At 45.2% G+C, this 282,538-nt stretch overlaps 5 protein-coding genes across 6 annotated transcripts; 2 read left to right on the forward strand and 3 right to left on the reverse strand.

Annotated features, from left to right (window-relative positions):
• Nucleotides 1-1,684: 1,684 nt before the first annotated feature.
• Nucleotides 1,685-14,595, forward strand: SIGLEC15 (sialic acid binding Ig like lectin 15). The gene is made up of 5 exons (XM_065407029.1): nt 1,685-1,736; nt 4,628-5,011; nt 10,223-10,582; nt 11,897-11,927; nt 14,517-14,595. Exons 1-5 carry the CDS (start codon nt 1,685-1,687, stop codon nt 14,593-14,595), a joined length of 906 nt encoding a protein of 301 aa, XP_065263101.1.
• Nucleotides 14,596-27,497: 12,902 nt separating this feature from the next.
• On the reverse strand, nt 27,498-130,849 carry EPG5 (ectopic P-granules 5 autophagy tethering factor). Its single transcript, XM_065406616.1, has 44 exons — nt 130,787-130,849; nt 104,607-105,548; nt 102,153-102,396; nt 100,550-100,686; nt 99,839-99,946; nt 99,324-99,397; nt 91,405-91,513; nt 89,008-89,122; nt 88,345-88,495; nt 84,997-85,149; nt 84,355-84,512; nt 82,892-83,046; nt 82,105-82,245; nt 81,601-81,765; nt 80,067-80,189; nt 78,132-78,391; nt 75,758-75,898; nt 73,743-73,887; nt 72,710-72,907; nt 71,966-72,076; nt 70,907-71,026; nt 69,416-69,582; nt 68,968-69,195; nt 65,250-65,373; nt 64,096-64,240; nt 61,771-61,942; nt 57,876-58,038; nt 56,409-56,551; nt 53,709-53,865; nt 52,092-52,286; nt 50,810-51,023; nt 49,659-49,813; nt 49,302-49,509; nt 48,386-48,461; nt 47,158-47,261; nt 43,956-44,131; nt 41,516-41,701; nt 36,164-36,373; nt 35,884-36,028; nt 34,169-34,411; nt 32,685-32,904; nt 31,065-31,280; nt 29,848-29,962; nt 27,498-27,680 (listed from the first exon to the last, which is right to left on the reverse strand). The coding sequence occupies exons 1-44, from the start codon at nt 130,847-130,849 to the stop codon at nt 27,498-27,500; spliced, it is 7,758 nt and encodes a 2,585-aa protein (XP_065262688.1).
• Nucleotides 130,850-137,692: 6,843 nt separating this feature from the next.
• Nucleotides 137,693-189,141, reverse strand: PSTPIP2 (proline-serine-threonine phosphatase interacting protein 2). The gene is made up of 15 exons (XM_065406618.1): nt 189,070-189,141; nt 162,765-162,865; nt 156,411-156,488; nt 154,523-154,557; nt 148,056-148,162; nt 146,317-146,379; nt 145,600-145,698; nt 144,823-144,868; nt 143,661-143,740; nt 141,319-141,417; nt 140,792-140,888; nt 140,311-140,395; nt 139,333-139,367; nt 138,436-138,493; nt 137,693-137,770 (listed from the first exon to the last, which is right to left on the reverse strand). The coding sequence occupies exons 1-14, from the start codon at nt 189,139-189,141 to the stop codon at nt 138,444-138,446; spliced, it is 1,047 nt and encodes a 348-aa protein (XP_065262690.1). The 3' UTR covers nt 137,693-137,770; nt 138,436-138,443.
• Nucleotides 189,142-212,149: 23,008 nt separating this feature from the next.
• Nucleotides 212,150-222,439, reverse strand: ATP5F1A (ATP synthase F1 subunit alpha). Its single transcript, XM_065407052.1, has 12 exons — nt 222,291-222,439; nt 220,872-220,950; nt 219,208-219,377; nt 216,994-217,167; nt 216,736-216,902; nt 216,410-216,558; nt 214,894-215,045; nt 214,533-214,757; nt 214,295-214,402; nt 213,434-213,578; nt 212,907-213,057; nt 212,150-212,361 (listed from the first exon to the last, which is right to left on the reverse strand). Exons 1-12 carry the CDS (start codon nt 222,348-222,350, stop codon nt 212,280-212,282), a joined length of 1,662 nt encoding a protein of 553 aa, XP_065263124.1. The 5' UTR covers nt 222,351-222,439; the 3' UTR covers nt 212,150-212,279.
• Nucleotides 222,440-226,321: 3,882 nt separating this feature from the next.
• Nucleotides 226,322-243,788, forward strand: HAUS1 (HAUS augmin like complex subunit 1). 2 transcript variants are annotated; one of them, XM_065406361.1, is made up of 9 exons: nt 226,322-226,411; nt 230,566-230,740; nt 233,910-234,045; nt 235,450-235,584; nt 236,503-236,626; nt 238,120-238,185; nt 239,653-239,724; nt 241,869-241,916; nt 243,476-243,788. In XM_065406361.1, the coding sequence occupies exons 1-9, from the start codon at nt 226,391-226,393 to the stop codon at nt 243,557-243,559; spliced, it is 861 nt and encodes a 286-aa protein (XP_065262433.1). In that variant the 5' UTR covers nt 226,322-226,390; the 3' UTR covers nt 243,560-243,788. The 2 variants fall into 2 exon arrangements, with proteins under 2 accessions (XP_065262433.1, XP_065262434.1); XM_065406362.1 differs by having other exon boundaries at nt 238,126-238,185.
• Nucleotides 243,789-282,538: the final 38,750 nt, after the last annotated feature.

Below are 282,538 nucleotides of genomic sequence, written 5' to 3' on the forward strand. Positions count from 1 at the left end.
GATTGAAATAATGAAAAACAGCTACATATTTTTAAAGTGCATTCTGAAAAGCAACAGCCGGCTGTGAGGGGAAATAAGGGTCTTTGATGCAGCTACGCTCCTTCACCTTCTGCCGCACAATGAATCACATCAGAGTTCCTTATGTGCTCCCTTAACTATCTCCTCCCTCCTCCCTGGGCAAAGCGAGTCGTACAAAGAGATTATCTCAAATGCTGCTTCAGGCCACAAAACTCATCCTGAAAGGCTTGAGCCAACAATATCAGACAGACAGATGGTTTGGAGTTAAGAGAGGGACCTCTGGGATCATTGGATCTGAGTCTCTGTTATTTATTATTATAGTTAGTGTCTAAGGACCCCAACCGAGACGGGAGCCCATTGTGCTAGGTGCGGTACACACACGGAGTAAATCCACTTTCACTAACCCCACTAGCACACTCTCTGAATGGCTCCAGTCATGGAGACCCGATTCCTGCGCACCATGATTTATTTCATTGTCAGATCCTCTTGACCCCTATTGTTAAGAAACATTTCTAATATGGGATATAAAGTGTCCCGGTTTTGTCTTTTTAGGCGACTAATTCTCCAGTCTGTAAATAGCTAGTGAAATATCTCCCCAATCTAAGCAGCTTTGTTCCAGCTTACAGCCCTCCCCATAATACTTTTGCGTGTGTTGTGTTCTCCAGATCTCACTTGACCTGTCTTTGTGTTCTCTCCAAAACTTTTCATGGCCCTTCTGTGGTCTTTAACAGATCAGCTTCCCCAGCCCCTTCACTGGTCTCCTCCCATTCTGTCCCACTTCTCCTTCCCCTGTATAGCAGCACACATGCCCTGCCTGGCTCCTACCCTAAGTGCCTCCTTTCAGCACATCCTTCCTCATGGTACCATAGCTCTAGAAAGTGCTGATGAGCAGTGCCAGGTTTACAATGGCGCCAGTGGCTCCATGGAGCCAGGCCCATGCTCAGAAGGGGCCCCGGCCTACTCCACTTGCACTGCGCCCCAAGACCTCACTACCCCTCCCACCCCCCGCCCACCACTTGCTCCTCTCAGCCGGCTGGCCAGGGCTCCTCTACACCCCCTGGCCCCACCCCCTGCTCCTTTCTGCCCCCTGGCAGGACCCCAGTGCACCTCTGGCTCCAGGCCTGTAAGGCCCTGCCTGTCTCCCTGGAGCTGAGCAGCCTGGGACTGGTGCAGAAGCCTAGCCAGTCTCAGCCGGGGGGGGGGGGGGGGGACGGGGGGATGGAGGGGGGGGGAAGAACAGTCCCCTTCAAGCCACAGGAGTCAGGGAGTCACTTGTTGACCTAGTCTGTCAGACTCTTATAACTTCCCCATGGGTCAATGGGTTTGAAGCACTTAGGGCCTTTGTCACTTTTGCTCACCCGTGTACAATAAAGGTTACAAACCGAGATGTTCAGCAGGGATTTCTTGGCCCCTCCCACTGGTGGAAAATGATCAGATGTTGAGCTCCCTTTGTGTTTTCCACATGACTGACCACAAAAGTATTTTTAACCAGCCCCATCGCCAGCTCTGCTGAACTCACTCATTCCCTCCGGGGAGAGGGAAACCACTGAGGCTTCCATTCCCCAGCCAAACAGCCTGGGACTGCGCGTCTGACCACTCGGCTTCGGCGTGAACAATGCTGGTTTGCTGATCCAAAATCCGTCCGTAGCGAGGAGCACCAGCGAACATGAAAGGGTTTGGGCTATTTCTTGCGTGTCTACTTTGCATCTTCAAGAAGGGTGAGTTCTGACTGCTATCCCTGCCTCTGTTATCACTGTCGGTCTTCTTGCTCAGCCAAGATGCCAATGGACCTGTGCAATGCAATTCATTCGATAGAAACTGTAGATCCAGAATGCTGCTTCACAGTGCCCTGAAATTCCAGGTGGCAATAATTACTAAATATGGCTAATAACTTATGGAAAAGACCAACGTTCTGACTCTTTGCAGCCATGAGAGAGCCCAGGACTCTGCCGAACATGTAGGGGAGTTAATCCCAGTATCACAGCCAAATTCCAACTCAGGAGTTTATATTTACCTAAATTCCCCCTGCATTTTCAACCGGTTACAGCATTTTTCTCTGCCTGCCCCGCACTGTTGTGTAGTGTCCCTGGGAGCTATTATACAATGAACGTAGTTTGCTCTAGAGTTGACTGCCCTTCACTGGTAGACAAAATTAATGTGTGTGCACGCGTACCCACCACCCACATACACACGGAGCTGCAATGCAATGCTTACACCTGTGATTCATAAATCAGCTCATCAAATTTAGGATTCCTATGTATGGATGACATTATGACACAGATTTAGCAAAGCTTTAAAGCACATGCTTAAGCATATGATTTTAATGGGACTTAAGCACATGCTTAAAGTGAAGCCGCTCTTTAAGTGTCTTCTTTTCTGGATCAAGGCCCATCTGAGTATAAGATCGTTATCAGTGTGCAAGGAGATCTCTTTTGCCTGATCTTTTCAGGATCCAAGATGAATGCTAACCAAGCTCACCAGCATAGGTTTTGGTCTGTGACCTCAAAATTAAGACTTTTTCCACTGACAACACAGCAGCCACTAAAATATAAAACACTGTGGGCCAGAGAGGGGCAATCTATAGGAAACCTAATAAAATAAATAATAATTTGCATATATACTTGCCCTTACATTGGCTTTTGCCCCTCAGAAAGCATTCAGTTGGCTGATGCTAGTTGTACAGCCCCAGAGATACCTGCCAGGTACCATGGAAGAACATCACGTGTGTAAATAAAATAACCTGTAGGCTCTACCTAACCTATCTAGGCAGTTACCCCGTGTTCACTAATCCACAAATCCCAGGGAAGTCAAGTGGAGCCGAGAGTGCTCTGCCCTTTTGGACACCAGCCATTCAGTTTTTCCATCTACCCCGGTCTCTGATACTCAGGGAAAAGTTACGTCTGCAGTGAGCTGTCAGGGAAGATCTATAGCAGAGGTGGGCAAACTACGGCTGGGGGCCACATCCGGCCCTTCAGACATATGAATCTGGCCCTTGAGCTCCAGCCGGGGAGCAGGGTCGGGGGCTTACACATGCCGGGGCTCCGCTCGGCTCCCGGAAGGAACAGCAAGTTCCCCCTCTGCTTCCTATACGTAGGAGCAGCCAGGGGACTCCACACACTGCCCCCACAGCTCCCATTGGCCAGCAACCACGGCCAATGGAAGCTGCAGGGGCAGCACCTGTGGATGGGGCAGTTAGGTAGAGCCTGGCCGCACCGCCACATAGGAGCCGGAGGGAGGATGTGCCGCTGCTTCCGGGAGCTGCTTGAGGTAAGCGCTGCCCGGAGCCTGCACACCTGACCCCCTCCCGCACCCCAACCCCCTGCCCCTGCCCTGATCCCTCTCCTGCCCTCCAAACCCCTCGTTCCCAGCCTGAAGCACCCTCCTGCACCCCCAACCCCTCATCCCCAGCCCCACCCCAGAACCCGCACCCCCGGCCGAAGCCCTCACCCCCTCCCACACCCCAACCCCTAATTTCATGAGCATTCATGGCCTGCCATACAGTTGCCATACCCAGATGTGGCTCTCGGGCCAAAAAGTTTGCCCACCCCTGATCTATAAGATACTGGGCCACACCACATGTTCCTGGAAGCGTTACCTGGTGCCGCAGCTGTTATTGCTTCCACCAATAAGTAGCACTGAGAGCAGCCTTCCCAGAAGCTCTGTTTGCGGCAGCTCAGTTATTAGCTGCCCGTCAAGGTAACGACATCAGATTCTGACACTTTTATGTGTATTCCACTCAGGTGAAAGCTGGTTTTGTGAAGAGGTTTCGAGAGAAGGATTATCAGACAGCAAAGATCAAATCTGACCCTGGCACGGAGGAATTGCAGTTCCCACTAACTGCAACTAGATTTTTATCAGGGCTGGATTTGGTCCAGAGAGAGAGAGAGATTTTTTATGTTTCCTGCAACACTTCTGTGTGGGGAATTCATGGTGTTGTTCTGGGGAAAGGGACAGTTTACGGAAGTTACTGGCAGCTATAGGGTAAGATAACATTCCACTGACGTGGTGCCAGTGCTCTGCCTCTACCACTGACTGCTTTCCTCCAACAGTCAAAGACTGTCTCTCTCCTCCAAGACACTTGGAGGAAGGTGCTGGGAACTGGCATGCACACTCCAGCCTTGCCATGTTCGTTAGATCGGTATTACCAGCATCTCTTAAGTCTGCCTTTAGAGCCCATCACTGTGTGGTGACTCACAAATAACATGTCCCCGGGTCAACAAGAAGGTGGACTTCTGGAAATGTCAGAAGCCACAACCTCCCTACGGAGAATGTTGCCATTCTTAGTGTGCAATGAAGAAGGCGGCACATTAATGTGTGTGCTCCTGTTGGAGCTGCTCAACCCACTGGGTGAAAGGGTTTGATCACCCTCAAAAGACAAAGGCATAACGTAACCTACAGATCTGTGAGATGGCTCCTAGCACAAGAAAGAGAGGATATAAAATGCATGGAGCCAATGAAGTATCTATAAGCTCACTAAGGATGGATCAGGTAGGACTCAGGGTAAGGCGAGGATCTCCTGATTTATGAGGGGGGGAAGTCATTCTTCAGGTTTGGTACATCAGCCTTTATGGTCTATTCAGGTTTCTGAAGCCAGTTCCTTTGGTTCCAGGTTTGCAGTCCAATGGCTGGTCCATTCAGGTTCCATCAGATGCTACTGGTGAGATTGGAAAGGCGGTTGTTCTGCCCTGTACTTTCACACACCCCCACAAAACATATGACCGGACCCTCACAGCCATTTGGAGGATCAAGGAACCTTACGATGGGATGGTGGTGTTCAAATGCGTTACTCACAGCTTGAGCGACCTCTGTAAAACTGCAGTGAGCTACAAGAACAAGTACAAACTGATTGGGAACCCCAGGCACAATAACCTCTCCATCAAGATCGACAACCTGACCTGGAGCGACAGCAACAGATACTTCTGCCGGGTGGAGTTTTCTGGGGATCTTCATGACAAGTACGAAAGCAGGACTGGGATAAGGCTCCATTTGATAGGTAAGAGAACATCAGCTCTAACGGTGCTACCAACAGAGGCTAGAGAGCTGGAAGAATGTGGAAGCTGGAGGGACCACTCCATGCTAGTTGCCACTGAACTTCACACTGAGACATTGTCTACACTACGGGGGGGTAAGTCGACCAAAGTTACGCAACTCCAGCGACGTGAAAAACGTAGCTGGAGTCCACATAGCTTAGGTCAACTTATTGCAGTATCTACACTGCGCTGGGTCAATGGGAGACATTCTCCTGTCGATTTACCTTACTCTTCTTGTTCCGGGTGGAGTACCGGGGTCGACCAGACAGTGATCTGCCATTGATTTAGCGGGTCTTCATTAGACCCGTAAAATCAACCCCGGTGCATCGATCTCCGGAGTGTCAATCCAGCGGTAGTGTAGACATAGCCACAGCAATGAACCAATCTAGTCATTCCTGAGGAGCTCTACATCAGTACAGGACATTTTTCTGAGCATCTAAGGTGCTCAGATACTATGCTGACGTTTACAATTTAAGAACCAGAATAGAATCTAGGGGGAACTGTGGGAGGGAAAAGGCCTGGCTTCTGGCCACCAGGAGTAAGAACCAGATTGGGTCAGTTGGACAATGCCAGTCTTGAACTTCCTTGCTTTCCCCTCCACAGTGTGAGATTTGCTCCACCTCCCCGTGCTGGGTCCCATCCCCTGCCTCACACTGGGAAACATGGTGGGAGGATAGTGGTGGCTCAGGGCAGTCCAAGCAGATAACAGAGGACACTTTGTAAAGCCCAGAAGCTGCTCTGTGCAGAAGATGTACCTGGTGGGGAGACAGATGGGGCTCACCATCCACTGGGACAACCCTCTTTGTCTGGACTTGTAAGAGCAGATTGGAGTGAGAACCGTCTTTCAAGAAATTGCAGGGGGGAAGAGTGCAGAAGGAGGCAGAGCTGATGACAGGGGAGCAGAGAGCCAGGAGCTGGGTATATTTACCTCCCGATCCTCAGATCAGGATTCTAAGGCTGGACAAACTCATCCTTGGGGCAATAAAGGTTAAGTAGGAAATGTGACATCATGAGAGCTAACGCTGATTGGCTGATCAATGGTCCTGAGAGCTGGCAATTGCAAATTAACACTTTCGTGGCTGTCAGACAGCTGTACAGAGCCATTCCCTCTGACACCAGTGTTAATGTCCTGTCAGGCTGTCCTTCACAAAGGTGTCTACCATGATGTGTGAGAAAGTTATTTCACCCTTTAAAAAGGGGAGCAGGCCACAGTGAGAGCTAATTTGCTTCCCTGAAACATTAAATCCACAACTCATAGACTCATAGACTTTAAGGTCAGAAGGGACCAATATGGTCATCTAGTCTGACCTCCCGCATGATGCAGGCCACAAAAGCTGACCCACCCACAACAGAATCTTCCAGCCTGCGACCCCTGCCCTATGCTGCGGAGGAAGGCGAAAAACCTCCAGGGCCTCTGCCAATCTACCCTGGAGGAAAATTCCTTCCCGACCCCAAATATGGCGATCAGCAGAACCCCGAGCATACAGGCAAGATTCTACAGCCGGACCCTCATTTTACCCGCGATGGCACGTTAATGCCCAATTGACTAAAATCACGTTATCCCATCAAACCATTCCCTCCATAAACTTATCAAGCCTAATCTTGAAGCCAGAGAGGTCTTTCGCCCCCACCGTTTCCCTCGGAAGGCTGTTCCAAAATTTCACCCCTCTGACGGTTAGAAACCTTCGTCTAATTTCAAGCCTAAACTTCCCCACGGCCAGTTTATATCCATTCGTTCTCGTGTCCACATTACTACTGAGCTGAAATAATTCCTCTCCCTCCTTGGTATTTATCCCTTTGATATATTTAAAGAGAGCAATCATATCCCCCCTCAGCCTTCTCTTGGTTAGGCTAAACAAACCGAGCTCCTCGAGTCTCCTTTCGCCTCAGCAAGGCGGATGAAGAGGAGCCTGCACTGGGCCTCGTTTCTAAGGGGTTTAGCCCTTCCCCAGTTCGAACCCCAAGACTGCAATGAGCACCAAGAAGTAAGACCCTGCACTTGTACAGAGGTCTGTTATTAATACTTGTATTACAGTAGCACCTAGAGCAGGGGTGGGCAAACTTTTTGGCCCAAGGGCCATATCTGGGAATAGAAAGACATGAATAACGTAGCTGCAGTCGACATAGCTTAGGTCAATTTACTGCAGAGTCTACACCGCACTGGGTCAACGGGAGACATTTTCCCGTTGACTTACCATACTCTTCTGGTGCCGGGTGGAGTACCGGGGTCAACCAGAGAGCGATCTGCTGTCGATTTACCGGGTCTTCATTAGACCTGGTAAATCGACCCCCAGTGCATCAATCGCTGGAGCGTCAATCCAGTGGTAGTGTAGACATAGCCACAGCAATGAACCAATACTAGTCATTCCTGAGGAGCTCTAAACCATCAGATCAGGGCATTTTCCTGAGCATCAGATACTATGCTGACGTGTACAATATAAGAGCCAGAATAGAATAGAATAGAATAGAATAGAATCTAGGGGGAACTGTGGCAGGGAAAAGGGCTGCCTTCTGGCCACCTGGAGTAAGAACCAGATTGGGTTTGGGATGGGGAGGGGGTGAGGGCTCTGGTTGGGGATGCGGGTTTTGGGGTGGGGCTCAGGTTGAGGAGTTTGGGGTGTAGGAGGGTGCTCCGGGCTGGGATCGAGGGGTTTGGAGGGCGGTAGAAGGATCGGGGGGGTTGGGGTGCGGGAAGGGGTTCAGGCTCTGGCTGGGGGTGTGGGCTCTGGGGTGGGGGTGGGGATGAGGGGTTTGCGGTGTAGGAGGGTGCTCTGGGTGGGGATCGAGGGGTTCGGAGGGCTGGAGGGGGATCAGGGCTGGGGCAGGGGGCTGGGGCGTGGGGAGAGGCTCAGGGGTGCAGGCTCCGGGTGGCAGTTACCTCAAGCAGCTCCCGGAATCAGCGGCATGTCCCTTCTCCGGCTCCTACACGGAGGCGTGGCCAGGCAGCTCTGTGCGCTGCCCCGTCTGCAGGCACCACCCCTGCAGCTCCCATTGGCTGCAGTTCCCGGCCAATGGAAGCTGCATGAAAGCGGCTTCAGTCGGGGGCAGTGTGCAAAGCAGAGGTCCCTGGCTGCCCCTATGTGTAGAGCCGGAGAGGGGACCATGCCGCTGCTTCCGGGAACTGTGTGGAGCAGCCCCCAACCCTGCTCCCCGGCTGGAGCGCCAGAGTGGGGCAAGCCCCAGACCCCACTCCCCAGCGGGAGCTCAAGGGCTGGATTAAAATGGCTAGCAGGCCAGATCCAGCCCGCAGGCCGTAGTTTGCCCACCCCTGACCTAGAGCCCCAACTGAGCTGGGGGACTCATCATACCAGGCGCTGAACAGACAGATAGTATGAGAGAATCCCCACCCTGACGGGTCTACAATCTAAACCGACAACGGGAAAGAGGGGAAGTGGAGGCCCAGACAGGTGAAGCGATTTGCCCAAGGTCACATGGCAGCTCAGTGTCAGTAGCAGAACCCAGGTCTCCTGAGTCCCGGTGCCATGCCCTATCCACTAAACCATGCTGTAGCCATTGAAATCAATAGGGCTTTCACGGATGCAGGGTCCAACTGGGCAGAGCTCACAGCAGTATCAGGGCCACGGTTCTGTTAGCTCAGTGGTTTTCAAGCTTTTTAGGCTGCATACCCCTTTCCAAAATCTACCGTGTACCCCATCTGAGATAGGGTCATAATATACCTAGGCTCAGCTTGCCACGTCTTACTAAAGAAAGTGCACTGTCCACCATTACAGGATTTGTCTCGAGTACCCCTTGACGAGATTTTGCGTACCCCTCGAGGTGCGCGTACCCCCGGCTGAAAACCACCATTGGCTGATAATCCGGCTGAATAACACCCCCGTCTAGTTCCATTTGGAGAAGTTTCTTCACTTCCCTTGCTGGGTGTAGCCAGGGCTGGCTCCAGGCACCAGCCTAGCAAGCAGGTGCCTGGGGCGGCCAATGCAGAGGGGGGCAGCACGTCCGGCCGTTCGGTGGCAGGGCTGTCACTCCCTCTCGGAGCGAAGGACCTGCCGCCGAATTGCCGCTGTGGAATGAAGCGGCGGTAGAGCTGCCGCCACTTGCGATCGCGGCTTCTTTTTTTTTTTTTCTGCTTGGGGCGGCAAAATCACTAGAGCCGGCCCTGGGTGTAGCACTACTGGTATGCATTGACAGCAGTATTGCAGCCCCAAAGACTGTCCAGGATTCAGCAATGGATGAGTGATCCCTGCCTGTGGCATGCAGTCTGCAAAGTGTCTGAGGCTATTTTTAAAAAATAGCAGTAATACCTTGAAAAGAACGTATTTGTCTGCACCTGGGTGACGTTTTCCATCTGAGGAAGGCACTTCCCACCCATGAATTCATTCACACAACTACTCCGCGTAGGGATACGCTGTATTTGCAGTCCAATCATTGCAGGCATTGGGCTATTGCATAAGAATCAGGCCGTGACACTGACCAGGCCCTCTCAGAGGTCCAGAGAGGCCCAAGCCACTTCCAGCATTTGAGGCCCTTAGCCATAATAAAAATAAAAAATGATGACACATGAAAACAAAATAAGGCACCAAAAAAAGAGTAAGGCATAATTTGAATATTTTTTTATTTAACAAATGCATTTCTAGCCTTTTTCTGTGCAAATGCACTAATTATTGAGGAAAAAGCTAGCTTTCGTGCGCATAAAAACAAGTTGCGAAACTTATCAAATGCTTAAAAATTTACAAGTGTCTAAATCTGAGGCCCCCTTTGAGCTTGAGGCCCAGGCCAAATGGCCTTCCTGGCCCCCATCCGATTGGCCCTGAAACTGACTAGTCTATTTTCACTGCTCAGGCGGCATGAAACACTAACAATAAATAAACCAAACCACATAGAGAGCGAAGGGGAAATTAGATTGACGACATTCTTTCTATTTTTAATCACCCCAATAGCAACAGTAATAATAAAACAGGGAAGGAACTCAGATCCCCTGACTCCGAGGCCTGTGCCCTATTGGCTCGAAGCCGGTGCTTCTCTCTGAAGCACAGGGGTGATGAGGAAATCAGAGACAGGAAATGTTGAAGGAAAAGGAGCGATGAGAGACTTGATCCCGAAGTTACAAAATCATAGCTGTTCAGGCCAACAAGGGCACTAAATGCTTTGAGCCCCAAACCAGCGAGGTATTTGAATCTTCATTTGATTTTAATCACTTCTTGTGACCCACACAGCTGCTCCCAGGATTGTTAACATCACCATCGGCTCCAACCAGGATCATACCTTCAGAGCGCGGTGTACAGCCGAAGGGGAGCCATTGCCCTCTCTGACATGGACCGGCCCTCTCTTCAGCAATGCCACATCGGTCACAAGCTTGAACCACCAGATAACCAAAGAGTTGCGCTCCCTGACTCACGATGGAAAATACACGTGCACGGCCGTTAACAGCCACGGGCGAGCGGAGGGAGCCGTGTATTTCTATAAATTCAAAGCGGCAAGCAGCTCCTTGATTGTGATCCTGATGTTTGTAACGCTAGGAATAAAAGTACTGGTGTTGCTGGCGATATTAGGAATTGCTGTTTTTTGGAGGGCAGGTATGTGCCATCATTTATTTGCTTTCATACCATTCGCTGTGTTTAATCAGACTGTTAACTAGTGGGGTGACTCAGTGGAAAGAAAAAGATGCAATCAGCCAGGATTTTCCTCCTCTGGGGATGTTTATAACTGAAAATCCAAGCAAAGTAACATAAGCAAAGAAGGAGAAACGTGAAACTCCCCAGTTGCTAGTTACAGGGTTGCTGGATTGGGCCCTTGTATTTTTTTAAAAGACACAGTAAACAGGCATTTCCATATGTCTAACACTATGGGTCTAGGAAGCAAGATGTATGGCTGGGAGGTGCCATTTTAAAACAGACTAATTATTAATGCTTTGCACCTAGACACCGGCACAGCTTGCCTTCAGTACACTTCACAGAATGGTTTAATCCTCACGGTATCATCAGCCTCATTTCACAGATGGCAAAACCGAAGCAGAGAGGTTAAGGGACTTGCTCAAGGCCACAGAGAGTATGTCTAACCCAGCCCACAGCACTGCATTTCAGAGCCCAGGTCGACAGACTTGGGTTCATGGTACAGCACTAAAAATAGTTGTGCAGGTGTTGCAGCTCAGGCTCTGAAGCCCAGTGAGGGGGTGGGCTTCAAAGCCCAAACTCCAGCCCAAGCGGCAATATCCACACAGCTGTTCTTAGCGCTGTAGATCGAGCCCGGTTCTGAGACTTGCTGCGTAAATGTACCATGGAGGGAGAATCACTGTCTATCTGGGTACTCCCGTGGCCCTTGTCACCATATTAGCTGAGTGCTTCACAATCATTCATGGATTTTCATCCTCACAATGCCCCAATGAGGCTGGAGTAGGGAGATATTATTCCCATTTTACAGGTGGGGAATTGAGACACAGGGTGAAGTCAGTGACTTTCCCAAGGTCACTCAAAAAGTCTGTGCCAGGAAAGTCTCCCAAGTCCCAGGCCAGTTCAGCATCCTTATTATGCTACGTCAAAGCCAGGACTAATCTGAGGCTCCCAGTCTGAGCTCAGAGTAGCTCATGCTGCACTCTGACTGTTGTGGCTATAATGACACTTTCTTGTGCTGAAGATGTATGGGAGCCACTAATCACCTTGAAAGATCAAAGGAAATGATAACAAAGCAAATCACATCTAGAAAGGAGCAGCGAGATGCTTTGCTCCCTGTATTTAGACGTCATTCCCACTATATTAAAAGACTAACCATAAACAGAACTTAAGGAATTTTTTCGCATTCCTTGTGGTTCAGAAACCCACCATCAATGCTGGAATCTCAGATCTTTCTAAATGAGCAGGAAACTAATTTGCATCTTTATTCTCACCTCACAGGTCATGTCACAGCCCCGTCCAGACTGTCCAGGTAAGAACATCATGTCTTCTGTCATGTTAACAAGCTTGGCCTTCCTTTTTAAGCAGGGAACTGCAACTTAGCCTTGACTTGGTAACAACCTTAGAATCTAAAGGCTGGTTTATACACAGTTTTTGTTCCAATGAAACTATATTGCTTTAGAAATAGACGTGAATCAAGGCAGCCCTCTACTGTGGACTGTTACACCAGTATAAAGGTGTTTGTATCAATATACCAGAATAAGCTATACTGATATAAGCACCTTTATATCAGCATCCTGGTCTGCACACTAGAGGGGTGAATCATTTTTGTTTATTGCCTGCGATCTGTCTGTGACTTTTACTAAAAATAGCCATGATAAAATCTTACCCTTACTGATTGTCAATTGGCTCCAGGTACATAATGCAATTTTTAAGGCTAATTTGGATAGTCCCAAAACACTTGTTCCAGGCTGAGCCTTGAAAATGAACCACAAACATCTGTAGCCTGGAGGAAATGTTTGGGAGTAAACTAGTCTTTAAAAATGTGTTAGCTGCCTTCTACTGAACTCAAGGGTAGATCTAGCCTGACAACATGGTAAATATTATGTGGAAAACCTCTCGCTGTGCCAGAAACACGGCTTCCAACCCTGCCAGGAGTGACTCATCCCTTGACAAGGTTGATGAACTGGATCCTATGCATTTGACTGTGTCTGTGGGCTTGGTCTACATCAGGGGCGGGCAAACTTTTTGGCCTGAGGGCCGCATCGGGTTTCATAAATTGTATGGAGGGCCGGTTAGGGGAGGAGGTCGTGGTCCGGCCCCCACCTCCTATCTGCCCCCCCCCCGGGACTCCTGCCCCATCCAACCCCCCCTGTTCCCTGACAGCCCCTCTGGGACCCTTGCCCCATCCACACACCCCCGCTCCCTGTCCCCTGACCACCCCCGGACCTTCACCGCCCCATCCAACCCCTCCTCTCATTCCTGATGGGCCCCCCCCCGGGACCCCTGCCCCATCCAACCCCTCCTGTTCCCTGACAGCCCCTCTGGGACCCTTGCCCCATCCACACACACCCGCTCCCTGTCCCCTGACCGCCCACGGACCCCTGCCGCCCCATCCAACCCCTCCTCTCATTCCTGATGCCCCCCCAAGGACCCCTGCCCCATCCAACCACCCCTTATCCCTGTCCCCTGACTGGTCCTGGAACCCCTGCCCCTGACTGCCCCCTGCTGCCCCATCCAACTCTCCCTCCTTCCTGACTGACCCCCGGGACCCCTACCCCCAATCAACCCCCTGTTTCCCCCAACCACCCCAACCCCTATCCACACCCCCGCCCCCTGACCACCACCCCGAACTCCCCTGCCTTCTATCCAACCCCCCTGCTCCCTGCCCCCTTACCACACTTCCTGGAGCACCGGTGGCTGGCGGCGCTACAGCCGCGCCGCCCGGCTGGAGCCGGGCCACGCCGCTGCTGCCACCACGCAGCACAGAGACTGGGTCAGGCCGGGCTCTGCGGCTGCGCTGCCCCAGAAGCTCACAGCCCCACCACCCAGAGCATTGCGCCGGCGGCGGAGCGAGTGAGCTGAGGCTGCGGGGAGGGGGGACAGCAGGGGAGGGGCCAGGGCTAGCATCCAGGCCAGGAGCTCGGGCAGGACGATCCGCGGGCTGGATGTGGCCTGCGGGCTGTAGTTTGCCCACTTCTGGTCTACACTATGAAGTTTTGCTGGCATAGCTACGCCTGCGTGGAGCCTGGGGGAAAAAAATCACACACCTCATCTGCCTCCCCAGCCCACATTGTTATGTCAACAAAACCCCGGCACAGGTGTAACTGTGCCAAAAGAAGAGAGCTTTTGCCGACGTTGCTAATGTCGTTCGGGAAGGTGGTGTAGTTATGCCGCAGAACAGCTTTTGTTGGCATACTCTGCATCTCCACTAGGGGGCTTTGCTGACATAGCTATACTGCCAAAAGCTCTGTGGGGTGGAAATGCCCTATGTCACTTTATCAAGTATCAGGGGATAGCCGTGTTAGTCTGTATCCACAAAAACAACAAGGACTTCGGTGGCACCTTAAAGACAAACAGATTTATTTGGGCATAAGCTTTCATGGGTAAAAAAAACAAGAAGTGGGATTTTTACCCACGAAAGCTTATGCCCAAATAAATCTGTTCGTCTTTAAGGTGCCACCGGACTCCTCATTGTTTTTGTCTCACTTTAGATGACAGCTTTAAAACCAAGGTCCTGGATGCTCCACATGAATATTAAAAATCCCATGACACCTCTCATGAGTGGAGAGGTTTGTCCCTGTGGTCTGAGGCTCCGAAGCAGCTGCAGGGCAGTAGTGCTGTATGCATATAGTTTGTGAAATGCTTTTGGATCCTTGAGGATGAAAAACACTACGTACAAACATATGAAACTAAAAAAAACAAAACAAAAGATGGTAGGACCGACTTCAAATAAAATGGGTTATCATCAGGTTGGTTCTGACGCCCTGGAACTGTGATCTGAAATCAGCTGAGTTCTCAAATCGCAGCATTTCTGAAGCCCTGCATAGGGAAGCCAGCATTTATATTTACTGCCAACGGACACACTAGCCTTTACCTTTCTCGACTCTTTTGTTGCCAGGCAACAAGCGCAAGACTCTACATATGAAAATTTTGATCGCAGAAACAACTGTGGCAGTCAAAGTTTGCCGACAGAATGACCTACAGCAACTTGGCCTTTGGAATCTGGACCACATCATTTTCACATGTTTATACATGTTGATCTACTATTCATTACATGTAAAACAAAACAGCTTATGTTTGTGTGTCTTTTCTCCAACAACGTGCATATGTACTACTGGGCTCTGATGCATGGAATGTCAGACTGGTCATGCGTGAGCAGGTTGGCCCCTACTGGCTGCAACCTACTGAAAATGTAAGCTCTGAGGAAAGAAAAAGGAGCAGTAGGTAAAGAGAGTGAGAAAAGGGAAGGAATATCCAGGGCCAAGGAGAAGACGAGCGACTTTAGATGTCAGTTCCAACCAACCTGCATATTTTCAGCCTGTACCACTCAGCAATCAGGACACTGTTAAAAGTCAAATGCCGGCTCCTGCTGCATTTTCCGAAAATTATTTTGAAACCATTTTAAAACCACTAGAACTTAGCAAAACGCACGCAGCTTATTAAAGACAACAAAAGGACTGAGGTTGCCGTTTCAAACTTCAGCCTTTCTTCAGATGTGAAGAAAAAGGTTGTTGAATTTTTTTTAAGTGGGAGGGATATATATATATATATATTTATATCATATATATATTTACTCTTTCATCATAAAAACTGCTGAAAAAAGTTATTCCATCTTTTTTAAAAAAATAAATAAACTACCTTGGCCCCTCCCCCTCCCAAAAAAAAGACTTACCTTCTGGCAGAGACTAACCATGTCAGCCCAGGAGGGAAACGTTTTCAGAAAGCTGTGGGAGTGAAAAACAGGAAATTGGAATGAGAACTCTATTGCAGCCTTAATTCTAGCAGCTGCTGTTAGTGGATATCGTATATAAACACACACGTGTATCTACATTATATAAAGTTTCCTTATGATAAGAGGCTTCACAGACTACATTGCAGTAAAAGTAAAACTTGTGTTAGCTATATTATCAACCTCTCTCTCTCTCTCACACACACACACACACACACAAGATAGATTAAGATAGATTATAGCTGGTTAAAATTTTTCTGTCCAGCTGTTTTTACAATGGAAAATGGCTATTTAGATTCATAGATTCTAGGACTGGAAGGCACCTCGAGAAGTCATCGAGTCCAGTCCCCTGCCCGCATGGCAGGACCAAGTACTGTCTAGACCATCCCTGATAGACATTTATCTAACCTACTCTTAAATATCTCCAGAGATGGAGATTCCACAACCTCCCTAGGCAATTTATTCCAGTGTTTAACCAGCCTGACAGTTAGGAACTTTTTCCTAATGTCCAACCTAGACCTCCCTTGCTGCAGTTTAAGCCCATTGCTTCTTGTTCTATCCTCAGGTGAACAAGTTTTCTCCCTCCTCCTTATGACACCCTTTTAAATACCTAAAAACTGCTATCATGTCCCCTCTCAGTCTTCTCTTTTCCAAACTAAACAAACCCAATTCTTTCAGCCTTCCTTCATAGGTCATGTTCTCAAGACCTTTAATCATTCTTGTTGCTCTTCTCTGGACCCTTTCCAATTTCTCCACATCTTTCTTGAAATGCGGTGCCCAGAACTGGACACAATACTCCAGCTGAGGCCTAACCAGAGCAGAGTAGGGCGGAAGAATGACTTCTCGTGTCTTGCTCACAACACACCTGTTAATACATCCCAGAATCATGTTTGCTTTTTTTGCAACAGCATCACACTGTTGACTCATATTTAGCTTGTGGTCCACTATAACCCCTAGATCCCTTTCTGCCGTACTCCTTCCTAGACAGTCTCTTCCCATTCTGTACGTGTGAAACTGATTTTTTCTTCCTAAGTGGAGCACTTTGCATTTGTCTTTATTAAACTTCATCCTGTTTACCTCAGACCATTTCTCCAATTTGTCCAGATCATTTTGAATTATGACCCTGTCCTCCAAAGCAGTTGCAATCCCTCCCAGTTTGGTATCATCCGCAAACTTAATAAGTGTACTTTCTATGCCAATATCTAAGTCGTTAATGAAGATATTGAACAGAGCCGGTCCCAAAACAGACCCCTGCGGAACCCCACTTGTTATACCTTTCCAGCAGGATTGGGAACCATTAATAACAACTCTCTGAGTACGGTTATCCAGCCAGTTATGCACCCACCTTATAGTAGCCCCATCTAAATTGTATTTGCCTAGTTTATCGATAAGAATATCATGCGAGACCGTTGACTAAACAGAAATTTCTGCAAAAAACTGTTTTGGTTTTTATCCAAAATGTTTCAGTTTTTGTGGGGTGGGGGGGGGGGAACCAATCACCTGGAAAAAGAATTGTTTCCAGTTTTCAGCCACTGAAAACCAACATTTTTCAATGTTGTCAAAAAAAATTCATTTTTCTATGAAAACCCCAAAAATATTCTAATTTTTTTTTCAAAAAGGAAAAATTCCCAGCCAACTCTCAGACGTAGATGCGTTATGCAGAAAGGTTCCTTCAGCGTGCTCACCCCACACTTTATAAACCACTCTATGGTGGTCACTATTAAAGAGTCGTCATTCACCAACCGTTACCACTGACACACCTGTTACTTATTACTACATTTTGATATCATGGTAGCACATAAAGGCTGAGGATGAGGATGCCAGCATGATGGCTGCTGTACTAACCTGCATAAAGAGTGTCCCTGTTTATGGATGGCTTAGGGTCAAAGGGTACGTCTACACTTGCAATCCTGAAGTGCTATTGCATCGCATGTAGGTATACCCAATGTAGCTTTAATCTAGTTAGCTCAGCCGCATGGGCATCACCATGGCTAGCTGCATGAGTAATTATCCAGGGTCCAGGCGGGCTTGCACAGCCAGCCTGCAGATTCACGGCTCTGGTGCCCAAGGTAGCTCGGGTACATCTGCTCAAGCTGCAATCACAGCCTAGGATTACAGTAAGGACACACTCTTCAAGGCACAAACAGACGACAGGTTGGGGATAGGGAATAATAAACAAGCTAATGAACATGGTGATGACAGGCAGTTTTGTTGCTGTTGGGTTTTGCTGCTTTTAATTGAGAGTAGAGGGGGTAACAACAGGATTCTATGTATCTAATCATATGGCCTCCGTTACCGTGGTATATGAGCGCCTTACACTCTTTTTTAAAGCAAAGTTACAATGAACCATTAACATACAACATCGCCCACGACTTATTCAGGATGAGGTTAATATTCAAAGAACTTGGTTAAAGATTCTGGCTTGCCGGCTTCTCCTCTGAGTATGCCAAAAAATGCATTTACCCTCGCACACCCCTGTGAGGTAGGGCAGGGCTGTAATCCCCTTTTTGACAGATGAGAAACGAAGGCATAGAGAGAATAAGTGATGTGGCCAAGGTCAGACAGAAAATGGGAGGCAGAGGAGGGACTTGAAACCAGGTCTCCGAAGTGCTAGGCCAGTGCCCTAAACACCAGGAGAGTTACCAGTAGTAAGGGAGATAGTCACAGCTGGTCACGGGGCCAGCCACGACAGCTGGCTGGGTTTTGTAGGTACCACCGCAGAGTGGAGTTTTAAGGGGGGCTATGGAGGAGGATGAGGTAGTGGCTGTACAGATATTAATTGTGGAATTTTCCCCTTACATAAAGGGCATCATAGAAAAAAGCAGGGAGTTGTTTGAAGAAGCCGGTTGAGGAATAAAGGTTGGGAATGTTGGCAGAGTGAAGGGGGGGGGGGGAGAGAAGGGGTCGACATTGCAATATGTTACTCTTTCAGGCCTGATTTCCTGCAGTTGTTTCCTTATCTCTATAGCAGGAACTATCTGCAGGATCTGATGCTGCAGTGTGGAAACTGAGGATATTTTGCCTTAATGGTGACCACCGCGCAGGATACATTGAATTCCAGTTTGGGGCTCAATCCTGCACCCATTCGAGGCAATGGGGAAACTCCCCGACATCCACGGAAGTGGGAACAGGCCTTAACAATTGCAGCCAGGAGTTCAATCTTGAGTTCTCAACCTGACCGCCCTCCTACTGTTCCCATATTGCTAAATGGGACTAGGCCTTTATATGGAAAAGGCCTTAGCCAACCTAATAAGACTGTGTATAAAGTCCTATCCCAAACAGTTTAGAAATATCTGCCTCTGGTTCAGCTCCTCCTTTTGGCGAGCGATGGCTACTGCCACTTTAAATGATTCATCACCACAGGTTTGTTTTTTTTTAAATCTTTTCAGCCCTCAGCTGTTTTGAGGTACTCGTTCTTCATCTTCAGCTGATGTTTTTTACCTTTCGGTGTTGCCCTGGAATTGCTGTGGATTCATTAGCAAAGACGATCAAATTAATAAGGACTCAGGAAATCTGAATTCAATACCAGGCTCTGCCACAGACTTCTTGTGTCACCCTGAGCAGGTCACTTCAATCTAGCCTGTGCCTCGGTGCCCCATCTGTAAAATGGGGCTAGCTCTTCCCTGTTTGGAGGCTAAAATCCATTAATGATTGTTAGATGGTCAAATACTACGGTGATAAGAGCCGTGTAAGTAATTACATAGATACCCTTGATTTAATTAATGTGTTTAACAACAGCTTGAACTCCGTTTTCGGATGCATAGAATTTACTTTTAGTAACTCTGAAACCCTAATTCCCAACGGGGTCTACTACTTCCAAGCCCCACACTGCACCTTCCTCTTTGGTAATTACCCTCCATAACATTCCCTTTGATTGACTGTAAAAACCTACTGTTTGTAACTGCTGTGACTAGAATGGTTGTTATATTGGGTTTCCCTATTAAGCAGTCAATTAAATCTAAAGTACAGTGCGTATTTCCTAGACTCTTGTGCCGGACAGCAGATTAGATCTCCTTTACTTCTGCATCACCGCCCTCTCCCAGCAAACAAAATTCTAGGCAATCTGTCTGCAGTGCATTCACTCTCATCACTGCATTACAGCAGGAGATGCAACAAAAGGCCCCTGCAGTGAGAGAGCTGCCCCCTGACCCCAAGATACCTACTGGATCTCATTTCCTTCCTCACCTGACTCTATAAAGGGATAGAAAGACTAAGGAAAGAAAGCCTGTCCCTCAGGTGGGGAAAGAAGTGCACACACATTTTGGGAGACGGACAGAGGAAGCAAATCAAATGCTTTTCCTCACTCACTGGAGAATCCTCCCCCTTTGGAATGGAGGTCCTGGTTCTGGGGACTCATAGAAGGCAGACTAGATGCTGCTTGTATTTTGTTTCTGTGTAATATACTAGCTAGTGAGTATACAGTTCTCTGCTCTAAGCAGATTGCCAGATCTACTCGGGTAGGTGATTATGTAACCATCCAGTGACAATGCCATCGCAAGCCAGTCCTTTGGCTCAGGTAGTTTGGGCTCAAATAGAAGCCTATGTTTTTGGAGCGTAAGATCCAACTTCGACTCCTAGGTGCACAATTTAAATGACATCCAATATCCACACATTGCCGGGGCTTTGTCACAACCAGCAGTGGAAGACTCTGGCTGCTGATTTCAGATGGGCTGTGTAGTTTAATAGCTAAAAATGGGCAGTCGGTAGCTCAGCAACAGGTAGTTAATATTGTACTTGGCTTTGTTTATTTTTGTGTTTCTAATTAGAATACAAGCTGCATTTTGTTCCTATTAAAATGTCAGAAATTTGAGATGGAAATCAGCTACCAGGGTCACATTATCCTTAACCCATCCCAGTACAGGATTGTTCCTTAACAGGACAAACTGGATCTTGAAAAATATTTCTTCACTGCGACTGTTTCTTTCCCACTGACACACTGATCCCTCAAGCTGTTCTGCAGAGGGAAAGGGCTCCACTGGCGTTAATGTTAAATAAAATACATTGAAAAGGGGGGACATACATTTTCCGATTATTTCTATGAAGTATAATACAGTAGTTACTACTGACTCCGTTTTTGCAACAATCAACACGTACCACATATGCACTCCCACTGCCTCCCTCTTTCTTAGACACACACATTTTACTCCAATTGTTTGTTGGGGAGATGGGAACATTAAATCATAGCTTGGCTAGTCAAAAAATGTCCATGAATCTATCCTCTCCTAAGACATGCAAAATATATAGAGTCAGGAGCAGTGTGAGGACAGGACCAGGTCATAGTGGGCTCTACAAGTCTGCACAGGGAGTCCACAGCAAAGCCAGGAATAAAGTACATGGAGATCTGCAGATAAAAACGTTGTACGTAAGTATCATGCTTCAGTTTTTCTACTTCACTGCATTATCGCAAGTTACTGCTACTCTTAAATTAGCACTAGTAATCAAGGTACCAAAGAAGAAATTCTTTAATTGCCTATACACCAACGCCTATACAGGCTGAGCAACCAACAAGAGGGATGGGAATTGCTCATTTAGGAGATAAATTCAATCTAGTTGTATCACTGAAACCTCGTGGGATGATTCGCACGATTGGAATGTTAAAAATCAGTGGTTATAACCTAGTCAGGAAGGATCAAGTGGGACAAAGGGGCGGGGGAGTGGCACTCTGTGTCAAAAACGATGTCAGTTATCTGTGACTTAATCACGGATAACTCAGAAGAAAATGATCCTGAATGCTTAAGAATAAATGTCCTACCAGATAAAACACAAGATGGGGTATTAGTTGGTGTCTGCTAGAGGCCACCAAATCACACTGAGAACAAGATGGCCACCTTCTTATACACCTATCTATAGGGCGTAGGAAAAACACTTGCATGAGCATGGGGACTTCAATCTGAGGGACAAATGCTGGAAGTCTCATGCTGTCAGTATTAAAACATCCTTGGAATTTCTAAACATTACTGATGACAATTTCCTGACTCAAAAAAAAAAAAATTAAAAAAAATGTGTTGCTGCCAACATGGGAAAATTCCTTTTTAGACCTTGTCCTAACATATAAAGAGGAGCTGATCACTGAACTAAAACTTAATGGTAGCTTAAGTTCAAGTGGTCATGGCTGGGGGGGATAAGATAGAGATCTATAAAATCATGCCTGGTGTGGAGAAAGTAAATAAGGAAGTGCTATTTACGCCTTTTCATAATACAAGAACTGGGGGTCACCAAATGAAATTAATAGGCAGCACGTTTAAAACAAACAAAAGGAAGTATTTTTTCACACAAGGCAGTCAACCTGTGGAACTCCTTGCCAGAGGATGTTGTGAAGGCCAAGACTATAACAGGGTTCGAAAAAGAAAAAGAACTAGATAAGTTCATGGAGGATACGTCCATCAATGGCTATTAGCCAGGACGGGCAGGGATGGTGTCCCTAGTCTCTGTTTGCCAGAAGCTGGGAATGGGCGATAGGGGATGGATCACTTGATGATTACCTGTTCTATTCATTCCCTCCGCGACACCTGGCATTGTCCACTGTAAGAAGACAGGATACTGGGCTAGATGGAACTTTGGTCTGACTCATTATGGCCTTTCTTACGTTACTGTATCACATTTATAACGTGCAAGCAGAATAAAGTCCAGATCAGTAATATATATACTTTGTGCTTTAATAGGGCCAATTTCAAAAAGCTGAAAACAATTATGAGCCAAATCAGCTGGGAGGAAGAATTTAATCAGAAAAATGTGAATGATAATTGGCAATTATTTAAGAACACCTTAATAGATGACAAAACCCAAAAATATTACAATTAAGGAACAAGGCTGTGCTGGTTAAAAAACTGACCTGATTTAGAGTGGAAGTGAAGGCAATTATAAAATTTTTAAAAATAGATAAATCAGAAGTTAGGAATTGTATAATATTGATAAGGGAAGCAAAGGGGGACAAGGAGAAATCTATGGCCAGCAAAGTTAAGGACAATAAGGAATTTTAAAAATATATATACTAAGAATAAAAAGAATCTTGACAAAGTACTGTATTGGTCCATTACTCAATGGAGATGGTAGAATTATCAATAATAAGGAAGAAGAGACAAAAGTGTTCAATATATATTTCTGTTCTGAATCTAGGGGAAAAACAGATGATTGTCTCATCACATGGTGATAACTCTCCTCCCATTCCACTAGTATATCTGGAGGATATTAAATAGAAGTTACTAATGTTAGATATTTTAAAATCAGCAGGTCCAGATAATTTGCATCCAAAAATTTTAAATGAGCTGGCTGAGGAGCTGGCTAGACAGTTAATATTTGATTTTCAATAAGTCATGGAGCACTGGGGAAGCTCCAGAAGACTGGAAGAAAGCTAATGTTGTGCCTATTTTTAAAAAGGGGTAAACGGGATAAGACCGATCAGCCTGACATCAATCCTGGACAACATAATGGCGGGCTTCTATGGGACTCAATTAATAGAGAATTAAAGAATTAAAGGAAGGAAATGTAATTAATACAAATCAATATGGGTTTATGGAAAATAGAGCCTATCAAACTAATTTGATTTCTTTTTATGAGATTACGTTTAGTTGATAAGGATAATGTTGTTGACATAACTTGTAAGGCATTTGACCTGCCACACATTTTGATTAAAAACCTAGAATAATATAAAATTAACATGGCATACATTAAATGGATTAAAAACTGGCTAACTGATAGGTCTCAAACTGTCATTGTAAATGGGGAATTATCATCAAGCAGGTGTGTTTCTAGTGGGGCCCCAGAGGGATCGGTTCTTGGCCCTACGCTATTTAACATTTTTATCAATGACCTGGAAGAAAAGAAAATCATCACTGATAAAATTTCATGACACAAAAATTGGGGGAGTGGTAAATAATGAAGAGGACACATCACTGATTCAGAGCCGTCTGGATTGCTTGGTAAATGGAGCTCACGCAAACGTGTTTTAATAAGGCTAAATGTAAAAGTATACATCTAGAAACAAAGAAAGTAGGCCATATTATAGGATGGGGGACTTTATCCTGGGAATCAGTGACTCTGGAAAAGGTTTGGGGGTTGTGGTGGATAATCAGCTGAACATGAGCTCCCTGTGTGATACTGTGGCCAAAAACGCTAATATGCTCCTTTGACGCATACACGAGGGAACGTCAAGTAGGAGAAGAGAGGTTATTTTACCTCTATATTTGGCACTTCTGGAATTCTGTGTCCAGTTCTGGTGCCCACAGTTCAAGAAGGATGTTGATAAACTGAAGAGGGTTAGAGAAGAGCCGTGGGAATGACCGGAAATCATGTCTTATAGTTATAGACTCAAAGAGCTCAATCTATTTATTTTAACAAAGAGGTTAAGGGGTGACTTGGATTACACTCTATCAATATCTACATGGGGAACAAATACTGAATAATGGGGCTCTTCAATCTAGCAGAGAAAGGTAGAACATGATCCAATGGCTGGAAGTTGAAGCTAGGCAAATTCAGACCAAAAATAAGGTGAAAATTTTCAGTGAGAGCAATTAACCATTGGAACAATTTACCCAGGGTCAAGATGGATTCTCCATCACTGGCAATTTTTAAATCAAGATTGGATGTTTTTCTAAAAGATCTGTGTGACATTACACCCTATATTCTCAGGGAAATATGCTTAGGATATGAATATGGCATAACTAAGAGGTATTTTATGCAAGGTGGGTCATGTGAGATATCATTGGAAAGGTTATGATTTACTGAATGTGATTATCCAATTTGTATGCATGTATCATTTCTGTATCTGAGGTTAGGAATATGGACTACATCAGTTACAAAAGTGCTTGCACCTGGGGAACGCCCACCAGACAGTAGGCAATCAGCCTGGATGGGCCATTAGGAAGGACAATAGGTCTCTGAAGATGCTAATCTCCCTCCTTCCTGAGACGTTTCTTGGGATGCTGCTTTAACACTGCAGGGTCAGGTGATCATGTCACCTTGTACTGGACATCGTTTTGGACTTCTGGTATTTTTCCACTGGAAGGGGTTGGGGGTCAAACTGGGAAACAAAGGATTCCTGCCATATGCAAATTCTATTTACGGCTGGGGAGCGAGTTAATCTTGGCTCTTCTCCACTGCCTCCCCACCCAAGAAGGAAGACTGCTGAAAACACCTGAAGAAACAAAGAAAGGAAGATGGGGGGGAAGAAGGCAGGAGCTGAGCCCAGGCAAGAAAGGTCAGCCTGTGAAAAGTATACCTGCATAAAACAATATTTAGGGTGAGAAATTACTATTTGTAGCCAATTTCTTTAATGTATTAAGCCTAGTTTGCATGATTGTTTAATTTGCTCAGTAATCTGCTTTAATCTATTTGCTATCCCTTATAGTCACTTAAAAATCTACCTTTTGTAGTTCATAAACTTGTTTTTTTGTTTATTCTAAAATCCAGTTTGTGCAATTCTTAACTGGGGGGGGGGGGGAGAGAGGAGGAGAAGCTGAGCATATCTTCCTCCACATTGAGGAAGGAAGCGAATTTCATGAGTTTACGCTATAGAGATCTCTATACAGCGCAAGACAATATAATTTTGGGCTTACACTCCAGAGGGTGTGTGCACCTGTGAGCTGGCCAATTCCCCGAGCGGAGTCTTCCCACACAGAGCTGGTTGCAGACACTGTGTGATTCTACAGCTGGGTGTGTCCCTACCTGTGTATGCGCGTGCAGCAGGACACGGTGAGGGAGCCCAGGCTGGTGGAATAGGCAGGCTCAGTGGGACCTCAGTACATCAGTGGTACCCTGGAAGAGGGGTCCAACCTGTCACAATCTGCTCTAAGAATTCTAAGAGTTCTATGGACTGCTATACAGGAGGTCAGACTAGATGATCACAAAGTGTCCAACGCTGGAAGGGACCAATGACCTTCCCCTCCCAGCCTTCATTTTCTTAACAGAAATTAGGCTGCATCCCAGCAGACCATTCACTTTATTGCAATGGACACCGTACAGTTCAAGTTTTCCAAAAGCCACAAATATTGATACTTTAGGGATCAAAACTGCACAAATTAACTGTAAACAGCTTTTATTTACAAAATTGTAATACATATTACCACGAAGAAAAAGCAACATTCTTGCCATTCTCCTCCTGGGCCTCTCTTAGGACCTCTGCCAATCATATAACATGGTCGTGTAACGTGCACACAAGGAATAGAGTCAGGAAAGGCAACTAACCTAACGTGAAGACTTCAAACACCCAGACAATACCTTCATCTCCCAAGAACAATAAGTTACACACTGTGGGATAATATGGCTGCTTCTTGTGGCTCAATGGAATTATCGGGACCTTTACCAGGAGCTACTTGATTTTCATTTTTTTATTTCATATGGTCTTTGGAGGCCTAGTACATTATAAACTCACAATCTGTAAAAACTCAAAGGCTGACACAATGGCTTCTGTTTTAAAACCTGCATGTCAAATATATACATAAAAGTCTTGTGTTTTCACATTTTTTACACAACTGAGGCATAACATTACGTCTAATAAAAGTGCTAAAACCAGTGCCTTAAGCCTAAACGAAAAAAGCAGAAGAATTTATTTTTCCAGTTGCGAAGTTCCCAAAAGGGCCTGTTAAAAACATGCGGTAGTGATGGTTGGCTGACGCACAAAATGAAGGACATAGCAAATATGGGCTGGTACATAGAGAACAAAACTGCAAGACCAATTGGAGAATGGGTGTTGTCTGAAGTCCCAACTGACATGGTTTGCATAATTTGGCAAGAAGAGAAAGGGAAATTACAAAACAAGTGAGTCACTCAGTAACTGGTTAGTTCTCAAACACAAACTATATTTAAGTGCAATACTGGTGAATGTGCTGATGATCAGTTATGGAAGAGGTTGTAGGTAGCACTTTTCCTTTATTGGTGACCAGAGCTAAGTGTTTTCAAATGTGAGCGTGTCCTAAACATAAAGGCACTGAGTAATGGATGGGAAAAAGATATCATGGTTCCTTTGCAAAAATCCTGAGGTATTCACAGACCCCGGCAACGGAACTTTAAGGCCATTTGGAACACATCAGAGCCTACGGAGGCAAATAAAATGGCCACAGAGCCATATAAACACAGCTGGGAAGACCTGTTCTCTGCTTTCTTATTAGATGTTCCTTTCATTAATGCACTCAAAGAAGGCAACAAAGATTATGATAATTAAACTGACAAATTTACAGGCCCACCTTGGTAACAGAATTTTAAGAAGAAATCACCAAATTAAACACAGAGTAGGTCACTTCTCACAGTGTCATCTCCGATATCAAGATACCCAACTAGTGAGGAAGGAAAGCCACAGTAGTCTCCCTGCCGGTCAATTCAGCCCTAAAACAACCAGTCTCTTTCAGCAGCACCGAGGAATTGGTGAGTTAACATGAATACCAATGGCTATTTTCCCTTCTACATCTAGAAACTCAGTTCTTGACTTTATCTGTCTTTATAATAGAAGCAACATGGACATGAATGGTTCATTCTAGCAAACGATATGGAATCAGATTCAGTCACATCTGGAAGTTGGGAAAAATCTCAAGTGCTTAGTTAAAATTTCAGCTACTGCTTATAGGGGTGGGAAAAGATGTAAAAAGGTCACATTCCACTGCAGAGGTCTGCACAATCACAGAGAAGTTCAATTTTTAAAGAGACACTATATTCATGGATATAGTGAGTTTCCAAGTTTCAGAATAGGTAGGTAGATAACTTTTAGAGGTGCCATGGTTAAACAGTGGTCCAAAACTCTGCTTACACACAATCCTGATGTGTGGATTGGCCCAAGCAATGAAGTCTCAGAAGAAGAAAAAGGCACAAAGCAAAAAACCAACTGCTGTATATAAGACAAGGACAAGCTACATTCTCTCAAAGGATTCACATATCTAGTCTCAATTACCCTTTTAGATTGTGCTATACATGGGAAGCCATTCAAGTGTTTTCACCAGACAGAAATTGAGTGACTCCATTTAAAGCAGTAGGTTAAGAACTTAAAATACCCAAGAGAGTTAAAAGCATGCCTGTGGACATTTCCCACCCATGCTCCCCCTTTGATTCATTTTGATATAAAGTACAACTCTCCAAGTGAAAATTACTTGTGCAATAACAACTTTGAACGTAAACTGGAGAAAGCCAAGACTGTCAAAAGGTTTCTGGTGATCTCAGTGCTTGCTATCGTATAATGTCCAAGTAATGCACTTCTGGGTACAGAGTGTTCACAAGGAGAGCCAAGAGATTATTTCCATCTTGAAGACAATGATCTGGGTGCTTGATAAACTGGGATGCTTGGGAGAGCTGTTCCTGATACTCCATATATTGTTTGTTTGATGCCATAGATTCAAGGGTATTCAGTGCCTACAAATAGAGGGAAAAATTCAGTTAGCTAAGTATATTCTGTCCCTATTTTCTGCAGTTATAATTAATGGGTCAGATCATTAGCTGGTGTAAACAAATGTGATTCCATTTACTTAAATGGATCTATGTTGATTTACACTACTCGAGGATCTGACCCTACATCTACCTAGTGGTTTTATACAAATATTTGTATAACCAGCTCCCATGATCATGTAACATTCAACATCCACATTTTGTACAGCACAGTATCAGCAGATTAGATTCACACTACATATACCAATGTTGTTCTCTCTCTATGGGTGATAGGAACAACTACACTGTCTTAAGTTTCACTGTGGTTCTTTAATAGGCATATCATTTATATTTACATCAGGCACTAAACAGTTAACCTTAAGGGAAAACACACCAAATACAGCTTATAGTACTCTTGCAATTCACTTCACAATGTTCTTATCAGTACCCATGATTTCCATATACGTATGTATATTGATTCTGCCCAACACTGTCAGGTTAAAAATCGTATGTTAAAAAGAAATCCCTAACCTAAGTTAGCGATAACACCAGTGATTAATTAAAGCTGGAAGAATTCTGAATGAACCTCATTTACTTTTCACTCATACCAAAGAAGGAAAAGAGAGTAGTCCGCTTCGCTTTCATTTCTGATGAATTCCACTGTCAGGTTCTCATGCACTAGCATACTGCTGCAATGTGTGGCTTGCAAACACTCTGCAAGAGGATGTTTTTCTGTTGTCTTAGTCATTTAAAGGTTTGTATTCACAAAACGTAAATGTTGGGCTAAACATAGCCTGAATATAACCCTTTACAGGGAATATATTAAAGTCAAGGCTGATATTTTTTCATCCCTTCTACCTGCTGTTGCTGGGTTCCAACATTCCTGAACTCAGCTATCGTGGACATGACAAAGTTGCATTGATTTGCCCAATGGAACAATTTTAAGCCAGTTAAGTTAAATTGGTACAAAAGGCTTCACAGACACTCTTATTTGGATTTAAACCAGTCTTATTTAGCTTAGACAATTAGGAATCAGTTAAACTGAAATAAGCTCCTCTTAAATAGAAATGAGAGAGAGCCCACACAGAGGTATGCACCAATTTAAAAATCACACTTTTAATTAAACCAGTGCATCTTGTCCATACAGGCGAGGCCTCAGAAGAACTTAACCCTTTCCTGTCTGCTTTTTACTGACACCTTTTGTATTCTGAAGTTATTGGAAAGGTTTATTTTTGATCCAAAGTTTAAGAAACACACAAATTACTGCAAATTGATGTTCCATTGGTAAAAGTGTTCAATCCTCTCCTTCGCCCCACTGCCAAAGAGTATATTTTCCAGTTCCTTCTGTTATCTAGTTTCCATTATTTCTCACTCAGTCTATTGAACTTACTATTTCACTGAAAGCCGTGTGTTTTAAGATTTATAATGTGACAAAATATTCCTGCCAAACAACATGAGTTGCTGTGCAACCAGCTTTGCCTATGCAACTCACTTCCCTGGCCTAGATCACCTCAAGTATCTCAGGGCACGTCTTCACTACCCGCCGGATCGGCGGGTAGCAATCGGTCTATCGGGGATCGACTTATCGCGTCTAGTGAAGACGCGATAAAATCGATCCCCGATGGCTCTGCCGTCGACTCCGGAAATCCACCGCGGCAAGAGGCGGAAGCGGAGTCGACGGCGGCGCGGCAGCGGTCGACTTGCCGCCGTCCTCACAGCCAGGTAAGTCGACCTAAAATACGCCACTTCAGCTACGCTATTCACGTAGCTGAAGTTGCGTATCTTAGGTCGACCCCCCCGCTGTAGTGTAGACCTAGCCTTAGTCTTGCTCTCTCAAACACACACTAGCAGTCCTGCCAAGTTATAGCAAATAGTGCAGTAGTTTGTGATACCAACAAATGTTCCTCAAGTTACAAGGATAAGATCAACTAATTGCTTTTGAAATTCAGAATTTAGACCCAGACATAAAGAGGGGGAAAGCACTGAGGGCCAAATTAGGATGGACATTTCGCTCTCACTGAAATCAGGCATTTCAGAGGAGAAGGTAGGCTTAATATACATTGTTTGTAATGATTCCCATGAGCCTCACACTGCAACTTGATTAGTCAATACAGAGACAGAGGATGCTCAGTGAAATCAATGGCTGACACACTACCTGCTGGGCTTTCTGTGAGAGCTGCAATTCTGAACCAGGCTTCAGACGGATTTGATTCTCCTGAGGAATCTGCACCGACAGGAAGGCTGACATACTGCGGGCAACCACGCGGAACCTTAAGTGTCAAGAGGAAGAGAGAAGTTGATGTAAAATTTAGATATTACTGAGCATCAGGATTAGATGTGCCAAAAATATCACCCTATTATTTCTTGCACTAAACCAGGTGAGGGATCTTTCTACCCCCGCCCCCCTTTTTTTTTTTTTAAATGTCCCTGACTTTTCACTAAAAAATACCCTAAGGGAAGACTAATAGAGTGATACTGGGATTGATCTCCGGCAGCCACTCCAGCCCACTGCTGCTCCAGTCCCGGGGGGGGCAGCCCCAGGGCTGATCACCACTGCTCCAGCAGCAGTGGGGCTGACCCAACCCCGGCTGCTGCTCCAGTGGCCCCAGGGCTGACAGCTGCTCCAGCCCTGCCCTGGAAGTAGTCATGGAGGTCCCAAAAAGTCACAGAATCCGTGACCTCTGTGACAGAATTGTATCCTTAGCCATTGGTTTCAATGGGGGTAGGATTTCACCCAAAAGAAACCACTCACATGCTTAAAGTTATGCTCATGCTTAAGTGCTCTGCTGGATCAGGGCCAAACAAATATTTCTGGTTTGGATTACATTCCCTTTCATTTTTCAGTTGGATTTCTTTTTGTTCTCTTATTACCAAGCTCCCTATCCACCTCTTCAGGAAGGAAACTGCTTAACACGCAAACTTTGGTGTTTCTTTGAACCACTCATGTTTTCCAACACATACAGAATAATATAGGAAAGGCAGAGTGGAACATGAATATACACACGCTGGTAATGTAAGACATGCAAGACAGTTGACTGCTAGAGACAAGGTAAAAGAAAGCCAGGCAAGTATTCTCTTTGATGGATCTCTCTGCAAACATAACTAGAGATGGCACCAAACCAGAACTCCCAACTTCCCCTCTCTCCAGCACAAATTATGGGAAAGTTTACATTCAGATCTTAATGCAGTCCCAAACTCCATTGCTTCTCTATAACAGGCCAAAACAAGAACACCCCCAAACCTTCAGGAACTTTGGATTCCTAACCCAACTTCAGAGCTTAGTTCCATCCATTCATAAAGTGTATAGGATTTGAGCAAGTATTTTCAAAATACGTGCTTTCTTAATCAGAGCGCTCCTTCCTAAATTCTTACCTGGGTGACAAAGGAGATTTCTTGCCTAGACCAATAACACCCAATATTCCGGACATCAACCTCTCCTCAGCCAGCTGATTCTGCCTGCCCTGTATTGAGAGCAATATCCGGATGACTGATTCAATCAGGATGGCGTCATTCTGCTCCGTTTGGAGTAAGGATAACTGCAGGGCTTTATGCCACCAAAGAAACAGCTTTGCCTCTTCCTTCACCGAGCTTTTGGTAGATGAAAGAACAATGCTTAGAAACTGATCTTCCTTCTCCTTCAACATCTCGTAAGCGTGTGGCACTGGGAAGTGTCCCTTTGCCCACCAGCCCAGTGAGGTGTTTAGTTGACAAGTTTGTGAAGGACATTTAGATATACTAGTTTTTATGCTGGAATAACTCCAATGAAATAGAATTCCAGAAAGTATGGGCTTGATGTAGAAATTAAAGGGGGAGGTTCAAAGGCCAGTATTATGTAGAAGGTCAAACTAGACTATCCCACTGACTCCTTCAGCCCTTAAATTTATTAATAAATGGTATAAAATCTGGTGTAACAGACTGGTGAGTCAGGCCCATTGTTCTTTGATCTTGGCTTTGTTTACAGGTATTTGATACTCTTGAGGAGCAGTAGATTTTGTTTTAACCATGATTTTAAAACTTTCCACTTTATTGTATAGCAGTGGAAACACTGAAGGCTTCTGCTGAGCAAAGCACACAGCACAAGTTCCTCTGTGGATATTTTTAAAGATTGTTTTAAAACCAAACGGCCTGAAGTCACACCCAAGGTTAATGAACTCAGATATTCCACAGAAAGCATCAGCACGAGAGATCTGCATCAGACTGTGCTCCAATAACTTCTGTCCAGTCCTCCTACCACCAAAAAACCACGCAGCAATCTTGGAGCATGCGTTTAGCATTGGAGAAGGTACCAAAACAGCCTTTTGCAGATTGCTGTCTTTCCCTACTTTGGCAATCAAGTGGATAGAGTTGGAGGGTACTACAGTCATCAGATGGCCAAGATATCTGAACTGCAAAAAGGAGAGCATGCATTCTCCTAGCAAGGCTTTTTAATCAAGAAAATTTTGCCCCTATTGCCACTGAAATGGAAAGGCATTTACCAGCCAACAGATTTGCTACATTCTGGATAGAACTGTTGAGCAGCATGTAATACTTACTAGTGCATTATACACCAGCACTATTTGTATTTTAATAAATATTTAGTACTTACAGTACCATAGCACTTTACAGCTTCAAAGCTCTTTACTAACAACACTCAATTCTCACCACGCTCCTTCCTGTTTGGTTTACCCATGTTTTACAGGGATGCAGGGACATGAAGACCTCCATTTTCAAAAAGTGCCCACCAATACTGGGTGGCCAGTTGGAAATACTCGGTCCTGAATTTTTCCCCCCAAAGTTGAGCATCCCACATTAGCTTCAGCACCTTATAAAAAAATCAGGCCCCTAGCATCTCCAATTGAACACTGAGAATGTAACATATTCCAAATTAGTAGATACCTGAAATTGTAGGCCAAGATGACTTGCTCAAGAAACAGTGGCAGAGCTGGGATTAGAAAGCCTGGAGTATAGTCCTATACCAGACCGAACGACTGTACTGAATCAAACTTTAAATACCTTGGATACACTTGCTCTAGCCATTTGCCAAGAGTTAGCAGCATTTTCATTTCATTGGTCAGAGTCTGCTCAGTGTTTAAACGCTGCAGCATGTAGACATAAAGGGTCAGGTAGCTTCCCAAGGATAAACATTCCTGCAGAAATTCTTCCATTGTGAGTTCAGGAACTTGAAGGGAGGCGAGTATAGGGCCCCAGCCTAATTCATGGTTGAGAGGAAATTCTTAAAACAAAGTGAGAGAAGAGAATACAGAAAGGACAGGACGTGTTTGTTAAAACAGTTTTAGGACAGGGTAAAGCTTTAGACCTAACCTACTTGATTATGTTCCTTTAAATTAAATAATTCATACTTTGGGAGCTATTTTCCAAATCATCAGCTTGTCAGGGAATCATGGAGGTTAAAGATGGAAAAGACCTATTAGGCTATCTCCATGTAAGCAAGTACATTTGCAGGTATTACAGCAGTATTAATTTTATAAGTCCCAGTGACAGGACTTCAAAACACTTCCCTTGGGTGGGCTAAAATCTTACAGAATTGACTGGGGCAGAAATAGATATATAGTTCCATAGACATCACTCCAAAAACCTACACAATTTGAGAGAGAACATGATCCTCTCTACAAGGTTTCTTATAACCATCCCACAGAATTCTACCAAACAACATACAATTTGTATTAAATTCTACATGACTGTTTTTAAAAAAGTTTTATAGAAAAACTATCCTTTTCTATTAAATTCCGTACGACTTTTCCATAAAAGGATGGACTAGAATAAATAGGAAGTGTCATTTAGGTCCCCTCAGCTAGAAAGAGAATAGCCATCAGGCAAAGCCAGACGGTATCAGAAAGTGATGTGTGGATGGAAACAATTCTAAGGCCTGGTCCCCATTAAGCCCCCACTTCGGACTAAGGTACGCAAATTCAGCTACGTTAATAACGTAGCTGAATTCGAAGTACCTTAGTCCGAACTTACAGCGGGTCCAGACGCGGCAGGCAGGCTCCCCCGTCGATGCCGCGTACTCCTCTCGCCGAGCTGGAGTACCGGCGTCGACGGCGAGCACTTCCGGGATCGATCCGGGATCGATTTATCGCGTCTAAACCAGACGCGATAAATCGATCCCAGAACATCGATTGCCTGCCGCCGGACCCTCCGGTAAGTGTAGACGTACCCTAAGAAATCATTACATTAAGACTGTAAAACAGACAACCAAAGAAGTTCAAAAATAAGCAAGAACACTGTCCATAACCTACTTGACTCTGTATAGATATTACTGCAGATACACACACGGAGCACAGTAAGTAACATCAACAACATACTTCAGGAAAGACGGTCTGATTATGAAATTAAAACCAAGTTAAAGCTATTACTGAGTGGCCTGAGGCTACAAGGAGCTCCAACCTAGCAATAAATTAGTGGACATTTCAAGGGTGATCTTTAATGTTAGCTCAGAACTTGGCATAAGTGACAGAATAGAGGTTCTCTCTTACCTTCATTAAAGTAAGCTGTAATACAAGCTTCTGTAGTCTCTGCCATATGTCTGACCGAGGCCAGGCTCTGGCATGCTGCTGTTAGCAGGGGCATCACTAGCAGGCCATGCACTTTGGTGTTGATCCAGTTTTGTAAACTACCCCGTAGCGACTCTGCTGTTGTGATGCTAGCATTATTCATCATCATCAGTGCTTCTGAAAAGAGACTACTGAGAGCCATATGACGAGTTTGCATATCCATATCTGAAAGTCAAAGACAAAAATACCAGTAAGAATAAGTCAGGTGTGAAAATAAAAATTAAAGAAGGGAGGAGGGATGGTCCTGTGTTTAAGGCACTGGACTGGGACTACGGAGATCTGGGTTCAATTTTTGTCACTGCAATAGACTTCCTGTATGACCTTGAAAAAGTCACTTATTCACTATGTGCCTCAGTTCTACATCTATAAAAAGGAGAGGATAATCCTTCCTAAGAATCCACTTTTTCTTGACGAATTAGACACTTCAGGCAAGGCACTAAAACGATTATTTGTACAGTGCCTCACACAACAGAGTCCTGATCTCAGCTGGGGCATCTAGGTGCTACTATTATTTACGTGGGGGGGACAGGGGACATTTACTGGGCTCCCACTCAACACAACTTGGTTGTAAAATAAAGTTAATGAACAACTTATAGCTGTTTGATCACTTCAAATATGACCAGAGGCATCCTAGAGATTTTAGCAGTCCCACAGCATTTCCCAAAATACTAGATTATCCAGATAACCTTGCCAGTCTAAGCATCTGAACCCCTTGCTTCATATTCAGACCCTGAATCTCTTTTCATAGTGCCTATTCTATTTCATAGGGACCCTTTAAATAGCAACCACTTATAACAATTTTCTTTAAAGCAATTTAAACATGTCATTATAATGCTTAGTTCTTATAATCCTTATCTAAAGATAGCCCTTTTCACAATTTAATTCAACAATTTACATTACTAAATGGAAATTAAGTATTTTAATACTATTTTTATAAACTGAACAACTAACTCGTTAATCCTCACAGCCCGCTGCAAGGAAGTATTACTTGCACCATAGTTCAAATGGTGAAACTGAGGCTAAGAAGTTAAATGACTTCCCCAAGGCCACAGCCACTTAGACCCGGCTGTAAAAAATTTTTACCGGACACCTAATGAACCAAAGGATGACAAGAAAAGAGAGACTTCCATCTGAGCAAGGACCTGGGGCAATGCTCTTGTGAGAAGTCCAGCCCTCCCCACCCCAGTTGCTGTGAAGTGGGAATGTGCTGTCATTGGATGCTGCTAAGGGAGCTACACCATTTTTCCCCCATCAGCTTCTAACTAGCAAGTGTTTGATAAATCGGATACATGACAACGTGCTGTTCAGCTGCTAAAAGGCGGGCTCTTCCACCACCCATTCCAAACCACCTACACCCAAGAACCTTCTTTCTTTTGGCTGACGAGTGTGAGAGGGCATTCTCTCCCCTTCAGCTGTGTGAGAGGGCATATGTGTTCTTCAAAACCAAGGTACTTTCCAAGGGACATTCATTACATAGTCAATAAATCCTCAGAGGTCCAAAGCCCATCTCAGAAATATTGCATGTATTTTAAATGCATGAAATAGTTCAAAAAAGTATCTGTATCTGTAACTAGCCTAACTCTATAAATAATATGTCTTGACAACTGTAAAAAACATGGCATTTCCTTAGAACCAACCTGGAGGGTTAAAGATGACAATATCGTCTAAGAGCTTTGACATTTCTTGTTCCAATACCGAAAGGGTTATTTTTCCATTTTGTTCCAGGGTGCTGAGAAACTGAACCACCTGGTGAATGTATGCTTGGCATTTTAGTGTTGCGTCCTATTAAAATTTAAAAAAGTTGGCACACTTAGCTCTATTCTCATGGTCCATATGACCACACAACACATCCCAACCTCAACAAGACAACTAGAAGATGATCAAGAACAGTCCAGAGGAACTGCCAATCATACTTACAAGATGCACATGACTATCGGAAGAAGCACCAAAGCCTGCAGAAACTTTTAAGAGTTTCACTATCAGTTCAGCTGCAGAATCCTTGGCTAGGATGATGGAAGGAGGATAGTGGCTTCTAAAGTAGCTGATGATGCTTTTATAAGATTCAATGCGCACAAGTTGCCATGGAAGAGAGCTGGTCTGTCCAAGGAGGTTAATCAGTGGCGATTCCTGAAGATTAAAAAAAAACGAATTCTCTTTTTATGAACAGTCACAATACTAAATATTGGAAACTAATGGAGAGATCAATCCACAATGTTTAGATTAGAGATGCACAGAGTGTAATAAAAAACCTACCAAACAGCTGACTGCTAGCAGTGTGGCTTTAATAGTTCACTGTGCTAAAATAATACTCATTGCATTTGTATGTACTATTGGTATTACAGTGGCATCTGACAGCCCCAACCAAAATTAGCAGATCAATGTGTTGGCACAATATGATGGTCCTTGCCATAAACAGAACTTCAATCTAAACACATAGGAAAGCGTAAGAGGGCAAACGGAGAAACAGAGACATGACCTGACTTCCATAAGGTCACACTGGTCAGGTAACATATGTCAGTGGCCGAGGTGGGAACAGAACCCAAGTGTCCCATCATTTGGTCCAGTGCTTTATCCACTACACTATGATACCTCCAATTCTCTCTCTCTCTCTCTCTCGCACACACACACACACACACACACACACACACACACACACACACACACTCTCTCTCTCTCTCTCTCTCCTCCCCCCCCCCTCACATCTAAGGAGTTCCAAAAACATTCCACTACAAGAAAGCTGCAGCCACAACGTTCTCCTAATACACTGGAACTTAACCAAGTTAGTTCATTGTGAATTTACTTATAAAACAGAATGATTGAATATTCCTATGTTTCTCAATTGCAGTTAACTCGGTAAAATCGAGTACCCTAATGACCTGGAAATAACCCAAATGAAATCAGATTGACAAGAATGTTACAATTATAATTTTAATAAAGATATAACAATTCAGCCACGCTGGGTCCATTTTAGGACACTCTCAGGAAAAAAGGACTCAAATCAGAACTTGTCATTCAGGTAAAGAAGACACAGGAACGTTCTAAGGGAAGAAAAGAGTTAAGATGCTAATGAACCTTGCTCTAAAGTGTTTTACACCAAGCCCCCTGGAGGTAGGAGGAAAATCTTTTTGGGTGGCTCACACATTATACACAAGTGTAGCTTTAGAAGTTTAAGGAAGATCTTTGAAATGACAAAATATCTAGAAGGTCACTGAAAGGAGTGGAAGGTTTCAGAGTAGCAGCCGTGTTAGTCTGTATCCGCAAAAAGAACAGGAGTACTTGTGGCACCTTAGAGACTAACGAATGTATTTGAGCATAAGCTTTCGTGGGGGTACAGCCCACTTCATCAGATGCATAGAATGGAACATATAGTAAGAAGATATACATACACACAGAGAACATGAAAAGGTGGAAGTTGCCATACCAACTCTAAGAGGCCATCTGTTTGCATTTGGAAAGGAAGATGATGTCTGTCTGTATCTGTACGAGTTTTTTCATGAAGTTGATGGATTTCCACTCCATACGGCTAAATTTAGTGCCTTGCATAATGACAGGTTTCAGAGTAGCAGCCATGTTAGTCTGTACCCGCAAAAAGAACAGGAGTACGTGTGGAAAGGAGTGTGTCGCCTGGGATACTGAACTCCAGTCATTTGAATAAGTTGGAAAATACAATGGCGATTGCGGATTAGAGGCTAGGATGGAGAACTACATCATACCTCCTTCAAACACAATGCATCAAAGGAACTGAAACAGAAGCTGATTATTATTGTTAATAATTTAGGAGCCCCTGTCATGGACCAGCACTCTATTGTGCTAGGCTCTGTGCAAACAAAGAATTTTTGGGAGACTCACCATGCCACCACAGGGGGAATTTGGGACCTATGAAGTGAGCCATAGCTAATTTTATGTAAACTTTACTGATTTCCATCTTTGACCTTTGTAATGATTCTTTAAAACCCACTTTTGCTAAATGCTTCTCTTTGTGTTTAATGCATTTATTCTCTCTATCGAACAAATATTTAAATGCAACCATAAAGTGGAACTCAGGTGCTGTCCGAGACTAGGATATCTCCATCCACACAGGGGGGGGTTTACAGGTGGAATAAACTCAGCCAGAGGCAGCTGGTTATAAAAATATGCAGATTGTGCTGCAATCTCTGCCCAATGAGGAGTCACAGCCAATGTCAAACTGGCATAGAGCTGAATCAGGCCTTAGGAATGCTACATCACCCTGACCTGCTGCTATAGTTACATAGCATCTCCATGTGTACGTTCATAAGGGAAGGGAGAGTTTTATGTTAAGAAATAAATGTTTGTAGAAGCAGCTATATGGCTGAGGCTATAAATAATATTCCAGACATGTAAAGAATGCTGATGACTGATTCAATTTGCTTATATCATGCTATAAAAGTACAGAATCAGAGTGTATTTGGGTGTAACAGGATGATAGATGTTTCCATGTGGATTGTTTTATGCTCCTTGGCAATTATGTCAGGGTTCCTGCACCAAGTTTTACTGTTTTCCAGTTTTGAACAGCCCTAGGCCAACCGGGGATAGATACAGATGTGGGCTGCATTAGGACCAGCAGCAGTTCAAGCTAATTGTACTTAAATATCATACAGGAAAATGAAAAGAGCTCCTATAGATTTTTACATGGGGGAGAAGGGTAGCCTCTCTACCCTTCATGGCTGTTGGGGAAGAATCACCTGGAGGAGTGAGATAAAGACTCAGTGGTGGGGACAAGCGTGTTTATTTGGTTTTTTACAACCCCTAAAAAGTCACTGGAGGCTCAGTTGCAGCTAGATCACTGCTTCTTACAACCACTTCCTATGATAGAACAACTTCCACTTAAGCAATACACAAAATATTACTACACACTCAAATCTCTTAGCCCTCCCGGGAGTACAGCTGTTTATTACATTTAAGAGTAGCACACTTCAGTTAATCATTCCCTGCTTGAGAGAATACAGCAGCCTGCCTCCTTGTAGAGGGCTGACTCCTCATTAGAAAGGCTTGGAACCAGATATATCTATCTGGATTCATCGAACATGTCTCCCGTCTCCCTCAAGCTCTGGACGCATATACACCTCTACCTCGATATAACGTGACCCGTTATAACATGAATTCGGATACAACGCGGTAAAGCAGTGCTCCGGGGGGGCGGGGCTGCACACTCCAGGGGATCAAAGCAAGTTCGATACAACGCGGTTTCACCTATAACGCGATACGATTTTTTGGCTCCTGAGGACAGCGTTATATCGGGGTAGAGGTGTACATTACAAACTGTAAAATTCAATTCACAGAGAGGTCATCATGCCACATTCACACAACACAGTATAAAAGTCCAGTCTGAATTAAACTGAAACAACATAGCTAAGGGTATTTTCAGTCCTTATTCTCACAGAAAGGCCCTAACCAGTGAAATGTTCTTATTTACAAAGGCCATGGGGATCAGGGTGAAGCAATAATTTTATTAATCCACCAGGGTAAATCAGGCTCCTCACATGAAGATGTCCCACTGTGGGCACTAGAAAGCTACCTCAAAAGAGAGAGATGGTCCAGTGTTTAGGGCACTACGCTGGGACTTGGGTAACCTGGCTACAAGTCCCTGTTCCACTAAACACTTCCTGTATGATCTTTGTGCCTCAGTTGCCCATCTGTAAAATGGGGATAATAGCACTTCCCTGCGTGTTGAGAGGATAAATACAGTACAATGGTGAGATGCTTAGATATGCTAAAGGGAACCATATATATGTTCAAAAATAACTGGAGTACTTGTGGCACCTTAGAGACTAACAAATTTATTAGAGCATAAGCTTTCGTGGGCTACAACCCACTTCTTCGGATGAGGATACAGACTAACACGGCTGCTACTCTGAAACCTGTCATATATATGTTGTGACAAGACGAGATGACAGCTCAGGTCAGAGCCAGGTCAATTCACTTGTGTATTAGCATAGATTAAAGCGATTGTTAAATGTCTGAATGTATTTGGTGTTTAAACATAATGAAAATGAATGGGTTGTTACTTGCATAGTTTTCAATCATTTGTGTCCAGTTATAATGTTATGGCAAACATTTACATAACAAATACACCTGTAACTAAAGCTGTGTGAAATGCAAATTAAGAGCTTTATCAGTAAAAAGGCTAATTTCAAAGCACATGGTCAGTGTGTGTGATGACCTGAGGTCAAATAGACACAAAATGTATTCCTCACTGCCGGACATCAAAGGAAAAGCTCACATTGGGTAGCGGACATCAAAGGAAAAGCCCACATTGGGTAGCGTCACTGTCAGTTGTTGTCTGTGAGAAGAAGCTGTAAGTCTGGATTTAAGGAAAGCGCCATCATCTCTAGACTGTTTGGACTCTTACAGGGAAGTGTACCAGATGCAAAAGTAGAGATCCCCAGAAATCATCTGGGTACCCTGAAAAGATTTTCGGGGAAACTGGCAGTTTATTACATCACTGCCACCATTTGGAATTACTCACCTGTAGTTATATTTTACCTGCTTTAACCTTTCAATAAAAGTGTACTTAGTTTACTATAGAAATTGGCTACCAGCATTGTCTTTGGTGTAAGATCTAGAGTACCAGTTGATCTGGGCTAAGTGACTGGTCCTTTGGGACTGGGAGCAACCTGATGTGGTGTGATTTTTGGCCTGAGCGACCTTTTATCACAAAGTTCAGTTTGTCTGGGTGGCAAGACAGACTGGATAGTTTGAAGGGACTGTCTGTGACTTCAGAGTAAGACTAGTGTAGTGATCCAGGAGTTCCCATTTGTCAGTGGGTTGTGGTGAAATCTAATTATAGAAAACACCAGCAGATTGGGCAGTCTGTCCTGTTTTTTGACAGTTTGCCCTGAGGCGGGAACTCACAGTTGAGAGCCACTCCAGAAAACGTGACATACATATCTAAGATAGACAGACCCAATGGATCCAGGTTTGGACATAGTTCATGGAATTTCTTTTACCAGTGTGCTGCAGCTCAGACAGGGTTTAGATATGGTACACTTGCTTGCCTGGTAATGGCAATTAACATAGAGATTAATGGATGCAAGGTATATTTCTGTAAACCTGATGGACCACTCTGTCAGCCTATCAGACACACTGTCTGGCCTCAACCATGAATATGGTGGCTTCCAATTGCCATCTCCCCATATGTCATCTGCATAGGTCCCCGTAGCACATAAACAAAGCTTAGAATGCTAAGATGTCTAAGTTTGTGACAAACCCAAGGCAATCTGATCCATCTCTGAACCTTTTCAAAATTACCTCTTTGCTTATAAGCTGCTCCTCCTTTGCCAACAGAACCACCATACAGAGCAAGCAGACAATCATACTGTGCGTTTCAGGACGGGGCTTGGGATTCCAGGCATCAGACAGGAAGCTGACCCAGTTTACGTCACATAAAACAGTACCCAAGAAAATGAAACAACTCTTCGGGCTGCCTCTTTCAACCTAGGAGAAAACAGACAGGCACCTTTATTTTATTTATTTAGATTTAAATAACTCAAAAGACACTGTCCGTAGCTTTAAGCACCCTAGCATCATTAATAAAGCAATTCAATCTCCGCAGCTTTAAATAAGCCATTCAACAGGACCTCAAGTCAGCCAGTCATCTACAAGAATTCCCTTCTACCCCCCCTTCATCATCAAGGAAGTATAACTCTCAGCCCTCCCAAAACCCCAGTCAAAGAAATGTCTTTTGCAGTATGTCCAGAAGGCCACCAAATTCAGACTATTTCAAATGCAGAGGCAATATTCAGGCTGTTGTGGACTTTCAGTTGCAAAATTGCAACTGGCTTTTCTCTCTTTGGGGAAGATCAAAAAATTCTGTATCAATTTTAGACGTGCAGGGACAATGCAACACCGACAGGAAGGCAGTAAAGGCCTTGGAAGAAAGATTCTGGAGTTCCAACACTATCTGTACTACAATTTTAGGGTGCAAATCAGAAGCAGTCAACTAGAAAATGGAAGTATGGTGATCATCATTTTAGTTAGCATAAAATTGGTTTATAATCCACTGATTGATACTTCACACATTGTCTATATATTGATACTTATTTTCCAAAGTCATGTTAATTATGCATTATAAACCCAAAGTGCTCGAGAGTCAACTTTTGGGGAAACGTTCAGTACATTACCAAAACGAACACTAATTTGATTAATATTCTTTCTCAAGTTCACGACTTGTCTAGAAATTCATTTATAAGCTGTCCTCGACGCAAATGCCTGAAAGCCTAAAGCCAAGCTGACAAAATCATTCTTAGAAAGTTTAATACCTCACTGCATGGTGACAATGGCTAGGCAGCTGGTATGGTGTGGCCACTGCCCATCATGCTGCCCAGCTGCCCATGTGCTCCCTGTCTTTCTGTTGTATCCTCCCATTGTCTCGTGTCTTATAGGTAGAATGTAAGCTTGTTCTGTGTTTGTACAATGCCTAGCACGATGAGGCCCTGGTTCATGAGTAGGACTTATTATTTATTTGCATTGTGGTAGTGCCTATATTAAAGGAAAGGAAGTGATTCAGTGGTTGGAGCACTAGCCTGGGCCATGGGAGAACTGGGCTCAATTGCTGATCCACCACGCACCTCCTGTGTCATCTTGTGCAAGTCACTACGTTTTTCAGTTTCTCATCTGTAAAATGGGGATAATAGCACTGCCCTACCTCACAAGGAGGTTGAGGATAAGAACATAAGAAAGGCCATATGGGTCAGACCAAAGGTCCATCTAGCCCAGTATCCTGTATTCCAACAGTGGCCAATGCCAGGTGCCCCAGGGGGAATGAACAGAACAGGTAATCAACAAGTGATCCATACCCTGTCACCATTTCCAGCTTCCAGCAAACAGAAGTTAGGGACACCATTCCTGCCCATCCTGGCTAATAGCCATTGATGGACCTACCCTCCATGAACTTATATAGTTCTTTTTTGAACCCTGTTATAGTCTTGGCCTTCACAACATCCTCTGGCAAGGAATTCCACAGGTTGACTGTGCATTGTGTGAAAAAATATTTCTGTTTGTTTTAAACCTGCTGCCTATTAATTTTCATTTGGTGATGCCTAGTTCTTGTGTTATGAGAAGGAGTAAATAACACTTCCTTATTTACTTTCTCCACATCAGTCATGATTTTATAGACCTCTATCATAGCCCCCCTTAGTCGTCTCTTTTCCAAGCTGAAAAGTCCCACTCTTATTAATCTCTCCTCATATGGCAGCTGTTCCATACCCCTAATCATTTTTGTTGCCCTTTTCTGAACCTTTTCTCATTCCAATAATCTCTTTTGAGATGGGGAGACCACATCTGCATGCAATATTCAAGATGTGGGCGCATCATGGATTTATATAGAGGCAATATGATATTTTCTTTGTCTTATTACCTATCCCTTTCTTAATGATTCCCAACAGTCGGTTTGCTTTTTTGACTGCCGCTGCACATTGAGTGGATGTTTTCAGACTGCGATGCTCAGATAGTACCACTGAGGGCCATACATCAATGTAACCGAATCCCACAGTAGTAGTATCGTACTGATAAATTATTATAGTACTAATAATTATAAATAATATATTGTAATAGCAACCCTCAGATTCTACAATAAACCTAATTGATGTACTCTTTGGCTAAATAAACTGAAACAGACATCCATTTAATTTCAAAGACGGAATTAACTAAAGTATAAATGGTTTTATTTCAATATGCATTAGGTGCTTACTTTAAAGAATTCTTCCATGAGCATCTGATCTGGGTGCATCTCTCTCCATGGAAGTCTGCTGAATTCAGCATGGAAAGTATAGAGAATGAATTCTGGCATTTTGGGGGCTGTGCATGAGTCACAATAATGCATCAGATGTAACCAGAGAGCCCCACGGTGGCCTGGCAACAACTTATCTAGATTAAAAGGAAACAGCCCATTTAAAACACAACTCCAGGGAAACCAAGCCAAACACGGACAAATCTGACTATAAAGGGGGGACACACTCACTACAAGTTCTTCCATGGACAGAACATTCAAAGAACAAGGACATTTTCTAAGCTTTGTTTGTTTCAATCTATAACTCAAGCGCTTCTTCTACTGAACATCGCTCACTCTGAAAAAGTTAATTGGACAATAAGAGTTGTAATCAGGGATCCTAGAAATCCGTTTGCCACGGAAAAACGTGGAATTTGCATTTTTAAAGAGAATCTTTAGTTTTTACATTTTGTGAACAAATAAAACCATATTAACTATTAACTACATTTTACTGAAAGTACCAGTGTCACTTATTCAATGCGCACAACCTCCCCCTCTTGTGGTTGATTTTTGAATGCGCTTTAAGTTTACATAGCTAAACATACTCCAATAAACTGCTTCAGGCGTATAGAGGTTACTCAATGGCATGTAGGGATTTGTGTTTTAATGCATCTCAAATTTCACTTCAGCCTCCAGGTGTGAGTAATTAAAGTTTTGAAAAAATGCCCAAAACTTTAGAAAAATCACCCCTTAAGACCATGTCACTGAGTTTGGCAAGGAGGAATTTCATGTTGATGGTAATGTGTTGTTCTGCACTGCATGCAGCAAGGCTGTCGATTACATTCGAAGGCAGACAGTTGTAGAACACATGGAAAGCACTAAACTGAATGAAAACAAACAAAAACAAGAGGCTGAAACAGCAGGGCCATCCACAACAGTAAAGAAACAATGCACCGTGCGTGGATCATGCCAACGTTTTACAACTGTAAATAGATCAATAAAACATTGTGTTCAACTGATACCTATATATATTGTGACTAGGGAAATTAAAGTTCAGCATTCATTTTAATCGCAGAAAAACACAGATTTTTATGTTTTTCTTATCGGAAAACTTTGGGGTTTTTATCATGGAAAACTAGGATCCCTGTTTATAATCCACTTCTTTCTGTAAGTAGTGAACTGGTTCTGTGCATCCTTTCAAAACTGTTAAAGAATTTGACAGGTTTCAGAGTGGTAGCCGTGTTAGTCTGTATCCACAAAAAGAACAGGAGTACTTTTGGCACCTTAGAGACTAACAAATTTATTTGAGCATAAACTTTTGTGGGCTACAGCCCACTTCATCAGATGGATAGAATGGAACTTATAGTAAGAAGATATACATACATACAGAGAACATGAAAAGGTGGAAGTAGCCATACCAACTATAAGAGGCTAATTAATTAAGATAAGCTATTATCAGCAGAAGAAAAGAAAAAAAAAACTTTTGTAGTGATAATCAAGATGGCCCATTTTAGACAGTTGACAAGGTGTGAGGATACTTAACATGGGGAAATAGATTCAATATGACATATCGAATCTATTTCCCCATGTTAAGTATCCTCACACTTTCTTGTCAACTGTCTAAAATGAGCCATATTGATTACCACTATAAGTTTTTTTCCCCCTCTTACTGATAATAGCTCATCTTAATTAATTAGCCTCTTACAGTTGGTATGGCTACTTCCACCTTTTCATGTTCTCTGTATGTGTGTGTGTATATATATATATATATATATATATATATATATATATATACACATATATCTATCTATCTATCTTCTTACTAGATGTTCCATTCTGTGCATCTGATGAAGTGGGCTGTAGCCCACGAAAGCTTATGCTTATGCTCAAATAAATTTGTTAGTCTCTAAGGTGCCACAAGTACTCCTGTTCTTTTTAAAGAATTTGGAAACTGTCAAAGGCATCACAACATATTTTTCTTTCATTTCTACTGTCACCAGTCTGAATTCAGCTCAGCCACCCCAAGTTATTACCGTGTGGTGCCTGTTTAGTGGCCTATGTAATATGAATTAGTGGTGACAGTTCCATTGCTGGTGGACAAGCATTTACATGTATATAAAAACCACCATGACAAATGGCAACATTGTTTGCAATCGCAACAGCCACATCTAAGAATGGATGAGCCTGGAGATTAGGTTGTCCCTCCCGGTTAGGGGTTGAGACACATTCGCAGGCTAATGACAGGAAGGTTACAGTCTGGGCAGTAGCAGTACATGTGCGCTGTTGACAAATGGAGGAGGTGAGTATTCAGGACAGTCAGTCAGGCACCCTCCATCAGCAGTAGTTACACACGAAGTTTTGAAATAAACAAAACCCCTATTTTGCCTAGAGCTGTTGCCATCTCTTCTGTGGCTGTGTAATGGGGATATCCTTGTAAAATACCACAGCATTACAGTTCACGCCCAGCAGCACTCGTATGCATGTGCCCAGTGGCCATGGCCCACACCCAAGACCTCTCTCACCCCCAATGGCTTTCCAGGAATCCTAGAACATGAAAGATTAATTGCTCAAACACTGCGCAAAGCCCTTCTCACTCCCAGCCCTCAACTAATGACAACACCCAGTTCACTACCCTGTTAATCCTCCTGCTTTACCACCTTTATGACATGTGCCCATGAACCACCCCACTAATGCTGAACCCTCCCAATTCTCAGATGAGTAATGAACATTTCAGAAAACTGATCTGGGCACTGCAACACCTCGAGTGCCCTCTACTGGGGGGTTCAAGAATGCACAAATATCTGTTTGAGAATATCTCCTAATGATTCAGGACCAAGACAGGAAGTTCTTCAAACTGCATCTGCCATTGGAACCAGAAATATTTGTGGTTGGTTTTAAATCTCCCTCTCCTCCTCTTCTCCTCTCCAGGCCCCTTGCCTGAACTTTTTGCTTTGCTCTCTCTAACATTTCTAAAAATCTACGCTTCCTCTTTGTCCGTACCACCAAAACCCTTTTCATTTCATGAATGAGTTAGAGGACAGTGCTTATAACAGAAAGACAGACATAAGCTTGGCTAGAAATTCATACCCACCAAACACATCCACCAAAAACACTGTTTGAGCTGCTAGGGCAGAAAGTGCAACTGGATAGAAACAACAAGAGCATAAATCTGGACTTCACGCACCTGTAAAGGTTTGGTGTAAAACCAATATGCAATCTGTGAACAACTGTACCATACTTGAGGCTACAGGAGTGTCACTCTCCAACCAGGGGTAGCATTGCTGTTTACTTCAAAACACAAACAATGAAGTTGTGTCACTGCATTTATCAAGCCATTATAGGTAATAAACATTTATGTAATTCAGAAATATCTGCACAAGCCACCCTACCTTGTCTCTGGATGGGAATATTACAGGTGTGCGCACTCCATTCAGACTCAACCATTTACATTCACTGTTCCTTGCTTGGAACAGGTACACATTATGGGACTGTAGTAAAGCGACCCTTGAGGTCAACAGTATTATCTAGTTACCTGAGCCAACATTCCCAGATCTCTTTCACAAGTGCCAAGCTACAGAATACGCCAGCAATAGTCAACTTTTCAATTATATGCGGGAGATACATTCACAGCTAAAGAAGACTGGCGGTTTAAAGGGAAACCGCACCTAATTTGCTAACATGAGAACTGTTTCCCCAAGTGAAAACACACATCCCACAGCAGGTATAATGCTAGGGCAGACTCATGCTGAAAAGTAACATGGAAGACATCAGTATTACGGAAGCTGAAGGCAGGAATCTGGAAGCCACTTTTTTAATCTGTGTCCAGTACTAATTGCCAGCATCCATATTTTTCTTTTTATCATCTATGATTCCACACCAGTATTGGGTGAAGTGTACAAGGTCCAGAAAGGACTGTCCTGCTATGGCAAGATATTTTTTGTCCTGACAGTAGCAAGTTATTAGCTCCCAGTACTGACCCTGGTGCCTCAGCCTGGCAGTACTACTTTTCCATTGGTCCAAGACTGAATGAAGCAAGTGTAGGACAGGGATTAAGGTAATTCATTTACTGTGTGTTGTTTTTTTTAAAAATACACTTCTGATAAGCTAGGTGCCTTTTCAGGTTTTATCTGAAACTCGAGTCAAACACAACACTGACTGGAATGAGTGAGAGGACTCTGACCAAGTAATTTTCTTAGTGAAGTGCAATTCCTTACAAAAATTAAGATAAAAAACAGTGTTCTAATGAGTTCATTGATTAGTTCCACAATTGATCAATGACATGACTTTAAATTATAAACAGGCTTGCTGGTTAAACAGAGGATTATAATGAAACCATTACTTTAAAAAATACCCTTTTGTTTAATAGCAACAGTTCATGTAATTATGAAAAATTAAATTGCATTAGTGTTTACCTGGCATCATCTTTATTTAAAACCAGAATCCATGGTTTAAAGAGCTCAGTGATGGTTGAATGCAAGGACTGCACCACTAAAAAAAAAAAAAAACAGCTTTGTTACTCAAGTATAACTTGTAGCAATCAAATTACACACAGCCACCAAACCTGGATAAAAAATCTTAACCTCTTCCTTCAAAAGAGGCACAAACCAGACAATCATGGACAAATGAAGATTGGAAATAAATTAATACTTTATATTTCCCAATAGCTTCACAAACATTACCTCATTAAATCTCACAACCCCTATCAGGTAAATATTAACATGATTTTTATAAACTGAATCACCAGAGTGAAGGGACTTGCTAAAGGCAAAAAGGGTCTGTGTCAGAACTGAGTTTAGTTCCCACTCCTGTGTTCAAATCACAATGCCACACTTCTTTCTCTGAAAACAGTGGAAGCAGCACATATACATCTGAAGAGAATCTGGCACCAGGACACACAACTCTCAGCAGTAAATCTAGATTTCTCCCATCACCATAGAGGGGAGAAGTTATACAGCATGCCTGCAAGGTGAAGTACTAAAGACAAAGTGTTCCCACAATATCCTGCCCTGTTTTTTTTTAAATGCCAAATTCAGATCAACCTGAAGTTCCTGAACTCTGGATAAGAGCGGGTTGATTATGTTCCCTGGGTTCACTGACTGCAGCTCCTGATAACTGGGCTCATATGGAGCCTCAGCTCTGGGGAGATCCTAAACTCCTTAGAAGTTAAGCTAAATGATTTCACAGCTCATAAGCAACAGCTGAGATCTTTATAAGGCTGGGCCCCCTTCTGTATTTGCAAGCGCAAAGGTCTTCAATAGAAGATCTTAACCCACTAGATTGTGGATATTCAACTTCTCTCTTTAAATAATTTGCTTTTATGCACATTACCTGCTAGAATTCTGCTGCTGCCAACTGGTTCCTGTGCTAAACTGACCACCTCAGAATCAATAAGCCGTTTCACGAGGTACTCCAGCAACGTCTTCACTTCAGTCATGTAGGGACTCCACTTTGAAAACAGGCCAAAGCTCCTGAAATCCAATGAAGCTAACCGTAGCTTGCAGAAAGACTTGCAAAGCCATTCTATTGTCTCTGTGACCTGCAGAGAGTGGAGAGCTCTGAATCAACCAAGGAGGATACAAATTCGGGGGGGAAAGTGTTACAGAGCTATGTGGCTGTTCAATGGTGGATACCGATTTCAGCTGAGAATTACAGTAAACTTCAGAGATCAGCTAGAAAGCTTCCCACCTGTTCTGCAGACAGAAGGATTTTTGCAGAGTTTCGCAGTACTGGACTTTTAGTGGAGTCACCCTTGCTCCTTCGTTCAGTTTCTGAGGTACAGCAACCCAAAGTTTTAAGCAATGCCTTCCAACAGTCAGGGCTAAGGAGTTGCTCTGAAGAACCTTAGGACAAAAAGAATGGGGGTTGTGTTTTTTATTTAGGAAAAGTACATTAAAATCATAATGATAACTTTAATTCCTCTTTCCTAATATTAGCCATAGGAGCCTGCTATTAGATTGACATGTATAGCCGATGACAAAACTATGTGAGAGATGGTGGCTTGAATCTTAGGATATTAAAGCTATTTCCCAGATGTGGATATTTTAATGTTCAGATTTAGTGTTATTTTTATTACAGGTTACAGGGCCTCAACTAAGATCAAGGCCCCGCTGCAGTAGGGGCACTATGCAGACATAGCATGAGACAGATAATGCCTCCAAGAGTTTACAACCTAACAAACAAGACAACGGGTGAAAGAAAAGGAGTATTGTAACCCCATTTTACAGATGGGGGAATTGAGGAATAGCGAGATCAAGGAATTCCCCCAGTCACACTGGACATGTGTGGCAAAGCTGAGAATCAAACCCAGGGTTCCAGAATTCCAGTGTTTTAACTGCCAAGGCTAGTCAAAAGTGTCTCAAAAATATGTTGTAACATGACTGATGGCAAAATGGCTCATTGATATGAGACACTCCAGCTTTGCCAGTGAGAGAAAGCTGTGCTCTACACCTCCCTGCAGCAATGATCTGTGGATCTTGATATGAAGAAAAATGTAGCTTTTTAGTACAGCTAACAATGATCTGTGGATCTTGATATGAAGAAAAATGTAGCTTTTTAGTACAGCTAACAATGATCTGTGGATCTTGATATGAAGAAAAATGTAGCTTTTTAGTACAGCTAACATACAATTAGCAGAAAATATACACACAATTCTGTATTTACTAAACTGTGACAACTTTGAAATCATACTGTATTTGTGGTGGTTTAACTGTATTGCAATCCCTCTCCATACCCCAGTCCAAATTTTAGGAGTTTAAATATTGAAGCCGTCTAGTACAGTTCAATGTAGTTATTTTAAAATTAATCTGAGGCTTGCCCTGGTTGACTCAGATACTCACTTTGCATGAGCAGTCTTAGAAAGTCACTGTAATGGTCAGGGAACTGGTACTGAAGGAGATATGTCCAGTGCTTGCAAAAAATATTAAATGGCATCAAAATGTCTTCTTCAGGCTCAAGGCCACAGGCGCTGAGTGCCAAGTGAATGGACTCCAGAAGCCGGGTACGTTCAGACAGAGGAGGCTTAGTGAGGTTTAGCCATTGTGGGAAGTCAAACTAAAACAGAAGAGAGGCAGTGTTTGTTCAAGAAAGCTCTATGTTAAAAATAGAGTTAATTGAAGAGCTGAATTTTAAGAATAAAGGACTTGCTGGGACAGAAAAAGGATATTTTTGTTTCAAGATAGGCCAGGAAAGAAGGGGATGGCTGCATGGCTCATAAGTTTGAAAATGGGGACAGCGTCTGTCTAACCTCTAGGTCAGGGGTCGGCAACCTCTGGCACGCGGCTCGCCAGGGTAAGCACCCTGGCGGGCCGGGCCAGTTTATTTACCTGCTGACGCGGCAGGTTCGGCCAATCGCGGCCCCCACTGGCCATCGTTCGCCGTCCCGGGCCAATGGGGGCGGCGGGAAGTTGCGGCCAGCACATCCCTCGCCCGCGCCGCTTCCCGCCGCCCCCATTGGCCCGGACGGCGAACCCCGGCCGCGATCGGCCGAACCTGCCGTGTCAGCAGGTAAATAAACTGGCCCGGCCCGCCAGGGTGCTTACCCTGGCGAGCCGCGTGCCAGAGGTTGCCGACCCCTGCTCTAGGTTATCTGTTCAAATCCAATCTAGGTCAATAGTGACTGAATGTAATCATTACCCAATGGTTGCTTGGTTGCCTCCGTGAAGTGTGTTAGGACATTCAGTCAGGTTCCCAGTGGACATGTGTCTGTCTCCAACACTGCTGTCACAATGGGATTGATTGGCTCCCTCGTGGTTGCCTCTTCAGAGGCACCAAGGACGGAATGAGCCAAGGAGACCAAACCTTCCTTTGACCCCAGCTCAGAAGTAAAGCTTGCCGAAAGGGAAGCACTGGAAAGCGTGTACTGCTGCTACCCATGATGGGAAATGATATCTTTATAGTCCCTAATATAGTGTTCACCTCCAGCCCCGCTTCAACTTAGCCACAATAAGAGCTGTGCTGTACTAGCAATATACTCCTAACGAGTAATTCATCACTGCTGCTTTAAAAAAAAAAATCAGGTTTTATTTATTTCTCTGTTAGTCTGAATTCACATTCTTTTGGAAAACAGTCCTGAGATGCAACCCGTATAACACTATATTATGAGCATTCAGAGCATGTTACCTTCGTCAGCAACGTGAAAACAACATCACTGTTGTCATCACTCAGAAACGCCACAACTTTTTCATACAAATTTACAAATTCATCAGGTGAGGCAACTGGAGTGAAGTAGGGAGAGAGCAGATTACAGAGTCTTCGATTCTGTAGGATGGTTTGGAGGACTAATTTGCATTCAGATTTGGTCCCGCTGATAAATACCTTAAAAGAGAGTCAGTGTCATTAAACAATTCCTGGAGAATGTAGTTTCATTCTTTACAGCAGGCTTTTCTGGGGGTGGAGAATTCAGTTGGATTAGGATTCTCTCAAAAACAGATAATCCAATGCGTATCTTTTTAAATGCATCCCATCAGGTCTGTCTCTGGGAGCACATAAAAAGTACTCTTAAAACGCAACATAAACTGAACTGAGCTCTTTGAGGCTGGACTGTCTTTTTTTGTTCTGTGTTTCTCCAGGACCTAGCCAGTAGGATCCTGGTCCATGATCTGGGCTCCCGGTAATACAAATAAACAAGCGTAACAGAAACACCCTCCTCCAAAATCCATTTGTAAAATAAATATATTCCACCACTGCCTTTAGAAAAAGCCCAAGTGTCCAGGAAAGTCTTACACCACGGTCCTAGAAGTCAGAAATTCTGGCTCAGATGGGCCAATGAGAGGAAATTAATTCCTGATTCAAGAGCCCTTCCTCCTGTCACTATACACGCGAAATGTAGGGACAGTAAACAAGAACTCTTCAGCTGATCTCAAATGCTGCAGTGGCGCATAGGGAAAGCGGTACCTAGAACCCAAACTATACGAGGTTTAATAAATCAACATAAACACTATGAATTGCTAATGGCTTTTCTGGAGCACTGGTGTAATATGCTCCCTACAGTTAACACGACCAAGCAGTAGGAATTATGTTTTGCACCAGCAGTATCTTCTGACTAGTGTTCTACATCAGGGAGGAGGCGGAGAAGAGGCGGGGATTTGGGGAAGGGGTTGGAATGGGGGCAGGGAGGGGGCGGAGTTGGGGTGGGGACTTTGGGGAAGGGGTTGGAATGGAGGGGGGGAAGGGGTGGGAAGAGGCGGGGCCTTATGGAAGGGGTGGAGGGGGCGGGGCTGGGAGCAGCAGGGCGGGGGTGTCAGTGATGCGGCCCTTGGGCCAATGTACTAGTCCTCATGGTCATTTGAGTTTGAGATCCCTGTTCTACATCAAGCATACTGCAATAGTTTAATCTGAAGGTGACAAAGGTATGGGTGACTGGCCAGGTCCATGGAAGCAACAAAACAGTCAATCAATGAACCAAAATGCTAAAATGCCCTTGTAAGCAGTGCAGCTACCTGGGATTCAAAGGGCAAACTGAAGATCCAGACTTCTTAACTACTAAACTCAATCGTTTTCTTCTCACATTGAGCCTGCAGTAGCTATAACAGGCATCTCAGAACAACAATCTTCATGCTGCTTGTGTGTGACACTACTGAGGTATTATACAATGTGGTGGTAGGAGAATGAGGGGCGTACTTAGCTATGAATTCCCATACATCTGTGGATTTATTTTAGACCTTAGATATTAGCAGGCAGATGGGATTAAAAAATTGTGAAGCACGCAGAATTAGAGCATATACAAAATAAACTTACTTGGCCGAGGATCTCGATGCAGGAGGTAAAGAACTGCCTTGTGGGTGGATGGCGTTGAGTTTCATCACACACAAAATCTATTACTGCAAAGAACAAGCTAATTCCAACTTTCTGAATTCTAGACGTAGGCTGCCTCTTGTAGATATTTATTAAGGCTCTGCAGAAGAAGGCATATAAAACTACTAGTCTGCATACAAATTATCACCCATAACAAAAACCACATTACTATGGCTGCTATCTATGAGGAGGACTTTTTGGTTTGGTGAGATTTTTTTAAGAGTGGTTCTGCCTTGAAAAATGGCTCCCATATGTAAAAGTAGCACCTTAGATCTTGACCTTTGTAATCAGAGTCAGATAAAGTCACTTTATTTTCAAAAGATTTTACTGCATTTCACCCGTTAGCCTTTAAGAACCAGCATAAAGTATAGAGAGGTGATATTACTGTACCTCTATATTAGACACGGGTGTGGCTACTGCTGGAATACTACATCCAGTTCTGGTGTCCACAATTGAAGAAGGATGTTGGTAAATTGAAAAGGGGTCAGAGAAGAGCCTCAAGAATGATTAAAGGATTAGAAAATATGCCTTAAAGTGATAGATGCAAGGAGCTCAATCTATTTAGCTTAACAAAGAGAAGTGTAAGGGTGATTTCATCACAGTCTATAAGTACTTATATGGGGAATACACTAGACAATAGGCTCTTCAATCTAGCAGAGAAAAGTATAATACAAATATATAATATAATATACATATACAAAATGGGAAATGACTGCCTAGGAGTACTGCGGAAAGGGATCTGGGGGTCATAGTGGACCACAAGCTAAATATCAGTCAACAGTGCAACACTGTTGCAAAAAAAGCAAACACCATTCTGGGATGTATTAGCAGAAGTGTTGTAAGCAAGACACAAGAAATAATTCTTCCGCTCTACTCCGCGCTGATTAGGCCTCAACTGGAGTATTACGTCCAGTTCTAGGCATCACATTTCAGGAAGGATGTGGACAAATTGGAGAGAGTCCAGAGAAGAGCAACAAAAATGATTAAAGGTCTAAAAAGCATGACCTATGAGGGAAGATTGAAAAAATTGGGTATGTTTAGTCTGAAAAAGAGAAGACAGAGGGGACATGATAACAGTTTTCAAGTATGTAAAAGGTTATTAGGAGGAGGAAGAAAAATTGTTTTTCTTAACCTCTGAGGATAGGACAAGAAGCAATGGGCTTAAATTGCAGCAAGGGGGGGTCCAGTTGGACATTAGGAAAAACTTCCTAACTGTCAGGGTGGTTAAGCACTGTAATAAATTGCCTAGGGAGGTTGTGGAATCTCTATCATTGGAGATTTTTAAGAGCAGGTTAGACAAACACCTGTCAGAAATGGTCTAGATAATACTTAGTCCTGCCACGAGTGCAGGGGACTGGACTAAATGACCTCTCGAGGTCCCTTCCAGTTCTGTGATTTTATAATACAAGCCAAAAGCTTGAAGTTGAAGCTAGACAAGTTCAGACTGGAAATAAGGTGTCAATTTTTAAACAGCGAGAGTGATTAACCCCTGAAACAAATTTAGCCATGGTCATGGTGGATTCTCCATCACTGGCCATTTTAAAATCAAGACTGGATCTTTTTCTAAAGGATCTGCTCTAGGAATTATTTTGGGAAAGTTCTATGGCATGTGTTATAGAGAAGGTCAGACAAGATGAATACAATGGTCCCTTCTGGCCTGGGAATCTAGGAATCTATTTTTGTGCACCATCAACGGAATTGTTTACTGAGTTCCAATCAGTTACACCTTGGCAAACGCTCTGAAGTCAGTGGCACTGCACAGGTATCACAGCAGGCAATTTAAGAAGACAATGGAGTTACACAGGTGTAAACTAAAGTATTAATTTTGCCTGCAGAATGCATTACCAATGACAATCTGGAAGAAGGATCCCAAAGTAAATGTGCAGGGCTGGAAGTTAGGAAAAGCTTATTTATAAAGTGTTATGTACATTTGTATATTTTATAAGGAATCATTGAGATGCAAATTTGCAACCACATTCTTACAGAAACTTTACAGCATAGAACTACACTGTGTGGGATATCCGTTGCACCAAGGCCTTCGAGAGGAAGTGGACCTCATGTTAATTCAGTCATCAGCAGATTGAATTACAAAGCCCTCTTCCATTACATTATGCCCACAAACATTTTGGAAAGCTGGTGTGATAGCTCTGAATCATAGCTCTATCAAAGCACTTTTGAGTGCATTGAGGAAAGTCCAAAAACACTGACATTATAGACACCTATTTTTAGTTCATGGAGGATCTAAATGCTGTAAAATTTTGCTGTGGCCTGATATTTAGTATATCAAGTCATTGCACAAAGAAAGTGCTGTCATTTGCTTTTGCAAATGAGTTAGAAAGCAATGGTTAAACTAGTGCAGAGTATAATAAATGAAAGTGTAACATGCAAAACACTATGAGATAAGATAGGCTGGATAAGAAGAGCCTACTACTGTTGTCAAAAGACAGAGTTACACCTTCTGTTCATGTGGTAGAGATCTGTGTTATGAATCAGTATGTCTGAGGGTTCAAATCCTGCCCATGACTCATACCAGTGGGCATTACAAAAGCATGAGAATAGATTTTGCCTTTTCACTTGGCTGTATAGAAAGTCAAATTCTCATTGTAAAACACTACTGTATATAGCAGTAACTGTGTTACTTACGTTATAAAGTTTTCCACATGTACAGCTGCTTCCACAATGGTCAGAAAAGGCGGCTTTGTGGCTTCGGCTTGTAGCAGTTTTACTTCTTTACGCAGAGCGTGAAGCTGCTGGCTTATTGCTTCATTTTTATGCTTCCCTTCAAACTAAGGGAGATAGAGCCAGTTAACTACCATTTAAGAACCTTTACAAGACAAGTTTTTCTAAAATTCTCCCTCCCCTCACAACAAACATAAAAAGAAACTGGAACCCATCAGCAAGGTCCTGAAGAGAGATGATTTCCTGATTTTTGGGCCTAGAGCATGTCTTGATTCTGTGGAATGTACTGCATAAGCACACACATCTTGGTCATTTTCATAGTTAACGATTGCGTAGTAACAAAATGTATGCTCCTCTATTTAGTATTTTTAAATATATATAACCAAATGGATAAAACCTAAACCAGGGGTTCTCAAACTGGGGGTCGGGAATCCTCAGGGGGTCACAAGGTTATTACATGGGGGGGGGGGTCACGAGCTGTCAGCCTCCACCCCAAACTCCACTTCACCTCCAGCATTTATAATAGTGTTAAATAGTAAAAAAGTGTTAATTTATAAGGGGGGATGGTACTCAGAGGCTTGCTGTGTGAAAGGGGTCACCAGTACGAAAGTTTGAGAACCACTGACCTAAACAATTAGAATAGACTAAAAAACTCAGTCTACACAACCAGTGAGGTCTTCTATAAACATCCCATTTTGGTTCCGTTATTCCCATCAACAAACATATTTACCTAGTGTCTTTCACCAAAATAATTTAACAAGTTTAAATATAAACTTTACATAGGGACCACTTCTTTAGATGAGGAAATGCAACCACCTCTAGAGTGAAATGTAGCAACTGTACAACAGTGCACATCTGCACTACCCCAAGTACAAGAACTCTCAACTTGGTGGTTTCAGTATACAAATTCAATGATCCAAAAGCATGGAGCTAGAGCAGAGGTCCTCAAAGCGTGGGGAGTCCCCCAGTAAGGGGGTGCGGAGGAACGTCCGGAGAGGCATGGCGGGGACCTCCCCGCCTCCAGCTCTGCTCTGGTCCCGTCCCCAGCCACATCCCCGGCTTCGCGCTTGGCCCCATCCCCAGCCTTGGCACGGCTCCACTGATGGCCCCACATCAGCTGCCAGCCTTGCTGTTGGCTGCGGCTCCATTCCCAGCCCAAGGCCAAGGCTGGGGGCAAGGCCGGAAGCGGAGCCGCACCTCACTGCAGGTGCAGACCGCAGACCAGTTGTGGCTCCCCCACCCCCAGCCTCGGCCCCAGATCCGCCCCCAGCCTCGGCCCCACTCCCGGCCCTAGACCCACCCCCAGCCTCAGCCCCCTTGCCCCTGTCTTCGTCCCTCTGCCCCAAGCTGCGGCCCCACTGGCTCTGGGGGGCGCAACCCTCAAAGGTCTGGGGACCGCTGACCTAGAGGATGTGAAATTAGATTTCTAACCTGGACTGTCACAAGAGCTGCTCCCTGACAGCTTTTATTTGAAGTACCCGGACACTTCAGCTCAAGGGTAATCTGTTCTTCCCTGTTGATATAGAGTTTGGGCATGGTGTCCAATATTTCACTGTCAAGAGCGACCTGCTGGGTCTCTCGGCGAGCTGCAGTTCTGCGAAATATAGACAAGAAGTTAGCAAAACCTTTAGCACAGAGCTGGGCATTGGAAACTTTAATAGCAAGAATTACCATGACTGCAGAATTACGGGTTTTACAAGGAAACAGGTTGTTAACTATAGTTCTAGATAGTAAATAATCCAAACTTCAGGCAGTATAGAAGTTTACTAAATGAAAAACAGAATTAATAAAACAGATGTACATTTCACAAGCAGCAATTCATAACAATGGGGAAGTAACTTCACCAGGAGGATCAGAAACTACCCAAAGATAGCACCAAAAAAGAGTCTGGGACAATCAAGCAGAAATTAATTAGGCCACATATTGTAACTAGATATAAATAGCCTTTAAATAGAAAGGCTGGATGGTTCAGTTAACACACCAAAGCCCATTGAGAGTTACTGCTAAAAAAAAAATAAAAAAAAAATTCAGGATTTGTTCTGTATCTCAAGCAGTTTGATACATCTCTTCTCAATGATCATGCCAACTCTTTGAAAGGATTTAGAGACTCCAATGACAGAAGGGACCATTGTGATCATCTAGCCGGATTTACTGCATAACCCAGGCCATAGAACTTCCCCCAAATAATTCCTAGGGCAGATCTTTTTGAAAAACATCCAATCTTGATTTAAAAATGGTCAGTGAGGGAGAATCCACCACGGCCTTGGTAAATTGTTCCAATGGTTATTTACTCTCACTTAAAAATTTAATTTCCAGTCTGAATTTGTCTAGCTCCAACTTCCAGCCATTGGGAAAACATTATACCTTTTTCTGCTAGATTGAAGAGCCCATTATTAAATATTTATTCCCTATGTAGATACTTGTAGACTAATCAAATCACCTTTAATTTTCTCTTTGTTAAGTTAAATAGATTGATCTCTTTGAGTCTACCACTATGGCATGTTTTCTAATCCTTTAATCATTCTCATAGCTCTTCTCTGAATCCCCTCCAATTTATCAACATCCTTCTTGAATTATAGGCTCCAAAACAGGACACCATATTCCGTCAACCATCACACCAGTGCCAAAAACAAAGGTAAAATAACCCCTCTACTCCTATTCGAGATTCCCCTCTTTATGCATCTCAGGATTGCATTAGCTCTATTGGCCACAGTGTCACACCTGGAGATCATGTTCAGCTAATTATCTACCACGACACTCAAATTTTTTCCAGAGTCACTGCTTTCCAGGATAGAGTCCCACTTTCCTGCAAATATGGCCTACATTCTTTGTTCCCAAATGTACACATTTACATTTAGCCATATTAGAACACATATGGGTTAGGCCTTAACTGGAGTATTGTGTCCAGTTCTGGGCACCACATTTCAGGAAAGATGTGGACAAATTGGAGAAAGTCCAGAGAAGAGCAACGAAAAAGATTAAAACATGTCCTAGGAGGGAAGATTGAAAAAATTGGGTTTGTTTAGTCTGGAAAAGAAAAGACTGAGAGGGGACATGATAACAGTTTTCAAGTACATAAAAGGTTGTTAAAAGAAGGAGGGTGAAAAATTGTTGTTCTTTGCTTCTTGTCCCATCCTCAGAGGCTATGAGCTTAAATTGCAGCACGGGCGGCTTAGATTGGACATTAGGAAAAACTTCCTAACTGACAGAGTGATTAAGCACTGGAATAAATTGCCTAAGGAGGTTGTGGAATCTCTATCATTGGGGATTTTTAAGAGCAGGTTAGACAAACACCTGTCAGGGATGTTCTAGATAATACTTAGTCTTGCCTTGAGTGCAGGGGACTGGACTAGAGGACCTCTCGAGGTCCCTTCCAGTTCTATGATTGTTTGTCTGTGCCCACTTAACCAAGTGACCCAGATAGCTCTGTATCAGTGACTTGTCTTCTTCATTATTTACCAATTCCCCAATTTCTGTGCCCTCTGCAAACTATCAGTGATGATTTTATATTTTCTTCCAGGTCATTGATAAAAATGTTAAATAGCGTAGGGCCAAGAACCGATCCCCAGGGGACCCCACCAGAAACACATCTGCTTGAGGATGATTCCTCATTTAGAATTACATTTTGAGACCTATCAGACAGTTTTTAACCCATTTAATGTGTGCCTTGTAATTTTATATCATTCTAATTTTTTTAAATCAAAATGTCGTGCAGTACTAAGTCAAATGCCTTAGAGAAGTCAAAGTATATTACATCAACACAGTTGTCCTAATCAACTAAACTTGTAATCTCATCCAAAAAAAAAAAAAGTTAGACAAGATCTATTTTCCATAAACCCTTTTTGATTAGCAATTTTGTTCTTGATTAATAAAGTCCCATATCAGCTGCTCCATTATCCTGCCCGGGATCGATGTCAGACTGACAGGACTATAATTACCCTAGCCATTGTGTTTATCCTTTTTTAAAAATGGTCACAACAGCTTTCTTCCGGCCTTCTGGAACTTCCTTGCTGCTCTAAGACTTATTGAAAATCAACATAAAGGTCCAGCCAGTTCCCTTAAAATTACTGAATGCAAATTATCTGGACCTGCTGATTTTAAAATGTCTAACTTCAGTAGCTTCTGTTTAACATCCTCCAGGATACTAGTGGAATGAACAAGTGTTATCACCGTATGATCAGACTGCATCTGTTTTTCCCCCAAATACAGAATAGAAATATTTAGTGAACACGTTTGCCTTTTCTTCATTATTATTGATAATTCTACTATTTCCATCTATTAATGGACCAATACCATTGCCAGGATTCTTTGTTCCTAATAAATTTAAAAAATTCCTTCCTATTAAACTTAACTCTGCTAGCCAGAGAATTCTTTTTGTGGTCCTTTGTCATAGTTCTCTTTGTAGTTTTTTGCTTCCCACATCAATTGTCTACAACTACTAACTTTATATTCATTACTATCAACCTCCCATTTCTTCTCTCTCTTTCTTTTTTTTTTTAATTAAATATTTGCCTTCACTTCCCCTTTAAACCAGGTTTTTTTTGTTTGTTTGGTTGGTTGGTTGGATGGTTTTTTTTTAACCCAATATGGCCTCCTTCCTCAGTTGAAAGATTGTGGCTTTTTGGTCATCTAGTAAAGTGTTCTTACATGATTTCCCAATTACCATTCACATTTTTCTGATTAAATTATTCCTCTCAGCTGATTTGGCTCAATTGTTTTCAGCTTTGTGAAACTCACTCTATTAATGCAATAAGTATATTTATTTATTCTGCTTGCACATTACAAATGTGATCAAGTCAAGATTGTTTCTTAATGGCTAAAAAGGGTAACTTTTTTAAACGATTCATTTATCAGTTTTTTTAAAACTAAGTTCTTCAGCTGCATTTTGCTATGAGAATGGTGACAGAATAGTCTGTATAAAAACAATGTATGAAGTTACCATCATTTGAGGCCAGATTTTCCTCTTGCCGTCTCTATTGCAAGAAATGGCCACAGTAGGATGACTTGTGTAAAAGGATTAGTTAACTAATTACTGACTGACTATAACAATCTAGAGTAGGACTAGGTTATGTCTTAATTAGAATGAGGTGAATGTTCCATTCTTTTCCAGGGAACAGAATAAATCCTAGTAGTTAGTTCTGGTCCTAAATTTGTTAAATCATCAATTAAATAAAGACGCAATCTACAAGAAAAACACAAAATAGGTCAGTGATAGTGAATCAAATTCTGTTATTTCTAATCATGCTAACAATACAGACAAGAAGGCTGCTTCAGAAGTCATCTGAACATACCAGCAGAGCAGAAAAAACATAGCTAAAGATCTTACTTGGCATGTTGCTGCAAGTTGTTAAGGTCCATGCGCACAAGCTGTGTTGCTTCTTTCTGACTTACTAGACTGGCAGACGAAATAACAGGCACAGGAGGTTTCACTGGTTGAAGGGGAAGAGGGGGTTTGGGTGCATCATACTTCTTCAAATTACTCAGTATTCTCTCCTTGGCTAGAAAGGAAAGGAGGGTTTGTTTAGTCTGGAAAAGAAAAGACTGAGAGGGGACATGATAACAGTTTTCAAGTACATAAAAGGTTGTTAAAAGAAGGAGGGAGAAATATTGTTCTCCTTAACCTCTGAGGAAAGGACAAGAAGCAATGGGCTTAAATTGCAGAAAATGTGGTTTAGGTTGGACATTAGGAAAAGCTTCCCATCAGGATGGTTAATAAATTGCCCAGGGAGGTTGTGGAATCTCTGTTATTGGAGATTTTTAAGAGCAGGTTAGACAAACACCTGTCAGGGATGGTCTAGAAGATAATACTTAGTCTTGCCTCGAATGCAGGGAATTGGACTAGATAGTCTCTTGAGGTCCCTTCCAGTCCTACAATTCTATGTGCCAGACACCATAGGCAAATGGGATACTCAGACTATTGTATCTATAAACGTGATATATATCTGCGTGAGCTAGAGAGCATATTCTAGCTCCATGGAGGAAGGTACAGAGCTTTCTCCAGGAACTAAAGTTCAGTGGGGGGAGAAGTGGGTAACAATTACAAAAGGTAAACAACTGCTCCAGAGAAGTCTCACCCCCGGGGGAATTCCATAAACTGCTTTCAAGAGGCCCAGCAGAAAGAACTTTTGGTATAAGGGGCAGCCTGAATTGACTCAGGGACCTTCTTTTGATACTCAAATGGACACGAGACTGTAACCAAGAGGGCAAAACCCTGCTGATGAATGTAGGGCACTTAACAGGCTCTCCATGCAGATGATGGGTTGATACTTGGTAAGCCTAGCATGTATGTAGACTGTTTATTGTTTTGTGACATGTTTTCTCTATAATGCTTTTGTTCTATACATACTGTGGTTTGTGAAAGCTGGCCAGCCCCTGGTAACACAGTCATAGCACCTAGGAGAGAGCAGGATGGCAGGCACTGGACTAAGGTCAGACCTGCTGAGATAAGCCCAGTGAATTGCAAGGGGACTGCAAACCTAAATCCCAGGTCTGGAGGGAGAGGATTGCAAGTCGCCACCAATAGAGAAGTGATGGCTAGAGGCCTGAGACCTAAAAGTGGTGCCCTTGAACAGACCACAGAGGAGGAAGAGGTGCAGTCAACCCTGGAACTGTGAAAATCATTCCATCTCTTCCTACAATCCCCTGCTTCATTCACTATACACCTTCCAACTTCTGCAACAAAAAAGGTAGGGGGTCCTAGAGACAACAGCCGCCTTTACTACACAACCCTGATTCATTCCCAGAGCAGGTCCATCATGTGCACTGAATGAGGCAGGGGTCCTGTGGGTAGTAAACAGCATATGATCATGTAATTAGGACTGTATCATAATGCATATACACAATTGGCCAAGTTAAGGTTGTACAGACAGCCTTAATTCTGATATCTCCTAGCGTTTAAGTTTGATTTTGCAACCTTAATATTTTCTTTTACCATAGTTTTGTGTGTGTAATTCCTAGGTTGTTTAAAAAAAAAATCCATCTTCAGGCATCAGCTTTGCCCACACCCCAGCTCCCAGTTTCCCATCCCTCCCGCCCCCAACCTCCAGTTTCAGTGTCTCCCCTCCTTGTCCCAATACATATGAGTTTACCCTGTATAAGCTTTATACAGGGTAAAATGGATTTATTTGGGTTTAAACCCCATTGGGAGTTGGGAATCTGAGTGTTAAAGACAGGAACACTTCTGTTAGCTGCTTTCAGGTAAACCTGCAGCTTTGGGGCAAGTAATTCAGACCCTGGGTCTTTGTTGGAGCAGACAGGAGTGACTGGCTCAGCAAGACAGGGTGCTGGGGCCCCGAGCTGGCAGGGAAGGCAAGGGTAGAAGTAGTCTTGGCACATCGGGTGGCAGCCCCAAGGGGGGTTCTGTGATCCAACCCGTCACACAGGTTACTTATTTAGGTGCCTAAATGAGGATTTAGTAGTCCCCTAATTTCTGAAAATCTTGGCCATTAACTGCATTACAAAAACGTCATCCTATTGCAAGCCAAAAGTACTTCAATAAAGAATATATGAACTGCATTAACCCACCAATTATAATAAACACCACTGTGTTCCCAAAGCAGCCTACTGCTAAAATGAGCTTTTTTCACAACAGTCCTAAACGTACACTCGTTGCTTCTGCAATAGCTTGAACAATGTTGTGTTTGTGGCTTACCTGACAAAGGGTTAGTGAAATCTGTCTGCACTGATGAAGTGCTAGGGGTTGCATGGGATTCAAGTTTGACTTGGAGCCAAAGATTTAGAGCTTCCTGAAATTCATGCTGTATGCGTTCAATATTGACATATTCCATCCACAAATCCTATGGCATGAGAGAAAGCTCAAATTATTATAGGGCACTTTGCACAGCTGACAACGTACAATATACAGTGCACCCATCTCCATGTACAGTACCAGGGAGACTGTACAATCACTGAGCAGAAACCAGGCCCAAAAGAAAAAAGTTGAAGAAAAGCAGCAGCTAGAGATAAACCCATCTAGGCACACAGAGCACTGACAGGCACTCATGCCCATAATGGAAGGAATCTAACTAATCCTCTGGGAGGAACTTCTATAAATGAGTTCCCTGAGCCTAAAGGGCTCCATTCCAAGCCCAGTTCAAACTGAACCCCAAGACAGTAGGGCAAGCAGAACTAAAAGAAACAACTGCTTGCATGAAATGGAGAGGAAGCTGCAGTTCCTTAAGTATCAAGGGCATAAGTTATTGAAATCGGGTAAAAAAGGGCTGTATTTCCCAGAGTTTATCCGTACCCAAAATAAGTGGGGGGAAAACACAACTCCAGCCACAAGGAGTAACTTTCAAGGGTTTGCCTGATCAAAGAGCCCTCAACTAATAGGGGCATGCAAGGTTTCACATGCACAGTGTACAGAATAATGTAAGCACCCCCCGGCTCATTTTTGCTTGATCAGGAAATAATACATAATATTTCAGTGAGAGCAGGTCTGAGGCGCAAGTGTTTTATTTGCTGTCTAAAATCCAGTTCTGGACTGTCCTCAGAGCCATTTGAAAAAGCATAAGTAGGTGCAGAATAAGAGCTATGTTCTTGTTGTAGCATGCAAGAACTCTGGGCCTGAGCTCTGGCCCACATACGGAGGGAGGCTGTTTGGGTCAGCACACAGGAGTCCAAGAAAAAGCCCACTCGTGCTGGAGAGCCTCAGCTTGCAGAATGGACCGTGCTGCAGACTAGCAGGGCATAGAGTGCATCACAATTTAAGAAGTTAATTAAGTGGCTCTTAACCAGTGAACTGAATTTTGGATCATAAATCAACCCAGTCCTGCTCTGTCAGTGATACTGAAGTCTCTGTTTCACCTGCTGATTTTGCATGATCTTAGCAAGTCTGTACACATCATATTGCTTCGGTAAAGACGGAATGTATGCATCTCCTTTCTGAAAGCTCTCTTCTTCCAGCCACAGAACAAACACATTAAAAAGCCTAAAAGAGAAAAATGGGGGGAGAGAGGGGGGGGAAAAAAAGTTAGACGTCTACAGAGTGTGTGTTTTCTTCCTTAATGGCACATGAACACACACACACACACACACACACACACACACACCCAGTGTGTATTCACAGCAGCTCATGATGACCACCATTCTGATCAACACTAACGATTGAAATGGGAACCTCTGGAGCTAAAAAGAATGAGTCTTTTCAACTTGAGCTAAAGAACCAGGCTCAGTAACTGGGGGATGTAACCAATTAATATCCTTTACACATTTAACACAAAGGGGGACATGTAACACACACCGACTGGCGGGTTACATCAGAGCCCAGCTCAGTGGCCCTGTTACACTCCAGTGTGGAACATGGTATGTCAGCCTAGATTGAAGTATGGGACAGCAGGAGGAAAGAGCTTTGGAGAGTTAATTTTCAAGGATTAGAAGGGTCCCTGAAGAGGGACGGGAAAGCGGGGTAGAAAGTAACTGAAGGGTGTAACCCTGAGCTACCATATTAAGGACCCCTGGGTCCAATGTTATAGACACCCACGCAGGGAGGAAGGAAGAAAGGCGGTTGGCAAACAGAGGGGAGGAAGGATCCGGGGAACAGTCCGGTAGGTCACACTCGGGCGTACCCTCAAAACGGGTGCTTGCCCGTCTGCTTACTGTGGGTTGAGCCCGCCTGGGATGTAGATGTGGGTTGGTGGCCAGGGCACCTCTTGTAGCTCCTGGATCTTCTGTGGGGAGGCTCCTGGCAAGGGTGGCTCCCCTGGCTCTGAGACTGCTGCGGTTTAAACCACTTGCGGGCGGGGGCGGGGACGTACAGGCCTAGTGTTTTTATGGTCGTGCAGGAATCTTTCAGGCCATGGAGTTTAATGTCTGTCTGTTCTGCGAACAGGGCGTGCCCGTCAAAAGGGAGGTCATGCATCAGCAGGACGGGGCTGATCAGTGGCTCTGTCCCGACTGGTACCAGTCGCTCCTCCCGGAGTTGGATCTGGCTGACCTCGATGAGCGTCTGGATTGGGCTCTCAGCGACCGGCGGCGCTGGGCACATCTGCAATGGCCCGAGCTGGCGATCTACGCCTCACACTTAACGAGCGTTACCGGGATGTGGAGCGGGACCGGGAACCAGAGCGGGCCTGGCATCGTGAAGATGAAGCCTCACGCGGTGACGCCGCCTGGGGGATTGACGACGGTCCGGATAATGGTATTGTCGGTCCCTCGACCTGTCCCTGGAGCGGTACCGGTGCCGCGGAGATTTTGGGCATCAACTCCAAAACTCCTGCTGGGGGGCACATGCCTCCAGAGGTCTGCACCCGGTTACCGGCGAGCCGCGCCTCAAGCCTCTCTGCCCTTGTCTGAGCTCCAGAGACTGGATGGGGCTATGAAGCTTCTGCCTATCATGGGCAGAAGCGTGTCGGCTGCAAGAGGACGACCACTGGCGGGACGTGCCCCCCACCACGGAGAGTGCTGCTGGAAAGGTGGAGACTATGATGGTGCCAACACGGGTTTACCCCAGGACCAGGACCCCACCGGGGCCGGAATGGGTGGCACCAGGAAGGACATAACGTCTTGCGCTGCTTGCAGGGCCTCTGGCATGGACAGCACCCAGAGATAATAAGGACCTCCACCGCTATCTGGGGTATCCGGCGGGACTACTCCGCTCGACATGAGCTGGGGCCCGGGATCCCGAAGGGGTTGAAGAGGTGCCCAAGACAGGGCTTTGGTCCACCCCCGACTTGTCCTTTCCCTTGTGGGAAGCTGGAGACCTTCTTCACCCCATCTTCCTGGGCTTCTTGGCTGGAGCCACGCAAGGAGACTGGTGCCGGCTCGTAGATGGTACCGGCGGGGTGCTGCACACCGAGCTCATGGTGCTCGGCGCCGAATCGGAGCACTGCTCCGGCATTGGAGTAAGGGCAGACTCCATCAGGAGCGCCTTCAAACAAATGTCACGCTCCTCTTTGTTCTGGGCTTGAAGGACTTGCAGATTTTGCACTTATCACTAATGTGACCTTCACTCAAGCAGCGTAAACTACAGTAACTCCTCGCTTAACGTTGTAGTTATGTTCCTGAAAAATGCTACTTTAAGCGAAATGATGTTAAGCGAATCCAATTTCCCATAAGAATTAATGTAAATGGGCGGGGGTTAGGTTCCAGGGAAAAAATTTTCGCCAGACAAAAAAAAGACTATTTTTTATATATATTATACATACATACATACACACACACAGTATAACTTTTAAACAAACAATTTAATACTGTACACAGCAATGATGATTGTGAAGCTTGGTTGAGGTGGTGAAGTTAGAGGATGGAAGAGGGTGGGATATTTTCCAGGGAATGCCTTACTGCTAAATGATGAACTAGCACTCAGCTGAGCCCTCAAGGGTTAACACGTTGTTACTGTAGCCTCACACTCTACAAGGCAGCACGAATGGAGGGAGGGGAGACAGCATGGCCGAGAAAGAGACATACACCCTGTGTGTGAGAGAGAGACGTGCATTGCCCCTTTAAGTACGCTGACCCCACTCTACGTACACTGCCCTTTTAAGTAGATCAGCAAGTTGAGACAGCAGCTGCTGCCAGCAAGCTCCCTCCATTCTGAGAACCTGTGGTGTCCTCCCCGCTGCTCTGTGGAGACAGGGTAAGTGGGGGGCAGGAGCAGGGGGGAGAGAGACACCATGACATTAGCACCCTTCTTCCCCCCCCAGCACAGCAAGCAGGAAGCTCCCGGGAGCAGCTCCAAGGCAGAGGGCAGGAGCAGCACATGGCAGTGAGTGGGAGGGACAGCTGAACTGCTGGCAATTGATAGCCTGCTGGGCAGCTGCCGCACAGGGAACTTAGGGGAGCAGGGAGCTGATAGGGGGGCTGCTGGTCCACCTTGGTTCCAAGCTCCCACAGGCTGCTCTTCCTGCAAGCAGTGGACAAAGCAGGCGGCTGTCAAACAACATTATAAGGGAGCATTGCGCAACTTTAAACGAGCATGATCCCTAATTGATCAGCAAGGTACCAACAAAACAACGTTAATCGGGATGACTTTAAGTGAGGGGTTACTGCATTATGTGGATTGCTAATGGGCTTGGCCCTTTACAGCAATCATGGGGTTTAAAGCCTGAGGACCGGGGCATGCCCCATCCCGAGGCAAAGTCTCTTTAGGGACCTACTAAGTCTCTAACTTAACAAATCAATTGAACTAAACTAGAGGGAAATATATACAATAAAATTTGCAAGAGGCAAATGAGTTTGAACGAACTAAAAGCAACAGCTCTAGCCGAAGCAGTATCAGTTCCATGCACCATCACTAGTGGCAAGAAGGAACTGAGGGTGGAGGGGGCCGGCGGTGCCCTATATGCCGCGGCATATGCACGCCACTCCAGGGGGCGCCAGAGCCGGTCCCCTACGGATACTACTGAGGGAAAAACTTCCGGCACCAGTGCATGTGGCGAGCACACACACCTAAGTTGAATGGACATGAGCAATCACTCGAAGAAGAATGTGTATGGTACATACTAAACAACAGTAGGATCTCAGTAAATGCCATAGCGAAATTAGCTGTTTCAACCATGACTGAAACAGGACTGGCTTTTTTTACCTGACAAGTTCTTTATGCAGTTCTGGTGAAGTCAGGTAATCTGGTGAACAGGTCCCCTTTTGTGACAAGCCTTCACTGCCATCTGCAGCACTCTCTACTCTAAGCGCTTTACTAGCTGCATGGTGGAAGTCTGCCACCTCTATCAAGCGCTGCTTCATTGCACTTAATAGGTTAACATGAGCTGGACTCTGGAAAAATCTTCTTCCAATACAGCCATCTACAGGTAACCTTCAAAACAAAAGTCTTGTTGTTAATGTAAAATCAACATCTCTGCACCATAAACTGGTTTTTGCTTCACGGAGACAGCTAACACTAAATACTGCTCTCACCTGAGCTCTTGGCACCATGGAAAAGGGGTTGTACAAGGCACTTAGTAATCTCATTTATACTGGAAACACAAACGCCTGCCACTAATTATTTTAGAACCTTTAACGAATAACAAACTCACCCATACTGCGGCCCTGGTCGGTGAAGGTAAAGGAGAAAAAAATTTTGCCAGATGAGGGGCAGAAGGGGGTGATCTGCAGGGGTAACAAGGGCCTGATGAGCCCAACGGTAGATCATTAATCTCTGGAGAGAAGGTACAATAGGCAGCTTCAGCTGGGCCTGGGCTTTCTGCAAAAGAAGAGGAGAACTCTTTTCAACAAGTGTTCTAGGAGGCCCATTTCCATTGCAGTTCCCTACAACAGACTTTGTTCTAATTTATTCCTACATCTTTAATTTTGATTAGCAGAGCAAGGATGGTTTGGGAACTGTGAATAAACTACAGCTATTAGATAGCAGTAACCCATGAAACAGTCACGCTTCTGCAGTAATGTTAAGGCCGAGGTGCCCAACTCTCAGCTATAGGCCCAATCCGGTCCACTTGGTTTGCTATTGGAGGGTCATATTATACCTTCGATCTTCATGCAAACATACCGCTGGCACCAGCAGAAGGACTGCCGTGGACCAAAGCAGCACATAAGGGGCACAGAATTTAATTCAAATTGTAAGTTGACCTTCTCCACAGAACACGTTTGACATTTCTGTATGGGGGCATACATCCCCATGCCATCCTGTAGACAACAGCAGACCATATATATTTTGTGAGGCCCAAGAAACTAACAGGGTACTAATGAATGTAACAGGTGCTGAGCACTTTCAATAGTGTTTTGCAAATGTAAGAACAACTAGTGCAGTGGAGCAGTACTGAATGGAAAGCTGACTTTTTCACTAAAAAAGAAATTGCATCAGCTTTTCCAAAGATAGATGAGATGAAGGCCAAACAAAATGATACAGGTGCATCCACCAAGCCCTGAACTCTACAAACATAAGGCCACCTGTATTGGTTTCATATTAGCAATAAGCTATTTTTTTATCCAGTTCAATATTTATGACCAATGGTTTAAGGCTCACTCAGTAAACAAAATTACATTTATGCTGCAATAGTTGAAGGAAGGAGGGTCCAGTGGTTAGGGCACTAGCCTGGAACTCCAGAGACATGAGTTCAATTCCCTGACTCACCAGACTCCCTGTGTGAGCTTGGGCAAATCATTTGGTTGCTTTAATGCCTCAGTTTCCCCATTTGTACCAGGAGGATAATAGTATTGCCCTATCCTCACAGCACCCTTGTGAAATAAATACACTGAAGATTGAGAGGTGCTCAGATGCCATAGTAAATATGCTCTGTAAGTATTTCATATACAGATAGAAGAGTTACTATAAAAAAACCATTAAAAATAATAATGTATTAAAAATCAGGCCTTTGGCATGCTGGTTTTAAAATGTTAAACTAAAAAAAGAGGATGGAAAATCCTTTAGAGTGTTTTTTCCCCCCCTGTAAACCAAGCAAATAAGGTCTTATAGAGATACACTGGTGTCTGTGCAAGCAAAATTGCCAGGAATGGCTCAAGAAGACGACTCCATTTTCTATGTATGACGGGGGTAACTGTTCTCTTGCCTTCAGAGCCTGATCAGGAGTTAAAGCGCTGATGACCAATTCACCCTCCACAACTCTGCGAAGTTGGGAATCTTCTTCAAATATGGACTCCATATTCAGAACCATCCATGAAAACCAAACCTGTAAGATACAGTGTATAGAAAATCTTGACTACAGAGGAAATCCTGCTGTTTTCTAAATATTTTTTATAGATCCTTACTATGAAGTTCTGAAAGCATCATCGCATGGAGCCAGGAAGTTTTATGAACAGATACCCTATTCCCCATATATATGCAACCAAACCTTCCATTTCACTGCTGACCTATTAGAACTAGAAGGATCTTAGTTGACAAAAGGGTAAGATCCGTAATATGATAATATAATATATGGAGATATACCTATCTCATAGAACTGGAAGGGACCCTGAAAGGTCATCGAGTCCAGCCCCCTGCCTTCACTAGCAGGACCAAGTACTGATTTTGCCCCAGATCCCTAAGTGGCCCCATCAAGGATTGAACTCACAACCCTGGGTTTAGCAGGCCAACGCTCAAACCACTGAGCTATCCCTCCCCCCATCCGTAGTTACCATTATCCATTCAGAGAACTCCAGATAAAATAACCAACCCACATATTTTATCATTGGAACTCCTCTTCCACACAACACATGCAACAGGTCTCTGCTTAGGGGCTTGTTACATGTTGTAAGCAGAGAGGAGGGTGACCAGAATTTAGAACATTTGTCAAACATAGCAGCCCAGTCTCTCACACTGAAGCCTACAAGGGATTATCTGGGGAAGGTACACATTATATATGTACTGACAGTCATGTTAAACGAGTTCTTGGGTACAGATTTAGGATTTAAATTGCTGACTCCCTCACGCCAAAAAATGTCAGTTCAAAGGCCTGTGACGTCTCCAGTCTGATAAGCCTGCAGTGCTCTCTCAGACTATATTCGAATTTTATTTCATCCCAAGAGACCTTTTGCAATAAGGAAAAAAAAGGAATGACAAGAGTAGAAGACGATACTCAAACAGGGGTCATGGGAAAAACAGAGCACTTCCGAGTTACGTAACTGCCTACCTGCGTGGAATTCGCACTGCCCTCGATGAAGGAAGGGGTCACATTTCCTGCCACAATCCAGCTGACCAGTGAAGAGAGTAGACCTTTGTCACAGTGATAACCTAAGGCATTCTGCAGGGGAAGTTTGCATAAAATGAAGAATGAATGAGAGAAAGTGATGGGGAATTTACTTAGCTATGGAACCATCTCTGTGCCTTTCTCCAGCCTGCCCCTTATGTGTGCAACCAACTCCCAATCCTGCTTCACAAAGCCATCACTGAAACACCAGCTAAAAATCTCATTTCTTCCAGGAGGTCCACAGGAGGCCAAATAACAATTAATATAATTAAACCATCCTAGTTTGGAAAATCCAAAAGCAAGAACAATGCATCCTGTCTTGTGTCTTTTAGGGCTGGGCCTGTATATTGTTGTACCATGTAAAGCACTGAGAACACTATAAACACAGTATTAGTAAGTCAGGAACCATAATTTAAAGATACAGTAAAACTCCCTTTACCTAAGTCTCCATACTTCAAAATTCCCTATTTGTCTTAATGCCAGCGATGCCCCCATCCCAATTCACTCAGTACCACAGTACCACCCAATTATCCAAACCCCAATTTACTCAATTGTTACCGACATCCCTGTTACTTTTCAGATAAATGGGCTCGGACTATATATAGAACAGAGATTTATTTGGAACTGATAATCCCAGACCTAAGCCTTTAGAACTTTTCTACAGCTGCACTAATTCATCTGTTTTACCTTATGCTGTTGGTAGAGCAGTTTTTGCACACAGTCCTCTTGACTATGCTGAAAAGCTGCTTTGCATAGATGATCCAGCAGGTAGAGCGTTGCTCTCTCTCTGTGCCACAGCTGTTGAGCAGTGAGAACTTGCACCCAGAACTCCAGCACTGCAGCTGGCCACACTCCATCAGGCTGACGGCTCATAAAAATGTGGGTCTGCCAAGTTACAGGGTGGAATTAACAAACAGCGCCCAGCCTGAATTACTAAAGCACAAAACTTTACTGAACAATTGTTTAATTTCCATCGGTTGATTTTTGTGACAGCATCAAGGGCTCTAATGATATCTGTTTATTTTCAGAAGGACACAAATGACGTCACTGTAAAGGATTTGCTATTTTTGTTCTTATCCCTGACCACAGAAATTCTCAGGATAAAGAGACGTTGAAGCAGGGGGTCCGTGGAGCTTACGAACACTGCTGGAGAAGAGACCATTTCTAAGGCTTCTAACTCTGCAGGAGAAGAAACAGTCACTGAGGCCATACATTTGAAACCCTGCAGGCTCTCAGCCTGGCAATGCCGACCCTGTTGTGTTCATTCTGCTCTCCCTGCAAGGCAGAACTCTCAGTGTCATCATGGGTATCAGTTTATCGTCTTTTCTAAGCCTGGTATTTTTTCCATTTAACTCCATTGGGGTCTAGACTTCATGACCTGATAGGGCTACAGATACTTTGGCAGACCAGTGCCGATTCTTTCTATACCAGTACCATTTTCCAAATACTGATCACAAACCAGCGATCAGAAAGGAAAACTTACAAACCCTAACAGTAGCCAGATACACCTCTTAATTCCTGCTCTACCCAACCCTAATGTCAGTGTGCAAATTATGCTTCATACCACATTCTAAGCAACACTGGTGAGCATTCTCTCTCTTTTTAACAATCAAGAGCTGCAACACTAAATAAAAAAAAAAAAAATGTAGCACTGGAGCACTGCAGATCCATCTCCCTCTAGCCATTAGATGTACAGTCCATTCACGCGTCGTTTTCTGACCTGGATCATGCTGTTGAGAAGCTCCACATTTTCTCCATAGCTTGCTCCGGTCAAGTGTTGCGTCACTTTGTGCGTAACCTGCTGAGTCATGCCTTGTGGAACTCCACTATCCAGGTGAAGGAACAGCTGGATGGAAGATAAAAACCTAGAGACCATAATAATCACAAATGAAATTCATTCAATTCTAAGATTTCTCCTACATCATACATAAAGGGCTGGGTTGGTTTGTTCTGAGGGATTTAAGTGTCATAATACTGAAGGTGACAATTATTAGACTTAAACCCAAACCATTATAAAGAAGTTTGCATTTTTAAAAATCAGCATGAGAACATCTGAACTATCATCTTAAGTTTCAACCCTTCCTAAACTCCCCACTGCTGAAATACGGCAGCACCAGGAGCAAAAGGCACGAGCCACTACACAGAACTTGTAAGGAAGGAAAATTCTGACCAACGCCATCCTACTCTAAAGACCTCAATGTGCTTTTCATAAATATCAGCACAGAGCAGACAGGCCTTTACAGTCTCATCTGACACATCAACGTGTTGTAAATGGCACGGGACCCAGTTTATCACCCTCACTGCATCAGAAATGCACAGAGGTCACATATGAGCTGCCTCAGTCTAATTCAGACATTTCAGATGCGACAGCCCCTCAAATTGTATAATCTCAGATCAATGCAATTTCTTTTTCAAAGATGTTTGGATTGCCGACTCTAGATCAACACGGAAACATTTGGTAGAAACAGTGTGTTTTCAAGAGACAGCTGAATTATGAAAGGGAAGTTGACTGGTGTGGGAAGAGACGGAAAGAATTCCAGGAACAGAGACCAACATGGAACAAGGCATGAAGATGTGTGTGGGACAAAGCTAGGCGAGTGGTATTTAGGAGGGCGAGTTGCATCTGTTTGTGTATACAGGTCTCAGATGAGCTCTTAAAAAACTGAGGTCCAGTCTGCTCTGCAGGGATTATGGTCCTACTTGTAAGAGACAGATTTGCCCAACCATTGTTAGCCAAAATTCCACATTGCCTGGTGTTGCACAGTGTGCCAGTGGACTGCCACCCTCTACATGAGAGGTTCTATATGCAGAGTTTGTAATACACTCTGCAATGCTATAGAAGCACAGGAGTGCCTGACACTTGCAGACTTGTGCAAGAGGAAACGGGAAGAACAGGAGAAAAGCTCAAATCAAGAAAGCACCGTATGGCCTCACAACCAGCAAAGGCAGTGGGGCAGAGAAAGAAAACCTGACCTTGCTCCTCAGACAGTTCGGGTGGTATCAGTGCACATTAGTCTTGAAGAACATCTGGAGAGATGTCTGACAAGAACTGACATAGATCAGTAATCAGGAGAAAGGCACATGGGACACTGGTGGAGGGAGCTGTTTATATTTCAGGATTTCTCTGCAGAAGTTACCCTGCACAGGAAAGCACTCTCTGAAGTACTCTCTTTGAAAGAGACTGAAAACTACCCTTGTCTGCCCCATGGGGCTCTAAATACTGACCAGTCAGTCCTGGAACAGACCATGTTTCAGCATGACAGCCATGAGGACTTGGGAGGGGATTGATTTTGGATAGAAAGTTATGCAGCCTGGTTTAGTAACACAGCAATTAGTCACGACAGGGCGTTATGTTAATAGGCCTTTGGGCCATGCCCTATGGGGATTCTGACTAGAACTTTAACATGCTTAGCAGTAACGGCATTAACAGCTTGACACCCAGAGTGTTGCCTGCTCCTCTACCTATCCCATCCACAGACAGAACGTGTCAGGCTGTCCAGAGACTGGAGAACTGTGCTACAAGCTACAGCACTGGTCTCAGCAGGATGTCCGCACACATGGTGATAGCACATGTGGTGGGTGTTTCCACCACAGCTGTGCCACTGATCACAATCATTGTAAAAAAAAAAAAAAAACACAACTTGGCAAATATGCTGATTACGTTTCTAGTCAACTGTTGCTGCACACTACTATCGCTCTGCCTTGGCACTACAGTTAAATAAAGATCATGCTTACTGTTCGTTCTTCAGAAGGTAATACTGGCAGGGATAGAACAAGGGTAAAACTTTATCCAGTACATGGACTACTGTTCTCAGATACCGAGACTGAACCAGTATGCCCAGCAGAGGGATCCCTTCAGCACAGAACTTTTCAATGCTGCAAGGAGAGAAACAAAAACAAACAAAATGACCAACAAATACTAAATAGCGTCAATCTTTGTGAATTTATCCAAGCAGATTCAAGTTTTTCCACCTCGTTCCCTCCCAAAAAAGGAGGAATTTAAGGGTGGTGAAACTTCCTGGTTTGTCAGCCCTAGAGAATTAAGGCCTCTAACCACGGTAGGTATTTGCTGCAGATGCAGATGGGGAGCCATTCGATAGCTGGCAATGCATTTCACTACAGGAGATGCTATGTGGAATTCCTGCTTTTATCTTGCAGCAGCCTCGGACACTGCAGGGAAAAGGGATGTCTAGGAAAAGGGAGCCTACATCTCATTCAGTGCAGTTCCTGGTATCAAGTGCTAGCAGTACAAACACGCAGCCCTGGGGCAATGTCAAAGGTAGTGAGGATAACATTTCAATGCCCAGATCTTCTATGCCAGGAAGACGTAACATTAATATTAAACACTTCCACTTTCATAGCTCTTTACTTTTTCAGTTTGCTTAAACATTAATCAGCCTTCAACATTCCTGTGATATAAGATCAATATTAGCCCCCATTTTTCATATGGGGAGACGGAGCAAAAGATTTTCCCAAAGCCACAGTGGGAGTCAATATTATAACACAAATCAGAAGTTCCTTGCTTCTCATCCTATGCTCAGATCACACCACCCACTTTCTCAAGCTAGAACCGCCCTTTAAAAACATGGAATCAAACTGCTCTAACCCTACTGGGGAGCACATGCAAGGGAGGAAGAACATAAGAACGGTCATACTGGGTCAGACCAAAGGTCCATCTAGTCCAGTATTCTGTCTTTCGATAGCGGCCAATGCCAGCTGCTTCAGAGGGAATGAACAGAACAGGTAATCATCAAGTGATCCATTCCTTATTGCCCATTCCCAGCTTCTGGCAAACAGGCTAGGAACACCATCCCTGCCCATCCTGGCTAATAGCCATTGATGGACCTCCATGAATTTATCTAGTTCTTTTTTGAACCCTATTATAGTCTTGGCCTTTATAACATCCTTTGGCAAGGAGTTCCACAGGTTGACTGTGCGTTGTATGAAAAAATACTTCCTTTTGTTTGTTTTAAACCTGCTGCCTATTTATTTCATTTGGTGACCCCCCAGTTCTTACATTATGAGGAGTAAATAACACTTCCTTATTTACTTTCTCCACACCAGTTATAATTTTATAAACCTCTATCATATCCCCTCTTAGTCGCCTCTTTTCCAAGCTGAAAAGTCCCAGTCTTACTAATCTCCCCTCATATGGAAGCTGTTCCATACCCCTAATCATTTTTGTTGCCCTTTTCTGAACCTTTTCCAATTCCAATATATCTTTTTGAGACAGGGTAAACAGATCTGCATGCAGTATTCATGAAGTGGGCATACCATGGATTTACATAGGGGCAATATGATATTTTCTGTCTTATTATCTATCCCTTTCCTAATGATTCCCAACATTCTGTTAGCCTTTTTTTGACTGCCGCTGCACATTGAGTGGATGTTTTCAGAAGAGCATTAGGGCAATTTCTCCTCACAAATTAAATCAACATTATATGGAGAAAGCAAAATAGCTAAAAGTTGGGAAAAGAGTGAAAATATTGTGGCAGGACACGAGTAGCATCACTTTACAGTTTTGAACTAATCAAAGGAGAAACTCACAGAGAGCCTAACCACAAAGTGGCTGAGACTATCCTAGAAAGGACAGTTTTGAAACATGTTTAATGCTAGGTTAGGATGCTCACTAACATTTTGACTGAAGTAACAAGGGTCTTACCAATTTCTAGTACACAACACGGACAGGGATGTTGCTGAACATCCTGTTGCAACACTGTTAGAAAACATTGTTGCAGACTAATATGGGAGGGAATGCAAGACAGCACTTTTTGGCTAGCAGGGTTAAGAAGGAATCCCTGTCCAGAGGGCTAGAAACATTAGGCCAGCAATTATTGTTTTAACACTGTCATCACTTAACACTGTTTCAACCGTAATGTGAAGAGAGCCTAAGTTATAACTGAGAAAATAAATAAATCAGCATGTTACTGGAAAGCATTCTCCTGAGGCGGCCGGAGAAAAGGGTTTTCTATCTCCCTCAGCAAAATATTGAGACCATTTGAAGATGAACAAGAAGAATTTATTAGCCCTCCCAGTCCATTACCATTTAGGATGATCAGCCCACTGGAGTTACCCATTCATCACAAGCACCAGTAAAAGGCACACTTACCTATGACCCAGTGTAGTCATTGCCAATGCAAGGTAACAGCCAATAGGGATGCCGGATTTGACAGCCTTCAGTAGTGGATGAAGCATGACTGATTCGGTCATGTCAAGCATAGTGCTGAAAGCAGGAACTGCAGGCCAACGCTGCTGCACACCATGATCATTTCTGTGCAGTTTTAACCTCAAAATCAAGCCCCACGCCCACTGATTAAAGGAGGTCTCGGGTGTCTCTCCATAACGAACAACACTAGCCAAGTAGGAGACCTATAACAAAGTAGTAACATGACCAGAGAGGAAGGAAGATCCAGGGGTTAGGGCATTAGACTAGGACTAGAGGCTCTGATTCAATTCCCCGTTCACCACAGACCCGTGTGACATTGGGCCTCAGTTCCCTATCTGTAAAACGGGGATAATAGCACTGTCCCACCCGACAGGGATGTTGTGAGGATAAATACATTGAAAATAGTGAGGCATTCAGACACAATGTAATGAAGGCCTTATTATAGGCAAGGCGGGTAACATCACCTATTATTAAGCTCGCCCCAAACTATCCATTATAAAGATCCTGTTTTAGTTGCTTATAAATGCCCAAATGCTCATGCTTGGGTTGAAATTTCCCATGACAGGCGTCTGTCTCAGGCTGAATGTTTTGGGAAAATTTCAGCCAAAACAGTTCAGCTGTTCCAAGAACAAAGCTAGGGGGAAATATGTCATTTTGCCCATGTCAAAAAAATGCTGGCAAACTTTTCTTTTAGAAGCTCTGCACGCTCATGCTCTAGAGGAGAGACTTGAAATTTGGCACAGGGGTGCTATATCAGGGATGTGCCTTTTGCTGCCCCGTGAAAATCCACCCAATTTTGGGCAAACTATAAACCGTTAGAGGGAAAAAATCAGTTTGCACATGCTCAGTAGAGACTAGCTAGAGCACAGCAGCTAAAAACTCTGGAGTCCATCCACAGTGAGCATGCTCCAACTCAGAGCTATGGAGGACTCAGCAGGACTTTACCCACAATTGCAGCTGTGGACTGACATGGACCAGGCCAGACTCAGCATTGGAACTGAGAGCCTGTCTTTTTTGTGCTCTCATTGCCCTTCTCTGCTGGTCCCAGACAGAGTGGAAGAGGAAGCTGCCTGATTCGAATGCAAAGGCGATGGGAAGTACATTGGGGCAAGGCACCTGGATAGGGACGACACAAGCATGACTGGGACTGGCGGGGGTGAGGGAAAGAAGTAGGACTAAGAGATAGGATTGTGGGGAGATGGACTGGCTGGGCAAGGAGACTGAGAGCCAGATGGGACAGGACAGAGCCAGGGGGACAGATACTTTTGACTTTAATCTCTCTGTACCTCAGTTCCCCATCTGTAAAATGTGGATAATACGACCCTCCCAACTGGGGTGCTGGGAAATTAATTTAATGTTTGTGAAATATGCAGATACTACAGAGATGAGCACCAAGGAAAACCCCATGAGGAAATTAATAATTTTGTATTCACAGCAGAGTTTGAACAGACATCAGGGCCAACCACTGAACCAGGAGGAGAAAACAAAAGACTGAATAGCTTGCTCATTAATTGAGCATCAACCACTCAGTGCACTGAATAGGCAGTGGTCCTGTGCAAATTACATGGGATCACATAATTAAACACTGTATCATCATGCATACGCATAAGGGGGAATGAATCAAAATTTCACAGATAAAAGTTAGGAAATGCCAGAATTAAGGTTGAGAGCTTGACTTTACAATCTTTATAATGTTCTTTTAACATAGTCTTTGTGTGTGTAACAAATACCTTAGCTCGAGCATCATAACTATCCTTTCAGTCATGAAATGCCCAATACAACGGCATGAAAGTTTGGGTTTTTTAAAATTAAGCTTGAGGTTCCCATCCTTCACTTCTTTCATCTACGACCACCAAAAATTCAGAGAGGGAGAAGTACCTGTTTTATGCTTTCAGAAAGCAGTCCACCATACGGTTTTTGAGGGAGGTATTTCTGGTACGCTTCTAGGACCATTAATGCAACTTCAGCATGGACAGCTGGATCGAGGTGAAGAGTAGTATCCTGTTAAAGTTTGTTTTCTTTATTAAAGAAGACCTATAAAGTTGTATCATCATTCTCACTGTAATGTACCCTCACCTGGCTTCTGGTTACATCACCAAGGAACTGATGTCAATGTAAACACAAAAAGGAAAGAACATAACTGGTGCATTAGATTAGCCAAATGCTTGGTCAGCAAGAGGAGTCTTGCACTGTACACTGAAGGATAATGAACTCAGGCTCAGAGACTTCTAGACACACAGAGCTCTACAGCTGAGGACCTGTCTATGGAGAATGACCTTCCTAGAGACCCCAAGAGTTTATTGATTTGTTTTTGAGTTTTCTGGCCCCATCCCCCCCCCAAAAAAAAATCATATAAAAAACATTTCAAAAGCTAACGTTTCTGTACAATATTTCAAACCACAATTCCAAAGACTAGTTTCCAGTTTGAAGGACTTTTCCACAAGCACCAAAGGACTCCAGTCCAATCATATCATAGACTTTAAGGTCAGAAGGGACCATTATGATCATCTAGTCTGACCTCCCGCACGATGCAGGCCACAAAAGCTGACCCACCCACTCCTGGAATAATTCTCTCCCTTGACTCAGCTGCTGAAGTCCCCAAATTGTGATTTAAAGACTTCAAGTCGCAGAGAATCCTCCAGCAAGCGACCCCTGCCCCATGGTGCGGAGGAAGGCGAAAAACCTCCAGGGCCTCTGCCAATCTACCCTGGAGGAAAATTCCTTCCCGACCCCAAATATGGTGATCAGCTGAACCCCGAGCATGCGGGCAAGATTCTCCAGCCAGACCCTCTGGAAAAAGTTCTCTGTAGTAACTTTTAATATCCCATCATTGACCATTGTTACTAATTACCAGCGATGGCACGTTATTGACCTATTGACTAAAATCACGTTATCCCATCAAACCATCCCCTCCATAAACTTATCATAACAAAGACTTCACACTTAAATTAGCCCAGTTTCCAGACAGACACACACACACACACACCCCTCCTATAAATCCACCAGCCTCCTTAAATGCAGGAAAGGAAAAGGTGATCTATGCCAAGCACCTGGAAATCTGGGTACTGGCAGGCCCAGGAGAGAAGCACATTCCAGAGTCAACAGGCCCTCAGAAAACATACTGCCGATTGCCTCCTCTGGTTTATAATGAGGGAGCTCTGCCTCTGCCAATCACAACTGTGACAGTATGGCAGGGGAACAGAATTGGTTCCTCCAGTAGCATCTTTCAAAACCATTGGGATACCTGTATTCTCACACCTTCAAATGCATACAAAGCAACCCATCACATCCCTGTAGAATGTGTTAGTACTGTTAACTGATCTCCAACATTCGTGATTAGTTACAATGCTAGTTGAATAACAGTTTTTCTCAGGTCTGACTGAGTGTCAAGCTTTCAATTTTTAATACATACATGCTCACCAAATCCCCAGTTTAGCCCTTCCAGGATAATGCAGGCTAGTTTATTCTCCACCGTGCTCAGATTATAATTCAATAGCCAGTCACGGATCAACGCTATCTCCGAGGAAGAGGGCTTCCAAAGATACAATGGCAGCTCTTTAAACAAGTATAAGGAAACCTGTAAGGGGGAAAATACACGTATTACAAATCAATGGTTAAAGAGATTGTCAGCACTAAAGAAACCAATGTGCTCAGCACTGTACAACACACAGTGAAAAAGGACTGACCGTTACTCAACACTGATCCCAGCATTCCTCATTACCCCATTCTATTTACTCCCATCTGAACATGCTGAGCATATTTGCTCACAGTCACAGCACAACCAGTTTCTATTTGCACCACCTAATAAAGCACTGTGTGCCAAATTTCTGGTTATTCATCCTTAATACACGAGGTCATAACATCCACTTTAAGCTCTTAATAGTGGCTGTTTTAAAGGACACAGATCGGCTCTTACCATCCCGACTTTTTCAATGGTGTCTCTAACTCGATCCAGGAGCACAGAAATGACCCCAGTATGGACACCTGTGATTGCTCCCAAGAGTTCTCTGCCAACCTTTGAAAATGTCTCTCTTGTGGAAATGCTGACATAAGATACCTGAGAAGGTGAGAACAGAGGGGTGGAGGGGACAAAAAAACCCACACACTATGATTAGGTTCATGGGCAGTGTAGTGGAGAATACAATAAAATAATATCTTTTTTCTTCTGCTGATCCTGGACAGTGGTGTTTACAAACTGCAAACTCCAGTCCAAGTTCTTCCAATTGTTTATCCTGACACAGCATGAAAAGTTATTGGACCACACTGCCTAGGCTACACAGACTCCATGGATCTCAGAAAATTAAAATGGGTACACACGGGTAGCAATAAAATTGGAAAGTCAGAGCTCCAGGTAGGTCAGTTCTGATGCACTGCAGGCCAGCTCCAACAGAGAAAGGGAATGAGGCAAGGAAAGGAAAAGATTTCCCATGTCCTGACTTTGTTCATTCCAGCCTGGTCTACAGAAGTGATGTTCTGATGTAGCAATGACAAACAAGCCATCCAGGAAACTTTATTTCAGTCCTAGAGTATTAAACAATCAAGCCAGGAGAAGAGAACAGCTTGATAGGGTTATAAATTAAAGCCCTAATCCTAATGGGTGCTGAATGCCTTGAACTTTCTATTTAACTTAACAATGGAAGACTGCGCAGTGCTCCACAGTCGTGTTCAGCACCTCACAGAATTGGCCCCGTGGCATTGCCCACCTCATATATCTCCAGTACAATGACTCTGATGAAGTCCTCATCCGCATCAGCCCGCTTGGCTTGTGCCATCTGAGCAAATGTGGTGAGCAGACAAACTTCTTCCGAGCAGTTCATGGACGCAAGATTCTTCTCAAAGTTTTCAATGTGTTCTGGGTCTGCAAATCACGTGGAGGGAATACAGGTCAATATAGGTGAAATGGTTAATTGCCTCCTATAACAAAACGTCTATTTTATCTTTAGTCTAATGCCAGGAACAGAAACAGAGACATACGAACTGCCAGGCTGGATCGAACCCAGTGACCCATATAGTACAGTATCCTGCCTCCAAAACTGGCCAGTCCCAGCCCTTTTAGATAAGGTGCAAGAAACCCAGCAGCAGGTAGCTATGGAATACCCTGCCCACCTGAAAGGTTCCTTCCTAACCCCAATAGTTATAGGTGTGTTTATGTCCTGAAGCATGAGGATTTATAGTCTTTCCAGAACTCCTGGGGTGGGGGAAGGGGGGTGTTAATTGTTATTACTCTAACTCTGGATGCTCATTATTCATAAAAATGTTTGGGTTTTTTTTAGAATTTATTAACCTGTTGGCTTCCATGATATCTTGTGGCAATGATTTCCACAAGTGAACTACAAATTGTGTGAAAAGACCTGTGATGGGGTGAAGTAGGTCTGGAGGTTCCCTGCTGGAGGCCTCGCAACCCTGCCTCACCCCACCCCAGAAAAAAGCAGAGGAGAAGTCCCCCAGGCAGGCAATCAGAGTGGCTGCTGGAGCGGCCAAAGGGCCATCTAAAAGGAAGCAGCACAGGCAGAGCACTCAGTTACTGCCTGGAGCTTGAAGAGGGAAGACCGGGTGCCTGGAAAAGCAACAGGGCCACAGACAGCTCACAGCAGGCAGGATTGAGTCCAGGGAAGGCTGCCAATGACCGGGTGCCTGGCTGGCTTGAAGAGCAGCAGGACCATGGACAGGTCAGTGCAGGCAGGATTGAGCCCAGGAAACTGAACCCAGAACCTAGGTGATAGTACTGTGATGGGCCCTGCTGATCTGGTTGAATACTGAGCCCGGGCAGGGGCACTTGCAAGAGGTGAGTGTCGATGCCGTTACAAGACCTTTTCCTTTTATCAGTTTTAAATAGTTTATATAATCTGTCAAGGCAAGATCAGAACTGGGGATTGTGAATTGCAGTTAACTTTGCAGTAACACAGAAGGGCACCACCCCGTTATAAGAACTGAAAGAAAAGCAGGCTCACACTCAACCAGAAACGGGGCGCCCGTGAGAGGTGGGTGCCGCCCTGTTCGAAACTTAGTGATTGCAGTTACCAATCAGAAGGGGCAACATCCTTGTTCTTTGGAATTCACATGCCTAGGCACTGGAAGAAGGGCTGTATTTAGCTACAAATCCAGAACAGAATTCAAAACACCGCCCTGCGGATTTCTTAATTCATAGCAAGCAAAGGAATTCTACCTCTGAGTTTGTGCTTGCAGTCGGCAGGCTGCACCGTGGAGCAGAGATTTTCCAGGTGCTCATTTTCTGCACAATGCATGATGAAGAAGAGCTTCCAAAGCATGCCACTCGATAACGTTCCATAAGGCATCTCAGACATGAACTGCCAGACACCCAGCCTGTTGGATTTTGAGCAAAGTAGAAATAATTTGCACAATAATAAGCCTCAGTGCCTGAAAGAAATTACCGGTCCAGACCCTCTGCTCTGGCTGAGGAGCCCACACCTCATTTGGGAAAGAGGAGTACAAGAGTGGGCTTTCTGTTCCCTTGATCTTGATCCCACTTTGCGCTGGGCAAGTCCCAACAGCGTAAGTTACATCAGCCTGTTGAGTTCTAACCACTCCCCTTTTTGGTAACCATCTGCATGTTTAAGGATCTTGCATGTTACAGTCTAGTCTGAATCCACAGAAAATATTGAAACACTATTAAAATATTAAGTCACAATCAAATCAAAGCTGTCCATGCAGATTCTCGATTCTGCAGCCTGGGGTGTTCTGATGTGGGGTTTTATTTGGTCCCACCTCTAGACACAACCTTCACCCTCCTATTGTTTTTAATAGCATTTTGGTGTGAGTTTTCACATCCTTCACTGGGATTTCCTACCTTTTTGCCTTCAGCACATGTAGAACAGCCCGAAGAAACAGTTCATCGAATTCCACTTGCAGTTTCTCCACAGAATAGGGGTGCATTACTCCATACTCTTTATTGCAGCTAACATACTGGGCCCAATGGTCACTCACGTAACAAACTGTCATCCTATACAATAGGGGTTAAGGGAAAGGAGGATAAAAAGATCAGAGAATACATCATCAGTGTCCAGAAACAGTAACTCTGATCACAAGCAAGAGCCAAAAACATAATCTTCTGTCCTCAAGTTTCAGAGTGTCTGGCATCTATACCCTCTGAGTTTTCCATCTACTGAGAACTTTAGTCATAATTCCTATGTTATCTTTCCTTGGTCTTACAGGTAAATAAGTTGACATTTTACTAGACCAAATAGGTTAGGACACATAAGCTTGTGTGTCAAATACATCCCTTCCTTAGGAATTGGCAGTGCACACAAAAAAGCCCACACATCTAATAATTAAGAAAGCACCATTAACTTGCTCAGCACTGAACAAGTATGAAGGAAGCCATAACCTTTATCCTAAAGAGAGTACAATCTAGATTAGACAGTAATAAACACATGGACTGAACTGGCAGAATTGTAGAAGGAACCACGTAGAGTGGCTTTTGGTTTACAGCTATGTCCATTCACTACAACAACAAAGAGCTTCAAGTAATTAATTGAATTAAATCACCTGCCGTGGTTCTGGGTTAGCATAGAGAAAGCATGCAGAACATCCAACTGTATCATTAACCCAAAAGGGAAAGCATGAATGAAACATTTTATGAAATACATTTCATCCTGTAAAAAGCGACAGAGTCCTCTGGCACCTTATAGACTAACAGACGTATTGGAGCATAAGCTTTCGTGGGTGAATACCCACTTCGTCGGATGCATTTCATCCTGTGACTTCCGGCCTCTCTTGGTGCACCTTTGAGACAGTTTGGCAGACAGGATCCTGCACACATCATGCACTGGCAGTTTCCACCCTGTACCCTTTTCTCTATCCACTTTCTCTTCTTTTTTTACCCCAGACACACACAAGGTGGGTGAGGTAATATCTTTCATTGGACCAACTTCTGTTGGTGAGAGAGACACGCTTTCGAGCCACACAGAGCTCTTCTTCAGGTCTGGGAAATGCTCTAAAGCCTGGTCTACACTGCAGAGTTAGGTTGATGTAAGGCAGCTTACGCTGACCTACCTCTAAGCACCTACTAAAATATAGTTCCCATCAATGTAAGTCGCCCACTACATCGACTTAACTCCACCTCCACAAGAGATGGAGCACTTCGGTCGATATTGTTAGGGCAACGCAGTGTCTGTTACTTACATTGGCTGTTGGCTGTCAGCCTGCACGGGGTTCACAGCCGGAGGGCCCCCCGGCCAGCCCCAGGAGCTGACAACCTGAACTGTCAGCCTCGGGGGGGTGGGGGGTGCGAAGAGGGAGACGAGCCTCCAGCTGTGAGCCCCATGCAGGGCTGGGCTCTGGCTATGAGCCCCGTGGCAGGGGGACTCCAGCTGTCAGTGACCCACAATGCCCACACAGTTAAATGGGTAGAAGCACTCCTGGTGAGAACACATACCACCGACAGAAGGAGCAGAATGTGGACATGAAACACCGCTTTAATTAATGCGGTGACTCTATAGACGACTTAAGTCAACTTAATTTTGTAGTGTAGACATGCCCTAAGAGTGTCACAGCTAAATGCAAGGTGGAACAGATTGTTTAGCATAAGAAGTTAGCACATATTCTAAGGGACCATTCGAGGTAGAGTGGCCCATTAATACCTAAGCAGTCAGAGGCCCAAAAGAGGGGGTTAACGGGTTACAGATTGTTATAATAAGCAATAAATCCAGTGTCTGTTCAGTCCAAGATTTTTCATGTCTAGCAGAGTTATGAATTTAAGCTCCCAGGCTTGTCTTTTGAAAAGTTTTTGTGCACATTTCCTTGAAGGAGAAGGACTGACCAATCACTCTCTATTGGACCTTTTTGTGAAAAGCGTTCACCCACAGGTGATAGGGTGTTTTCGTCTTATTTTCCTGTGAGAGTTCATTTGAGAGTGTAGCGACTGTCTGGTTTCACCCACAGAATTGTTTTGGGGCATTTAGTGCACTGGATCAGGTATACCACATGTGATAGCATGTGTAGGATTCATGGATCTTAAAAGGCATCATGGAGAGTGTTGATCATTATAGCAGTGGACATGTGTGCGCAGGTTTTGCATCTGTTGTTCTGGCAGGGTCTGGTGCCACTTTGAGTTGGTGCATCCTGATCTGTGCGGAGCTTGCTTCGGATTATGAGCTTGGTGAGGTTGGGGGGTTGTTTGAAGCCTAGAAGAGGGAGTTCTGGAAAAATCGAGTATGGATTGTAGTAATTTGATGATACCCCATATGTGTTCCGGTGTAGGACTGTAGGTGACAACTAAGTGTTTGCGGTCGCAGGAGGCTTTATTTCTATATTGAAGCAGGTTCTCTCAGGGTATTTGGGTGGCCTGTTCCATGCTGTGATCTACTTCTTTGGTGGAGTGTCCTTATTTGGTGAAGGCAGTTGTGTGTGTGTTAAGGTGTATATATCCTGGACTTTCTTCTTGGAGCAAATTCAGTGGTAACTGAGTGCCTGGCTGTAGACAACAGAGGTCTTGGTTTGTTTGAGGTGGTTAATGGATATATGAATGTAAATGTGGTGATCTTGGGGTTTCTTGTATATGGTTGTCTACAGTTCCATTGCTGAAGCTGATTGTGGTGTCCAGGAAATTGATACTAGTGTGGGAGTGTTCCAGAATTTAATGGAGGGGTCGCAGTGGTTGAAGATGTAGTGGAAATCTATGAGGGAGTTTAAACCATCTATTCAGAGAATGAAAATATTGTTCTCCTTCACATTCTGCTTTTTAAGCCTTTTGGCTCTGGCTTGGTGGTCGCCATGTCAACAGACTGGTATATGCTGCACAGGGTGCAGCACTGGTGGCTAAGCATATTATATGTATTAAAAATACCTCTGCTCCATTAGGCTGTGCACTGATCTCTGCTGAGTAGCTGTGTAATATTATTGAACCCACAGGAACAAGGAAGGATCGCAGGCATATTTCAATAACTACCTGCAGATGGTCATGCAGCTTTTCTTTGCCCCACTTTGTACCCTCCATCCTATGTGTCTGGAGCCCCCTAAGGGTTCCTAGCCTATATGCTGAGAAATACCATCACTGAACTTACTCTAAATCACATTCATATGCTCACATACGTTATATGCCTACACACACACTGCTAGATCTATTGCTGCCCCTGTTAAACTCCAAGATCTGTCTGTGCAGATTCACATGACAGAGGAAGAAAGCTGTTCCTCTTACCTGATCAGATGACCAATTCGTTTCACAAACTGCCTGTAGCGTGCTCTATTAAATGTTTCCAGCCCCACAGCTAGCAGCTCCACTAAGGAGTTCGCAAAGGCAAAAATCTTCATCATCTCCTGAGGGGTTGTTTTTTCAGGGAAATAAACACCTACAAAATCAAAACACTGAACCATAAGCTTCACAAAAATCAGCAAGTTACCTAGAAATTTAGAACTCAAAAAACATTAGAAGCAATGAGGGAATGCATTTCTATTCCGCTATCTATATGAATTATTTCATACAGCATGAATACCATTTTATAACAGATTCACAGTAAATTAAAATCTAATTGTGCAAGTACAAATAATTTATGTAAATTGCCTGCAGGAGATCTTGTAATCTTTTCACGTGGGTGAACAGAGATGGAGAAGAGTTTAAGAAACAGTGATTGAGCACAAGGAGTGAGGCGTTTATAACTCATAGGCCAGGGAAAAGAGATGGCATCTGAAAAGCAGATCTACTGCCAGTTACCAAAAAGGAACTGTTTAACAGATCAGAGTGAAAGGAGGGATAAAATCTAATCCTTCAGAGTACACTGGAACAATATAAGTCCCAGACATGTTTGACATTTAAAATAATTCCTTATCCCCTACAAGTCTACGTATTTAGCAGCAAATTCACCTTTAGAGTTAAACCCAAGAAAATGCTGAAACAGTTCATGAAATGGAAACTGTGACAGGAGGACAACCAAGTCATCTTCCAAAAGGAGAATCCAGCTAGTTTCGGGATCTTCATCCTACAAAACAAAGAAACAGAGTGGATTTTATTAGCTTCCCCAAGAGGAGAGGGGGGCAGATAATGAATGGACCTGGCTATTGTACTATCTACCTCCAGTTTTCTGTTGAAGGGAAGTGGGGGGATGGCAGAGAAAGAATGTAGAAAAGGGATACTGGTCTTCTTCCCACTCCTCATTGTGACACCAGAATGTCAGTGCCAACTGGCATGGGGCACAGAGGGGGTGCATAGGGGCTACAGGAATCTCTTGAGGCGGATATGTGTGTTCTAGTTCAAAGAATGTCATGTAAGGTTTCCAATAAAAGTCTAGATCACTCTAGTCATCAATAACATTGTGACATGTCTGTACAGGTAATATGTAAGGAGTTATGTACATGCACTGAAAATTGTAAGGTCTGGGTTTAGGGACAGGTTGCCAGCCAAGGTGAAAAACCAGTTTCCTGCCAGACAATAAATGTTTTATCTAGTTGGCTGTTTGAATGTAAACTAAGTAGAATATACTTCACAATGAGCCTCCTATCATCAGTGTGAACTGAATGCAAATGAAGGATTGTGGGGACTTCAGAAAGAAACTAACAGGAAGAGAAAGAGCAATGGGAAGAACCCTGTCTGAAGGTGCACATCAAAGGCTCGCTCTACTATATTTGTGGGGGCAAAGATGACACCGTCACCCTTCACTGAGGAAGTAAAAGGACGGTGATTCTGCTTTACGGAAGGGTCTCAATAAGGCTTGGCTGAAAATGCTGGAAAGAACCTTGGGCGAGATAAACTTCTGTAGACAGGAGGTTAACCTGTTAGTTGAATTTAGTCTCTTGAAAGAGACAAAGGCTTACATATAAAATAAAATCATTAATTTCCAATATTCTTACTCACTGTCAATGGAATCTCTGTTCTTGGGTAACAACGTTATTCTTGTTTTCGCTATAAACATACCTAAGTGCTGTGGTGTTAAGCAAAGTGGTGTGTATGGTTCCTTTGTAAACAGCAGGTGTGTATGGTAAGCTAGTATGTATGGTTCCTTTGTGAACAGCAGGTGTGTATGTATGGTTCCTTTGTGAACAGCAGGCCTGCTAATTCTGGGCGTGTTCAATGGATAAGACGCTGGGCACTGCAGGGAACATTCTGAGGAGGGCGGTGAGGGGGCGGTGTAGGGGGAAGGGTTTGGTGTGTGCCTATTGTGTCCTGCAGAGGCCTGGAAGGCAGTGCTTGTGCTGCCAGAGGCTGGTGGTTTCAGGGAACTGACCCACAGCAGGCACAGACAAGACTGCTTCATGGTAAGCGCCGGTGTGGTGAGTTACCTCACAACGCTGGGTACACCTAGGAAGTATCACACTCACAACATATACTTTCATTCCCCCTTTCTGTGTGTTCCTATATGACAGCAGCCATCAACTATAAAGAAGTGGTAGATACCATCTTCAAAGTAAGAGGAAAAAACATCATAGCCCCCAGCGCAGCAATATTTCCATGATGACTGAAAGGAGGAAAGTTCTGAAATGGGTATCTATTTCTGCACTATTAAATAACAAGGGTAATTTTATACAACTATTTTTGAACAGTCTATTCTATTTCCCTCCTTCCCGATTAAATTACCTGAGGTATTCTATCTCAGATGTAGATTACTGGAAATTTAATACTCTATGACAGTGATACCCAGACTGCGGCTTACAAGCCCCAAGTAGCTCTTTAATGTGTCTCCTGCAGCTCTTTGCAGCACATGGTATTAAAACACTGTGATTTAATTATCAACCAACCTAAGTTATTAACCACTCAGGATAACTTAATTGGTTAATAACATAATAAAAGTATCAACTTGCACTAAATTATCAACTTATTTGCTGTGAGAATTTTATAATTAAATATTTCCCATCATACTGTTTAAAAATGAGTAGTACTATGGTCAATGAAACCATGAATGCATACTTGTGTGGCTCTTTTGGGTGATGTTGATCGGGGGGCCTGGACCAATTTGTATAATGGGGATGCTGACAGCTATTGAACCAAACTGTAAACCCTGTATATAATGGAAACAATTTCAAGCCAGGGGGTGCGGCAGCACCCTCAGCTCCCGCAGCTATGATGTTGATTGCTAATTTGCCTTCTGAACAACTGAGGTCTGAGTATCACTGTTCTACCATGAAGGGAATATAAGATTTACTGTTTGAAATGGAAATCCATTACAGGAGAATATTTAGTTTTTCCCTCCTCCAACCCTTCAATAAAAAGACACATACAACAGGCTTGAGCACAAGCATTAAGCAGAGCTGTTTAGTTTTAACGTACCTCTTCTCCTCCCTCATCTACTAATGTCCAATTCCCAGATTCTTTCCCAGAGGAGGTGGAGGATTTTCTTTCACTTGGTGTCATGTGGCACATGAAGTCTGCTCGATTTCTGGGAAATACATGAAAGCCAGGCTTAAGTAAATTAGAGAAACAAAGTAAACATTCAAAATTTGCAGTACACCTCTACCCCGATATAACGTGACCCAATATAACACGAATTTGGATATAACGCGGTAAAGCAGTGCTCCGGGGGGGGCGTGGCTGTGCACTCCGGCGGATCAAAGCAAGTTCGATATAACACGGTTTCACCTATAACGCGGTAAGATTTTTTGGCTCCCAAGGACAGCGTTATATCGGGGTAGAGGTGTACAACTATTCTTTTTACTTTAAAAACCTCTTAAAACTCAAACAGGAACAAGAAACTAACAAGGTTGCCCAATGCATCTAGTGTGGAACAAGTTACCAGTCAATAAAAATTCATACTCAAGTTGATTACCAATTTAACGAATTGATTTATGCACAATACCCTGAAAAAATGTAAACTGCTATCAACCCTAGTTTGCAGGACACCCATGCTAAGGGATCCTGCTGTTATAATTTACAAGAAACACATTGCTGGGTACCTTTGTGAATCCATAATAAACAAAATGAAAAAAAAAAAAAAAAAAAAAAAAAAGAGCTTATGCCAACCATTGCCAAGCATCTGCAGGTGAACCAGGGACTGAAAGTTGCACTGATCTGACATCCAGTATTTGCTATTGTCAGTCCAAAAGCAGTGACAGTTATTAATTGTATTGCTGTAGCACCTTGGAGCACAGCTGGCTCCAGGCACCAGCACAGCAAGCAGGTGCCTGGGGCAGCCAACAGAGAGGGGCGGCACGTCCGGCTCTTCGGCAGCAGGTCCCTCAGTCCCTCTCGGACGGAAGGACCTGCCGCTGAATTGCCGCCAAAGAATGAAACGGCGGCGGTAGAGCTGCTGCCGAAGTGCCGCCAATCGCGGCTTTCTCCCCCCCCCCCCGCTTGGGGTGGCAAAAACGCTGGAGCCGGCCCTGCCTTGGAGCTCCAGTAATGAACTAGGACCCCACTGTGCCAGGCACTGTACAAATACCGAACAAAAAGATGATCCCTGCCCAAAAGATCTTACAGTCCAAGTGTAAGATAAGATAACAGGTGGATACAGGCAGACAGGAAAGCACAAAGAAATAATGAGACAATGTTGGTGAGCATGATGGGCAACGGTTTAGCACCCACTGCCTAACCACTGTCAAGTGTTTTTAAGCATCACAGCAACAGAGAGTTTAAAGAGGGATTTGGAGCATGACAAGGTAGTGAATGTTTACAAGGCATTCCACCCAAGTGTGAGGGGAAGCATGAGAGACAGCACAAAGGTGCTTGTTTGAAAATGTAACAAGTGGGAAATGAAGGCTGGCATCATGAGAGGAAGGATCATCCAGTGGATCTAGGCACTAACCTAGGATCCTAATCTGACCTAGGTCAAATCCCTGCCCTACCAGACTTCCTGTGTGACCTGGGGCACGTCACTTAGCCTCTCTGTGCCTCAGTTCCACATATGTAAAATGGGAATAATAGCACTGCCCAACCTCACAGGGATGTTGTGGGAATAAATTCATTAAGGACTGTCATACTATGGTAATGGGGGCCATAAAAGTATCTTAGATGGATTGATCGATCATCAGCCGATCAAAGACAGGAGTCTATATCTTGATAGTGAATGACAGATGGCCAGAAGTGTGGTGATAGGCCATGAAGGGCCTTGAAATTGAATACAAGTCATAAGTTTATAAATCAAAAGGACTATAACCAAATGTTTTATTTACCAACTGAAAGCTGGGACTCCTCCCATGGTATGAAGCACTCATATCTAGCTCTGACAGCTCATGAGGCACTGGACCTTAAACTCCTCATTCTGGCCATCTTGTTTTTCTTCATACTTCCATTTCAAGATTATTTTAGTGGCTGCTAACTTGAAAGCCTCTAGAGACAGAATCCCATATGTTAGATCACCTGATATCCTGAAATGCTGGTTTACAAACGGTGTACATGAGATGTCAGCTGATACTTCCACATCAAAAATGAAGTAGGGGGAAAAGCAATATAGTAACCAAAATGACATGATCTTAAGGTCTGATTTCTCTCAACCTGTCAGGACCCGCAACATGTTGGTGAAACACTACACCTGCTGTGAGGATAACTACATCTTCTCTCAGCATCCAAATCAGAAAAAAGAAAAGTTGATCGCTGTGAATTCATACTCATTTTAAGACACTAGATTCACTGCTACTGTTACTGACTTGAAATAGCTACAGTGCAACTCTGACTATGCAAGGTTTTAGAGGACACCCAAAACCTGGCTCAACAGACTGAAGTCTGCCCTCAGGGGGCCAGATCCTCAGCTGATATACTTCAGTAAAGCTTCATGAAGTTCAATGAAGCTTTGCAGATTTACAAGGGCTGAAGGATCTGCTCCAGGGTTTTCAACCTAGCCTGCAAACTCTAAGCACAGACATCAAAATGTGTAGGCCAATTTCTTTCCCACACGGCCTCAGTCAGCTCAGCTTAGTATATAAATCCTTATGCACTAAAATCAAACCTCCAACAGATGGTTGGAGTTTCAGTTAACTGGAGTTCAGACAATCCAGGCTTGACTAATATTAACTCTAAAAATAACTCAGTCCAGCTCTCTCTTTACCCATTTAAAATATTTCTGTAGAACTGCTTCAGATCAATTAGGCTCAATAGCTACTATCTTGACACTCAGAAAACCAGTGGCTGTAACTCTCCTAATGCAGTGAGCACACACAAACATAAAAGTCACACTAATCTTTACTAATCTAACAGGGGTGGGGAGGAGGACAAACAGGAAAAGATTGTGGTTTTGATCAGAACATTTATTTCCTCTGAAATATGTTTCATTTGTTATCATTGGTCCTTGACTTCACTGTTTTCATCAAGTATTGCAATTGTTTTTTCTGAGGCCTTGTCTACACTACGAGAGTACTTCGATTTTAGTTAATTCGACTATGTGGAATCGATATTACTAAGTCGAACGTGTGTGTCCACACTAAGGACAGTAATTCGACTTTGTGAGACTTTGTGAGTCCACACTAACGGGGCAAGCGTCGACATTGGAAGCGGTGCACTGTGGGCAGCTATCCCACAGTTCCCGCAGTCCCCGCTGCCCATTGGAATTCTGGGTCGAGCCCCAAATGCCTTCTGGGTAAAAAAATGTGTCGAGGGTGCTTTTGGGCGCCTGTCGTCATCCGTCCGTCACTCACGCCCTCCCTCCCTCCCTCCCTGAAAGCGCCGGTGGGAAATCAGTTCGCGCGCTTTTCTGATTACTGACAGCGCGGACGCCACAGCAGTGCGAGCATGGATCCCGCTGCGACCATCGCTGCAGTTGTGGCAGTTCTCAACGCCTCGCAGCTTCTCCTCCACCTGTACCAGAGGCAGCTGCAGATCAATCATGAGAGGAGGCTACGGCACCACCGTGACGGCATGAAGTCGGACACTAGCTCCGACCTCTCTGAGAACATGAGACCCAGCGCCCAGGACATCTCGCTGTCACTGGGTCTTGTTGATACTGTTGAACGGCGATTCTGGGCCCGTGAAACAAGCACAGAATGGTGGGACCACATAGTGCTGCAGGTCTGGGATGAATCCCAGTGGCTGCGCAACTTTCGCATGCGGAAGGGGACTTTCCTCGAACTGTGTGAGTTGCTGTCCCCTGCCCTGAAGCGAAAGGACACCCGGATGCGGGCAGCCCTGACTGTCCAGAAGCGAGTGGCCATAGCCCTCTGGAAGCTCGCAACGCCAGACAGCTACCGGTCCGTCGCTAACCACTTTGGTGTGGGCAAGTCTACCGTGGGGGTTGCTGTTATGCAAGTAGCCAGGGCAATCGTCAAGCTACTGCTATCTAAGGTAGTGACCCTGGGAAACGTGGAGCTCATCAGAGATGGCTTTGCCGAGATGGGATTCCCAAACTGCGGTGGGGCTATAGATGGGACTCACATCCCTATCCTGGCACCGGACCAACAGGCCAGCCAGTACATCAACAGAAAGGGGTACTTTTCCATGGTGCTGCAAGCACTGGTGGACCATCGGGGACGTTTTACCAATATCTACGTTGGATGGCCTGGCAAGGTTCATGACGCTAGGGTGTTCAGGAACTCTGGTCTGTATAGACGGCTGCAGGAAGGTCTTTACTTCCCGGACCACAAAGTAACTATTGGGGATGTGGAGATGCCTACAGTCATCCTCGGGGACCCTGCATACCCGCTAATGCCCTGGCTCATGAAGCCCTACACTGGCGCACTGGACTCAGGGAAAGAACTATTCAACTACCGGCTCAGCAAGTGCAGAATGGTGGTGGAGTGTGCTTTTGGCCGTCTCAAGGGGAGATGGAGAAGCCTACTCACTCGCTGTGATCTCAGCGAGACCAATATCCCCATTGTGATAGCTGCTTGCTGTGTGCTCCACAATTTGTGTGAGAGCAAGGGGGAGACCTTTATGGCGGGGTGGGAGCTTGAGGCAAATAGCCTGGCTTCTGATTACGTCCAGCCAGACAGCCGGGCGATTAGAAGATCCCAGCGGGACGCGCTGTGCATCAGGGAGGCTTTGAAAGCCAGGTTCCTGACTGAGCAGGGTCTCCAGTGACTGTTCACTTTGTGGACACAGATACTGAACCTGCCCCCGTTTCTTTACCCAGTTACTGTTGACTATCCTTCCAAGTTACATACCCCCTTCCCCACCTTCCCAACAAATAAAATCTGTTCCGTTTTGTTACTGAACAAGGTTCTCTTTCTTACTGTTTTCGCGGGAATGTTTTAAACCGGGGACGCAGACTGTGGCGGGGGGCTGGTTTATTGTTTTGATGCAAATGATGCTTCTAAACTCCGGGAATGACAGGCTCCGCAGTGCTGGATTGGTTGTTTCAACGCAGCCTGCCAGCAGTCCTGGGCGGGACTGCATGTATGTGTCGGCCAAGTGACTTTCTGGCAGGGGGCGGAGGGTAACAGATCCCCTGCTGCGTGGCTCTGTGATCCAGGATAAGGACCGCGGCAGAAGATCTGTAACTGCCCTCCCCCGCCACAAAGTCACAGATCAACCCCCTCGCACCCCAGAACATGAAAACCGCCTCCCAGACTGACCAGGGTAACTGGTGACTGTACTGTGTATGTGTCCTGATGCTGGACCTGCCCCCGCCTCTGTAGCCTGCTACAGGTGACTGTCCTGTCCAAGTAACAAACCCCTTCCCCCCCTTCAGACAGAATCCCCTCTAAAAGACACTCTCGGAAACAGTACTTAACAGAAACAGATGTTTTATTATGAACCGCACATGAAAAGGGGGGGAGGAAACTTGGACGTGGGCTATTGTGAGATGGGTAGGAAAGGGCTTTTCAAACTTTGGAACGAGAGCCTTCCATTGCTGCAGCAGTGTGCAGGGGCCGACTGAAAGTTTTAACGGCCCTTGCCGCCCCTCCTTCTTTGGACTTTTGGTGAGGGGGGTGTGGGACTTGGTGGCGGGGGAGGGCGGTTAGAGATAGACAGCAGCAGGGCTCTGTCCTCCTGCCTCCGGTCTTGCAGAACATCCACTAGGCGCCGGAGCGTCTCCGTTTGCTCCCTCATTAGTCCAAGCAGGGTTCGAGTAGCCTGCTGGTCCTCCTGGCGCCACCTCTCCTCCCGTTCCATGACTGCTCTGTGCATTTGTGACAAGTTCTCCCTCCACTGTGTCGTCTGGGCTGCCTGCTCTCGTGAGCACTCCATAAGTTCATAAAACATGTCTTCACGCGTCTTTCTCTTCCTTCTCCTAATCTGCGCTAGCCTCTGGGAGTGTGATGCCAGGCTGGGTTGGGAGACAGTCGCAGATGTGTCTGTGGGAATGGGAAAAAGGGAGTAAATTCCTGAGACAGATAAATGAAGTTGCTAACAAAGAACATAGTCTTTCTCTGTGAACAACACCATGCACTGGACCTTTCACATGCGCACACAGGACAAGGTCGAATTTTCGGCCCTCGCCTTCAGTGCCTGGGGTCTTGCAGTTGCGATCAGAGAAGCGTGGCAGGACACCTCTACTTTTGTTGCAGGAAAACATGGTAAGCCGTAGACTTGTGGCAGCTTAAAAATGTAATAGTAGCACTGGGCTCCTTTCGCACTGAATGCAAGGCCACTCTCTGCTGGCAGCAATCAGGGAAGCATGAGCTCTGCCCCTGTCCCACCACCTCGCGGCTGTCCCCGGGAAAGATCACTGTATGCTGCCCCTCTGCCGCCTCCACCGCGTGGCTGTAAAGCAGTCCCAATACTAACATTCCCCTCCCTAATTTAAAGCAGGGCGTCATGTGCGATATAACTCTAATGAGGATCTCGGAGAGCGAGAGGGGAAGAATGCTTCGGGAGACCATGCAGAGGCCAGGGCCGTATGCCGCCATGCTGTGCCGTGCCATGATCCCAGACTACTTACTGGACTCATGGCGTGGGAACGTGTGTTACCACGGTGGACCAGTTATGTTAAAATTACATGTTTAGATGTTTAAAGCACTCACTGCTTGATCCTTCCCCTGATTCGGTGTCCGGGGTAACGGCTGTGGATGGTTGGTAGGGGATCTCGGTAAGGGTGATGAAGAGCTCCTGGCTGTCGGGGAAATCAGTGGTGCAAGCGCTGTCGACTGCCTCGTCCTCCTCATCTCCTTCCTCATCTTCCCCGTCCGCTAACATTTCCGACGAGGAACCGGCCGTGGACAGTATCCCATCCTCTGAGTCCACGGTCACTGGTGGGGTAGTGGTGGCGGCCGCACCTAGGATGGAATGCAGTGCCTCGTAGAAACGTGATGTGTGGGGCTGGGATCCGGAGCGTCGGTTTGCCTCTTTGGTTTTTTGGTAGCCTTGTCTCAGCTCCTTGATTTTCACGCGGCACTGCGTTGCATCCCGGCTGTATCCTCTCTCTGCCATGGCTTTAGAGATCTTCTCGTAGATCTTTGCATTCCTTCTTTTGGAGCGCAGCTCTGAAAGCACGGACTCATCGCCCCACACAGCGATGAGATCCAAGACTTCCCGATCAGTCCATGCTGGGGCCCTCTTTCTATTAGATTGCACGGCCATCTCTGCTGGAGAGCTCTGCATCGTTGCCAGTGCTGCTGAGCTCTCCACGCTGTCCAAACAGAAAATGAGATTCAAACTGCCCAGACAGGAAAAGGAATTCAAATTTTCCCGGGGCTTTTCCTGTGTGGCTGGTCAGAGCATCCGAGCTCGAAGTGCTGTCCAGAGCGTCAACAGAGTGGTGCACTGTGGGATAGCTCCCGGAGCTATTACCGTCGATTTCCATCCACACCTAGCCTAATTCGATATTGCCATTTCGAATTTAGCGCTACTCCTCTCGTTTTCGAGGAGTACAGAAGTCGAATTTAAGACAGCTCTATGTCGAATTAAATAGCTTCGTGGTGTGGACGGGTGCGGGGTTAATTCGATGTAACGGCGCTAAATTCGATATAAACTCCTAGTGTAGACCAGGCCTGAGTAAAGTTAGAAGTATAGGGGAAAAAATTAAACAGCATAACCTTTGCATGCAACAATTGTTCCAGACCTAGTGACTCAGGAATTTCCTTTTCATCCATGACAATTGCTCCTGCAAACAGTAGCCGAGAACTTTATTTCAACATTGATAAGAACAATAGGGCTATTGCACATTCATCATGCTAAATATTTAGCATCTGAGAATAGTGCTGAGGCTGTAAATAGGGGATGAGTGAATAACAACAAGACTTTAGACTTAACTATCAGTTCACTGTGCCCATTTTGACAATTCCTCAACGTCACCTAAATATTCCTAGTGCCACCATGTGTTTGAATATCCAGAGATAAACATTTTCAGAACACGTGTACAAATTCTCTCCTTTCCCACTTACTTGACAGGAGACATAAGCAAGGCAAGAGACTGCATAAAATGAAAGACTCCTGATGGGTTATCCAAGACTTTGATCTGAAATGAAACCAAGATTTCAGTCTAAGCAAACCAGAAGCCACAGCTAGTTTAGTTTCAGCTTCTAAAAAAAAAAAAATCTCTGAATTTCCATGATCTGGCTTTTCCTTTAACTTTCTAACATTAAAGGAAAATCTTGACAAAGCCCACTTGCTGATCTAAGCGAGAAATAGGTCTTCAAAGAAGACACGGGTTTTGCCTTTAGCTGCAGATCTCACTACCGCACAAGATTGGGAGGGCTGAAAATCCAGCCCATCAAAGCCCCACAGAAAGATTTTGGCTCCTCTCCTTCCTAGGCCCCCGATTCCGTATTTCTGGAATTTGCCAGTTAGTCTAGTAATAGTCTTATGGTTTCAAGCAGGAGAGACTCTCTTCTTTTCTCCCACCCACTCCAAAATCTCAGCCAAAAAAAGCAAAGCACACGGGATTAAACATTCACACCTGTATGAACGAAGCAGCCCATCCACTGACACCTGCTGGGCAACGGAGGATGTGGTTTAAGAGGAAGAGGTGGTCCCCTGGACAGCCAACTCTTTGCAAGACTGACACCTAAACAACAAAGAGCATCTTGTAAGGGAATTTCAAGGTTGGCTCCTTCACAGACTTGTTAAAACCTGGCTTTTCTATTATTCTCCTTGCACTTTCCAACCCCCAATGGGTTTGTACAGAGAATTCTGTATCACCAAAAGGCTGACGGGGACAACAGTGCTCTTTGACAAGCAGGGGCTGCTGCTTGATTTAAGAGCTACAATATAAAGCATTTTTTAAAAGAACTGATTTATGTGAAACTGAGTGATGAAGAAAGATCACCAGATTGACAGTGATGAAGACCTCCATCTCCAACATGAGTTTTCCCCATGCTGCCTTATTAATGTGCTCTGTCCTAATCCAAACCAACCACCTTTGGGTTCACAGGCTCCAGTACTCTCAACACCTGGGCTCTCAGTTGATTCTATCAACAAAGGAGCCAATTATGTTAGCGGTTTCAGGGATGTGGCCATTGTCTGCTAAGAACTGGAATGAAGCCACCAAATTCTTTTTCACCCAGGACACCAAACAGCAAGAGCAGTAGTGAGGTTTCCAGGGATGGCCTCTGGGACTGATTCAGTTCATTTTAATAAACAGCAGTTACTCCATACACTCCTCCCTTACCAGCCTTTGCAGCCAAAGGAGGAGGTCACTCTGGAACTGAGGATCTTCGATAACTCTGCGCGTGAAACCGAAAAGAATGCTGACACATTCTTTCAGGTGACCCAAGTCCGAGGAAAGGTTTCCTGACTGCTCAGCAGCTGTGAATTAGAAACAGAATTAGAGCTCCGACATTGGTGACTCTTAAGAGCCCTGCTAGGCTGACTAATACCCTCACGGCTTTAGGGGTTCTATAGAAAATTTCTCCTTTGTCCTTTATATGTACAGTAGAACCTCAGAGTTACAAACACCTCGCGAAGGTTGTTCGTGACTCTGAACAAAACATTATGATGGTTCTTTTAAAAGTTTACAACTGAACGTTGACTTAATATAGCTTTGAAACTTTACTATGCAGAAGAAAAATGCTGCTTTTAACCATCTTACTATAAATGAAATAAGCAGTTTCCCGACCTTGTCAAATCTTTTTTTTTTAATTTCCCTTTATTTTTTAATAATTTACGTTTAACACAGCACTATACTGTGGGTTTTTTTTGGTCTCTGCTGCTGCCTGATTGCGTACTTCCAGTTTCAAATGAGGTATGTGGTTGACCGGTCAATTTGTAACTCTGATGTTCGTAACTCTGAGGTTCTACTGTATATTATTAAATCCAAACAAATACTCTACTATTCTCTAAAACTAAGACACTAGTTTTTTTAAAACATCTTGTAATCACTAAATAGCAACTTTGATATAAAAATGTCTTTGTTACTTTAAGTCAGGGGTAGGCAACCTGTGGCACAGGTCCTGGCCACTGGTCCGGGGGGCTCTGCATTTTAATTTAATTTTAAATGAAGCTTCTTAAACATTTTAAAAACCTTATTTACTTTACATACAACAATAGTTTAGTTATATATTATAGACTTATAGAAACAGACCTTCTAAAAAAGTTAACATGTATAATTATAATAATAATTAATGGAGATATCCCATCTCCTAGAACTGGAAGGGACCTTGAAAGGTCATCGAGTCCAGCCCCCTGCCTTCACTAGCAGGACCAAGTACTGATTTTGCCCCAGATCCCAAAGTGGCCCCCTCAAGGATTGAACTCACAACCCTGGGTTTAGCAGGCCAATGCTCAAACCACTGAGCTATCCCTCCCCCCCGTGTGCCATGTATTACTGGCACGCGAAACCTTAAATTAGAGTGAATAAATGAAGACTCGGCACACCACTCCTGAAAGGTTGCCGACCCCTGCTTTAAGTTAAAGCCTCCCTTCCGCCCACTGCCAGCACGCAGAACGAAAATATTTTTCTGACATAGGCAAAGCCAGTGGCACTACATAGATCAGACAGCAGGGGGCACTCCTGCAATCTGCTGCCAAAATAAGCTTAAGCACTTGACTTCTGCAACTGTGTCTATGCTCCATGAGACTGAAGTGAGAAAGTCAGGGAGCTTTTGATGGACTGGGGTTTCATGGGCCACCGAATAAGCTCCCCCTAGTTTTTGGTGTTGAAAGAGGATTCCTCTACATTGAATATCCACACCTAGAACTCCAGATTGAAAGTTCAGGTGTAGTATTCTGCATGCTAGGGACACCAGAGGCGGAAACTCAGATCGGGGACACACCTTGCTCTTGTTGTTGAACAGCCACAGATCTCAGCAGGGATGAGCTATTAAGCAATCCATAGATATAAGACTCCACCTGCAAGCGGGACAACATTGAAGTATACGAGTGCAGCACCGACGTCTGATGCACGTGCTCCGTTTTGGCTTCAAACAACCTCTTTAGTTCCCCCAACACACTTTCATTCATCTCTACTGTCTGGTAGCGATGGTAGTCAGACACTTGGCACTGATCTGCACAGATACCCTGCAAAGAGAACAATTATTTTATGCACTTTCTTTTTAAAGTATGTTAAAAAAATCTGCACTTACATAGAGCTTTTTAGCCACAGATTTCAAAGCTCTTTGCAAAGGCGGGTCAGCAATGTTCTGCTCAGATAATAGATGGGGAAACAGAGGCTAAGACATTTTTGAAAGCAGATTCTGATTTTAGATGTCCAACTTGATTTTCAGAGGCACTGAGCACTTGAACTGATGACTGCCTAGCACCTCTGAAAAATCAGGCCCTGCAAAGTAAAGTACCCAAAATCAGAAACCACTTTTGAAAATCTGGGTTTAAGTGACTTGCCCAAGACCACACAGTGAGTCAGTGGCAGAAGTGAGAATAAAATAAGGTCTCTCGACTCCCACCCTCACACCCAATCCAGTAGAGAGCACACCTGCCTCACAGCCTTGGTCCCATCTACTCTTAAAATGTATATATAAAAAACATACAAAGAATTTCCAGGCAGGCCCTGATCTTATTTTAAAGTCACAATATGTATGCAAGAGGAGTATTTTTCTAGACTCCAGCCCACTTAACATCTATTTGCCGCAATATATTTTAAAATTATCCAGACTTGCCAAGCAGTGAAATGACTTTCCTCAAACTGCAAATCAAACCATTGAGTGGAGTCTTTCCCCACCTCATCCTTTGTTCTTTAATACAACGAAGCCATTGTTCCATTCTGCCCATGTCATTGCTTCATACAGCCATGCAACTAAGCTTCAAAACACACACTTGGAAAGTTTGGTTTGAAACTTGTTCATACCACATGCAGGACTTTACACTAGGAAATCAGTTATATTAATGTAAGTCTGTGGATAGAGTATAGATGCAGTGTATTGCACATAAAAATGGATAAATACAAAATTTAAGAGACTGATAAAATTCAATCATAATTAAACATTATAATGTTCATTTACACCACATTCCTCTAAAAAAAGAGTAATGTATCTACAATGGGGCCCTCAAGTCTCATCTAGCGTAGGAAAAAAAATGGACAGGGAATTCACCAGCCATACAGCTCAACTCATGGGAACAATAGAGGAAGTTCTCAAATAGACAGTTTAGGCATTCTTACTATCTAAACTTGCTCTAGGAAGGATCGGACAGTGAGTGGTAAGAACATCTACACTGACTACAACTTCCACCACTGCTGAATATCTCCAATTTTTCCTAGTTGAAGACAGGGCCCTATAAGACCAAATCCTGCAAATCAGCACACAGCTGGAACATCAAGCTGTGTAATGGGGTTGTCCCAGAGACATGAGCAAAACAATCCTTCCCCATTAGGCAACTGCAGAGTTACAAAGGCCATGTCTACAGTGCACTGCAGTGTGGACTACAGGGGTGTGAACTGCAGAGCGCACCAAAGTGTGGCGCTGTAACTACCCCACATTGAAGCTGCTGGTGCAAACTAGAAGGTACCTAGTTGGCAGTAACATAGTCCTTTTGCAAACAGGACTAAGTTAATATGAAGCCAGTACCTTCTTTTCAACGGGGTAGCTCAGTGCAACACTTTGTTGCACTCTGCAGTTCACATTCCGGTAGTCCACAATGCGATGCAGCATAGACAAGCCCAAAGATACTTCAGGGCTGCAGTGGCAGCCACAATAACAAGAATCGCTGTGCTACATAAGGGAAGCAACAACCAGTGGAAGTGGATCTATCTCCTCAGTCCCCTTGCTCCAAATAACCAGGCTGCTGAGCTGCATCCTCAAATCCTTCCAGAACCACTGAACCAAGACTACTGGACATGGGGTCATCCACACCCAGGAAGGAGGATGGACAGGATTGGCACCATAATGAAGTATTTTGCTAACAGCAGACGGTCATTCTAAGCTGAATTCCAGTTTTCATACTGCAATGCATTGGAACTCTCATTCCAATTCACTACATACAGGAATTTTAGTATATCAGAGCTCACTGTCAGGGAGACTGCACTCCACTATATTAGCTACAAGTTTAAAATCAAGGATTCAATGGAATGAGTATTTCTATGTAATGAACTTGACTTAAGCAGTGACAGGTTTATTTTCCTTTGAACAGAAAAAAAAAAAAAAAAAAGACATCATCCAAGACAAATAAATCTCTCTGTACAAGCCAGCTTAAATACAGCAAACATCCACATTCAGCAGACCACATGACTGGGATCATAGACTAGCCATGATCAAAAGCAACTTCAGTTACACCACCTTGACAGACTGCTGTTCCTCCTTAAAAGTCCACAACCTGTCCTTGGCACTTTGGCAATCTGATGTCATGGCCTGTAGCTCTGCCTCAGCCAGCAAGAGCTGCTTCCTACAGCGCCAATAGTTCAGGAGCAATTCATGAAACTCATGTCTATCCTGATGAGCAATGTGCTCAAACTCCTCCATGTAGGAATCAACATTCTCCAGCCACGAACACGGCTCAAAGATTTTCAGCTGCTCTTTGGTAAATGGCACTAGTTCTGGCTCAGAGGGAATCTCTGGATACAGCCTCTCGTTACATAACAGTGGTTTTACCGCGAGTGTGGTCAGTCTCTCTCGGGACAATTCAGCCGATAAATCGGGATACAAAGTTTTCAACCCAGAAGGTTGAGCACGCTCTTTGGCTTCATTAGAGAGCTGTGACAGCACAGGTTGTGCCTCCAAAGAAAGAGCAGGATTTGTAGCCTCTTGTACCTTCTCGGTTCCTCTGTCCCGTACAATTCCCATTAGTGACTGAGTGCAAGCAGCACTGCATTTAAAGGTACTTTCTGCTATGCCAGAGTTTTCTGATTGATTAGCAAGTGCTTCCATAAGGCTCTGGGGTTTGTCCGATTTATTTCTACCATCTTCTTCAGACCTCTCCCGGCATTTCTCATGCAAGAGACTAGCTCTGAATTCTTCTCCTTGTGTTAGAGGTTCTAGGGTAGCTGATCGGGATCCTTCATCTGCTAAGGTTAAAGAAGTCAAGGGGATATCATACATATCATTCACATTTTTTCCATCCTCTCCTTCATCACTGAGACGAATCTCTGTAAACACTTCAGGATGTTCCACCTGCACCTCGCTAGCTTGGGAAGTCACCTCTTGATCTCTAGCTTTGTTGGGGAGGAAGACCTTGTCCAAGTCCTGCTTCTGCAGCTCTTCACTGCATTTTTTCTTTTTTTCCTAAAAACAAAAGAACAGACAGCATATCAGGAATTTGACATTCATAAATGAATAACAAAAGAAAGTCAGAATTTGTCTTGCATTACAATGTACCTAAAGCTTACGTCACCAGCTTAATTTCGGTAGTTATGAAGGTAAGAAATAAATGCATATTTCAACTCGCATGTTGACGTGGAATAAGTATACTTGGTGAGCCAGCTGCAGTCACTAGGCCCCTTGTTTCATTTAATCCACGAATGTTAAGGGATTCTGCTAAACAGAGCACATTTTAAATACATCAGATGTCTACTGGCCATGTGGACATGCCAAAGGCACCAAACACTGCACATGATCCATGGTTAAGCAGATTGTGTTCCTCTATTCATTTCCTCTTTTTTGAATTCCCCTATTTCGTACTCAACATCTTGTTTTGAACCAAGTATGTGAGTGAATACACAGCATGAGAGAAACTGTGCAAGCTGTAACTTTCAGTCCCCACCATGCCTGACACACTCTTGGTCTTCAACTTCCCCACCTTCCCCCACCCCCAGTTCCAAAAGATAGCAGCCAGTGCCCTGTCAATTTCACTTCCCTGCTTTCATGTATTGGAATGATGCCCACCTTGTTGCTAATGAAAAACTGTCAGCATTCTGGGGCACAGACTGTCTCTGTGCTATGTGCTGTACAAATGAGTAAAGCAATGGGGCCCTGTTCTTTGACTGAAAAACCTCTAGGCTCTACCACAATATAAATACATTGGACCGTGTTTTTAATTTCATGGAAACATGTCTAATGGTCTTCAATTCTGTAAGAGCTTATTTTCACAAAACCTAAATTTTCAGCTGATGTTGCTCTTGCAATGTCCAATTAATTAAAGACTGACCCTGCGATGCAATCCAGAAACTAGAAATTAGCAGTTTCACTAGGAATTGTGTCACTTGGAGAAGTAGAAAAGCTGAATAAAATGAGAGGTATGAATTATAAATTGATTATTCCCTATTTAATTAACATTAGTGTTAACGTCACCAGGCATCACCATCACCCTAGATAACTCAGGAGGGTGGAAAATCACAAGTGTCAATGAAGCCTTCCTGCACTAGGCCTGAACCAAACTCCTTCCATGTTTAAACTCTAATCGACCTCAAAAGCCAGGTGCAAGTGAAATGTATAAGCAACCTGCTATCAGTGGTAACCCCCCTTACCGGTAGCAAGCGGTAATAATGAGGCCTGCATGTTTCTGGCTGAAGGGAAAAAGGACAAGATAACGGTTTAAAGAAGTTACTAACAAGCTAGGCTTATAGCTGCCAAGAATGACTTAACTGCTTAAATGTAATTGCTATTTGCTTAGTAATTGTTACCAGGGACGGGAGGGGTAGAGAGAGAGGAATGGGGGGGAGGAAGGGATGGGTAGTGGGGGATGGGGGGGGGGGGGATGAGGCTTGACTGCAAAAGGTATAAAGGAAAAAAAATTGTTTCTGTTAGTGTGCTCGATTTGAGACGTGCCTGTCTCCTAGCACCGCTTTGAGATCTCAAATAAACTTTTTTTGCTTCTCCACCTGGTGTGTTTATTGGCGCGAAGCACACCGGGCCACGAACCTCGCTGTTGCTTTGCCTCAGGCACCCTGTGCTGGCAACAGTTTTGGCGTCCCTGGGTGGGCTCGAGGCTGAAATTTAGCCTTGCCCGGATCCCTCCTGGAGGCCGACGGACTACGGCGACGACCGACGCCCAGAGCTCACCGGTGACTTCATCGGGGGCCTCAGCGGAGACGTGGTTTGGTCGACCCCGGAGGGCACAACGGTGCAACGCGCTTGAGTAGTGGAGAAGCAGCTGCGGGCGACGGTGGGGAACCGGTCCCGTGGTTAGGGCGACGGTGCAGAACCAGACCCTTGGATAAGGTAGGAACAGTCCAGTGGGGACTTTATCTGTCTTGACCTGGGGACGCCCAGTGTCTACCTGTTTTGACCTGGGGATGCCCAGTGTCTCCCTAATATGGGGCAGGGACAGAGTACGGCAGGCAGGGCAAGGTGTACACCCTTGGAATGCATTCTGGTGAACTGGAAAGTGTTTGGATCGGATCCGTTGATTAAAAGTAAACTGAAAAGATTCTGTACAGTAGACTGGCCTCAATATCAGCTAGAGGACCAGGAAAGGTGGCCACCGGAGGGATCACTTAATTATAATACGATCCTTCAATTGCTTTTGTTTTGTCAGCGAACGGGTAAATGGAATGAACATATGTATGTACAGTTGTTTATGTTGTTAAGGGATAGGTCAGATCTTTTGCAAAGGTGTAATTTGACTCCGACAGGTTCGGTAGTAACTACTGTTAGTCCCCAGTACCCTCCTCCGGTTGTGATGGCAGAGTCGGTGTCCCCTTCGGCTCCAACACCCCCACCATATAAAGACAGGGTCCCTCAGGTCCCAGAGATTGCCCCCTCGGTGGGATTCTATCCATTAATTACTGAGACTCGAATAGCCCGTCCTGGATCAGAAAATCGCCCAGCCACTACAATGCAGGTTTACACTCATGTGCCTTTTAACCCAGTGGACCTGGCAGCTTTTAAGGCACAGGCAGGGGAATTCTCTACGAACCCAAGCAAGTTTATCTCAGCCTTTGAAGGGTGCCTGGCTAGCTGTAAACCTGACTGGGATGACTGTAATGTCCTTATGCGAACCCTGCTGTCTGAGGTGGAGCGTAATCAGGTTGTGTCTAGAGCAAGGGAGGAGGCACAGAAGAGACATGATCTGAATCCAATTCACGTCCCTACTGTTGCAGTCCAGGTCCCCCTAGCAGATCCCGGGTGGAACCCTAATGACCCTGTGGGCCAAACCCGTCTCACTGTATGTGCATGAACGGAGAGGGGTGGCCCTGGGAGTGCTTACCCAGCTATTAGGTGCCTGGAAGCGTCCTGTGGCATACTTTTCTAAACAACTGGATCAAGTTTCAAAGGGATGGCCAGCCTGTTTGAGGGCGGTCGCAGCAACTGCACTAGTGCTTGGGGAAGCTGAGAAATTGACACTGGGGGGAATTGTGCAAGTGTATCCTCCCCATATGGTTCAAGCCCTGCTGGATACTAAGGGTGGTCTCTGGTTTACACAGGCACGGGTTGCTCGGTATCAAGCAAAACTGTTAGAAAATCCTGAAGTTACCCTACAGACCTGTCCCTCCCTTAACCCAGCCACCCTGTTACCGGAGACAGAAAAGCAGGAACATGACTGTCTGGAAATCATAGATGTCCAATACTCCAGCCGCCCAGACTTAAAAGATCAACCCCTCCCTAATGCTGATGATGAGTGGTACACTGACGGCAGCAGTGCAGTTGTAGACGGACAGAGGAGGGCAGGCTATGCTATTGTATCTCTCCATGAGACTGTGGAAGCAGAGGGTTTGCCGGCTGGGACATCAGCTCAGCTGGCTGAATTGGTAGCCTTAACCCGGGCACTTGAACTGTCAAAAGGGAAAAGAGTGAACATTGTTACTGATTCCAGATATGCCTTTGGAATACTACACGCCCAGGCCGGTCTGTGGAAGGAAAGAGGAATGTTAACAGCCCAAGGTTCTCCGGTTAAACATGGGCCTCAAATTCTCTGGCTTTTAGAAGCGGTACAGCTCCCCTCAGAGGTAGCAGTGATACACTGCAAGGCTCATCAAAGAGAAGATCAAGATGTGGCTAAGGGTAATGCCAGGGCGGACAGAGAGGCCAAGCGAGCTGCTGCCCTGGAACCACAGGAAGCTGAAAATGCCCATATGCATGCCCTCATCCCATCAGTGGGGGAGCTCCCGACCCCTCAGTACTCTCACGAAGAGAGGAACCTAGCCAACACACTTAGGCTCCGGGAAAAGGAGGGATGGCTCCACTCCACGGAAGGAAAAATCCTCCTACCAAGGAATCTAATACGGCCAGTACTACAGAAACTACATCAGTCAACCCACGTAGGTAGAGAAGCTCTTTCCCAGCTTATGAATAAATACTTTCTAACCTCTGGACTTAGGCCTCTGGCCTCCCAGGTGCAGGCTGAATGTCTAGTCTGCCAAAAGAACCCTCGACCAGGAGTGTCAGTGCCACCAGCCACTCTGGAACCTACCGCAGGCTCAGGACTAGTTTGGCAAATAGATTTTACTGAGTTCCCCCGGACCCAAGGATTCAGATACCTTCTCGTCTTAGTGGATCGATTCAGCCGATGGCCTGAAGCCTTCCCATGTCGTAACAACACTGCCAAAACGGTGGCTCTTAAGTTTGTCAAGGAGATCATTCCCCGCTTCGGACTCCCCCAGTGGATGGAATCTGACAACGGAACACACTTCACATCCCAAGTTGTTCAGAAGATATCGGATGCCCTGCAAATCCCCTGGAAGCTCCACACTCCATGGCGACCGCAGGCCAGTGGGGTAGTGGAACGCACAAATCAGACACTTAAGCGGCACCTCTCAAAGGTCTGCCAAGAGGCTTCCCTTAAGCGGCCTGATGCTCTACCCCTTGTTTTGCTCCGCATTCGCGCTCTCCCAAAGGGCAGGTTAGGGCTCAGTCCCTTCGAGATTATGTTTGGAAGGGCATGGCCCATGAACGGTACACCGGTTCTGGCAGGGGAGTGGGAGGTAGGCTGTGGTTTCTTATCTCAGTACATGTGCTCTCTGTCTGCTGTTCTCTGTTCTCTCCACAGATATACCAAAGATTTGCAGCCTCTCCCGCTGGATGCCCCGATCCACTCCTTGCAGCCAGGTGACTCCGTACTCGTTCGGACCTGGAAGGACGAGCCTCTCCAAGAGAAGTGGAAGGGACCCCACACCGTCCTGCTGGTCTCCCATACAGCAGCAAAGGTCAAAGGACACAAGAACTGGATTCATCACTCTCGCCTGAAAGCAGTGCCTGCTCCTGAACGGTGGACCGTCCAGCCTGCAGAGAAGACTGCCAGTGACGACCTGGGACTTAAGCTGTTATTCAAAAGACAATAAGGCCTGCTGGGAATGCCCTGTGATCTCTTTGGACAGTCACATCGCACTCCCCGCGAGAACTCTGAGCGTTGGTTGTGTTTGTTTTCACAGGGCCGGCCTAACCTGGTGGCCTGGTCCCTTTTGTTTTTAATCTGCCTGCTATTGGTAATTGTTATTTTGTGGGTATTTGGGGAATTGTAATTGTCAGGCCCTAGGGTCACCTGCCCAGCATGAGTTCAGGTCCAGGGTCTGCCACAGTGGTACTCTTTGCCATAGGGACACTCCTCTCGTTACCTCCCGTTTCCCCCCGACCACATGCGGGATAAAAAAAAATCCCTACTAACTTGGAAACAAACACATATGAGTCCTTGAAGGTTTGCTTTGCCCAAAAGTTCAACCTCTCTAACTGCTGGGTATGCTCCCAAGTCCCGCACCATGCAGCAGGGTTACCCTGGAGGGCGGTTCCCCAAAATTGGTCAGATATCTGTTGGGGATGGTTCAGCAGGGGAAAAAATACCTCGGGTACCCCCTTGTCACAAAACTGTACCATTGAATCCCAGTATGCATTAAGGGACGACCCTGGGGAGCCGCGGGCCAACTCAACGCAGATCCCTTCCCCTATTAGGCTGCGGTCAGTGGCCCCCGGGTTGGTGTGCTATCGACAGTTCAAGTCCAGCAATCACACTTGGCCCACAGGAAATAGCACCTGTCAGTATTATTTATCCCCTGACAGTGATGCTTCTGTCCCTGTCTATGTTAATGGCAAATCCAACTCTACCGCCCGGTTCGCAACGTTTAATGACAAAGAAACAAATAGGTGGCGCCACGGTTATAATGGCTTGGTAGGAAATGGCCACTCCTTTTACATTTGCGGAATTTCTGCCTATAAGTGGCTACCGCATCGGTGGTATGGGAGCTGCTATGTAGGATATCTTGCCCCTCCCCTTCGTGTTCTCCCTGAACTGCCCCCTGACCGCCCCAGGCAGCGTAGATCTTTGTATGCCACCCCAGAGCCCATTACAGAAGGAGACAGGTTGGGTATAATCCTCCTCCCATCCTATGGGGTAGGACGGCTAACCCAATTTTATCGCAGGCTCTCTGTGTTTCTCACCAAGTTCGCCAATGAAACCTTGGCCATAGAGAAAAGCCTTAACTCAGAGCTTTACCAGCTCCGGTTGCTGTCCCTGCAAAATAGACAGGCCTTAGATTATGTTTTAGCCTCCCAGGGCGGGGTGTGTGCCCTTATTGGGAGTGAATGTTGTACTTATGTCCCGGAAAACTCACAGGACATTAACAAGCACATCCTGTCAGCCGAACAGGCTTTTGAGCAGTGGAAGGCCCAGGAAAGGGAACCCACAGGTTTCGATTCCCTTTGGAGTTGGTTGCCCAACCTAGGAGGACTGGGAAATAGCCTTGTGCGTCTCTTCCTCACAGGTGTGGTACTGTGCTTGGTCACCCTCCTCCTGATTGCTTGTTTTAAGATGCTCCTCCGTAAGCTTTGTGCCCCCCGTTCCCCAGAAGTCCCGGCATACCCTCTCATTGAAAACCCCAGCTTCATAGCACTCAATCATATCTTGTCCACAGAATATGAGAAAACTCAGCCAAAAGCTTGTTGAGTATTCTCAAAGGAGGGAGTTGTTGACGTCACCAGGCATCACCATCACCCTAGGTAACTCAGGAGGGTGGAAAATCACAAGTGTCAATGAAGCCTTCCTGCACTAGGCCTGAACCAAACTCCTTCCATGTTTAAACTCTAATCGACCTCAAAAGCCAGGTGCAAGTGAAATGTATAAGCAACCTGCTATCAGTGGTAACCCCCCTTACCGGTAGCAAGCGGTAATAATGAGGCCTGCATGTTTCTGGCTGAAGGGAAAAAGGACAAGATAACGGTTTAAAGAAGTTACTAACAAGCTAGGCTTATAGCTGCCAAGAATGACTTAACTGCTTAAATGTAATTGCTATTTGCTTAGTAATTGTTACCAGGGACGGGAGGGGTAGAGAGAGAGGAATGGGGGGGAGGAAGGGATGGGTAGTGGGGGATGGGGGGGGGGGGGATGAGGCTTGACTGCAAAAGGTATAAAGGAAAAAAAATTGTTTCTGTTAGTGTGCTCGATTTGAGACGTGCCTGTCTCCTAGCACCGCTTTGAGATCTCAAATAAACTTTTTTTGCTTCTCCACCTGGTGTGTTTATTGGCGCGAAGCACACCGGGCCACGAACCTCGCTGTTGCTTTGCCTCAGGCACCCTGTGCTGGCAACAGTTTTGGCGTCCCTGGGTGGGCTCGAGGCTGAAATTTAGCCTTGCCCGGATCCCTCCTGGAGGCCGACGGACTACGGCGACGACCGACGCCCAGAGCTCACCGGTGACTTCATCGGGGGCCTCAGCGGAGACGTGGTTTGGTCGACCCCGGAGGGCACAACGGTGCAACGCGCTTGAGTAGTGGAGAAGCAGCTGCGGGCGACGGTGGGGAACCGGTCCCGTGGTTAGGGCGACGGTGCAGAACCAGACCCTTGGATAAGGTAGGAACAGTCCAGTGGGGACTTTATCTGTCTTGACCTGGGGACGCCCAGTGTCTACCTGTTTTGACCTGGGGATGCCCAGTGTCTCCCTAATATGGGGCAGGGACAGAGTACGGCAGGCAGGGCAAGGTGTACACCCTTGGAATGCATTCTGGTGAACTGGAAAGTGTTTGGATCGGATCCGTTGATTAAAAGTAAACTGAAAAGATTCTGTACAGTAGACTGGCCTCAATATCAGCTAGAGGACCAGGAAAGGTGGCCACCGGAGGGATCACTTAATTATAATACGATCCTTCAATTGCTTTTGTTTTGTCAGCGAACGGGTAAATGGAATGAACATATGTATGTACAGTTGTTTATGTTGTTAAGGGATAGGTCAGATCTTTTGCAAAGGTGTAATTTGACTCCGACAGGTTCGGTAGTAACTACTGTTAGTCCCCAGTACCCTCCTCCGGTTGTGATGGCAGAGTCGGTGTCCCCTTCGGCTCCAACACCCCCACCATATAAAGACAGGGTCCCTCAGGTCCCAGAGATTGCCCCCTCGGTGGGATTCTATCCATTAATTACTGAGACTCGAATAGCCCGTCCTGGATCAGAAAATCGCCCAGCCACTACAATGCAGGTTTACACTCATGTGCCTTTTAACCCAGTGGACCTGGCAGCTTTTAAGGCACAGGCAGGGGAATTCTCTACGAACCCAAGCAAGTTTATCTCAGCCTTTGAAGGGTGCCTGGCTAGCTGTAAACCTGACTGGGATGACTGTAATGTCCTTATGCGAACCCTGCTGTCTGAGGTGGAGCGTAATCAGGTTGTGTCTAGAGCAAGGGAGGAGGCACAGAAGAGACATGATCTGAATCCAATTCACGTCCCTACTGTTGCAGTCCAGGTCCCCCTAGCAGATCCCGGGTGGAACCCTAATGACCCTGTGGGCCAAACCCGTCTCACTGTATGTGCATGAACGGAGAGGGGTGGCCCTGGGAGTGCTTACCCAGCTATTAGGTGCCTGGAAGCGTCCTGTGGCATACTTTTCTAAACAACTGGATCAAGTTTCAAAGGGATGGCCAGCCTGTTTGAGGGCGGTCGCAGCAACTGCACTAGTGCTTGGGGAAGCTGAGAAATTGACACTGGGGGGAATTGTGCAAGTGTATCCTCCCCATATGGTTCAAGCCCTGCTGGATACTAAGGGTGGTCTCTGGTTTACACAGGCACGGGTTGCTCGGTATCAAGCAAAACTGTTAGAAAATCCTGAAGTTACCCTACAGACCTGTCCCTCCCTTAACCCAGCCACCCTGTTACCGGAGACAGAAAAGCAGGAACATGACTGTCTGGAAATCATAGATGTCCAATACTCCAGCCGCCCAGACTTAAAAGATCAACCCCTCCCTAATGCTGATGATGAGTGGTACACTGACGGCAGCAGTGCAGTTGTAGACGGACAGAGGAGGGCAGGCTATGCTATTGTATCTCTCCATGAGACTGTGGAAGCAGAGGGTTTGCCGGCTGGGACATCAGCTCAGCTGGCTGAATTGGTAGCCTTAACCCGGGCACTTGAACTGTCAAAAGGGAAAAGAGTGAACATTGTTACTGATTCCAGATATGCCTTTGGAATACTACACGCCCAGGCCGGTCTGTGGAAGGAAAGAGGAATGTTAACAGCCCAAGGTTCTCCGGTTAAACATGGGCCTCAAATTCTCTGGCTTTTAGAAGCGGTACAGCTCCCCTCAGAGGTAGCAGTGATACACTGCAAGGCTCATCAAAGAGAAGATCAAGATGTGGCTAAGGGTAATGCCAGGGCGGACAGAGAGGCCAAGCGAGCTGCTGCCCTGGAACCACAGGAAGCTGAAAATGCCCATATGCATGCCCTCATCCCATCAGTGGGGGAGCTCCCGACCCCTCAGTACTCTCACGAAGAGAGGAACCTAGCCAACACACTTAGGCTCCGGGAAAAGGAGGGATGGCTCCACTCCACGGAAGGAAAAATCCTCCTACCAAGGAATCTAATACGGCCAGTACTACAGAAACTACATCAGTCAACCCACGTAGGTAGAGAAGCTCTTTCCCAGCTTATGAATAAATACTTTCTAACCTCTGGACTTAGGCCTCTGGCCTCCCAGGTGCAGGCTGAATGTCTAGTCTGCCAAAAGAACCCTCGACCAGGAGTGTCAGTGCCACCAGCCACTCTGGAACCTACCGCAGGCTCAGGACTAGTTTGGCAAATAGATTTTACTGAGTTCCCCCGGACCCAAGGATTCAGATACCTTCTCGTCTTAGTGGATCGATTCAGCCGATGGCCTGAAGCCTTCCCATGTCGTAACAACACTGCCAAAACGGTGGCTCTTAAGTTTGTCAAGGAGATCATTCCCCGCTTCGGACTCCCCCAGTGGATGGAATCTGACAACGGAACACACTTCACATCCCAAGTTGTTCAGAAGATATCGGATGCCCTGCAAATCCCCTGGAAGCTCCACACTCCATGGCGACCGCAGGCCAGTGGGGTAGTGGAACGCACAAATCAGACACTTAAGCGGCACCTCTCAAAGGTCTGCCAAGAGGCTTCCCTTAAGCGGCCTGATGCTCTACCCCTTGTTTTGCTCCGCATTCGCGCTCTCCCAAAGGGCAGGTTAGGGCTCAGTCCCTTCGAGATTATGTTTGGAAGGGCATGGCCCATGAACGGTACACCGGTTCTGGCAGGGGAGTGGGAGGTAGGCTGTGGTTTCTTATCTCAGTACATGTGCTCTCTGTCTGCTGTTCTCTGTTCTCTCCACAGATATACCAAAGATTTGCAGCCTCTCCCGCTGGATGCCCCGATCCACTCCTTGCAGCCAGGTGACTCCGTACTCGTTCGGACCTGGAAGGACGAGCCTCTCCAAGAGAAGTGGAAGGGACCCCACACCGTCCTGCTGGTCTCCCATACAGCAGCAAAGGTCAAAGGACACAAGAACTGGATTCATCACTCTCGCCTGAAAGCAGTGCCTGCTCCTGAACGGTGGACCGTCCAGCCTGCAGAGAAGACTGCCAGTGACGACCTGGGACTTAAGCTGTTATTCAAAAGACAATAAGGCCTGCTGGGAATGCCCTGTGATCTCTTTGGACAGTCACATCGCACTCCCCGCGAGAACTCTGAGCGTTGGTTGTGTTTGTTTTCACAGGGCCGGCCTAACCTGGTGGCCTGGTCCCTTTTGTTTTTAATCTGCCTGCTATTGGTAATTGTTATTTTGTGGGTATTTGGGGAATTGTAATTGTCAGGCCCTAGGGTCACCTGCCCAGCATGAGTTCAGGTCCAGGGTCTGCCACAGTGGTACTCTTTGCCATAGGGACACTCCTCTCGTTACCTCCCGTTTCCCCCCGACCACATGCGGGATAAAAAAAAATCCCTACTAACTTGGAAACAAACACATATGAGTCCTTGAAGGTTTGCTTTGCCCAAAAGTTCAACCTCTCTAACTGCTGGGTATGCTCCCAAGTCCCGCACCATGCAGCAGGGTTACCCTGGAGGGCGGTTCCCCAAAATTGGTCAGATATCTGTTGGGGATGGTTCAGCAGGGGAAAAAATACCTCGGGTACCCCCTTGTCACAAAACTGTACCATTGAATCCCAGTATGCATTAAGGGACGACCCTGGGGAGCCGCGGGCCAACTCAACGCAGATCCCTTCCCCTATTAGGCTGCGGTCAGTGGCCCCCGGGTTGGTGTGCTATCGACAGTTCAAGTCCAGCAATCACACTTGGCCCACAGGAAATAGCACCTGTCAGTATTATTTATCCCCTGACAGTGATGCTTCTGTCCCTGTCTATGTTAATGGCAAATCCAACTCTACCGCCCGGTTCGCAACGTTTAATGACAAAGAAACAAATAGGTGGCGCCACGGTTATAATGGCTTGGTAGGAAATGGCCACTCCTTTTACATTTGCGGAATTTCTGCCTATAAGTGGCTACCGCATCGGTGGTATGGGAGCTGCTATGTAGGATATCTTGCCCCTCCCCTTCGTGTTCTCCCTGAACTGCCCCCTGACCGCCCCAGGCAGCGTAGATCTTTGTATGCCACCCCAGAGCCCATTACAGAAGGAGACAGGTTGGGTATAATCCTCCTCCCATCCTATGGGGTAGGACGGCTAACCCAATTTTATCGCAGGCTCTCTGTGTTTCTCACCAAGTTCGCCAATGAAACCTTGGCCATAGAGAAAAGCCTTAACTCAGAGCTTTACCAGCTCCGGTTGCTGTCCCTGCAAAATAGACAGGCCTTAGATTATGTTTTAGCCTCCCAGGGCGGGGTGTGTGCCCTTATTGGGAGTGAATGTTGTACTTATGTCCCGGAAAACTCACAGGACATTAACAAGCACATCCTGTCAGCCGAACAGGCTTTTGAGCAGTGGAAGGCCCAGGAAAGGGAACCCACAGGTTTCGATTCCCTTTGGAGTTGGTTGCCCAACCTAGGAGGACTGGGAAATAGCCTTGTGCGTCTCTTCCTCACAGGTGTGGTACTGTGCTTGGTCACCCTCCTCCTGATTGCTTGTTTTAAGATGCTCCTCCGTAAGCTTTGTGCCCCCCGTTCCCCAGAAGTCCCGGCATACCCTCTCATTGAAAACCCCAGCTTCATAGCACTCAATCATATCTTGTCCACAGAATATGAGAAAACTCAGCCAAAAGCTTGTTGAGTATTCTCAAAGGAGGGAGTTGTTGACGTCACCAGGCATCACCATCACCCTAGGTAACTCAGGAGGGTGGAAAATCACAAGTGTCAATGAAGCCTTCCTGCACTAGGCCTGAACCAAACTCCTTCCATGTTTAAACTCTAATCGACCTCAAAAGCCAGGTGCAAGTGAAATGTATAAGCAACCTGCTATCAGTGGTAACCCCCCTTACCGGTAGCAAGCGGTAATAATGAGGCCTGCATGTTTCTGGCTGAAGGGAAAAAGGACAAGATAACGGTTTAAAGAAGTTACTAACAAGCTAGGCTTATAGCTGCCAAGAATGACTTAACTGCTTAAATGTAATTGCTATTTGCTTAGTAATTGTTACCAGGGACGGGAGGGGTAGAGAGAGAGGAATGGGGGGGAGGAAGGGATGGGTAGTGGGGGATGGGGGGGGGGGGGATGAGGCTTGACTGCAAAAGGTATAAAGGAAAAAAAATTGTTTCTGTTAGTGTGCTCGATTTGAGACGTGCCTGTCTCCTAGCACCGCTTTGAGATCTCAAATAAACTTTTTTTGCTTCTCCACCTGGTGTGTTTATTGGCGCGAAGCACACCGGGCCACGAACCTCGCTGTTGCTTTGCCTCAGGCACCCTGTGCTGGCAACAGTTTTGGCGTCCCTGGGTGGGCTCGAGGCTGAAATTTAGCCTTGCCCGGATCCCTCCTGGAGGCCGACGGACTACGGCGACGACCGACGCCCAGAGCTCACCGGTGACTTCATCGGGGGCCTCAGCGGAGACGTGGTTTGGTCGACCCCGGAGGGCACAACGGTGCAACGCGCTTGAGTAGTGGAGAAGCAGCTGCGGGCGACGGTGGGGAACCGGTCCCGTGGTTAGGGCGACGGTGCAGAACCAGACCCTTGGATAAGGTAGGAACAGTCCAGTGGGGACTTTATCTGTCTTGACCTGGGGACGCCCAGTGTCTACCTGTTTTGACCTGGGGATGCCCAGTGTCTCCCTAATATGGGGCAGGGACAGAGTACGGCAGGCAGGGCAAGGTGTACACCCTTGGAATGCATTCTGGTGAACTGGAAAGTGTTTGGATCGGATCCGTTGATTAAAAGTAAACTGAAAAGATTCTGTACAGTAGACTGGCCTCAATATCAGCTAGAGGACCAGGAAAGGTGGCCACCGGAGGGATCACTTAATTATAATACGATCCTTCAATTGCTTTTGTTTTGTCAGCGAACGGGTAAATGGAATGAACATATGTATGTACAGTTGTTTATGTTGTTAAGGGATAGGTCAGATCTTTTGCAAAGGTGTAATTTGACTCCGACAGGTTCGGTAGTAACTACTGTTAGTCCCCAGTACCCTCCTCCGGTTGTGATGGCAGAGTCGGTGTCCCCTTCGGCTCCAACACCCCCACCATATAAAGACAGGGTCCCTCAGGTCCCAGAGATTGCCCCCTCGGTGGGATTCTATCCATTAATTACTGAGACTCGAATAGCCCGTCCTGGATCAGAAAATCGCCCAGCCACTACAATGCAGGTTTACACTCATGTGCCTTTTAACCCAGTGGACCTGGCAGCTTTTAAGGCACAGGCAGGGGAATTCTCTACGAACCCAAGCAAGTTTATCTCAGCCTTTGAAGGGTGCCTGGCTAGCTGTAAACCTGACTGGGATGACTGTAATGTCCTTATGCGAACCCTGCTGTCTGAGGTGGAGCGTAATCAGGTTGTGTCTAGAGCAAGGGAGGAGGCACAGAAGAGACATGATCTGAATCCAATTCACGTCCCTACTGTTGCAGTCCAGGTCCCCCTAGCAGATCCCGGGTGGAACCCTAATGACCCTGTGGGCCAAACCCGTCTCACTGTATGTGCATGAACGGAGAGGGGTGGCCCTGGGAGTGCTTACCCAGCTATTAGGTGCCTGGAAGCGTCCTGTGGCATACTTTTCTAAACAACTGGATCAAGTTTCAAAGGGATGGCCAGCCTGTTTGAGGGCGGTCGCAGCAACTGCACTAGTGCTTGGGGAAGCTGAGAAATTGACACTGGGGGGAATTGTGCAAGTGTATCCTCCCCATATGGTTCAAGCCCTGCTGGATACTAAGGGTGGTCTCTGGTTTACACAGGCACGGGTTGCTCGGTATCAAGCAAAACTGTTAGAAAATCCTGAAGTTACCCTACAGACCTGTCCCTCCCTTAACCCAGCCACCCTGTTACCGGAGACAGAAAAGCAGGAACATGACTGTCTGGAAATCATAGATGTCCAATACTCCAGCCGCCCAGACTTAAAAGATCAACCCCTCCCTAATGCTGATGATGAGTGGTACACTGACGGCAGCAGTGCAGTTGTAGACGGACAGAGGAGGGCAGGCTATGCTATTGTATCTCTCCATGAGACTGTGGAAGCAGAGGGTTTGCCGGCTGGGACATCAGCTCAGCTGGCTGAATTGGTAGCCTTAACCCGGGCACTTGAACTGTCAAAAGGGAAAAGAGTGAACATTGTTACTGATTCCAGATATGCCTTTGGAATACTACACGCCCAGGCCGGTCTGTGGAAGGAAAGAGGAATGTTAACAGCCCAAGGTTCTCCGGTTAAACATGGGCCTCAAATTCTCTGGCTTTTAGAAGCGGTACAGCTCCCCTCAGAGGTAGCAGTGATACACTGCAAGGCTCATCAAAGAGAAGATCAAGATGTGGCTAAGGGTAATGCCAGGGCGGACAGAGAGGCCAAGCGAGCTGCTGCCCTGGAACCACAGGAAGCTGAAAATGCCCATATGCATGCCCTCATCCCATCAGTGGGGGAGCTCCCGACCCCTCAGTACTCTCACGAAGAGAGGAACCTAGCCAACACACTTAGGCTCCGGGAAAAGGAGGGATGGCTCCACTCCACGGAAGGAAAAATCCTCCTACCAAGGAATCTAATACGGCCAGTACTACAGAAACTACATCAGTCAACCCACGTAGGTAGAGAAGCTCTTTCCCAGCTTATGAATAAATACTTTCTAACCTCTGGACTTAGGCCTCTGGCCTCCCAGGTGCAGGCTGAATGTCTAGTCTGCCAAAAGAACCCTCGACCAGGAGTGTCAGTGCCACCAGCCACTCTGGAACCTACCGCAGGCTCAGGACTAGTTTGGCAAATAGATTTTACTGAGTTCCCCCGGACCCAAGGATTCAGATACCTTCTCGTCTTAGTGGATCGATTCAGCCGATGGCCTGAAGCCTTCCCATGTCGTAACAACACTGCCAAAACGGTGGCTCTTAAGTTTGTCAAGGAGATCATTCCCCGCTTCGGACTCCCCCAGTGGATGGAATCTGACAACGGAACACACTTCACATCCCAAGTTGTTCAGAAGATATCGGATGCCCTGCAAATCCCCTGGAAGCTCCACACTCCATGGCGACCGCAGGCCAGTGGGGTAGTGGAACGCACAAATCAGACACTTAAGCGGCACCTCTCAAAGGTCTGCCAAGAGGCTTCCCTTAAGCGGCCTGATGCTCTACCCCTTGTTTTGCTCCGCATTCGCGCTCTCCCAAAGGGCAGGTTAGGGCTCAGTCCCTTCGAGATTATGTTTGGAAGGGCATGGCCCATGAACGGTACACCGGTTCTGGCAGGGGAGTGGGAGGTAGGCTGTGGTTTCTTATCTCAGTACATGTGCTCTCTGTCTGCTGTTCTCTGTTCTCTCCACAGATATACCAAAGATTTGCAGCCTCTCCCGCTGGATGCCCCGATCCACTCCTTGCAGCCAGGTGACTCCGTACTCGTTCGGACCTGGAAGGACGAGCCTCTCCAAGAGAAGTGGAAGGGACCCCACACCGTCCTGCTGGTCTCCCATACAGCAGCAAAGGTCAAAGGACACAAGAACTGGATTCATCACTCTCGCCTGAAAGCAGTGCCTGCTCCTGAACGGTGGACCGTCCAGCCTGCAGAGAAGACTGCCAGTGACGACCTGGGACTTAAGCTGTTATTCAAAAGACAATAAGGCCTGCTGGGAATGCCCTGTGATCTCTTTGGACAGTCACAGCGCACTCCCCGCGAGAACTCTGAGCGTTGGTTGTGTTTGTTTTCACAGGGCCGGCCTAACCTGGTGGCCTGGTCCCTTTTGTTTTTAATCTGCCTGCTATTGGTAATTGTTATTTTGTGGGTATTTGGGGAATTGTAATTGTCAGGCCCTAGGGTCACCTGCCCAGCATGAGTTCAGGTCCAGGGTCTGCCACAGTGGTACTCTTTGCCATAGGGACACTCCTCTCGTTACCTCCCGTTTCCCCCCGACCACATGCGGGATAAAAAAAAATCCCTACTAACTTGGAAACAAACACATATGAGTCCTTGAAGGTTTGCTTTGCCCAAAAGTTCAACCTCTCTAACTGCTGGGTATGCTCCCAAGTCCCGCACCATGCAGCAGGGTTACCCTGGAGGGCGGTTCCCCAAAATTGGTCAGATATCTGTTGGGGATGGTTCAGCAGGGGAAAAAATACCTCGGGTACCCCCTTGTCACAAAACTGTACCATTGAATCCCAGTATGCATTAAGGGACGACCCTGGGGAGCCGCGGGCCAACTCAACGCAGATCCCTTCCCCTATTAGGCTGCGGTCAGTGGCCCCCGGGTTGGTGTGCTATCGACAGTTCAAGTCCAGCAATCACACTTGGCCCACTGGAAATAGCACCTGTCAGTATTATTTATCCCCTGACAGTGATGCTTCTGTCCCTGTCTATGTTAATGGCAAATCCAACTCTACCGCCCGGTTCGCAACGTTTAATGACAAAGAAACAAATAGGTGGCGCCACGGTTATAATGGCTTGGTAGGAAATGGCCACTCCTTTTACATTTGCGGAATTTCTGCCTATAAGTGGCTACCGCATCGGTGGTATGGGAGCTGCTATGTAGGATATCTTGCCCCTCCCCTTCGTGTTCTCCCTGAACTGCCCCCTGACCGCCCCAGGCAGCGTAGATCTTTGTATGCCACCCCAGAGCCCATTACAGAAGGAGACAGGTTGGGTATAATCCTCCTCCCATCCTATGGGGTAGGACGGCTAACCCAATTTTATCGCAGGCTCTCTGTGTTTCTCACCAAGTTCGCCAATGAAACCTTGGCCATAGAGAAAAGCCTTAACTCAGAGCTTTACCAGCTCCGGTTGCTGTCCCTGCAAAATAGACAGGCCTTAGATTATGTTTTAGCCTCCCAGGGCGGGGTGTGTGCCCTTATTGGGAGTGAATGTTGTACTTATGTCCCGGAAAACTCACAGGACATTAACAAGCACATCCTGTCAGCCGAACAGGCTTTTGAGCAGTGGAAGGCCCAGGAAAGGGAACCCACAGGTTTCGATTCCCTTTGGAGTTGGTTGCCCAACCTAGGAGGACTGGGAAATAGCCTTGTGCGTCTCTTCCTCACAGGTGTGGTACTGTGCTTGGTCACCCTCCTCCTGATTGCTTGTTTTAAGATGCTCCTCCGTAAGCTTTGTGCCCCCCGTTCCCCAGAAGTCCCGGCATACCCTCTCATTGAAAACCCCAGCTTCATAGCACTCAATCATATCTTGTCCACAGAATATGAGAAAACTCAGCCAAAAGCTTGTTGAGTATTCTCAAAGGAGGGAGTTGTTGACGTCACCAGGCATCACCATCACCCTAGGTAACTCAGGAGGGTGGAAAATCACAAGTGTCAATGAAGCCTTCCTGCACTAGGCCTGAACCAAACTCCTTCCATGTTTAAACTCTAATCGACCTCAAAAGCCAGGTGCAAGTGAAATGTATAAGCAACCTGCTATCAGTGGTAACCCCCCTTACCGGTAGCAAGCAGTAATAATGAGGCCTACATGTTTCTGGCTGAAGGGAAAAAGGACAAGATAACGGTTTTAAAAAGTTACTAACAAGCTAGGCTTATAGCTGCCAAGAATGACTTAACTGCTTAAATGTAATTGCTATTTGCTTAGTAATTGTTACCAGGGACGGGAGGGGTAGAGAGAGAGGAATGGGGGGGAGGAAGGGAGGGGTAGTGGGGGAAGAGGGGGGGGGGATGAGGCTTGACTGCAAAAGGTATAAAGGAAAAAAAATTGTTTCTGTTAGTGTGCTCGATTTGAGACGTGCCTGTCTCCTAGCACCGCTTTGAGATCTCAAATAAACTTTGTTTGCTTCTCCACCTGGTGTGTTTATTGGCGCGAAGCACACTGGGCCACGAACCTCGCTGTTGCTTTGCCTCGGGCACCCTGTGCTGGCAACATTAGCTATTACTGAACAGGGATGGTTATGCTTGTGAGGAGACAAACAGCTAGCCTAGTCTGAAGTATATTTTTATGACTTTCTCACCAAAAGCACAAACGTGGAATCACCACATGATATGACAATATAACCAGGATATGATACAAGCACTCTTGTGCAAACGGCTAAAATCCAGAGTTCTGCTCTCATTTAGTCTATTGAACTGAGAAAATACCGGGAAAATTAGCTTATACTGCTCTAATTTCCCTATATTATGCAACGGATTGCCCAAATTATCATGTGACAAAAGTCAGAGACAGGGAACTAATGAAGAGCCAGTCCCTGCTCAACACTGGAAAAAGGCTAAGTAACAAAAGTAAAGTTCTGAACACTTACTGACAGTTTCACATATTTCCTAGCAGAACAGCTGACTGTGCGGTTCTGCCTTATAAAGCAGCTAACAGACAACAATGGATATCAACACCCCAGCTAATCTGGCATATTTGTTTTCACCCTCCCACCGAACACCTGTTAATCCAAACAGATGCTTGCAGCTTCTTTATAAAATGGCAATTTATTTGGTTTGCTTTTGGATCCCACATCTCCCACTCTCCTGTTCTTCTTCTTTCGTATGGCTTGGGTAGGTAGCAACAACTACAAATTTATATCTAAGCACGTTGCCGCTGCAGTGAGCTGGTGAATGTCCTTCAGGCCCCCGGCGAAAGAACGAAGGGGACATTCAGCTATGATGTGCTCTGTCGTTTGTGCCTGGTGACCACAGTCGCATACGGGTGTTTGCCTCATTTTCCATTTAAAGGGGGATACTCTACTTTATACTCTCCTGTTCGCTTCTTTCTATAGGATCATTAGTCTGGACTTTACAGGAAAATAAGACAATACATTCCCCATGCTCCTTGATGCTTAAAAATCCAAAGATACTATCTTGCAGTTCTTATTCAGGTGAAACCAACCCTTCTCTTACGTTAGCACTTTATACTACTGCTCACCACCACCACATCTGAGCACCTTCCCCATAAAATTGATCATGAAGTCCCCAGCAGATTACACGATGTCTGACATTTCTTCCTTTTCAGGGTAAAAATTCTACAAACTCAACAGAAACTTCATCTGAGTAAGGACTGCAGGATCAGGCTCTAAATTCAAATAAGAACATAACACCTGTTGTTTCTCTTTTTATACTTTGAGTGTAAACTTATCAAGCAGGAACCATCTTTTCATTGTGTCTGTACCATGCCTCCTAGCACAGTGCAGACAGGCCTCTAGGCACTACTGCACTAAACAACAGATTACAGCCGTGGAGACAGCCATAACACACGGCAGGAGGGTTTGGTTACTTCCACAAAAAGCAGAGCAAGTTGGTTAGTATTCTTCTTTTGGGATATTTGCGGGCTATTATTATTTAATAGCTGGATTTATTGGTTTATATTCAGTATTAGACTGGCAACTGTTAATGTACTTACTACATGCAATATTTTTAATTCCCTCTTCAAACTGAGGTGTTTGACTGGTGCAGAAGATCATGGACATTGCCCCAAGCATTTGGGGCAGTATGGAAGAACGCTCAAAGGGAAGAGTTGAAGGAAGATACAAAGGGAGCAACTACATAAAAGGTTTGAGGGGAGAAAACAAGGAATATGTGTAGGAAGGGAGAAGAGCAGAGATGTAAGAAAGAGCAGACAGAGCCTGAATTTAATGCAGATGACAAGGAGAAGCCAGAGGAGGGATTTAAAGGTGAGAATGATGTAATCAGAGTGGCAGGACAGGAAGATGATTTTCACAGCACAAAATAGTTTGGAGAGGAACAAATTGAAACACAGAGATGCCAAAGACTAAGAGTATGCAGTAATTGAGGTCGGACACGACAAAAGTACAGTAAAAAATCTCAGTGCTCAGAAATTAAAGCATAGGTTTTAGACACTAAAGGAAAATCCAATAAGATCTGGCCAGAGCCTGGGTGTGGAAGGGGGCAGAGGTATCTAAAAATGACTCCATGTTGCCTGAGTGATGGGACAGAGTGCAGTTAAATGTGACAGACGGTTTAGGGGCCAAGATGAGTTCACTTTCGAGTTGTGAGGGGACAACAGGAAGTCCTTCCACCCCACAGGGGACTTCCTGCCCCACAAGCTGAATTCCACTGAACATGTTCCCGAAAAGACACTTTTCCTATATAAAAGACGACTTATAGTGACAGGACTGAACCTGGCGTCTGAAATACATTTGGTTATGCCTATCAGGTAACTTACGTTAAAAAAAAAAGGGGGGGGGGGGAGGGATTATTTACCTTATGTCAAACAGAATTAATTCCAATAGCAAGTTATGTATGGGTTGGGTTTTGTGTATTTGAAGACTAAATAGTCAATATTAAAATACATGAAGTCTAATTCTGTATGGAATAGTTACACACTTATGGGTCATTTACTTCTAGGACATCCATCAGTGTAGTAAGTCAGGAAAGTACCTCAAATACTTTCCTGATGGACTGTTTTTTCTAAATGGACAACCAATCCTAAATTCTCAATTACTGAGGGACAATCTTCACTCATTGATATATTTTCCTTTCCTCCACCAACTCTCTGTATAACTTCTTTCATGAATAATGTACCCGAATACTTGGATGCTAAATATCTAAACTGTAGTCTTAAATTCATTCACCTAAATATGGGTTATTGCTGATTATGCACTATCTGTGTCTTATGACTCTAAAAACAAACTCTGTATTTGTAGATAATCTAAGCACTATACCCAGATGTACAAACACTCTTTTCTCAACCTGTATATTATATAATTTTAACATTAGCTTTAATAAAAATTTTAAATCTGTTCTGAGTCATACGCAGTAATTAAGATTTACACAGGTGCCAGTGGTAAACTGCTCTTCACCTCTTGCAGCTTCAGTAGCTTTGCCATCTTATTGAGTTTTGTTTCTTGTTAGTGATGTTGTAAATACTAATCTTTGTTTATTGTATCTTTTGCAAAAAGGTGACACTTGAAGCTTTCTTTGAAAACCTCAGATTCAGTTTTCAGCCCTCTAGATCTTGGTTACACAACCGAGCAAGTTCAGCAAAGGATGGATGCCTCATCTCCTGCTCCCAAGAACATCATGTTGTCAGATGCACTATCCCAGAGCATCACATATGGTTCAGTGGGTTCTGAATGGAAAAGCAGGTTCTGATGTGGTTGGGCCCCAACTTGTACCCTGAAATTACACTGGATGTAAACAGAGCCAGTTTTTCTGCTCAGGATGAAGGTTGATGTGTTCTGGCAAACTTGAGTTCCCATGTTGCCCCCCCCTTTAACCTCAGATGTACTGCATCACAAGAGTGTAGTCAGGAAATGATCAGCGGAGATCACTAGCTATAGTCTCATCAAGGAAAGCAGCTTGTAATTTTCAGGCAAAATAGAGGTGAACAAATATTTCCTGTCATTGTTGCTTCCTAGGTGGGGTGTCCAAAATTAGTAGTGAGTTCAGAAACACCCCAAGACTCAATACCTCCTTGATGAATTGACAGGAGATGCCTTTGATGAAGGGGGAGGGCTGTGTGTTGTTCAAAGGATTTCCCCATTCCAGCCAACATTACTTCTGTCTTGATTGGATTCAGGCAGAACCACAGCTGCTTTTCATCCAGGTGCTAACCTTTTAGAGGTTGTCAAGGCTGAATCCCTCCGTCACTCCGAGTGCAGAAGTGGGGGCCCGCAAGGATTTTAAAAATTAATACTTGCCACTCAAGGCTTGTATTACAAAGCAAGCAGAGAACAGACCAGGAGGGATTTTACAGCTAACTGGCTGGCTGGGTGTCCATCAAAGGGAGCTACTCCCCACTCCTCCCCCATGTATCACAGAGGTACTGATACATCTGTGATGGCTTGAAAAGTATCTAGCAAACAGGAGACAGAACTGTGAAATATCAGCAAGTTGCTGGCAAAGCAGCCCAGGGTCTTTCAACCTCTCCAGAGTGATGAGTAGTAGTTGTTCATCATAACTCCTATAAGTCCTATTTGAAAGGATAAACAGGAACCACTATAACATTTCTCTGCTCACTCCAGTTAGATCTTGGGTGCAGGTGAGCAGCCCCAGGGTGGATAAAAATCAATGATTAAAAAAATAATAAAAATCAGATTTTTTTGATAAAAGGTTTTTTTCCTCAAAAAGCATATCTAAAGATAGTTTTAACTAAGATACATTATAGCTCAAAGATATCTCATCATGGAATAGGGATTATAAACTCTAATTCTATAGTATGAGACAATATATTCATGTAATGTTTAAGAAAAGTTTTGTAAATGAGTAAATGGATTAGGGACCCAATCTTATGGGGTTCCAGGGGCATCTGTATAGATTATTTAGGTTAATCTTTCTATCTACCCACTGGGACTCAGTGCTAAATCTAGAAGATATCATCTGAGATGATTAGTTTTGCAATTCTCAAACTGTGGATTTGTGTCTCCAGAGAGAACATGCTTGTTAACAGCAAAAATGTTTTTAAATAAATAAATATATAGAGATGAGAAATAACAGACCTCAACCTTATTGTCCCTCTGCAAATTTGTGTACACAGAGTCAATTCCTTACCTCTCTCTAAAAGTGCAAAGTTTCAAAAAGTTCAATGAATAGAAGATTGTTGGGGGAGGAATAGATCTGGACAAGGAGAAGAAGTCTGGAGATAAACGTGAGAAAGGAGGGACAGGCAGTAGAAACAAAAGTAAAACTGTTTGAGCAGCATATTCCAGAAGTCTTGAGGTCTTTCTGAGTGTAGCCTTCATTGATTTGAGATCTACCATACCATTCTCTCACTAGAAGAGAAAACCTCTAATGGCAGCATGCTGTAAAAGAGACCCTGTTTGGGTCTCATCTATCTCAGAGTTGTGAAGAATATGTATTAAGGTTATAACAACGATAAATTTTTTTAATCGCGATTATTTTTTTGAGTTAATTGCATGAGTTAACTGCGATTAATCGACAGCCCTAGTTTTAATGTGTTGATATACACAAATAGTTACAATGCTCCACCGCAGAGCTGATTGATGTAATTCCGGTAGGTGTATCAGTTTGCTAGGCAAAAATAAAATATCCCTTTCCTTTAATTCAATCCCGTTAATCGAAGCCTCATTATAATTTGATCGAAACACCAGCAACCCAATAATTAATATTAGAAGTTCAAATTGCTTTCAGGTGGAATTACGGGATAGTTCTTTCAGTGACTAAAGCAGGCTACTATTTAAATCGGTAAGGAAAGAGGCTCAAACGCTGAATGAGAGCCAAGATCCTATAGCAAAGACATGTGATAAGTGATGCCCACAGGCAAGTGGTGTTGATTGTAATTACAGTAACTCCTTATTTCAAGTCATCCCGGTTAATGTTGTTTCATTGTTACATTGCTGATCAATTAGAGAACATGCTCATTTAAAGTTGTTGAAGCCTTTCTGGCACGCCTCTGACCAAATTGTCTTGTTAGGTTGATGCTTTTTACATAAGTCTGTGATCGGGGATACAATGTCACTGAACCCCTCCACAAACCTCCTGTAATAGTTTGCCAAGCCTATGAAGGATTGGACTTGCCTTTTAGTTTGGAGTATGGGCTGCCTGCTTTGTCCACTGCTTGCAGAAAGAGCAGCCCGTTGGAGCCAGCTGGTGGGGGCTTGGAACTAGGGTCGACCGGCAGCCCCACATCAAATCCCCTAAATTCCCTGTGCAGCAGCCACCCAGCAGGCTATCAATTGCTGGGCAGTTCAGCTGTCCCCCCCATCCCTCCCTCCCCCACTGCCATGTGCTGCGCGGGGCAGGAGGAGTGCTAGTTCATCATTTAGCACAGGGGTGGCCAACCTGAGCCGGAGAAGGAGCCAGAATTTACTAAACGTACATTGCCAAAGAGCCACAGTAATATGTCAGCAGCCCCGTCCCCATCAGCTCCAGCACCCACCACCCACTGGCAGCCCCTCCAATCAGCACCTGCCCCTCCCTCCCCGTACCACCCAATCAGCTGCTTCGTAGCATGCAGGAGGCTCTGGAGGAGGAGGGGGAGGGCATGGCAGGCTCAGGGGAGGGGGTGGGAAGGGGTGGAGTGGGGGTAGGCCCTGGGGCAGAGCCAGGGTTGAGTAGTGAGCACCCCCCAGCACATTGGAAAGTTGGCGCCTGTAGCTCCAGCCCCGGAGTCAGTGCCTATACAAGGAGCCGCATATTAACTTAATGAAGAGCCACAGGTTGGCCACCCCTGATTTAGCAGTAAGGCATTCCCTGAAAAATATCCCACCCTCTGACTTCACCACCTCAACCAAGCTTTACAATCATCATTGCTGTGTACAGTATTAAATTGTTTGTTTAAAACTTATACTGTGTGTGTGTGTGTGTGTGTATATATAGTCTTTGGTCTGATGGGAAAAAAATCCCTGGAACCTAACCCCCCGATTTACATTAATTTTTATGGGGAAACTGGATTCGCTTAACATCATTTCACTGAAAGTTGCATTGTTCAGGAACATTACTACCACGTTAAGCGAGGAGTTACTGGACTGAGAGTGAAGCCTGTCACATGCTATGGGAACCGGGACGTGCCCCAGGGACTCTCACCGGAAAACAACATCAACAGCCCCACCCAGTCCCAGGGAGGAGAGCGGGGCTGAGCCAGATTGAACTAGAACAAAACAATACTAGTAACGGCGGCCCCCAGAGGCCGACCAGGCCGCGCCGCGCCACGCAGAGGACCCCCCCGCCCCCAGAGCGCGCAGCCCAGGGACACCGCGCAGCGGGCGGGCTCGGGGGAGCGGGGACGGAGCAGAGGGCGGCTCCGGGGGGCCGAGTCAGCTCCCGCAGGGACATGGCCGCGCGGGGCTCCCCTCCCCGCCAGGCCCGGCCCCTGGGGAGCAGGCGCCAGCCCCGCACCCCGGCCGGGACCAGGCGCCTCCCTCCCGTCCCGTGCGGAGCCGGGCGCGGCGGTGGCCGAGGGGCGGCGCGGCCCGTACCTTGGCCTTGCCCCTGCCGGGCTTGGGGCGCTCCCTGCGCGGGGGTCTCGCGGCCTCCGCCATCCCCGGCGCCCCCCTCGCTCCTGCAGCTCACACCGGAAGCCCAGGGCAGGGGCGGAGTCACACGACCGGCCTCTCCCCCCCAGCCAATCAGCGCCGCGGTGGCTACGGAATGCGAGGAGGGACATATTCGTTCCCCGGGACGGCACGCGGCTCGGCCGCGGCGCCCCCTCGTGCTGCACAAGGCAGCGGCAGGGCGCAAAGCCAGACAGCTGATACCTAGCGCAGCCGGCGCTGCTAGGACCCCCTGCCAGGGCCCACCTCTGCCCCCTTGGGCACCCAGTGCCACTGCTGTCCTCACACCTGCCAGAGCCAGCTGCCCAGCATGATACCCGCCAGCCCCATCCTCTCTAGGGCCCCGCCCCACCTCTACCATCCCCATCCATCGCAGCCAGGGCCGGCTCTAGGATTTTTGCTGCCCCAAGCAAAAACAATTTTGGCTGCTCCCCCACGTTTTTTTTCTTACCCCACCCCCGGCCCCGCCTCAACTCCGCCCCTTCCCCAAATCCCCAGCCTGCCTCCTCCCCCAGGCTCTCAAGCCTAGGAGGGGGGGAAGCTGCGCATGCGCTGCGGCCACTCGGAGTCTCCCCCTCCCTCCCAGGCTCTCAAACCTGGGAGGGGGAGCAGCAGCACGCGAATCATCTGTTTCGGGCGCCGCGGCCGCTCGGGATCTCCCCCTCCCTCCCAGGTTTGAGAGCTGGGAGGGAGGGGGAGCAGCGGCGCGAATCTCGCGCTCTGTCACGCGAGCAGCAGCAGCGGAGGTGAGCTAGGGCGGCTGGGGCACATTTTTAGGGGCGGCATTCTCGCGCCGGCCATGCCGCCCCTAAAAGTGTGCCGCCCCAAACCCCAGCTTGTTTTGCTGGTGCCTAGAGCCGGCCCTGATCTCAGCCACCCCCCACCACTGATACCCGCCCTGCCTACACCTGCCCGTGCCATCCCCACCACTGCTGCTGCTACAGCCACCCAGTACTATCCCATTCCCAGCCCCTGCTCTGGAGCTCCCCAGCATGACATCCACCCCATCACTTTTACCCACCACCTCACCCGTCAGTGTCATCCCCGTCAGCACCTCAGCCACCCGAGTGCCCCGCCTTGATACCTGCCAGCCACCTCACACACCGCCAACCCCTGCCATCTCCATCACCAATAGCCTGGTCACGCCACCATCAACACCTGCCAGCAGCAATGCCAGGCACATGACCCCTAATACTATCCCAGGCACTCGCACACATCCAGATCCTTGCAACTCCAAGTACACCCTGCCCTGCAACAGCACACACAACCACCCTGACAGGTTACACTAGACCAAAGGAGTTTTGATCACCTTGATAAGTGATGAACAACTTCACACAGACATGTATCATGGCCATTTTATTAACTATTCAGAAAAATGATAGCAGGGAACTGCTAGCTCTTAATTAACATGACAAACAAATCATTACAAGTTTACAAAACAATCCAATAAAATGCCAAAGCAGCCCATTCAGCACCCATTTGTTATCATTTATAGCACTGCGCATCTTACTCAGCACAGACAAATCTCATCACACAGATAATTTAACAGTCAAAACTCATTTGTTTTCTATTAGCAAAAAACAGTTCTGTACAAGTATGTTGTAAGGATCTCTCTGCAAACAAGCAGTTCTGCTGTGTTTTCCAAGCAATGAGACAGTAGGTCGTTGTGATGTTACTGGATAGCACATTTCCCCCCTTCCCTAACCCCAGCATTCCAGCAGCGTTGGATCTAGCCACACTGACCTACCACATGGTGTTCAGGCACAGGTTAAACTGTGTATGCATGGTTGCTAAAATCTGCAGCAAGGTCTATGGATACAAAGCCTTAAAATCCTAGCGCACTATGCAATGGGTATAATTCAAAGACCTTGGAGTCTTTGAGGGATGTGGCGTATTTGTGACTTTTGTCATTGCGCCAAAATCCTGGTTAGGAAGCCCATTAAAGATAGGCAAACATAAGCAAAAATAACTTCCACTAATTTACTTCAAGCTTTTTTTTCCCCTCTCCTTTACTGCAGTGGTGAGTCATATCTTTGTGACACATTAACTGATGTCCTTTTCTGTACCACAACAGCTTAGCTACCCTAAAATTCTGATTGCCGCTAACTAATGTTCTTTCCATCTGAGTCACACTACAGATCACTTACCTGCCCTGCAGGGCTCTGTTGTATTGGTTACAACATTGGCAAGTCTACTGGTGTCAATAACAGTTCACACAATGAGTAGCAAAGATGCAATCGCAACTTGCAGCGCAGATAAGAAAGAGTTTTGCCTTTAATTTCCAAATTAGCTAAAATTCTCTTTTCATTCAGTTAACAGCTTTAACATAGAACGCAGCAATCTCGGTGCTGCAAGTGCACAGAAAAATACAGCAGGATATTCACAGGAGGTTTAATTTGTATAAAAGTTACTTTTTCCAAAAGCAGCTAGCAAATGTCATGCCTTGGAAACAATCATCCAATGAGAATTTTTTCTGGTGACTCCCATCTTTTCATATGCTGTACCTACAGTATTTTCCACTCCATGCATCTGATGAAGTGGGTTTTAGCCCATGAAAGCTTATGCCCAAATAAATTTATTAGTCTCTAAGGTGCCACAAGGACTCCTCATTGTTTTTTCTGGTGATGTATCACTTGTAACTCTGCAGCCTACTGCAGCTGCAGGGCTGGGGGGGGGTGTTGGTTGGTGGAGTTCTGCGGCCCCAGATTGAAAGCTTCCTTCTACCACTTGCTTGTGAACTTTCACTTTAGCCCAGTTGTACTAAACTCTTAATAAATTCAGGTACATTCCAAATTTACCTCCACACTCTTACATACGATTGCTCTAATCACAATAATAAAAAGCTTTTCCAATAGCCACTGACCACACTTGGCATTTTTATCATTAACATTTTACGGTTTGAAACCATCTGCCTTTCCAGACTCCTTTAGAAACTGAAAACATCAGGCTAGAAATGAAAGTATTTCCACATGCCTACCACCATCCTAATTCACCTCCTGAAAAACTGAACTCAATATTGCGTTGCTAGTGGTTTCACACCTTCCTCTTTTATCTAGGGAGTACTGACCTATTGATTTTGAAGTGATTTTAGACACTCTCTAAGACAACTCAGAGAAGAACCTTGATTTTTGGTGGCAGCTTGCTTTCTTTCTCTTTAAGAGTGGCTGGGCAGAATACTCGTACTTTTTGCTTTTGCTTTCAGGACTGGCTTCTTTAAATCAGAGAGCAAATACAGTGAAGCGATCCACATTTCAAATGTGCATGACCTTGCCCTGTGATTAACTACACTCTGAATTAAAAAGATCCTTTCGAAAAGCACTTCTTTATTGGAGTCCTGCTGTCAACTAAATAAGGAAATAATCGCTCTCCCTACTCTCAGAACTGAGATAGGAGCGTCACTCCTGGGCAACTAATATGGGGCTGCATTTTAACCCCTCCATTTTTCAAGTGATGCACGTGGGTTTAGCTGCATGACTTCCATTAAAGTTATTGTGAGTTATGTGCCTGAAACGCAGTGCACCACTTTGAAAGTTATTGAGCTGCAGTTTTTGTAGGCAAGAAACAAACTAAGACCATCTACTGCCCTGAGTCAACCTGGAAATCCCAGCAGAGAAAAGGAGCTTCTTGTACAATATGCTTCTGAGTACTAGTTCTTATACTATGGTCCTGACCTTACTATTCTGCCATCCCAGTAATCTCTAATGAAAGGCCCTAGCTGTAGATCTGGGGTCAATTCTCTTTCTACATCTTTCAGATGGAAGTAACATTTGGTCACTACTACCAATTCTCTCTCATGCTGAGACTGTGTGGCCTAGTGGAGAGAATGCAGGACTGGGACTCAGGAGACCTAGATTCTAGTCCTGTCTGTACCACTGACCTGCTAGGTGACTGATCAAGTTGCTATGCCTCAGTTTGCCCACCTGTCAAATGGGAATAATTATACTGATCTCCTTAGTTAAGCACTTTGAGAACAAATGATGAAAAAGCACTACATAAGTGCTAGGTGGTATCATCTATTCTGGTGTGCATTTGTAACAATACAATGATAAATAATGATATATTTTCTCATCTGCACTTTACCTGTTTGTTCTTTTAATGCTCTGTGGTCTGGATTTACAAATGAAATCCAGGCTTGATCAGCTTCTGGCATCTTTTAAATAAGGGGTTCTCATCTTGGGAGTTGCAACTACTAGAACAGGGATAGGGACTGTCACAAACAAATGTTGGGATCACAATCACCCCATCCTTCCCATGTTGCTAAATGGGTAGGAGATTTCAGCTAGATGGGAAGGGGGCCTAGGATGGAAAAAAGTGAGAACCACTGTTTAAATTCAGTGAGTGTTACATCATCATTTTCAACCACATTAAAGTCAGGGCTTCACTTGCAGGATCCTGTGGTATCAGTTTCCCACCCCCACTCCCTCCCCAAACTGAGGCAAGAGAAAAAACAGAGTCTGCCCAATGGGCCATCATATATGGAGATCCAGTCACTGAAGTTCCATACATCTGTAGGTGTCTTGCACTGGAATAGACACAGTATATGTGCTAGTGGCTTCGCATTCCAGAACGGGAGGAAAGCAGAAGTCCATACCCCAGCAAGCTCAAGGTGAGCATTGAGGTGCACTGGCCGAATGGTTTTGGAGACCCAGGACTGGAATAGCATAGAGGGTTGTGCTGCATTGGCAAGTTTGCATCAAAGGCCCAGCAGAAGAGGAACACAGACCAGCACTTACATGCTACAATGACCAGCGCTCAATTAATACTTCAGATCGATTGGGTTGGGAAACATCGATAGAACTCTTGGGGGGGGTGAGATTTGAAAGAGTAGTGGGCTGTAGTGTAGGACCCAGATCCAAAGGGAGGACAGGGACTGGCAGAGCAGAGAGAGGTTAGATCAGGAAAAAGGTGCAGTAGCAGAGCTCTATAATCTTCAATGCCTCCTGCCTGCACATTGTACTTGTGACTATAACCCGTCTGTCCAGGCCTTTACATGCAGGACGGAGGAGCAAATTCACCCCCCAGATTGAAGTTTATTTTAGAGCATATATAATTACATGTTCAGTATGCAAGCCTCACATCTGAAATAAATATATATAGAGAGAGATTGAGATTAAAAATAATCTACAATATACAATTATATCAGGATAGTTTTAGGGGTTTTTTTATAAGACAGCGTTTTTAATTGTGCATTTCATACAGACCATTAAAATGTAGCAGGGCAGAATTCAAATCTCACTTATCACATTGGGGTCTTTCCCACACAAGGAAACAAAGCGACATTCCCTAGGTTTGTACAAAATCACACATAGCTCAGACACAATTTGATGCAGAATCATCCCTGTTGCTCTACAGCAAGAAATTAAAACCTGTACACGCTCGCATCAAGAGCTACACACAAATGGGCAGACTTCCTCAGTGTCTGTGCACTTGACAGGTAACAGCCAATGGAGATGGACATGGACATGAAGGCTGGGGAAGTTCTGGTCAGGAAATGAGCTTTGCAGCTAGGCCAACAACAGTAACCAAGTTAGTTTGTGCTTTATTAGAAACGAAAGAGCCAGATCCCACAACATTGATAACAAATGGGAATTCTGCCATTGACTTCAATGGGAGCAGGATCAGACCCCAAGAAATGGGGGGAGTGGGGAAAGGTTTGCTAAATGGAGACAGGAAAAGGCAATAAGAATATATTATTTCTTTTATTTTCAAGCGTATTGGACAGTGGAACACAAAAGATAGAAGAAGCAGCTGACAATGTCCCTGAATTGTTGCCTCCAATGGGCAAAACCTCACGAGGTTCTGACTCTGGGTCCTGGTCAAAAAATGCACCCAAGAGTCCAGCTGCTCACACAGATTAGCCTGATTGGAGTTTGCAGAATCTGTCGAGGGCAGGCTAAGTGGTGGGTAGCTGAACAGCGGCAAGCCCTGCCTTCGGATGTACCTCTCCGGGGGGCCAGCTCATGTCCTCCAGTTATTCAAGAAGAATGGAGGGGTCACCAGCCTGGACCTGCAAGGATGGTTTTGTATTGTACTGCTATGCCACAGTAGAACCAGGAAAGGGAGGTAGGTAACTACTGAAGGGCCATAACTTGTTCACCTTCCTCTCATCAGAACCCATATTGAAGTCAACGGACCATTCATGTAATCCAAACAGGCTCCTGAAGCGTGATAGATAGAGACAGGATATGAATCAACTTCTTCCAACATCACTGCATAGCGTGGAGCAAATGCACAGTACAGCCATATAAATACCTCTCGAGTTCTAACTCTCAGCGTTGCCATGAGTAAGCAGTCTAATGAGCACTCCCACAATTAGGGCTAGGCTATGATCTTAATCACCCTGGTGAGAATCAAGCGTACCAGACCCAAACCTTACTTTGACCTGTGTACTATGCACACGCCCCGGCATGCCCAAAGCACTGCACATGATTCCCATTGGCAGCATGATGGTGGCACATGTGAATTCTCATTCGTCATGGTGAGCAGAGATTCTTTTTTTTTTAAATCCTTTAGAGTCTTCCACACAGATGTTGAGGTTTGCACATCACAAAGAACTGTCACCAACACCAGAACACAAGCCTCTCTTATTGATAGGGAAGATTCCATTGGATCAGCGAATATTATTCAGAGATTCAAAGTCCTCCTTTCTGACCTTGAAAATAGGACATCAGCCCATGTAGTTTGTCACCGTGAAGGAAGAGGGACCCTTGTTGGACCTCGTGTGGATCCTCAAAACATACAAAATAATTACCCTAGAGTTTCAAAATATTTTTTAAAAGAAGAAACAGTTCCATGCTGTATCACTGTGCCCGATGCTGGAATTGCAACTGAATACACGGTCTCTGATGGGTGGATCAGACGACTAATTTTTGCACTCAGTGGCACTACTGGGCAAGCAGCTTTGAGACCCTGGAGAAGAGGATGGAATTGTAAGAGTCAATATTTCAGTGAAAGAAACGTAGACAAATGTAATGATGGGAGGAAAAGCAGCCAGCTAGATCATCCAGTCCCCCTCCCAACCTAGGCAGGATTGTTCCACTACAGCAGTGGTCTCCAAAGTGGAGTGCGCAATAGGATCCTTGGGGGTGCGCGGCAGGAAGAGCGCTTTTGTTTTTTTGCTTCGGCAGTTCGGGCGGGAGTCCGAGCGGCTTTTAAAATACCAAAGGATGGGACCTTCAATTCTTCCCATGGGACACTATTCCACAACCTATGCAATCTCACCTTTGGGAAGTTCTCTCAGATATCCAGCCTATATTTCTCTTTCCTAACTGTCTCTCCTAAATATACAAGTGTGTCCTGCACTTTGTCTGTGCAGCGTGTCAGTCCGCACAAGTGTGACGTGCACTAACTGGGCTGTGTGGACCCTGCTGACACGCACTAAAAGTTCCCTAGTGAGCACTGACATAGCTGAAACCGGACTACATTAACACACACTAGGGACCTCTGAGTGCACACTAGCAGGGTCTCCCCAGGGCAGTTAGTGCGCAACATGCTGGTGAGGACTAGACCCTACACCTCACTGGTGGGACTAACGCAGGCCCCAAGTAATTCCTTTTCAGAATGAAAATACTTACAGCTCAGGCTAGTGATGTATTAAACTGTAACCATCAATCGTAGCGTAATCAGGGTCACCTGTAATATAGAAATCACAATAGTAACACTTGGCTGTTACATAGCACTTTTCATCCATAAAGCTCAGAGCACTTTACAAAAGAGGTTGCTAGCATTATCCCCATTTTTACAGATGGGGAAACAGAAGCAGACAGAGATAAAGCGCTTGATCTAGGTCACCCAATAGGAAGTGGCAGAGCCAAGAACAGAACTCAGGTCTTCTGAGTCCCAGTCCAGGGCCCTATCTACTAGGCCACACTGCAAATAACAAAATTGATGCTTCCCAAGTAGAGAAGAGCCCAAGCTGCAGCCTTCAGGTCCAGATCTTGCCTTCTCAAAGTTCAGGACTGTCCATATCCAGGACTTTGGTTGGAACTTCTTGCTGGGTGAACTCCTGGCCCCATTGAAATCAGTGGCAAAACTCCAGTTGACTTCAATGGAGCCATGATGTCACCCTCTATTTCTAACAGAAGCTTACAGGTGCCTGGAACAACATTTTCAGAGATATCATAGAATATCAGGGTTGGAAGGGACCTCAGGAGGTCATCTAGTCCAACCCCCTGCTCAAAGAAGGACCAATCCCCAGACAGATTTTTGCCCCAGATCCCTAAATGGCCCCCTCAAGGACTGAACTCACAACCCTGAGTTCAGCAGGCCAATGCTCAAACCACTGAGCTATCCCTCCCCCCAATAGCTAGAATGATCAGGGGATATGAGAATCAGGCAAGATCACCAATATTTACATGGCAGTGGAAGTACACACAGAACCTGCAACGCCTGCAAAAATTGAAATACAGAGAGGATTGCACAAAAAAATGCTTTAAAATGTGTGATTTCTAGAATGACTTGGTGTAACTCACCTGGCCCACTCACAGGGATTGGTAATGGCCCCCTCCTGCACAAAAACAAACAAGACAACACTCGTCTCCTTGTTGCTAAATGATCTGATTCTTTCATATTATTCAATTCTTGCCCGGCCCCACATGGCATTTCTGGTAGATTGTGAGTGCAGAGAACTTTGGTTGGTTTGAGGTTTGCAATGTCCCAGTTTCAAAGTGTGCCATATTATTAATCTCCTGCAATGTCATTAGCAGCGGACAAGACGCAAGAACCAGGCAGCCCCCGTCCCACCAGAGGGTAGTTTTTGTGGTGGGGTGGGGAAGAAAAGCGGTGGCTAGCCACAGCCCTTCACAGTGTGCACCGTGGGGCTTCACGCACAAACATGCCATCATTTAGACAGTTCAGTATTCCAACCCCAGCTATCAGGTAGTCATTACTGTGACTGACTCCTACTGCAAAGCAGCCATGGACATTAGTCTTCAGTGATGACAAGGGTGCTCTCAGTTCCTTTTCTCTCCCCACAGCAGACCCGTCCTTCATCCAGAGCCCAACTCCCCTCTTTGGTCAGCAGATTCCCTTGCTCTCCCAGTGCAGCTGATTTAGGTTCTCTCCTTTGCCCACATGAGCATGTGTTCTTAGATGATCCAGCCCTCCCCAGACAAACATGGGGAGAAGGGAGCCATGCAAGGAGTGCAGGAAGGTTTCCAGCAGCAGGGACGGGCTAGGGAGCAAAGGAGGTGGCAAACCAATGCCCAAGATCTCAGAGGGTTTCCTGGTACAGAGGGGGACTCAATCCAGGCAAAATTCCCAACCTGCCCTGCCTCCCCGCTGACCACGTACCCCAATTCCCACCAACTTCTATGGGACCCTGAAAGAGCCTAAGATCCAAACAGTTCCAAAAGACTTAAAGAAGCAACACCCATTTTTAACCTATAGGTTCCCAATAGCCAGGCCATTGCTTTTATTATTTGGTTTGTGTTGGGTTTATTTATTCTTACCTCCCTATCCCAGGTGCTGGGGCCTGATTTCTTGTTGAAGTTGTATTTCTTTGTGTGTTATAGTAATTTTCATAGACCACAGGAGCTGGGGGGGTGGAAATACAAGTCAGCTGTAAAAAATGTTTTTGTGAGCCGTTGGCATGCAATGTACAGCATCACATCTGCAAAACGGGAGATGCAAATTCCTTCTTCAGCTCCATCCCTTCCACGCTGAAAAAACTGTATTATTAGAAACCAAAGCCTACAGAAATGAGGTTTGAGTTCTCTTCAGGGTCTGGTGGCAATTGCCCGCTATCCCGGTGCAAGGATGCCACTCTAGAAACAGGCTTCATTTTGAGACCAACACAGAACCAGAACCATCAAGCGTGCTTGCTTTCTGCACCACGCTTTGTTTAATAAACCCCATACCCTTACTAGAGCCGAGAAGCTGTACAGAATGCTCATGGCCACACCGCTTAGAAAACCTACATCAAGCAGTTACCTGGGGGCATACTTCCGGTTTTACGGAAATTGACAAAAAATTCGATATCCTTCTCGATGCTGCACATTTCTAGACTCCTCCGGGTTTCTTCGTATCTCTGTAAAAAGGAGGGGGGGGGAAAGTTTTTTTTTTAAAAAGCATGAAGTGCAGAAACAAAAATTAAATTTGTCTTTCTGGAAGGAGAAAGGATATAATTTGCATCAGCAAAATAAGTGTCAATAATACAAGAGGTGAAAATCTTGGCCCCAATAAAAGCAACGGGAGCTTTTGCCATTGACTTCATTGGAGACAGGATTTCAAATCCTGTTCCACACTATTGACTGGGTGTTCGTTATTGCTATCTGCTGGATTATCTATGAGAATATCAACAAAGCTAAAGCTGTGCACAGACCACCCTACCTGAACTAGCTTGAAGATAGCAAGCCCAGGTAACAATAGCAGTGAAGACAGTGCAATGCGAGTGAAGAACCTTCCCCTTCTGCTCGGCAAATAAAAGGTTTGGAGGCCCTTGGGTTTTTCAGACCTACCTCATCACTCTGGACGCACTCCTGAGAAAGCTGGTTAAGGTGCAGCCACAGCGCATTGCGGAAGTAGTTTATCCGTTCGTACTCCTGGGTCTCAAAGAACTGAAGAGATACAGGGAGGCAAGTCAGGGTATGTTAACAAAATAACTAACGGCCACGTTCCCAGCCAGCTGGGATTAATCGTGGAAGTTGGAAAAGGGGAAGACATACATCATCTAGGCGACCACCCTGCCAATACAGGTTTGGGCCATATTGGACCCATACTAGTGCTTTGCTAGTCCTTTCAAATGTTCTAAGCAATGACCTGACCTTGGGTCTAACTTCCCCACTTCTTGGCATTTTGGCCTTAATCATCCCTCTCTGGGGGAGTCTAGCCTACCTTCATACGGGGTGGACTTAGTCTAATGAGTCTTTTCCATCTCTAACTGCTACCATCCTTTATTCTTTATGAGAAAAATAGATTAACAGCCAGCACTACATGGTATTAAACAGAAGCCTGCATCAAGGCAGGATCCACCAGGTCCAGCTGGTCCCGGCACTCTGCTCCATCAGGATTTGCACATTTTCTGAAGGGACCCCTTCCCCTCAAGATGAGTCTTCAACTTTCCCTTTGGCCCCATCTCATCCACACACAGCCCATCTTAAGTGAGATCATCCTGCCTGAAACATCGGATGGCCAAAAGTTGCACGCTAAACTTAAAAGGGAAGCTCAGTCAGGTTATTAGGTCCTGTTGCACCATGGTGGGAGGACTGACTCCAGACGCTGACACCTGCGGATGGTGGGGAGGCAAGCCAGCTAGCCAATGCACTGTTTGGTCACCCCTGGATTTAGTGATCCCAGGCCACTGCTCTCATCCCTACACCCAGACCCACACCCACGTTTGGATCATTCCGATGGGCATGGAACAGTCTGGATGCTCCTCAGAGCCCAAACCTTCTGAAGTCTGCCCTTCGATATGTATTCATTCCATCAGGAAGAGTCCTTTTCACATTTCCACGGATAACAAGTAACCTCTCACCAAGAGCACACATTTAAATCGGCAGGACCTTTTGTAATGGACCTGCGGCAGAACTTCCGTACTTGGCGCGCCTAATCAACACAACCTGACTGATTTGAGGAAGTGAATCTTTGTTTACCACTCCTCACTATCAGCCGATGGGTTTTCATTACACTGAGCCATTGACAAGTTTTGGATGGGCAAAGCACACGCAGGCAGGTCATTTCATTTTAAGAAACCAAAGCAAAATGGAAGAACGAGCAGAAGGGGTCAGCACTAGGGAATGGGCTGAGCTGAACTCATAATAGTACCTCCCTTTTAGAGCCCTTTTTAATCCAGAGATCGCAGAGCACTGTACAAAGGACATCAGTATCATCATCCCTATTTTACAGATGGGAAACTGAAGCACAGCGCGATGGCACGACATGCCCAAGGTTACCCAGGAGGCCAGTGGCAGAGAAGGGACTAGAACCCAGCTGCTCTGCCTAGAACAGCAGTGTCACCGACAGAAAATGCAATATACCGATGCTTAAGCAACGTGACAGGATCATAGGTGTGTCGGAAACCTCAAGATTTGCCCAAGATGACACACGGAGTTCTTGGCTGAATTGGGGATAGAACTTAGATGCGAGTCTCGGTCTGGTGCCATCCATCTCTCTCATCGTAAATGCATGTGGTGCTTTACAGGCAAAGGGCCTGATTCTCCTCTCACTGACACATGTGTTATGCTGGTGTAGGAGCTACTCCTGATTTTATACCAGTCTAAGTGAGAGGAGAAACAGGCCAAACATCCCTGGCTGAGAAGGTTTGCAGTATAAGGTAAGATATGACCTGACAAGGAGTGCCATCAAGCCTCAGGGAAAGTACAAAGGTGACAGCAATAAGACCATGCAGCTCATTTCTTTGAATAGAATATAGAAAGAGTTTATGGGCTGCTCAGAGAAATAAAGTAATAAAGGCAAATCTTAATCTCCCTGAGCCTGTCCATTATTGTATTATATAAGCTAAGGTTCCGTCCAGTAGATGGCAGCACTTTGCATACAAAGACGCCAGCGCAAAAAAATGCCACTATTTTGCATGCTGACACTTGAAGGCATTCCAATATATTTCCCTACTTTTAAATGCCAATTTTGGGGGCTTTGTATCCAGACACTAAGAGGCAGGGACATGCAAGTTTAATTGGGAAGTGTCTTGAAGTTTTACCAATAAGGAAACAGAAGAGGCCAACTGTGGTCCCTCACTAGCATTGGCAGTGAAGGAAATGAAATCCCAATCTCAAAGACAGAGTGTTGCAGCATTAAGATCCTCCATTATCTCTAGGATGGATGGCAGGCTTTGGTGTGTTACCTCGCAGGCTTTGGTGTGTTCATTCTGCCATTCTTCCCTGATCTTCTCAAGAGCACCAACATTCAGCTGATATTGCCTGTCTGGTAGGGAAATCCAACAGCAATTTGATCACATGTACAACACACAGGTCTGGATGCATGAAAGACTCAGGTAAACAATTCTAAACACTGTGATCAGAATATGTTGGACCCTGGGTTTAATTTGGGTCTAGAGCATGTGAAATGAATTTACATAAGAACATAAGAAAGGCCGTACCGGGTCAGACCAAAGGTCCATCTAGCCCAGTATCCTGTTTCAAACTCATTTCAAAGGATCAAATTGTTTACATTATAACAGAGACACTTTCACCTAGAAAAGTGAAGATCTTTCAACCAGTTCTAAGTAGCAGCTGCTCTTAATTGTTAAAAGAAAATCAAATACAAATAGAATATTTCAATTACATCATATCATATTATGACATGACAGCAGTGGTAGTGAATATTAAGCACTACTTTCACTGATGTGTCATGAAACAACATTATAAAAATATTCAAAACTCAAAATACTAAATGATATTTTGAAATTCCAAAATGAAATAACAAAAAAATCCCAAAACTGAAATTTTTGAGAAATTCCAAAAATATCTGTTTTCCTTTTGAATCAGAACAAAAAGAAATCGAGGTGTTGAAATTTTCTGCAAACCAGGAATTCCAAGTTGCAGCCAGTCCTAGTCCAGACAATGCCGCACAAAGAAACTCTTGACATTTTCCAAGTCAAACATATTCCAAAATGGAAATCTTTTTATTTCAAAATATTTTTTTTCTGCTGAAATATTTGTCACAATCAAATAAAACTGTTATTCCAAAATTATTCCCAGTATGACACAAATGGCATTTTCCATCAAAAAAAGTTTCAACTAAACATTTCCAATCAGCTCTAGCTGGGACATGGTCTCATCACAAGGAGACAATGAGCCATCAAGACATAATGTTTGACTTCCTGGGGCAAATGTATCCAGCGTATAACTGTGCGACCCACTGTTTTAGGAAAGGGAGGTCTATGCCAGTCACCCCAATACAGCATTTGTGTAATGGGTTCCTCTCCATCCCATCCCCTACCTGCAGCCCCCAGCGTGGCCCAGCCCCTCCAAATGTAACAGATACTCCATGTTATCAGCACTCACCAGAATCTTCCAGAGCTGACTTGCTCTGAGCCAACTTTACAAACAGCTGAAAAACAGAAAGATAAAGGAGTCATTGTGAGACAGCAGCTCAACCCACAAACACTGCAGAGAAAGTAAGGTTGGACCTCATTTCTATCCTGCAAATCCATCCTTAACCAGTGGGTGAAGTCAAACCACCAACCCAGATTTTTTCCCCCCAAGCTCTGTGTCAGTGATTCCTCACTAGTGGTTCAAGTCTTCCATGCTGGCTGTCAACCATCAGGCCTTCAGCTAGCTACCAAGCACCCAGAACCACCTTTGAACTCCTGGTGAGTCTGCTACCAGAGCTTCCGTGCAGTGAAAGGGGGCTCTCCTGTGTAAATCCAACTGCAGGTTCAGGGTCCCCGTCTGGCAGGTTTCTTAGAAACTGTAGCCACTATCTTTAGTTCTAAAATGACTATAACAGGGTTCAAAAAAGAACTAGATAAGTTCATGGAGGATAGGTCCATCAATGGCTATTAGCCAGGATGGTGTCCCTAGCCTCTGTTTGCCAGAGGCTGGGAATGAGCGACAGGGGATGGATCACTTGGTGATTACCAGTTCTGTTCATTCCCTCTGGGGCACCTGGCATTGGCCACTGTCGGTAGACAGGATACTGGGCTAGATGGACCTTTGGTCTGACCCAGTATGGTCGTTCTTATGTTCTTAATGGTATTTTTTCCTGGAGGTGATTTAGTTGTTGAACAGTACCTAAAGCAGGACAGGAAAAGTGCCTTCCTTTCACCCTCCCTGTGTTACCTTTTCTTGTTGCTTTTGTGTTACAAGGTTTGCATTGCGGTGCACGGCCTGTTCCGCTTCATCTTTATCCCTGCACCGCTGCTCATACAGCCTCTTTGCCTAGGAGAGAGGTGGGTATGTAAGCGAGTAGGAAATGCAACACAACACACACACACACACTAAACTGTTGGATCAAATCCTGCACTCACGTTAAGGATTCTATAGGATCTGCCACATACATTACTGGAACTTCAGTTCAGTATCCTGCCTCTGGTAGCCACCAACATCTGATGCTTCAAAGGAAGACAAGCCCCTCAATGAAGGCAGCCAACTGTGCAATGCTGCGTATGTAAGGACACCTTTCCTTCCTGACCCGAGATCAGTTTATGTCCTGAAGCATGAGATTTGATTACCCTCATCACAGCCTGAATAACACAGCTGGCCCCACATTCATTTTCCTCCCACACGCTTTGCATTTGCTCTGTAGCTCCTGGTCTGCATGTCACTCACCAGGTGCAGAACAAAAATACAGTAAATACAAAGACAATGAAAAGATTTGGTGGCTTAGTCAGCTTCAGTGCTTGGACACAGGACATGTGCTCATGCAAATACCATTCCCACTGTTTAACCATTCAAACACAAAACTATTGTAGGTAACACAGACAGTGTTATATTTCTAATGTGCCTGCATGATACAGATCTGTGGCCTGTAAGAACCAGATGATAGGAGCCACTTACCTCCACTGTTTTCTTATACTGCAAATTCCTATTTTTATGAATAGCATCCATTACAAGCTCCAGCTGTGAAGGGAACAACACCTGCATTAGTGCACCATCCAGCCCCAGGAGCACTGCAAGGACGAAAGCTGCCGAGGAGCTTAGCGGCTAAGACAGTCACCTTGATAGGTTCCCAGTTCAAGTCCTGTCTTGTGTGTGTCAGACAACATCTCAGCAATGTGAGACCAGCAAATCTCATAACAATATATTGCATCACATGACCAACACCCTTCATGACTAGGGCCCTACCAAGTTCACGGCCAGGAAAAATGTGTCACGGACCATGAAATCTGGTCTCCCCCCGTGAAAGCTGGTCTTTTGTGTGCTTTTACCCTATACTGTACAGATTTCACAGGGAAGACCAGCGTTTCTCAAATTGGGGATCCTGACCCAAAAGGGAGTTGCAGGGGGTGGGTCGCAAGGTTATTTTAGGGTGGTCACGGTATTGCCACCCTTACTTCTGCGCTGCCTTCAGAGCTGGGCTCCTGGCCAGCGCCACCACCACCAGCAGCGCAGAAGTAAGAGTAGCTGTACTGCAACCCCCCTGCAATAACCTTGCAAACCCCCCCCCCCCCACACACACACACACACACACACAACTCCTTTTTGGGTCAGGTTCCCTACAATTACAGCACCGTGACATTTCAGATTTAAATAGCTGAAATCATGAAATTTACGATTTTTTAAATCCTGGGACCATGAAATTGACCAAAATGGACTGTGAATTTGGTAGGGCCCTATTCATGAGGTCTGGCAACATCGGTGAGCCCTCTCCCTCCTGTTTGGTATAAACTTTAACTACTGATTAACTATTGTTATCCTTCCTTTTACAGACAGAGGGCAAACAAGACACAGAGGAGTTAAGTGGCTTGGCCCAAAGCCCCACAGGAAAGAGTCAGGAATAGAACCCAGCTTTCCTGGATCCTGCACATAATACAACCCAGTAAGGGCTTGATTTTCAGATGTATTTAGGGTAATCAGATGTCCCGATTTTATAGGGACAGTCCCGATTTTTGGGTCTTTTTCGTATAGGCTCCTATTACCTTCCACTCCCTGTCCTGATTTTTCACACTTGCTGTCTGGTCACCCTAGATGTATTCCAGCCCACAGTGAGAACAAAGGCAACTACTGGGTACTGTGTGTGTCTGAAAACCTGGCCAGAGACCACAGCTGCCCCATTAAAAGCAATTGTACGTTGTAAAGATCTCTTGCCAAGATCTGAAGCTCAGGGAGCAGAAAGGGCCCAGGCGCAGCTTTTGATGGAAAGAAAATACAAAAATGATCTATTTTTCCTAAAAAGAAGCGTAGGAACCCAAAGGCAAACACATGCAGCTTGAATGAGGAAGTTGTAAGTCACCACACTCATGCACTCTGATGCAGTTACAGCATTTAGGAATGAACTCTGGACTTCCCAGAGCAGCAGGGAGTTCACGGGCGAGGGAAGGGGAGGGACAGAGAAAGAAAACCCTTACCCCAGCAGCCAGCATATACACTGAACAGGCAACTTAGCACACTTGCAAACTTCCAGTAAAGCTTGGGCTCTTTCACAGCTCCCAGGCCCTGGTGTAAAGCTAAGGAGCTGGCCGTTTGGGGTCATTAAAGATCCCACAGCACCATTTGCAGAAGTCAAGGTTTTAATCCTGGCATTCTGGCCAGATTCCAGCTCACAGAATCACGTGACGCCTTCCCAAATTCCTGACCTTTTTCTGATGACGTTTTTGCTTTTCCCTGAAGTCCTCCATCTTCCTCGCCTCTTCCCGAAGGGTCTGGGCCAGCTGGATATGACTCTGCCCGACACCATCTACCTCTGCAAGTGAGGGGGAAAAAACAAAAAACCCACATGCTCACAAAGACGGTCTTGACTGGAGTCACTTGTGTTATCTAACACAACACTAGGCAGCATTTCTAAAACACCTTCGCTGAGAGTTTCAACTAGAGCCAAGCAAAGTTCTTCAGGCAAATGGCAATCACCTGGGATGTGGGAGACAGGTTCAAATCCCTCCCTCTGCTGATGTGGAGAAGAGATTTTAATGTAGGTCTCCCACATTGTAGGTGAGTGCCCCAACTACCGGGTATGGGATAGCCTAGTGTGGGGCTTTCTCAATCTCCTCTGTTGAAACTGTTACTGTGCATAAAATTCATGAATAGTCACTGGGCCAGAGAGAGAGAGAGAGAGAAAAAGTGAGACTAACTCAACAGCTGGTGATTGGAGCACTTACCTGTGAGACCCAAGTTTGTATCCCTGTTCCAACCTGGCCAACGGGCAAGTTGTTTGGTGAATCTAACCCTTCGTTTCCTTTGCTTTTTACGTGGACAATGTGCCCGGAAATGAACCAGTTCATTCTGGGTTGAACAAAACATTTAGTTCAACCCACAGTGACATTTTTGTGGACTTTTTCAATTTGCTGACTTTTGGGGGGAAATTTTCAGATTCGGTCTGAATTTTTTTTTTTTTTTTTTTTTTTTTTTTTGGTAACTGCCAATAAACTGAAAAATCAGTTATTTGCCCAGCTTTAGCTGCACCATGCTTCATAGACATCAAACCCTAGAAACATCCCTGTAAGGTAGGTCAGCCTATTACTCCCACTTTACAGATCGATAAACTGAGGCACAGAGACAGGTGAAGGACTAGATTTAGATTTAGATAATGGCAACAGTTAGCTTGAGTTACTCCTCTCAAGTTAGCCTAGCTCAAGCAAGAGCAGCCACACACTGCGAAACAACACTCAAGATCTGATTAACAGTGCAGAGCAACTGCATTAGCAGAGTGATAACCTATGCTAAAAATTGAGCTGTAGCCAGGAGCTGTGTCCCCACTACACTACTCAAGCTTCACCCACGCCCTCTCACAGGCCAGCTAAATGGCACCACCTAACTCAGCTAGAGACATCTGTATATGAACAGGAGTCCAGTTAGAGGCAACACTTGAGTTATACCTCAAGCTGCACCGCCCTTTAGTGTGGTGTCCACGGATTTGGAAGGGCCCAATTTGAAACACCTAGCACCTGATTTTCAGAAGTTTTGAGCACCCACAGCTCCCATTGACGGACCCTGAATCAGAAAATAAAATACTCAAGATTGGTTTCATTTTATTATGAACCCCCTTGACTGGGTATTGCCCTTGCCTGGGGTTAGAGGTCACCTGGCTTACAGGTGAAAGCCCTACGTAAAAGAATAAATGGACACAAATGGGACATCGGGAACGGTAACATACGAAAGCCAGTAGGTGAACACTTCAATCTCCCTGGACATTCTATAACAGATTTAAAAGTCACTATTCTTGAACAAACAAACAAAAACTTCAGAAACAGACTTCAAAGAGAAACAGCAGAACTAAAATTCATTTGCAAATTTTACACCATTAGTTTGGGCTTCAATAGGGACTGGGAGTGGCTGGCTCACTACAAAAGCAGCTTTTCCTCTCCTGGAATTGACACCTCCTCATCTATTATTGAGAGTGGACTACATCCACTCTGATTGAATTGGCCCTGTCAGCACTGGGTCTCCACTTGTGAGGTAACTCCCTGCTCTCCATGTGTCAGTATATAATGCCTGAGTCTGTAACTTTCACTCCATGCATCTGAAGAAGTGGTTTTTTACCCACGAAAGCTTATGCCCAAATAAATCTGTTAGTCTTTAAAGGTGCCACCGGACTCCTTGTTGTTTAGATGAAAGTTTTGTTTTGTCCCACAGGGCACTATACAGAACTACACCCAGAACTCTGACAATTGACAGCTTCTGTTCAAGACTTCCAGGACTGGAAGAGTCGGGGGCGCCACGGGTCAGGGTCCAGGTGCACTGGCAGAGTTTTGTGGGAAGTTAGGGCAAAACTGTGATACTCAAGCTGCGCCTCGCGAGCGGCTCTTTAATGTGTCTCCCGCGGCTCTTTGCAACACATGATATTAAATCACTGTGTCATTTAATTATTAATCAATCAGGATGCTTTTACTGTGTCATTAAACCAATTAAGTTATTAACTTGCACTAAGTTATCAACTTATTTGCTGTGAGAATAAATATCTATATATAAACTAAATATTTCCCTGTCGTCATGTTTAAATATGAATAGTACTATAGTAAACGAAACAATGAATTCACACGACTGTGGCTCTTTTGGGCAATGTTGAGCACTAATTTGGCTCCTGGTCCACTGAGGTCTGAGTATCACTGCTTTAGACTGATGAACAAAACAGCACAGGGTGGACCACAAAGGCTGGGTTTTAACCATAATTGGATGTAATTGTTTTCAAGTGAATTGCTTAGATTTTTCACCCAGTGCAGTTCAAAACCAGGAAAATGTTGAAAGGCCAGCATGCTACATGACAGCAGCACTAGCCTCTACGAAGACATTACAGTGACCTGGCTTTTGGGGGGGGGGGGGGGGGGGTGCGCCACTGCCCTCTATTGGATGCAATCAGCATTGTGCATCTGTGTGTCATAGGTAGGGCCCTACCAAATTCACAGCCGTGAAAAACACGTCACGGACCATGAAATCAGACCTCCCCCATAAATCTAGCTATTGGAGGGGCTCCTACTGTTCAACTGCTCCAGCTACTAGTCCACCGGCCTGGAGAGGGATGGGACTTCCTCTTCCCCTGCATGGCCGCTCTCGGGGGTACCTCCCCTGGCTGCAGGAAGCTCCATGGCTGTACCTTCTGAGCCCAGCTCTGGAGGCAGCACAGAAGTGAGGGTGGCAATCCCGTGACCCCCCTATATAAGCTTTGTGACCTTCCCCTCCCCAATAACCTCCTTTTCGGTCAGGAACCCCACCATTACAACACCATGACATTTCAGATGTAAACATCTGAAAACGTGAAACTGACCAATTTTAAAACCCTCCAGCAGTGAAATGGATCAAAATGGACCGTGAATTTGGTAGGGTCCTAGTCATAGGCAGGAGAGCTGGTCAGGAAGAGGCTGACAAAACATTTTTTTCATCAGAATTTGAAGATCTATCTAAACACTTCATAGACACGGTTCGATTTCAACAAAGTGACGACAGAAACCTGCCTGATTTCCTGCCAGCTTCCCCATCTGGCTCCTCGGCAACCCAGCTGGTGGGCTGCTGGGGAGCTCGGCCTCCAGGATCTGCAGCCCGCCTGGCAGACTGCCCGGAAGCTGGGGCTCCATTCCGTTTGGCAGCAAATTTCAAAATTTCTGTTTGGGTTTCATTCCGATTCAGAAGCAAGTTTCGAAATATCAAAAATCTCCCACAAAACAGAATTGCCTTTCCCTGCCCTGCTCTAACAGACGCCAGCTTGCTTGTAGTTCTAGCCCTACGGACGCCATGACACGCCGAGCGCCTGCAGCGTGCAGAATAGTGACAAGCGTGCCGTTCCTAGAGCACCACAGATTTCCGGCAACACTATTGTGTTGTCACATTCTTTTCAGCCTCTTTCACTTCTAACAATGGGTGTTGAAATGCCAGCATTGCTATTCTTGCGCCACCAGCTTCCTCCCTTTCAGAGTATCTGCCGGGAAAGAAACAGTTATCACGAAAATAACTGCACTGTCCACCTGGTACCAGCCAGTTTTAAAATGCACGTTAGGACCCCAAGGCTGCATTAGTGGCTCTATCAGGCCAGTTACTTCGAATTAACCTCAACTGTTCTTAAGGGTAGGTCCACACTACCCGCCCGATTCGGAGGGTAGAGATCGATCTTCTGGGATTGATTTATCGCGTCTCATCTGGACGCGATAAATCGATCCCAGAAGTGCTCCCCCGTCGACTGCGGAACTCCTGCTCGCCGAGAGGAGGAAGCGCTGTCGACGGGGGAGCTTGCCTGCGCCGCGTGGACCCGCAGTAAGTAAACTTAGTTCGATCTAGGAAACATTGACTTCAGCTACGCTATTCTCGTAGCTGAAGTTGCGTTTCCTAGATCGATCCCCCGCCCCAGTGTGGGCCAGCCCTAAGAGACAAGTTTGTCTCTAGAAAGAGACTTCCAAGCTCTCCAGTAGTGGTTGGAATGTGCTTAGAACAGAGCAGCATGAAGAACACCAAAAACCTTCCTGTAGGTTCAACTTTACTGTTCAATTCTCTAACCTGTCATTCCAGTTTTCCCACTGGTGTAACATCACTGAAGTCGAGGGAGTTACCCCTGATTTTATACGATTGTTAAATGGAAGGCCAATCAGGCCCACTGGACACACACAAGGAAAACAACTTAACAGTATACAGCATGAGAGCTGGCCAAAACTCTGGGTTTCAGCTCACAAAAAGTTTTGGTATTTGGGAATTTTGTTTCTCTCCGATTCAGAATTTACTGATATATTTTGCTAACTGACAAACCACAAATACCTGCATCTGGGAAACACTGAACTGTGGTCTTTTAGATACAAAACAGGTGAAATGGACATTCTTGTCCATTTCACCCCTGCTATTCAGGGAGGGTAGCCCAGGGAGCCAGCTGGCCCAGGAGTCTGGAAGCCCTGGGCTCCTCAGCCCAGGCCATCTGCCCCAGAGCCACCGACACTGGAAGCTGGTTCCAGGCATTGCAGGCTCCCAGGTCTGCGGCAGGAAGCCTAGAAGCCCTGATGAGCCCCACCTAGAGCCATGGTTCTCAGGGCTTCCAGGCTGTGGAGCTGGGAACCACACTGCTGCTAGACCCACAGCACCAAGCCTTTTCATATTCCTGGCTCCAAGCAGGGAGCCTGGAAGGCCTGACATGGAGGGGCTATCCCAAAGCGGTAGCTGGAGCCCAGGCTCTTGAGTTGTTGACTCCCCATTCCACAGCGGGGACCTTGGAGTCCCTGGCTCCAGCTGGGACTCACAAGGCTGCCTGAGTCTCTGTCACATAGTGTGGAGCCTGGTAGGCCCCGAGCAGTCTGCGTGGTGGGATTGTCCCAGAGCTGTGGACCCTGGAACAAGGGCTTCCCAGCAGCCCACCAGGAAAGCAGGCAGGTTTCCAGTAGAAAGCTCCCTGTGTCCCTATGAAAGTTTCATCTAACCTGTAATAGGGCTGGTTAAACACTTCAGTCTGCTGAATTGTTATTTTCCAACTAAACTTTGGTTTCATCAGAAAATTTCCAATCAGCACTTCACTGTAGTTTAACTAGTCTCTTTGATACGCGAAAGAAATGTTTCCCATCAGATCATGCCGCGTTGTTGTGTCCTGGGACTGACAGGGCTGGAAGAGAGACAAGGTGGGTGAGGTAATATCTTTTACTGGGCCAGCTTCTGTTGGTGAGAGAGAGAGAGAGATCAGCTTTGGCGCTTACGCAAAGCTCTGCTTCTCATATCAGGTCAGTTATTTCTCTAGTGTTAAAAATTAACCACCACAGTAAGCAAGTTCTCTCTTTCCACCACCAGACGAAGCAATACAATGAGGAGGATAAGGGGTTAGGTGCAGGCCAGAGAAAGACACGAAATATTTGGGCCAAAATGGAACAACCGAGCACAGCCACAAATGTAAATACAGACAACCAGGAGGAGATATGAAGCTGAACAGAATGCAGAAGTGGAGGCACTTTGAATATAGCACCAATACGTCTCCTCCAAATCCCTTCTTAGACTCCCCGCACTCCCATCAAAGACATTAGACAAATCAAAAGCTCAAACAGGGCGTGTGCTAAACCACACTTTCTCAGCAAGTCAGTTTGCTTTCTGGCACATCCCTGCCCTTCCCCCCAGGACTTCATCTGATCTATTTAGATGTTTAGCTTCAAGTTCTCAGGGACCCAGTAAGTATAATGCAAATTACATTTTTTCGGGGGGGGGGGGGTGGGAGGGACTCTATGACTAACAATGCTTCCAACTGACGGGGGGTTTAAGCAAGTCAGTTCATCTCTCTCTGCAACAGCTTCCCAGTTTGTGAACCAGAGATTACACTTCCCTCTCTGATCTGCCCACAGGGTGTCTTTGTGAGGCTTCATTGGTTAAGGTTTGTAAAATGCTCTGAAGGTAACAGCGCTGTGCATTCTATAATGGCACTATGCTCCTAGAAAGTATGGAGTAAAAGTAACTGCCAAGGAGATGAAAACAAACGAATGTAAAATGGGAATAGCTCACTGTACCCCCAGCTAATCTGATTTTACAGTCTATTTCTGAGGCAAACGACTGTACAGGTTTGCAGACTTTTGTATATACTTTTTTCAAACTGTCATCCACAGTCGCCAATGCAGCCGGATTTCTTGACAAATACAAAGAACGATGTTAAGCAGTTACTTACGTTGCTTAAAAACTTCAAGAGCTCTCTTCAGGGTGCTGAAAAACACAGGCACAGAGTTACAGGGTAGGTGATAGAATTGTCAGATTCCCCATGGCATGTAATGATGGCTTCGCTGACAAGGGCAAGATTCCCCCTTCGCTCTAACCTTTTCACATACTGCTCACACCCACTCAGTCAATCTTTCGAGATCACTAATGGGTTGTACGTGTACACACACACACACACACACACACACACACACACACACACACACAGAGCGTCAGGCTCAAACAGAGATTTGGGCTTTTCAACGTTCTGTCATTCAAGGACAAGATTTCATTCCCCTATGCAGCAGCACAGACGGTGGGGACAGGAGACACTATTAACATCACTACATATGCCAACTAACTGGGCAGTTCAGGATGACATTCCTGTGACACCTGGGGCAGCTTTAACCCATGCTATATTATCATCATCATTAATATTTGTTGGTATTACAGTAGGACCTAGAGGCTCCAACCAAGATTGGGTCCCACTGGTTTAGGCACCGTACATAAACACAGCCTCTTTCTGTGTTTAGGGCAGGGACTGTCTAAACAGACAAGACAGGCAAAGAAAGAGAGATGATCCCCATTTTACAGATGGGGAGCTGAGGTGCTCTGACAGACATTACAAACGCAAAAGAACATAAAACTAGCTTGTTTGCTTTCATTCCACTTCCTTTTCTGTGACTGTAGCAAGGGTAGGCGGTCATCTAGCTAGCACAGGTCACAGTAGCAGTGTAGGCACAGACTTCAGCGTGGGCTAGCCACCCATCGGGGACCCTGGGTAAGCATTTGGGTTGCTGGCCTGCACTGAAGCCCATGCAACCAAGTCTACACTGTCCCGGAGTATATTTACGCTGCCCACAGCACCAAGCCTCCCAGCCCAGGTCTGCAGACGTGGGCTTGCACTACAGCCCTAAACATAGCTGGTAGAGGTTGTGGCTCAGCCTCAGAAGCCTAAGGTGCTGGGGGGGCAGAGGGGAGGCTTCTGAGTGTGAGCTCCAGCCCAAGCCACAACTTCAGAGTGCAGCTATTTTTACAGTGCTCACACAAGCCCAAGTGTGCAGACCAGGGCTGGGAGGCTCACTGCCACGGGCTATGGAGACATACCCACTGTTACCCGGCTAGCACAGATATGCCTACCTGGGATATAACTACACCTTCATTTGCAGCATAGTTCTAGGATACCCTAAGAGGAAAGCTGTAGCAGAAAAGGAAGTGGAATTAGCATAAAGAAAGCTAGTTATATGTTCTCTTGCGTTTGCAGTGTCTTTCAGAGCATAGTAGGTTCAACCTAAACACCCCTTCACCACCCCTAACATACACATGTTGAAATGTGTCCCAAGAAATTGGAATCTTTTGGACAGTGAATTTCAGTGCTGAAATGTAGAGGAGATCTTATTTCCATTCTGTACAAAGCCCAGACGCAGGAAGATGCAAGCAAGTAGAGAATACTGCCTTTCACATGCAGCCACACACCGCAGCTTAGGGAAGTGAAGAGACGTGTCCAAGGCCACGCATGAAGTCAGGAAGAGAACCCAGCTCTCACGATTCCCAGTCCTCTACACTAGACCACAACAGCTAGTGTTGACTTCCTTTAAGTAGTGTTAATTTCTGATAATAGGAAGTTGGCTTAGTGGGATGCTAACATCAATGAATTACAATTACTGGCATGTCTCTCATACACAAGACTGATTTTTAGCCAGTCTTTTTCCAGTCATATCAATACTAATTTCAGCCTCCTTCTAACTTGCACTCCCTTTTTTGGATTCGACAGTAGCCCCCGCCATCAGCGTTCCAAGTCAAGGTAGCTTTTGTTATGAACACAAATAGGAATGAGAACATACACAAGGATCTAAACTTACTTCAATTCTGTCTGCCCACAGGGCTTCTTCTTTGTCAGGTTAATGAGCTCTTTGCCATATTTTTCTTCTATAGTTGCCCTGTTGTGGAAAGAGAGGAGGTTAGAAGAAACTCACATGCCATGCAGATCTGCAAGGTGCTTGCTAGAAGGGTAAAGGCTGGAAGGAGAGGGTGCTAGAATGAAATCTAGCTCCCAAACCAACTACACACAAACTGCCTCGTACTGCCATAAGGTGTGGAGCTGAGTCCTGACCTGGCCTAAGGGGTCGTGAAAGGGACTGCTAACTACTCTACCAGATCTGAACCACCAGAGGGCTAATAGCTGAGGTTTGGCCAAAAATGGAAATGAAGTATTGTGAATTTCACCCTTTCACCTCCCAGGTTTCCGGCCAGCTGCTACAGACAGGCTGCACGTGGTTAGTCCAAAAGAGCAGCAGCTAAGATTATATTGTCGCTGTTTACCCAACGGACCCCCCAAAATGCATTTTTCAGTGAAAAAAACAATCTGTCAAAAACAAAACAAAGATCACCCAATGCTATTTGCGAGTTCCTGGCTCCCAGACCTGTGTTCAGACTCTGCTTCCTTTGAAGCTCTAAGGACAGCTCCTCCTGTATTTGGGATTACCCTGGTGAAGTATATAAGGGCTACCTCTGTTAAGTGGATGGAAAATTTGGCCCTTAAGCTCCAGTGGGAGTTTTCCATGGATCAAGGTCTGTAAGGGATCTTTGGAATAAAACAAAAGTTTTAAAAACAACATCTGAAGCAGGACCTTAGTCCTGGAGTTGTCACCCACCAAGTCAGCTGTTAAATATGGCATGTCCCAGAGGCTACGTGGCACTTCTGAGATATCACACTAGCCTCTTCTCTCTGGAGGAAGACAGAATTCGAACCCATGGCTAGACCACAGAAGTAGTGTTTGGTCACCTTATTCTAAGCCCAAATGGACATTTACAATTGCTATGAAATCAATACACATGCCCCAAGTGTAATAAAAATGTAAACACCCACTGAAAATTAGGCAGCTATTTAAATTTATCCTAATGCCTGCCAAAGCTGTGTCCTTACAATAACTGTCATCTTTAATATCCTCTTGAATGGGGAGTCTAAAACCATCAGGAAACTTCAGTGTGATGGGTACCACACAGTGATCAAGGTGTTCATGAAGAACTATGTGTACAGAGGGCTAAATATCAGAATTGTTTTCAGACTCACTTCTGCAACAATCTTCCCCTGAAAGGACAGTACAGTGAAAACCTGCTGCAGCTGTGATAGTAAATATAAGGAGGAGGGGGAGTTGAAACAGAATGGCTCACAGTAGTTAATTGGAACAATGATGTGCATGATATAGACCTGCAAAAAGTCTATCTTATTACATTGGCCAGGCTGGGCTGATGAATTGGAGAATGAGGAGAAATACTGACCAACACCAAGAACAACTCTGCTATCCTTCGGTACACAGAGTAACACTTTCCCCCTCTAAATCATCAAGCTTGACTGCAGATCGGGTTGGTGGCGAAAGAGAGCTGTTACTATCTGACCGCCATTTGGTGGCCTATGTGAAATGGATCTCGGATTTCCATTCCAGTACGTTCGAGGACTGTATCGGGGATCACTTTTTGTTCCAGAAAGTGGAGGACACAACCAGGGGGACAGCCATTTTAGACTGGATTCTAACCAACAAGCAGGAATTGGTAATGAATCGGAAGGTGGAAGGCGATTTGGCTGAATGGGATCACGAACGGATAGATTTCATGATTTTAAGGAAAGGAAAGAGTGAGAGCAGCAGATAAAGGACAATGGACTTCAGAAAAAGCAGACTGCAATAAACTCAGAGAACTGGTAGGTAAGGTCCCATGGGAAGAAAATATACAGGAAAAAGAAGTTCAAGAGAGCTGGCAGTTCCTCAAGAAAACAACACTAAAGGCATAACTGCAAACTATTCTGATGAAAAGGAAAGATAGGAAGAATAGTAAGAGGCCAATATGGCACCATCAGGAGCTCTTTAATGACCTGAAAATCAAAAAGGAATCCTACAAAACGTGGAAGCATGGACAAATTGCTAAGGAGGAGTACAAAGAACAGCACAAGCAAGTAGGAAAAAAATCAAAAAGGCTAAGGCATAAAATGAGTTATACCTACCAAGGGACAGAAAAGGCAATAAGAAGAGGTTCTATAAATACATTAGGAGCAAGAGAAAGATGAAGGAAAGTGTAGGTCCTCTACTTAGTGGGGAAGGAGAGCAAATAACTGATCATCTCAGAAAGAAAGCGGAGGGGTTTAATGCCTATTTTGCTTCAGGCTTCACCAAAAAGGTTAATAGTGACCAGATACGTAACACAATATTAACAACAAAGGGGAAGGAACGCAAGCCAAACTAGGGAAAGAACGGGTTAAAGAATATTTAGCCACGTTAGATGTATTCAAGTCAGCAGGGCCTGATGAAATTCATCCTAAGGTAAATGAGGGCATGTCTACACTACAAACTTAAGTCGACCTAACATAGGTCGATTTACAGCCACTGCAGTAATTACTGCAGTGGTTCACATCCACTACCCTCGTTCGGTCGGTGGTGCACGTCCTCACCAGGAGCACTTCCACCGACTTAAAAGGGCCGGTGTGGGGGGCTAAGAGCCCTGAGAGCTCCTGGCTCCCCACTCCCTGAACTATCTTTGAAAACTCCTCAAGGATGGGTGTGGTCCCAGGAGACTGGGGACAGGTCTATACTATGAACTTATATCAGTATAACTATATTGCTCAGTGCTGTGAAAAATCCACACCCCTGAGAGAGGCAATTAGACCGACCTCACTCCCAATGTACACAGCGCTATGTCAACGGGAGAGTTTCTCCCGTCAAGGTAGCTACCGCCTCTTGCAGAGATGGGAGAAGTTCTCCCATTGGCATAGTAGCATATTCTCTAAAGCGTCAACATAGAATCATAGAACTGGAAGGGACCTCGAGAGATCATCTAGTCCGGTCCCCTTCACTCGTGGCAGGACTAAGTATTATCTAGACCATTCCTGACAGGTGTTTGTCTAACCTGCTCTTAAAAAGTCTCCAATGCTGGAGATTCCACAACCTCCCTAGGCAATTTATTCCAGTGCTTAACCACCCTGATAGTTAGGAAGTTTTTCCTAATGTCCAACCTAAACCTCCCTTGCTGCAATTTAAGACTATTGCTTCTTGTCCTATCCTCAGAGGTTAAGAAGAACAATTTTTCTTCCTCCTCCTTGTAACAACCTTTTACATACTTGAAAACTGTTATCATGTCCCCTCTCAGTAGGGTGACCAGACAGCAAGTGTGAAAAATCGGGACGGGGGGGGGGGGGTAAAAGGAGCCTATATAAGAAAAAGACCCAAAAATCGGGACTGTCCCTATAAAATCGGGACCTCTGGTCATCCTACCTCTCAGTCATCTCTTTTTCAGACTAAACAAACCCATTTTTTTCCAATCTTTCCTCCTAGGTCACGTTTTCTAGACTTTTAATCATTTTTGTCGCTCTTCTCTGGAACATGCCCCGGAGAAGGGCAAACATAGTGCCGGTCTTTAAAAGGGGAAGCAAAGAGGACCTGGGGAATTACCAGTCAGTCATCCTAACTTCCATAACAGGAAAGATACTGGGACAAATTATTGAACAATCTATTTGTAAACACCTGGAGATAATAGGGTTATAAGGAATAGCCAGAATGGATTTGTCAAGAAAAAATCATGCCAGACCAACCCCATTTCCACAAATTGACTATGAGTCAACAATGTGATGCAGTTGTGAAAAAGGATATCATCATTCTGGGGTGTAATAACAGGCATGTTGTATAGTATGCAAGACATGGGAGGTAATTGTCCTGCTCTACTCCCCACTGGTGAGGCCTCAGCTGGAGTACTGTGTCCAATTCCAGGCACCACGCTTTAGGAAAGATGTGGACAAATTTGAGATATTCCAGAGGAGAGCAACAAAAATGATAAAAGGTTTAGAAAACCTGACCAATGAGGAAAGTTAAAACAAAACCAAAAACTGAGCATGTTTAGTCTTGAGAAAAGAAGACTGTGTGGGGACCTGACAAGAATCTTGAAATCTGTTAAGGGCTGTTATAAAGAGGATGGTGATACATTGTCCTCCATGTCCACAGAAGATATGAGAAGAAATAATGGGCTTTAATCTGCAGCAAAGGAGATTTAGGTTAGATATCAGGAAAAACTTTCTAACTATCCAGGTAGTGAAGCTCTGGACTAGGTTTCCAAGGGAGGTTGTGGAAGCCCCATCACTGGAGGTTTTTAAGAACAGGCTCGACAAACATCTGTCAGGGATGGTGTAATGATACGTGGTCCTGCCTCTATGCAGGTGGCTGAACTAGATGACCTTTCAAGTTTCCTTCCAGACCTACATTTCTAGGATTCTAGGATTTCCAGTGGGCACGTGTCCCCATCACTAAAAGGCACCAGTTGGCAATTTCTCTGGCAGTCTCAGCACAAGGTCCGAGGACTGACTGGACCATGGAGGCTGAACTAATTCTTATTCCATAGATGTGGTCCTTCCAGGTCAGGTTGGAAACCTATTAATGGGTTGAGAAAGCTCGTCTTGCAACTCAACTGTACTTGTGCATAACTAGCGGAGTTTGGTCTCCAGGGCTGCCCATATACCACCTTTTGCCAACACTCTATTTGTGTTAAATTATAATCTCGTTTTCTGTAGCCATTTAATCCTAGAAGATCAAAATGCCTATTTAAGCCTTACACCTCAGGGAGGGCGGTGTTAGACCCATCTTCTAGATGATGAAACTGAGACAAGAAAGATTTACGTGAATTACCCAAGGTCACACCACAAGTAAGTGTCAGGAACAGAAACAAAGAGACCTAATTTGGTCCCTTGCTTTAAGCACTAGACCATGCTGCTTCTCCTGCACATTCGAGCGCAATGACACAGAGATGCATGATGCCAAAAAGTGCTTGCTGAATAGCCTGTAAAAAAAATATGCTGTTCCACAAAGTGCATGTATACTTTGAAATACAACCTTAAGGGCATCTAATTCAGCAAACATAAGACCAATAACCCCAGTGTAGTTGAGTAAAGGGTGCTCCAGGCAGAGGTACCAACACCCACCCTGAAAGAATTTAAGGAAAAATTTAAAAAATCTCTATTGGCACTATTCCAATTTTTTTTTTTTTTTAAACTGAAACAGTCAAACACAAAAATTGGCCCTAAAATTCCCGATTGCCAATTAGAAAGTCATGAGAGCCCCTGGAAAATAAAGAGCAACCATTCCGAAGCAATCTGGGAGTCACACACCTCCAGTTTATGGGCACACATGCCAGGCTTCAGAGATTCCGTCACGTCAGGCAACAAAACAATAACGGCCATAAATCCAGATTACATGTTCAAAGTACTCCTGAGCTGCTGGCGTAAGAAACATTTTTCGTTTGTTTTGGTGGATCGACGTTCAAATACTTCACAAAGCCACAGGGCAAGACTATAGTGAGAATAGTTTCGAGTAGACTTTTTTGCCCCCCTCCCTTCCAATGTTTTCCATAAAATGCCAGCTGCCTGACTTGCCTAACCTGAGAGGAAGGATGGTCTAGAGGTTAGGGCATCATGTCAAGACCTGGGTTCAATTCCTTGCTCCACCACTTGCTTCCTGTGGGACCCTGAGAAGTCGCCTCAGTTCCCCATAGGGAACATGTAAAATAGAGAAAGCAGTCCCTCCTCGCTTCACAAGAGTGTTGGGGAGCTACACACATTGAAGAGTCATAGATTCCCAGGCCAGAAGGAACCATTGTGACCATCTAGTCTGACCTCCTGTGTAACACAGGCGCTAGAACTACCCCCAAAATACTTCCTAGAGCAGATCTCTTAGGAAAAAACATCCAATGATCACTATAGTAGCTGAGCACCTCACAACGGGGGGTATCATAGGTTGAACTCCCCATGCCCAGAAAAACCTCCCACTGACTTCAATGGGAGTTACGGGCATGTAATGGCTGCAGAATCGAACACGAGGCTTGGGAACGGACATTAAATTTGATTGGCACAGGATTTCAAGCACAATACACACATAGGGTGATCAGATAGCAAGTGTAAAAAAATCAGGACAGGGAGGTGGGGGCTAATAGGCACCTATATAAGACAAAGCCCCGAATATCGGGACTGACCCTATAAATTCGGGACATCTGGTCACCCACGGCACCAGCCTCGTACCAGAGGCAGCATAAAAATGCGTGTTCCATATAGTTCAACATGAAAGATTTCTACATCATCTGTGGACAGTGAAAGACAGAAAAACCAGATGTGGAACAGCAGATCAAAATATTACCGACCCATTTCCTAGTCATGACTAACTAGGCGTTTAGAGAAAGATCTGTACCTTTCCTTCAGAAAGTCTTCAAATTCCTTGCAGTTCTTCCTGCCATCATTCAGATGTTGAATGATGCTGTCGTAGCCAGCTGTGCTCGTTAAATCGGTACTCTGCAAGCACAAATAAAAAACACGTCACATGGGCATCAAGACAGATCATTGTCAATATCACCACCTCCACTTGGAGTTTAAGATGCTCACAGTTTAGCCATTTCTAATACTTAGTTTCCTTTCCAACATTTTTTCTCCTGTGTCTGAAGAATATATAAAATGAGATCCCTTCATTCTGGACTGGAGAAGGTCTCAGTTTCAGAAAACCTAGGACAATGGATCTATGCTGGCTTTCAGGAAAACGTAACAGCCTGGCTTAAATACTACAGAGATCTAGTGCAGAGTCTTGCACAATGGGGCCCTGATCTTGATTGAGATTTGTAGGCGCCCCTGGAGTATAAATCATAGAAACATTCTCAACTCACAAAGGTGAAACCTCTAATTATCTAAGGGTTGCGCTGGCCCTGGGCCCAGGTTAGTATTTGAAGCACCAAACTGTCCTTCCTCTATATAAGAAGCCTGAAGCAGATGCCGCAAGCCACATCTGAATGGAAGATGTCCCCAGCTGAAAGAATAGCTCTGTGTTGTGTGCGTGAGAGTTTAACCTGGTTGAGAAGAGACAAACATATGGGCAGAGAGCATATCGACACAAGCGGTAGGAAAAGGAAGCAGTGGTAGGGATGAGTATGCAGCTTGCAGAAAGGAACTGGAAGCCACAGGCAAACAGATAACAGGAAGCCTAAGCGAAAAGAGGAATAATGTCAGGACTAAGATTCAGGAAATGGTTCAAAACCAAGATGGTCAGAGATCACTGGAGTGGAAGGGGATTTCTAGAGGGTTTGTACACAAGTGCAAGAGGCAGGACAGAGAAATAGGAGAAGTTGCAGCAGCGCTGTCAGCGCACAGCAAGGATTTCAGCACTGCAGACTTAACCACTGTATGTCAAGGAAGTGAAAGTCGGTGGCTAGAGAGCGAGGAATCTCATGTGGATCTGGTGAACACTAGGGCTGAAACAGCAGGAGGGCCCATGAGATTCTGTATGAGTTTAAAGTGGCCTGCAACCAGAGGCAGATCCCCAGCTGCCCTGTCCCATGCCACCTACAGGCACACCTTGGAATGCAAATATCCCCTAACTGTGCCAGGCAACTGTAAGCGGACGCAAGAGGGAGAGCCTTAGTGAGGGTGAGATTTCAACACGGTCCTGGCTAGCCGAGTGCTAAGACTGCACAGTGTCTATGGCCAGCACCGGTGGGGACGAAGCAGGTTTATAAGCCTGTGGCTGCACACCCTGATGGCATGGCATAGTGCAGCAGTAACTCTGCCTCTGGTTCCCGCCGAGTCTTTTGCTGTTCCACCCTGCCTCCAACACCTTCCGGGCTGAGGTGAGTTACCCTCCAGCTAGATCATGTAACAGTTCCATCCCTCCCCAGATACCCAAAGGCTAAAATAATCACAAAGAAATATATGTTTTTCCCTTCACTGAGGGAGGCCCCGATGGGCAGCAGCCTTCCCCGGTTCCTGGCCCCAGCCAGCCCTCTCTCCCACAGTCAGAGTTCAAGATCTGCTCCCCATCCCAACCAGACAGCAACTGAACCAGGCTCTCCCTTTTTAGCTCCTCTCTCAAAGCCTGACACCTTGAGGTGGTGTAGGGTGGGACTGCCTGGGCCCTGAGCAGCCCATTAACCTTTCCTGACTTGTCTGGGGTTTGTACACCCCATCACAAAGCCATTTTACAAAAGCATGCTTTTATAAGACCCTATAGATAGGTTTCTACCCAGTCGATTCTGGCCAGTAAAATAGCACTTGCATCCAGCTAGCAAAAACCATGCAAAAGCAGATGGAGCCTAGATTAAGGACACAAGACCTGCCATACTGGGTCAGATCAATGGTTCATCTAGCCCAGTAGCCTGTCTTCTGACAGCAGTCAGCATCAGACTTCAGGGGGAGTGTACAGATCAGGGCAGCTAGAGTGATCCACCCGTCTTCCCATCCTGGCTTCTGGCTCTTACAGGTTTAGGGTCACCTCAAGCATGGGGTTGTGTCTCTGACCATCTTAACTAATAGCCATTGATGGAACTCCAGGAACTTACCTCATTCTTTTTTGAGACTAGTTATACTTTTGGCCATCACAACATCCCATGGCAATGAGTTCCACAGGGTAGCGGTACATTGTGTGAAGAACTTCCTGATTTTGTATTAAATCTGCTGGATGCTAATTTCATTGGGTGACCCCTGGTTTTTGTATTGTGGAAAAGGGTAAATAACACTTCCCTATTCACTTTCTCCCCACCATTCATGATTTTATAGACCTCCCTCATACCCCTTCTCAGTCGTCTCTTTTCTAAGCTGAACAGCCCTAATCTTTTTAGTCTCTCCCTGTATGGAAGCTGCAACGTCCCCTTGATCACCTTTGTTACCCTTCTCTGAACCTTTTCCAGTTCCAATATGTATTAGACTGGGGGGCAGCACGTAGGGGGTCCCATGCAACTCTCTGAAAGTTCCGATCCCAGAAATCTCCCTCCCAGGTGTATATTTACAGGGGAGGTACAAGAGAAGGGGCAGGGAAGAGGAACAAAGGGAGCTAAGCTCCTTCTGACCTCACCTGGAGAGCCCAGGCCCGGTACTAGGTAGGCCTCAGCAAAGGACAGGGGATGCTTTAGATTAACATTGCCATGAGCATGCCCCAGCAGAGCGAGTCCAGCACTTACTCAGGCCTACTCTTCCCCACAGAGCAATTCTGGCTATCCCTCTACAGACTCCTGCTTCTGCTTGGCTTCTCCTCACTCCACCCTACCCCCCCCCCCACCCCCCCCAACACAGCCAGTGGCTTAAAAAATATTGCCTGTTTCCTTCTGCTCCCCTGTCGGTCTGTCTTTATCTGTTGCCTCTTGCCTTCTACTTAAGATTGTAAACCCATTGGGAGCAGAGACTGTCTTCTTGTTCTGGTCTGTGACTAGGACTTCCAGACATTATGGTAATACAAACCAATAATACATACGTACACCCACACCTACACCCCACCCATGCTGTTTAATACAGATGCTCTTTTGTACAACCCTAATGGAGGTGAAATAGTCTCCATACACTCTGGAGCCAGTTTTCAGTCAGATACATCCTCTGCCAGCCACCCTTTCTCCAGGTTCTGGAAAGCAGTTCTCCCTCCAGCACTCTACCACACTGCCAAAGCCAGCACATCACTGTGCATCAAGCACGCCAGTCAGCTAGTACTTTCAGCATTCAAAATCGTAGACGTTAAAGATGGCAACGCCCCACTAGATTATCCAACCCATCTCCCTGCCGCTAAAGATTTGCTCTCTCGAGCACATTGTCTTGTGCTTTGTCCAGTCATTAGCTGTCCCAAGAGACAGAGCTTCCACCACTGCCTTTTGGAGACACCATTTCACACCCTAAAAGACCACACTCTCTGAAGCCATGGGAGTCAGCCTTGGAGCTGTTCGGGAATTTTCCAGTGAAACAGATTTGTGTTGGAAAACGTTGATTTTAAATGAGTATAAGCAACGAGGCATAGAAATCAGAAATGGTTACAAGGAAAATAAAGATAAAACATTTACTAATACCTGACTTAAACTGTGTTAGATTCAAGCCAAGTTTCTCACCACATACTTTCAGCAGTCCTACTGACCAAACCCTGTAGGTCAGGATCCCTCCCCATATTGTCCAATGAATGCTTTCTTTGTCCTTTCAGGTGCAGTGAATGTGACGGGCAGAGAGAGAGAGAGAGAGAAGGGGTCCCTTGGGGTGTTTTATCCGTCCTTTTTATAGTTTCAGTCCCCCTCTTGAAAACATTTCCAGATGTGCACTAGGAGACAGTCTATGTGGAAGGATATTCCCTGCTGGCTTTTCCTCACCTGTTTGAGCTTTTTTTGTTTCCTTTCCTGCTTGATGGCTGCGTTTACTGCTTACATGCAAGTTAAGCAGAGTACATATTCCGTTGTTTAGGACAGATCTGTTTGTCAACCTTAGTTTGGGCAGGGCTGTGGGGGTTGGCACATGTGTTAATAACATTGTACAGGGAATCTTATAACTTCACATACAATGTTGCCACATACATTTTACCATGACAATATTGATCAACAAATTATGAGCTTTCAGGTGATACCTTCCAAGGCATACATTGTACAAAGATTATTACAATGGTGTAGGGTGTGAATACAGGGGTGTATTCTGTCCCACTGACCAATGAGGAAAGGTTAAAAAAAACTGGGCATGTGTAGTCCTGAGGAAAGAAGACTGAGGGTAGACCTGAGAAGACTCTTCAAATATGTTAAGGGCTGTTATAAATGGGATGGCGATCAATTGTCCTCCAAGTCCACTGAAGATAGGAGAAGAAATAATGGGCTTAATCTGCAGCAGGGGAGTTTTAGGTTAGATATTAGGAAAAACTTGAATTATAAGGATAGTTTAAGCATTGGAATGGACTTCCAGGGGCCATAGTGGAATTTCCATCATTGTTTAATCTGTTCTTAAAAACCTCCAAACTCAAAAGGGGAACTTCCAGTTGTGATGAGTCGCCACTTCTGCAAGTGATCACTCCAGCTTCCATCACAGACACTCAAAGTCGCAAAGTCAGGGCGGATTTCATTGGAACTGTTTGGCGGTAAAACTGTGTGGTGTGTCTAAATAGATTTCAGTAGAATGTCAGGCAGGAACAGAAAAATAGCAAAGGCACGACATTAAAAACACATTAACATTCACAAAAATATATTTGTTATAACCTTGGGGGCAACAGTTTTAGGAAGAATCACTGGAGACACAGAGAGCTGTAAACCTTGTAGCAGCCATTTATTTCCACACACAGAACTAACCAACAGCCAGCCAAGCTGGCTGGGTTATCCCATAATAATCTAACTCAGCTGCCATAGCAACACAAGGTTCTATTACCACGACAACCAAATACACAACAATATTTTTTCACAATGACCATTATTTAAACATTGAAAACGTTTTCTGGGTTGTTGTTTTTTTAAAAGAGGGATTGTGGTCTGCAGCTTCATTTGGGAATAAGTTCTTCTCTTCAGCCTTTTATCCCACTCCTGCGTACCAGCAGGATGTCACAGTCAGGTTTGCTAAACCTTTTATCATTTTTGTTGCTCTCCTCTGAACTCTCTCCAATTTGTCCTCATCTTTCCTAAAGTGTGGTGCCCACAACGGGACACAGCTGAGGCTTTACCAGTGCCGAGTACAGGGGAACAATCACCTACTGTGTCCTACATATGACACTCCTGATAGTACACCCCAACATGGTATTAGCTTTTTTTTGCAACTGCATCACACTGTTGACTCATAGTCAATTTGTGATCCACTATAGCCCCCGATCCTTTTCAGCAGAACTGCCAACTAGCCAGTTATTCCTCATTTGTCGCTGTGCATTTGATTTTTCCTTCCTAAGTGTAGTACTTCTCATTTATCTTTATTAAATTTCATCTTGTTGATTTCAGACCAATTCTCTAATTTGTTGAGGTCATTTTGAATTCCAATCCTGCCCTCCAAAGTGCTTGCAACTCCTCTCAGCTGGGTGTCATCCGCAAATATTATAAGCGTACTCTCCACTCCATTATCCAAGTCGTTAATGAAAATATTGAATGGTACTGGACACAGGACAGACCCACTAGATACATACAACCCATCACAACGATCCAGATCAACATGCCCACAATTAGTTCTAAGGAAAGGCCCTGTGTGCCCACAAACACAAATCCATACACCTTCCCTTTTCATCTTGAGAGGCTGTTTGTGCTAGCGGTTAGCCCAGGGGGACTCAAAGGTTATAACAGATACTCGATTTGAGATACAGAACTTAAAGGCCCTGCATCAGGAGCCATTATTGCCACTACACACTAATAAAACATCACAATTGATGGTTTCATGCAAGACCTGGATGAGTTTGGGTTCTAATCAAAGGTTAGTGAAGCCAAATTCCTCCTGATGTCTTGGGATGGACTCAGGCAGGTAAGGGACATGCTGTGTGTGCTGACCAAAACTTAAGGCTGGAAACACTTTCACTGGCACATCATAAGGTCTATGCTACATACTGAAGGCAATTGGAATGCCGTGACAATTGAGATGGTAAGCTCCTGTAAGAAGATTGCAGGATATGACCAGCATACCCTGATTACACTGCCACTGGGGGCAGTCAGATAAAAGTCCGGTTACGCTGGGGTAAATCCAGAGTAACTGTCGGCTTCCAGTGGCGTTATTCAGCTAACGCTATGATACTGCTGCTACTGGCCTCGTTAATGCCAGCGAGCTCAGGAATCCTCATCCTCTGCAGCCGAGCTCCATTTGCCTCTCCTGTTCGGGGATCTGGGCAATCGCTTTTCGGAGCCCCATGGGTTGAGCTCTCCTGTTGTGTAAAATCTCCTCTGCAGAGAAGGATTTGCTACGGCAAGATTTTTAAATCAATTGGTCAATAACCAAAGGACTTTCCACGGAGAAGATGTACTTATTAACAAGAACACAGCCACACAGGAGTAGCACTGCCAGCTTTTTAACCATACCAACACAGAATTCTAAGCACCAAACTCAATGACCACCAACGGCTGGCTGCCAGAAAAGGACATGCATTAGAAAACCATCTAGACAGGCTTTCACTGCGACAACATGCTCAGAAGCAGTTTGAAGAACATGGAAACATTACTATCTGTGGTTGGCTGCTTAGCAGCGGCAATCCATAGCCACAGGGAGATTATAGAGAGATATTTCCTGTCATTTTTGACTTGTTTACAAAAAGGGTTGTTGCTTTTTTTAAAATATTTCCTTATGAACTTGCTAAGAAGCTCAATGAGGATGCAGCTTTGCTGAGTGCCTGTGGAAGTCTAGCGGTTGCCTACAGTCTGTATAATAGTTACCTGCAGAGGCAGCGTGTCAGCCTCTGGTGTATTCATCTTCAAGTATCCTGCTAGGTAAGAGAGAGGGTATGCAGAGTATGGCCAGGCACATTCTAATTACAGGCCAGCGATGGACTCGGATAAAAATCTGGCCTCAGTTTACATCCATGTCAACCCCCGGCAACGGTTGACTCCCAAGTCGCTCAGGGTTTACACTGATGTAACTAACTGGGGACGGCAACCCAGAGTGGGTATCTGATTCAGAGATGTGAGAACCAGGGAAGCAGGAGTGGGGTTGGGATGTCATAAAAACATTCCTCTCCCCCCCCTCCCCCATACACACTTCATGTAAAGATGCTACTTTCCAAGGGCAGGCTACATTTTTTAAAAACATCTAACAAAAGAGAAGCCTGTATTACGCAAACAAAGATTCTTGTTTGAAAGTTGCTGTGCTGCTAGAATTCCAGGGAAATAAGATACATTCAAAAACTGCAGCAGCCCAGAACTTGCCTTGTGCCAAACACAAAAGCTTGACCCCCAGAAGCTCCAAAGTGCCGTTCTGATCCCAGAGAGACTGATTTTCAAGTGAATTCTAAATCTGGCAAAACCAGTTGCCCACATCTCTGATTCACATGCAAGTGTCATTGCAGGCCTGTGTGACAGCAGCCAGCCCCACTAGCGAGTGCTTCCTATTTCATGATGACCTGGCATTTGCCTAAGCCGTTTCTGTTTAAGTCACATCCCTTATGGTAGGAGTAAGAAAAGTAAAACCAGTCACTGCTTCTTGGACTGAAAGACAGCACGCCTGAAGCGTGGTCCTACTGTAACGTACTAGGTCAGGGGTGGCCAACCTGAGCCTGAGAAGGAGCCAGAATTTACCAATGTACATTGCCAAAGAACCGCAGTAGTACATCAGCAGCCCCCCATCAGCCTCCCCCCCGTTCCCAGCGCCTCCCGCCCGTATATCAGCAGCCCCCCCATCAGCTCCCCCTCACCCGCTCCCAGCGCCTCCCGCCCACCGGCAGCCCCGCCGATCAGCACCTCCCCCTCCCCCCTTCAGCTGTTTTGTGGCATGCAGGAGGCTCTGGGGGGGGGGAGCGAGGGCATGGCAGGCTCGGGGAGGGGGCAGGAAGGAGTGGAGTGGGGGCAGGGCCTGTGGCAGAGCCAGGGGTTGAGCAGTGAGCACCCCCCGGCACATTGGAAAGTTGGCGTCTGTAGCTTCAGCCCCGGAGTCGGTGCCTATACAAGGAGCCACATATTAACTTCTGAAGAGTCGCACGTGGCTCCGGAGCCACAGGTTGGCCACCCCTGTACTAGGTTTATGAGGGATGGCTAGCCCTCCAGTGGCTGGCTAGCCCACAATGAGGGTATGGGACCTGCTATAGAGGAGTTCTCAAATAGTAGAGGTTGGGGGAGGGTATAGCTGAAAGGATCCCAGTTCCAGGCCCAGCTCCATAGGTGTTCACCAAGTTACACAGAAATTGTGTTTCTCTGTAGAGCATGAGCTCATTCAGTGCTGAACTTGTTTGCACTTAAATAAGGTCAAGTCATCTCTGGCTTTGCAGATAGAGGTTTTGCGAGTTTGTGCTCGGTGCAGAGTTCACTGAAAGCAATATGGTTCCACTAGTGGGGCCAGAATGCAGTGGAGCTAGAATTTCTAACCCACTGGAAATATAACAGTCCACTATTTTTAAGGACTGCAATATCTTCCTTGAGGCTGGGACACAGATGGTCTCCAGAACTCTCCTTTGAGTGACTGGAGTCGCAATGGAGGGGTAGTGTATTTGAAAACTATGTTGGAATTGTAGGCTGTCACCTTAATTAGTAAGGGGTTTACTGGTCCTGCTTCCCAGTGAGGGGGGCTCCGTAGGAAAGCACACAATCAAAGGCAGTCTGGAAAGAGCTAGCCTAAAACAGTGGGGTGAGCTGTGTCTCTCTGCCTTAGGGAGTAGCCTGCTTTGTCTCTCTCTGGTTTTGGTTATGGTCTGTTTTTGATCTGGATTCTCAAACAGTGTTATGTTGCAACCTTCCAGCAAGAGTGATTTATGTTTTTATTGGACTTCTCTGCACGTATGCCAGAAACAGAACAGTAAGCACCTATCACCAGCTCCACTCCGCAGTGCACGTTACAGAGACATGACACTGAAATAAGAAATGGGAAGGTCCCCCACTCAGGCCTGGTTTCTGTCTCTCCAGCACTGTTCAGCTCTGGACTGCAGGATTTTTGCCACAGCAGGTTATATACATTTGATATCTGAGTGTTTGCTGCTGGCAGGGGTAGGAACAGAACCTAGGTCTTCTGGTTCTCAGCCCAGTGCCCTGTCCACTGCATCCCTTATATGGGGCAGAGAGCCTCAGAATTCCCCTTCTCACAAGCTGAATACAGAGATCTGCGGAAGCAAAGTCAGATGAATAATGTATGTCATTTCAAAGAGGATTTGACACAAGGGCTAGAAATATTTTCCTCTGAGCTCCTGAATGGTTCGTTATGACACATTCCCACCCCTCCCCCAATCATCACCAACTCCGTACTCTGTTCTGTTTGTTGTAAAAATATAATAGAGCCATTTAGAGGGATTAAAACACCCTGGATATTAGAACGAGAGGCAAGACAGATGCAGACTAGGTTAGCGCTAGGGGTCCGAATTCAGATGCAGACTGGATTCAAGTCTCCTGAGCTCTTTTGCAGGATAGTTTGGCTGCTTCTGAACCAAAACCAACAAAAAAAAGCTCTGTCTGGTTTTGTATCCAACCCAGAATCAAAGCTGTACGGTCAGGCTCAGATCCAGGAATCCGACCCCTCTGAAAAGCCAAAGGGGATCAAAGTCAAGAAGAGTCACATACCAGAAACAGAAGAGTGGGTGAAAAGGGGGGCACATAAAATGGAGCAAGGCAGAGAGTAGGGACTCCACACTTCACTGCCAGAAGCTGGGAGTGGACAACAGGGGATGGATCACTCAATGATTACTTGTTCTGTTATAGACTCATCGTCTTTAAGGTCAGAAGAGACCATCGTGATCACCTAGTCTGATCTCCTGCACATCGCAGGCCACAGAACCTCACCCCCTCCTGTAATAGACCCCAACCTCTGGCTGAGTTACTGAAGTCCTCAAATCATGTTTTAAAGACCAAGTTACAAGAATTCATCATTTACACTAGTTTAAACCTACAAATGACCCATGCCCCATGCTGCAGAAGAAGGCGAAACCCCCCCAGGGTCTCTGCCAATCTTAACCGGGGGGGGAAATTCCTTCCTGATCCCAAATATGGTGATCAGTTAGACCCCGAGCATGTGGACAAGACCCACCACTACCCGGAATAATTCTCTGTAGTAACTCAGAGCCCTCTCCATCTAGTGTCCTGTCTCCCACGGTTGGGGATTTTTGCTACTGGCTGTCGCCGATGGGCCAGATGCCATTGTAGGCAATCTCATCGTACCATCTCCTCTGAAGCACCTGGTGTTGGCCACTGTCGGAAGACAAGATACTGGGCTAGATGACGATTGGTCTGACCCAGTATGGCCCGTTCTTATGGTCACTCATGATTATTTTAAAGGTGACATGCAAAGGGTGCCTCGGTCTTGTTTTTTTACCTCATTATTTATGATTCTTATTTTTATTGCAATAATCCCACTGTGCTAGGTGCGGTACAAACACAGAACAAAAAGATGGTCCCTGCCCCCATGTAAGTATAAGGCTTTGCCAGTATAGCCTTAAATGTGAATTTAAACCAGCATAGTTAAACTGGTGCAAATCCCTGGGCAGGACACTCCTGTTCCATTATAAGAGTGGGGTTGTTTCCATTTGATCTGAAGTTAGTTATGAACCAGTTTAAATTAAACCAAAGCCAGCCACGCAACTGAACTAAGAGAGGTCCCAGCGGGATTTGCACTGATTTAACTATTTTAACTTAACCAGTGCAGGTCTGCACATAGACAAACCCTAAGACAAGAGAGAGCAGGTGCAGACAGAGAGAGAGAGATGGGGAGCACAAGGAAACCATGAGACAAAGCTACAGGCAGTGGTCTCAGCCCACCAGCTGCCTAACAATGTAAACTTTAAAAGCAGCTTGGCCTATGTTTAGTTTTTTCCTATTAACTCATGACAGCCATTCTTGTAATTACTGTGTGATCAATGACTGATTCCTGTACAAATGTTGCTTTTTAAAAAAAATTAAATACAGTGCTGATATGACAAAAAAAACCAGTCAAGTTTTGGAAGGTGTCACAGCAAAGGAGAGTTTCAAAGAGGAACAGGAAGACGGAAGAGGAGGTGGATTTGTGGATGAAGGGGGCTATCAATGAATGAAGGAACCCTGAACAGCTTTTTGTTGTTTGTGGGGTGGGGGGAGGCACAGGAGAATTTTTTGGTTATTTGTAAACTTTACAACTATCAGGGAAGTCAAGTCTGGTCTTCCCTAGTTCTACTAAAGGACCTCTGGGGCTCTCAGAGATAAGTACTGGGAGCTCCGGCACCTTAATAAGGGGCAGAGGTGGTACATCTTTAACAATGATGTTCTTTCTCCCTTGTGTTTATTATGCACTGGAATTTAATGGGTGTGAAAATCAGTTTTAAAAAGCATGACTATAAATCCCTTCCACCTTCAATAATTCAACTCAAGGTGAAACCCTACCCCATTCAAGCCAATGGGTCATTTGTCATCGAGTTCAATAGAGCCAGGATTTCACCCTCGGCCCCTTGGTTTGAAACAATTTTACTAGTTTCCCAGCAGTAAGTCTTCCAGGGCAGATAAGACCTGAATTCCTAAATAAACTAACAAGCACGTGATGGGAAATGTTTTTTTTTTTTTTTCACAAAATCTTGTATAATCTATATAGGGAGCCTTAATATAGCACACGTTCAGTTCTCACCTCTCAACCACCCTTCCTCGCTCTCTGCTAGAGCTATTAACAGAAACCCAGAAATGCTTTACAGAGTTATCCACCGAAACTCTAAACAAACAATTTCAAGGTGACAAAGCAGCAGCTGATGTTTCCAGATTCTGCAAAAGATGCACAGGATTCCAAACAAATGGAAACTAACATTCCAGCCAGTTAAAAAAAAAAAAAAAAAAAAAACCACACACACTAAGGGCTCCAAGCAGCAAGGAGCCATTTACCAATATGACTGGAGGGCACCTAGCATCCAGGTCTGCTATATTCCACGTGTACAGAGCTGTTTGGAAAGTTAGACTCCTAAGGCCATGTCTTCACTACCCGCCGGATCGGCGGGTAGCAATCGATCTATTGGGGATCGACTTATCGCGTCTAGTGAAGACGCGATAAAATCGATCCCTGATCGCTCTGCCGTCCACTCCGGAAATCCACCGCGGCAAGAGGCGGAAGCGGAGTCGACGGCGGCGCGGCAGCGGTCGACTCACCGCCGTCCTCACAGCCAGGTAAGTCGACCTAAAATACGCAACTTCAGTTATGCTATTCACGTAGCTGAAGTTGCGTATCTTAGGTCGACCCTCCCCCTCCCATAGTGTAGACCTAGCCTAAGTCACTTATGCACATTTGAAAACATCTCCTTCTAAAGCATTTTTCCATACATGCAAAGCAAGAGGACGAAAACCTGGCTTTCAAGGTTCAGGATTGCATTCCAATATGTCCTCCTTTGTCTGTTTTATAGCAATTTAATCATTGTTCTTATTGCTGGTTTGATCTACAGGCACCCAAGACAATAATTAATGTCCAGTTAGGAGCCAAGGGTTTTGCCTGCCAAATTACCTGAAATATTCAGGGTGTGGGGGGAGAGAAACTGGTGTGGGAAGAAGCAGGCACAGAAATTCAGGAAGTGATAAAAAAATAAATAAAAGAACAGGCCTAACAATATGAGATGAAAATGACAAGTTGCAAAAACTTTGCTTGCTCAACTGGCAACAATTGCTTCAGGAAAGGCCCACAGGAAATAGAAGGATGGGGAAAAAATTGTCTTCAGCAGGTTTCTTTTCCATTTATGTTCCATTTGTAGAGGCAGCTTTGCATTAATAACTGATCTTTTGCTTCTGGACTTGGAGTGTCACTCAGTGAAGAGCATAACTAAGAATTTCTGACACAGCTTATGTCTACAATGCCTGTGGTGAATATGGCGCTTTAGAGACAAAAGACCACTCTGCCCTATAAAGTTTACAAGCTAAGTTTAGACCTAACAGGACAAGTGATAAACAAGGTGGGAGTGAAGGGTAATGAAAACAACATCATGTGGTTGGTTTTGCAACAATCCCCTCCACAAGTCCACCAGCAAGGAGCAAGCCTGAGACATTCACCCTCAAAGCACAGGCCTCTACCACTGGACCTAAAGGAGTGCCTTCATTAGCTGGTAGCAGTAGTAGACTCTTATCCTCTATAAGTTAGCCACAAGAGGGGCACATCACACGCACTTAGCCAGCATCTTTCAAGTTGGTTTGTTATTCATGCATCTTGAAGGAGCTGCACTCTTAAAATGTTTGCTTATAAGCTACAGTGACAATACTTGGAGTTGTGAGAACAGAGGTGAAGAAAAAAGCATGAAGAACAAAGGGGAAGAGAAGAAAAGCATATGGACAGGGGAGCAAGTGGATGAGACTGGAAACAGGATGGGACTGTGAGGCCAGGTAACAAGGGATGGTTGCATGATCTGAACTGTGTTTACTAGTAAATTTATAGTATCCACCTAATCTGACACCTCTAGCTGCTATTTTTCAGATGAAAACAATACATAAATAACTTACTATGGCAGCTCTTTGAATTCTAATGTCACGCCAGAGTATCAGTGCAGACAGACAGATGGGGATACAAAATAAGCAGTTCAAATCAAAATCAACTGGAAGTTGGTTAGCTAGGTTAACAAGGTACAGTGACTTTGAAGGACTCACTGTCCTTCTGTTCTTTATCAGTGAAGCATCATAACATTTTCTTCCTTTACCACAACGGTCATAGGGACTTTTTGAATAAATCAACCAGAAGGTCCTAGCTGAGTACAGCTGGAAATTGGTGAACACCTGTGACATCAAGAAGGCCCCACCAGCCAATCCGAATGTGGCTTTGGACAGTCAGCATCCACAGCTGTACCTGCTGTCATTCAGTGGTGATGGTTCAGACTGGTCTGAACTAAAATTCTGTAGTCATAATTTACCATCAATGTAACTCCAGTAGGAACAGGACTCAGACTTTGGTTTTGTTATTTTTAGCCAATGTGTTGCCTACGCCCAGTTAACCCTTTCCTACCCACCAGCCATGATGCTGGTCTACCCTACAGAGTCCACCCTTGCTAACACCGGTGGAGAAGTATAGCTACCAAGTTTCCCAGTGCAGACACAGCCTGACAGAGAAGTTCTTACTCTCCCATGGTATCATCCTCATCGCTCACACAACGATGGTCAGTAGGCTTAGTGGAGAAAAGCTCTTCTTCCTCTTGCTTTTTTCAGTAAACAAAGAGGAAAAAATTAAAAGGAGGAAGTTGGAGCTCTATCGCTGCATGCAACAGCTAGCACAGCAACGATACACAGATACCCTGCTGAAGCCAAGTCGGGAGAACCGAAAACCAAATCCCTCTTTAAACTTACTTTGTTGGCTTCTCCTTCCATCACTCATTCCCCTCCCCAACCCATCTGCACCCCCACCAAGCAGTCCTGGCCAATCAACAGTCATTAGTACTTAGATCATAAGCTCTTTGGGGCACCGACTGTCTTTTCACCCTGTGAGCCTAGCACAAAGGGGCCCTGATCCTTGAATGATGCTTCTAGGTACTACCACAACACAAATCCAAATAAATAATAATGCACTGTAACCCTTTAATCCTCAGCTCAACCCTGTCATCTTTACTACGCTGAGAGTTTTGCCAAATGAAAAACTGCAAATTAGGGGGATAAACGTTGGGGAAATGAGGAGATTTTATACATATATGGTGGACATCTGCAGTCATTAGGGGGTACTGAATGCAATTTATAACCAGCTATCACAAATTATTGGATATTAATTACCAAATGATCCTTTGGCAATCTACTGGGGCTTCCCACCAGAAACGGTCACACACAAGGAAATGAGGAATTAATCTCTTATCTGCTAGTAGCTGATAAGCTTCTGATAGCCTCCGGTTGGAAAAAGAAAAATAGTCCAACTCTAGAGGAATGGTTCAAACAAAGGTGGCTGTCACTGAAAAATTAATGCACCAATTACGTACCCTGCAAAACAGACAGAGGACAAATAGATACTTAGATATTTGGTTACTATTTATTCAATACTCAAGCCACGTACATACACCGGCAAAAAAAAAAAAACCAGCACACCCGTCTGATTAGTTTGAATATTAACAGTTGAGAGATGTGCCTGGCTTGTTAAATACGTCATCAGAGATTTCACTCAATTTAATCAAATCACTAGAAATGACACGTCCTGGGCAGTGTAAAGATGCTCACTGTGTAGCCTGCTAACACCCTGTCAAATAAAGAGATCCAGTGATTATAGTCCTGTATAATGTTTCTCTAAACAAAAGCTCACTGTTGTAATGATTACTGTATTGGCTCTGATATTTACATGGCTAGGATATGCACACCCGTGAAAACTTCCTAAATATAGAAATAGTTAAAAAGCCAAACCAAACCCAAAAACATCAACAACCCCCCCTCCACCACCCTCCGCATATTAGACTGTAAGCATCCTGGGGTAGAAGCCATCTCTTCCGGCCTGTTCATAAAGTGCCATAAATAGCAGGATTAAGAATCTAGCTGCATGTCCACTACAAGCTTTGACATTCAGGTGTTCAGAACCCACAATAAAACTTCCCACCAGGCTGAAAGGGGTCAGCAATATACTGGAACATTTTGAAAAAAGAGGGGGATGAGGAGGGTGGAATGGACTAATAATCGCAAGTACTAATGCGAATCAAATCAGGGCCCGATCCTGTCTACACATATGACTGAGGGCCGGTCTACACTGAAAACTGACATCGGCAAAGCTGCGTCTCTCAACGGTGTGAAAAATCCACACCCCTGAGAGTTCTAGCCATGCCAGGGATGGCCAACCTGTGGCTCTTCATGAAGTTAATATGCGGCTCCTTGTATAGGCACCGACTCCGGGGCTGGAGCTACAGGTGCCAACTTTCTAATGTGCCGGGGGGGTGCTCACTGCTCAACCCCTGGTTTTGCCACAGGCCCTGCCCCTACTCCACCCCTTCCCGCCCCCTCCCCTGAGCCTGCCATGCCCTCACTCCTCCCCCTCCAGAACCTCCTGCACGCCACAAAACAGCTGATCGGGAGGTGCGGGGAGAGAGGGGGAGGCGCTGATTGGCAGGGCTGCCGGTGGGTGAGAGGCATTGGGAGCGGGTGGGGGAGCTGATGGGGGGCTGCTGACATATTACTGTGGCTTTTTGGCAATGTACATGGGTAAATTCTGGCTCCTTCTCAGGCTCAGGTTGGCCACCCCTGAGCTATGCCAACCTAACCCCCAGTATAGACAGCACGAGGTCGATGGAAGAATTCTTCTGTCGACCTAGCTACCACCTCCCAGGGAGGTGGATTAATGACAGGAATGAGAGAACCACTCCTGTCACTACAGTGAGTGTGTACACTGAAACACTTCAGCTGTGCCACTGTAGACGTAGCCAGAGGGTAACTTTACCCGTGTGAATAGTGCCACTGAATTCCATGGTACCACCCACATGGTCTGACTAACTCACAGACATAAGTGCTGACCGGATCAGGCCCTGCATGATTCACAAATGAACAAGGCTCATGCGCCATAAGGGATTCTATAGTCTTTTATTTTGACATGTGTGGGCTAGTCGAACCGATCAAAAATTTGATGATGAACTTTTTTCCCCCCCACCAGGGAAAATTATCTTTTTGACCACACACACACACAAAATTTCAACCAAAATTAGATGTGTGTATTTTACAAAAAAAAAAAAAAAATAGAAACAGACAGTTTTGAAATTTTGGGGGAAGGTTTTGTTTTGGTGGGGGGAAGAATACTCACTTTTTATACCCCGCCCTCCATCATTCTAGTAGAAGGGCAAGGAAAAGGTGTTTTTGCCCTGCTGACAAATGAAATTTTTAATTGTTGGGGTTTTTTTGTTGTTTTTTTTGTTTTTGTTTTTTAAAGTATTTGAAAATTTCAAAAAGCTTTGTTTCAAAACCTGAAAATACAAGAAATTTTCATTTAAAAAACTGACTGGCAATTTCAAATGAAATTAATTCTTTTCATTCCTTTCAAAAGATTTCACAAAATTTATTTCTCTTTCCCATAAGAACATAAGAACGGCCGTACTGGGTCAGACCAAAGGTCCATCTAGCCCAGTATCCTGTCTACCGACAGTGGCCAATGCCAGGTACCCCAGAGGGAGTGAACCTAACAGGCAATGATCAAGTGATCTCTCTCCTGCCATCCATCTCCACCCTCTGACAAACAGAGTCTAGGGACACCATTCCTTACCCATCCTGGCTAATAGCCATTAATGGACTTAACCTCCATGAATGTATCCAGTTCTCTTTTAAACCCTTTTATAGTCCTAGCTCCCACCAGCTCCATTGATTAGATTTATTCATTTAGGATACTTCCTAACTGAACTGCAACAGATCTTCTCCAAGAAACAAAAGATTACTCATGAGAGACACACACACACTCCTACAGCAGTGGTTTCCAAACTTTTTTTCTGGTGACCCAGTTGACGAAAATTGTTGATGCCCGTAACCCAACAGAGCTGGGGATGAGGGGCTCAGGGCTGGGGCAGAGGGTTGGGGTGCAGGGGTGAGGGCTGCGGGGTGGGGCTGGAATGAGGGGTTCATGTGGGAGGGGCTCTGGGCTGGGGGTTGGGTTACAGGAGGGGTCAGGGCTCTGGGCTGGGAGTGCAGGCTCTGGGATGGGGCTGGGGATGAGGGGTTTGGGGTGCAGGAGGGGGCTCCAGGTTTGGGGGGGCTCTGGGCTGGGGCAGGGGGTTGGGATGCGGGGCTAGGGGTGCAGGCTCTGGGGTGGGGCCAGGGATGAGGGGCTTGGGGTGCAGGATGGGACTCCGGGTTTGGGGCAGGCTCAGAGCTGGGACAGGGGGTTGGGGCAGGGGCTTACCTCCGGCAGCTCCTGGTCAGCAGCGCAATGGGGGTGCTAAGGCAGGCTTCCCACCTGTCCTGGCACCGCAGACCGCGCTGCGCCCCGGAAGCAGCCAGCAGCAGATCCGGCTCCTAGGCAGAGGTGCACAAGTGGCTCCGCGTGGCTCTCGCCTGCAGGCACCACCACCCCCAGCTCCTATTGGCCGGGAACTGGCCAATGGGAGTGTGGAGCCAGTGCTCGGGGCAGGGGGCAGTGCATGGAGCCCTGTGGTCCCCCCACCTAGGAGCCGGACCTGCTGCTGGCTGCTTCTGGGGCGCAGAGCGGTGTCAGAACAGTTAGGGACTAGCCTGCCTTAGCGGGGCAGCACTGCCGACGGGACTTTTAACGGCCCGGTCGGCAGTGCTGACCAGAGCCACTGCAACCCAGTCCTTCCATTCCACGACCCAGGACAGGGTCGCAACCCGCAGTTTGAAAACCACTGCCCTACAGCACTTGGCTGCTAACCACAAAACCCCTGACCCCTTCTCTGAAAATGCAGGGGGAAAGGGAGAGGCCAGGTGAGGTTGCTGCTGAGAACTTATTTGGGAGGAGCTGTACCACTGCAGCGCTAGCTCAAGGTATAACTTGAGCACTGCCCCTAACCTGACCCCCGTCCACACACACAAATCTCTAGCTTGGGTTAGGTGCTGCGTTAAACTTGAGGTAGCTGGCCTGTCACGGGGGTGGTGGGGAAGCTTGAGTGCTGCTGATGCTCAAGCGAGTAACGCAGAAGGAATGCAGCTGCTCAGTGTGGCTAATCCAACCCATCTGGGTTATTTTGCGGTAGGCCCGCCACCGTCGCTCAAGCTAGCTAACTTGACTGTAGATGACCACAAAGTAAGTTTGAGTCAAGACATCCCCTTAGTCCACAATGACATCAGAGACAGGCAAACTGCTCAGAGGCAGGTTTTTTCAAACCTCTCCAATACTTTCCCTACACATGCACTTGATGGCTCATTCACACACACACACCCCCACACACCCTTTCTAAAATCCTAGAGGTAAGAAGGGCCTTGAATTTACAGTTTTCAGAGGTTGTTTTTCTGTTCGTTTTTTAAACACACAGCCCTGGCTCTCACAGACCTTCTTCCCTACAGATGAAGTTCTGTAGCACGTCTACAAAACAGCAGAGATAAAAATGGGTGTCATTTATGCTGAAAAACAGAGGCGAGGCACGAACCAATGCTTATTTTCATACTTTTTTCTAATATGTACCTTGTATTTGCATGCCGATTGTGCCAGGCTACGGACCGAGACAACAGACCCATTACAACACCTCACAGCATTTACACCTCACATTGCAAACCACAGCAGTCACATTCAGCTAATCCCGCCGACCCCTGCACAGACGTCAGGGAGGCTGCTCTGTGCTTCTCAGTCAGGCGAACATCCTTGTGAGGTAGGGGAGGCGTCATTAGCCCCATTTTACAGCTAGGGAATGGCAGCACCAAAAGGCTAAGGACGACATTTTCAGAAGTGGCCTCCGATTTTGGGTGCCTCAGTATTAGGGTGTCCAGATCCAGGCACCTGGATTTTCATAGGTGCTGCATACCCACTGCTCTGACTGCCTTTCACTGGAGTCATAGCCACTCAGCACTTGGGCACCCAAAAATTAAGGAACTCAAAGACAGCGGAGAAATCCAGGCCCAAGTGACTTTCCTAAAGATCACACACACCAATTTAGTGTAAGAGCAGAGACTCAAACACAAGAGTGTCTAGTTCCTACCCCTGTGATTAGGCTATGTCAAGGGACCAGAAAGTCAGTTTCCATCATCTACCCTGTCCCAGCAAGTTACTTCATGCACGCAGACCCCTGCACCAAGCCCAACTGACTACATCCTGTCTGCAGTGGAGAGACACTCACAGGAGCGGCTGGACCTGGCTTGCGGAGCAGCTTGTAGGATCGGGGCTATAGAAGTGCTATATAACTATATATATATATATATATATATATAATATATATAGCAGCTGATCCTGCCCCTTCCACTCCCTGCCTGAACCAGCTGCCAGGGATAGGGGCCCAGGGTGCCGGCAGGAGGACAGAGCCCCTCTCTCTCCCAGCAGGGCAATGGGGGGGGGGGCATTTGACCCTGCAAGCCCCCCCCCCCCCCTTGGGTTGAAATCCTGGCCCCAGGGAAGTTAACAGCAGAACTCCCATTGTTTTCAGTGGGGCCAGAATGTCACCCCAAGTTCATACACAGAGGGATGGTGTCGCTCACCACAGAACTGCAGCCACTTCTGGGGTGCCACACAGCCACTGCAGGACAGCACACAACAAAAGCCACACAAACAGTAAGTGAAGAACACCCCGTCCAAGGAAAGCTGCTGCATATGGTATCCAAACGCCACAGAGGACCAGCCAGCTGCAGTTACTGCCTGGCAGGCAATTTTAACCATGAACATTATTTACTTTCTGAGCCACATAAACCCTGGCGCTCCGCTCTTGCTGTGCATCAGAGTTCTCCAAGATGACATGCATTAAAGCGGCTGTCCTGGAGCCAGAGCAGAAGCCAGCCTACTCCAGCTGAGGGAAGGCAGAAGGAAAGCAGGATCAGAAAAGCTGGGACAAGCCGGGAGCTCCAGCCCAGGGAATTAAGCTTCTCCTTAGAGAGAAAAAGGCTCTTGGGAATGCAGAAAACCCCAATTGGGGGCTGGCTTCATTCCAGCTCCTCTTTCCCCAGGCCAGCTGTTCCCCCCAACACCTCTCCCCCAGCCCCAGCCAGCTCCCCCTCTCACCCAGAAGTTCCCCTTGAACAGAGTCTCCTTCATGGTGCAGGAAGAGCTGCAGCAGAGTCCCCCAGCGCCCCAGGCTGCACAGAGACAGCCACACCGAGAGTCGACAACTTTTTAGTTCCTCCTCAATCCCTGCTGCCTGCCGCTGGCTCCTCTGGGTCCTAAACCCCAAAGCAAGCAACCAGCCACCCTGCTTTCTCCTCTCCTCTCCTCCCTGCCAAGCCAGCGATTATCTGCATGGGATTTCAGGACTTTCCTCCTGCCTCCCTGCATTTCTGGGCTTGTTTCCTTTTTAGTGGCTCTTTTCTTGGGGAAGAAGGGCAAGGAATGGAGAGAGTCTGGGCTTTAGGAGTGAAGGGCTCAGCAAGTGCACACCTGGCTGGATGTTTCCTCCCTAGGCTACTTAATGACTGCAGCAGATTACAAAATCATGGGTCAAGTCTCTGTCCCAAATCAGTGTGGCCTAGCGGAGTGAGCACTGGGCTGGGGTTTAGGGGACCAGGACTCTAATCCCAGCTGGACTGCAGGGTGACCTCAGGCAAGTGACTCTCTTTTTACCCATGAAAGCTTATGCCCAAATAAATCTGTTAGTCTTTAAGGTGCCACCAGACTCCTTGTTGTTTTTGTAGATACAGACTAACACGGCTACCCCCTGATACTTGACATCTCTGTGCCTCAGTTTCCCCATCTAAAAATGGAGATAATTAATGATACTGACCTCCTTTGTAAAGTGCTCTGAGAGCTACTGATGAAAATAGCTGTAAGAGCTAGGCAGTATGATTAATAATAATCATATGTTAAATTGCTAATGCATGTACAACCCTTTGCAGCTGTAAAGCATTATGAGGCAAAGAACATGGTCAAGAATGATGTGGGGCCAGATTTTTCAATTGCTCAGTGCCCACGACTGGTTCTGGATGGGCCTTGGCCTTTCCAAGTTAATGATCTGTAACACACACAGTTATTTGCAGGGCTGAATCAAGGGGGTGAGGGTGAGGAGTAACTCAAGGGCAGAATGGAAATACCAAGAGAAAGAGGGGAAAACACCACCAGTAATCACTGCCCACTGGTAACCACCATCAAATAAATAATATATGGAGATATACCTATCTCATAGAACTAGACTGGACCAAAGGTTATTGAGTCCAGTCTGCTGCCTTCAGTAGTGGGACCAAGTACTGTCCCCTGACAGATGATTTTTTTTTTTTGCCCCCCAGATCCCTAAATGGCCCCCTCAAAGAGTGAACTCACAACCCTGGATTTAGTAGGCTAATGCTCAAACCACTGAGCTATCCCTCCCCCTCAGTACCAAAATAGCAAATAATCAGAGTTTCTTTAAAGAATCCCTGGGGTGTAGGCACAGTTTCATTGCATGTGTGCCAACAGGCAGAGGGCACAATTAGTTCAGTGCAATTGGCTGTACAGCATTCCCACAAGGGGTGTGTGAATTTCCCCTCCGATTAGATCATTAATGGATTCCAAGGCAGGAGGGTTCATTGTGATCATCTAGTCTGACCTCCAGTAGACCGGAAACCTCGCCCTAGGATTGCTCATCACCTCAGAAAATCAGACTCTTTAATGATGTCTCAAGTTGGACACCCAAAATTAGTGCCCACTTTTGAGCCTAAGGGAGGACAGAGTCCCTCTCAGTAGGGCAATCTATGGGGGACCTTTGACCCTAGTGTCACACAGTGAGCTAGGAGCATTTCCAGGATGAGAACCCAAGCTTTATCCTACTAATCGCTAGACAGTGCTGCTTTCCCTGCATGCATCTGATTATTTTCCATAGAGCCAACGCCTTGCTTTAGTAATAAGCACTGCTGCCAGCAAGAACCTTCTGACGTGAACCTGCAGGTCCATTTACTGACATCTGACTAATCAAACACAGCCTAGAATTAGTCAGTCTCATGGCTGCTTTTCAGCCACTGGATAACCAAAACCTGCAGAAAATCAGCGTATCCTAGGGTAATATTTGCTGTCAGTCAGTTACTAATGCTTCTTCCCACAAAGAGGCAAAAGAAGGTGCCAGATCTCATTCGGGTTAAGTTAACTTGGGCAATTGGCACCTGAGTTTTAACCTCGCCTGAGTCTGAGCAGCCATACTGCAAAGTCATACTACCGGCATTACTGTGTCCTCACTGTTTCTGCACTCCCCCATGTGTTGCTGGAGGTTACAGCCCATGGTTCTTTGTGCTGAGACACTCCAGGAATCTTTCCCACTCAATAGTGAGAGAACTATTCAGAAGGCACCATGGTAAGGCATTGGAGGACTATCAGCACTGAAGTGATTTATCCTACATCCACACTGCAAAGTGGGCAGGTTCCAGCCCAAGTTGAAGCAGAGCCTGGGTTCTAATCTATGCTCCCATAAGATCAGCCCAGGTTTAAAGCACCTCCCAATCCAGGTACACAGTTTTTGTGTGTGGATGGGAGGGTTGGGCTAAAGCCTGGGTAAGAGCCTGGGTTAACATTGCAATGTCCATGTGCAGCTGTCTACGTGGTTTATTACACACTGTAACTAACAAGGTAAACCCAAATCACTCCACGGCGGGAGAGTGTTGTCCCCATGAGGAACGATCTAGAGGTAAAATGAGAATCTGCTGGAGGCCACGTCATTGTGTGCAAAGGCCCCATGTGGCTGCATTGGCTCCAGGGACCCTAGCCATTTCCAGCTTCCTGGCAACACTGTTCATGTCAACTACTTAATATGGCTGCATAGACTGTATTTACTTTTCAAAGGACAGCAGGTTAGTAGGGGCGATGATGCACATATCCCCAGCCCTGGAGGGTATACCACCAGCTCCCAGGATGGGGGAAGATTCTGCTATAAAGGCAGCTATCCATATTTTCCACGTGAGTAAGGGGTCCCCTCTGCATGGAATCATCCAGACCTTAGCTTGCAAATTGTGTTGGGATCCTTCAGAATGAAAGCGTGTCAATATGCATCCTGTGTTGTTGTTGTGAGGTGCCATCTAAACCCAAGTAGAAAGCTTGGAGGAAATAGGCCCTTCTACTTGAAAACGTCAAAGGATCATCTCTAGTCCTTTGCAGGACACAAAAGCAAGGAGTGTGAGCTGGAGCTGGGGACCCCATGCAAACTGAAACCACCAAGATTTGCCCAATGCTAGATGGACATCACACCATTCAGCCCCAAAATACCAAGGCTTCTATCTAGAAGAGGAGAGGGAGCTTGTAATTTCTTATGATTTCTGGGCCAGCCACTTGAAGATGACATAGTAGTCATAAATACTTGAGCAGCGCTTGCCATTCCATCCTGGAGCGGCAACAGTAGCTCAGCTGCCACACGCTGGTAATAACGTGCATGAAGAGGCGGGAGCGGAGAACACCATGTGGAAGGAGGAATGAGCACTCCGGGTTGTTCATTACAGGCTTTAAGTAGCTACATAACAATTAGCAATGTCATTTGTTCATTAACATCCCACAAAAGCAGAAAGACCTGGCTGTTGCTTCAATGAATCCGCCCTGTCAAGTTACTAAGAATAACTCTGCTGTTGATGAGAAAAATAAAACAGGTTCCTGCTCTATGTCACATAACCCTGTGATTCAGAGCTGGAACAGGAAGCGGGGCTGTTGAGAATGATAATTAAATCCATTAGTCTCCCTTTCTATTCAGGGTAAAGATAAGGAAAGCTTTGGGTCAGGTCAGTCCTCCATGCATAGAGATTTGTCTGTTTTTAAATGTGACAATGGCAGGCACCAATCTGATTAATTCCTCCTAATGGGGTTTCTTTCTCCTCTGATACAGTTTGAGTGTCTGCAGCATCCTTAGGGAAGGGATATATGTACAGTTTAACATGCCGATGTATGATTGGCCTCTTTGAGAGAACAAAAGGCTGCCCACCATGAAGTATGTTTGAAGAGATAACGTTCCATGCTCAGTAATAACAGCATGAAAACTATTAACTCATGAGGTTCCCTAATTCCTGTCCCAAGAGCGATGGAATAATGACTCTCCACGTATGTTGTCTCAAGCTTTGGGGGTGTACAATGAAAGAGCACTTGTACCCATCCAAGAATCTACTAGTGCTCTGGGAGCATTCATGGACTTAGCCTCACTGCTTGCAGAGTTTGCAGAGCCAGCCTTAGGCCCACAGAACAATTTTTCACACAGATGGACAAAGCCAATGGTTCTTGGGAACCATGATCACAGGCAGAGCTCCCTCTGCTGCCAGGAGGAGGAGAACCTGAAATAGATTTTCGTACTTATCATATCCAGAGAAGCCTTTAGGGCTTCTCAAAACTTAACTGACGTATCAAACGGGGTAGACACACCCTTCCTAGCACAGATGGTTTTGTGCTTAAGGCACTGGCCTGGGACTCAGGAGACCTAGGTTCAGTTCCCTGTTCAGCCACAGACATCCTGTGTGACCTTGGACCAGTCACTTATTCTCTCAGTGTAAAATGGGGATAACAATATTATTACTGATTTATGTTACCATAGCGCCTAGGAGCCCCTGGCATGGATCAGAGCCCCATTGTGTTAGACGCTGTACAAACACACAACAGAAGGATGGTTCCTGCCCCAAAGAGCTTACGGTCTAAGTACTTCCTTTCTCCCAGTCCAGTTGTCTTATCTATGCATATTGTAAGCTTGCCAGGGTGGGGTCTGCCTCTCTCTAGGCGCATGTACAGTGCTGGGCACAATGGGGTCCTGATCTCAGTTGCCGTCTCTAGGCACCACCATAAAACAATAATAATAATCATCAGCTTCCGAGCCTACGTGGAGCCTAGCTACAAGCTGGGGACGGCCCATCATTGCCAGCTCTCAGAAAGGTTAGTTGTGGGACTGTCCTCCAAATGAACTGAGGCTGTGGGGCTGCTAGGTACCGGAGAATGTGGACGCATTCTGGTGAATTTGAGCATATATATGACTAGAGTTATACAATCATTAGCTAGTTAATTGTCACAGGCAGATAAAGTAAGTCTCCACGTCACAGGTTTAAATATGGGGAAACTGAGGCAAAGATGCTAAGTGACTTGACTAAAGCCACAGAGGGAGTCAGTGATTGAGCTGAGATTAGCCCATTGTTGTCCTTTGCTCTCAGTAGCTTACAGGGGATCTACAGGGAAAACCACAGAAACATCGTAAATGATCAGTTCCCATTGGTTGAGGCTGTCAGGGCTCCACAAGGAGAGGGGCTGAAATATATCTCGATATTTCTTGGTCTCTAAAAGCAGTGGGATCCCGTGGTCTGCATGTGTCCTAAAACCTGCCTCTGCCCCTGCGAGGTAGATAAGTATTATCACCCCCTCTGAACAGGTGGGGAAACTGAGGCAGAGAATTGGTGAGTGATTTGGCTGAGGTCACATGGCAGAGCCAGGAGCAGAACCCCCATCTCCTAACTCCAAGTCCTGTGTCATAACCACAAAATCACTCTCCCACCGGAACCTCTGCCTGTAGCTATTTGTGGCACTCTTGTCTCTAACTGGCTAATTTTGCACATTCCTTTTATCATTCAGATACATGCCAGACACAGGTGACCAATGCATTTGGAAAACCATCAATCAGTCACTATCCCTGGAGTTCACTCATTTTGCTGGGGTGGAGGGGGCGTTACACTTTTCCCCCGCCCACCCCAAACACAGCCAAAGATTCTTACCTGCATCTGGGGTGCCATTGCCTTGAAGATAGGTTTTTCTATTCGGGCAAAGCTATTCCAAAAGAACTCCATGTCTCTCCGTCTCTCAGCACCTGCCAGCTCTGATGCACCATCCCAACTAGCAGAGCCAGTGGAACAGGTAGGACCATAGGTACCAGGAAGGAGCAGCTGTTCTGTAGTTCTAGAGCAGAGCAGTCTGTGGAACACGTGTAGGTGGGGCACTGCAGGGCAAACACCAGCATGGGGTGGTGTTTGGGGACATGTGATTACCGTGGGAAATGTCTCCACAGAATCAAAAATGTGGCTCAAACATAGTCAAGTCCAAAAGCTGCATGGAAAACACACATGAAGGGACTTAAGAGAAATTAGGCTACTCCATTCAACATAAAACTGGAAACCAGGAACTTCTGAGTTCTAACCCTGCCTCTGACACTGGTTAATTGTGTAGCCTTGAGTACATTACAGTATTTAAATCTTTCTGTGCCTCAGTTCCCCAACAGTAAAACAGAGGTGATAATACTTCCTTACCTCATAAGAGGATTGTAAAACTTAATTAATGTTTGTTAAACACTTTGAAGACACTTTATATGTCCTCAGTGTTATGCTGCTGATGATACAAGCTTCAGAAAGAAGCCTTTCTGTTACCTTCAAACCAGATCAGTTCCTGCAAAGGCAGCAAAAGTTACTTCCTAAAGTCTTCCTTCCTCTTTGAAAAGGCCTTTCCACCATAAGAACAAAAATACTCTATTTCCCCATGTTAAGTATTCTCACACCTCTTGTCAAACTGTTTGTAATGAGCTATCTTGATTATCACTACAAAAGTTTTTTCCTTTAATTAATTAGCCTATTAGAGTTGGTAGGATAACTCCCACCTTTTCATGTTCTCTGTATGTGTATATACTGTATATCTCCTTACTATATGCTCCATTCTATGCATCCAGTGAAGTGGGCTGTAGCCCACGAAAGCTTATGCACAAATAAATTTGTTAGTCTCTAAGGTGCCACAAGTACTCCTGTTCTTTTTGCGGATACAGACTAACATGGCTGCTACTCTGAAACTCACACCACTGGCACTCTTCTGCCCAGCAAACCCCAACCAACCACAAATAAATAAAATTTTAAAAAAGCAAAAGCTTTACCTCTAGCAAAGTTTGTAATCCAAAAGAGAAGTGCCAAAGACGCCATGGAATTCAATACGGACATTGCTGTTGATATTGATTTTATGTGGATGGTGCTCTGATACTATGGTGACAGGCACCAGCATGAAAACTCTAAGATAGAAAAGTATAGGGAGTGGATTATCAGATGGTGTAATTTGTCGTAGCTCCATAATTTACACCAGCTGATAATCTGCCCCAATAATTTCTGAGTCAGAAAGGAGAGAAATATCTGGATTCCTAGAAATCCTAGGTTGTGTCCACAGCCTTGAATTATAAAGAAGACTGAGGGTGGACCTGATAAGAGTCTTCAAATATGTTAAGCGCTGTTATAAAGGGGAAAGTGGTCAATTGTTCTATGTCTTCTGAACATATGACAAGTAGTAATGGGCTTAATCTTCAGCAAGGGAGATTTAGATTAGATATTAGGGAAAACTTTCTAACATAAGGATAGATAGCACTGGAACAGACTTCAAAATGAGGTTCTATCATTGGAGGTTTTTAAGAAGAGGTTAGACAAACACCTGTCAAGGATGGACTAGATATACTTTGTCCTGCCTCAGTGTAGGGGGCTGGACTAGATGACCTCTTGAGGTCCCTTCCATCTCTTCATTTCTATTATTCTAACCCCAAGTATGGACTAACACCAACATAGAAGTGTTTATATTCTGGTATATACCATATGGGAATGAAATATACCACTTCTATGCTGGTATAATTGTGTCCACACTTGGAGGGTTGTACTGCTTCCACTGTACTGGTATAGATGAAGCACTACAATTTTTGTGTGTAGACAAGATCGTAACGTGCTCAGTTATGGGCATGGCAAAATACACTCGATTAGAAAGATAGGTACATACGACTTGATCCAAAGCCATTGAAGTCAATGAGAATCTTTCCATCCATTTCAACAAGCTTTAGAACAGGACCATAAATAAGATCTCACTGAGCTTTAAAAATCAAGCCAAGCCTAATAGCTATGTTACTTAGGCTTCTCAGTCCCTGTTTGGACACATAAGTAAAGAAACCTGATTTTTCAGAAGTGAAGGGATCCACAAATCCCACGGAACTCCAGGGGAACTGGGGGGGCTCAGCACCTCTGCAGATGAGGCCCCACTTCTGTTGGGGCACCTGGTTTGCACATTCTGGCCCATATGTGGGTAAGAAGCTCCAGCCTGTATTGTTTTTTGTAACAACTGAGTGTGAAAGGTAGTTGTGAAAAAAAGGGTCACCAGTTGAAAGTGTTCTTTACTTACATGTGCAGACAGGGACCGAGGAGCCTACATTACATAGCTGCTCATCTTGGCTTGATTTTTAAAGTTCAATATTTGTAAGGGACGTGTCATTTTGGGCAGGATGGGGGTGGGGGGAGAGGGAGGCTGTGGGTTGAAACCTGATTTTCAGAAGTGCTGAGCATCCACTAACCCCACTGAAGTCAATCAATGGAATCCAGCTAACAACCCACAGCCTCCCCCTTGCCCCTGTCCTGCCCAAAATGACACTTTCCTTACAAATATTTTAGACCGTCTACCTTTTGGCATGTATTTATCCATCACCCTCCAGTAACCTCCGCCTTACCAGTTCTTGGGCTCAGGACTGGAGTAACTGGGTGAAATTCTCTGGCTTGTGATTTAAAGGAGGTCAGATTAGATGATTGAATGGTCCCTTCTGGCTTTATAATTTATCACACGGTTCCCCTCCTCATCCCAACCATGTCCCCCTGTGCTTCTCCTGGTCCTCTGCACACACATGCGCGCACCCACCCTCAGTCAGGGCTGAAATGCTTGGGTAGAATGTATTACCAATTCCCCAGGGGGTCTAGTTTAAAGCAGAGAGGTGGGACTCGGTTGTTGTGCCTCAGTCCAAGAGTCCCTGAGGGCAGAGTTCCCACAGAGACAGGTGAGGCCCCTTTCTCCACCCCCACCCCATTAGCCTCCCAAAAGCAGGCATGTCATTTGCTATGGGGCAAGAGGGGCAGCTCCCCCCTAGCTCCCCCACTCTCCGACTTTTCATAGGTCTGTATGCTCCATGCTTTCACTCCACTCATCAACTTTGGAAGCGGTCATTAGGTAAGCAAACTCCCCCAACTGCTCCCTCAATTTTCCTGAATTGATGCCCCTCCCCAAGAGTATGTAGCTGTTGGGTAGGACCTTGTTTAACAGGCTATTTACTAAAAAGAACAGACACACCACACGATCCATTGTCTACAGCCAAGCTCTAAGATACAACCGCATTTGCTCCAATCCCTCAGACAGAGATAAACACCTACAAGATCTCTATCAAGCATTCTTAAAACTACAATACCCACCTGCTGAAGTGAAAAAAACAGATTGACAGAGCCAGAAGAGTACCCAGAAGCCACCTACTACAAGACAGGCCCAACAAAGAAAATAACAGAACGCCACTAGCCGCCACCTTCAGCCCCCAACTGAAACCTCTCCAGCGCATCATCAAAGATCTACAACCTATCCTGAAAGATGATCCCTCACTCTCACAGATCTTGGGAGACAGACCAGTCCTCGCTTACAGACAGCCTCCCAACCTTAAGCAAATACTCACCAGCAACCGCACACCATACAACAAAAACACTAACCCAGGAACCTATCCTTGCAACAAAGCCCGATGCCAGCTCTGTCCACATATCTATTCAAGTGACACCATCATAGGACCTAACCACATCGGCCACACCATCAGGGGCTTGTTCACCTGCACATCTACCAACGTGATATATGCCATCATGTGCCAGCAATGCCCCTCTGCCATGTACATTGGCCAAACTGGACAGTCTCTACACAAAAGAATGAATGGACACAAATCTGACATCAGGAATCATAACATTCAAAAACCAGTGGGAGAACACTTCAACCTCTCTAATCACTCAGTGACAGACTTGAAAGTGTCAGTTTTGCAACAAAAAAACTTCAAAAACAGACTCCAAAGAGAGACTGCTGAACTCGAATTAATATGCAAATTAGACACAATTAACTTAGGCCTAAACAGAGACTGGGAATGGTTGGGTCATTACACTAATTGAATTTTTTTCCCCCCATGTTAAGTTCTCCTCACACCTTCTATAGGTCATCTCGATTATCACTTCAAAGTTTTTTCTTCTGCTGCTACTGATAGCTCATCTCAATTGATTGGCCTCTTACAATTGGTATGCGTACTCAGGGCTGGCTCCAGGCACCAGCCCACCAAGCATGTGCTTGGGGCGGCACCTGGAGGGGGGCGGCGCGGCGCTCTGGCTGCCGGGGAGAGCGGAGCCCCGGCCGGGCTCTCCGCCCTCCTCCCGGCGCTCCGGCCGCCAGCGGGGCCAGGCTCGGCGCCCTCCCCTGCCGCACTCCCCGCCGGGGGCGGGGGGCGGGGCGGCAAAAAAGCCAGAGCCGGCCCTGTGCGTACTTCCACCTTTTCATGTTCTCTGTATGTATAAATATCTTCTGTCTGTGTGTTCCACTCCATGCATCTGAAGAAGTGAGCTGTAGCCCACAAAAACTTATGCCGAAATAAATTTGTTAGGCTCTAAGGTGCCACAAGTACTCCTGTTCTTTTTGCGGATACAGACTAACACGGCTGCTACTTTGAAACCAGGCTATTTACTGAGCACTCGGGAAGCTAGGAATGGGTGGAGAGCCAGCTGGTCACAGCTCAGCCTCAGGGTCAGAGCTGTCCCCTGCTGAAAGCCCTGGCTTTGTGGTTCCTCAAGTTAATCTCTGGGCTATTATTGGTTCATTAGCATTTCTAGTTTGTTTTCAGTCAATAAATAACCCTTTTCCCACCTCCAACATTGCAGACTTTGAACTTATTTGACCAAAATCAGGACTTACTGATGGTCTGGCATCCCCAGCTTCCTGGAAAATGAGGGGCACATGTGACATCCCAAGGGAATTGGTTAATTCTTGGGAAAGCTGGTGGGGGAAGGAGATATTTGGGCACGGGGTAGCTACAGAGAAGTAGCTTCAGCGCTCACCATGGAGCAGCTCTGTGCTTTCACAAACCCAACTAATTCATCCTCACCACCTCTGTGAGGTGTGGAAGCAGCGTTATCCTCAGGCCACAGAGAGAGTCAGTGATGGGGAGACCCAGGTGTCACAGGCCCTCAGTGCACGAGACAATGTCTTTCATTTAGTAGCTGATCTGGGCCTGGCCCTTGTGCACATGGGGCGGATGGGTGAACCTTCCTGTCCTTGTGCAGCCCATGTAAGAGCCAGACACACTGCAGTCCCTGAGTGCAAGGACTGCTTCCTCCGTACACCCTGATGAGTATGCAGTACCCCAAAGGGGCAGGACCATGCTGCTTCCTCTCAACTCCCCCTCCCACCCCCCGAGCAGTAGGTGTGCACCTCCTGGAGGAGCAAAGGTAACTGCGGATCTGTAGTTCAAATAACTTTCATCAGAGCCTGCTCAGATGCAATACTAATAGAGAGCCATGTGGCTGCATAGGGACATAGGACAGGACTAGGGTGACCATATGTCCCATTTTGGCCAGGACAGTCCTTTTTTTTAAGCCCTGTCCCGGCCATCCTGACTTTTTTGGCAAAACTGGTCATTTGTCCTTTTTGCTCTTGCCAACTGACCATGTGTGTGTGGGGGGGGGGGGGGAAGCAGCAATGCCAGACCTGCACGGGAGGGAGGGCTCGGGAGAACGGCTCGGGCCAGGCCAGCCTTGTGCAGACTGGCAATGGGGTCTTGGGTCAGCCCCGCATCCAGAGGGTAGGCGGGACTCGGCTGGTCCCAAGCGAGCAGAGGGTAGAAGGGGGCCTCGGGCCAGCCCTGCACAGGCAGGAGGCAGGGAGGGCTGGAGGGGGGGCTCGCGGGAGGCAGGGGGGCGGGCCTTAGGCCGGCCCAGTGTGGTGTCCCGTTTTCCCTTTGGGAAAATATGGTCTCCCTAGACAGGACCTTCTGGGTCATCAAGTCCAGTCCTCTGCCACTGCAGACAATCCTGTCATATAATCCCACTCAAAAATGTATCACGTTTCATTTTAAAACTAGTTAGGTTGTTTGCCCCCCACTACTCTTATTGGGAGGCTGATCCAGAATCTCACTCCTCTGATGTTAGAAACCCTCTTCTAAATTCAGCCTAAATTGATTCATGGCCAGTTTATACCAATTTGTTCTTGTGCCAACTTTGTCCTTCAGTTTAAATGCCCGGTGTAGGCACATCTCAGGCCTTGGCTACACTCGCGGATTCACAGCGCTGCGAGAGCTCTCTCGCAGCGCTGCAAGTACTCCACCTCTCCGAGGGGAATAGCTTGCAGCGCTGCGAGGGAGCGTGCAGCGCTGCAGGCGCTGATTACACTGGCGCTTTACAGCGCTGCACTCGCTGCGCTCAGGGGGGGTGTTTTTTCACACCCCTGAGCGCAGCAAGTGCAGCGCTGTGAATTGCCAGTGTAGCCAAGGCCTCAGACATGACATCCGGCAGCCAGCTCCAACTCCAAATGCTACATCCATTGCACAGGGACACCATGTGGATTTGTGGCCCTTTCTGGAGCACGTTGTGTCGTGAGGCTAACCCAGTGAATGGCTCATATTCACCCACCTACTGTATGTCATTTTTCCATCTGAGATCAATATGACAAGAATGTTCATTTTCTTTAACTGTCTCAGCACACTAGAGAGCCCGACAGATCAGAATTTGCTTATGCAGTACATGCTGCAACATCTACTCTCCAGATCGTATTGTATTTCTGAGCTAAACGTATTTTTCTAGTCAAGCAATCGTGATCCTACAATAATATTTCATAGCTCTGATATAGCACGTGTTATCACTAGACCTCAAAGCACTTTACAATGTATTTATCTTCAGAACATCCCCGGGAGGCAGGTAACTATTACTGTCCCCATGGAACTGAGGCATAGAGAGATTAAGTGATTTGCCCTAAGGTCATACAGGAAGGCTGTGGCAGAGCAGGGAATTGAACCCAAGTCATTGGCTAGTGCTCAAACCACTGGGCCATGTGGTCTGTGCTGGTGGGGAGGATTACTACTGTAATAGTGTATTTTCTGGTCAACTTCCTGTACATTGCTACACTGTTTAGTACTTGCAGTTTCAAGCAAAAATTGCTTATCCTCTGTTAGGCCCTGATCCAACCACCATTAAAATTAATGGCATTGGAGCAGAACCAGCATAGGGGGGAAATATGAAGACTCCTCTGAAGGGTGTAGCAGTGGGTATTCACCCCTTTGTTAGGGGGACCTAGGTCAGACTATTAATATGGAACAGTTACTACCATATTCTCTGTTAAGGAGGCAGGGTAGTACTATAGATAGGAAATCAGGACTCCTGGGTTCTATTCCTACCTCTAGTAGGGTGACCAGATAGCAAGTGTGAAAAATTGGGACACTTTTTGGGGGGGGGGGGGGGGCGGAGGGTGAGTATAGTTACATATATAAGACAAAGCCCCGGATATCAGGAAGTCTGGTCACCCTACCTCTAGGCTACCATTGGCTTACTGTTTCACCTTGGACAAGTCACTTAACCTTAGCTGACCTATCTATCAGATGAGGATAATAATACTTTGATACCGTCTGTCTGAGAGCTTTAATCAATGCATCAAAGGTGCATTGAGATTCTTGGTCAAAATATCCACGGGCGAGTCTTGCAAAATTAGGAGCATTTTGGGGGACTTTGCCTTGTTCTGAAGCAGCAGCAATGGCTACTGCTGGAGACTAGCTGGGCCATTGGTCTGACTTCGGGTGGCAATTCCTAACTACCGACTTGGCTGTATCTGCATAGTCAAAATTCACACCTGTAATCCTCCAATGGTGCAGCTCTACTAGTGGTCACACTGGGAGAAGCTGTAGTCCAGACAGAGCACAGGTGTTTTTAGCGTTGGGTTATCTAACCGTACTTTGACTACACTACGAAGCTTCCACTATTGCTACCACTGATGGGGAAATACACGGCCTCTTTTTCATCATGTAGGACAGGCCCCTGCCTTTTCTTTAGCATTTCTGCTCAGCTTCCCACCTTGACAGTGCTTCTTCTTGTTTCAGCTACATCCACCTGCCAGGGAAATGGCCCTTGGATATTTACTGTTAAACAGAGCCAGGATCGTGCATTGCTTCTGCGTGGAAACTAACTGCACAACTCACGGTCCTTGTTGAGCCATCTGCAAGGAGTGTCACTGAACGGAAATGTGCTAATAGGGATGCGGAAAAAACTATCAGTCAAGAGTCATTCATACCAACATGGACTGGAACTTCATTGCTTTTCCCCCTTTCTGTTGTCACGCTCCCCAAAGCACATGCCTATCTTCATCTACCAGGTACTCTCTGCACCTTCAGAACCCTGCCGGGACCCAGCCTGGTAAGCAATCCCCACAAAGGGCTTCGTGGATGGAACGGCTTGACATTTTTCATGACTCTTTTTTTTTAAATTGAAAAACAGTTCTTTTTCAATCAAAATATTTGCAAAAAATAGCACTATCATTTTTGTTTGCAATTTAAAAAAATCTTTTTGAAATCTTGTGTGTCAGAGACTCCCCTTGGGATAACAAGCCTCCATTTCTTTGTTAAACTGACAAACTCATATAACTCATATAAGCTTGCAGCATCCAGCGGGCATAACTGGATATTGCAAGACGGGGGTTCCTAGGGTTGTGTCTGGGACCGGAGATATTGGCTAATGTCATTCGGTTGCACAATCCAAGCAGCTTACATGCCAGAGGCTGTGTGGGAACAGCCCAGGAGTGGGGGTTCTCACAGCAGAGCAGGGTAAGGCTGGCTCCCAGAGTCAAGGATTGGAGTGACCTAGCAGATCACCGGTCCAGATAACACCAGAGGGGAACGTCACACATTGGTAATAGCATAAGTAAATATTTATAGTACGATAGTGCCTGAATCCCCCAACAGACAATCCTTGCCTTGAAATTCATCTAGCCATCACAGTGCACTAATACAACCCTCAAGGAGGTAGTGAGCCTGGGAGGCAGTGAGTGGGCTGTGCTGTATAACTCACTAACTGGAAGATCCAAGTTTAACAATAAACTCTGTTATGGCATTATGAAACCTAAGAATTAATGTCCGGAAATTAATGCTAGTGAGTGGGCAAGTTAAGGTAAAAGCAAGCTTGGGAATAGACAAATGACAATGAAGAAACCCTATGAAAAGGAGATGTTCAATCTAATGGGACAAAGTCATTTTAGAAGCCTTTTAATCCTCTTTAAAAGATCATCTCTTTAGATTCCCTGCACCTCAAAAACAAACAAACCCTGACATTTCAGCTGGATGTGAGGTTTCTGGCCAGCCTGGCAACAAAAAGGTTAACTAGAAAAGGTGGCCTGTGTATTCCAAAACAGAACGTTCATGCTGCCAACCTGGAACCAGTCTGGGCTGATGTGTCTTTTGCTAGCAAAAGACAAAGTGAGGTCACAGAGATGCCTTCCCCATTGGGAGATTCAAGTCACTGTAACAGCTAGTGCATATGAAGCAATCTCAATCCGGTCCCTTCCTAGTTTTGCAATTATGATTCTTAGCTACTGCAAACTTCCACTTCTCATATTTTTAAAGATTCACTGTCCCTTTTTCTTTTCTGTGCTTTGTTTCCCCAGATTTATCAATCCTGAAATACTGTTATGTCTCTAAATTATTATAATCAGTGCTGTTTATGGCAAGAAACTCTGGTCTGGTCAGCTGATCCCAGGATGGGGAGCTGAGAACTGCTCCAGCTCTGACACTGATTATCTCTGTGGCTTTGTGCAAGTCTCTTAATCACTATATGCTTGTTTTCCTGAGCTAAAACAAGCTATTGCACAGGAGAGTGCATTTGTTAATGCTTCTAAAATAATTATGTTGAATAAAATTAAAGTAAATTGAAGATCTGTGTGGGGAACTTTTATCAATAACATACAGTCAATCTTGAAATAACTCCATTCCACTGCCATTCACTATTTTCACTGATTTAAAAAAAAATCAGTGAAATTTACAGAAGTTACTAGGTGCAGGCACTTGCCTCCATCACTCAGCATGGAAATGCGTATCTGAGAATCAAGTTAAAATAAAAAAACCCTCTACAACAAAAAACATGGGTGTGAAATCCTGGCCCTCTTGAAGTCAATTAATTTTGCCATTGACTTCTGGGGGGTAGTTTCACCTGTCCACTTTAGCTGTGCGCTAATTTCACCACTCAGCCACTTCCACAATATCATTCCCACCTGCACCAAGGGAGAGATGACTCTTGACTTAGTGAGTTCTATGCGGATCTCTTCAGGCACAAGGATCTGCTCACAAAGATGAGAATGCAGGCTCACGGCCAAAGATTGTAAACACTTTGGGAAAGGGGCCTTGTTTGTATATTGGTCTGTAAAGTTTCTAGTATATTTTGGGTGCTATATAACTAATTAATTGGAAAGGGGTGGAATACACCAGACACATTGCTTTTGTGACTGACAGTAATTAGATACGATGGAAAATGCTCAGGCATACAATTATTTTCTTCATGAGCATAACCAGTACATTCTTAATAGAGGTGGTATCTTAGGGGGGTTTATTTATTTACATAAGAAACCAGGTTAAACGATATGATAAAATAATGTGGCTGCCACCATGTTCCACCCCAGAGGTGGCTGCATTTCCATTGTGGGTAAAGTGACCTCTATGTATCCTTTTATACCTAAAAGGGGCATTGTGAGGCTTGCTTATTGTTTGTGAATTGCTGAGAGAGCCTCAGGTGAACGACTCCATAAAAGTGCAAACCACTGATTATTATTGGGCAAGGAAATACAACATATAGCAAATCTATACTGACAATCAGGTTTTTTTCCCCCTCAAGGTATATTTATGTCAGGGAGTTGAGAATGTTGTTCAGATCTCTGTTTCTTTTGTGAGTGGCATTGAACATACAACAATAAAAACAAGTCTTAAAAATCCTCCCAATAAGGGATCATCCCTCAGTCTTTGACTCGCTCTCTGAGGCAAGGATTGTCTTTTTCTTGTGTTTCTGCAGCTCCTAGCACAGCAGGATCCTGCTTCATGACTGAGACTCCTGAGTGCTACCGCAATACAAATAAATAATGATCATATCTGCAGGCCTGCCAGAAACTTGAATGTTAGTGGGTGAGGCTGATGAAAGCAACAAATACACCTCATGCTCCAGGCATTTGTGCGAGCCTGTTTCCTTGCACTGGGTTGTGAATTCAAAGTACTCTTCCAGAAGGGAAGCAGCTATCTGGCTGCAAAATGTCTTTCCCTTGACTTCAGAGCTGTGCTGAGCTCCACTACCGGATTCTCATTGTGTCCGGGAAATGGAGAATTCACTACATTGCTTTTAAAAGAGGCACCACATTTATATGTGTGTGTGTGTAACAGCCCTCTACAGCCAGCAGTGATTTCCATCATGGACATCCAGATTTTGGTACAGGAATTGCTCCTCTGCTTTACTCTATCACTTCACATGGGAATCCATTGGAGCCAACCCTCCAGCTGCTGGGTCTCTATTGTCCACCCCATGTTGCTCTTATCTGTTACTGTTTTAGTGAAATAGTCCGTTACAATGTGCCCAGCACGGTCAGGGGCCGAGCAGGCACCTCCTAGCCAGCTGTGAAGGGCATGGTTGGGGGTGGGTTAATTAGCTCTGCTCAGCACTCAGCAGGATTTCAGACTCCGCAAAGATGTCTAAGTGCCCCACCTATGTTGGTTCAGAACTGACTTTCAGTCTCAAAAGCTGCCCTTAATCCCCCTTAATACACATAGGGCCCAGGCCCCCCTGCACAGCGCCTCCCTTTGAAGCCAATGGACATTACCCACCTGCATTGCCCCCCAGTTGCTGAGTGCTCTTCTTCCCTACCGCTACTGCACCCTACACTGCGGAGTGTTGCTCTCTGGAAACGACAGCTCCGAAGAGCACGAATGAAGTGATGTGTGTGCCTACATTTAAGTTTGTAAAGATCTAGATGAAGGCTTCTAACTATCAGAGGAGTGAAGTTCTGGAACAGCCTTCCAAGGGGAGCGGTGGGGGCAAAAGACATATCTGGCTTCAAGACTAAGCTTGATAAGTTTATGGAGGGGATGGTATGATGGGATAGCCTAATTTTGGCAATTAATTGATCTTTGAGTATTAGTGGTAAATATGCCCAATGGCCTGTGATGGGATGTTAGATGGGATGGGATCTGAGTTACTACAGAGAATTCTTTCCTGGGTGTCTGGCTGCTGAGTCTTGCCCACATGCTCAGGGTTTAGCTGATTGCCATATTTGGGGTCAGGAAGGAATTTTCCTCCAGGGCAGATTGGCAGAGGCCCTGGGGGTTTTTCGTCTTCCTCTGCAGCGTGGGGCACGGGTCACTTGCTGGAGGATTCTCTGCACCTTGAAGTCTTTAAACCATGATTTGAGGACTTCAATAGCTCAGACATAGGTTAGGGGTTTATTACAGGAGTGGGTGGGTGAGATTCTGTGGCCTGCGTTGTGCAGGAGGTCAGACTAGACGATCATAATGGTCCCTTCTGACCTTAAAGTCTATGACTCTAGATCCACTTCAGGGTGAAAGTCACAACATAAACAGAAGAATAATTGTATGCCGCAGTCAAAAAAATCTATTTAAATGCTATCCAAACCCAATTTGAAACCATCGTCCTTTCTGGTCAGCATGCTCTAAAGCAGCCTGAATTTCTGACCCAATGTGGTTCTTGCTAATTAGCATGACATTTCATGTTGCTGGTTTAACTGAGAAAATGGGGGTCATCTAATTAAAACCTCCATTTGGCATGTTCCAAAGCATTAGCTAAGATCTAGTCCTCTCTTCCCCCTCTTTCACAGACGACTAAAAAGATGCCAACAGACTTGGGTTCTGGTTCTACAAGCTGGGATGCAGGCGAGAGCCAAAAGCGGCTTCTCGGAGCACCTGACGTCTTGTAGACATACAGGGCGAGGCTCATGAAGGAAATACTGACTGGATGTCATGGCATGAATGGAATGCACACGTCCTGCCTTTGCAGAGTGGATGAACTTTATGACCTGCTGGGTCTTTTCCATTTCTGTCTCCTCTGGATCTTGTGTCTACGATGTGTCACTTTTGCTCATTCCTCTCTATAGTGTTGACTGTGCTGAGACCTCCACTTCTTCTCCAATAAGTTTCCAATCGTCATTCTTTCAATCCCTAACCTTAGAGAGGACACAAATGCCACAGCATTGGGGGAATTGATAACCATAGGCACCTGGGATTCCAGTATGGTCCAAGGGCAATTCCATATGGAGAAACTGAGGAAAGCAAAGTTTATATTAAGAAGCAGAGCTTTGAATTGCCACACAATCCTTTTTTAGGCCACTAACTCCAGAAAGAGCACAGTTAACTAGGTTTAATAAAAATAGCAGATGTATAGCATGCCATTCATTGCAGAGAATCACTCCACCCACTAGTGAGATGCAGCCACCTCTCAAGTGGAATGTGACAGCTGTTTACCCACAGCACAACAGTCAAGGACAGAAACTGAAGACCACCACTGCCCTTTGGAACAGCAGGGGAATTTCAGCAGGCAGAATGAAATTAGCCAAACTGAGCAAGTTTGTAGGCAGTGATGGGTAAGGTATGCTCTGTTGTGCAACTACGGTAAGTTTGAGGAATAATTCACCTCTGTCATCATCAGCAACAATATGAAATTCCAGCTGGGTATTTCAGAAATCAGTTCTCCCCTACAAGGAAGGGAGAAGGCACATGGTGCTTAGTTGGTCATCAATGAATCAAAGCCATTAACAATTTTCATGAGATTAGAGTCATTGCATTGTGTTCAGATGACCTATTCCTGACAGTTCCTCTTGTCCCTGCCACTTGAACTCGGCCGTGATGTGCTGCCCATACTTTAACAAGGGGCTCCTAAAAACATGTCAACCAAGTCTGAGATAAACCCCGGTGGGCCAACAAATGCATGTTCATACAGAGGAGGGCTGAAAGCCTGTTTATCTTCCCCTTTACTGACACAAAGCTGCTTAGTTGTAACCAAGATGACACCATTTGGCAAACAGTGCATTTGCTGAGGACATTTATACTTTGTTCTTGAGAACTGTGCTGAATACAACAGCAGTTTGTAACGAAAATGGCTTTGCAACCTTATTGACAGCAGTTACTACCCCTTTCAGAGTGGTAGTTGGACAGCGTTCAAGGTCTTACACAGCTGGGGAGGTTCCAGCAGGCTCCTCTGGGGCACTTCTCAAGTTTCCTGCAGTGCAGCAAAATCTAGTCCACTGCAGAGATAAAAAATAGTTTGCTCTTCAGCACTATTTGATTCCCAGGGTTGAGTCTTGTCTAATACTTGTACAGGGCTTTATGGATAACCTCTCAGATGTGTTCCTTAGTTTTTGTATGTCTGCTAGCACCCCTTATGCAATAGGTGCTCAAGATTATATACCAGTATCCAGAGAGAGCATGAACACCCTGTGTAGACAATAAAGAGAATCCTCAATTTGTGAATCAAAGCTGTCACCACATTGTGTTCAGCAATCCTGTTTCTAAGGGTATGTCTACACCCAGCCGCTAGTTCGGCGGCTGGGAATCGAAGTTCTGGGTTCGACTCGAAGTTCTGGGTTCGACTTATCGCATCTTGTCTGGACGCGATAAGTCGAACCAGGAAGTGATCGCCATCGACTGCGGTACTCCAGCTAGACGAGAGGAGTACCGCGGAGTCGACGGGGGAGCCTGCCTGCCGCGTGTGGACCGAGGTAAGTTCGAACTAAGGTACTTCGAACTTCAGCTACGTTATTCACGTAGCTGAAGTTGCGTACCTTAGTTCGAATTGGGGGGTAGACCAAGCCTAAGAGTTTCTCCAGGCCCAGTACTCCTCCTGATAACAGCATTGTTAATCATCTAGCACCATCCTCTGGTCAAAGCATGTCACTTCACTTTCCAGCTAACCTTTTGGAAGTCTTAACTTATATTTTTTGTATGCCTCTTAGTGCCTACTTTATCATCACGAGGAAACAGAATTTACACTTGTCTACCATTGGCATGCCTTTGGACAACATTAGAATTTAAGAGGGGGTAAAATTCTTACCTTAGCCCCCAATCTTACTATATACCAGACCAGTGGTTCTCAACCCACGGCCCAATCAGCACACAGCTGCGGCCCATGTAACATCCTCAGGGCCATATGGGTAGTATATATATTGTGTGGATGCAGCCCATGTAACACAGAGAGATGCATATGTGGCCCACAACAGTAAATAGGTTGAGAACCAGTGCACCAGACTGTATATACGAGATGCACACACCTCAACATACACCAATGATCTTAGTGAAAAAATGTCAATAAATCCTGTCACAGCTACAGACCCTACAGTAACAAAAAAATTATACTTACTTGTGTTAGGATATAGATATTCAGGCCTGTCTGCAAAGGCCTATACTTTAAGAATTTAGGTGTATTTTTATTACTTAGCTAGTTATAGAGGTATAAAAAAGAATTAAAATCACTGTCTGCCGGTGTAAGGGCCTTCTTTTACTGTGACAGTCTGAGGCCTTGTTCTTGGGCTAAGGCTAAGCAGCAAAGGCAACCGTAAACTGGGAAATGTATGGTCACATCCTTACATGCCAAACTAGTCACATTGAAATAAGGTGCTATTGGGCTGTTAGGAATACAATCCTGTCCTGATATTTTTATCACCTCCAGAGAAAGGGAAGAGCCTAGAAGATGTAAAAGGAAACTTAGTTTAATAGCATCCTGTCTGGCAAGAACTTACTTATTAATAGCTGGGATGTGAAATCCTCATTTTTGTATTGTTCTATCACTGTAGTCTTCACTTTCCTATAGTTTGTCTGTATAATCTGTGTCTGGTTCTGTGATTGTTTCTGTCTGCTGTATAATTAATTTTGTTGGGTGTAAACCAATTAAGGTGGTGGGATATAATTGGTTAAATAATCATGTTACAATATGTTAGGATTGGTTAGTTAAATTTTAGTAAAATGATTGGTTAAGGTATAGCTAAGCAAAACTCAAGTTTTACTATATAGTCTGCAGTCAATCAGGAAGTAAGGGGGGGGAATTGAAATTATGTTTCGCTAAGGGGGGGGAATGGGAACAGGGACACAGGCAAGGCTCTGTGGTGTCTGAGCTGGGAAGGGAGACACTGAGGAAGGAAACTGCAATCATGCTTGGTGGAAGTTCTACCCAATAAACATTGAATTGTTTGCACCTTCGGATTTCGGGTATTGTTGCTCTCTGTTCATGCGAGAAGGACCAGGTAAGTGAGAGGGTGAAGAAATAAGCCCCCTAACAACTTGCTCTGCAACTAGTCTCTGTAGAATCTGGAAACTGGAAAGTCTGGCAGTCTGAGAACAGATCTGGGAGCTAGGAACACCCTAACCCTAGCACTTGGGCAAATCTGTTCAATTAAGATGAGCCTCAGACACTGTATAAAAGGGGATATTACCTACTTGTCTTTCAGGAATATTGTATTGATTAATGTTTGTGATGCACTTTGAAGACAAGTGCTACATAGAATCATAGAATATCAGGGTTGGAAGGGACCTCAGGAGGTCATCTAGTCCAACCCCCTGCTCAAAGCAGGACCAATTCCCAACTAAATCATCCCAGCCAGGGCTTTGTCAAGCCGGGCCTTAAAAACCTCCAAGGAAGGAGACTCCACCACCTCCCTAGGTAACGCATTCCAGTGCTTCACCACCCTCCTAGTGAAATAGTGTTTCCTAATATCCAACCTAGACCTCCCCCACTGCAACTTGAGACCATTGCTCCTTGTTCTGTCATCTGCCACCATTGAGAACAGCCGAGTTCCATCCTCTTTGGAACCCCCCTTCAGGTAGTTGAAGGCTGCTATCAAATCCCCCCTCATTCTTCTCTTCTGGAGACTAAACAATCCCAGTTCCCTCAGCCTCTCCTCATAAGTCATGCGCTCCAGACCCCTAATCATTTTTGTTGCCCTCCGCTGGACTCTTTCCAATTTTTCCACATCCTTCTTGTAGTGTGGGGCCCAAAACTGGACATAGTACTCCAGATGAGGCCTCACCAATGTTGAATAGAGGGGAACGATCACATCCCTCGATCTGCTGGCAATGCCCCTACTTATACAGCCCAAAATGCTGTTAGCCTTCTTGGCAACAAGAGCACACTGTTGACTCATATCCAGCTTCTCGTCCACTGTGACCCCTAGGTCCTTTTCTGCAGAACTGCTACCTAGCCATTCGGTCCCTAGTCTGTAGCTGTGCATGGGATTCTTCCGTCCTAAGTGCAGGACTCTGCACTTGTCCTTGTTGAACCTCATCAGGTTTCTTTTGGCCCAATCCTCTAATTTGTCTAGGTCCCTCTGTATCTGATCCCTACCCTCTAGTGTATCTACCACGCCTCCTAGTTTAGTGTCATCGGCAAACTTGCTGAGAGTGCAGTCCACACCATCCTCCAGATCATTAATAAAGATATTAAACAAAACCGGCCCCAGGACCAACCCTTGGGGCACTCCGCTTGAAACTGGCGGCCAACTAGACATGGAGCCATTGATCACTACCCGTTGAGCCCGACGATCTAGCCAGCTTTCTATCCACCTTACAGTTCATTCATCCAGCCCATACTTCTTTAACTTGCTGGCAAGAATACTGTGGGAGACCGTATCAAAAGCTTTGCTAAAGTCAAGGAATAACACATCCACTGCTTTCCCCTCATCCACAGAGCCAGTTATCTCATCATAGAAGGCAATTAGGTTAGTCAGGCACGACTTCCCCTTGGTGAATCCATGCTGACTGTTCCTGATCACTTTCTTCTCCTCTAAGTGTTTCATAATTGATTCCTTGAGGACCTGCTCCATGATTTGTCCAGGGACTGAGGTGAGGCTGACTGGCCTGTAGTTCCCCGGATCCTCCTTCTTCCCTTTTTTAAAGATGGGCACTACATTAGCCTTTTTCCAGTCATCCGGGACCTCCCCCGATCGCCATGAGTTTTCAAAAATAATGGCTAATGGCTCTGCAATCTCATCCGCCAACTCCTTTAGCACCCTCGGATGCAGCGCATCCGGCCCCATGGACTTGTGCACGTCCAGTTTTTCTAAATAGTCCCGAACCACTTCTTTCTCCACAGAGGGCTGGTCACCTTCTCCCCATATTGTGCTGCCCAGTGCAGCAGTCTGGGAGCTGACCTTGTTTGTGAAGACAGAGGCAAAAAAAGCATTGAGTACATTAGCTTTTTCCACATCCTCGGTCACTAGGTTGCCTCCCTCATTCAGTAAGGGGCCCACACTTTCCTTGACTTTCTTCTTGTTGCTAACATACCTGAAGAAACCCTTCTTGTTACTCTTAACATCTCTTGCTAGCTGCAACTCCAAGTGTGATTTGGCCTTCCTGATTTCACTCCTGCATGCCTGAGCAATATTTTTATACTCCTCCCTGGTCATTTGTCCAATCTTCCACTTCTTGTAAGCTTCTTTTTTGCGTTTAAGATCAGCAAGGATTTCACTGTTTAGCCAAGCTGGTCGCCTGCCATATTTACTATTCTTTCTACACATCGGGATGGTTTGTTCCTGCAACCGCAATAAGGATTCTTTAAAATACAGCCAGCTCTCCTGGACCCCTTTGCCCTTCATGTTATTCTCCCAGGGGATCCTGCCCATCTGTTCCCTGAGGGAGTCAAAGTCTGCTTTTCTGAAGTCCAGGGTCCGTATTCTGCTGCTCTCCTTTCTTCCTTGTGTCAGGATCCTGAACTCAACCATCTCATGGTCACTGCCTCCCAGGTTCCCATCCACTTTTGCTTCCCCTACTAATTCTTCCCTGTTTGTGAGCAGCAGGTCAAGAAAAGCTCTGCCCCTAGTTGGTTCCTCCAGCACTTGCACCAGGAAATTTTCCCCTACACTTTCCAAAAACTTCCTGGATTGTCTGTGCACCGCTGTATTGCTCTCCCAGCAGATATCAGGGTGATTAAAGTCTCCCATGAGAACCAGGGCCTGCGATCTAGCAACTTCTGCTAGTTGCCAGAAGAAAGCCTCGTCCACCTCATCCCCCTGGTCTGGTGGTCTATAGCAGACTCCGACCACGACATCACCCTTGTTGCTCACACTTCTCAACTTTATCCAGAGACACTCAGGTTTTTCTGCAGTTTCATACTGGAGCTCTGAGCAGTCATACTCCTCTCTTACATACAACGCAACTCCCCCACCTTTTCTGCCCTGCCTGTCCTTCCATCTGGCAGGTATTGACACTTGCTGTGCAGTGAGAACCTATGGAATATTCAGTGCCAATGCATTTTCCTGCAGTAGACAAAACATTTATATTATGCTAACATACAAGATAGTTGACAGTGAAAACAGACTACAGAATCCTAGTAGTTTGTGTTACTACTTCACCAAGATAAATAGTCACATCTTTCCACTTCTAAGAGCTTTCAGCCATGAATCCCAGCATGCTTGTAGTGGAGTATTGCTCCACACAGAACTTCGACAATGAATTAGCAGTGGTGCAAAAGGATGAAGCAGCTGAATATTATGGTGCAAATTCTTGAGAATATTGGACCCACCAAACTATGAGGAACTTAAGGACTCTTTTTTTTTTTAATTTTAAAGCAAAGGATAGCTATTTTATTCATGCACATGCTAAAGTCTGTAGTTTTGTCTGAAGTGTAATAGAGTTCTTTTGTAGGATGATTTATTTCAGCAGCACAAATTAAATTCCTGATGGTTAATAAATACCTGCTTTTGAGAGTTTTAGGTCAGTTATATTTTTCCCCAGAGTTTGAAGAATATGGACTAAGATGTTACTGGTAGCTGACCCTTACATTTTTATAACATGCAAGGAAAGCACAGTATATCTGAAAGTTACATTGATACGCTGCTTTGAGAGCATTGTGCATTATAGCCATCCTATTTTAAACAGGTGGTAATTTTATGTAACAATTTTATTAATAGAGTATTGCTTCTTAAGTTCCCACTAACCCGCCTAGCAGGCTACCAAGTGCCTTGCACTTCAGGTGTCCCTCCCTGCACTGCCACGCTGCTCCTGCCCTCTGCCTTAGAGCCCCTGGCCAGCTGCTCCCGGGAGCCTCCTGCTTGCTGTGCAGAGTGGGGGCAGGGAACGGAGAAGGGGGGTATTGATGTCGGTGTCCCCCTCCCTTCACCGCTCTACCCCATCTCCACAGAGCAGGAGAGGGGGATGGGACAGGACAGGACTCAGGAGGGAGGGAGCTTGCTGACATCTGTTGCTGTGTCTAAACAAGCAGGCTTCAGACTGCTGAGTGCAAAACCACTTAAAAGGGCAGCATATGTTGATCTCTCACACAGTCTCTCTCAGCTACACATTGTCTTTCACACTCACCTGCCACCACAAGTTTGTATTGTTGTTGTTACTTGACCCTTTTCAAAGTACGTTTAGTTTTTTGACTGATCTATGCCTTTCATAAGTTTTATATCTCTTTTGCTTAAATTTAATTCTGAGTAGTGAGTTCTAAAATGCCTAACCTGTCCTAGCTGGAGTAATTAGCCCTACAGTAACTTTTTAAATATATATCTAGGTGTTTTGTTTCTACTGGTGGTGCACATCCACATTACCTTGAGATGGACACAATTCATTCCGCACATGGATGGAAAAAATTAGAGGGAACACTGATTGTGGAGCAAATTGCAGTAGAAGCAATCACATAGTAGTAAGAGTTGGACTGCTGTTACATCGCAACTTTACAGAACGTATTTAAGCACTTCAGTATACAGACCTCTAGTGGAATTTACAGTAGCTACCTTGTCAACAGGCGTACACACCTACTTCTGTAGGTGCTTAGTGTAATTTATCTGCCTATTTAGGCACTTAAAATACTACTGTAAATTAAAGCTCGAGGCTGCTCAGTGATCCAGAACCAATGCCTGGAGAAAAGTGTTGAAGGTTGTTTACTCCTCAGGGAATTATGCATACACTATTTTAAAATTCTGTAAATTGCGTCAGACCACCACCCTATAAATCACACCATTTCCAAATACTTTTGTAATTTCAAAATATTTGAAAATGGTGCGGGCGGTTTATAGGGTGGTGTTCTGAAAAATAAAAATAAGCCGAATTTTGAAATATTGTATACAGAATTTTTAGTTTTTTGGTGCAGAATTCCCCCAGGAGTACCTGGATACTGTGTGGCATAATATGGGTACAAGCAGGTCAGTGGGGGGTCTGGGAACAGGGGAGATTTGGATGCACAGGAGCTTGTTGGGGTGAAGGGGTTCTGGATGCAGGGGGAAGGGGACTCTGCAGCAAAGTCCAGGTAAGGGTGGGCCTCAGCTGGGAGTCAGAGTGCAGCTGGGTGGGGCCCAGATGCACAGGGGTTGGGCAGGTATGGGGGGGGGGGAGAAGAGAGAACAGCTCCCCCTACAGTGACCGCTCCCCTTGTGGCTGAGGAGTAATGGGGCAAGTGGGGGGAGGGGTTACTGTCCACTGAGCTGCTGCCCCTATCTGTCCAACCCCTGTGCACCTGGACCCCTCCCCTCACCCACCCACCCCCAACCCCTCTGCTGAGCCTTGGACCCCACCAGGCCCCCCCCCCATAGTGCAGAGCTTCCTGGAGCCAGGGGAGTTTCTGGGGGTTGATCTGACCCAGCCCCAGCTGCTCAGCAGCCTAGGCATTCCTGCCCCCCAACATGACTTACCCATACTGCCAGGGAGGGGTGAGCAAGCATTAGGGCAGCTTCTCTCTGCTTCCCCACTGAAATCATTTTTCTGCTGGAAAGTAAAGAGAACCTGTGGGAGGACGTTTCTTCATTACGCACAGAACTCCCAAGTGTATATAGTGCAACAAGACAGGTACAGCACCCTTAAGATCATATCAGTCTTATCACTGGTTGCTTCCTCTGCTTGCTGTTAGTTTTGACATGATTCAAACAGCAACTCTTACAAAAGTGGAAGAGATTACATTATACAGATTTGAAAGCTGCAACCAGCTACTGGCACATGCTGTGTGTATTGTACCTCAAGCAGTAGAAACCGCTAGTGCCACAGCTGAAAGCAACCAAGAATGAAATCGCAAGTTTACAGTAAACGCAGTTCCCTTGTGTAAGAGACAGTGAAAATTACTAAACACCCTCCCCCCTGCCCCCCCCAAACTGAAATTAGTGTTTAGTGGGGATAAGTAGTTCCTGGGCCTTTCATATGCATGAGTTTTAGAATGGTCCTTTACCCTCTTGAGTTTTCTGCATTAGGGAATTGAACATATTTTGGGGTTGGTCCTGCTTTGAGCAGGGGGTTGGACTAGATGACCTCCTGAGGTCCCTTCCAACCCTGATATTCAGAAACCATTTGTTCTAGGAAGTGTCCCAAAGAAAGTGTTGTTAGATAGGGATACTGATAAAATTCTCAGCCTCAATTCAAATTCTTCATGGACTTGCTACGAACTCCATTTATACAGGCTTTTGGTTACTGGGGGGGGGGGGGGGGGGGGGGAGGGGGGGGAGAGGAGAGGAGAGAAGAGAAGACAGAAGGATTGTAAAGTGGGATTATGATCAGGAGACTGACAGCTTCATATTCAAGATTCCTAGACAGTCCTAACTCAATGCATGCTTCACCAGGTTCCAAATACATGCATCGAGCAGATACTTTATGCTGCAGAGCCAGTACAGCTATAGGAGAAAGTGTGATTTAAGTGGTTTCCAGTACTTGTCATTATGATCTGGGCACCTGCCACCAGCCCATCATGTATCTGAGCTCATTTCAGCTACAGAATCTATTCCTATTGATAAGTGAGCCAGAAAGGACCCAGATTAGCTTTTAAGACTTTAGATTCTCGTTGCCATCCCTGGAAAAATACTTTTCCATTAAGCAAAATTTGATCTAAATATTGACAATTTTTAGCCTTATGATATTTTCCACATGCTTTTCAGAATTATAAACAGCACTTAAATGAGTGGGGAAAGTTTCAGGAAGTTTTATCAGTTATATTTTTAAATTTGTGTTGCTTTAGTAGTTTCTGTATACACACCTAGAATACCTGGATAGAAAGGTGTCAGTTTATACTGAATGTCTAGAACTTTTTTACATGGAACCTTTTATTCTCAATGAAATATCTGTACAGTCAAGTCACACATACTTTAAACTTCTGAAGAATGGAGTTAGAGCCCTAGAATTCAGTGACCAACAGTGTGGCATGTTAGAACAGTTAAGTGTTTATGCTTCAAAAGTAGCCAGGAAGTTTGTGACTACTTCTTTCAGCTTGGCATCTGTTTGTTCAGAGATCTTCCCATCAGTCCTGTTAGAAAAAGACAGGCATGAATTACACTTCAGATCCAATAATAGGTCATTCCCTAACCCCTCCCGCTTGACACAAAACAAAAAACAGCTATCTAGAATCTTGCTAACTATTAAGTGGGAGGTCTGTGGCAGGCTAGCAAATGAGTGAACAGGAATGCAAGGTTAAGGTATACTGCTGAAGGTAATATTTTGTGGAAACATAAGACTTCAGTTGTGGTGAGAATGAAAGTACACTTCTGGCACAAATTCAGTATCTAGGTTAAATGAGGTTCTGTTTGTTGCCAGTGACCTTTACTTCAAGATAATCCAATATGCTTCAGATATGCTTTAAAGACCAGGTCATGTGCCCTCCATTGCGATCCTTCAAATAGAGAAGGAAGGGATTAATACGTTTAACGGTGACTACTTACACAGTTAAAAATCCAATTTCAATGCTCAAGACTTCCCTGTTACATACCAATAAGAATCTTAGTCTTTATGTTTGGAGTATTTACGCATACATCACCTTTAAAATAAAAGTGGGAACACTGAAGACACACATACCTGATTGTGGCTAGAAGGGTCTGTTGCTGGCTCAGAATGTGGGCTAGGAAAGCACTCTCAAATTTGGTGATTTTGCTGGGCTCCAGTTTGTCCAAGTAACCTCTTACACCAGCATAGATGACTGCAACCTGTTCCTCAATAGCCATGGGGGCTGCACAGAAAAGTGTAGTGTTAGCCAACCTGTATTTCACGCCTCAGAACATAGCTCAGTGTTGTGCAGGAGTCCTTGGAAAGCTCACTGTATATTTGTAACAAGAGGATTCAAAAATAACGAAGACTGCATTCTGTGTATTCTGCACATAAACCTGAGTAGGTGTGAACAAGTTACTGTAGCTCTACTCACAGAAGCTGACCTGATGATTAGTAGTCAGAAAGTTCTAGTGGCCTAGCAACACCATATCAGAACCAGAAGTCACCCGAAAGGACTGAAGCGTTTCATATTGGCTGCAGCCGGTCTGACCTTGCTATGGACCCAGACTTGTTTCTTCCCCAGCTAGTTAAGTGTTGTATAAAGACAGGGAACTCACAATACTGTCCTTGTTTGAGAAGCTCAGTCAGACGCACACCACGATTCAGCAGCTGTTGAGTAGCAGCATCCAGATCAGATCCAAATTGAGCAAAAGCAGCTACTTCACGATACTGAGCCAATTCCAGCTTCATGGTACCGGCCACCTAAAATACAAGAAAAATTATTGTGTTTGGTTATATGCCACATTTTGCAAGCAGCTAAAATCCTCTAACTTATTTTCCTTAGAAAGCTATCAGAGCAACATGAGCTCATTTCAGGTCCATATGATGGGTATTAAATTCACTTTTAAGCATAAAGAGCACCATAATGGTGTAAGGATAAGAAGAAAAAAAATCAGACTATCAAGAAGAGGAGAGAGAGAGAGAGAGAGAGAGAGAGAGAGAGAGAGAAGGTAAGCAGAAGTTCAGGTAGTGGAGCTGTGTTGCATCCTGAAGTAAACTCTTCAGTGGAGAATAATTGTGCAATTTACATTAAAGCTAAAGTTAACATTAACCACCTTCATATTTCGATTAAACAGATTACCACAAGTCTGATCAGAGATAATACCTTCAGGTCTGGATACTTCGATTTGATTTCATCATGTCTAAATTGAGAGGGGGATTTCTATAACTCCACCAATATTTACAAAATCAGAATACTGAGGTCCGTTTCTTGAGGTTTATTCTTTGAGAGTTTACAGTTATTTACAACTGGCTTTATGTAAATAAATAGTGAAGTCAGTTTTACTGTGCAGTTACTTTTCATGCTATGATCTTAAATGCTAGCAAAAGGAAGTGAAAAGGAGTATAGGACAGGACCTAAAGGTCCTTGTTTTTAAGCAGTAAGTGTTCTAGTAACATTTAAGTTCTTTTATGCTCACCTGCTTCATGGCTCTGGTCTGGGCAGCAGAACCCACGCGGGAAACAGACAGCCCAACATTGATGGCTGGACGGATGCCTTTGTAGAACAGTTCAGTTTCCAAAAAGATCTGCGAAGACAGATTTCTGGAGTTTCTACTGAGATACTAACAGACTTTATGCACTTTAATAGTGAGCGTTGATTACTTATTAGATCACCCAGTTACACCAGCACACAAGGAATATATCCTTAAATCCTACCTGTCCATCAGTGATGGAGATTACATTAGTTGGAATGTAGGCTGACACATCACCAGCCTGAGTCTCAATGACAGGAAGGGCAGTCAGAGAGCCACCTCCAAAGGAGTCATTCATTTTGGCTGCTCTCTCCAAGAGACGAGAGTGTAGGTAGAACACATCACCAGGGTAGGCCTCACGACCAGGTGGACGTCTCAGCAGCAGGGACATCTGACGGTAGGCAACAGCCTGTATAAAAATAAAGAAAAAGGCTTTAGAAACAAATTTCTAATGACAAGTCTAAATTGTACCTCTGTTTAAATTCCAGTGTTAAGTTCCCAAAGCTATGTCACAGTTTCTTGAAATAGTGAATATTTCATTTTACCTGTTTGGATAAGTCATCATAAATGATCAGAGCATGTTTCCCATTGTCTCGGAAATACTCTCCCATGGAGCAACCAGAATAAGGAGCCAGATACTGAAGAGGAGCAGCATCTGACGCTGTTGCAGAAACCACAATAGTGTACTTCATGGCATCTGAAAAGAGTTTGAGACAGTTATTGATAAATGTTATTTTGTTTTAAAACCCCTTTAGACTCTTCCTCTTAGATTACATACCCCAGTTGGATATAAAAATTGACATCTGAGGTCATATTACTAGAACAGTAATTGTTTGGCAAATACAAGAAGGACAATTCAGTTACTGACTCCCCAGTTAGGGAACTTGCTGCAGAAAAATTTGTATCGGGATATGTTTCTTTAAGGACTGCATCTGATAAATGTTTACATGTACTGTAATCTTTAGTCAAATTACCAGATCAGCAAGCAAGACAATCTTTGGCCTACATCTTGTAAAACTTATTTTTCCCTGGACAGAGGAAAATAAAATCCCATACAAACCCGTTAGAATAGCTATGAAGTCTCGTCACTAATTCCGTCACTGTTTTGGTCTCCCTCTAAGGAGATACATTTATAGTTTAAATTGAAATGAAGCTGCTGCTATAGTATTACGTTATCTGCTTAAATAAACATAAGCTTAAGGGCTCCTTCTTCAGGTGACTCCAAGGCAACAATTTCTCAGCTTCTGCAAAGTTATATCACTGCCCTTTGCTCCATGGGACTACAGCACATTAGCATGAGAACGTACCACAGCAGAGTTCAACCTTTTTCCCCTTGCCAGAAGTTGACACCACTTGCCCATGAAGCAAAGCAATACAGCTCCATGGTCAGTGTTGGGTATTTTCAAATAGCAGTGAAAGACTATTGAATTCAAAATAGAGGTAAGCAAAGGAAAACCTTCTTTTTGACCTAGAACATTTGTAGTTACTAACCATGAGACTACAATTAAGGTCTTTCCTTCAGCCTCACCTGCTATCATTAATCTTAAAATGCCCCATTTATTTTGTGCAAACTCATCTGCACATGAAGTGTAGACACAGGAAATGTATCTACTTTATGAAGTGTGTACAATGCACAGCATTTTTCAGGTATAGTTACTAGCCTACTGCCAAAGAGAAGGGCTGGCTAGAAATTAAAATCAATAGTGTAGTTCTACTCTGAAAAGACACCCAGACAGGAACAGTCAGGTTCCATGCTTGCCTCAGCAACTTCCAAAGAACACCCGTCAACAGAATGTGCTTTTTCTGCCAACTGGAAGTACTGCAAAACACAATTTGGGATCTGAAATCAAGCTGGTTCTTTTCTTGTGCATCAGAGATTCAGCAGACAGTTTGCTCTTAGGGAGATTTGTGCATTCCCATGACATTTAACACATTTGCACCAGTTAATCAAGTTGAACCAGCTAACCCATTATTAAATGTACAGAAGGAATAGTATTAGTGTAAAAGCTGAATTGGAAAGTCACTTTAGAGAATTCCAGTGTTTTCTCTAACTCTTTATACCTGCATCAGTAAGCCTCTTCACCAGCTGAGCAACAGTAGATCTCTTCTGACCAATTGCGACATATATACAGTATAGTTTCTTTTTCTCATCAGTTCCATCATTAAATCGTTTTTGGTTGATGATTGTGTCAATAGCAATTGAAGTTTTGCTGCAAAGTAGTAGAAAGTGAGAACTCAGATGGGCTAATTTGTCCAAGTTACTTTGTTTTCTTCCCTCCACATGTACAGATTAGCTTTGTATATTCACACCTTTTCTTCCATAAAGAAACAGCTCCTTAGCAGCTTAGACATTAAACAGTAAGCTTCAGAAGACACGGATTGCTTACCCAGTCTGTCTGTCACCAATGATCAATTCACGTTGGCCACGGCCAATGGGTACTAAACTATCCACAGCCTTGATGCCAGTTTGCATAGGCTCACGCACAGAGATTCTGGGAATGATCCCAGGAGCCTTTAGACCAACTCTCCTACGTATCTTAGAACCAAGTGGACCCTTGAAAGCAAAGAAAGGTTTTGTAGCTATGCACAAAGCATGTGTCACTATATAATTTAAGATACAGCAAATATTTGTTTGCCATATTTACCTTTCCATCAATGGCATTTCCCAGCGCATCTACGACACGGCCCAAGAGCTCATCACCAACTGGAACATCCACAATGGCACCAGTCCTCTTCACAATGTCCCCTTCCTTAATCAGTCTGTCGTTACCAAACACGACAACACCAACATTGTCAGGTTCCAAGTTCAGGGACATACCCTAAAACAGAGGTGATGCCGTTATGGAACAACATGATGCAGGCAGGAATTCAGTTAGTTCTTGCAACAATTTAACCAGATATTAAGAGAATTAGAAAAAAAAAATGAAGGTATTCTGAATGATAACAGGCTTAAAAACATTTGAGTTCTTCATAGATGAAGTTGCCACAGCAGGTAGACTGAGGCTGTGCATCTATAGTCAGGCTGTTTCTAGAAGGAGAGGGAACTCTAGAGGCATGTTTTAAATAAGTGACAAAACATTAAGACAATACAAAGTTATGCATATTGGAAAGCCACCTCAACTATACATATAAAATGGACGGGGTCTAAGTTAGCCATTACCACAGAGGAAAGATCTCAGTCATTGTAGATAGTTCTCTGAAAACATTTGCTCAATGCGCAGCAGCAGTCAATAACGCTAACAGAATGTTAGGAACCATTAGGAAAGGGATAAGGACTAAGACAGAAAATATAATGCCATTATATAAATCCATTCTTGTCACCCGATCTCTAAAAAAAGATATTAGAATTGGAAAAGGTAGAGAAGGGCAACAAAAATGATTAGGATATAGGACAACTCCTATAAAAGGAAAGATTGAAGAAAATGGGACTGTTCAGCTTAGAAAAGAGATGACTAAGGCAGGATATGATAAAAAAAGGTCTATGAAATCATGGATGTTATGGAAAAAGCAAGTGTTATTTACTCCTTTTCACATAACACAAGAACCAAAAGTCACCCGGTGAAATTAATAGGCAGCAGGTTTAAAAAAAATAATCAAGGTGCTTCTTCACACAACGCAGTCAACCTGTAGAGCTCCTTGTGGGGGAATATTATAAAGGCCAAAAGTATAAGTGGGTTTAAAAAAAAATTAGCCATTATGGTCAGGGATGCAACCCCATGTTCTGACTGCTTCTAAACCTCTGTCTGCCAAAATCTGGGGCTTGACAACAGGGGATGCATCATTGGATAATTGCCCTGCTCTATTCATTCACTCTGAACCTTTGGCACCGGCCATAATCGGAAGACAGGATACTGGGCTAGATGGCAGCATTGGTCATACTGGGTCAGACCATTCTTATGTTCTTAAACAAGCAATTCTGGATTAAGAATAGCAAAAAAGTGACAAACGGTTAGCTCTGAGATGTACTGATAAATAATTTCCCTCAAGGTAAATATTTCAGCACTACAACAACAACTGAAACTTCAGTTCAAAGGGCTAAATAACACCCCCTTTAAAAAGTTTTGGTGCACATACTGAATGAACTCTTTTCCTGGAAAGTGTAGTCTTTAAGAAGGGGGTTTGCCAAAATTAGTAGAGTGAGGGAGCTTTAATTTAAAGATGGCTTGGAAATCTAACATCTAGTTACATTAAAAGAACCACCTCACTCTCTGAAACAGAGTAGCCATGGGCTTCTAGTATCAAGTTCAAGGGCCCTCCCATTATTTTGGAGACAAGTCATATAGAAAACAAAAGTCACTCAGAAGTTACTAGACACTAGGAATTACTAACTAAGCACTCACAGGTGTTGTGAGGAGCAGAAAAATATGCTCAGCTCACTGCTTTGTTCCTATTGGACTGTTGACTCCTGAATAAAGAATCCAGCTAATTACTGTGCACTGTATTCAGCTGTGGTAATTTTTTACTTTAAGTTCCTTCACTGAACTAAAAAACATTCTCTGAAGCTAGGGAAGCCCCTCCTTCAGACCCTCACAAGTTCACCTGTTCTGTTTAGTTTCCATCTTAAGACTTATCTAGTAATTGAAAATGTGAAGAAATAAAAAAGCAAGACAGTGATACATCTAAGGGAGACTAAATACCAACACTAAAACCATAACATTATTGTTCCGATTCCAATTTAAATTCTGGTCTCCACAACAAATGTTACTCAAAATATTCCCTGCACTCCCATATGAAGTAGAGGATAAGTGCTTCTGAACATAGTATGCTATCAAGCAGAATCTCAGAGAAGTTCCAATGATACTTTTAGCATCGTGAGAAACACTCAGACTGAAACAAAGTTTTAGTTGTATCAAGTTTACCTTTAGTCCAGAAGAGAACTCCACCATTTCTTCTGCTTGAACATTCCTTAGGCCGTATACACGGGCAATACCATCACCAATTGACAGCACACGCCCAGTCTCTTCTAGCTCAACGGAGGTGTCAGTTCCCAGAATACGTTCCTCAAGAATAGAGGATACCTCAGCAGTGCCTGGTAAGAACAAATAATTTTAAACAGGAACAGTACCTTGTTAAAACAGTTGTACGAATTTAGTAGCATTAATTCAAGAAAATACAAGTTAAACCAGGCATAATGCAAGATTTTAGGCACAACTGTTCTTTAAAACTACAGCTTGCTGGGGAGAAACAGCCAATGGTAGCCCTATCTGCTCCCATATCTAAATGGGAATTTTCTGTTACCGTAACAGCACAGTGCCTCTGTCAGGCAGCATGATGAATTCAGGAGTGATGCTCACTGAAGTATTAAGATGCGAGCATTTAATTCTCCAGAAAGGATGAAAGCATTAGATTTGGACCCATTGAGGGGTTAGAAGCTAGATAGGTAGTGACAAAATGCTACGGGGCTCCATTTGGGGGCATCTAGTCTAATCCAGTTGCAGAATCTAAACTTAGTTCTACTGTGGCTAGACTAGTATAGCATTCACGTGGATTAGGTAAATATTAAAATTCTGTAAATGCAGAAACAAGGTTTTATAAAAAAAAAGCCAGAGAAGTGTTCCCACAAAAGGCAGATAGTTTAAGAAGTGAACATTCTCCTAAAACTCACAACTCAAAGACTGTAGTAGTGTGCTGCATTAGCATATGGAAGTACAACTGAAGAAACTGAACAGTTTATTTTCATTATTGCAAAGCAAGGGAAAATTAAAACAAAGAACTAAACAGACTGGATTTCTTTTTTTTTAAACAAAGCAAGATTAATCTAGTCTACTTAGTTCTTTGTTTTAATTTATGTTTAATCTAACGAGCTGTGTCTTACTCCATTAGAACTTGGTTATGGTACACTGCCAAACTAAGATCAAAAGCTTGTACCAGCAGGACAGACAAGCTAGGCCCATGCTGTTAAGACATTTACATTTTATAAAAAGTCATTCATCCTGAAAGGTTTTAAACCATTTGACTAGTCATATACAGCAGCACTGAAAAATACAGCCAAGCAGACAAAGCATACTGCTGGAGGGACAGGGAAACTATGGCCAAGGACACAGGGTCAAACCCAAGCACTTCTTGAGAAAGCCATGAGTTTAGCACGAATACTGAACCAACAAGAACCTGGGGCTTAAGACTTTAAAGCTCTTCTACTCCCTTTATCTGTTTTAGAAGGGCTAAATTCAACCTTCAGTTCCACTATATATAGTGTATAGTCTAGGTACACTATATCTGATGCTTAAGACTACTATACCATTCCCTCTAGTTTGAGCATACCATTGACAACTGACCAAGTAATTCAAACAAAATAACTAAGGTACATATTAGTATCTATGACACCTCTAAAAGACCGTTTGATATAAACAAATCTCCACAAAACAAGGAGATGGGAGACATATTTACAAACTGAAATGCTGAACTTATTTTGCAAGGTCATCTTTCTATCTGCTGTTAATATTGCCATTTGGTTAGCAAATTTGAATTTGTAAATTTGCATGAACAGCATATGTCTTATGTTCAGAAGTTTCTTTGGACTCACCAACTTTTTGAAGACTAGTTTTGGAGGCATGGATGTTCCTTGTAGCAACAAATGTTGCACCCAGGGCATTTCTGGAAACCTAACAACAAAAAGCATTTTGTTTAAAGAGTTAGTAATTTATTTTGGGTTTCTAGTGACTGTGTAAAAACATGCAAGAGGAACACAATATTTTAAAGGACACCACCACCTTGAAAGCCATCTGCATGAACAAAATTTCCAGACAGAAACCCAACACCTAATTCCTCAATTTCACAAGTTGCTTCCTGGCGATACCCCCTGCAGAGCCCCACTAACTTCAATAGAAGGCCTCCTTCATAGTTTGAAGGATCAGGCTCAAGATTAGTATAATTAAAAGTAGCTAGTAAAGAGTTCCTATTTTTTAATTTACTTAATGCATTTACCATTCAGATTCTATACTCTCCTCAAACAATAGCATATGAGCACCTTCCAGAAGAGCTTTAAGCAAGGTGATTACCACTCACAGCACTTCGGGTTTAATCACTTTCTTTGGTGTTGGGCAGCACACATAATATATACAGACTGCAATGTCCCCAATGGGGGGGGGGGGGGGGTAAACGGTGGGCGGGATCAAGATACAGCCGACAAGCGGTGAGGGTCCATCACTCATACAGAGAGTACAGACAGTCATGGGTATAAGTAAGTGGGCTGGGTAATGGGGATGGGGTGACCCTCACGTGGTGGGATTCAGTTAGGTTCAGGGGAAAGCCATAAGATGGTTTGCTTTTTTTTAAAGAGTTTTTAAAAGGGCACTATCAGAAACTGGGATTTTAAAAAAAAAAGGAATCAATTTAAGCATAGAGTGTCCTCCTGAAGTTCTCACCCTCATAAGTGAGATCAATTAACATGAGTTCGGGTAAATAACGACAACAAAAAAGCTAGTGCTACAAAGGCAAACTGCACAAAACAGAAAGCAGCACTAAGGCTTCCAGAGGACTCTCTAAAAACAAAGTTAACACAAGCAAATGCCAGGCCAATAAGACTGGGAAGCCACCAAAGCCCCCCACTCACCTTCACCAGGGTCACTGCCTGGGGCTGAGTAGCCCCAGAGACCCCTGCACTCCCACCCAACCCCCCACCGAGATCCCAAGGCTTCCAAGTGGCCTGCTCCAGGGTAGGAGGGGGGCCAGGGATACCCCTGCCCGGAACGCAGCCCTGCGCTTGCCCTCCCGCCCCCCCCGCGCGTCTCCTCCCACCCTAGGGACCCGGGCTGGGCCTGCCCTAGCTGGAGCCGAGCCCCCCGCAGCACCCAGGCAGAGGAGGACGATGGCGGGGGTCCGGCTCCAGGCAGGGGGAGGAGGCAGCCCCGCGGGCCCCTCTCAATGTCACCCCAGGCCCGGACTCCAAGATGGCGGCAGCGGCGGGTGCGCCCGGCTCCCCCCGCGCCCAGCGCGTTCTCACCAGGCCGGCCTGCCGGGGCAGCGCGCGGGCGAGGGCGGCAGCCACGCGGACCGAGAGCATCTTGCTGGGCTGAGGGGCGAGCGGGTGGTGTCTCCTGCAGCTGCTGCTGCCGCCGGCGCCTTGCACACTCTGCACAAAATGGCCGCTTCCGCTCCGCCCCTTCTGCGGGAAGGTCACGCCCCCACCCCGCCGCGGCGGGGCAAGCACAGGCCCTGACCCGGAAGCGGTTCTTGCAGCCCCTCCGCCCCAGGGTGATAGTTTACACTTTTCATTTCACAATTTCGGGGTTTTCTCACCATTTTTAGGGCATTTCCTGTAAAAAAAAAAATACAGTTTGAAATTGTAAAAAAAAATAGTCAGTTGCCCTTGAAATGGCCCCGCCCATCATAAGCAGAGGCAGCTGCCCCTCCCCTAGGCAGGCAAAGGGCTGCATCCAAGGGGTGGGGCCAGTCCAGGCTGGCAGAGGGCAGGGCTAACTTCTGGCCCCTGCCACCCTGTCCCATAGCCAACATGATAGTGGCCTTTCCGCACTGTTACTCAGTGTCACTAGCTCTCACAATAATATCCCAATGTTTGGTGGTTCTCTTGAAGCTCCAGATCCTGGAGTCATGTGATTCTGTAAGAAGCTCTGCTTTAATTTATATATATACACAGCACACCATACATATACACACGTTCACATGTGCACGCACACACACACTAGATATATGTATGTACATACACACAAACACACTATATATGTGTGCGTTCACACACACTATATCGTTTCTAGCCCCGTGTGGTTGTGGAAAAAAAGCTTGAAAGCCCGTAGAGCACCCTAAAGATTCTAAAACCTCGAGGCAAATAAAAAGTTTTCTGAATTTTAAGTCAATCTCATGATGTTTCAGGGCCTAATGATTTTTGAAAGCTTGGCATTGGCAATTCTGTAGAAACTTGGCCATCAAGGCTGCCTCTGTTGCACCAGGTGAAGGTACTTCTTTGTCATGGGGAATGTGACAATTGTATGGCAAAACCACTGAGTATTGTGTGGAAATGTCTTTACATAGACATATACCACCTGCAATTTAAGGCAGGTCATTCATCTGGTTTTAAGCCGACCAGTCCTCTTTTTCCATGGTTTTGTCCCTTTCTGGTACTGAGACAAAACTGGACGTGGTTTTGTCTGGTATCACGGACAAGGGGCATTTTGCAGAGCACTCGGTGACCAGATAGCAAGTGTGAAAAATCGGGACACTTTTTGGGGAGCGGGGGGGAAATAGTTGCATATATAAGACAAAGCCACTAATATCAGGACGGTCCTAATAATATCAGGATGTCTGGTCACCCTAGCGCCACTTAGCCTCCCACCACTGTGACCTTGCATGCTTTGTGCATGCAAGGTCATGTCCATGGGAGTGGTAGGAAATGCTCTTCAAAATGGGGTCCTGCATAGTACATGGGAGGTCAAGTGTGTGGAAGGTCACACTGGCAGGAGCAGGGTCAAGCCGGCAAGTGTGGGCTCATGCCGTTCCCAGAAGTACTGGAATGCCTGGTATTCTGGTAGGGTGACCCGACGTCCCAATAAAATCGGGACCGTCCCGATTTTGAGCTGTTTGTCCCCGCGTCCCGACCGATCTCTGGTCGGGACGCAATTTTTGTCCCGATATTTTGCGCCGCCAGGATCACTTTTTTTTTTAATTTGCTCAGCCGGCCGGCAGCACTCGGCTTTTTTTTTTTTTTTTCTCCCCCCCCCCCCCCCCCGCCCCCCGTGTCCCGATATTTTCTTCATCTCATCTGGTCACCCTATATTCTGGGGATGCAGCAGTGGCCACCCTAGGCAATATACAAGATGCAACTAAAGATCCAGATCTATATCAGCTACATCATGCCTCTCTATGGCCCAGCTCCTCCGCCTACCTCCCAGCGCTTCCCGCCCGCCTGGCTGCTGCCAAATAGCTGTTTTCACACTCCAGGAGTGGGGGAGGAGCAGGAACGTGGAGTGCTCAGTGGAGGAGCGGAGGAAGAGGCAGGGCTGGGGCAGGGATTCGGGGAAGGAGTTGGAATAGGGGCAGGGAGGGGGCGGAGTTGGGGCGGGGACTTTGGGGAAGGGGTTGGAATGGGGGCGGAGAAGGGGTGGGGCAGGGGCGGAGCCTCATGGAAGGGGTGGAGTGGGGGCAGGGGCAGAGGTGAGGGTTGAGCACCCACAGAAAAGAGGGGAAGTCGGCACCTTTGGCTTTGGCGGTCCCAGGGCCAGATGCATGGGGCCACCCAAGCAGCACTGGTGCAGGTGGCTGCGGGACTGCTGAGAAGTCACAGAGATCATGGAAAGTCACGGAATTCATGACTTCCACAACCACTTACAGACACGGAGCCCTACCTATGATCTATCTGTATGATACTAAACCAGGGTGGCCACCTGTCTGGAATTTTAAAGGGATTGTCGTGATTTTACTGGGGCGATTCTGCATAGTGAAAGATCTTTTTACCGTCATAAAATTATATCCAAACCTGTAAAACATGCTATTCTAATGTATTCTGTTCAGGTTCTTTACTGTACCCACCATGGTAGTATCTGAGTGCCTTCCAGTAGTGCATTAAGCCGCATGACTAACATCTGTGATGGGTTTGTTGTCTCATCCTCCCTTCAGGGGGAGAAGTATATGCGGTGGACTGTTTTGTTTAGGAAATGTTTTTTGATAACAAATATACAAGTTGTTATACATTTGTTGGAGAAGGCAAGGTCAAAGAAATGCTCCTTGCACCTAGAGCAGAAGGTGGCGAGGTTTATGATGGTGTATAATTGCTGGGGGCATTCATTCCACAGTCTTGGGCAAGCCTCAGAGAAAGCTTTGTGTCTTGCATAGATGAGCTTTTCCACTGTCAAGTTTCTCTGTACCAGAGGAGCAAAGTTGCTGACAACAGTCCTCATCTCAGAACTTTACGTGATCTTTCAGATACCCTGGGCCAGGCCATTGAGCGTCTTGAAGAGAAGGACCAAGACCTTGAACTTCATTTGATAGTCTATGGGAAGGCAGTGCAGGGAGAGGAGGATGGGTTTGATGTGTTCATAGCGGCTAGTGTTACTGAGGAGATGTGCATCATCATATCATGGTGTGATGCTATTTTCTTCAAGATGTCCAAATCCTATATTATGATGACATTTTTCAGGACATTGTTCCATTTTATTGTGACCTGATAACATGTTTTAGCAATCTTACTACTTTGTGTGGATACATAGTGATATCACAGTTCCTTTTTTCTTGTAATCTTTGCACAACATGATTTCTTTATGGAATTAAATCATCACATATAACAGCATAGTGGTTATTTTTTAAGACTGCGTGGAAGTGGCAGTGGCATTACATGGTAACATTTTAAACAATATTTTTAACACGGTAAGTTTTTAACTGCACTATGTCCTAATCTCAGAACAAAAGTATATCATCACAGAATGACATGACAACACAATGATGGTTTTCTTGGCACTGTGTCACTGAGATAAGACATGATGATGGGTTTTCCTGACAATGATTGACACTATGGTACAATCACAAGATTTTGGGACACCATGTCACCACGCCAGGATACGGTGATGGGTTTCCTGACAGCATCAATACATCGTGATACAACAGAGGGTTTTCTGGGGGGGCGGAGGGGACGGAGGACCCATGTCCTGACATGGTGACAGATTTCACGACTCTGTGTCGCCACATCATCACAGTGACAGGTGCCCCGCTGGGGACTTGGTTACTGTACTATAAAGTGACATGGGTTTTTTGCAAATTCTGCAACATTCTTCATGCCCCAGGCTGAGCAAGGCGAGGCCCCTCGTTGCAGACACTATTACTGTTACAGCCCAGACCCCTTGTGTGCCGTCTCTAGGGCAAGGGGAGCTGCCACCAGCCTGTCAGTCCCTTCTGGGCGTGGTTTGGGGGGGCGGGGTCTGAGAGAAGGACACCCGCTGCGAACTACAACTCCCAGCAAGCGCCGCGGCACTGAGGTCATCTGGGCGGGCCTCGTCCCCTCAGTGCCGGCTGAAGCGGTGCGCGGAGGATGACGGGAAGGAGGCGGGAGGAGTCGGGATTCAACGCGGCGCAATCCGCCAAGTGACGGAGGCCGGGATGGAGGAGAAGCTCAGACGGGTAACGGTCACCGCGCGGGCGCTGCCCCCGATTGACAGTGCTTGGGGGGGTCCCCACAGAGAGGGGCGTGTCCGGCCCGAGTCCGCCCGGCCGGGATACTCCTCCATCACCCCCCTCCCCAGCCCATGCCCCCCAGCTCCCTGCTGTGAGCTCCCAATGCTCCCCCCCGGGGTTTGCCCCTGGCTTCCCACAGTTTCCTGCTGTGTGTCCCCCAATGGGCCCGTGGCCCAGTTCCTGCTGTGTGCCCGCAATGGCCCTCCGGCCCGTGCCCTGTCTCTGATATGTGCCCCCAATGCCTCTCTGTCCCCGCTGTGTGCCCCCAATGGACCCCCGGCCTGGGCCCCTGTCCCCGCCGTGTGCTCGCAATGGCCCCTCCAGCCCATGCTCCATCTCCACTCTGTGCCCCTACTGCTCCCCCTGGCCTGTGCCCCAGTCCCACTGTGTGCTCCAAATATTCCCCTGCCACCGGGCCTCCTCTCTTCGGTGTGTGCCCCAAATATTCTCCCATCCCAGGCCTCTCCTGCTCCCTAGTGTGTGCACTAAATATTCTCCCCTTGTGGTCTCCCTTGCTCCTAGTGTGTGCCTCAAATCCCCACTTCTCCACTGTGTGCCCCAAATCTCCTCAGGGCCTCCCTCCTCCCCAAGTGTGCCGCAAATATCCACTTGTCCTATGGAATGTGGAGGGGTACATTCATAATGATCTTACTCTGTATATTACTTACTGATGAGTGGGATCACTTGAGCTTACTTGAAGCTCTCTGACCCTTCTCAACAATTTTGGGGGATCAGAACTCTGTAGCTTATGAGCTATGTTTAACTAGACATTGTGCTTTGCACAAAAGTTTGTAGAGAAATAGATATTTGTGCTCAGGAAGAACAGGGGATGCAGATTCCACATCCCATTTCAGTAGCATAGGCTGGTGTACACCTATGTTATACTAGATAGTGCTTTCCTACCGCCTGTTTTGTATGGAGCATTAAACTAAAAACCCTTCTTTCTTATTATGTTTGTAACCAGAAGGAAAGGTAGGGGAATGTTTAAAACAAAGCAAAGTCCCATTAGAGAAATAGTCAGCTCTAATTCAGTGTGCCTTAAATGATGTCTGGGCTGGTAGCCTTGGCAGGTTTAAGGTACTGTACTATTAAGATAGATCTTATGGGTCAGAAAATTGTGATTTGCTGATGTAAAGCTGCCTGCAGTGACTCAAAAACAGGAGTACCAGCCTCATGGCAGACTGTTAGGAAGCAGGGCACAAACACCAAATTGGCTGAGAGTTCTATAATTAGATTACACCAACCAATTATCAAGTGTAAGCTCCTCAGATGCTATACAGCCTTAACATGCAGTCACAGACAGTCCCCTTGGACACTATCTTGCCATCCAAGTAAGCTTACCTTTGTGATAGATGGTTCCTTACACCAAGAATCACAGCGATATTCAGGTTACACCCAGTCTCAAAGGATCAGTTACTTACCCCAGGCCATCCAAGACCATTAGATCTTACACCAAAGATGATGCTTGTAGCCAATCTTATAATAAACTGTACAAAAAATATTAAGTAGGAAAAGGAAACGAGTTATTTATAAAATTAAAGCAGGTGAACATACACACCCAAATGAGTTACAGTCTTAAGTTTCCAAAGGTAATAGAAGCTTCTGTATTCAGCAAGTTCTATATGTCCTTTAGGACTCTAGGGGGTCCGCAGACTATGTCTAAGGGGTCTGCAAAAGGTGACTATAAAAATAAAGTTTCAATCAAAAATATGTGAATCCTTTGCGCTTCCCCCCCCCCCCCCCCACAGGTCAAAACCTGGAAGTGTTGTCATTACCCTAGAAGCCCACAGTTTAGCACCCTTTCTCACACTACGTCAAATGCCGTGCCAAGAACATGCAACATTGATAGTTGAATTCTGTTCAGTCAGTTATCAGTCTAAGACTTCTATGGTAGGGGTCCACGGACTATAGGTTGAACTTCAAAAGGGGTCTGCATCTCCATTCAAAATTGTTTAGGGGTCCACAAATAAAAAAAGGTTGAAAACTACTACTTTAGGACTAACCCAGGCTAAGAGGCTGTGGACCTCTTATTTATGCTTAGAAAACCTTGTCCCTCAGACTTTAAGCAGCATAGAGATCCAGTTCCTTCTTTTTATGTGTCTTTCTTCCCCTCCTCCATTGTGCTCTGAGCTGCAAACTCAGTTGATGGGAGGAATTCACTTGCATGGCTTGTCTTTAGAATGAGGGGGACAGAACAACCAACATTGTCCTCTTTAATGTCCCACAATAGTCCATCTGTTATCAACAGACCTTTGCTGTTGGGCAGGATGTAACATCTTCTGTTGGAAACCAGCACTTCACACTGGTTAATGTCTCTCTACTGTCTGGTGATTTACACAGTCAGAGAGGCTCACAATACAAACGCTCAAATATTACCTTGCAATATGGGATACAGATGTTATAAATGAAATTAATGCAGGCAGCAACTCACAGGCATTCAATAAAGTCTAAACACATTCTTATAAACAATACTAACGCACATCCGTAGCTGGATTCAGTCTGGCTCATCTTTGTCAGTGTTCCGTTGAGACATGGGGACTTTGTCAGGAGCTGGCACCTAGTTTGCTAGCATCATATTATGTTGTGCCAGGTTCCTGTCAGGAAGATACATTCCATCCTCCATCAATGGACCCCTGGAATTTTTGTAATATTTCACTACAATAAAACTTCACTGCTGTATGTTTCCAGGAGGTCTGGCTTTTTCCCCAGGGCTATAACTTTGCTTTCTCCAGTATGATTTAGGATGAAGGCCACTGATTAAATTAGAGGTACAAAACGCAAGGTCAATATACTACTCTGGTGGGAGTGCAGAAAAAGGAGTGTGCCTTTTGAACGCTCCAAGTTTTGCTTGGTCTGTTGAAGTGAACAAGGGTGATATGAAAATGGGTTTTAGATTTCATAAAGATATTTTGAAATGACTTTTTAAAATCTCCCACTTCTTTCCATGGATTTTGTTTATGAAGTGTCCAATTCATGCTGCAGTGTTCATGTGGTTGGTTTGTAACCTGAAATCACTGCTGATGTTAAGTCTCCCATTTTCTGGGCTTTTTTCCCTGTGGATTCAAACCACATTTAAACTCAATATAAAACCATTTCAGGCTAAGCTGACAGGAAGAATAGTTCAGTGGTTAGGGCGCTACTCTGGGATATGGGAGACCAAGGTTCAAATCCCTACTCTGCCACAGACTTCCTATGTGACTTTGGGCAAGTCATTTAGACCCCTGATCCTTAAAGGTATTTAGAGTCCTAATGTCCCTGGAGGAAGTTTGAGGATCTGGTCCTTTGTTCCTCATTTGTAAAATGGAAATAATAACATCCCCCTATTTCATAGGGCTGTTGATAGGGTAAATACATTAAACAGTGTGGGATGCTGAGATACTATGGTAACAGGAGCCACGGGATGTAGTGCCAGTTTGTCTGGCTAGAGCAGATGAGCCAAACAGCTTCTAATCAAGGCTACAGTTGAATGCTGAAGAAAAACTATATTTAACACCACTTGCTGGAGGGGTAACTGGGTTGCCTAAAAGCCAATTATGGTTTTAAATAATTTCTTTAAATATGAATTGGCCATGAACTGCATTCATCCACAATGTACCTTAGAAACTGTTTAGCCTTATCTATGTTAGCATGCCAAACAGTTTTGCATAGTATTGGAAATTCCAGACTGTTAGATTTTACCACTTGTAGTATTTCATTGTCTTGTGAGAGCGTTGTCCTGAAGTCTTACCCCATTTTGCATTTGAGCTTCATGTGCTCCTTCATGGTTGCAAAGGGTGGCATGGATAAGCATTCATGTCATGCTCCCCGTCAGTACCCGGCCAGGGAAGCTAATGATCCAACCAGCAGACTAAATTTGGGGGTGAAATTAGTCTGTTTCTTCTAGTCTACATTTGCGCTTCTACCATTGCTACAACCAACGGTAGTGCAACAATGGAAGATCCCCCCCCCCCCCCCAAAAAAAAGTCTAGTGTAGACAAAACCCATCAGACAGGAGTAAGATTTGTGGTTGATGACTCTACATTCCAGTTCTCTTGCCTGATATTTAATTCCCCTTCCTTAAATTAAACCATTTACCTTCTTTACTCCCACTTTCCTGGCAGGTTACTTTATGGCTAAAAAGGACCTTTGGGGATCAACCCATTCCACAATACGAAGTGAATTCACGGACTGTTGATATTTTATATGAGCTTGCGGAATGCAATGAAACCAGAGACAAGGATGTCTCCCTCGTGATAGATGACATGAAACAGAAGACTGCAGAATATGAGTCAGAAGGTGATCTTGGTGCTTCAAACTCCAGTTACAGTAAAAATGCCTTTTTCTAAGTGACCCTATAGGGTTTCTCTTTTCTACTCACTGTAATATCTTATAAGAAGTGTGAAAAAGTAGCAATAAGCTTGGATTTCCCTGAAATCCAGCTATATATCGTCATACACAAATGCTTTTCTCCCAACAGTGACATCAGATTGGCCAACAACAATTTCTTAAATCAACTTGAGCAGGCTGTAAAGGCTGACAAGCATTTTAGCTGCTGAACTTCCTACACTGCCAAGCTAGCTGGCACAGCACTGAAATAGAGATACTGTATGTACAAGGGTGGGGGTCAGGGTTAGTGTTGATCTCAAGTGTCTGAGCCAATGTTAATCTCTTACTGAGGGAAGCAATTTATGATTCTGAAACAGCAGCGATGTTGTTTAGCAGCTCCTTAGCTAATCATAGAGAGTGAGCATTGGATAAAATGGAGAACAGCAGTCAGTATTTCTGGAGCAACCACGCAACTCAGGCCACCGTAATCATTCTTATTTTAACATTTCATATACTAAATAAAAACCACTTGCAAGGTTTTAATTAGGTAGGATTCTATAAGTTTATGATATCATAAGAATTCTGATACTGTATGCAGGAGAATTTCTTTCTTCTTTCCTAATCACACCCAAAAATGTGTGTGTGTTTTTGTTGTTTTTTTTTTTTTTTCCTGTGTAGTCTCCCAATGAATCATAGACTAGTAGGACTGGAAGGGACCTCGAGAGGTCATCTAGTCCAGTCCCCTAAGTATTATTTAGACCACCCCTGAGAGGTGTTTGTCTAACCTGCTCTTAAAAATCTCCAATTATGGAGATTCCACAACCTCCCTAAGCAATTTATTCCATTGCTTACCTACCCTGACAATTAGGAAGTTTTTCCTAATGTCCAACCTAAACTGCCCTTGCTGCAATTTAAGCCATTGCTGCTTGTCCTATCCTCAGAGGTTCACGAGAACAATTTACCTCCCACCTCCTCGTAACAACAGTTTTCAAGTACATAAAAAGTTATCATGTCTCCTCTGAGTCTTCTCTTCTCCAGACTAAACAAATCCAATTTTTTCAATCTTCCCTTATAGGTCATGTTTTCTAGACCTTTAATAATTTTGTTGCTCTTCCCTAGACTTCCTCCAATTTGTCCACATCTTTCCTGAAATGTGACGTCCAGCACTGGACACAATATTCCAGTTGAGGCCTAAACAGCATGGAATAGAGCAGAATTACTTCTTGTGTCTTGCTTACAACACTCCTGCTAATACATCCCAGAATGACATTTGCTTTTTTTGCAACAGTGTTACATTGTTCACATATATTTAGCTTGTGATCCACTATGACCCCCAGATCCCTTTCCGCAATACTCTTTGCTAGGCAGTCGTTTCCCATTTTGTATGTGTGCGACTGATTGTTCCTTCCTAAGTGGAGTACTGTGCATTTGTCCTTATTGAATTTCATCCTATTTACTTCCAGTTTGTCCAGATTATTTTGAAATTTTAATCCTATCCCCCAAAGCACTTGCAACCGTGCACAGTTTGGTATAATCCGCAAACTTTATAAGTGTGCTCTCTATGCCATTATCTAAATCACTGATGAAGATATTGAACAGAACCGGACGCAGAACTGATCCCTGCGGGACCCCACTGGATATACCCTTCCAGCATGACTGAACCACTGATAACTACTCTCTGGGAACGGTTTTCCGACCAGTTATGCACCCACCTTATAGTAGCTCCATCCCTAGTTTGTTTATGAGAAGGACATGTGAGACAGTATCAAAAGCTTTACTAAAGTCAAGATATACCACATCTACCACTCCCTCCCTCCCTCCCCCCTCCAATCCATCCATCCATCCAGAAGGTTTGTTACCCTGTCAAAGAAAGCTATTAGATTCAACTTGTTCTTGACAAATCCATGTTGACTGTTACTTATCACCTTATTATCTTCTAGGTTTTTGCAAGTTGATTGCTTAATTATTTGCTCTATTATCTTTCTGGGTACTGAAATTAAGATGACTGGTCTGTAATTCCCTAAGTTGTCCGTATTTCCCTTTTTATAGATTGGCACTATTGCCCTTTTCCAGTCCTGTGGAATCTCTCCTGTCTTCCATTACTTTTCAAAGATAATCGCTAATGGCTCAGATATCTGCTCAGTCAGCTCCTTGAATATTCTAGGATGCATTTCATCAGGCCCTTGTGACTTGAAGGCATCTAACTTGTCTAAGTAATTTTTAACTTTTTCTTTCCCTATTTTAACCTCTGATCCTACCTCATTTTCACTGGACTTCACTATGTTAGACATCCAATCGCTACTAACCTTTTTAGTGAAAACTGAAACAAAAAAGTCATTTAGCACTTCTGCCATTTCCACATTTTCTGTTATTGCCCCCCCCCTCCCCCAATTGAGTAATGGGCCTAACCTGTCCTTGGTCTTCCTCTTGCTTCAGGGATTCTCAAACTTTACTGCACCGCCACCCCGTTCTGACAACAAAGTTACTTTATGACCCCGGGGGAGGGCTGGAGCCTGAGCCCTACCACCATGGGTACGGGGAGAAGGGGCCTCAGCCCTGACGCCCTGGGTGGGGGGGGAAGGGGCCGCAGCCTCAGCCCTGACGCCCTGGGTGGGGGGGGAGAAGGGGCTGCAGCCTGAGCCCCGCCGCCCCGGGTGGGGGTGGCTCTCAGGCTTCAGCGTCAGCCCTGTGTCCCAGCAAGTCTAATGCTGGCCCTGGCGACCCCCATTAAAATGGGATTGCGACACACTTTGAGGTCCCAACCCACAGTTTGAGAACTGCTGTAAATGCATTTGTAGAATGTTTTCTTGTTATCCTTTGTGTCGCTAGCTAGTTTAATCTTGTTTTGTGCCTTGGCCTTTCTAATTTTGTCCCTACATACTTGTGTTATTTGTTTATATCCATCCTTTGTAATTTGACCTAGTTTCTACTTTTTGTAGGACTCTCTTTTTAAGATCCATCCAATAGATTGTTTATGTAATACTTACAAAATGGAGCACAGAACATTGAACCTTAAACTGTGTCTTTTGTGTCTGATTAGACTGTAAGCACCTTGAAGCAGACTGTGTATTCTAAATTTGTATAGTCCCATGCACACCTGTGACAAATATTAAATGAAAGTAACTATTTGGTTTTTCAGTCAACTATCTACAGGATCTTCTCATGGAGAGTGTGAATCTTTCCTTCAACAGTCTCTCTAGCGCAGGCACCAGCTATCTGAATGCATTGGTAGATAGTGCAATGGCGCTTGAAACAAGGGACACTTCCCTAGCAAGGTAATTCTTCCACAGTTTGCTGAAGTCTGGGTCAGTGGTGTCCAATCTTCTCAGCTTGAGGCCACAATCAGTTCTCTGGGGCCAATTTTCTGCCCTGTTCCACTTCTTTGTGCCACTTATGCAGCACAAAGTGAGTGGAAAGCACCCGCAATTCTGTGGTGGGGGAGTTCCCAGTGGATGTAGAGATGAAATGGCCATCTCCTACTCCTCCCTCCCTCCCTCCCTATACTCCCTGCAGCAGGTCAAGAGTGGGGAGGGGGCGTAGCTGACGGATGCTGCACTCCAGCTATCCCCTGCTGGCCCTGGAGGCTCTTATGCTAGCAGGTACAATTTACAGCAGCTCCCAGCTGGACTCAGCTAAAGAATCAGGGAGCTGTAACTGGCTGCTCATTCCCAGCTTCTCCTCTTCCCCCCCCTCTTGGGCTACTCTGAGTCAGTGTGTGGGAGTGGGAGCCATCCTTTGCTAGCCACTTCCATAGGCCCAGAGGGAGCCAGTCTAGCTGCTGTCCTGCTCTTCCTGGGGCCCCCAGAGCCAGCAGAGAAGCAGGCAATGGAGTAGTCAATGTTACTCTCACTTCCTATTCCTGTGGTGGTGCAGGCGGCCAGCAGGGGTGCTGTTGAGCACTTGCAGTAGGGAAGGACCCATAGCTGCTCCGGGTGTAGCTGCAGTGGTTGGCTGATTCAGAGGTTTCTGCTGAAGAATTGCAGAGTGTGGATTCAGGGGTTGCATTTTCAATTCTTAATTAAATAGACTTTTCCTTAATGTAGTCACCCTCAAGAGCCACAGGCTGGACACCTCAGTATTTCAAATCTGATTTCCCTAAAACCTGCTAGGGTCTGCTCACCCCTTCATCCTTTTGGAGAGATTTAAATGGAGTATTTGGCTGTGCATCCTGCATAGATTTCTCAGATGAAACCTTACAAAAATGAGGTTCAGTCTGGCTCTCTTAATAAAAGTAGGGGTTTTCCATGTGCCTTTAGCTAAAATGTCCCTTTCTGCCTCTGTTCCTCTCCTTCCTACTCCAGCTGTTGTGCAGTGTGGTTTGCTCAGGCTGCATGCCATCCTCTGTCCCAGAAGCGGCTGCAGTTCAGTTAGTGCATGTTTATAGCTTGTGAAATGCTTCATGATAAAAGGAGCTGTATACATGTGTATTGCATAGCAATTAAAATGTTAAACTATTTTGAATTTTATGTACATTGTCAAACCCTGGCTTATAGAAGTTCTTAGCTATTTGGATTGTAAGATAGTTTAGACAGACCTAACTGTTAACAGATTTGCCATTATTTGAGAACAATCCTACAAAAACTTTATGGAAAGTGTGAAAGAAAATAAGTGATTATATAACCCTGAGCTTCAGCGGTGTGGACTTCTAAACAGATCAGTGAAATCTCTTGTTTCATTAGCTTCATCCCCGCTATCAATGATTTGACCTCAGATTTACATGCGACAGAATCGAGAAACAGAGAAATGGAGCTTGAATTGACCAGCCTTAGGAAAAAGCTAACTGCAGCTCTGGTGCTGGAAAAACATCTCCAAGAGTGAGTACTTGGGGAGAAAGGGAAAGAGCTGAATGGGGTTTGCTGGTCCCCTGTTCTCAGCAACTTTATTGTCTATGAACAGTAACAAGGATATCTGAATATTGAGTTCAATATTGCTCTACTTCACAGCAATTTAAACCACTAGTCAAGGCCCTTGCAGAAAATTTTCTTCAAATAGTTAAGAGGTTTAAAAATCCCAAGCCTACAATGATGAAATTAAAAATTATGGGTTGAATAGTGCTCACAAGAACGTGCCTGCATCTCCCACTTACTGGTTTGTGCATATTTTTCTGAGCATGAGTAGTGTGGTTTAGTGGTAAAAATAAGGGACTGGGTTAGAACAAAAGAGATTCCCCAAAAGAATCTTCTTTAACCAAAAGATTATATAATTCCACTAAGTCCACCAGCGACCTCACCATGCAGATTTAATTTACATTGAAGTGCTTGGATACTACAATGAGGGGCACTACAGTAAACTCTTAACTATTGTGACACTGATAGCAGCAGCAGCATAGTTAATGTTGTAGAACTAGCATTCCCGTGTACTTGTCCCAGCTCTGCCATTACCGCACTGCATGCTTTTAGTTAAGTCACTTAACAGTTGTATTCCTAGGTTCTCCACTAACTAATCTAGTATAGTGACCCACCAGATTATTAGTGTGAGTTGTTGTACAGATGTCCTGGCTTTTCATGCAGATGCCCTGCTATCAGTAGGGATATCCTAGGGTCTTGGGAATCTGTGGGGTATCTGTGCACATGGAAATCTCATCCCACCAATAGACTGAGCTGGTGGAGAGACTGTGAGTGAAACTCAGTTTTCTGTTTCACTTTGTCCCTCCTGTGGGTGTTTACTTGAGATTGTTAATTTGGCTGAAGGTTAGTAAACCTCATATATTCACCACCATTTTCTTCTTAAAGGGACCTTAAAAAAACAGAAGAACATCTGGCAATGGAAAAAGCCAAAGCTGACAGCCGAACCCAGAACATGAAGTTCCTGAAGGATAAATCTGAGGACTTCAAATTCAGGATAAAGGCTGCAGAGGTTGGTGATAAACATCTTCTACCAGTATTGTTGAAGGAATATGTGATCATGTCAAATTGGGCCCCAAAATGTATGGTGTCACTATTAGAGACCTCTTTGGAGCTTCTTGGCCTCCAAGAGGGGAAATCTATTACAACTAACACTTGGAAATAAAGAATGGTTGGTCCTTGAAGGGAATCAGTTGTAACTGATCCCCCGTCACCTTTCCTGCAGAGCAGGGGATAAGTGGATGGATGATGTGATCCTTGGATCCTTTTGCTTAAGAGGTAAGAGAGGCCTTAGGGGTTGAATGTGTCCCCTGCTGGAGTGGGGTGGCAAGTAGTTGCCCCAATATTTTAAAGTTAGCGTTTAGAGTTTTAAAGCTAGTTGTGTATAAGGCTATGATTTTGTTACACAAATTTTTAGTCAATTTCACAACATAGGTGTGTGGTGGGGGAACCATACTCACAGGTTATGGTCTGGGGGTGAGGGATTGAAGAATGAGCTCACCCCACAATTGTGGCTTTATTAAATTGACTTTATTAAAATTAATGATTACCATGAACACCGCGACTGCTGTGCCAAAAATGTAGCTTTAGTTGTATACTGGGAGGACAAATGCAAATATGTAAGCAAGTGTGTAGCTTTTCACTCACATGAATTGTCCCGTTAAAGTTACACATGGGCTTTAAGTGTTGGAGGACTGAGACCTTAAAGCAACAATTACAGGTAAGTAAATGTAGGTCCCCCATAGCTATTTTTCAGTTAAATAAGAGCAATTTTTTCCAGTGTTCCTTGATATAGAAGATTAGGGTTGGAAGAGACCTCAGGAGGTCATCTAGTCCAACGCTCTGCTCAAAGTAGGAACCTTCATAAATTTAAAAATGTATAAGCATGGATTATAGTTGGAATTACTCTTCACATATTTGTCTATACAGATGATATCAGAGAGCATGTTCTCTTCCAATGTCATGATTTCGGTAGTGGTACAGTGTAACATGCATTGCATATTGGTTACTTGACTGATTCTGAAACCCAGTGTTGGGCTAGTTAAGTACTATATGAGAAATTAAGTTTCCCAACCCCCTATGAAGCAAGTAAGGGTGAGTGTTACAGGCCACTTTGACAGAATGACTATGTACAATAGTCTGGCAATTCTGAGGGATAAATGTTTTATTAGTATGATGACATTTTACTAGATAAACCTACTCATGTCCGCATTGAATGCTCTAGTCATGCTGGTTTTCTAGTAGGTATATTGCTGTTTATGCATGTTTCATTAACCACTGACTCCACAGTTAGTTGCTTGAAGATAGCACTTAAAACAGCACTAAATTCCTGCTATAGTTAACTTTTTTTCTTTTTGCCTGCTTATGTTAAAATACAAGGAAGCATCAAAATATCTCTCTGCATTTTCTGTTTAAAGTTTTTCTATGAATAATGTATTGTACGCTGTCTGTTCAGTAGAGGAGCAGGGTGTGCTGTACAAAATGTGAACTGTTTTTCTCTTGTAGGAACAGCTTTCTGCAAGCGGGATGGATCCTTCCTTGACACATCAGTCCTTAGTGAGCCTCTCAGAGGTGGGCGTGTTGTGACAAGAGGGACATTTCTGAAGTGGTGCATGTGAATCAGCATTTGTTTGGCTAGTTTAATGAAATAACATTTATCCATATGGATACTCGAGTACACGTGTATGTTAGAGATAGGCCCAAACCAACATCCCACATCCAAATGCCTCTGATCTGTGGTGGTGTCCAAAATCTAATCTGTGATCCAAATTTTACATCCTGAGGCCTCCTCCAGTTTTATGTGAACATAACATTTTTGGATATAATTGTGAATACTGTAAGATAATAATGATGTAATTTGTTAAAGAGACACTGTCACAATACTTTCATTTTTAAAAAACATGTTTCCTGTGTTTCTAATTGTGGATTCACCAGCTCTTTGCTGCTGCACGTGATGTCTGTCTGAGTCCGTTCTTTCTGCTGTCACAACACTAATATCACCCTGTTACTATAACAGAGAGAATTCCAAACGTGTAATGTGCTTTTTGCCATTTATGTTGTTTTATTTCTTGCTTATTAGTTAGTTTGAATGATGAATATAGCCTTGTCACATTCACTTTGTGGATGCCATGAACTAGCATTGTTTGGCAGTATTTGGATTGCAAAATGTTTCAGGGGAAATGCTGGTTGAAAAATGTTCCCATTGAAATCTTAAATTTAAAAAAATCATAGAAACTTCTACATAGGTCTTGGTTTTGTAAAACTTTTGTTTTCTCATAGAGCCTAAATATGGAGGCAAGTTTGACTTGACAGTGTTCTTTTATCTGTTTTGCAGAGTGCTGAACAAATGTTTGGGGTGGAGGGGGGTGTAAATTACTGCATCATAGGTTTATCTTTGACTTTTAAATGGCTTTAGTGCTGGCGAAAGTTGCTTGATTAGTAACCCTCAAAAAGTTAACTCTTCTCTTTGTGCACTGAATGGGTACAGCAGCAAAAGTGGTGGTGGAAGGTTCCCCACGCTGTCCCACCTATGTGGCTCAGCCCTGTTCTGGCAGGGCAGCCTTTAGGTGTTAGTGTGTAACTCATTCTTCGTGATCTATTCAGTCTTGGCCTGTGCTGAGATCACCAGCAAGGGTCTCAGGTAGTGCCCATTGTGAAGGTGTTTTTCTGTGACATGGACACCTGTCCACTGGATTATAGATTGAGATCACCACCTCCTTTCACACAGACCAGCGAACAGCCACCAAATGGTACATTGTTTGAAAAGACATTGTATTTTTTCATAAGGGTAATACAAAAATTTGCGTTTTTACTTCAATATAAAACTTCAACTGGATTTGACTAAATAAAATTGTTGGAATATTAAATCCTGGGAAGAGTTATAGATCCTTAATCAGAATTACGGCAACAATGGGCTCCCTTAAAATCTATACAGAATAAAACATTTGGAAATTCGTAAATGCTTTGTTTTACTGATTTGCATCACTTATACCAAATTAGATTGCAGAAATATAACCTGGTGCTTTGCTGTGTTCACAGAAACTGTCTGAACTAAAGCAACAGACTGTGCCTTTGAAGAAGAAACTGGAGTCCTACTTGGACTTAACTCCTGTAATTATTTCTACTACTACTATTCTCTTCTGGTATTCGAAATGTGTATGTGTATATATAAAAAAATGGAATAGCTTCTCTTTAGGTGCTATAACTTAGGCATTAATTTCACTGTCAAATTAACTTCAGGGGGTGTTTTGTAGCTGAAATATTTTAGAGATATATATATAGACATCAAAATGTAAATAAATTCCGTTGCAATGGCGTTGACAGGCTGACAGTTGTGCTGTTTCCAAACTCTGTGTACGTCCCTTAATGAATTGTCTAGACGAAGGATTTTGCTTAAATAGAAGGCTGTTTAAATAGTTCCACTAGATAGATTTTGCTCTCTTCTACCACAATGCATGGGAATCGAACCCAAATAAACTGGTTGGATAAGCTAGGCATCAGGTGAATTATCTGGAAAAGTTGAGAGGAAAACAAAAATCTATGGTACAATTATTTTCCAAAGATTATCAATAATTTTAAAACTTTGAATCTGCTGGTACATACCACCATTACTGTTAATCATTTATGTAGCAGTATAAATGGTTACAGCATTGTGCAGTAGTTGGAGTTCAGGTAAGGGAACCTCTGTAAACAACTGTACAGTAATTCAAAGAGATTAGAGCCAACAGTAGTTTATTAATCCACAAAGTGAGAGGTATCCAAACCCTGTCTTTGCATGAAGTGGACAGGTCACCTGTATGTGTTGTTTGAGGGACAATCTAACTGCAGCACTTGGAGAGCTCCTCTGAAAGTGGATGAAACACAAAATTCATGTTCCTTTCTCAAATCAGTAGTGAGGTATTCTCCTTCTTGGACATAGGGAAGATGCTGCCACAATTGGGGGGGTAGCATTGTGATTTATTAAATGAACCTATGTGTCGAGATTCACAGTTCTACCTCTCGTATTTATCTGGCCCCATTACTGTAGTCTCTGGGCGCCTCACAATCTGTAATGTATTTATCCTCACAGCACCTTGTGAAGTAGGGAAGTGCTATTATCTCCTATCCCAGATGGGGAAATGAGGCACAGAGCCGTTAAGTGACTTGCCCAAGGTTACATGGGGAGCTGTGCTGGAACAGGGAACTGAATCCAGGTCTCCTGGGTCCTCAGCTAATGCCTTAACCACTGGACCATCCTTCTTGTCTTCACCAACCCGCTCCTTGCAATGAGTTTCCCCCACTACATACATCCTTGCTGCAGGCCTGACTCCCTCACCTTAGATCAGTGGTTCTCAACCTTTCCAGACTACTGGACCCCTTTCAGGAGGCTGATTTGTCTTGCATACCCCAAGCTTCACCTCATTTAAAAACTACTTGCTTAAAAAATCAGTCATAACAATGCAAAAGTGTCCCAGCACACTATTACTGAAAAATTGCTTTCTTTCTCATTTTTACCATGTAATTATAAACTAAATCGCACTCCCCCTCGCCCCCCAGGTTGTGAAACACTGATATAGCATATAGAGCAGTATAAATAAGTCATTGTCAATATGAAATTTTAGTTTGTTCTGACTTCACTAGAGCTTTTCATGTAGCCTTTTGTAAAACTAGGCAACTATCTAGATGAGTTGATACCTCTGGAAGACCTCTGCGTACCCCCCTCTATCCTTGTCCCCAGAGGCAGTTTGCTTGGTTCTGTCAAGGGACTCGAGACACCAAAATTGGCTTTTATTCTTCCCATTTTCCCTAGCTTGCTTTCAGTGAATGTGGAAGGCTCAGCCTTGCCCCGTAGCCTTTGTGCTTCTCTCACCACTGGCTGAGTGCCTGAGATGCTGAGTGGGAGAGGAGTGTTCCTACAAGCAGGCTATGTGCACATGTGAGCACCTTCCTAGTCAGTGTCTGGGCTGCAAACACTGCTGGGAATGTTTAAAGCCAGGCTCTCTTGATCAAGAGCTTTGTGAATTTTTCATGGAAATGTTTCTTTTAACATTAGGCTTCGTAAAAGCTCTTTCAAAATCCATTAAATTTTGGGTTGTTCTGTGTCTTTAATTGCAGCACGTTTTGCATCTTGGAAGAACACATGGAGACCATTTGATTATCTCCCACTCCTCTCCTACCCTTTATTAAAATCTTTTGGGTGAGGAGAAACCCTGTATTTCAAGTTGAAACAGGACTGTCGCTACTTGCGGTTAACATGCCATTTTTCTTTCTTTTAGAATCCTTCCCTTGCTCGAGTGAAGATTGAAGAAGCAAAGCGGGAGCTGGTAGGGGCTTTTGTTGCTTACAGAGATTTAAATGGACCCTGGCACTTCTCCCTCCCCCCCCAAAAAAAATATCATCCAAAACTCCAACGTTGATGATGGTTAGGTTCGGGTTTATCTGTCTCAGATTCTAATCTTGACGCTCTCCAGAGATAAAGATCTGGGTAAAAATGTGGCTCAGATTAGATGGAAGTGATTCTTGTTGATAGGAACAGATGTTGAAGGACGGCCCAGCTTTTCAGAGTTATTTAGATGCCTTAGTCTCACTGCAGTCAGTGGAAGTTAGTCACCTAAATAGCTTTGAAGAACTGTGCGGTAGTGTTTGCACCACCTTTCGAGGATGCTTTTTGCTAAAATGGTTTGCCGTCTCTAGGCCCTTTTGGATACATCACTGCTGCTGGATTCTCAGAGGGTAGTTGTGGCCCGTAATGCATTTTTTAATCAGCAGTTGGACAGTAGTACGGCCATTTCTCTATAAAATAGACTGCACAAAGGTCATCCATGCATTTGTCTCCTGCAGGCTTGATTGCTGCTAAGTGCTGTATATAGGGTTGCCTTTGAAGTCCACATGGGACTGCAGCTGCCCTTCTCCTGAGTGTCATGGACCAGTGTGTACATAAAACCTGTGCTTAAGTTTTTGCACTAGCTTCCTATTTGCTTCTAGATGCAATTGAAGGTGTTGATAATCATTAAGGCCCTAAACAGTCAGGATCACAATTATGAGACCATCTGTCTCTTTGGACAGTACCAGTAGGATCAATGGTGAGGCACTTACTTCATGAATTTGATCCCTCTTCACCACTGGTAGGGCTTTCTCAGGTGAGAGTTTTAGTAATATGCTTTGGCAGCCTATCTGTGTCTAGTAACCCTTCCTAGCATGATGGGAAGCCCACCACATGTGACTAGCATTTTGCTGTTTTTGTGCATGTGTGTGGAATTTGTATGTTAATCTCAGTAAAACAAGAGTACAAGGTTCTCCAATATTCCTGTTCTGTGCATCACATTGTAAGAGATTGTGTCATGGACTCTCTATTCACCCCCCTGTTCATTCACTTGGTTCTAAAAATGTTGCATTCCAAGGACCATGAGGATCACACAACATGGACCAGTGGTGTCAGTTTGGAAATAAGCTCTCTAGATGTTACAAGCCAAACTTGTTTGTTTGTGGACTATAAGAATAACAATGGATGCTTTATTAGGGTTTGATATTTGGAGATTGTCCTGGGAACAATGTAACATTGTCATAATATTAAAGAATACTGTATATCTTTTTGGGTCATCATTCGGATTAGTAATGCTAATTTTTGGCTTTTTATGATGACTCATTTTTTCTCTGTTCATGAGCTGCTAAATGCTGAGTCACCTATTATATTCTCAACTAACCGTGCGTTGTACCGAGTTCTGGTAAACATCCCACACCAATAATGCTCTTTCAGTTATTTGGGTTAATGGATACAAAAATGATGTCCAATGGGGTTGACCGTTGGAGACATATTTGTCTAACAATGATGTAAAAGTTATTTGCATTGCCACTGATTTCTCTTATTTCTTTCTCCCTCTAGAATGCTCTAGAGGCTGAGTTCTCCAGTAAAGTGGACATGATGGCACTGTCAGTACCAGAGCCCAGCAAACGCCGATTTACCTAAAGTCAACTGTGTGGGGAAAGGACTTTTTTTTTTTTTTTTTTTTTTAAGGTAGACTTTTGGGGCTCCTAAACATGGTGGTGTATTCCTCACTGCTGGGGCCTGCACACTTGCCATCTTTCTGCCAAGCACACAGATTTTGATGGTTTCTCCATAGCTTTGGTTTTGTAAAAAAATATGTATATTTCTGTTTTCTGTAAGGCTGAATAATAAACAAGACTTCTTTCTCTGTCCATTTTTATAAATATGAGCTAAAACTGGTAAATGACCTCCAGATGGCGACCTAATCAGCAAACAAGCAGTTTCATGTTTGGTTAAATTTCTGTACTAGGTATCTTCTGTTTTACTAAATTAGATCAACTGGGGAAAAAGGGAGGGAGGAAGGAGTTGGGGCTTGACAGAAAACTATCTGGTTAGTCTTGGTCTCTTCTTCTCCCCTACCAGGTTCTGGATCTCTAGCCTTAGAAGAGTCCTCTATTTGGTGAGTCAAGGGAAACTAGACCGCATTTGTTATTACATCTTGTGAGATGAGTCTCCTCACCCAACATCAATCACTTTTCTCTTCTCTTCAAATCCTTTTTTAAAATGAATGTAGAGTTCTAGCTGTTAAGACAAAGCTTAATTACTTTCCCCACTTTAACATAACAGGCGCCTGCTGCAGACATAAAGTGAAGTGACTGACTTGAAAGGCACTGAGAGTAGTAGTAGGGCACTGAGAGTAGTAAGGCCACTATAGAGTAGTAGCACCACTATAGCCTGTTCAAGCCCTGGAGCCAGCCAACAAGGAGGATGCCTTTTTTGGTGGGATAGATGGCTGCCTGCCATCACCCTGAGCTCAGTTCCTCATTTCATAGAGATCACTGAACAGCCTTTGGCTGGCAACAGCTTTCACTGCTCACCTGGGTTGGATTTGAATCAGTGACCTAGAGCTGAAATCTAATACTGACCCCATGAGGGTCTCCACTTGCCCTGCAGTCTAATCAAATTAGATTATATCCTCAACTGTGAGATTTGCACTGGGTTAAGGCTTTGCTGCCTTCCTTGTTCTTTTTAGTACATAAGGATTAATACTAAATCAATGGAAGAAACTCCAGAGAACCTGCTGTAGTTCAGCTATGAGGGGGAAAAGTGATAGAAAAAAGATATAGGTGCCTAATTGACTCTTCTAGTTCTGGGAGCTCCTAAGCTTTGGGTGTATTGAGCCTGGAGAATGTGGAAATACAAGCAATGGCTGAATGAGCAGGCAAATGAGGGGAGAAGAGTTCATTGCCTACATTCGTCACCACTGCATGCCAATTACTGTCCCCTTCTTCAGCTGCACTCCCCCGTTCAATTCACAGTAGGGATTGGGCTTTGCTGGATCGATAGAAGGATCTCCTTTCTCCATGACCTTGTTCCCGCTTGTGCCTACCTGCCTCTTGATGCAATGCCAGCATGGGATCTAGGGCTACGGTGATCCTGATTATGTGTGAGATCAGGAGCAGCAGATCTACAGGGCTGGTGTGCTATACTCTCAACCTCCTTTGTGGTTCTCCCCAAACCTTCCCCGTGGGGATGATTTGAAGAAAGCTCTGCGAGCTGAATCTCCTGGACCATCTCACCTTCCCCGAGGAGAGGACTGTTGTGGTTTGGCTGCTAAATGGTAATGTTAAATAAGCCAGGATTAGGGCTATTTACCCTTGTAGATGGTCTCACTTCTTTCTAGGTTCAGCTAATAGAGGCTTCAGGAACATCAATCTGCTGGATACAGTGTGGCAGTGGACTAGCTGGGAATAATACTTGAGTGAGGCTTTATTCAGTTCAGCGCTAAATTAAGCCCTTGATTTTAGTACAGTACACTGCAAACTTGCATTTTTCCACATCTGGCTTTGCAGCAGCAGAACCTACCCAAGCATCCACGCTAGGTACATTGGTATTGGCTGACAGCCTGACTATACAGGCAGCAGCAGGGGCTGGAGTTTGACTTCAGTGCTACTGTCCAAAGATAGCTGGATTGCTATCCTACTTGGTACTGCTAGGAAATGTCTCGGGGGTGGGGGGAATCAAACAGCTGTGTGCTAGCTCTGTGCCAGAACTGTGCCATCTGCTGCAGTCACATAAATCAGTTGCCACAGCACAGTTCAGCTTTCAGTAAGTATGGTGAAAATCAAATAAATGTTAGACCTTGACACTTATTTTTAACGAGTTCTCAGTTCTTCAATTACATATGTACTTGAATGTACATGTTGCTTTACAAAACAGTAAGAGATCCCTCATCATTGGTATTGTACATTATGAAACACTCTCACAACTGAAAATACTCCAGACACTAGATAGTCCAGTTCAATTTAAATTATCTGTTCATTTTTCTGAAAGACATTGCACCTGATTTTCAGAGGTGCTAAGTATGCACCATTTCAACAGAAGGCCCCTCCTCCTGCCAAAACTTGTGTGCTTATTTAGCTTTAGGTAGTTTCATTGATTTCAACAGGATTTATTCCCTGACCATAAAATTAAGCAGGCATGAAGGCTTTTGCAGGATTGGGGCCAAAAGGCCCAGATCCTCAAAGTATTTAAGCACCAATGGACACTTTTGAGGATCTGGGCCAAAGTCAGTATGAGTTACGGAATTGTTCAGTCACTGAAAATCAACCCAGTTACGCTTATCACGTACAAAAGATATTTGATCATAATGCACTAATTTGACCCAAAACAAACACTATTCTTCCATTGACAAAATCAAGATATCAAAAACATCTCTGGAAAAGAAAAATAATACAAGTACATGATATGTTGGTCATTTTCAAATACACATTCATATGTGTACATTATTTTACTATACAATGTTAAAGTTACTTTTCCTATTAATTGCTAACATAATTCCTATTTTTAAGAAAGGAAAAAAAAGTGATCCGGGTAACTACAGGCCCAGTTTGACATCTGTAGTATGCAAGGTCTTGGAAAAATTTTTGAAGGAGAAAGTAATTAAGGACATTGAGGTCAATGGTAATTGGGACAAAATACAACATGATTTTACAAAAGGTAGATCGTGCCAAACCAACCTAATCTCCTTCTTTGAGAAGGTAACAGATTTTTTTAGAGAAAAGAAACGCAGTGGATCTATTTTATCTCAATTTCAGTAAGGCATTTGATACAGTTCCACATGGGGAATTATTAGTTAAATTGGAAAAGATGGGGATCAATATGAAAATTGAAAGGTGGATAAGAAACTGGTTAAAGGGGAGATTACAATGGGTCATACTGAAAGGTGAACTGTCAGGCTGGAGGGAGGTTACTAGTGGGGTTCCTCAGGGATCAGTTTTGGGACCAATCTTATTTAATCTTTTTATTACTGACCTTGGCACAAAAAGTGGGAGTGTGCTAATAAAGTTTGTGGATGACACGAAGCTGGGAGGTATTGCCAGAAGAACCGGGATATCATACAGGAAGATCTGGATGACCTTGTAAACTGGAGTAATAGTAATAGGATGAAATTTAATAGTGAAAAGTGCAAGGTCATGCATTTAGGGATTAATAAGATTTTTTGTTATAAGCTGGGGACTCATCAGTTAGAAGTATCAGAGGAGAAGAAGGACCTCAGAGTATTGGTTGATCACAGGATAACTATGAGCCGCCAATGTGATATGGCCGTGAAAAAAGCGAATGCGGTCTTGGGATGCATTAGGTGAGGTATTTCCAGTAGAGATAAGGAGGTGTTAGTACCGTTATACAAGGCACTGGTGAGACCTCATCTGGAATACTGTGTGCAGTTCTGGTCTCCCATGTTTAAGAAGGATGAATTCAAACTAGAACAGGTACAGAGAAGGGCTACTAGGATGATCCGAAGAATGGAAAACCTGTCCTATGAAAGGAGACTCAAAGAGCTCGGCTTGTTTAGCCTAACCAAAAGAAGGCTGAGGGGAGATATGATTGCTCTCCATAAATATATCAGAGGGATAAATACCAGGGAGGGAGAGGAATTATTTAAGCTCAGGACCAGTGTGGACACAAGAACAAATGGATATAAACTGGCCATCAGGTAGTTTAGACTTGAAATTAGATGAAGGTTTCTAACCATCAGAGGAATGAAGTTCTGGAACAGCCTTCCAAGGGGAGCGGTGGTAAAAGACATATCTGGCTTGATACGTTTATGGAGGGGATGGTATGATGGGATAGCCTAATTTTGACAATTAATTGATCTTTGACTATTAGCGGTAAATAAGCCCAATGGCCTGTGATGGGATGTTAGATGGGGTGGGATCTGAGTTACTACAGAGAATTCTTTCCTGGGTGTGTGGCTAGTGAGTCTTGCCCACATGCTCAGGGTTTAGCTGATTGCCATATTTGGAGTTGGGAAGGAATTTTCCTCCGGGGCAGATTGGCAGAGGTCCTGGGGGTTTTTCGCCTTCCTCTACAGCGTGGGGCACAGGTCACTTGCTGGAGGATTCTCTGCACCTTGAAGTCTTTAAACCATGATTTGAGGACTTCAATGGCTCAGACATAGGTTAGGGGTTTGTTGCGAGAGTGGGTGGGTGAGATTCTGAGGTCTGCGTTGTGCAGGAGGTCAGACTAGACGATCATAATGGTCCCTTCTGACCTTAAAGTCTATAACTCTATGACTCTATTAAATTACAGTTAATGTAATTTTTAAAAAATCTACTGTCAAATATATTAACTGTTAGTGTTTCCCAATCAACAGCATATACCTTAAAGAAAATATGGAGGTGCTGAAATTAAGATAAAAACTAAAGAAAAAAAATACAAATCCAAGGGGCAAAGTTAAGTTTGTTGTGTTGAGTTGAAATATATTTAATTAGTTGAAATTCTTTGAATTAAATTATTTTGGTTGACAATTTTTTTTTAAAGGATTTTTTTGCTAAATAAATTGTCAATGTAAAATTTTTCTATTTACAAATATTTCAGTACAATTTTTTCAAACCTTTCATTCTGTAGTATTCAAAAGATCATTTTGTACAATAGTTTTTGGGAAATATTTATTAAAAAATAAAACTTTACTGAAATGGTTATTAAAATTTTTCATTTACCCAAAAACCCTCAGTTTTTTGTAAGCAAAGTATGTGAACAACATTTTTAATAATTTACCAATGAGAATTTTCCTTTTGGTTCCATTTTGAACAAAAACAAGTTCAAAAAATCCAGAAGTAGCTCTAGTATTGAATAAGAATGTGACTGTGGTTATTATGATGATAGGGTAAGATTTAAGATATTCTTAACTATTCATTTCTTGCTTTTAAATACTTGAGGTTTGTAAATGAGGCAATAGATAATTCTGTTCCATTCAGGTTTATATACTATACCAATCACACTAGTATCTGAGCATTCAGTTGTCCTTCAATAATCTTAATGGGTTTAGAAACTTTTTTCTTCTTTTTTGCACTTTGAAGTTACATTGTCTTCAGTAAAATGATCTTAGAGATACATTTGGCTCAGCATAACTACAACTTCCATTTCATAAACTCAAGTGTTTCTTCCACAAAATCTTTCTTCCTTTCTTAGGGCATGGCTACACTTGCAGACGTAGAGCGCTTTGAGTTAAACCAGCCTTCGGAGAGCGCAGTAGGGAAAGCGCTGCAGTCTGTCCACACTTACAGCTGCAAGCGCACTGGCGTGGCCACATTTGCAGCGGCATTGGGAGCGGTGCATTATGGGCAGCTATCCCACAGAGCACCTCTTCCCATTCTGGCGCTGTGGCTTGTGGGAAGGGGGGTGGTGCGGGGCATTCTGGGTCCTGTCCCAACGCCCCGTGATGCATCGGTTCGCATCCCAGCAATCCCTCTGCTTCTGTCCACATTTGGCGCCATCTTTCAACGTTTTTTATGCTGCACGCTCTGTCTTCCGTTTCGGTCTGCAGGAATGGAGCCCAAACTGCTGAGGAATATGCTGACGAGTCTCGCCAGCACATCACGTTTGGCAGTCGAGTTACTCCTTAAGATCCAAACTGACAGTGAGGACTCCGACGATATCAACTCGAGTAACGCATACGACACGAGATTGCTTGTGGCGTTCACGGACATGTGCACCACCGTGGAACGCCGCTTTTGGGCTCGGGAAACAAGCACTGAGTGGTGGGATCACATAGTCATGCAAGTCTGGGATGACGAGCAGTGGCTGCAGAACTTTCGGATGAGAAAAGCCACTTTCATGAACTTGCCCCCCACCCTATGGCACAAGGACATGAGATTGAGAGCTGTCCTGACGGTGGAGAAGCGGGTGGCTATTGCAATCTAGAAGCTGGCAACTCCAGACAGCTACCGATCGGTCGCTAACCAGTTTGGAGTGGGAAAGTCAACTGTGGGAATCGTGTTGATGCAAGTTTGCAGGGCCATTAATCGCGTCCTGCTCAGAAGAACCGTGACTCTGGGTAACGTGCATGACACTGTGGCTGGCTTTGCACAAATGGGTTTCCCTAGCTGCGGAGGGGTGATAGATGGGACGCATATTCCAATTCTGGCACCAGCCCACCTAGCCGCCGATTACATTAATCGGAAGGGGTATTTCTCTATGGTTCTCCAGGTGCTTGTGGATTGTGGATTCATTGACATTAATGCAGGCTGGCCCGGAAAGGTGCATGATGCATGCATCTTTCGGAACACTGGCCTGTTCAGGAAGCTGCAAGCCGGGACTTTTCCCCCAGACCAGAAGATCACCGTAGGGGAAGTTGAAATGCCCATTGTGATCCTTGGAGACCCTGCTTACCCTTTAATGCCATGGCTCATGAAACCCTACACAGAGAGCCTTGACAGCAGCAAGGAGTAGTTCAACAACAGGCTGAGCCAGTGCAGAATGACTGTGGAGTGTGCTTTTGACCATTTAAAGGGTCGCTGGCGCTCTCTGTATGAGAAGCTGGACCTGTCCGATGACAGCATCCCTACGGTTATAGCCGTGTGCTGTACCCTCCATAACATTTGTGAAGGGAAGGGTGAAAGCTTCACTCAGGCATGGACCTCGGAGGTTCAACACCTGGAGGCTGAATTTGAACAACCAGAGAGCAGGGCTATTAGAGGGGCCCAGTGTGGGGCTTCAAGGCTTAGGGATGCCTTGAGGGAGCAATTTGAGGCTGAAAGCCACGAGTAATATCTGGTGCCCTGCACGGGAGTGAAGTGCAGTGGTTCCAATGTTAGTAGGAATCTGTGTTTGCTACACTGACTTGCAGTGCCTGCTGCTTTCCTGGGCTAAGGTATCTTTTACTTTATGCAATAATAAAGAATGTTTTCAGAGCCAAAAAATCCATTTATTGAAAAGAAAATTCATTTATTGAAAAGAAACACAACTGCTTGGGAAACAGAAAGGGCGAGGGGGTGGAGTGGGGAACGATACAATCACAGATTTGCGTATGTCCTCCTGTTCTCATACTCAGCCTTCCTGTCTGGAGTTCTGTGCAATGAGTGCTGCACTTCAGGATGGCTATACTGCATGGTGATGGGGGATGAGTGCAGTGGGTAAGGGTCATAGTTTTCAGGGCTGGGTGGTGAAGTTACAGGTGTTGGAGGTAGCTGGTGGTGATAAGAACCCGGATGTTGGGGAAAGTGGGTTGGAGGTGACATGGGGGCACAAAGAAAAGAGTTTTGGGACAAGGGCTGGGGAGGGCAGGCACGGTAGTGCTCCGCTTGCATGGCTACGAGCGCCTGGATTGAGTCCACTTGGCGCTCCATGATGCTTATCAGCTGATCCTTGCTTTGCTGCCAGAGCTCCGCATTCTGCTGGCGGATCCTCCTTTCACTCTTCCTCCACTCCTGCGCTTTTAGATTCTTGTTAAGTGACTGCTGCATTACTTCATGCAGCATGTCTTTGTTTCTACGGGGCCCCTTCCTGATTCTTTGCAGTCTTTCGGCTGAGATCTCAAGGTTGCATCTGTAAAGGCAAAATGCAACACTTAACAGAGGCAGCATTGTTCACACCAGACAGAGCAATGATTCCCCCGTACTTAAGGAGGGCAAGCAAAGTCTATACAATAGCATAATTTGCCTGACCCAAAGCAAGCGCACATAACCCACGGGAGCCCCAAAATGGTGAGTAAGCACAGGGTCAAGGGGGACTGATTTGTTTCATGGCTGTACTATCCTCTGGGTTTCTGTGCCTTGGGGAGAGCCAACAGCTGCAAGGGGCCCCTATACTGAACATTGTCCCCACATTTTCCACAGGAGTTCGTCCTGGAAGATATCTCGCTGCTGAGGGTGACCTGGGAAGCAAGGGAGGGTCTTCTGCAACAATACGGCTTCCACCCTGGCCCATATGCCGCTTGCCTGTGTGCAGCAATGGTCCCCCCAGCCCTCACGGCACAGTGGCGTGGACACGTTAGCCTGGCTGGGAAAAGGACCACAGTGACTCTCCCAATAAACCTGCGCAAGCGCATTGGCCAAGTTCTGGCTGAGACCTTTAAAGAGATCACTGAGGCCGATGTGAGAGAGCACATCAACGCCTCTGCATCTAGGCATGCATGCAGCCCTAACCCTCCTCGCCCCAAGAGCCCGCACCGAATAACTTCCTTCCCAAAATAAAAGCCGCTTACCGGGAACCTCCTCTGGTGTTTGTCCTTCCCCAAGCACTGGCTGCCGCGACTGGCTACCTTCCTCCTGGCTTGAGAACAGCTCCTGGCTGCATGGCTCCAGGGATTCCGGGGTGTCTTCCTCTGCCTCAGCACCCTCGCTCCCGCTTTGCTCCTCCTCCTGTCTTGTTTGACTGGACTCTGAAGTGTCCAGGGTGGTACTCGGAGTGGAGGTGGGGTCACCCCCAAGTATCGCATCCAGCTCTTTGCAGAAACGGCAGGTCGTGGGGGCAGCACCGGAGTGGCGGTTTGCCTTGCGGGCTTTGCAGTAGGCATTCCGCAGCTCCTTCACTTTAACCCTACACTGCAGTGCGTCCCGGTCATGGCCCCTTTCCATCATGTCCCTTGATATCTGCCCGAAGGTATCATAATTCTTATGACTGGAGCACAGCTGGGACTGGACAGCTTCCTCCCCGCAAACACTGATGAGGTCCAGCACCTCGCCATTGTTCCATACTGGGGATCGCCTGGCGCGTGGAGGCATGGTCACCTGGAAAGATTCACTGAAAGCACTCCACGCCGGCTGAGCAAACAGGAAGGGGATTTTCAAAATTCCCAGAGAATGTAAAGGGTGGGTCTGACGGTTGATCACCTGAGGGCAGTGCAGTAGAGTTCAAACTGATGACCAGAGTGGCTAGAACAGGCATTGTGGGACACTTCTGGGGGCCGATCAGAGCGCATTAACAGACCAGGGCGTCCACACTGGCGCCGCGGCGCTCCAGCGGGGGCGCATCAAATGTTATTCCACTCACCAAGGTGGAATACCAGGAGCGCTCTAGCCACGGAGTCAGAGCGCTCTACGTGCCTTGCCAGTGTGGACGCGTCGTGAGTTAGAGCGCACTGGGCTGCTTTAATGCGCTCTAACTCGCAAGTGTAGCCATGCCCTTAGAAGGTCTATCTAGGTTGTGGGTATGAAAGAGGTTGTGGCCTCTTGTGAGAGAAATAGCAGAGTGGTTTGATATTTTAGATGGATTTTAAATGTGCATTTAAGACTTCAGACTTTCAGGGACTGACTAAACTGGGAAAATAATGCATATTTTAAATGTGACTTCTTTTTAAGATGGGGGGGCGGGGAGATGCGTGTATTTCTATTCTAGGTGGTGCTTGGTAACATGATGATCGATATCTCTAATTGCTAACTTTGGGTATGGTTTTTAAAAGTCATTCTCCAGTAGAGAGGGCTCTTTAGTGAAGCCCAGGTCTTGGATTGGGAACTGTTATCCCCAGAACTGATTTTTGGAGGTCTAACCATGAGCAATTTTGAAGTGGCTTCTATCTAAGTGCAATGATCAGGAAGGGAGAAAACAAAAGTGAAAGTAGGCATGATTGAGACTTACATTTCAAAACTTGAACCCCCTTTTCCTATGTATCTTGGTATTGAGCACTTAGGTATATCTTTCTTTACAGATGAGCTTACACTTTGATGGTGCTTAGAGGTGACCCTATTTTATACTAATTGTGATCATGTATTATGAAGGCTTAGTTAACTTTCTTCTAGTGTTCTTGCTAGCTAGCTAGTAACTAGTATGAATGTTGCAAATTGGGTTTCAGTATCCTCTGCAAATGCAAATCTTGTGCTATATCTTCTAGTGGGGGAGGGATAGCTCAGTGGTTTGAGCATTGGCCTCCTAAACCCACAGTTGTGAGTTCACTCCTTGAGGGGGCCACTTAGGGATCTGGGGCAAAAATCAGTACTTGATCCTGCTAGTGAAGGCAGAGGGCTGGACTTGATGACCTTTCAGGGTCCCTTTCAGTTCTAGGAGATAGGTTATCTCCATATATTATTATTTTATTAGTTATTACTTACTTAAATACCCTTTCCTGGCACTGCAGTGCTAAAACACTATCCTCCCATTTTTTTCTTTAAAAAGACCTCCTTTGACAATCCTATTTTGGGGTGTCTACCTAGGGGATGTCATGTCCCTCTCTTTAGCTAGATGATGTTGAAATGGGGGCATTTTTTAGGCAATGACAGTCTAGTTCAACTGCAACTCAGCCAAAGGATTGAAAATGAGTAGCCAACTTTTTGTTTTAACCTCCTACATTTCTGTGACACCTGTTGTCTTTCTACTTCCCTGACCCCCATACTTAATCTTCCAATCCATCTCCTTGAAAATGGAAGCTTATTCCATGAGACAAGGTGGGTGAGGCGATATCTTTTATTGGACTAACTTCTGTTGGTGAGAGACAAGTTTTGAGCTCATACAGAGCTCTTCTGGTCTGGGAAATGTCCTCAGAGTGCCCCAGACTCCAGTTTCCCAGACCTGAAGTGCCCTGCGTAAGCGCGAACGCTCGTCTCTCTCACCAACAGAAGTTGGTCCAATAAAAGATATTACCTCACCCATCTTGTCTCTCTAATATCCCGGGACCAACCCAGCTACAACACTGCATACAGATTATTCCATGGTATCTTTTCTAATCTAGTACTAAAAGTTGCAAGTAATAATGCTTGCCTCAGGAGGCAATTCCCCAGCCTAATGTTTTCTCTGTCAGAAAGTTTCCCATCCTGATATTCACCCCAAACATGCCCTTTCTTAACTTATTCCCATTATTACTAGTTATATCCTCATTTGTGATGCTGTGTAATATTGTTGCACCATGGCTGTGCAGAAATGAAGGTTTACCCCCTGTTCTTCCTTTCTGTATGCTGTCCAAACCTGGATCCGCTCTTTCTTTTGCAGCTATATCACAATACAAATGTAGCTCTGCTTGGCTGTCACCCTCAGGTCTCTTTCAGCATTAATAATTCCAGGAGTCTCCCCCTTTTGAAGGGATGTATGCTGGAATATTTTCCCCAGAAGTAGCTGAATATATTTTTCCAAGTTGCTTCCCAGATTTTGTTTTCTGCCCATGCATTCTAATGCCAGATCACCTGCATAGTATAGGCCATAGAATTTAATCCAGTACCTCCTACATCAAGCTCATAACCGCTCATGGAGCTGAAGTGTATCTTTCACAAAGACATCCAATCTTGATTTTAAAGATACCAAATGATGGGGAATCCACTATATCTTTTGGTAGAATATATATTAATTCTATACCTTGCTCCATTTTTTATCTGTCCTGTCAGGTTTTAGAATCTACTCCCAAATGATCATCTGTTCATGCCCTTTTCCTGATTATTAGCAAGACATTATATGAGACAGGTCTTAAGATCTAAATTTAGAACCAAATCTGGCTTGCTTTCATTTTTAAAGCAGTTTCTAAGACTCCTGCTCTTGGCTAAGGACTCTGCAGCGTGTATGAATGAGGTGTGCAAAATATCATGCTGATATTGCCTGTGTCGAACTTACTGATGAGGGTGTCATTGGTACTTTTCCTTACCAAGTTAGTATGAATTGGAAGGGTCTTAAAGGTGTCCCACCTTACTTTAAGAAATGTTTTGCTTCCTCAGCACTTGAATGGGCAACTCTAGATGTAGCTGTGGCATGGAGCTCTTGTAACAAATCAATGTTGATCTTTGTATGCCTTTTTCCTCCCTAATATGATGACTCTAAGGGGAATAATTCCAGGAGAGGCCGTTAGAAAGCTCCACAGGGAACTATGTGTTCTGTTTCCCTAGTCTAAGTACACAACTTCTTAACAATGCCTTTAAGCACTCCATGTCACAGGATGTGATTCTTCTGTTGTGGACAGGCACAGAAAGATATCGAATCTGTGCAACTGATTCTGGTCCTGCAAAGCTAACAACGGAAGAGCGGCACGCTCTAAACCTCCCTCCCCATCTCAAGGTATGTTGTAGTTTCACACTGATATTGCCATAGCATCTGAAAGCCGCAATCAGGCACAGAACGTAGCATCAAACATACTGAACCAGTCAGTGCCCCAAGGTGACAGGATCCCGGGCAAAAAGTAGGCGAGACTAGTGGCCAGAGCTTGGTAGGCAGGAACAACTGCCAGGGTTCGGAATCAGTATCAGGGTCAATAGTCAGGCCGACGGTTCAAGCTGAAGGGCAGAGCCAGAGAGAGGTTCAGGGTCAATACCAGGCATCAGAGTCTGGATAGGTGTTTCAAGGTTACAGAGGGAGTCAAGGTCCAAGTCATAGTCAAGGTCAATACTGGGAGTTCAGAAACAGAGAATGCGAAGTGGTCATGGCAACTAGCTGTTGATCCGCATTGTTGCCTGGACACTTCTTGGAACGCCCTTTGGGTTTATATAGGGGGGAGCCAATCAGGCACCATGAGGCTTCTATCGAATCCCTCAAGGTGGGACTTCTTGTGGTCTGTGCCTGCAGTAGGTCATGGGTAGGGGAGTGGGAGCTAGTTACAGCTGCTGCTGGGTGCCAATATGGAGGTGTTGGCTACCTGGCAACTCTGCAGGCCTGGGTTCAAGATCTGCTGGGCCTTACACAAGGATCTTACCATCTAAGACCAATAGCATAGAAAGGGTGGGGGAAGAGGGGAAACAGACTCCCTGTCCCCCCATCCTGGCTCACAGTCCTTGTCTTCCTCCTCCTACCCTCCAGTCCCAAGCAGCTTGTCCCAGTCTACTCCTTTATACCCCTGGTCTGGCTCTTGTCTCTTCTGCATTTAAGTCAGGCACCTTCCTCTTCCACACTGCCTGGATGCCAGCAATGAGGGGGGTCATTGAGAGCAGAGGAGATACATGCTCCCAGGTCTCAGTTCTGATGCCCAACCCCAAATGCAATTTCAAAGAAATTCCTGCTAAGCCCCTGTAACCCTGGGTTGGAGCATCGTTAGCTGATCTGTATTGATAGCACATGCATAGTCCAGTCATGCATAGGAACTGGGAAGGGCTCGAGCATGCGTGGTGCAGAGAGAGTTAGAGTCTTTTAGCTGTGAAGCTCTGAGAAGTCTTTACTGAGCATATGCAAACTGCAATTCTTCAATGGTTTATAACTTTGCCAAATCTGGGTGGATTTTCATAAGAACAGCAAAAGGCACATTGCTGAGATGCAGACAACTCCCCAGCCAAATTTCAAGTCGTTGCTCCAAAGCATGGGGGCATTAGAGCTCATCAACAAAAAAGACTAGGAAACTTTTAACATGGCCTTTCCCTAACCTCATTCTCAGAAACGGTGGAACCATTTTGGCTGAAACTTTCCAAAACAATTCATCACGAGGCAGACACCCAGCATGGGAAATTTCAGCCTAAATGGTTAAAGTTTAGCAAAGTTATATAAGCGATGAAACAGGGTCATATCATGGGAAGTGGGCAACCTTAATAAATAGGCTGAGCTGCAAGCACTGCCTATAGTGCAGACACGTGAATTTGGTTTGGTTATAAAAAGCCACTTAGCTTTCGGATTGGCAGAATTTGATTTTTTTAATAACTTTTGATGGTTGATATTAATTATTTTTAAGCATTTATTTTTACAGATATACATTTTCACAGTTGTGTGAATTATGGGGGAGGGTCAGACAACTACTTATTGACAGTAGATGTTGAGAATCAAAGTTTCATAAACCATTAAAACACAAACTGTCAGGGTCACATGCTAAAATATACACAGTAAATATCCAAATCATACCTGTTGTTCCTATTCATTCGCTAGTCCATTTTAAACAAGCCTAATTCACTATCTAAAACACTGGGTTTTTAATCAAAGTTCCCCAGCTGCATTTTTTTTATGTTGCCTATCTGTAAATTTCATTTATTATCACTGGAAATATATTTTGTGGGTTTGTGTGTGTACCATGAAATAGACATTCACTGACACTCATAAAAATCTAATCCTTCCAAGCCCTCTCCAGGGGCTTAGGCCATTGCTAATGCCTGATTGTTTTATAGGCATCACCAGGGCCAGCCCTAGATGAGGAGTTTCTGCCATTGCCTTTCCCCTTTTGTTAAACTTTTGAACATCTTATTTTTTTATTGCATTTGTAGCCCATTTCATGATTTTGATGCATGATTTGCATGCATGAATTATCCTCGCCATATAAGATGATACATTTGAACGCTAGGATCTGTAAATCTGTATTTATTCATGCCATATATAAGCAAATAAAAAAATTAGTTTCCTCTAAGCTTATAGAAACTTTTTAATTTTAAGAATAACTGAAATGTACTAACATCAAGAAATGGAACTGTGCATCAACATTGGGTAGACTGGTATTAAATAGTGTTACAGTAGGTGGCAACCTTGGAATGTTGACCCTAGTCCTTTAGTTCAAAAGGTCGCTTTTCTCACCTTTGCCCTCGCGAACTGAACCACAGCGTCAGAGAGATCCAAAGACTGGCCAATGGCATTTTCAAGTGATAAAATAGCAAGCAATGTCAGTCTCTCATCAGCTACTGTCGATCGAATATATGTTTTAATGAGCCTGAGTTTTGAAAAGTAGTGCTCACCACTCACGACTGTGACTGGCAGCGTGAGCAGAATCATCAAAGCTATCCACACATTTGGAAAAGTGTCCTTCAGCCCTGCATCATGAATGAATTGGAGAACTTGGGGTAGAAGGTGCTTCCCATGTTGCAAAATGTGACGGATGTTGTTCAATTCAACATAGAGCTCTTTATCACTGACGTCTGAACAGGGCCGTCCCTAGCCATTTGGGTGCCCTATGCAGCCCCCCCGCAGGGGGGGCTATGTGGGGCCCCAGGCCTTCCCCCCACCAGGGTCTGGGAGGCAGGAGCTGTGGGGGGCCACTTTTGGAGGCCCCACAGGCCCAGAGTGGCCCGGGGGATTGGCGGGGGGCCGGGAGCAGCCCACTCCGCTTCCCTTGCCCCAGCCCCAGCCGTGTCGCTCAGGGGAGAGGGCTTGGGGGAAGGGATTCCCCAGTCACCAGCATGCTGGGAAGCGGAGCAGCCCGGCCCCAGCCCACTCTACTCCGCCAGCTCCCAGCCGCGGCGCTCCGCTTCCCCCCACTGGTGAGAGCCGGGGCGGTCCTTTCCCCAACCCGAGTGACATGGCTGGGGCCGGGGCAAGGGAAGCGGAGCAGCTGGGGCCGCGTCTCTCTGCTTCCCGCTGCCAGTGAGTGCAGGGGGTGATCCTTTCCCCACACTCACTGGTGGTGGGAAGCAGAGCACCGTGCTGGGAGCTGGCGAAGTAGAGCGGGCTGGGGCTGGGTTGCTCCACTTCCCACCACTGCCGGTGAGTGTGGGGTCGCTGGGGGAACAGGTGGAATGGGGTCGGGCCGGGGGAGGAGCAGGGGAAAGGGTAAGAGGCAGGGTGGAGGGAATTGTTCAGGGCCCCACGCCCCCCTAGGGACGGCCCTGCCCCTTGCAGGGGGGGCCGGCCGAGGGATAGGGCTGGTCGCCGGGGCTGGTGCTGCTGCATATGCAGCACGCAGCTACCTAGGGCACCATGAAATTTGGGGCAATTTGGTGCCCCAAATTTCATGGTGCCCTACGCAGCTGCGTATGCCTAAGGACGGCTCTGTGTCTGAACATTACATTCCCCATGTGTCAGTGTCTGGTGAAGGTCTGTACAATTGTTCAAGAATGTTACTAAGGTAATACAACCACCATAGGTCCTTTTGTGGTGCTTCATTTGTCCAAACCTTTCTTCAATGGACACTAAAGCAGTGTAAATGAGTGAGCAAAAAACCTCCCTCTTTAATTTTTCTTCCAAGCTTCCCATCACTGCCCTCATAACCAAACTGTCTCTTCTGATGAATACGAGTTTCCTTGAAGACAGGCTCAACTCCTCAGTTTTCCGCCATTTCTTTGGCAGCAATGATGGCACCTTCAAATTCATTGTCTCTGTAGGCCACAACGAAATCAAGGCAGCTTTTCCTCCAAGTAGTAGCGGTCGCAATGTCCATCAACTGAGTTTGTAATGCCTTGCTTACAATGTTTACTTGGAACAGGATATTGTGCCAGCCCATAATTGAGACCAGAAATTTGAAGTCAGTGATCTGGTTTTCCAAGCTTTGCGTCTTGTGTTGGATTCTGGCCTTGGCTTTCTTGACTGCACCAGTTCCATGAGGGCGTCGTAAACCTCAGAAACTTGGTATCTCACTGGCCTTACACTGTCAATGCGGCTCTCCCAGCAAGTGTCACTTAGCGGCTTCACAGTCAGATTTGTAGCATTGTCCATGACCTTGAGGATTTTCCACCTGATAGCTGATGCTGAAAACAGGATGTGTATAGCCCTTGCGGTACTCTGAAGAGAGAGAGTGAACCTAAAGAAGAAGACACTGCATCTGACACAACCAGGTTGAGGGAATGACAACCACAAGGCATGAAGGAAGCTCTTGAATTCAGCATAAGGATTCTTGCCTGGACACCACTGTTTCTTCCCTTCATATTCACGTTGTTGTAGCCTTGGCAGCGGCAGTCCTAAAGCTTTATTTTGTTCTCATTCAAAACGTTCATAAACAGTTCTGTTAGGCCTTTTCCAGTAGAGTCATCCACTGACTGGAAACAGATTAAGTGTTCCTTTACTTGGAGACAGCCTTGCTCGTCATCAACAAATCTTACTGTAAATGACATCTTTTCCCTGTGACTGTTGGGAGTGCAGTCCATTATTATGGCATAGTCATAATAATGGACTGCATTTTCCAAGCCACATCAATATGTTATCAAGAGCCTTCCTTGCCGTAAAGTCAATCAATTCATTTTGAATTTGTAACCCTTCTGCCAAGTGGAGCTGGCAGCAACCAGTTCAATATCTAGGGGTTCCTTTTCAACAATACAACACAGAACCGGCTCAAGCCCCCACCCAGTAACCTGGGAAAATTACACACCACCCCTGGGCGCCTCTGAGAGGCAATACTTCCCCACCCACCAGCACAGAGTCTGAGTGTAGAAAAGAAACTTTTAATGAAAGTGTGCTCTCCATGCCGTTATCTAAATCACTGATGAAGTTATTGAACAGAACCGGACCCAGAACTGATCCCTGCGGGACCCCACTTGATATGCCCTTCCAGCATGACTGTGAACCACTGATAACTACTCTCTGGGAATGGTTTTCCAACCAGTTTTGTACCCACCTTATAGTAGCTCCATCTAGGTTGCATTTCTCTAGTTTGCTTAAGAGAAGGTCATGTGAGACGGTATCAAAAGCTTTATTAAAGTTGAGATATACCACATCTACCGCTTCCCCCCATCCATAAGGCTTGTTACTCTGTCAAAGAAAGCTATCAGGTTGGTTTGACACGATTTCTTCTTGACAAATCCATGCTGACCGTTACTTATCACCTTATTATCTTTTAGATGTTTGCAAATTGATTGCTTAATTATTTGCTCCATTATCTTTCCAGATACAGAAGTTAAGCTGACTGGTCTGCAATTTCCCGAGTTGTCCTTATTTCCCTTTTTATAGATTGGCACTATATTTGCCCTTTTCCAGTCCTCTGAAATCTCTCCAGTCTTCCATGACTTTTCAAAGATAATCACTAATGGCTCAGATATCTCCTCAGTCAGCTCCTTGAGTATTCTAGGATGCATTTCATCAGGCCCTGGTGACCTGAAGACATCTAACTTGTCTAAGTAATTTTTAACTTGTTCTTTCCCTGTTTTAGCCTCTGATCCTACCTCATTTTCACTGGCATTCACTATGTTAGACGTCCAATCACCAAGCAACCTTCTTGGTGAAAACTGAAACAAACAAGTCATTAAATACCTCTGCGATTTCCACATTTGCTGTTATTGTTTCCCCCCCCCTCATTAAGCAACGGGCCTACACTGTCCTCGCTCTTCCTCTTGCTTCTAATGTATTTGTAGAATGTTTTCTTGTTCCCTTTATGTCTCTAGCTAGTTTGATCTCATTTCACTACCCCTGCATTCAGTACTAAAGTGATTTTTTTACCCAATACCAGCCAAAGTTGATCACTTGGAGCTACACAGTTCCTGTCTGCTGGATACCTATGTAGGGTAAATGTGTTCATGTAAATACAGTTTGCTCCTGAAGTCTCTCCCCCTCCCCAATTAGCTGTCAGGGAAGAACTCATTCAGACCCTGCTTAAAAATTATTTTGCTGTAGTAATGGTTCATAGTTTCTTTACGAACTTCAGTGTAAGTGCTCATGCATGATATTGTCATATTTCCCAAGGAGTGCTACCAAACCAAGGAAATTACCATTATGTTCAGTGAACAACTTATCCGAACCCCAGAAAGGCAAATTATTCTTTGCAGGGAAGAGGGTAATTGAAATCAGAGGCTTGAGCACGTTTCTTCAATGCTGGATTTCTACATTAATAACGCGCTGGTTTTCTGCATCTATGCATTTATTCAGCTTGAGCCTGGACTGGACCGCCATACATTTGGAGTAGTCCATAAAATGGCCAGATGCCTTTTCATGTTGCTTCAAAGCATCAGCTAAGTTACGCCAGTAATTGTACCCCAAAAGCACAAGCAATGATTTGGCATTCTTGTCAAATATTCTGCAATAAAAACAGAACACATTGCCAGTTGATTTTGAGTAAACTAGCCAATGCCAATTCAGTTTCTTACCATTCTTGAGTACTCTTTCACAGTGTGACTTTGAGAAGTGTCACTTCTTCTCATTTACTGGAAACATCATATCCTCGAATTTGCCCGGCCCATTCAAAATTTTATGATCAGTATCGGCAGAGTTTAGGATTGCTGGCAATAAAGCAGGATCTGATGTATTGATTTGTGGGGTGCAATTTTTCTCACTGCTGTTTCTGTCATCATGCAAGGCTGATTCTTTTCTATTGTTTCTCTCCTTTTCATGTAAACCAGATTTTTCTTTATCATCTCTCTCCTTTACACCGCCAGGAAAACTGGACGATTCTTCATCACTTTCCTCACATTCCCATTCCTTATCAGGTAAATCTGCTAATTCCTTAGTAATAGAACTTCCATCATTTACACTTTGCTCCTCAATTTCTTCTGCACTGGGACAACCACTATTGCCTAAAGCCCGGTTTGTGTTGTTCTGTTTCAGATATTTTCCCATCAAACTTGCCTCTTGCTTCAAACGAGATTGCAATTGAACTTTTTGCTTCCTATACTGAGCTCCCGAAAGCTTCTTTGGGGGCATCTTTTATTTTCTATGGGGAAAAACAGACAGTATTAGGGAGAGCAAAAGTCTATGTTCTGCAGTCTTAGAACGTCATCGAACATTATATGTTAAGTATGGCAAAAGAAGTAACAGTATTTCTTTTATATTGTTGCATAGATAGGGGTTCAATAGATATCTATGGTGTCTCATTAAATAGTCCTTTACTAGTCGCTATTTACACTCTTCAAGTCTTAAAACACAAGTACACTTTCACATTACACAATATTGCGGCTGGGCTCTCACTTCACTCCGTATCTTACTGGCTGACTAGCAACCCATTACCCCTTCTACACCCGTGAGGGCATGGCTGACAACATTCGAGGAGGTTCAAAGAAAATGTAGTTCTCAAAAAATCTGGAAGGTTGCACGAGATTCTACAAAGGTCCAGAACATTCTACGAGGTGAGTGAAAAATGAATCCGCGCACGGAACACCTGAAACATTTTACTTGAAACATTCTATTTTTCCTTTTGTTGCTAACACCAAAAACAGCAACCCGAATAGGGTAACCAGATGCCCCTATTTTATAGGGACAGTCCCGATATTTGGGGCATTTTCTTCTATAGGCGCCTACTACCCCCCACCCCTGTCCCGATTTTTCACACTTGCTGTCTCGTGCTTCCCAAGCCTGGCATCCCAAATCCGGCCCTGGACAGGACCGTGAGGATGGGACTGCAGTGTTAACTTGTTTGTGTCCAAACCTCCTCTGTTTCAGACAAGGCGGCCATCCATCATGGGATTGCCAGGACTTCCCTGCCTTTCCAGAGGATGATAACACAAGCACTGCTCAAAAGCCATTCCCATGTGGCCCCAGAGGGAGAGGGAGCTGACAGGTGAGGCTCTGGGTGTCTCCCATTGGGTCCGAGTGTGGGAGAGAAGGGGGGCTGGGAAGAGGCTCTGGGTCCCATCCCTCTGGACGGGACCCTAGTTAGGAGGCTCTGGATCATTCCCCCTCCTGACTCCCCAGAGGAGGGAGAAGGGGTCAGGAGACGGGGGTCTCCCTGGTTCCTTTCCCCAGGGGGCCCTGGTGGGGGCCGGAAGGAAGGGTTCTGGCTGCTCCCCCATCCCTATGGGGCCCTGGTGGGGCTCGTCCGGCTCCCCCTCCCCAATCTGCGGGGAGCAGGTTGGGGGCGGCAGGGTCGACGCGCTGCAGGGGCCGCCAGGTGGCGCTGCAGGGGCCAGCGGCGGGGCCGCTCTGTGCGCCGCTCGGCGGTCAGCGGCAGCCCGGTCCCGGCCGCCGGAAGTGACGCCGCGAGCGGAGCCGAGCGGCCTCCGGTGACATTTTCTCTCAGTGGCGCTCAGGGCGGGGAGCGGGGCAGGCGGCGGCGGAGGAGGAGACCCGGCCTCGGCCCCCCATGTCCGAGCTGCTCCCCCGCGAGGGGGAGGCGAGGAGGAGCCGCGGTGGCGGTGGCGGCGGCACTGGTGAGTGACCCGCGTTCGGCCGCCGGGGGCTCGGGCCCCTCTCCAGAGCCCGTCTCGGGGGACCCGCCCGCCCTCACCGAGGATCCGGAGTCGCTGGCCCCCTCCCCCTCGCGTCAGGTCGGGCTGGGAGGAAGAGGGCCCGTACACCCGCCCCCAGCGCGCCGGGACTCGGGTAGAATCCGCGTCCCCCCCGCTCTGGCCCGGGGAGGAAGCCCGTGAGCTGAGGCAGGGCCCGGGTCCCGGCGCGCTGCCCCGGGCTGGGCCCCGAAGGGATGCCGCGAGGAGGCACGGAGGAGGGACGGGCCTGCACCCTTTGAGTGCGCAGCGCGGGCGGGAGGGGCCCTGCTAAGGGTCCCTCTGGTGCCAAGGCGCAGGGTGAATTCTGCGTGTGTATGTGGGTGGGGTGGGGGTGGGGGATTTAGAGGTGGTTCTAGCACCCCAGGGCCCGTGTGTAGGGTGAATGCCGGGCACCCTGGTGGGAGGTCACATCCACACCCTTGAGCTCCGGGTAATGCAGTTCAGCGCACCACGGGAATGACTCTTAAAGAACCTTCTAGCTTTTGGGGGCGGCTTTTCAGGAGCCCTTAGATGTATCTCTCTCTCCCCCCCCCCCCCCTGCCCATTTTACCACATGGCAGGAAGTGTGGGAGTGCAACACTTCACTTCTGATTTCAAGAGAAACCTAGTAGGGACCTTTAGTGTGTGTGGACTTGTTCCAGTTAAGGCTGTGGAGCGCTGGTTGAAGTGGGGGCCAATAGAATTTGCTTCTCTGTCTGACCTTTCTCTTCCTCTCTCAGGCACCCCACCCACTAGCAACCTGGTCCTTCGGCTCATGAGCCCCTACACCCATCCCCTCCAAATTTGAACAAGTGATGCTGCAGTCTGGCATGTGAGGTTGCAGCACCACTCAGGTTTGACCTAGTTGCCCTTCCATCATGATGGAGGGGCAACTGGGCCAAATTTGAGTAGGTGGCATTGTGACCCTGGTGCAAACCTGAGTGCTGCCACAACCCTGTGTGCCAGGTGGGGATGTCATTCACTCAGATTTGGTTCAGCTGCCTCTCCGTCATCACAGAGAAGTGTCTTGAGTGGCGTTGCAACCTGGAGTGTGGGGTCAAAGTGCCCTCAGGTTTGGCCAAGTCAAAAAGTGGCCAGGTGCCTCTTCCCCCCCCCCACCGCTCCAGCTCTGCTGCCTATCATTCTAGTCATAAACTCTTATGCTCATCCCATCTGCCTTTAGGGATCTTACTTACCATGTTTTTTTAAATCAATGTTACCGAGGACAGAGAGAATACATAGGCTTGGTCTACACTTACCCCCCAATTCGAACTAAGGTACGCAACTTCAGCTACGTGAATAACGTAGCTGAAGTTCGAAGTACCTTAGTTCGAACTTACCTCGGTCCACACGCGGCAGGCAGGCTCCCCCGTCGACGCCGCGGTTCCCCCGTCGACGCCGCGGTACTCCTCTCGTCTAGCTGGAGTACCGCAGTCGACGGCGATCACTTCCTGGTTTGATATATCGCGTCCAGACCAGACGCGATAAATCGAACCCGGAACTTCGATTCCCAGCCGCCGAACTAGCGGCTGGGTGTAGACATACCCATAGGGGTAACTGAAATAATGATTCCTGGTATTCAGGTTTACTACGTTAGTGCCAGTGAGCACTGATGTGATGTTTTGTGTTCATTGATGTCTTGACATAAAAGCTCAACTCTCAAGTTTTCCAGTTCTTTATAGGCCCATAATCGGTTGTAACTTGATTACTCTAGCTCGCTGAATCTGTCTTGACAAGGCTGGGAAGCAAATTTTTGGTTACTTAACTTAAATAGTTCTAGAAAGAAATTTACATAATCTGATACCATAATGTGTTTTGTTTGAAAAGTCCCTTGAAACAAATGAGTGCCTAATATATGAAATAAGTAATAGACCTGTCTAAATTTATGCAAAAGTTCCAATACAAGAGTTTGTGATGAGTTCAGATTGTGCTTTCCTTACGTAGGCAAATCTCCCATTGACTTTAATAGGAGTTTCTACTGAAAGACAGTAGGACTTGTCTCCTAAGCTTTAAGTATAAAGACCTTTTAAAAATACTGTAAAATAAAACTTCACTGTCCTGCTTGGTTTAAGAGAGACACTATGGCCATGTCTAGCCAACCACTTATGCAGGCAATTTATCACTTAGGGTGTGGAAAAAAAACCACACATAAATTATTCTGGCATAAGTGGTGGTGTGCGCTTCTTCCGCCGACATAGCTACCCCCGCTTATTGGGGGTGGTTTAATTATGTTGACGGGAGAGCTCTCTCCCCTTGGCATAGAGTGGCTGTATGAGAGATCTTACAGTGGCGCAGCTGCATTGAAACAGCTGTGCCGCTGTAAGCTCTCTAGTATAGACATAACCTAAGCTGTTGAATGTTTTTCAGATGACATTTTCTAATGTTTGAGCTTTTCTTTTTGGTCCTACTCATTGCTATAAATTCTGGCATTATTGGACAGACTTTTCCAAAGTTGTCTTCACTCTTATTCAGAATACTGAAGACTCTATTCTTAAATCTATCTGATCCCATGTAACTTAAATACACTTCTGAAATGTTTTTAATCTTGAAAGAAATCAGCCAAATTGTGCTCTGAGAAGTTTACACATTTGCCTTTATAGTCTTTTTGGGAAGTCATAACTCAAACAGCGTAGTTATAAAGTTTCAAACTTTTGATGATAGCTAGTGTTAACATATAAGTAACGCAAAGTTTCTGACTTTGTTTCAAAGACTGTTAGAACTCCTTCGTAGAAATGCTAGTTTTACTGGAATCAGTGAATCTTGGCTATTAAAGTCAACCAAGCATAAATCTTTGCTGAAATACCTAAGTGTTCCTTTAAATATATCAAATTTCTATTATCTTCTGAAAACAGTTTATTTAGCTTTAACCATTCTTCTGCAGTACTTGCAACCCAAATAATAATGTTATGCTATTTAGACTGATTTTACACAATTGAAGTGCTAGTTTATTTTCATTGTCTAGGCTAGTGAAATTCAAAATATAAACCGTATAAAAGGTGAAGAGTGAACAAGACTTCTTCAGTTTAGTTTTTCTGGGTCTTTAGTAAGGGATTTAAAACCTGACAATTTCTTATTTAAATCTTTGTCTTTATAAAACTTAATGTTTGGCCTCAACTATCTGACAGCATCCCTTTAACCATTTTAGATAAAAGTGGTGAGGTGGGAAATGAATATAGTATCATCCTTCAGAGCAGTGGTTCTCAACCTACTTATTATTGTTATGTGGCCCATGAGGTGTTATGTGGGCCGCATCCAATACTACCTGTATGGTCCTGAAGATGTCACATGGGCAGCAGCTATGTGCTGATTGGGCTGCAAGCGGGCTGCGGGTTGATACCACTGCTTCAGAGGCAGTTCTATTGTGTTTGCCGCACCTAGCCCTAATGTTAGGTGTAATTGTTTTTCCTGTGATTAAGTGCCAAGAGCTGTGTCTGGGGAAAATGCAACTTTCTCCCCTTCTCCAGGGCAACTGTTCTCTTAGGCCTCCTTGCAAATCTAGAATTCATTTTACAAGCTTGAAATAAAGTTTTGGGTGACACAGGATTTTCTGTGGTTTGGGTCTAGCAAGCACACCACCTTTTTTTTCCTACCTGGAGTTTAGATCCATGTATAAGTAAATCGGTATCACCCAATCAGTGAGATGAAATGCGGTGCAGTTTGGCAATCAACACAGTGACCATTCCTAAGACTATAATGACGTGCTTGATCAACTTGTGAGTGCTGTACTCTTGAACAGTTTATCTGCATGGTTAATGATCTGGAAGAGTCAGGTGTTTACAAAAGAAACTGATCCAGAGAAGGGTATCATTACTTGGAGACTTGAATGGCTGGTAAAATATCAGCTAAGAATGCCAGTGTACCTATAATACCAGTGTTTTGTTAAGTGAATAATGGGGGGGAGGGGCAGAAAAGATGCTGGAAAATTATTGCTGAATATCGTAGCTGCATATGAACAGAAGGATTAGGATAACAGTTGAGATTCATTTTTTATATGCATACACACTTGTATTTTTTTTAATTATAAGTGCCAGCTATCCCTATCTGCTTTTCGAACTAATCATTAATTGGCTGACTTCTTAAAGGCATCTTAGCAGAAGTGTGTTTTGAGTAGATATTTGAAAGAGGAAAAGAGTGACTTTGTGTTTGTTTACTTGTATTGTGGTAGTACCTGGTCCCACACTAAAATACGCATTGTAAAAACTGCAACAAAAAGACTGCATGCTCTGAAGAGCTTACAATCTATAAGATAATAAACAAATGGTACCTCAGGCAGATGATGAAGGAAATGCAAAGCAACAGCGAGGCAACTAAGAATAGCATGATAGTCAGTGGTCACAGCACATACCATGTAAATCCTCCTGAATTGTAAAAGAAGACATGGAAGCACCTGTGGGAAGCTGACAGACTGGTAGATATGGCTACCATCAACAATGCAGATGAGATGGGGGTTAATGAAGTAAGACTGGATGAACAAAGAATAGAAACAGAATTGTGAATGGCCTTGACGATTAAGAAGGAAGGATACAGTGGAGAGATCCAAAAAAAGGGTATGGTTTGGTCAAAGCAGCAAGTAACATACCTGCTGTCAACTTTGTCTGTTGCTCTGATCACATCTCTCCTCTTTGAATCCCTTCACTGTCTTCCCAATTATACTGCATCAAGTTCAAGTTTCCGCTCTTTGTTTTTAAGGACCTTCATGGCTCTGTGTTCTTACTCGCCATCTCCTTTTGTCTTATTGTGACCACTCCCATATCCTCTGCTCCACTGACAATGCAAGTTTCATCACACAAGCATCTGTGTCCCTTGGACCCTGTAGTTTCCACAGATCTTATAGTCTAAAGGAGTGGCTGCAGCTTGTATTTGCGTAAAGAAGTTGTTGGTTAGAACCCTGTTGGCTGTGTTTATTCCCCCTCCTCCTCTCCGTCTACACTGCTACCTGTGAAAGTTTTTGAAAAATTGTTGTAGATTTTAAAGGAACACAATGAACTTTTATCTCTCTGAACACTTTATTGCCTACAGTTACTAGTAACCTCTAATATTCCTAAAACTGAAAGGTCACAGGAAAAGTGTCTGTATTGACAGCACTGGGTATGTAATATAAAAATGTGACCTAAAAGTGAAGATACTGGTGGGGGACTGCTGAGCAAGTATAGTAAGTCTTTCATCTCAGTTATTAAAACTGACTAGACTTGAAGCTAATGGTGTTCGTATTGCAAAACGCATATCCACATCCAACCCAGAGGGCCTTCAGTTTTGCATTTAACTTTTAGCTGTATCTAAAGCTCTAGGAGTTGCTGAGCTACCACAGCACTGGTGCCCGCTCCAATGAAATAGTATTATCTCACTTGGGCTAGGTCTACACTACAGCGGGGGTCCGACCTAAGATACGCAACTTCAGCTACGTGAATACCGTAGCTGAAGTTGCGTATTTTAGGTCGGCTTACCTAGCGGTGAGGACGCGGGAAAGTCGACCGCTGCCGCGCTGCCGCCGACTCCGCTGCCGCCTCCTGCCGAGGTGGATTTCCGGAGTCGACGGCAGAGCGATCAGGGATCGATTTTACCGCGTCTTCACTAGACGCGGTAAGCCGATCCCCGATAAACCGATTGCTACCCGCCGGATCGGCGGGTAGTGAAGACAAAGCCTTAGTCTATTTATAGTGATGATGATTTCCATGGTGGACTGACAAACCAGGCTGTTCAGTTCTCACTAATATATGTGTGTCATTAGTCACACGATCCTAAAAGCAAGTCAGTAAAATTAGTATTTTCTTCCTTTAGTTAATTGTACTGTTGTAATTGAGAGAAGTATAGGGGTTTGTATAAAGATCCATAACAAAAAAATACTCTGTGTGTAGCATTAGATAAACTTCAGTACTGGTAACACCTTCATCATGGAGAATTATTATCCCTATGTTAGATAAGAAACTGAGCTAGAGAGATTGCAACTGAACTGGTGGCATAGATGAAATCCAGGCCAGTGTTATAGCCAGAATTAAAACTAAATAGTTCCTTGCTCCCAGTCCTGTGCTCTCTATGGTTAAAATATGTTCCCCTGTTCACACACATCTGCAATACATTTTTCATTCATAGCTGAAGAGGCCAACACAATTGTACTATTAATGTTACCTTATTTCCCTATAGCTTAGATTTTTGACACTTGTATAGTAATTTACTCATTCAAGATTTAAAAACCAGGCACAACATCTGAATTAGTGAGGTGTTGTTCTTACTCAATTACAGATGGGTTGCCTGAGGCACAGGAAGGTCAAGTAATATGCCCAAGGGCATGTGGTGGGTTGAGTTCAGGTCCAGGGTGATCCAGTATCATCTGTTTTATCTGAATTTAACTTTGTAGCTGCCTTTCAAACAGAATATGCATAACTCACTTAGCATAATAACATACAGATATACTATACCTCTTTTGATGCTCAATCTTTGTGGAGAAATCTTAAAAATTGTTATGATTACATCAGGCTACTTTTAATCACAAATAACAGGTATTTATTTAAGGCTAGATGTAGACTTCCTTTAACAGAAGCTGGCATTACTGTTCCCATTTTGGGTAAACTGAGGTGAAGCGGTTAAGTGACTTGCCCAAGTTTACAAAGCGAGTGGCAGAGCTGGAAATACGCCCAAGGAGGCCTGACTCAGTGTACTCTAAATGTTAGATTACAATTGCTATTGTACTTTTTTTCTGAGTTAGATAATTGTCTGTTTTGCTTAAGCAATTATTCCAATATTTAAATGTACCCTATATTAGTTTGTCATAATGCTGATATCCATCTCGGGTAATGCTGGGGAATCAGGCTGACATTTGTTAGGAGGAAAACAGTTTAAGACTACTAGACTTTTCAGTTTTATCTTGGCTTTCTAATCAGTTGTCAGCTTCCAGTCCACCCACTTCACTCTGCCAGTTGCCTTTTCTGAGAATGCTTTCCCAGGGAATTCAAGATGACTGTGTAGCAAGGAATGGCAGAGCCTCTTAGGGGAAGAGATGGTGAGTACAAGAGGGGGATTGGAGACTGACTACTGATTGCATATGCTTGTTACTGTGACTGAAGTTAAAATATTTTAGCTGAGGTCACTTAATGTAATAGTTTCTATAAGCTGTGTGGAATCAAAACACCAATCTTCTCCCACAGAAAAAATACAGGGCCTCAAAGAAGTTCGATTCAAACTTTCTACTTTATGCAGATCTTCTCTTCTTCCTCTTTAGGAAGGACTGTTAACATTGGGCATTGGTACAGGGCAATAATTTAAAAAACCCTAATACTACAGGTTCAGTACAAACAATATGCATGTTGACTTTCAGTATAATGCATTTTGGATAAACTTGTAACCTAAAGAGATGTTGTGAGTCACCTATTGAATATATAATGCCATTGCTGTTAGATGGACTAGATCTAATACGTTGCCTCCGTTACCACTTGTAGCCAGTCAGGCACCTTTGACAAGACTAGAGGCATTCAGCAAAATAGCTGCAAAGAGAAGACTTTTCTTTGTCTTTAGTGAAGCAGAAACTGGCCTTTGGGGGAAAAAACATGCTATGACTGACTTTAACATTTGATAAATGAGAAGTATTTAATATCAAAATTAAAATATTTGAGAGACGAGTGAGGTCAAACACACTGCAGTCTAGCATGGGGACGCTGACAGTGCCTGTAGCAAACCCAGTCTCCAGGCTGTCAAGGTAGCACCTTTCAGTAGTACTAGTTCACTTTAATTAAGAGGAAAAGTAGAGGAAGTATTGTAGTTGTTTATTCTCTTCTGTAATATTAAAAATGTGGAGGTTAATGGTAAAATTATTAATAATGGGCTGGGGGTGCAGGCTGTGGGGTGGGGAATGAGGAGTTTGGGGTGCATGAGGGGGCTCCGGGTTTGGGGGGGGCTCAGGGCAGAGGGTTGGGATGCGGGAGGGGGTCAAGGTTTGGGGCTGGGGGTGCAGGCTCTAGTGTGGGGCCGGGGATGAGGAGTTTGGAATGCAGATTTGGGGCGCCGGCTTATCTCCAGCGGTTCCTGGTCAGCAGCACAGCGGGGGTGCTAAGGCAGGCTTCCTGCCTGTCCTGGCACCGCGGACTGCGCTGTGCCCCGGAAGTGGCCAGCAGCAGGTCCGGCTCCTAAGGGGAGGCGTGCAAGCAGCTCCGCGCGGTTCTCACCCGCAGGCACCGACCCCCAGCTCCCATTGGCCGGGAACCGGTGCTTGGGGCGGGGGCAGTGCGTGGAGCACCGTGGCCCCCCTGCGTGGAGCCGGACATGCTGTGGCCGCGCCGCCCAGTCTGGCCTGCCAGAGCACGCTGCGGCCGCGCTGCCCAGCCTGGCGGAGCAGATCCAGCCAGGACAGAGACATCCTGCCCAGATAAGGTGGGAAGGGATGAGATGGAGAGAGTGTGGAGGTCCCGGCGTAGGGGTGGGATCATGTGGGGGGTGGTCACAGGGGTTACTCCCCTGACTCCCAACTTCTCCTCCTCTCCCCCCCCCCCCAAAAAAAAATTTCCCCACCAGTTGCTGTCCCTGCCTGTCAGGGTAAGCAGCTGGCGCGCCGGATGACACTTTGTTTACTTAGGTTTACCTCCGTGCCTGTGGACGCTCGAGGTAAACAAACCATCTTGGCCCACCAGCGGCTTATCCTGATGGCCCAGGAGCCAAAGTTTGCTGACCCCTGAATTATAGGATCGGCTTATGAACGGGTTATAAAAATTTTGCATGTTTACTTATCCATCTTGGGGGGAGGGGGTCGGCTTATAAACGAACCGGCTTATGATCGCTTATATACGGTATCTTGAGTAGTTTTGTATCATCTGCAAATTTTGCCGTTTCACTGTTTACCTCTTTTTCCAGATCATTTATGAATGTTGACTAGGACTGGGCCCAGTACAGACCCCTGGGGGACACCACTATTTATCTCGCTCCATTCTGAAAACTGACCATTTATTCCTACCCTTTGTTTCCTATCTTTTAACCAGTTACCAATCCATGAGAGGACCTTCCCTCTTATCCCATGACTGCTTACTTTGCATAAGAGCCTTTGGTGAGGGACCTTGTTAAAGGCTTTCTGAAAATCTAAATACACTATATCCACTGGATCCCCCTTGTCCATATGTTATCAGCAGCTTTCAGTTCTATTTGATCATACTGTGCTGTAGATTTCCATACAAGGGCTATCAATGATAGATGGATCCAAGTTTGAATCCATGCTCTGCCTGATTTGGAGCAGGGACCTGAACCCAGGTGTGTTCAAATAGCTGCTCCAAATTATGCAGAGCCAGTGGGTTGAGGAGTTTTGTGCAACTCTGGTGAGTGCCCTAACTACTGGGCTATTAGCTATTATGGGGCAGATATCCGTTAGGAGTGTGTGTGTGTGTGTGTGTGTGAGAGTGAGAGTGAGAGTGAGCTGACCTGGCTTAAGTGCCTAACTCCAAAAGGGGGTTTGTGGCTGTGAATCCCGAGAGGGGTAGATGTTTCCCTCTGGCCTAGAGTTAGGAACCTAGCTACCTTTGAGGGATGGTGCTTAGATGCTGCACCTCTCCTTGGAATTCTTACTGGCTAGTTTAGGCAGCTCCCCACTCAGCGTGTTGGCTTCTGTGAACCCCTTTTTTAGGAACCTAACTCTCCCCCTAAAATGCAGGGGGAGGCTGGGCACTTAACTTGGGGCTGTAAATACTACTGGCCGGCAGGGCACCTGAGTCCCTTTGTGGATCTAGTGTCTTCTGTCTCCATTTTTAGGAACAAGCAGTTTATAAAAATCCATCTCTTGAATCTTGAATTCAGAAGGAAGAAGTCTTGTAGATTTGAAAACGCTGACCACTCACAACAATGGAATATAGACAGCCAGGCATAGTGGAAGGGAAACACTTAACAAAGCTAACACACCTTATCTTCTGTCCTCTTCTCCTGTATATTAAACTCATGAATTTATTTTAGCAAGGAAAATGATTTTGCTTGGTTCCCTTTCAGCTGGTGAGTGTGTATAGAGTGCTGAGTGCAGGCTCATGTCCTACAAGTATGTTTTGGATTATCTTTGCTGGTCAGTCTTGACTAGTTTTCTTTAATATTCTCCCTTTTTCAAGTTCACCTGTATTAATATTTTTAAATGGAGATTTTTTTTTTTTTTACTCTAAGATCTTGCTTACTCATGCTGGAAAAGGACTGTCTTTTTCAAGAATGCAGAGGTGTTTCACAAACATACCATCTCTACTGAGTCTTGGATGGTTTGTATACACAGTCTGAGGGCTTAATAGAAATAGTTTATTTTTTAACCTCATTTCTTTATGCAAAACCTGTTGAAGCAGAGCTTTAGTTTCATCCTTTCATCTCATGTTTCTGTAATCATATTGGTTGGAAAGGGTGGGGTGTCCAACCTTTTAGGATTGCTGCTGGGCCTGAGTTATGAATTAACTGGTTAAACAGCCAAGTCCACTTCCCAAAAATGTTCCATAGGGAGAATGGTGTGCTATTGAATCAGCTTTAGGAGAGTATTTTTCAAAGGATCATTTATATAAAGTAGTACAGTATCCAGAAGGTGGTGGTATAGTGGTGTGAAAAAGGCTAGACGTTCTAGAGCAGCCCAGGTTTCAAATTCAAGCAAAGGTGACTCCACCATCTTGAGTTAAACTGAGTACCATGCAGTCGTCTGTTGTTTTATGTATATGGATATGCCTGGCACCTTCTACGAGCAGATAAAAAGATACAGTCTTGGAGCTTGCAGAGTAAATCAGATCAAGAGCTCAATAAAAATGACAGACTGTGGTGGGTGGGAAGGAAAACATCCACACTTGCACACCTGTCTTGAGGGAGGCTAGTATTTCCAGCAGAGAGAGGATCATTTGAATTGATTTAGTTTTGCTTGTTTTCCTTTGGTTACTTAAATATTTTTGTTATTGAACATTTATATAAAACTTGAATTCAGTGTTAGATTATCATTGATGGGCTTCACGGAAGGAGTAAAGAAGGGTTTTGAATTGAGAGGGTGCCCTATTGGTACTAAAGGGGAGGGAGTTCCAAGCATAAAGGGGGGGGGGGAGTACAGCTGCAGGGTGATCTCGTATGCCAGTGTCCTGTACTTCCCACTTGGGGGTGTCAGGGGTAACGGAGGAGCTGAGGGAGAGGGAAGTAATCGCTGGGAAGGAGCCTGAGTGTGAAATTGGAAGGTTGTTGGGCGTAGGTGGGAGGAGTATGGAACAAGGGTTTTTTGGGGAGGGATTGTTAGGGAGCCTCCACGATGCAGACCCTGGCTGACCCCTAGTCTCTCTCATTCAGTCAGGCACATCTGAGACTGCCCCTGATACAGCGCAAGGGCCGGGCCTGTCCCAGAAACACCCTGGGGCCCTACCTCTCCATGCAAGGCACACCAGGTGTGGGCAGGCAGGATCCAAGTGTGGAGGGGCTTGGTGTGGGATGAGAGGATTCTGTGTGGGGCAATCTGGGTGTGGGTGGCCGGGTGCAGGGCAATGGGATTCTGTAGGGGGATCTGGGTGATGGTGGTTGGGCCTCAGCAGGGAAGTCTGGATGTCGGGGGATGGGGCTCGGCGGGGGCGGAGGTCTAGGTTGGGGGGGCTCAGCAGCAGGGTCTGGGTTTTAGGGGCTTGGGGCTTGGTGGGGTAGGGGTCTGGGTGCAGCTGGTTGGGGCTCAGTGGGTTTGGGGGTCGAGGTGTGGGAGGCCTGTTGGGGGAGGTCCAGGTATGAGGGGTTCGGGCTTATCAGTGTGAAGGTTGGAGTGCTCTGGATGCAGGGGGTGAGGCTCAGCAGGATGGGGGTTCGGGTGTGGGAGGCTCGGTGGGGGGGGTTCTAGGTGTGGGGGGATCTGTGTATGGGGGCATCCAGCTGCACGGGGGTTGGGCAGATGGGGGGGCAACTCCCTGTCCAGTAGCTCCTTCCCCCGTGGTTGAGGAATGATGGGGGCAGGAACTGGGGGTGGGGGACCTGCAGAGCTTCCTGCAGTCAGTGGAGGTTTCTGGGGGTGGGTTTGACCTGGCCCTTGGCCGCTCCTTGCAGGGGAAGAGCAAATCCTGTCTCTCCCCCACCCAGCAGGGGCTAGCAGCTGAACCCAATGGAGGGTAGGAGCCACTAGTCAAGGTATTCCTAGTCCCTGCAGTGGTTTACCTCTCTGTCGGCTGCTCCAGGTGCCCGAAATGGTGCATCCACGCTGCTGGGGAGGGTCGCACGTCTGCTCTTGCGGCTTCCCTTTGCTTCCCCCATCAGAAAGTCATTTTTCTCTGGGGAAGCAAAGAAATCTGCGGGGGACATGAATTCTGCATGTGCGCAGTCGCGCAGATTTCCCCCAGGAGTAATAGAACAGTAGACTGAGAACCAAGGCCTCTTGGTTTTATTCTTTATTCTGTCACTGTCTTGGTGTGGTGTTTGGACAACTTTTTGTGCCTCTGTTTACCCATATGTAAAATGGAGACAGTAATACATGTATTATGGAGATCTTGTGGGTATAATTGGATTTCTGAAGTTCTTTAAGAGAACTTGATTAAAGGTTAGGAAGAAATGCTTAGTATTACTATGTCTGCAGTTGATGCATTGAGGCAGAACCCTTGAGTTTCGCAGTCCTTCTGGATCAATGCCTGAATTGTTTGCAAGATACACTGTAATTCAAGTAAAGGTGCCCTATTTGATAGTATGTAAATTGCATACATTTTTATTGCTTAAGTAGAAGTCAAAATGAGCACATGAGTTGATTTCTGTGAATACTTCCTTCATAAAGATCATGTTAGATATTTAGGTGTCTTTACATACGTGCATTTTCCATGCACTGTTGGGAGGAGAAAATCCTTTGTGTTACATGGATCTGACAGTGCTGTTTTGTAGAACTGTTTTCTTAATCTTCAACCAAACATTTGTTCACTAAGAAAAAGGACAAAATTGTTTTGGCTGAATGGAATTCTAGGGCATTGTGTAATTAAATATCCATTTGAGCCTGTGATGTTTCACAAACTAGTTTTCAGTGCAGTGGTTTTCTGATTTAAGTAGCCTGCTTGGTTTTCCCTTAAGGTTACCTTGAGAACTTATGTACCATGTTTCCAGGAAAGGGTGGGAGTATTTCAACATAACCTTTTTGCTTTTCTTTCCTCTTTATATTTCTCAAGTAGAACTAAAATAATATTTCTTGAAGATTTGTTTTTCCTTAGCTTTTTGTAGAGACTGTCATCCCTGTGTGTTCTTCCCTGCAGCACGGGAACACTTTGAATCTTGGCAGACATCTCTGTCAGGATTGCTATGTACAAGGGACAGTTTTATTTAAAAAAAATCAGTATTAGTAAAAGATTGACAGATGTGGAGACTGCAGACCTGGCTCCTCGGAACAAATATTTCCCACACAGCCTAACTAATGTGCATTGTTCCTGGCCAGGTGGGTACTTCCAAGAGTGAGTCTAATAAATTATCAATTACAGGTGACTGACTAAATGCTACTCCTTACTCCATGCCACGGCTAGCAGGGAGAGGTACTGCCACCAGGAGAAATTGTTGGTACCCTTTCCCTGTGCCAGTACATCTTCCATTAGTCCTCTTTGGGGAAATGAGGTTGCATGTTTCCTGAAGGTGTTTCTGGGTGCTGAAAAGACTCTGGGACATGAGCCCTTTCCCCACCCTTATGCCACATTAAGATTGGGGAGAGTGACTTTTTCTTCAATCTCAGTGCCTTTAAGTCTAAGGCCAGGTCTTCACTACAGACATATATCGGTATAACTATGTCGCTCAGGGGTGTGAAAAATCCACAGCCCTGAGAGATATAGTTATACCGACCTAACTCCCTGTATAGACAGCGCTATGTTGATGGGAGAGCTTCTCCTATTGACATAGCTACTGCCTCTCAGGGATGTAGATTAACTATGCTGACGGAAGAATCTCTCCCGTCGGTGTAGGAGCATCTTCACTTAAGTGCTACAGTGGCACAGCTGCAGTACTGTATGTGAAGACGTGCTCTAAGGCACTAGTCCTCCAGCTTCTAGCTGGAGCATCTTTGTTTCTGTGAAGCAGCAGGGTGCAGATCTTGATTTCAGAATGGAATCTTTAAAATCACCAATCTGCAAGGGGCATGTAGTGGTGTGATTTCTGGTGTCTAGCGGTGATATGGTGGTATCAAAATCTTCATGCTCTTCAGTTCAGGGGCAGAGGTGGAAGAATATATACATACACCCGCAAAGATCAGGCAGCAGAATTTTCACACCTCTGCCTGAGATCTTCCCCAGGAACATAACATTTCTTTGATCCCAGTGAGAGGAAAACAGGGAAGGTTATCTTGAAGAATATCACGAAATCCAGAATTTCCATAAACATGATTACAAAATCACCAGCATGCTTTGGGACTTAGTGTATTACCATATGTGCAGATAAATAGTGGAGAAGCAGTAGGGATCTGTATCAACAGAGCTGAAGCATGACTGCTGAACATCATAGACCATTTGCCCTGTTGACTTCTGTACCCTATGTAAATCCCAAGTTCCCAGAGCTTCCCCTGGCCCAGGTATATGCTGCTTCCCTTCTGACTCCCTAGCTCAAAAGGAAAGGGAATCATGGACTTTGTTTCCACAAAGTTTTCTTGGACCCTTAACTCCCATATGGTATAGCTTCTCCAGTTATAGCATGGGGAAAATTAATGTAGACAAAGCTTGGAGGACTCAAGGTTAAAAATGCCTGAGCCCACATGAGTCTTGTCTACTCTGCTGCTTTAACCAGTGCTACCAACAGAGAACTGCACCCATAGCGAATTACAGACTAAAAAAATCTAATGTAGACAAAGCCATGGGATCCATTCCCTGGTATAATATATCCTATGTTTGACCTAGGACAAGTCACTTAACCTCTCTGTGCCTCTGTTTTTCCATCTGTATAACCGGTATATTACTTAATAATAATGAGATTTGCCAGTGAAGTACACGGAAGTATTATAGTATTAGGATGCTTTTACATCTCAGTATATTCACTTTCCTAGTTATAAGTTTTTTTTTTTTTTTTTTCCTTTTTGATGTATGCTGTAACATTTGAAAAGAGGCAGAGAAAGTGGATCTTATGAAGTTATATATTGTCCATAAGAATTCTCTGTAGAAATTACCAGCTTCAGAAGGGCCTTCTCATATTTTGTCCAGCGGAGGGCAACAAAAATGATTAGGGGGTTGGAGCACATGACTTATGAGGAGAGGCTGAGGGAGCTGGGATTGTTTAGTCTGCAGAAGTGATGAATGAGGGGGGATTTGATAGCTGCTTTCAACTACCTGAAAGGGGGTTCCAAAGAGGATGGATCTAGACTGTTCTCAGTGGTACCAGATGACAGAACAAGGAGAAATGGTCTCAAGTTGCAGTGGGGGAGGTTTAGGTTGGATATTAGGAAAAACTTTTTCACTAGGAGGGTGGTGAAGCACTGGAATGGGTTACCTAGGGCGGTGGTGGAATCTCCTTCCTTAAAGGTTTTTAAGGTCAGGCTTGACGAAGCCCTGGCTGGGATGATTTAGTTGGGGTTGGTCCTGCTTTGAGCAGGGGTTGGACTAGATGATCTTCTGAGGTCCCTTCCAACTCTGATATTCTATGTTTCAAACTAGTTTTGCTCATTTAAGTACTGTCAAATGCTTTTTCTCTATATACATCGCCATGCTTTCTTCTTTAGCATTTGTAATTGTGATTCTCTCTTAGAAGTTTCCACTTTCTCATTTAGTGAACCTTGATTTGTCATTCTTGTGTTTTTTCATGTTGCCCAACACTAATATGACAAGTCTATTTCCTTGTTTAAGTAGCCAGTACAATTAATAAATGTCAGCACAGCACTGAAAGTTTTGTTAATGTAAGCTTTCCTTCCTTCACTGGTGTCTGTTTGAAGTACATTTATGATCCCCTCCCCCCTACTGTAGCATCTGACAATCAGGGCACTTAGGGAGGAGTGAAATATATTTTAAAAAAAACCCTCAAGATTCAGGATGATTCAAGGGGTTGGTAACATAATCTAGAGCTTTTTCCAGCACTCTCTGAGGTAAGGAAGTACTATTATTCCCATTTTACAGAGAGGAACTGAGGAACAGAGGCACCCAACATCTCATAGGGAGTCTGTAATGGAGCAGGGAATTGAACCTGGATCTCCCAAGTCTAGATTAGCACCTTACCCATTAGACCATCCTTCCTATGGGAATGGACAGGGATGGTGTCCCTAGCCTCTGTTTGCCAGAAGCTGGGAATGGGTGACAGTGGATGGATCGCTTGATGATTACCTGTTCTGTTCATTCCTTCTGGGGCACCTGGCATTGGCCACGGTCAGAAGACAGGACACTGGGCTAGATGGACCTTTGATCTGACCCAGTATGGCCGTTCTGATGTTATACAAGTACTCATTGTCTTTTTCTAGATCCTACAGAAATAGTCTTTAAAAAGCCCTCCCACAAATTAGAACATAGCACTGTATACTTTTTTAAAATAATGAATGTTGACAGTAGTAACTATTAAATTACCTTGTTAGCACATGCAAATTTTTAGGCTTAAACAGATTGTCCCCTTTAATTGACATATAAGTGGGAATGATAATTGGAAGACTTTTGCATGGTTTTACGCAGTGGTGAGCTGGAGCCGGTTCGCAAGAACCGGTTGTTAAATTTAGAAGCCGATGTAGAACCGGTTATTAAAGGGGCTGGCGGGCGGGCAAACTCCGGTCCGCGGGCTACATCCGGCCCGCGGGACCGTTCTGTCCAGCCTGCCTGAGCTCCCAGCTGGGGAGGCTCCCCCGGCCCCTCCCCCGTTTCCCCCCCTCCCCCTGCAGAGCCCCAGCGTGCCACGCCGCCGGCGCCAGCGCTCTGGGCAGCCCCTGCCGCTTTGAGCAGCATGGTAAGGGGGCCGGGGCTGGGAGGAGGGGTTGGATAAGGGGCAGGGAGCGGTTGGAGGAGGCGGAGGTTCTGGGGGGGACGATCAGGCGACAGGGAATGGGGGGGGTTGGGTAGGCGTGGGAGTTCCGGGGGTCTTTCAGGGTGGTGGTGGATGGGGTTGGGGCAGTCGGGACAGGGAGCGGGGCGAGTTGGGTGGGGGTGGGGTTCTGGGGGGCAGTTAGTGTGGAGGGTCTCGGGAGGGGGTGGTCCGGGGACAAGGAGCAGGGGGGTTGATGGGTTGTGGGTTCTGAGGGGGGCAGTCGGCGGCAGGACGTGGGTTGGGGTCGGATGCGGGGAGGGGGGAGACAGGCACGTAGGGCTTGTACTCACTGCGCGGTTCCCTACTGGATCTTCGGCCGTGGGGGTGGGGGGTGTCTTCACTCACTCCGGGTGAAGGAACTGCCGCCGAAAACCCGGAGCGAGTGAAGACGCCCCCGCCGCCAAAGCGCTGCCGAGGACCCGGTAGGGAACCGGTTATTAGGATTTTGGGAGCTCATCACTGGTTTTACGGTATGTTGAAGTTGAAATTAAAATGTGGATGGAAGGAATCTATGATAAAGATTAAAGAATTAATGCTATTTTTATTTATAATACTTTGGAGGTGCTCAGATACTACAGTGGTTGGGGACCTATAAGTTAGCTTTCTATACAGCTTGATTTTAACATTTAAGATGGAACAGTGCTGTTTATCGAACTATAACGTGAAGTAAAAGATGCGATTGAAACTTTGTGTGGATAGAAAGTGTTTCCTGTCACCGGCCATGCCATTTTATGCTGTTCCTTTGACCAATCTTATCAGCTAAACCAGGTCAGTATGGGTCAATACTCATATCTGAGACCTTCTAGGAGCACCTAAATGTTGTATGAAGTATTGTTAGTACTTCACTGTAAGTGAACCATCAACGCCACTTCTCTCTGGGCTGGTACTAAACCAGAGCCTCGCAGATTTAGTGGTACTCGAAGTGGACTGCTAACACTCATTGGGTTCCCACTGGCATGGAAACTGAACTATGATGTCACCCCTAAAGGTGGCCTCCCCAGGGGTGACATCATAGTTTCCTTTAAAGTGTATTAAAAGTGTATTAAAAAATGCTTCTAGATAAAAGTTCAAAATCTGCTTATATTGTATTAATTTAAACTTTCCAAAGTAAGAGTTTAGAAACTGCAGTCATTTTTAGTTC

Source organism: Emys orbicularis, chromosome 6, assembly GCF_028017835.1.
Source record: "Emys orbicularis isolate rEmyOrb1 chromosome 6, rEmyOrb1.hap1, whole genome shotgun sequence".
NCBI lineage: Eukaryota > Metazoa > Chordata > Testudines > Emydidae > Emys > Emys orbicularis.

Coding starts and splice junctions, on each gene's coding strand:
- SIGLEC15 (XM_065407029.1), top strand. CDS start 1,685: ATGAAAGGGTTTGGGCTATTTCTTGCGTGTCTACTTTGCATCTTCAAG. Junction 5,012..10,222: donor GATAAGGCTCCATTTGATAG/GTAAGAGAACAT, acceptor TGACCCACACAG/CTGCTCCCAGGATTGTTAAC. Junction 11,928..14,516: donor GCCCCGTCCAGACTGTCCAG/GTAAGAACATCA, acceptor TTTTGTTGCCAG/GCAACAAGCGCAAGACTCTA.
- EPG5 (XM_065406616.1), bottom strand. CDS start 130,849: ATGGCGGAGGCCGCGAGACCCCCGCGCAGGGAGCGCCCCAAGCCCGGC. Junction 72,077..72,709: donor TGCTCTACCAACAGCATAAG/GTAAAACAGATG, acceptor CTTCCCCTGCAG/AATGCCTTAGGTTATCACTG. Junction 32,905..34,168: donor TACAGCTTACTTTAATGAAG/GTAAGAGAGAAC, acceptor CTTTGTTTTAAG/AATTTCCTCTCAACCATGAA.
- PSTPIP2 (XM_065406618.1), bottom strand. CDS start 189,141: ATGGAGTTCTTTTGGAATAGCTTTGCCCGAATAGAAAAACCTATCTTC. Junction 148,163..154,522: donor TCTTGAAGTTTTTAAGCAAC/GTAAGTAACTGC, acceptor CCTCACTTGCAG/AGGTAGATGGTGTCGGGCAG. Junction 138,494..139,332: donor AATCCCTGTGAGTGGGCCAG/GTGAGTTACACC, acceptor TCTATATTACAG/GTGACCCTGATTACGCTACG.
- ATP5F1A (XM_065407052.1), bottom strand. CDS start 222,350: ATGCTCTCGGTCCGCGTGGCTGCCGCCCTCGCCCGCGCGCTGCCCCGG. Junction 217,168..219,207: donor AGTTCTCTTCTGGACTAAAG/GTAAACTTGATA, acceptor CCTCTGTTTTAG/GGTATGTCCCTGAACTTGGA. Junction 212,362..212,906: donor ACCCTTCTAGCCACAATCAG/GTATGTGTGTCT, acceptor TTTTTCTAACAG/GACTGATGGGAAGATCTCTG.
- HAUS1 (XM_065406361.1), top strand. CDS start 226,391: ATGGAGGAGAAGCTCAGACGG. Junction 230,741..233,909: donor TGCAGAATATGAGTCAGAAG/GTGATCTTGGTG, acceptor TTGGTTTTTCAG/TCAACTATCTACAGGATCTT. Junction 238,186..239,652: donor CCTTAGTGAGCCTCTCAGAG/GTGGGCGTGTTG, acceptor CTGTGTTCACAG/AAACTGTCTGAACTAAAGCA.